Below are 241,193 nucleotides of genomic sequence, written 5' to 3' on the forward strand. Positions count from 1 at the left end.
CGATCGAGTACGACGAGTGGGCCTTCGAAACGAGGCTGGATGAGTGTGGTGTGGCCTGACTGCGCCGATCCGGACCATAATATGATTGACCCTGCTCAGATCGGCGGGCACGAACGTAGTGCGTTGAGTATCGTGGTTCGTACCTGGGGTACATCAGTGCTGTCTCGTGCAGCTATACCAGCTCGATCGGCCGTGGCTCGGGTTGAGCGTGGTGAATGTACTCGCCTGGACGTCTGAGCGTGGTGCCGTTTGCCAACTCGGTCGGAACTTGTGTTGCGGCGGTGATCAGCCCGGATTGAGCGTGCGGTGAAAAGTAAAATCAAATCAAGGCGAGTGTAAACGAAACGTCGCTTGATGTGATACTGGTCCTGGACATCGTGTGTTTGTGTACTTTGGCGCGTTGGCACGGTTCGCAGGCTTGGGTGTATCGCGTGATTCCTCCTCGATCCATGTCTGCAGGTTAGCAGCACCGCGATTTGATGAGTCGATGGATGATGCGGCGACCGTCGAGCACTTGACCGTTAAACGAGTCGAATACTCGACGCCGATGTATCGCCGGTACGAACACGTGGACCCGTGGAATCATCAGAACGTTGCGCGCCTGCAGCGACAACGAACTTGTTGTATTATCGCCGATAATACGTCGGAGCTTCGGATCGTTAGTTTGGTTGATTTTCCACTGCCGTAAGTCCGACAGTGTTGTTGTCTCATCGATTTCAATTGTCGACAGCACGTCGTGGACGATGTTGTTGTCCTTGGCCAAAATTTGTTCGACGTTGCATGTGTGATTTGAGACAGATGCGAAATTTGTCGTAGCTGACGAGATAACTTTTTCGAGAAAAAAATCCAGCGGCTGCCACTAAACCGCTGACGTTCTATTCGAGGACGACTGCCTCGGCGATATCTGTCCATGCTGTTCTGTCGAAATACGATGCGTCCAATGCGACAAAATACAAATTGTTTTGTTTTTTGTCGCGTTGGCCGGGGATTCACGTCTGACACAGCGTAGCGCGGTGCCCTGGATCAGTTGCAATAGTTGTGCGGTGTCGGCGAACGTCGAAACTGGCTTGTGCTGTCGCCGTCCACAGTAAGTTATGGACCATCCGGCTTGTTGATTTCGGCTGCCAGTCGTAAGCGTGGCTTGTAGTTCGGCCGCGTTGGGAATAAAACGATGATAGTGAACTCCAAGAAAGCGTTAAATCTGCAGATGACATTTGTATTATACTAGTTTGAAAAACAAAATTACAAAGTTACTAATCATAAAATGCGACGAAAGGCACCGGGCCCTGGGAACCTGTCCTTTTTGCGCTGCACTTCCGCCGGCGCTGATTGTCGCGTCATAGCTTAAACATTTTGTGTTGAGATATCTATTTAGAATCTATTTTAGAATATTTAGCTAAAAAAAAGCTATGATAATTAATTTAAAAAATATTTACTACCCTAATACCTTTAATAAATAATGATAACATTCCACTCGAAATAAAGCAAAGAAAATATATTTTATTGTGTAACGTAAAAGCTACGAATGGCTATGACCGTACATTTCACATATTATTATGGTGGGTACTATAATGCTTGGTGCGCTACATACGCGGCAGGAATATCGTTAAACATTTCCGCGTCCCTGGGGGAATCACTGAGGATACCAAACGAAAATTCTGGACAATACATACATATGAGTTAGGAAAAAAGTAGTAGGTTTATTATAAAATATTTTTAATATAATCGACGACGACAATATACCTATACCGTGCGCATACCCGTCTATAGTCATACGTTGCTCTATGGTATATACCTTGGTAGGTAGGTACCTATTATAATACTTCTGTTATTGTAATATCAATATGAATTGTACTATGAATATTACCCAATATATGGTATCATAAACATTTTCGTTTGTAAGGTTAGAGTAATACTAGTAATAGATATAAATAATATCGATACAGTTTTCAGTTTTTGCTGTCCACGATCCACACCCCACTTCTTATAGGTCTATGTGCGGCGTATTTTAAATTTGGTATAATATATTATATACAATTATGTAATTGTTATATTGTACTTATCTATAGGGTCTACACCGCGAACTTCGCAATTTTAGAATAAGTTATAATATGTAAGTACTTATCTAATCTAATTAATTCCTGTACTATAAATGAAGTTTTTTTTTTTAAATTGATTACCTATAGTTATATTCTAATAAATGCAAATATTTAAAAAGGCAGGTTTTTTTGATAAAAAGTTAAATAGGTATCAAAAACGGTAGGTACCTAGTGTACCTACTTTTTAAGTATTTATACAATAATAATATTAAGTATACATATTGTTATTATTATCATGTTATTGTGCTTATCATGGCCGCATCAACTAATACATTTAAAAATAATTAATGTTTTTTTTTTTTTTTATTGATCTAAAAATACATCGAGATATCGGCTATTAGTATTATATTAAAGATATATAAAAATAATTAAACTAATGGCCTTTGTTGCCGAAGTTGTAAACGATCAATAAAAAAAAAAAAAAAAATTCTAATTAATAAATAACTATTATTATATTAGATTTGTGTTATTGACATTTTTTTTTCAATGTATTTTTTTATTCAATATATTAATATATGTTACATACAAAATGACGTTATCTTATCGTAGATTGACGTGCTATAACATTTGACTATAACTCTAGTCGTTAGGTTCAAGTTTTCTTTATAAAAAAATCATCATTTATTTTTAATTATCTTGCTCTACCCTTCTAGAAAAATGTTTGTGGGCGCCAAATGTGTTCTTGAAGTAGAAAGTTACTGCAGATGTGTCAAGATACCGCAGAAAACAACGTCCAACTATCTACATTAAATAAAAGTTTTAGTTAGGTATAATGGTTTTAATAAAACTTATTGCTAATTTATCTATTTGAAAATTTTGAAAGTTATAATACAGAACCAAATTCAAAATCCTATCTATAAGCTTTAATTATTTTTATGGCCTTAAAGACCTAGCCAGAAAAAATATCAATGTACGTATGTTAACAATTTATCAACAACAATTAATGCAAAAGTTAATGGGTTTAAAATTAAATGAATCATAGTATTCTGTGTGAAAGAAATGTAAGCTCATATTGTAATATATATAAGTATTATTAAATTAAATACGAAATACCCAATGAATACATATATTTTATAAAAACAACAATATTCTTTCTTTAAGCTTTTTTTTTTAAAAAAACATGAAAACAAAAATGCAGCTTAATAAAAAAAAAAGCAGAGAATGGAGATCTGCCTAACACTACTCTTTACTGCATATAAGCCTCTGCTACATAAGTAAATTAGAGGTTATAATTAAAATATTTTATTTTTTTTATGTATTATACGGTGTCTGATATAACCTACTTTGGTATATTCTTATACTTTCTTTGAAACACCGACTAGTAATATCTTTCATCATGCTAATCGATAGGTAGGTACAGTATTTTTTCCAGGGTTTCAGTTTGTTTTTATTTTAGGAAAAACTGCATGCGCATGATGAGCTCTGAGTCCACAAAAATTTTCCAATTTTAAAGTTGAAAAAGTCTTTATATTGTATAAAGTCCCTTCCTTTAATCCTCGCACAAAGACAATATAATTGCTACCCACGGACTAAGTTTTCATTCCTAGTAGATATGAATACCTATAGAAAGTGGAAATGGTTCACCTACAGCGTGAAAATCTAAAATTAATTTTAGTGGGTAGGTACCTAGAAGAAAATAAATAAAATAAATCACAATACAAAAGAAGTTTAGTTTGAGGCACAGATGGTAGGTATAACATACTCGTAAAGTGAATCCTTTACGATCTTAATATAAACAATAGATATTAAATCCCAATGAATAACCTACGTATATACCTACCTACGTGTATAAATTATATTTACTTTGTTATAAAATATTTATTTTTTTTTTTGTTATTTGATTTATACACAAAGTATAGAGATGAAATGATGCGTATATAGAGACAAAGAGTTAATAAATTGTTTATTTCGAACGTCGAAGAAATTGTTTTTAATTTATATTTTTAAATTTTACATCATACATTTTTAATTAACTTAAATAAGTCTTGAATATTGTTAATCGGTGGGGTGAATCTTCAAAATTACATGCATTTTTTTCTAGTTATAATGTTGTTTATAATATTATATATTATTGTGTATTGAATGTCCTGTATAAATAAATGTATATTTAAAGTATTTTTATTATTATATATTCATTATTCATGAAAAATTTGAATTTATTTTGCCCTTATTTTTTTAAATTGATTATTTTTGAATATTTTGTCGATTTATTGTGCATAGTAAGTGACTGCATCCTTAATTAACCGTTTTCAGAGCATATAGTTCGCAACAATTCAGTCCTTAAATTAATGCATGGTAGGTATGTAATATGTATTATATTGTAGTACCTAGGTATTCAGCTATTTAAAATTGTGAGTCCTGAATATCATATTGTATACCCCTCCCATTAGTAAGTATTATCCGTCTTTCCAAAATAACTATTGTTACTTAGTCACATGGAAGCTGTAATATGTATTATAATTTATATGATATTTTTAATAATATATTTAGCTATAGGTACCTCTCTAGGCTGTATAGGTAAATCGTAAATCAGGTATAGACCTATAATAATATTGCATAAAATTCAGTTGGTAATAAAAGGTTCCTTTATATATTTCTAATATTAATATTTTTTTCTCAGTTAAAGACTATTATGTACCTATTATGAAAAAAAATGTACAATCACAACATTCATGTAATTTTTGTTAATTAACAAAAGATAAATTAACTGAAATTTATTTGTATAGAGGGACAAATAATTTTATGAATAATAATGTCATCTACTATCGAGTTCGTTATATGGAATGTGGACCAAGTACGATTGCACCCAGTGTAGCGTATACGGACATTAAAATATTAATAAACATTTCACTTTACAGATTTTGATGTGTATTAGATAAATTTTGGCAGTTTTACCTACAGCCAATTTCGTTAGTTTGTTATGAATTTTTAATTTTTTTAAAATAAACTACCACTAGGTGCCTTGATATTTAAGTACCTAAAGTACTTACAATTAAAACCGAGAGTAACAATATAAAGTGTGATGGAAGGAGAAGAGGATTTTGCGAACCGTTCCTTTCTCCTGTCGTAAATTCGTGTTCAGTAGCGTAAATAATTTTCTTTTGTGGGGGGCTAACCTAGAGATTTACTAGCCTACCCGCACTTGTCAACCATCATTAATTATCTACAATTCCAAACATATCTATTTATTACTTTATAGATTAATCATACAACATTGCATTTGCAATACAATTATATTTTTTTATAGTAAATCACCTCTAATGTGGTTACCAGGGGTTCACCATGTACTTACATAACATCCATCCAATTATTTTGGGGGAAAGTCCCTCTCCCCTTTCCCGTAGATTTGCATCACTGTTTATGTTAAAAATTAAGACTATACAAAATGTTTATGTAATGTTTTTTTTTAAACGATTACGATGGTACCTACCTATGATTAGAAACAATGCAAGTTGTTGTTTCGGTCGACCGGATGCGTTTTACCCGGACCCGCTAAAACGCATGGTGTGGCGGGACCCTAAAAATCATCTAAAAGTAAAATAATAAAAACAACTAACTATAATATGTATGTATTTTCTATACCCTGTGTATTAATCCAGTACGTGCGAATACAGTTTTTTCTTGTTTCAATACATTTTATAAATACATTTTATGCTTGCTTTCGGGATTTCTGATATTGATCTCAATAATGGCAATTGGTGAAATAAACACTTGGAATCAGTTATACTTAAACTTATAAGTAACGATTTTAATTAAAATCATTGTTTATTTTTCCGATTATACGTTAAACTCTCGAGGCTATAGTAAAATTGTTAACCCTATGATTTGACTATGGAAATTATTAAAAAAACGAACATGGCGCAAGGTCTATTAAAAATTTTTTTTAGTCTTGTTTTACCGTAGAGAAAACATCTATATATAGGTACAGGTATAAAGCTCTTCTTGAGAATAAAAGTAATAAATTACAGTAAATACTTACGTCATATCGAAATAATATTGACAATTTTTTTTGCTCATAGTACCTATATAGGTACATTCTAAAAATTCGTTAAACAATATATTTTACTTTAATTCACATGGAACACTAGGAAATTATTGAATATTTAAGTGATGACATCAAATCCATGTAATATACACCTACTGCAAATGCAATTAATTCAGTCATTTCATAGCATTGACAAAATTATGCATTGTCATATTATAGTTGTATGTTGTAGGTATATTTTTCTTGTTCTTCATCACACCTGCAATGAAAATAGTAATGGTCACTAGCTTAAAAACGCAAACTAATTTATATTTAAATCTTCGCGTAATGATTTTCTACTTGAATCACGTATGAGTTATGTCTGGAGGCGAAAATAAAATTCACGTGCTTGTGTTTGGTGACCTAAAATAGCCTTCAAATGAAAACGCGTACCTTGGACAAACAGATGGGATTCAAAATGGGTTGATTGTCCAATATGTTACCGTACGCTTAGTGGTTTATACCACACGTGTGGACATTATAGGTTGATGTGTTGACCACATGCCTGTTATTTAGATGGATGGATTATTGCCTTTGTATAAGTTTCGAGTAAATTTAAAAACCTACAATATACATAGAACGGTAATAATAATGGTAGTATGATGGATACGTGGATAGACGGGACGATTAAAATAAAAAAAAAATAATAAAAAAAATAAAAAATAATAAAACAATAAAATATATATGTATATTATGTTATATATTATTATAAATATATAATGACGTGTGGTATATAAATGTACATATTTTTATACTTGATACAATAAATTGTATAATTTAATCTACGCATCGAAATTGCTTGTAACCATATTCATAAAAATGAATTTGCTTTGAAAAAAAAAACACAAATTATAGATAAATAAAAACGTTTAAAATTGACTACTGTATCATATCATGTTTAGTACAAACAGCATTATAGAAGTTTCGTATTTATACAACAGTAATCTAGATGATAGTTAAGTACCCGCAGAATCAATATATCATCATAAAATAATTGTGTCGTATTACATTAATCCACAGCAGGAATATGGTTTCTTTAATGCATATTTTATCAATTAATCATTATTTTTATTTTTTAATACAACAGCATTTTTATATTTAATGGCTAAGTCATATTAGCTTACCATTGAACAATAAAAATCACAACACAAATAATTTTCTTCTAAAAATGTTTGACTTATATAGAGTAACTTCATTTAAACGAAAATGTAATATTATTTTAATAACTATTATTTTTATAATTTTAATTTTAATAGTGATAATAATAACAATAAAAATTGTTAATATTATTATTTCCAACATTTTAAACATAGCTCATGGCTGTTGAGTCACTTTCTTTTGGACAACATGATTGACAACACGGGAACACACACTGCAACGTATTTTTGAATGCTTCCCTGAAGTCTCTATTGAAGTAGGCATATATCAGCGGGTTCAGCGATGAATTGAAATAACCGATCCAAAACAACACGGTGACAAGTGTTTCTGGGAAACTACACGGATCTCCACATAATGTCGATATCACATACCTAAAAATAAAATAAGCAAACATGTTATTAAACTATTAATAAGTGCATGTAGATGTGTACCCGTGTAGGTATTAAAAGGTTTTTTTTTTTTAATTTGCTTTTTATTATAAAATAATTATAGCAAGTATTAAAAGGTTAAAAGTTAATTTTTTGTAAATTGTTCATAAATAATAACATATATATTTTCCAATCACAGAGTAGTACAGTTGTATAATAATATGTTATTAGAATTTAGAGGTAGAACTTAAAACCGATAGGTATCCTCTAAAAAAAAATACGAATTTAAATGAAATACTGGTCAAGTTGAGTGGATTAAATTATTTATTTATTTATTATTATATAACGGGCACAAGTCCCAAATGCGCAATTACAGTTTACATACATTTAAATAATCTAATATATATATATGACAACAGAAAGTAATTAAAAATATCGGTTAATATAACTTAAACAATAAAAAATTTTGACGACATAAAGTAATTAATAATTAACAAAACACATCATAATTTCAGTATTAAAGACTAAAATATAATAAGGGTGTTCATTGGCCAAACGTATCATGCGATCAATTGGGTTGTTCTTACCATAGTTAGTATGATGGAAAGGAATCACAAAAGGAAAAAATGATCTAGAAAAACGAGGGGGAACTCTATAGTTAACTTGGGAGAATAAGGAGGGAGCATCAATATAACTATTAAGTAGCTTATTCAAAAACACTAGATAAGCTGTCATACGTCTATCAACCAAGGAAATCAATCCAAGTGTTAACAAAACAATAATAAATTGTACAGTATGGTTAGGGAGGGGATTTGACAGTCGAGTACTCCCTACTGTAACATAGTGTGGACAGTTGTCAAGCACTCTTTTTGCAATTGTTGCCTCGGACGGACGTTGCTCACTGTATTGTGTTTATTTTGTTTGTTCACCCCTGTATAAGATTAATTAGTGTTTGAGTATCATGATATAACAATAAAGAGTACCAATTGTGAATACTATCCAATGTGTTAAATTGTTTTATTAAATCGTTAACACAAGCTTATTTGAGACAGGAGGGTAATCATGCTTAATCTGCTGTAATCTTAAATTATTGGCGGCAGATGCTAAGAAATGCCTCTGGACTTGCTCTAGATGTAAGGAGTCAGTTGTCGTGTACGGATCCCAAAGAACGAATGCATACTCTAGTAAAGATCTTACCAGAGAACAATACAGTGTTATGAGCGAGTAGGTCAGCTTAAAATTCTTCGACATTTGGATAATGAAACCTAGAGTCTTGAACGCTTTACAGCAGATTGACTCTATATGAGTGTGAAAATTGAGGTCAGAACAGAAAATTACACCCAGATATTTTTTAGTAGTGACCACATCTATACTCGTGCCATTTATGATTTAAATTATGATTATTTGATAAATTTGAGTATATATTGTAAAAACAAGTTCGCAGAGACAAATAAGAATGATTCTAGTGCTAAAATATAAAAATAATATTTGTAACAATGTATTAACTAATTTTATTTTATTAATGCATTGTCATATTATATACCTAACTGATACAGTAGAACCTCGATACGTCTATATCATTTTAGGAATGTTTTGTATAGAGATAAATATATTATTGTTCTAAAACAACTGGCTGCCAAGGGTTTTTTTGAAATCTTAAATTGCCTGCCATGAGCCTCCCTTTAAATAATCACCAAAACTTCATTTGAATGCCATGAGATTCCATATGGAATCTCGGGTAATATTTTTTTTTTAAATTGAGTTCTCTTAAAGGATTTAATTTATTAGGAGTTTTAATGTATTTTTCAATTCTAATTGTGTCCACTACATGCCTGTTTTGATTTGATAGCACTCGAAAAATATTATTATTTTTTAAGTTATGGCATACTGAAAGTTTTTGATAATAAATTATTTTGGTTGATGTTGCTACTTGATAAAACAACTATAATATTATGATACTACAAACGTGAATTTATTTTATTTTGTTATGGTAATATCACTGATATACTCAAATAAATAATAGCGTATTATATAATATGAATGTAAGTGACCAGCTTTTAGTCGATTCTGACTTCGAATATTCTGATTCCGATGATGATTTGACGATGAAGTTGATGATGTGTACTGCCATGGTTAAATTTATAAATGTATATAATTAATGGTTATATTTTTTTATATTGATAATGTTTAATTTTGAGATTTCATTTGGGATCTTTGTTTAAGGGATATTTTGATAACGACCATAAAAGTGATTTACTGTGGTATGAGACTTTATTTGGAATTTCGTGTTTTAAAAATCCAAAAACTAATAAAAAATCTTCAATAATGTGTCACTAGTGTACTCGTTTATGTAAAATTTTGGTCAAAAATAAAAGTACCCAATCATTTTATTGAAGTTTTTTGAAAAAATTAGTGGCAGGCAGTTGAAGTTCAGTGAGATCTCAAAAGGGATGTCATGGAAGTCAAGTTGTTAAATGATAACCAATCTTTTTTAATTATCAACGAAGATCGTACGGGCTTATATGTATCTAAATTTTAATTTTGATGAGTAGATTCTGATCTATTAAAATGTATAATATATATATATTAAGGATAATAGTCCTTGAAAATAATTTTAGAAACAAAAGAAAATATTTGAATAGTATATTATTATATGGTATAGTATTTTACTATATATTTGGAAAATGTTTACCAATTATAAATAGATAAGCAAACATTGATAAATTAATATTAACTACTAAAATGTTCATAATATTATATCATAGCCTTCTTGACTCCATATCTTTCAAACGTATTATCCTTAATTCAAAAAGTGAAACTATTCAAAAACTAAATATTTAAATTTCGGTTTATTTCAACTTTTTTAGAACATTCACCTGCTTCACAATTAACAGGAAAAAGGGTGATTCTCATTTAAAGTTTTATCACCACAGAACACTCTTTAAATTGGTAGATATACCTAGTACAAAATAATTGATTTACTATAACTATATGTATAAACTTTGAAATTCCAAAAATCAACATTTAGATTAATTAATTATTAAAAATACAGGGGTGAACACGTGCTCAGAAAATCACACTGTATTTATAATATATTTTTTTGTTACAAAGTTACAAAAAAAAAAAAATGTTATTTATAAGTATTAAAATCGATTAGCGATCATTTATTGCGGATCACAAGTTGTCGGGTAGTGCAGTAAAAATATAGATATAAGACAAAAATAACGCATTGGTATTTAACCAAGAGTGTAATAGAACTATACCGTTAGTTAGGTACTTTTATCATCGTTTGCCGCGCGTACTTATGATCTAGTCACAAGCTCGATGATCATAAAAATAATATTGGTATATTCCGGAAAACCGGAGCGAAGTGGCTCGCGGACAACGCCTAACCTGCAGGCGCGACGGGTGGACCCCGTGGTTACGAATTCCTTGCTCGAGGCGTGACCGCCGCCGGCCCACCACAGCCCAACCCGCCACTCGTCGCTGACTCTGCAGCTGCAGAACACCGAACTTTTCCCCGGTCTCTAGGTGTTTATGGCCACCGAATCTCAACGGACCCGGCGGCGACGTGGCGTCGACATTCTGCAGCCGGAGTGTGAAGCTCCGGTGTGTGACATTTGGGTAACGGCCGCAAAAACGAAACGGAACTTTAACAATTTTCGAGACTCGGGTGTATACAGCTTTATATATATATATATATATGATACAATGTGTATACACTATACATATTATATCCTCTTAAAACTTTTGTGTGTGAGTATAATATAATAGTAATAATAATAATAACAATAATAATATATTCCATACATATATGATTATTGTGTTTCCGCAACGTAATGCGTTGAATAAAAATAATACGTATTATATTATATAAGGGTTTTGGACGACAGTCTCGAATATATATGATCGTGATGCATAACAATATATATGAACGTTTTGTTTTGGTTTTCTTGATGGTTGTATTACAATATATATGTATACATACATAAATTATGCAGATAATGGCTATATATACATCCATAATTTAATAATAATAATAATAATATTATACCTAATATTATAATATATAATATAAATGTATATACTGGCATACGGCTACATCGCGTTAGTGGGGTACGTTTAAGAATTATTTACAGCGAAGCAGGGATTTCATGCACATGATAAACATTTAAATTCCACTGTCATTGTATAATGTGTATATATATATTATATATGTATAATATTATTAAAAAGGTTCGTGCGACAGGGTGGGTTTAATCCTCACGATCTGTTGCGCAAAAACTGCGATTATCTCACAGTCCACAGAACAGTTTTGTTTTTTTAAGAATTAAAATTAACAATAATAAATAATATAAAATATGTTTGAATAGAATATACTACGAATAAACTATAAATTCGAACAGTATACGTAACATATCGCTATACCCACTGAATATTTGCTATGATATAATGCATGCTATTACAAGTTTTAGATGACAATTCAATTACGGTTAGTTAATGATTTCCGTTTTTATACAAATAGAATATAGTTTGGGGACTGTAGATAATTTTAAAGAGGTTTGTGGATTAGATATTTAATGCTAAAAATTATAACTGTTATGTGAATGTTGTTGTGCGTTTGCTTAAAATTACGGGTTTTAGAGAGATTGATGGATTTAATAATGTTTTGAGTTCATTCAAAATGCTTGATGTTGATTTTATAGTAGGTACTGGATATTGGTTGGGCCGTTGAGCGGCTGTTATACTGGTGTATGATGGACCGGACTTGGGTGAATACGATGATGCATGACAATGTGCGGTGCCTTGTTGCGTTTGAATCTTTACCTTTTTTGGTTTGTTTGTGGATTTTGTCAGTTTTTTGTAAATGATACAACCTTTATATATAATGTATGTGCACCAGAGCATAGTGCACATTTAGCCGGGATGAGGCTACTATGTTTAGTGCACATATCAGTTGAGTGATCTTCGCCACATTTAACGCATCTGAACTGCTGACTACAGTAGTTGTGCGTATGACCGTAAACTTGGCAAATGTAGCATTGACACGGGTTATTGCGTTTTGTATCTGGTTTTTCAATCAATACTGCGGTGTCGAGCAGTTTTGTAATCTTGAAGATTTCTTCAGTGTTCTTTAAGAGCCAGTTCTGCATGGAACAGTAGTAAAGGACTATGGTTCTTTTTGATATTAACCACGCACATGACCGACTGTCCAAGTTCAGCCAGAGCGTTTGTAATATCAGTTATGATTGTGGAGTGATGCAGATTTCTAATTATTATAGTTTGAATTGCCGTTTGGAGTACGGCCGAAAAGAATGAAATTCAGCATCGGTTTCTTTTAAGTAATCAATTATTATATTGTAGTTTATGAGGTTGTTGGGCCGGATTATATGAAATTATATGTGAACTCAAATGAAATATCGTTGGTGTCTGTGAGTGAAATTATTTTCTTACTGAATATTGAGAAATTGATGACGTTCTTTGTGTAGATCGCCGGTATTCGGGTAGGCACAGGTGTGATTTTAGATTTAGATAGTTATTGCTCACAGACTGCTAAGTTATCGTTTGGTTGAAGTACCTCATTTTCGATCTCACATTCAGTGACCTCGACCAGTGCCGCGTATCTATTTGGTGATGTATATGACTTGATTTTCTTTTTTTCTTGTAGTGATGGGCTAGAAGGCGAGGAAAAAAATGCTATTTTGATTTTTTGGTTTGTGGTGGTAGAGGCGGCGTCATGTCTGACGAACTCGAAGTGACTGAATATTCGATGTCGTACTTATTATTTACTGTGTTTAATTGTATGATTGTTACAATAACATTACATGATATATAATACAATACATTTATACGGTATAACGTGGTTTTTCGGTATATTTATTTGTCTAAAATAATATATAACAGATACCTATGCCGTACAGTTATTCATTTTAAAACAGATAAAAAATAAGCTCTATATATCTTAATAATGTACTTATGTGGTTTAATTTATTTAAATACAACTCATAAATCTCAAAAATACGGTTTTAATCTATGCAATATTATTCGCTATATTATAATATATACTTTCAAAGCTGACTGGAAAAAGACGGATAGTAATAATTAATGTGCGATGCATGATTGTAAGGGCATCTTAATTTTAAGACCTCGTATAAGCGCGTAGTATATGATGTTTTATTTGACGATTTTGTTTCTATATAAACATAATACTAAAAAAGTAAAACTTGGGTTTATTTAGTTATACGTTAAGCTTTGTTTCGGGCTATAACGTGTTATACGTGTTATCTGTTTAATAAATTATGTTTTCATTGAAATAATAATAATAAAAATGTATTAAAGAATAAAAAATAAAAAATTGTTACCACCTAGCGATACCTAATATTCGATTTTCATTTAGGATAATATGTTCCATTTCGTCTGATAAAAAGTATAATATAATGAATATACGTGTTTTGCAGAAAAAATATTAGCATAACTGTTAATTAACAAAATGTTGTTTCCGTTGTTGGTATTGCCGATATTTAAAAAACAAATTTACAAAAAACCATAGCATACATTTTCTGCTTTAGAAAAATATTCTTTTTATTAATGCTGTGAAGTACCAGCTTTGCTGTGTAATATACATATTATTATGATAATATCGGGAATTTAACACATCTTCGAACGAAGACTATCCGATTTAGCAGTATAAAAATAAATAAATAATTCTAATGGTGATATTTTTTCATCGTTATGATTCGGTTATCTTAGCTGGGCGTTTCGCATTACGAGTATAATAATAATAAAAAAAATCATCGCCAGTAATTCGACGTATCACGTATAATGACAATTTGAATTTAGTGAAATGCATTTTGATACATTATTATACTATTACAACTGGCGAAAAGCTATTTTAAACGAGCAACTCGTAGATAAATATTTTCTACGAGTTTATTTGATTTAGCGATTTGGACGCACTATGTCTAATGTAACTATAGCAGCAGCAGCCGAGAAGTCGTAAAACGACAATTTGCTCTGAAATTAATATTATATATTATATTATATTTATATATCATATACATAATTACAAGACTATATAGTGCCAAATTAAGAGGTATGATGCCCCTAGGCCCGGTATATAATGGAATAGCGCCCTTATTATTGATGTTTTGTTTATGACAAAAATAGAGTTTCCCCCTCCAATATCCCCATTAAACGTCTTTCTACATTTTTAATTTCTTTTTTTTATGTATATTTCTTAAGAGGACATCTCGCACACATGAAGTATGTAATTTTTGTCTCATAGCATAGAAAAGTCGTATTCAATAAAACCAATTTTGAGCTTTCGAGTTGAAGTGAATTGAACTATTATCAAACTTATAGGAATGAAAACTCATGTCATTTTTTTGGTTTGATTGATGTCGAATATGGCAATATTGAGACAAATCGCAGAGATTAGATTTATAAATGTTAGTACAAATTGTTATTTATAAACTGGTGGAATTTCCATTGGGAGTATATCAAATACATTTTAATGCATGAACTACAAATATAATATAATTGTTGAAAAGGTTACTGATTTGAAAAAAGGAATTCATTTAAGAATCTGGTTAATTTTATTTTTTAAATCGAAAGCACATCAATACATTTGTATAATTTAAGATACTACTTAGTTGACCTTTTTACATAAAAAAAACTAACAAGAATGCAAAGAATTAATATAAGTTTGTGTACTGTTATTGGATCAAATAACATACATCTAAAGGTTTAAATATTGATAAAGCTTCAATTATTTAAATGTTTTAAATGATATTGGAAAAAACAACGTAGTTTAATGTGTTTAATTGCATTAACACAAAATAAGTAGTTGTTAAATATTTACTTTTGATGTAAAATGTAAATATATTTAAGTTTATATTGTGCATATAATTTGTTAATATTAAGGTTGTATCATGATTTGTATAATGTATGTAAAGTATTGTGAATAAATACACTTAAATTAAATATGGTAATTTGTTTTTAAACTCTGGAAAATCATAAAGTAAACTTTATTATAAGTGACTTAAAATAATAAAAGTACAACATACAATTTATGTTGAACGATTTAAATAACATTTGAAAATAAAAAATTGTTATTCATGCAAGAAATCAGCAGTTTTCTTCAATCATCTCAGTCAAGATAGACTTTGTCATAGTTCTTATAAAACAATATAACATCGTTGATTCAACAACTGGTGCTCAAAATGCAACACTTATATATTTTTGAAGAAGATTACGATGGAAAATAGACAAACAGTTCACATTATAGCGATAGTGATATGCAACAGTTATTTCAAATAAAAATATTAAGTAGAAAAATCAGTTGGCTGAGAGATCTAAGTTTTGAGAGATTGAGTTCAACCATTGATGGATTTATAATGCACGAGTAAGTATTTTAATAAAATATTCGTAAATATTAACATACCTACGCCGAAATCTCAATAAAAAAAAGGCGTAATATTGAACATGAAAAACTATTTGGTAATATTATGCTAAAGTAACTTGCCCGTTAGAGTGTATAACTGTATGATATTGAAACAAAAGAGCAAGTAACAGCGTTGATTTAGAACAGACGAAGCACCCAGTTAATTTTTATTTGCGTCTTTAGTTCGACATTGTGGCAGTGGATTTTTTAACTCCACTGATCCATAAATAAATTTAATTAATACGTATCAAAGTTTCTATTGAATTATACAGTTTTGTCTGTACCTACTCGATATTATTATAACAATTTTCTGAAATGCATCTCATCATCTTAATATTATTATTATCATCATTGGATGAGGTGAAAATCTCTCCCGCAGAAATGAATGTCTCTTGGATCATGACATAAACGCTGCGAGGAGGCATGCAGGGGATTTGCAATATTATTATTATTGTTATTAAAATTATCATTTGAAAACAGTACACAGAAAATGACTATAATATGATATCCACCCCTCATCGCTATACCGATTTATTTTATTCTTATTTTCAATTTTTTTATTAATCTTAAAAAGATTGTTTTTTGTTCGTGCTGTAAAATGAGGTAGTAAACTGTATATTACATAATTTTTCATTATTTTTAATTCATTGGCTCAAACTCATTGAATTTTCATAAAAATAACAATGACTAGATTAAAATTGTTTTCCTTTAAATAGTTTAAATTTACATTAGGAAATGTAAAAAATAAAATGGTTGTTCAATAGACAACAACCCAACTATTACTTGATTCGTATTTATTTATTTATGATTTGAATAATATGCAGAGACCTATGAATAGGAGCCAATGCTGTATTGTGTAGAAACCAAGTTAAAATTAAAATAGTGATATTAAATATAATTCCAAATGTTTTATAAGAGTATATAATTCCTAATTTAAAAAATCTAAATTGGGGATGGATTCAGCGCCTCATAAGTCCATTTTCCATATGCTTATAATAACCTATAATATAGAGGAATACGAAATCCGAAAAGATTTTCGTTAGCTTGTAAATATTGTGGAACTTTTTGATTTTAATCAACTTATCAAAAATATTTGAGATCAAACTATGGCATTAATTTATTAATTACCATGATTATTTAATTTCGTATTATTATTCTTTAGTTTTTATCGATAAAGTTTGAGATTGAAGAACGAAATTCATGGGTTGTGGACTAATAGTATTTTGGTTAACTGCAGATATTTAATTTTAAATAAGCAATTTTTTTTAATAGATACAATGTCACAATTGATTTGATAATTTTGGATTGTTATTGAAGTATATTTCTTTATAAAATTAAATATTTCTAGCTTATCACAAACATGAACTATTGCATATCATCTATGAACTTTACATTTTTTTTTTATCAAAAAACTTATAACTTGGCTGACATTGAATTTGGCTTCAATATACCATAAATCTATTATCAAATGGAATATTAACCACTCGGTAAAAAAAGATTTTCATTTTAAATTTAAAAAAATATTGATATTTTTATAATCTATGATAGTACAGAAATCTCTACCGTAAAGTTTTTTACCAACGGGCAAGACAGACGATGTGGTTACAGCTTTCAGTAATTACGCATGCCTACTTTAAGTAAGATGCTTATTTTAGAATTGATAATCTACTTTGGTCAGTATTAGCACTATATAATATGTCTACCCACTGTTGTATGGTTGTTCGATTAACTCCACTGGGTTGATCGCCTTTCACGAGATTTCTCAGATTCTCTAATATTATATAAACCATAGAACGATTTAAACACTCTACGAACCGTTTTACATAAAGTAAAAATTAACTTTTATTGAAGTTGGACGCCAATTAGCCTTCTTAATACGATATTAGTAAACATTATAATTGCCCCAAAATTAGTTCTTTATTCATTTATTTTATTTTTCATTTTACACAAATTCTACGACGACTTCCTCTAAATACCAAAGTGGTAAAGGAAGTCATAGGTATTGGTAACCTGGTAACCCTAATGCTGCACTGAAACAGGTTCTTTACTAGACTGATTAAAAAAAAAAACACGTACAAATTCAATCTCATCCAAAATATAACGTTATCCAATATCTAACGTGTGGTCAGCATGCCTATAATTTTGTGAAAATAAGCAAACTATGTACAGTATTCAAAATAATATAAACGAAGACAAGTTTTTATTTAAAATTATATTACGGGGAGATTGAATTTATAAATGTTGTTTCAATACAAAGGTTTCTTTAATCAGTAACCGAATTTCCTTTATTACTAAAAACGATGACACGGTTTTATAACGGTTTTCAGCCATGCTTTTAACCATACAGGATTTGGAGAGACCCCAAATTAGAACGCTTCAAATATCCAAATGGACGAAAGATAAGAAGGATAATGTGTATTACACTGTTCAAAGCGTGTGTTGGTGTTGGCGGGCGTCCTGGCGCGTTTGTCGACTATCGGTGTTACTGATAAAGTTTTAAAAGTCTAAAGACTTTCGGTATTAAGTTGGTTTACAATAAATAATGTTATCAGCGTGGAAGGCGGCCGATAACATAGTCAATAATAAAGAAGTCGACGGAACACTAGCGCGCAAAGTTAACTTTACTCCCCAGAGCACGCAGCGAGCGCTGCACCGAGAGTCCAATTTCAATAATGTCGTGACCTTTAAGATTTATATCACAACCACCAAAAAATATTGTGGCACTATTTTTCATCATTGTACATAAATTTCAAATGTAGCAACCCTAAACATATGCGTCGTTCTTCGCCGATACTGTTATATATAGGTACTATAATAACTCGCCCGCTATACTATAGTCTATAGGTACTAAATTAAAGGGGCGTTGTGTGATTTTTTTTTTCAATTTAAAAAAAAAATAAAAATACTTAGGTGTGTAAAAGAGCTCGGTATAAAGAACCGAAAGAAACTATTCGTGGCACGTTACGTTATAATGTGACTCCATTAAAATTAATGATGATAAAGTTCACACGCATTCTAGTAGACATAAAACTATAGTCGTAAATATGTACCTATATATAGATTATCACGTAGCTGTATTGAAGATGTAATAACACCTATAGCTACTGTACATTTGAGTAGGTATTTATTAAATATCTAGAAATTAATTAGACAAATTAAACAATAATTACAAATTATAATCAAACGCACGTATCAGAATTCAGAACGCAGTATTGAATCATTAAATTTGGTAAGGTGTTAGAGGGTTTAAAGATCATTAGTTGGCCGTTAAAATAATTGTTTGTTTTGTTAAGATTATGGTTTAATTATGAATGTATTAGTTTTACGATCAAGAGCGTTTTTTATACATTTTACGTTGGTCATTTAGTTTTGAAGCTGAATAATTAATACATAAATATTTAACTTTGAGAGTAGTTTCTGGTAAGAAATTGAATTTATTTGGTTCTTTGGGAAGGACAGATGGCAATGAAGAGGGAGAGACTCAAAGGTTAAGCCTAAGAGGTAAAATTAGATTTAACAATAAAAGAATATTTCAAAATTATTACTAATGATAACATTATTTTGTTGTGATTCATATTAAATAATATTAATTTATTAGTTCAATCCACCGTTTACTAATATTTATACAAATAAATTATAAATTATTCTTAGAAATAGAGTTTGTGATTTTGATCAGAATCGTGTTTTGTGTTCATAGATTTCATTCAATTCATTTTTGACACACCATAATTATACAGTGACCTACTCAATAACGTGCGGTACACTATAAAAACCTACTATAAATGTGTACAGCAGAGAGACTTTTTTTCTATAAAGAAAACGCGTACCTGTCTGATGGAATGAATACAAATACAAAAATTTAACCAGATTTATTCATCTGAAGTGCACCAATTTATAATAATATGTTATTGATCATAGTTAACACATCAATACGACGGCCGTAAAACCAGGGACGCCATTTCAGTTTTTTTTAAGGGTGTGCATGCAATTAAAGAGGCCAATTTTTTCCCACCACCAGGCCAATTGTCAAAAAAACATTTGGCTTTCATACATAAAATATTACAAATTAATAAATTAAATATTAATATTTTAGGTACTTGATATCTTACCATTCAACTATTACTATTTTGAAATTTTTTACGCATACATTTAATTAATAGTTAGATAGGTACTTACCTATATTTGAAATTAGAATATCAATAAAAATAGAAAATACAAATCAATCATTAAAAGCAGTTTATGACCTAAACTATAATGTTAAAGATAGGAAAACTGAAGGCAAAGGCGGCAAGGCCGTGAATCAGTGACGCCTAGGCCAATAGCAAATAATAAATTCAGGGTGTGCAAGGGCACACCCTGCTCCCCCCCAAATGGCGCCCCTGCGTAAAACGTTTGGACACACAACGATTTTTTTACCTGAGATTCGGGAGAACGATTGGGAACACACGTTTAGTCACACTTTTTTCATACCCCAAATTTCAATACAACGTTTGGGCACATAATATTTTAAAATTAATACTACGTTTAGGTACACATTTTGTATATTTTAATAATTTCATTTTGTCATATTATGTTAACATATTTGGTCATTCATTACAAAATGCTTTTAAAATCTTATTTTATTTATAACACTGAGTGAATAAAGAAATTAGACAAATATAATATTATTATTAAATAATCAACAGCGCTGTGTAGTGAAAAAAATAATATAAATCACATTGAAATTATTTGCAAATACTATGTTATTTATATAATAACAAATTTGTTAAAAAAATTGATGAACTATTATTAGGTATATTAATAATTCTTGATTTCTGATAGCTATAAATAAATTATTATTATACTTCGAACAGCATAATACATTATTATAATACCAACAGTTATTAAAACAATTTCAATTTTTAAAGTTTTAATAATTCAAAATTAACAAATTTTTCGACCACAATATTTTGCATCCTCAAAATACTGGCACCCGGGGCAGTTGTAGCCAGTGCCCGCCAATAAATTCGGACCACATGTTATATCAGTTAATAATATGCGGAAGTACTCGTTATTATCGTAATATGTACGAACATTACTTTTTAATAATGTTCTTTAGAGAGTGTACATCTGCAGCAATGTCTGTTGCAGCTTCTAAATAATAATAATATATGTGTGTAATGTACTAATATACTATTTTAATATCTGACCAAAGAGAATGAAAAAAAGAAGTGTGACACAATGGTATGTAACGCGTATAATATTGTAATATTCTTACCAAAGGAAAAATGGCAACCAGCACAATAGGAATACGCCCATGATGATTCCCAGCGTGCGAGCAGCTTTATGCTCGGTCCTCCAACTCGTACTGGTCTTCGCCGTCGTAACTGGAAAATAAAACATCGTAAAAATTATTTTTCAAATCTCGCACATAAAAATATTATTCTCGATATAATATTATACGAATTTCCATGATTCAAAGATCGTTGGTAACCCCAGTAATGTATTAGGTATGTATTTTATAGGGTGATTAAAATATACTGTTTACATACGTGTAGGCTATACGATTATAACGTATATAATATCATTATATATTCCGAACCGTCGTGTTCGATTTGAAATTCATTTAAATTGATTAATACAGAACATCTCATAATATTATTATATAAATATAGTTTTTAAAGCGTGACTAGCACATGATAATATTGTTTGTGTGTTCAGTTTGTCTGCGCAAGTGTGTTTACCACGGGTACATCAAAATGTCAAAATCAGCTCACGTAGAAGTTAAGGAAACTATAATCACAGCAGTCGTGAGTATGGGGGGGGAGGGGTATTTGGTAATTAATGGCGTACAGCGAAAATCATAACGTTGTAGCAGCAGTTAATTAGACCAGAATCTAGATACTAAAATATAACATAGGTACGTAATATAAAATAAATCATTTAAGTTTTGTGCTTATTTTATTCCTCTGCGCCGATGGTGAATATAGCGTTCATCAGTTCTCGTCATCGTCGAATTGGTATTTTAATTTCAATATCTCTGGAATAGATGCATACAATTAATATTGATTTGATTTCTTCCTAAAAAAAGGACTGATCAATAGAAAAAACAATGCGAGTAAATAGTTTCAGACAAACTAATAATTATTTTTAATCTGCACCACAAAAACTCTGAAATAGCATTTTCCATCGAATCAAAGCCATACATTTACATACCATTAGAGTTTTTGTGGAATGGGTTAAAATCTATCAATTTGAACCCGAATATATCTTATATTTTTTGTCTGAAAATCAGATATTTTTTTTTTAGAGTGGGCACTTAAAAAAAACCAATAACGAAAATATTATTAAGGAACACCGCCTAATGTATAGTAATTAGCAAATATTATTCTAAAGCTATAGTTTGATCGCAACAATCAAATCAGTGTTAGAATTAGCTGTTTTAATAAATTTACGGTTTTACGAAATCTCTATACTGCAGTATACTACGTACTATACCTACCACTGTATATGTCATACAACTGAAAGCAATTTGTATTAAATCGGGCGTCGGTAACGATAACAATTGGTTTCGGTGAACTAAATATTTTAGTTAACTTCTATTATTTTAATTTTTAGTTCCTATTTTCTAATTATGTCGTTGAAATTAAATGTGACTGTACATTTATACAACTATAAACCACACATATCGAACATATTTTATTCCTCAACGGTTCAGTTGCAATATTTAGTAACTTGTGTATTATTATTGGTGTAGATATAAATTGTAAATTTAATCCAAAATATACTGTAATAAATTTTATGTGATTTAGATTTTGATATATACAGTGTAATCACGATAAGTGGAAACATTCACAACTATAAACAGACTTCGTATATTTCAATTCAGCTCTTTTGGCTAACTAATAAACATTATTATACACATTTTCAAATAATTAGGCTATTTTTCGGCAGTTAATTTTGAGCATGCGCATAATAACTTTTTTTTAAATTACATGATCCTTTTTGACCACAAATTATTTTTTTAAATGAATTTTAGTGGTTGAATTTCTTTCCTAAATTAAAAAATCATCGAGTTATAGCAATTTTATTTTATTTTATTTGCACGGGTTTAACAGATTGGCATACACTACCGTTTTCAAGTGACCCCATTTAGGAAGTAATCTAGTGGTGTAAGACTTGGTGACTTTGGTGGACACTGAACTGCTCCATAAGTCTTATCCACCGATTTGGAAAATGTTAATTGAGGTAGTTGCGAACAATATTTGCATTACTTTGCTATTAATTGAGAATTTTTAATTCTTTTTTAATGTTGCTTACAGCATCATAGTGCACAGTTTGAACAATTTGTTAGATAAATAACACTTTTATGAATAAAAAAATTAATATTTTTATTTTTATTATTATTATTTTACGTATTTATGATTATTAACTAAGTATTTTATAATCTATTATACCCGTGCAAATAACATAAAACCAAATTGCTATAAATCGGGTATTTTTAAACTTAGGAAATAAATTTAACAAATAAAATTCATTATAAAATAACAAAAAAATAATTTTTGGTCAAAAATGGATCATGTCGTTAAAAAATAGTTATTGTGCGCATGCGTAAAATTAACTACCAAAAGAATACTCTAATTATTTGAAAATGTGTATAATAATGTTTATTAGTTATCCAAAAAAGCAGAATTGAAATATACAGCCTGAGCATAATAATTGAGTGTTTCCACTTATGGTGATACCGTTGTTGGGTTATATTATAATTTATCTTAAACCGGCTACTTTAAAATTAGCTGTCTCAAGAGTCAAATCGCAGTTTTTGTATTAATTTGAGATGGTCCAACTAAAAAAGAACACACTTGTTTAAAACATTTCAAATAATAGTTTTTCGAAGTCGGCATTGACACAGTTTGGACACATCTGACATTGATACACTGCGTAGCAATGTTTCTTCTCGAACGGAGTTTATGAATTTGACCCACTCAGCCACTTTTCTTTTAATTTACTATATCCGCGAACGCTCAAATTGTTAGAAAGCAAACAGTCAGTAAATCTATTCTAAAAAGTATGTTACGTTTTTCATAAAAAAAAGTATATAAACGCAGCTGCGTCCTTTATACAACTCGCTGTACCGAAGATAAACTTAAAAAACCTTTTTCTAATTCATGTTAAAATTAATTTCGCGATTTAATTAAAATTTACTGGTCTCGTGAGTAATTCGTCTGCGGCGGAGGTACAAAGCTTTGGTAAAACTTCAGCCGGTCGTCCACGGGATTACGCCGTTTCTGTTTAATATTGTGCAACATAATAAAATAATAATATAATATTATTATAATATTTCGATACAACGAGTGGCGTGTATACAGTGTCTGCGTGTGGTCAGCCGCGATTGAAACCAAAGCGAGTCCAATAGCTTATTTATATTTATCGCTCATTTTGCAACATCGCTCGTATTCCATGTTATTTTTGACGGGCGTACCCAAATGTGTCACAAAGATGATCTATGTAAATCTTCTAATGATAAATTCAATTAAGAATATTATTTGATTCAGCTGGAAAACAACATGACAAGTGAAACCCACCGATTTCAAAATTATAGACCACTTAATAATATATTCTAAACCACAGCCCCGTCTACACATTACTACACGCACGTCATTATTACGTCAACTTACATTGCTGAAAACTCAAAACAAAAATGTAAAACATTGCACTTATAGAGTACGATTTAAATATTTAATAATATATAAACACGTCACTTTCCACAAATTACTATTGCTGTTTCTATATTTAATAATAATATGTTGTCTTTTATTTTTAAATAAAGTTTTAGATTTATCTTGAATGTCTTCGAATAAATCTATCGACGGTTTAGGTATACTATAATATAAACTATACTCAATGTTTTTTTTTTATTATTTAATTAAAAAACTATAACACTGAAGTGGATTACATTTTGTTTGTACTTTTCCAAAACTATCATGGATTTTGCCGAAACTTAGCATAGAAACAGATATAGTTCTTAATATTTGGTGTTTGGCGTAATAAATGGAAATATATTAAAGGGAAGACGCAATTATGCGTACAACTTTCAACGTTAAAAAATTACATTATTAATTTTTATCTTTCATGATGTTTCATATATAGGTTAATTTAAATAATTATGACATTATTTAAATTTAATTCACGTTAATATAATTTTATTTTTGAATTATTTAGATTAATAAATTAGCATATATAACGATGCAGTCACTATAATATTGTTATTATTGTTTATTCGAATATAAAATTATAATGGTATGAAATTTTCGTATTCATGTCAATGAATCAAAAAATTTTAATTTTAACAACAGTAAGAAAAATGATTGAATCTTGACATCTCTAAATATTAGTATTTATTGTAAAACTGTTTCAGGTTTTAAATATTATTTGGTACACAGTTTAAAGCATGATTTTGATGTATTATTTTTATTACAATTCAGTGTAATTAGTTATTTTTTGAAGAAAAGTGTATAGATACTGTTAAAATAAAAATAAAAATAACTAAAAGCTATTATTTATATACTAAATGTAGAGTTTACATTATTACTTATTATACCTAGTGTATAAACTTTAGACAGATATTGAGAGTGTGTTTGGTTTTTTTTTTGTTACTAGTGCAGCAGATTTTTCCTTAAAACATTGACGACTATAATTAATAAGGTTGACACTGGATTCGAAAACGCCCAAAGACGTAAATTGTAAAAGTATAATAATATGTAATAGTCATTTAAGATTATTTATAGTAATAATAGATAACTGTTGATCGTATGTATTTTTAATATGAGTAAAACAATTCAATTACTACGCTTGCAGACATCACCACAGGTCGCCAAGTGCAGCTATCGATGTATATTATTATAATACTAGATTTGATTTAATAACTCGAAAAATTGACCTACTTGTGAGTGGTAATTATTTTGGCTCCAGAAGAATGGTTTTTAATAGGGGCGATGATGGTGCTTTTATTCAGATTATTCAGCTGCTCTATGCGATAAATCCTACCAACTAGCTTAGTTACGAATATACTAGTTGCTGCATTTTAATATTTTTTTTAAAATGATTACCACCTTCCTAATTTTCCATCCCCTCCTCCACCACATTTTTTTTATGCGGGTTCTTACACAAAACTCAATGTTATAATTTAAGGGTATAATTGCATATACGAACACACTACATACAAACACACATACACACATGTTTATATATATATTTATGAACATTTGTAGGTCAAATTCCGGGTAGACTACAACCAACCGTATTAGTAGTGCTGTGGCGCATTCAAAACTTCGACCCACCCATTTAATGTATACGTACAATATTCCCTCTCGGGATCGATTTGAATGTCTCTACAAACCGACTAGATTAAAATTATTAAGAATATTATATTGAAGACCGATGGACATGAGAATGAATCCAGAATAGTCATACATTGTATTTGTGCAGGGGCGTGCATAAAAAAATTTTTCTTGGGGGGGTGGAAGGTTAATATAAAATTTCAATTATATACAATAATTATTAAGCAATACTTTTTTACTAACTTCGTTAAAAAAAATTCGGGGAAGAGGAGGAGTTGTGGGGTACAACTTACCCCTCACCCCCTTGGTACGCCACTGTATTTGTGTAATGTGTATACGTCATGTTGTTGATACGAATTAAAATTGTACTTGTACACTTATGATATAACTACTAAATTTATATTAATCGGTAGCAGTTCATGGTTTATCGTTTACCACGAAACTCTGTGTCGTTACGTTATATCATTGCAAACACTAATATTAATTAAACGCAATCGATCAATATATTTTGAATTCAAATAACATTTTACGAGTTCAAATTGATTATAGTATCATATTGGTAATTATCTTTTCCACGGAAATAGACTCTATAGTAACAATATGATTTATTCAGATTTTGATTTATATAGGTAGTTCGATCCCGATTTATGTATACAATTGAGAAAATGTTAGGTTGTTCACTTTATACATATATACTAACAACAAGCTAAATAATAAGTGTTTATGCCTTACTATAGTTGGTAATGTATTAGTATTACTAGGTAGTAATTAGAATAGATAAATATTTATTGGTTAGAATAATATAATTCATGTGTTGTTTGAAAACATTAAAATAGTTCTATGCGACGGAAAGATAATTTCATCAACACTTTTTATAAATAAAATCCTCTAATAATAGGTATTTTTTTTATATGATAAAATATGTTCTAGACAGAATTGAAAATATTAACAATATATCATATCGACATATTTAGTTACATAATGTTCTGCATATATTTGTTTACTTATTCTATTGATCGTAAATAATTTTGGCCTAATATAAAATTTTTCTTAACATCAAAAAATTTAATATTAAAGAAATATGTATACGAGGTACTTGAGTAATAAGAAATATAATATATATAACTGATTTTAAATTTGAGTATCTATTGTAACATAATTCCAATAAGATTGGTTATTTGTATCTATAATAGTAATGATATAATAAAAATAATAATACACTGTTATCTGTAGACTATATAGTTTAATCAAGTTTTGTATTTGTTTAAAGAACTGAATGGCATTTTATTTTCATTCCCCGGATTTGAGCCTAAACTTTTATTAGTTTTTATTCTTTGAGCCTTAAGCTAAAATCTTATATTAAAATAAGAATATTTACGTTAGTCCGTCTGCTAGTAAAAATTAATATACTTGAATAAAATATTTATATGACGGGAATGAAAAAAATATAGTTTTGTAAGTTGATTAAAACTAAAATTAAATTGTACTATAATATTTTAGATACTTTTAAATTAATACCACAAATATTTCGAACTAACAGAAAACGATAAATCATTACTTCAAAACTTAATGTTTCACGTTTGTATTGGAAAAAAAACACCAAAACCAGAGAAATAAGCATAAACTTTAACACGATTACTATATTATCATAAAATACGAAGTTTCAATAAAATTACGTTATTTCTTTGAAAAAATGGTTATTTTCATCAAATTAGCCCTGTATTAGGTTTCTCAAATTTTAAGTAACTTGTTTCAATAATCATTTTATTTTGAAAATTTATGAAATAAAAAAAATTTATTGAGGTTATATGAAAAAAAAACAATTAAAATAAATAACATACATTTTTTCTATTTAAATAAAAAATAAAAATAAAATAATGTTGATAAAGAAAATTAAACTGCATAAAAATGTAATACTTACTAGAAATTTTCATGATGGATTACATTTTTACCACTGACAATGTATACATTTTGTATACATAGCTATAAACCGAGATCAGAGATTATCGTTTTAATTCATTCATGAATTATCAATTAAAAATTAAGTTATCATATTTATAAGTAAATAGGATCTAAGATTGATTTCCCGTTTTTTTGTGTTTGTAAAGCACATTTTTATTTTTTTAAGTCTTAAAATATCATAGTTAAGTTTATAAACATAATAATTTGAAAAAAAAAAATAAAAAAAACCTTTGAATGTAAGAATAATGTTTACGAAAACACTCTAAGTAACCTTATATTGACATTTAAAATATTGTTACTTTAAATAAAAATAATACCTTACACAAAAAATATCTCTAAGTTTGTTCTAAAGGCTAATCAAAATTTGTGAATGTTGACTTAATACAATTGAAATTTAAGTTAAAAATATAAATAAGAGTTAAATATATTATTATTTATTAGATGTGTACAGATAATAAACTATAAATGGTTCGATAAACTTTACATAGGTACAACAGTTTCAAGTCGTTATACGCATAACAATACCACAAGTGCTAATAATAAGATTAATATTGTGTTAAAGTTATAATTTTGAGTCTAAAAAAAAGTTTGAAATTAAAATCAAATTTACAGAATATCAATACAATCGGTAGGATTCCATCATCTAAGATAATTATTAAAAGGTCGTAAAGAAAATTCAATACGTTTTCCTTAAAAAACCAATTACTTACTTACCCAACAACCCAACATAGTCTTACAGTTTGAACGAATATTTTCAACCATTTCTAAATAACAACTTTCAGAAATTCCTTTTAAAATAATTATCGATAACACCAAGTTGTAGTCTTTAAAAACGTCACGAAGTAGAATTAATTAATATAATATTTTAAAACCAATAGCTTTTTATTAGACATATAATAACTTAAAGCATTATTACACGATAATATAGTAATAATAGTAATCACGCCTTGTAAAAATATTACAGTGCCTATTATAATATTAGTGAGTATTATAACAGAGAAATTAAATTAAATTAATATTCATTAGATTTAACTATTTAAGTAAAATAATCACTTGACCTGATAAGTTTTTAATTAATTTTTTTATTTAAAATATTTCTTGCAAAGGTTATAATATAAGGTTGCAATATAATATTGTGTGTGTGCATTAGAATTAAACAAATAAACCATTCCTGTATTTTTATTTATTATGTTATATTGCTCTAAACATCACGGAGGTATCTAGTATAATTTAATTCATAAAAAATAATCGAAACATAGGTGCCAACTTGTTAATCAGATATTAGAACAATAGAAAATAAATGTGACAGCTGAAAAAGTATTCATTTTTCTCACATCCCAATATAACGTATCGAATTTAAAAATATACTTTTAAGTCTTTAATATCAGGACGAACACATATTCACATATATTTAACCTAACTTTCGTATCACGTACAGGTACAAATTTAAATAAATTTAAATACAGTTCTAGATTTCTTGGACTATTGAATTTAAATAAATACACTTTTTTGGACTGACATGTAATCATCTTATGAACACAAAAATAAGCTATTACTCAATGATTTTTGAGCCTAACTGGACATTTTCCTTAGAAAAGTCATAGTACAGTTTCTTGCAAAATAACGTAAGCCGTTTGGATTGGTTTAAATATGTTTGCATGACAATAATTATAATACGAGTTGTATTTTAGTGTTTTTGAAATTGTAACGAAAATCACCTGAAAATACAAGACTTCAAAAGAACAAAAACTATTGGACGTAATTAATAGAAGTAGATTTCTACATTTTCCCAACTTCGATATCACTTTCCAATGAAATAATATCATTATATTTTCAGAAGTCATCTTTAAAAAGTAAAAGCTAAAGAAAAATTGCTTTACACTCTATTATATACTCTATACTCTATAGTGTATTATTTAAAAAATAAAAATACTGTGTAAAATGTTGGTATCATAAGGAATTATGTTAATATACATTCTCACTCTTATTTTATGATTACAAAATTAAGTTATAGTGTCAATCCTACAATAGTAAAGAACACAAGAAAACAAAGGGAATATGTAAAACTATAAGTTAAAATTCAGTCACAATCAACTTGGTATGTTGATATTCATATTTGTTTTGATATCGGTATTTAGAGGAAAAATATGTATTCTATTTTTAATTTAAATAATACTATAATATATTATACTGTATAGTACTATACTGTACTATAATAATAATATATTTACGTATTCGTAAGCGAGAAATGTCTTATTCGTTTTTTATAAATAAAAAAGAAAAATATGTTACAAAATAATTTATATTAAACAGCAACAATGAACAAATAAATATTTTTCAACGAACATGAAATAATAAAATTTTTCTTATTTAATATGTAGGTACATTAGATAATTAGTCTTATAAAATATACATTTATATAAAAAATAAAAACCTCACATACTGTATCATATATTATCATCGTTATTATGCATATTGTAAGGTATAAATATACCTCAGTATTCTATTCACTAATTTAGTTTTATTTATTTTGTTTGCAATACATTTTAACAATGTTATAGGAAAAATATCATATTTGTTAATTTTTTATGATGATATAGTAGAGTATTTTATTGGTAAATGGTCCAACTTACTATTTCAAAGCATTATGTGTTTTAGAAAAACAGGTAGTACGGTAAAACAAATAATCATTTTTTAAGAGTATTAATCTACAACGTGTATTAGCCTTACAAAAGTAAGCTTTCAACGAAGATATTTTTTGCAGCGTTCGTCATTCCGATATTGATAACAATTTTTATTTCTTACAGATTATACTTGGTTTATATAACTTATAACTGAAAAATAATGTAATAATATAATGTTGTCCAATACGTAAACATGGAACTAAATTGTGTATGCGTTATAATTTTTAGCAAATAACTATAAACATTTTTTTTAACTTTATACAATTGCAATTTACTTGCTGAACGATCAGTATATAATGTGATCTAACTCGAGTGACGTACCTACTTATACGATTTTTTTTCTTGAAGTAATTTAATGCCATAAATAATGTTCACCAAGCACATGGGATATTTAAGTACATGTAATATAATCAAGTAAAATTTAAGTATCTATTGCAGCACTACTATAAACATACTTAAATTCAACAGACATTAGAAGAAACACAATTTATTATCTTTTATGAATCAAGACAAGCCGGATAAAACTTTTCATCAAGAAGTAATAGAAGCACGGGCGAGTATATTATATATTATTAAAAATTAAAAAAAAAACGACTTGCCATTGAATACAAAAATATCACTAGCATATTAGAATATAATAACACCTAACAAAAAAAAAAAACTTAGAAACAACCACCGCCTATTCCTACGCATCAGTCTAAAAATCAAAGGCTACACAAATAATATCTATCGTAAACCCACATTTTTATGGCACTCTAACCGCAACTCAAATGTCTAAATAACTATCAAAGATAACCAGGATTCAATTTTATTATTTTTTATTAGCTTTAAATAATGTTACTAGAACACTAACAAAATATATTATCGTAAAAATATACAAGCTGTAAGATGGTAAACAAACAAAAAGGAATATAGAAATTTAGCTGTACACTTATGGAACACCGATGGATTAGTATGTAGCGAAAACAATAACTTTAAGGCAAGAGTGACAATATCAAAATAATAATTTTTCTGTAAAATCTACTCTACTTATACAACGCGAACTTTCCCAAAGATAAGAACATATATACATACGACACTACCTATTTACGTATTTACGTCCCAGTGGTAGAGTTTGGAATGGTTGCGCAGCTTTTGAAATAAAGCAGTCCATTAAGCACTATGAATGGGGAAAACACTCTGAAAATTATACACAATGTGATATATATTGACGGAACTATTATAGGCACAGAATATGTAGATAATAATTGGTAATATTCCATACAGTTTTTTTATTGGAATTCAATCATTTGATTTGTTTAACTTTTTTATATCCAGTTTCGTTTTCATGAGTGTCATTACATTACGCCGCAAAACCAAAATCGACCGATTGGTAATGACCTCAGGACACCATGCCTGAATTGTTATCAAATGGAATTATAATGTATAACGTACTATCGAGTAGTATTTATTCATCACTAAACATTCAACAAACTTCTTTTCTATAAAACCATAGTGTAAAATTGTACAATATAATTATTTATTTAATTTAAAAATTATGCAGTGATTGAATTGTACTGTATCGATGGCCATGATAAAAAAAAATTCCTGTTTAAATACGTCAATATATTTATCATATTTATTTGAAAGTGTTAGTCATTTATCTGAACATTAAAAATATTAAAACGACTAGAATGAGTACTCACTAACTCGATGACTATCATTTTATTGATTTAGATTGAAGGAATTCTAAATCAGGTAGTGGACACGTGTCAGTAATTTTTATACCTATCTGTCAACTTCGGGTTCACAATCACGACACACAGTTTTATTATTATAATTTTATGATTTTGTATTTGATATTTATTCCACAAATTAATTTTTAAAAGCAATACTTATGTTTTATTTCTGAAATTAAAATGAAAATGATTGACTTTTTCGTTGTACAGAATCTGAAATCTCACCAAAATAATATTATTTTGATAACAATGTTTGTTTTTAAGTTTGACAAATAGGTTAATATCAATAAAATAGTTTGTATACAAACATTTATAAAATATAATAAAATATTCAATAAAAATCTATAATACAGTGTTTTTAATAATGATACAGTTGCTAAAATTTTTATGTAAATTTCTACTAATTTATAAAAAATTATCCCAATAAGACAACAATCAATTTTAAAAATATATATTTTTTTATGAAATACGAATATTAAAGTTAATATTATAAGCATTTAAATAACATAATTTACTAATTAAAATTACAGTAGACAAATATAAGATTTGATAATAGGGGTCAATATTTTTCGTATGATTATCTGAATGTGACAGTAAGAAAATAGTTATTCATGATTAAAACCCACGTCAAAAGCAATGTCAGCAATAAAAAAATATCGATAGCCAACCTCCGCTTGGATAACAATGTATTCAGAAATTGGACAGGAAAAAAAACTGAACCGTTTTAAAGGTTGGAGCTAAACGAAAATATATCTTTGCTGGTGACAGACAATAGCCCCGAGGATTTTTTTTTACTCAATTCAATGATAATGATTTATATTTAAAGTGATTGTTTTAAGTTGTAACCAAGTGGAAACTCGTACTTGGGCCAATACTTAGGCACTGATATACGTCGAGGATTGTATTCAAAAAATGGCATTATCACCGGAAGTTTCTAAATTGAATATGATCCTTGCATATAAAGTATATTTCTAAAAAAAAGAACACATAATTTGGTATTCGTATCAAATACTGTAACACTGATTATTGATTATATCAAGATTTTAAGCTTTATTAATTTTTACGAAACTTTCACCTCGTGAAATAAATTTTTGTATTATATTATATTATATATTATGTTTTAAATGATTTTTCTGTAATTTTCGGTGTTGAAGATAATTTATTTTAAATTTTATAAAAGTATTTTTAGTTACAAGTTAACAACTTTAAAGAATTAAATTATAACTTTCTTTTTACTTGTTCAAATACATATACTAAATAATACGTGCTTGATGGTTTATAATTGTATAATAAAAATATAAAACCAAGTTTTGACCTATAAAAATATAAGATATAAAAAAAATACCAACCATTCAATTTAATACATTGTCCAGCTTAAAAGTTAATAAAATACATAGGAAATATCAAAAAAGAACGTCATCGTGAATCATAATAATCATCAATCATTCAGAATATTATTATGTTCGGTTAGTTACCTTCTGAAAACAATAAATAACTTATACATTTTTAAATTTTCATGGACTAAAATATAATATAATATAACATATTTTGTCAAAGAAAAATAATTGAAATGGTCGAAATAGAGGTATTTCTACATTTTCCTATATATTTAAATTAGAATATTATGTTGAGATTTCATAAAAAATGTTTAACCTTTCATATGTTTAGAATTAAAATACAATATCACGATACTCTTAATCACAAATGACAACCAGTGAGTTAGCAAATAAATATGCATATTTATATATATTTTTAGCTAATTACTTTTTAAATATTTGTAAAAAAAAAAAAAATTGAACAGACGAAAAGCAATACGTTTTAAATTGTCACATTTCAAATTTATTTATTGCTTGAAAAAATCAATACTAATTACCACTAACACATAGGTATGCAATAAGATATAGTGAAACAGTAATAATATTGTAAATTTGTAAGGAAAATAGTTTCCAAGGAAGAATACCAATATAATTTAATTATTTTAATACAATTATTATAGTAGGTATAACGGAATACCAGTATTTTTAGGCTTAAAGGTACTTGTATTAATAAAAAATATACAATATTGTATATATTTTCTGCACCAAGTTGGTTATTTAAATTTATTTTCATAATTGAAGTTTAAAGTATATGGAAATAATTTTGAATTATATTATTTGAAATTATTTCATTAGTTTTACCCAATTAATTGAAAAGTTGAAAAATATTAAGGTACCTACCCAACAAGTTTTACTTTGTACAAGTTAAAGCACAAGTCAGATTATATTATTATAAACATTCACGATGTTACTGCATATGTCATATACTGTCATCACTTCTACAGAACTCAAAATATTGAAACATTAATCCTCTTGGACTGGTAAATACACAGACACTGAAGATGAATTCATTCAACACTAGTTTTAGTTACAGTTTATGATAAATTAAAATGTTTTTTACGAGAGTTAAAAAAAAAATGTTAAATAACGATTCGTGGTAACAACTATAATAATATAAGGGTAAAACATTATAAGGTTTTATTAAAATTAAAAATGGAATTTGTTTCCTCGTCCAGAATTGTAAGTGTATTCTTCGAATGTATTGTTTCAAATACTAAACATTATTTTATTTTCAAAATAATCTTTTTATTTATGGCTATCGTTTTATACCATTATGCAGATATAAATTGGTCTTTTAGATGGTGGGAAAGGTTTATTTCTAAAAAATAATCATGGGTGTTTTTATTTGAGACTCAAGCGAATGACATTAAGTGAGATTTAAATTCGACCCAACCAACTGTCCTTACTTTATTCCTACTAGGACATAAATTGCTGAATAACAAAAACGTATTATACATTTTAAGTTTCTGTACTATGGGTACAAAAATGTGGTGTACAATTTCTTTTAGAGACAAAAATAGTTTAAACAATAATATTTAAATTTAATGGTTATACATTTTGAAGAGAGACGTTCATAATAATATGTAACAGTTTTCGTTTATATAATTATAAGTAATCTATGTCAATACGTACTCTGTTAAAGTACATATACTTCATTTTAAATATTTGTTTGAAAAAATAAATATTAAATTTATAAATCGTAATTTAGATTCTGAGTGGAGCTAGGAATGTATTTATTTTACACAATGATGTGTGTGTGTGTGTGTTTTTTTGTGTCTGTCATCACTCATCACGTTTTGGGGCAGTAAAAGTTCGAACAGAAAGTGAATCTAGTTGGTACTTTAGGGGGTCAAAAGTACAAAATTCCCAATATTTCCCTTCATAATTGGGATAAACAAACTAAAAATTAAGGAAAAAACGGATTTACACACCATACATTTTCGACAAAATCGATTTTGGTTTTTGATGTAACTTTAAAAAAAATGACCATAGATACATGCAATTTTAACCGAATGTACATACAAGTATATTCTATCCACCATGTAATTTTTAAAAATGTTCGACTTAAGTTGAACTGTTAATAGGCATATGCAATTTTCGATCATTATTAGTTTTTTAAATATAAATATTGATTAAAATTTATTTGTTTGATAGAAAAGCTTGCAAATTTAATACAAGGCTCCTAACATAGTGTTACAAAAGCAGTAAAAATAACGTTAAAATCAGGAAAATTCGCAAATTATTGTAAGCTAGAAATTTATAAACATTTTTCTTTTTAAATCTAAGATTTGAAAATTTTTAGTAATCTATAATATATCCTAGACAGATAAACCGTTTCCGCTCAGAATCGTTTGTCGTATACAATGATATAATATCATTGGATTCAAATTTAATTCCATCCATTACACTGTAATGTAATGATTACAGCAATAGAGCGATATCTACTTTCCCGCCTTTTTATTTAGACTTAACAAAATATTATATATCATCAAACACTTTAAGAAGAATTATCTGTATTTTATCATTCATAATATTATGTATACCTACAATGTACATTATACATATATAAATTAACTTTTTCATAGTATAATATATATTACAATATCTTTAAAAGGGTTTATTGAATTAAATGTCACAACAATAATGTCATATTTATATTCTATATCGTTTTATTATGTCATCCGTGAATAACAAGTTTATACCCTAGATTATCGTCCCGAATAATGGCTGACAGATGTTGAAGACAATATTCCGTTCGAATCTCGTAGAAATGTGTGTGAAGATGAAAAACAATAAGGCTGCTGTCGCTGCAAACCAACATTGATTTTCTATACGTACTTAATGTCTTTGTGGTTATCAGGTCAGACTAAAAAGGTTTAATCCATAACGTATTTGGAAAATTTAATTGGATAAACTCAGATTTACATTTTTTTAAATTCAATTGAGTTCTAGAAGTAATGAATTGCTAGTGAATAATATCTGGCAAATCAATAATTTTTTAATCAACAAACTTCATATTTGTAGTATTGTTGAAAAACAAAATATATCATAAACTGCAAAGTAACTTCTACATATTCTGATAATATGTATGTAAAAACTAATCAAATAGATACTGCCGTTTCTTAATATATTTGTCGAATAAAAAAAAAACTGTTTTAATATTATCAAAATGTATTGAAGGCCAAATATTAATTTAGGAAAACCTATACGCATGCTTGTCACAATATTAAAATGACATTGAATTCGAAAATTGCATTTACATTGAATAAGAATTAATATAAATTAATTTCAATCTAAGATTATAATTAGAATTGCACCGAGACAATGAGGAAAATAGATAATGTACGGACATTGTAGTTAAATAATAATAATTTTAATTACGGATAAAAATATTTAAATTAGTGTCACATAATATAACTCTCAAGCTCAATAGAATCGAACGTGGATTCGATGATATTTCACGTACGCTTTTATGAAAAGATACATTTTACTGTTCAGCTCACTCAATATCTATACAGACTATACATAATACATAGGTATCCAAATATTTCAAATTGTCTGGTGGATGCAAATGTTTAAACGATATAAATAAAATAAAAACAAACAATTTAAAGAATAAAAATGACGTGAAATAAACTATATTATGCAGTATTATATTGCAGTCGCATTTCAAAAAACGTTTAGCGGAAAGTAAGCCATCGATTAAATTGCATATTATGCACCTACAAGGAATACTCAAATAAGACGTGACTGCGGGAAATGGTATTAAAGTAGCCGATCAGAGTTGTAATTTTTCAACTATTGACGTTATCGCTGGGAAGGTGTTTCGTGAAATGGTAAAAATATCTACATGGGTTAAAATGAAAAATGTAGTCTTGCCGTATTTCGACACGTCAAACACCCATCAACGGAACACACCCCAACCTCGAGAAAGTGTCCGGAAATTTTATATTTTTGTTATAAATAGAACGTAGAACATTTTTGACGTTGGATAAACGAATGCGACAGTTAAACCGAAATGACAACTAATTTGAACTAAAACGATGTCGTTATAGTTTTGATCATGTCACAACACTGTTATATTGAACAAATTATGTAAATTGTCGATTTATCTGATGAAAAATGCAGAACTGCAGGGACAATTTATTTGTGAACTCGGCGTAATAATGATTATTCAAATTGTTGCCATATTTGTGAACAAATTACACTTGTATACACATTTATCATTAAAACTAAATAAATAAATAACATTGTTTTAAACAAAATATAAGCATAAAACATACATAATTTATTATTCGGACATCGTCATACGTGGAAATGAGATTGAAATATTATTATGATTAAATAAACTGTTATGAACGATTCGTATTATTACTAATGAGCTAATTTACTTAAACATTAATAAATCTCATCAGTCATCAATGTTCGTTTCGTTTTCCATTGCAAACTACGAAAAATTATTATGATAGTAATAAATTATTACTAATAATAATATGGTAGAAAATTAACATTATTGGATAATTATATATTATTATATTGACGTGTATTTATTACTTTTATATAAGACTTATTAATTGGAAAAAAGTATAATATATATATATATCATATTTTTTTTAAATTTATGATTTCTTAAATTATGTTCATAATATTATGCAGATAAGTAGGTTTTTTTGTCAATTCTTTTTTTGAATTTCTTAGTATTTTGCATGACATGAATAATTATGAAAAATAGCTGTTGGAAAAAAAAATAAATTATCAAATCCTTGAATTAAATCTCGAGCATTATTGAATAAAGCTAAGAATAATTTTAAAATGCAAAGATGTGGTTACCTCATTTCAAAAAAAAAAAAAAAAATTAAATTCACTACAAAATCTAAAAAGACAAAAATATAATATGGATTGATGTTTCTTTGTATATAAAACTTCAAACAAATGCAAAATGCAATATCAACTGAATTGTGAGCGTTGACGTAGATTTATACATACATAATACATATATATATTATATATATTTACACTATATAATATACATAGTTGCGTACTGTGTAATATATAGGTATGATTTTTTTACAGTAAAAAACAATGTCTGAGAGACAATTTAAGAAGATGTAAAAATGTTGTATTGTTAAATTATTCAACCATAGAAAAGGCAGTCAACATATTATTATACACATATAATATGTACTAATATACCATAAAGCACACTAGTACTGTGAACATAATATTATATTGTTTTTTTTTTTTTTTTTTTTTATTTTGAGGTAAAGGCTTCAACATCAAAAGGATTATATTGTTTATAAATTGTAATTTCATCAGTTCAAAAATTTAGCAGTGACAAATATAAATAATTTAAATTCTATGTATTATTTACAATCTAAACCTTATATACATATAATAATATTATAGAAAGTTATATAAACGTTATAGTTATTTGACCTGTTGGGCATGAGTTGGTCCGTCAACTGAGTTTAATTTTGAACAAAATGTAATGCTCATAAAACTAAATAAAAATAATAATGAGTATTAACGATTTTTACAAAAAAAAAAAAAATAATAATAATAATATGTTAAAAATAGTCGGTAATTTAAAAAAATTAAAAAACGTTTGAAGCACACCCAACGTTTTTGAAAAAAAACTTTTAAAAAACAATGTTATCAATTAATCATATTTAATGTCAACAGTTTAAAATACCAAGTTAATATGTTAATTTATGTAAAATAATTGTGAAAGAAAAAGTCTTAATTATTATAGAAATTAGTTTGCTTTATAAACTATATTCAAGCCACGTTTATATGTTTGAATAAAATATTATTATTTGGAAGAATTGTTTGACTAAAAAAATAAATTAAAAAATATTTATTTTTTTAAGACGTTAACATTGAAGAGTAAAATGTGATTATTATAGCGTTCGTATAGAACGCTTACATTTAATTTTGTCATTCTAAAACGTGATTAGCTAAAAAAATGTTAACTATACAATAAGTTTTATTTGATTTTAAACACTTAATAGATTAAAAATATATAAGTAATATAATGTTTATTTTATGATCGTATTTCAATTGATCAAAATTTAGAAAATTAACCTGAATAATCTGTATTTATTTATATAACAAGTAATTTTTATTGTTTTTTTTATTAATATTTAACTGGTATCTGAATAATCCACAAGAAACTAAAATACCACAAAACACATAAAAACAAAAGTCTATAAATTGTATGACCTACACTTTTTATTGATATAATGAAATATATTTGTGAATATCATAGTTTTGATTTAGTGATGACCAATTGTCGGAATCAATAAACAAGATGAAAAAGCTCACATAAAAGATATATTCCGAAAGTATTTAAAAAATAAAGAAAGTATTTAAAAAATAAAAATAAAATTCAAGACTTGTTATGTTTCGACTGCAATTAGCTAATGAAATAATTCTTCGTCTTTAAACAACAATTACAAAAATATAAGGCAGACCAAGTAATTTATCTACGTAAAGAGTGCACGAAAATGTTTACCGAATTCTGAACATAAATGTACAAAATAATTAATAATCTTTAAAAAAAAATTAGAACTGACAGTTCTATATACCCTTGCTTCAACTATGCAAAAAATAAAACTATTCTAACTATACGATACAATAAATTACATGCCTAATGTTAATAATTTGAAAAATGGTACTCAGTACTCGAGACAAGTACTTGTCTTATCTTAAATGTTCACAAAAATATAGAACGCATTTTTTTTTGTGAAAAGTGCAAAGTACTCTTGTATGGCTTTAGAAATAAATTGTTTTGCTGATTTTTATAGTATTAAGATTATAATGAATGAAAATACTTCTCACGAAGAGTTATACAATTTAAATTATATTTTTTTTGAATTTATGTTACTTGATGATACATTTTGAGAGTTTTACTATTATTAACTATGTTATTACTTATGCTTAGGTACCTTTTTTTGTTGGTATTATCTGCGTACCTACAAAATGTCTTATGAATAATCTATAGTGTTTGTTAACTTATCTACTTTAATTGCATAACATAATGTATTTAAAAAAATCAGAATTATCCAAAAGTGTGATCAGTTTTTAATAGAATTTAAAATTAAATACAATAATATTTGAAATATTCACATCCATGACCCTACATGTATTTTTGATAAAAATAATGCAAACGACATAAAGCTTAGTTATAACATTGTTGTTAGCCTTATAAATAGTATTAGATTAAACAAAAACAATTTTTTTAATCTTAAAAGGAGTAGAACAAGTCATGAGAAAGTTGAGTGTGGATTTACATTATTTTCAGTGTTTTTAATTTTTTAATATTATTATTGCTTGGATTTTCACTGGATGCCTTCTTCCCTCACGTTTTCATGTTAAAAAAAAATATTATATCACATATTATTATTGTGCTCAAGGGTACACATTGTATATTTCTTGTTAAAAAAAAAAAAATTATTGCTTGGCACAATCATTGTTGAAATTTTAAACAGTTTTTATTCATTAATTTTTTGTAATAATGTAGGATGTGAATCAATTTAACATTATATATAATACCTGTCATTATGCCCTGTACTTTGTTGAAAAAAATCCGAAATAAATTTAAATTTATTTGATTCAAGATAAATTTCAATAAATTACTCTGATTTTGTCATATCCTTCAATATTTAAATTTAAATTCGTTAAAATATGGAGTAAATTAGTCGAGCACAATGTTTCTATAATATAAAACAGTAAATAATATCATCGTTTATCAATGAAACATTTCAATTTTACCAAATTAACTTCAAAATAAATAAATATTATGTCTATAAAAATGTATTTTATTTGAATTAAAAAAAAATATATTATACTCTCTGGCAAATATTTGGACATTTCTTGGTAATTTAAATAAATGTATGCATTAAATATTTTATTTTTCAATTTAATGTTATTAAGTTTTGTTACAGTAATATTGTATATTGTAGGTACTTATAATTTCTAAACATATTTTATGTAGGTACATAATATTTACAATTGATAATTTCTCCAAATTTAATATATTATTTATATAACTATTTTGCTTAATATATTTTTATTATAATCTTGTGTTTGATAATTATTGTATTAAATAACCATATTAAGTATTGTGCTTATAAATATGAATTTAAAAAATAAAATCTTTTATACGATGAGTATAATCTTCGTATTTTCATAAGAAACTGTGAAGATTAAAGAAAAACTATACAGACGAAGTTTGTTTAATGACTAGGTTATATTTCGCAACATATTAATTTGCCTATTTTATTTATTTATTCTTTCTACCGGTTGATTATCCATTTTAGTATTTTGATTTTGGTTATTAATTGATTGTTTTGTCAGCCAATTGTCCCAGTCGGCTGTTTGGCAAATAGTTATGGATCGATCAATCCAAAACCCCTACAAATAAGATATTTGAAAATAACAGTGATAATTGTAATCTAAACTATAAAGTAATTACATTTTTATGTAGATATGATGGATAATAAATTAATAAATCGTTGAGATTCTAATGGCGATGGCGTCGGGTAGAAACACAGTTCTATTAAATTGTTAAAATACAACGAAGAAGTATAGTTATTCTAGTTCTGGTTAAGACACGTAATAATGTCATTAATCGAGTTAGATCACAAATATTAGTCTGTTATTTTATAATAGATATCTTATTAAAAGCTATTAAAATTGTTTTATAAATGTTGTACAATACTCTACATTTTTTTTGTTTGTTTTTATTTGTTTATTATCAAAATTGATGAATGTTCATGGACATGCGTCTCTAATGCTAATATTTTACATTAGTCATCCAATTTCAGACATTAATCGTAGATATATTTAAAACAATACCTATTAATTATGGGAATAAATCTACAGATAAGGTTACCATTTTATGAAATAGATTAAGTACTAAAATAATTATGAACACATTTGCAACCGAGACGGAACGTTGAAGTTTAAATTAATCCAATTCCATAATATGATAATATAGTAGGTATACACATTGCATTGGAAATACATATTATTTAAAAATGATTCTGTATAGTGTACACTATATGCCTATTTACAAGCAATGGTATTGTCAATTAAATTATAAATCGGACGTTTTCATATATAATAGTATAAATGGGTACTTATATCTATTACCACTACTGGTTGAATGGTAGGTACACGAAAGTTGCTTAATCATTACCATGTACACCATTGTTGAATAAAATATAAACGTGGACATAAAACTTTTAAGTGAAAAGAGTAAAGCGTGTAACCGTCGGACCAAATTATACGATAGATTCGGAGGAAATAGAGTGCAATGAAACTGTTTTAAACCTCCAAGCCATTACACTTGGACGTTTCCGAAAAAAAACTCGGGATGCTTTGTCCTTAATTCGCCTGGAAAACATATGGCGTAAAGCCCATCACTGCAGTTTTTCGTTTAAGATTTACGTTAGGTTTTTGAATGCGTTTATTTGATAACAATATAAATAAGACGCTGGGTAAATGAAAAAAGGTAAGTAGAAAAAAAAATAAACGGGAAAGTATTAAATGTCGATTTCACTTTTTATACGGACAATAATGGCCTGAGCTATATTGATTTAAAGTGAGTTGGTACCTATATTCAATTATATTAAAAAGATTAATTTCATAAGGGCCGTTTAAAATATATAAGTAATAGTAACAATATATATGGTCATCAAAATGGATATTTATATAATGCATTCACAGGAGTTCCAAACATAATTATTTGTATACCATAGGTGGTAGATATTTGAATTGGGATCTCCATGATAATCGTCATATTAGGGAATTATTATTTACACAATACACCTAAAAATACTTTTTGTAGGCACACCGTGAGTTAGCTTCTTATGTATAATATTAGTTTACAATAAATATTGAGACATTAAAAATATTTAACTTTCCGAATTCAAAAAATTTAGTGTAAATAATTAAACAGGAACAAACTCATTGAGAATTTTGTATAACAAACGTTTTATAATAATTAACAAAGATTCAGGTTTAAACTTAATATCTTATATCAATATTATCAACGCATTGTCATGAAAACGAAAACGATTTCTCTATATTTTAGTATAGTTATATAGCCTATCATAGAAGGTAGTTATCATGACGTCTTATATCTATTATTGTTTCAAAAAAACGGATCAAGTGTATTTTTTACTGCTTAAAAATTCGCTCTATATTTGACGCACCTCGGTATATGGATTACGTGCACCACAATGCACAACACGTCCGAGTTCAGAATCAATTAAGTAAAATGTGTTCAAGTATTCGGGAGCTGACGAACGCAGTGAATCTTTTAGTAAAGCGTCGTTTCGAATTTTAATCGCGCCCGTCATTGGTGGATTTCGAACGATCGCAATCTCTTGGGAATTTACGCAACGCTCTTCCAGACCATTTTCACTCATCCCTTCGACAACCATCGGATTGCTATTGAAGCTTACTGATGTGTGTTGGTCGGAAAAATACACGTACATACTCACATGGTAATTGGTTATTTATGTGACACGCGAACAACGTTCGTAAGTAAATACGATTATGGAAGAGATAATTATATTTTAATATTATTATCAGTTCACTGGATTTTCGCATTATAAATACAGGTAAGGATTTTTTTTTATAGTTCAAATAAAACTATGCCGGAATTCCGTTATCAAAATTTGTGACAATAGTCCAAGTTAATTGATTTTAAATTATGATATTGTTACTCTTAAACAGGATTTTTTTATGAATATTATTATTATCAAATTAAATTACATTTTAAACGCTTTTTTTATGTTAACATTAATGATATAATGATACTAATAATATTATGTGAGTATTCTAAATTTCATATTTTTACGAAAAAAAAAACCCAAAATATATAATTACATTCATTAATGTTTTTTTTTTTTTTTTTTTTTTAATGGCTTTGTTTCGGTGGCTGTCAGTTTTAATTATTAACGTTTATGTTTTGTTATAAACATTTAAGTAAACATAATGGAGAAATAAGATAATTTGTATGAATAAATAAATATTAAGGTTTAAGTAAAAACAATGTCTGACAATGAAATATTTTAGATACATTGCTGGTCGCTTCTTTTCCATTACGCGGGGACAACATTATGTTATAATAATATTATCATAACGTATTTATAACAGCAGAGAATATTATAACAGATATTCCTTACACGCATGGGCATAATGTGTGCACACTGCATAATATTTTACGTTATAATAGGTGAGGCCGCATCGCATATTGTTGCAGCTTATTTCATATATTCAGCGTGTTATTATTATCGTTTTATACTAGAAAAAATATAGATTGTATCGACGATAAAGCATTAACATCATGTTGACAGATGTTTTTTTTAGTAGCTAAAATACTCCCAAAAAAATACAGTTATAGCACGTCGAAACGAAATGCTGTGATCAGTAGGTAGTTCAAATCGGGGTTTTGAGGCAGGTTTTAGAAAGTCATATTTTAGAATGCCGAGTTTTAGAAACACTATATTTTAGAAGATAAAACTTTTAGAATTTCAATTTTTAGAAAATTTTTTTTTTACTGTTTACTCGTATGTAAAATGTTTTCTAATAATTCTTTCATAATAAAAATTAATATAATAATTGTTAATACTTATTAGCAATAGCTCTCATAAATTTATCTAAATTAGAATTAGAATCATTAATTATTCGTTTACATATTTGCAATAAGTTTTGTTCCATGTTTCATTGTACTTTTTTCTCTTGAATAGTTGTTAATATCAATAAAATAAAAATTTGATAACGATTATTGAGTAACAAAGCATTATGTTTATAAATATTTTGCATTTTGATATTTCCCGTCTTCCCGATCAAACATAAACTATATAATTACAAATTTGAAAAGTATCATATTTTCTATATTCTGTATCGTAAATTCTATCAAAAAATAAGACAGCATTTTATTTAAAAACTGTATATTTTATTTTCTAAAACACAGATTTTTTAGAAGTTTAATATTCTTAAATATAGATTTTCTAAAACTCGATTTTCGATAACATGCACCCAAATCTCAAATCGGATCGGTGTTTGAAATTATTGTATATAGTCATCGCGTCGCTATGTTTTGAACGCAATATTATTTTAATATAATAATTTATAGGTATGGCGTACACGTAATGGATGCACACGAAACCGCAGACTTACGTCGAGTTGAATTACCTATTGATTGGTTGATGATAGCTTGCTTACTTTTTCTTGAAAAGATGTAACATTTAAAAAAATTATGAAACCAGAACGTTGAATCGTTAATTACGAGATTAATATTCGTTTAATGATCGCGCATTGAAACTTAATACTTGTGCTGTGTAGTTTTTGCGCACCCTCTCGTTTCAGTGTGTGGTGTGTCTGATAATACAATTAATTTCATATTTCCGGTACGATTCCCTAGAAAATGGTTGAGTAACGATGCTTCGTAAAATCAGACGAACAAAAATCACATACACCATGTACTGTACGTTATTTTTGTTTTTTTTTCTGAAAATATATCAACTTACACATCCGTATTTGTATAGAAAACATTTCAAGCGTTCAATTGCATATTACGAGTGATTGATGAACTTTATTGAGTTTGTATCGAAAAGCGTATAAGAAGTGATATGAAAATAATTTGTTCAGATTTTTTGCTCTATTAGATAGTGAATTAATTTATATAAATAGGTTACATGTTCATCTAGTAATACCCATTCTTGTTTTTCATATTTTAATGAAAAAAATAATTAAATTACATAGATTTCCTTATTCCTCTTTTCTGATTGATGACCACATTATCCACCATTATGGGAGGGGGGGAGAGTTATTATAAGATCAATTGTATTTTAAGTATTATTTTATATATTACTACGTTTTATTGATAGATTGATAGAACAAATTTTATATATTCTATACCTTCATCGACATTTTCATTGAATCATTGTACTTCGGATTATGAAATTTAAAATACAAGTTACTATTAAAAATGCAATTATTAATAAAGGTTTTCCTCACTTATGACATGAAGTGGGAAAAACCTAGCAGGTTACTTGCCTAATTTTTTAAAATTAAGTTAATGGTAATATGATATAATAGTTAATTCCGTAGGTATAAGTTGTACGTATTGAATTACAAAGACATTTTATACGATTGCTTATTTATACATTAATCTATATAAAATTAAATAGAAACATTTAAAAAATCTATAAATATGTTTTTTATAGTAATATTTTTTGACTAAAATCTTCTATTTATATTATTATAATATTCACCTAATAAACATCGATCACTAGTAAAATGTGATTCACGATTCTAAATAAATATTTTCAAAATATTCTTTAAGTTTACTAATGGACATATCGCTGAATTTTTATTTTATTTTATATGGTATTATGGAACTTACAACATATCATTACGTACACATAAAGCTATAACTATAATACAGTTATGTAGGTACACACGTTTGTGGTGTACTTTCAATATTATTTATGTATGTGTGTTTTGTTTAATTATCGTATGTTATTTAATATGTTCACTAAAACATTTTAGCTCATTCATACCATATTTAAATTCTAAATTTCTAAATTGTGTTAAAATTAATCTTTTTTAATCATATAGATTTGCTTTTATATATATATATATATATTTAACTTGTCTCGCCAGTGCATCGTGTTTTAGCTATTTAAAGACAATTTTTTGGTAATTTAATACAAATTCATTCGTAAGCTTAGACACTGGAAATATACTATACAGCAACACTGATTTTACCGCTTTTTATTAAAATTATTTTATAGGTAGTTACATTAATACATTTTTATGATGGACCCGATTTGAAACTTTTACGTTATTTATTGTGAAGCTTGTCGGGTAATTTATTGATTAATTCGAGGTTTTGAATTGAATTGTTGGGCAAGTAAGATTATAAGATGATGTTGACATAAACTTTATTGTGTTCTATTACACCTAGGTACTATAGGTACAGGCGTATAGTTATGATGATTTTGATTTTCCTTGACATAAATATTAAATACACATAATAGTTATGTTTTATACATTTTAGGAGTATACTTATTTGGAGTTTGTGATTTTAATTAAATACGTTTTTTGCTATATTGTTATAAGTTTTTTTTTTTTTTATTAGCTTCCAGTAAAAACTATTATAGCTCGACAATTATATAAGTACATGATATAGATACAATGACAGTGTGGTGTTACAAAAGTATACATTTACAATGGTATAGATAAGAATAGAGAAATTATACATTGAGAAGAGTCTTGGTAATTTATATAATATTAATTAATGATATAAGAGTAATGAAATAGAATCGTAAATTATGATGAGTGCATAGTTAATTTGATAATGATAATATATAACGAGCTGATTGGGGGAAATGGAATTTGGATTATGGTGTAAGTTGTTTTTGTAGAATAGTGGTGAGGAGGGAAATGAGTGGATTTATTAGAGCGGAGAGTTCTGTGATAAACTTAGCTAACAAATTATTATTTGGGAAATTATTATGTGATAAACTATTATTAGAATTGGTGATAGAGGCATAGGAAGCTTCGGGAAGATGAGGAGGAATTTGGAGAGAGGGGAGCGTAGGAGCAGTATTCGGATTTAAGTAATTTGATTTTTGTTGAATCGGCTAAGAATGTTTCTTATATTTGAGAAGTTCATTATATTTTGTTACTTTGAGGTTTGCTTGGTTTTGATAGTATTTATGTACACGGGACAACCCTTGTAGGAGGCTGTGTGTGGTCCATAGCATAATGCGCATTTCGCGGGAGTGGCAGGTGATTTTGAGCATTCGGAGGATTGTTATAAGTTATTGTATAGGAAAAATAATTTTACATTCATATATAAATAAAGTGTGTATCGTGCACGTGATTAGTTTATTCCTGAATGTATTAATACTACCTACCTTTATATGGTCCTACACCTCCGTTAATTTAATACAATGACAATTGTTCGTTTAAAACTTGTATTATTATTATATTATAAATGGAATGTAATCATAATACAATTAATAATATGGTGATTTGAAAATATCGACATAATGTCAGCTTTAAATGGCAATAGGTTGACGTTAAACATTATTTTATAAAATTTATTTTTAAAAATAAATTTAAATAAGACGTCTACATTGAAGCCCGTTTGCACAGATATTATTTTTCGTTCAATTCTAATTTAATGGATATAATTTATGCTTTAAAGTATATAGTTTCAATCTTGAGGATCAATAATAAATGAACGAATATGCCGAAATCAGTTATATCGTGAATGCGTGTAATGTGTTATTTAAATGTTAATTTATATCTTATATTATATGACTTATTAATTTAATATCAAACTCTATTTGTTTAAAAATGTATATAATTTAGTTTAGTTTACTTCAAGTTTTCTCTTTAGTGCTTATTGGTGGCGCAGGGGAGTGGTTAATTAATTATGTATTTTAAAATGTTTTTACAACCTATAGTATTTAGAAGCGCCTTTTGATCAATAGTGTCATAAATAAGCAAACCGATTTTACACAACTTGGAAATACCTGGTAATAAATAACAGTCAGCAAAAGCACATCTCATGTGTACGCCCCTTGATGCCAAATGCACGCATAAATGTCGTGGCATCTCTATGGCAGTCGTTGTATGACTAACTCATATACTTCAAACCATTTGAAGCCCTTTAATTTAATATCTCACTTGATAGGTTTCAATAAATTACGATACAAAATGTATAAATATTTAAGCTTTAACAATATATATTTGACATACTCAATGTTAAATTATTCATTGGAATTTAAAAAACCCATTTTCCCAACTCACGCTTTGGAAATATGAATATCTGAATATATACCCATTACAGCCATATATATATATATATATATATATATATATTATTTGTTTGATCCGCTTTCTATAAGTTAAAATTTAAGTTAATAACAATAATAATTTATGAAATAATAATATAATAAATCATTATATAATATGCACTAACTACGCGATTTGATTTTGAAAAAAATAGTTTATCCTGTCGTATTGCTAAAATAAAAATAAATCACTAGGTAATTGTAATATTAATAATAATATTAAAATAAAATATCATTGAAGATAGAGGAAGTACGGTGTGTCTCCACTCAGAATTGTTTTCCGTATCAAATAATTTATAATTAACTTCAAATTTAATACATTCACTACAGCAACCTATTCAATGACAATGTACACTTGAACTCTACAACAGCAGAGCCACTTCCCCAGTTTTTTTCTGATTCGACATTCACATAGTATTATAGACCTTACATAACTGTATTAAATTAACTGTATTCTAGAATTATAGTGACTGTTTATTACAATCAGTACTCTAATTTTTCAATTTATATTTTACAAATTGTAACATATATTATTATCAAAATATAAGCAGAGAATTATGAAATATGTGGTACGTTTGCAGACAGCCCTTGAATCTTATTTATGGACCCTACACCGATTTTAGAACTTCCTTTTTTCTATTTATTTCTCTCCATAAGTAATGTAAAGTAGTATTTAAGGATGTAGGTTAGAATACAAGGTCAAATTATAAGTACACATAGTTTCCTGCTATAGTATTTAAAAGGGTCTTTAGAATTTTGAATTTATACCACTCTCTTAAGTCAAATAAGGTTTTTGTAGGTCACTAAAAATCTATATTATTTGTTAATTTTCTACTATTAAATATTTTAGATAAAATGGATTATGTTGGTGTTGAATTTGTTTTGTTTATTATAGTTTTGAAAAACTCAGATCATTTGTATTATTATAAATTATAATTTAGTGAAAATAAATTAAAAACTATATAATTTTATTGTATTTCAGATTCAGAGTAGAGGGTTATACAACGATGTGTGTGTGTGTGTTTTTTTTGTATCTGTTATCGCGTTTTGAAATCATCACTGCATTACTCAAATCTAAAATCGATGGGTCGCAATACAACATTTATTTAGGATTGAGGTTTTATTTTTTTAAACATTTATGGAATGGACGTTCACACATTTCTACGTATACGTTTGAAATGTTTGCATAATTAATTCGCTGGACGTTCGATTGTGATAAGTTGGTCGGTTTGCGAGTGACCCGTCAACATCTGTATATCCGGTGTTCAGATACAGTCGATCGAAATATGACCAGTTAGAGTGGGTTGTTAAAAGCTTATCTTTTAAGCATGATTGAAATCCGTGACACATCGCTGAAGACACATAATGGCGGAGTGAAGTAAAATACAACTTTTGGGTGTAGTAAGCCATCTATAATTTCTGCAGCACGTCCGTATACTTATATATTATAATAATCCAATATTAACACTATGTACATATAAAAACAAGTATATACCTACAGAGTGGTGAGTAGTTTTTTCCTTTTAAACTTTAAAGGCCAACTGAAGCCAAATTAGTATTTATGCGTTAGAAAATAAAATTGTTACGTGATTGGATATTTAGATGAAAAAAGCGGTTTTTGTTGAAATTGAAAAATTATTAACTGTAGGGATCTCGAACTTTTTACAATAATGTATATTATTATTTAATTTATACAAAACAATTTTTTAAATATTTAAATACTTCTATACCACAAAGTTTCATACAAGAAACGTATTATAACGTTATACTGATATCTAACCACGATCACCGCATATTTCTATAAATACGTAATCGTCATAAGATGAACAATTTAAAAATTTAAAATTAACGTTCATGGGCTCGACTAAGAATGATGATATTATTATCGTTTAAGTATTTTATAGTTTGTATAAATAATAATTTGAAGTTATATTTTATTATAAGACATTGTTTTATATTACGTATACCAATTTTTGATTAAAAACGGACTGTAGTTGTAGGTAGTTAATAAAATAGTTATATTTGGAACGATTCTTATTACTTTCCGTTTGAATGTTAAAATGGGTTCGCTAAAATAAATAATATTTTATTGCGTAACTTTGCTTAAAATACTTTTAAGTAAAATTTGTGTTGACATTTCACTGATTCCACATTTCAATTCTCCCTGTATGATCCATTTCCTGGCATCAGAATGGAACGGGACTAGTCTTTATGTCAATATTATTACTCTTTGGTACGAACACAATCAAAGAGCAGCACTATATTGGGTTACCTAGTCTTTACAGTTCAATAAATAATCATAGTACTGACTTAACTAACTTGGTGTGCACAAACGTGCGCAGGTGCATTAAATGAAATGCTATTGAAAGCTTAATGATGTAAACCTATTCCGCTGATCTACATTTCGACGGGAGATTATATTTTTATTTACAGAAACTCATAATATCGATGAAATAATATAGTTTAATATAGTTTACAGCCAGGGGTGTACTCAAGGGGGGGGGGGGCTCGTGGGGTTTGAACCCCTCCCCCATTACCTCACTAACCGATACACTCTTGTGCATTCTTGCGTATACATAATATAATTCACAGGAGCAATTTTCTAAAAAATTTTTAAGGGAAAAAATAAACAAATATATTTATTTTCAATTTTATATCAACATGCATTATACAACGATTACAAGCATTATCTGTTAACAACTGTATTATGATAACCAGATAACATTTAAATCAAACATAAATGTTCACGGTTCACCGTTAGTGATTACTGGTTAGTATTCTCTTATCAGTACTATCTATTGTGTAAAGTGGTTATCGTATGTGTGTTACTGTCGTTACTGATTATCATTTCAAAATTGAAACTTTATGTGCGGACTCGAGTTTTAGAATTTTTGTTAAAAAAACATTTTTCATTTTTGAAATTTATTTTCTGTAGAGTACATTACCATGTTTATATTTAATATTTTTAAAAAGAAGGTGACAAAGTCCCCGTGATAAAAAACAAAATGTTCAACCCCCCCCCCCCCATTGGAAATTCCTGAGTACGCCCCCGAGGTTCGTATTAAAGACAATGTGAGTCAATAGACGAGTATTATAATAGATAAGATAGATATTTAATTAAAAAGATTTTAGTTAAAATATAACTTCATTTTTTATATACTTATATCATGAATAATCTATGTAGGAAGTTTAATTAATAATATGTACAATACACAAAGATTTAAATTAAACTTCGTAGACTCATTATAAAATACGTAGTAATTGACAATGCCTAGTTTTACAATGAACTTAATTTAATTGGTCAAAATATAACTTTATCAACACATTAAAATTTTAATTTAAAAAAATGATTTCTTGATGGAGCTTGATTGGCCAAAAATTATGTATATTATTTTACTATAATCAGATTTATTCAATAACTTTAATATAGCTATTATTCTGAATAATTATAAAGAGGTTTTGAAAATTACGTATTATTATAATACGGTCTTGTATGTTGGATCTTAGTCAATACATGTTTTTTAATATAAAATATATATTTCATCACAATAATAATTTTTTCTGAATGAATGTTTTAAATTAATAAGTACAAGAATAAGTTTAAATACTATAAGAATTAAAATAGTTCTAAAACAATATGTTATGGAGTTTTTAATTTTGGTTTAAGATCCAATATTAAGGGCTAATGTTAAACTGTTAAAAACTTATAGACTTTAGTACATCTTACGCTAGCATAACAGTCAACAACCACTATCTCGTACTCCAGATTCAATGTAAAAAAATTAGGACGAGTTCAAAACATGTACGTAGATTTTAATTTGTATGATACCACATTTTCTTAATTATAGTATGGAATTTTATATAATATTCGTAATTCTTGTGTTTTATATATTTCACAAATTATTTATATTGAAAATTGTTATTGCAAATACATAAGCATTTAACAACGATACAAATAAAAGAAGACGGATAGTTGTGGTTAGTAAATTATTTGGATAGCTACTAACTTTTGATTAACAATTATAAATTTTAGAAATAATTATTAAGAACATTAAGAAAATAGTTATAAATAAAAAATTAATTATTTATGATCTAACGAATATTAATTTTAACTAAAATAAATCAGTATTTGTCTTGCGTTTTTAATTTTTTGGAATATTGTACTCAGAACACATATACTTATTATCCCAACAGGTATAGATATATAGATGTATATTTTCAAATAAAGAAAAAAAAAATAAATATTTTTTGGAAATAATTGTTGTACTAAAAATACATTATTTATGTAATTATTAAAAACACTATAATATTGTGTAGGTATTGTAAAAATTCTTATTACTAGCCACTAGAGAAAACTGTAATATTTACAGAGCACGAGTCTAAAATAAAATAGATTTTGTTTTTTGTGCTATTTAGGAAAAATCGTGGAGATTAAAAATATTCACAAAACATCAATATTAGTACATTATTTATGTAATATAATTTTCAAGATATGTTGCCTATTTTTGAGTTAACAATATATATTTGTAGTTTTTGAATTTATTTCAATTGTGTTGATAACATTTTTTTTAAAAATTTAATTAGTTTAGAAATTTAATACAAGGTTCCTCGTAAGATTTTCTCATAGAATTAATTTAGTAGAATATCATAAAAAATAAGGGAAATTCGATCTCAATTAGACTTGGTAATAAATCCAAATAGGTTTCCATATAACATTATGTGCGTGTATAAGACATTATTACATTTTATAATCCAAAATAATTGCACAAAATCCAATTTGCTACCAAAAACTACCTTCAGAGTTAAACAACGAAGCATGTTTATTGCTCTAAAAGGTGATGATGAACAAAATAAAAAACACACTTCATTGTTATAGCCAATGCATTTTTTACTACGCCGAGAATGTAGTTTAATATGTAAATATGTGTATTTATTCGAAAATCATTTTAATTTGTTTCATTCTTTCAACGACCATTTAAATTGTATATATTTTTGCTAACAATAATAATGGGTACTAGAATGGGATATTTCACTATTGATTTGGTTTTACACAGTAATGCATTATACGATTATAATAAAATTAATTGTATTTGAATGTTTGCAAACACCAAATACGTACAATACTAAATTTTATTCATGTTTCTGTAATTTATCCAAAATTATATTTTAAATGTTATTATTATTCAAATTCCATATGCCATTCACGTTTGATTAATAAAATATTATCAAATCCTTAAAAAAAAAGTAAACTCGCAGATACGCTTGTAAAATATCCTGCATGAAGAAAAACCGCCATGTTTAACTTGCAATCTAAAAAGGAACAGAATAAGACCATTCTTGACTATGTTTACTACTTGAGAAAAATGTAAACAGAAAAAAATGTTACTCAAATGTAAAGCCTGAGGCTTTTATGTTTCGTTTATAATTCAACCATACAACTTATCTAGATACCTTCTTGATAACCAAAATCGACCCACCACCACTCTTGCCGTGAACAGCCTACCGCCACTCACCAAAGTTATACTTTACAGAATATCCATTTACGATCGCTGTTACTGCAGATGACTATATCATTGTACGAGCGTGATAACATGATATTTGAGTGTGCAATTTTTTTTTTATATATTAAAATATTGGTTCTAAATAACATCGTCAAGTTGGGCTGGCATAAAAACGAGGGACGTTTCCAGGAGCATAATCATGATGCTACATTGTGTATACGAATCGGAACCTATCTAAGGTATCGTCATTGATCATTGTTATGTGTATAAGACAACGTTTACTTATATAGGAGGAAGAAGTGATGAATATTACTATGGCATTATATATTATTTAGGGTTTTAAATGTACCGCCATTTGAAGACAACTGTCTGACAACCTGCAATAGTATGCCCCCCCCCCCCCACACACACACACAATAATTAATTTTATTAGTAGAAGTATTTTTTAATGTTAGATATTCATTCAGACTTTTCAGATCACTGATAAACTATTATTTTCCCATTAAAGTGAAATCGATTCTCAGCTCAAAAAGCAAAAAAACAGAATGTCTTCAATTTTTATTGGATCTTATTGATTTCAGATTAGAATTATTATTAGTATTCTTATATTTTTAATATAAAGATTACATAAATAATTTTATGTTGTATCTTTATTTTGAAACGCATTTGCGTACAATTAAACTAATAATGAGTGAGATGTATTCTTAATTTAATGAAAATCAGTTTTGTCGTTTTAAAATCTGCCACATGACTATAATCATTCGATATTAAAGATGAAAATGATTATTTTAATTGTGATAACATACAGAAAATAATATTATAGTGAACATAAATAGGTACCATCTATGTTCAGGTTTATCTACTAAAATTGTTGGCAACCAACCAGTATGATAACTATAAACTATGAACGTGTTAGTTGAACACGGACCAAAGATAACGATTAAGGAAAGGCGCAGGACACAAGATTTTAATTATCCTGTCCAAATAATTCAACATTAAAACATTTTTGTGATTCATTAGAAGTGATTTTACACATTAGGCAATGTGAATATTGTGAATAATAATTTTATAATATAAACTATGTTTAATGTGATTTAAAAACTAATGACCACAATTGCCGAGGATTTTCATACTTTATCTCATTAGTATTATGATTTGTCGAAGATGTTAATTTTTAATTAATAGGTACATAAAAGTTTTAATGGTGAATCATGAATGGTCTCGCATTATATTTACATCCAGCTGGAAATTTTTATAAGTTTAAAGAACTCCGTAAGCTTTGCGTAGTGTAATTCTTTTGTGCGAATTCTAAATCTAAAACTGATGACTTTTGAGGTATAAAAATTCTAAAGTAAGTTGTATTATCCATAGTTTTCCTAATTGTAGTTAACCAATTCAGTCAACAAATGGTTTTCAAGACTACATCTTAATGAACTGCATTTGTTGAAATATCAAGTTTAAGAAAAAGCCACGAATAGTACTTTGCAAAAACTACTGACGCTGTGACCTTAAACCGTCCATAATTCGTTGTCGGGAATGCTTTGTGTGAAACTCAAACTTAATTTTCAATCACCCACATAGTATTAGAAATGAGATATTATGATTTGATAAATTATTAAATGAGATTTGTCGAGATGGTTATCAGTCACAAGAATGAAAAAAAGAAACTCTAAACTAGTTTGTTTTCCTTTCTTTTTTCGCGAGAAAATTTTCAGAAATTTCGGACCCTTATTCGTTCGATCATCTGGTCTGCGAACGAACGCAGAAACGTGGTGGTGATGTGGTGGTTAGCTCATGGAGAACACTATACCTATACACTGAATTATCACGTGCGCAAATATGATCAACAATGGCCGTTTGCACATCACTGTAATCGGGTCCATATGTGTGTGACAGCCACGTGACTGTATGGCAAGTGCTTTTCCACGTTCTGTGGTCTGTTCATCACAAATGCTCGTCAAGTATAATACATTTGTAGCGACTCTCGTTTAAAGGGATTTCAGTAAACACACTCAGTGTGTCTATATGAACTACAATAATAATAATTATAATAACAACAACAATAATAATAATGATAATAAATGGTAATATGTAGATTGCACTGTTTAGTAGGTCTATATCAATACTATTGTATCGTGTGTATCGTGTTGTAATGTTGTATCAACAATATATAGTAATACAGTAATAATAGTTGACTGTAGAAGTCAAAATATAAAATATGGTTTATCGACTAAATATTTCTTTTATACGTGCCAAAAAAATTATTGTAAAATGTAAAGTACAGATTTGGCTCGGAGGATCTTCTATATAGTCTTGATGGAATGTTATATGCACTGCGTATATTATTATTTAATGCACATTTTTAATGATTATTTATCTCAGTTCTATTCAATTGCAATATTGATTCAGTTAGATAAACTAAATGAACGTAAAATAATACAGACACGAGTTTATTTTTATTTATAAGATTTCTATATAATCATTTAGTAAGACACTTATGGAAAACTTATGAAAAACCGTCTGTAAACCTTTAAAGTCCATCACAAAAATGGTTATTAATAAAAGTTCAAATCGTACTGAGTGTGTCATATCATTAGACTTTTAAAAATATATGTTGTATTATTTATAAGTTCTAAAAATATACCTCGCTTTCCAGTGAAATAAATCTAAGAAAAATATTTAATAAACAATTAAGTTGTAAAAAAGAGAAGTCAGAACAATAATTGTTTACTGAAGTATTTTATTCTTAAATTAGAAGATAACGATAAATGATAAGATTTAAATAGAATTCTAAGTGGAATTGAGTTCATATAATTATTATGAATAAGATTTGTCTGAAAACGGTTGTTCAACTATGGTGAACAACAACTCTTAGTCTTTCACGGTTTTCTCGAAAGTTGTTGAGATATAAGTTAAGTAATATATTTTGAGTATAATTTTAACTCTAAAAAAGGCTACGTAAAAGTTTTTTTAAAGTTATTTCACCAATCAAAAAAAAAAAAAAATTAAAAAAATAAATCCAACGTATTTGAAAATCAAAAGCCCCTTTACTTCTCGCGTTCATTAATTTAGGGGTTAACTATGGTTGGTCGAATGAACTGTAAATTGCAGGGAATAAACGAAGCTCAACAACAGATGGAAAAACGTTTTTCAAGTGTGCGATGAGGTGATATTATAATGATAACATTATGTAGCCAAGAGGTGAAGACGCCTTATCGTCGATAATTTTGTAGAGATAGTTACTATAATAATATTATATTGTTCGGTTTTTATTTAGATTTTATGTCAATCATATAATAATTCAATTTTTTAAGTAGAGTAATTGAGTTATATTATTTTTTCATATATATATTTATATATATTGTAACATTGCACTATACTTCTCTAATATGATAAAAATTATAATTTAACAATATTATTACGTGAAAATGAGATTCGGTAAAAAAAGAATTTTCAGACCAGAACAAAATGTTTAATCGATTTACTAATAAATAGAATGAAACCATGTTTAGAACTTTTGACAGCTATTTGACATAACAATCGTGTGTATTCATTTAGAATAATTACGATTTACGGTATTACACACAACGAGAAATTTAACGGTTGCGGATGATTTTAAAGTTCTCTACAAAGTTGATTTCTTTAGGTCGGTACACGAATCAAGATATACTGCAGTTTAATTCAAACAAAAATTGCTTTCAACATTTACGCGGTTGAAAAAGAAAGAAGAGTTTTGTTTGTAATCCCCAGGTGTTAACGAGTTAACGTACCAACTATACGTTATTATATTGCTGTCAAAATACAAGTTTGTACCTATTGCAATATAGTCTATATACCATATACGCTACAATTTGCGGTAAATGTTATTAATTAGATAATATTAAAATTAAATCTACCGTACAGCCTCATTCGGTAATAAATTTCGCATTGGTTATGATGAATGCAGTAATATTTTCTGTGTATTTTTTACAAAGCTATTATACATAGGTACGAGTTACGTGTTATGCGATTCAGATTAAAATAAATGCGATGGTATATATCAAGTCCTCAAAATTTTTATTGTTGTATTGTATCGTCGTACATCCCTGTATATTTCTTTTTTTCATTCATATTTTCCATTTTCAAATTCAGTTCCTCGCGCCTCAACAAAACAGACACGTCCATTTCCTCTTCACCCCTTCTCCTGCTACCCCACCGACCCGTGTAGAGCGCATTATCATTTTGTGCGTCTCGCATTGATATTATAAAATAACTTCGGCGTCGGTGGTGACAAAGGTTTTTGGATTATAAAGACCACCGTCCCCGGAAATGATATATCATTGCGTGCGGAAGCGGCAGGGCGGAGCGCAGGGTAGTTTTTCACGATTGAATGTTTTCCTGTGGTTTCCACTGGTACACACAGTGTACAGGGTGTACCACACGATCGTGTAGGTGGTAAATTATCGAACTTGATATTTTATTCAAAGTGTAACGATTTCGGATTTCCCACCGTGCACTCTGTATATAACGTGCACGAAAACGGGTGACGTTCTAAGGGCCGAGCGTATAATCTATTACGTTATATATATAATATATGAGTTTTACAACAATCCGGCAAGAGAAAATAAAAATAACGTGTATACGTTTCTGTTGCAAGTTACGGTGATTATTGATTAGACATCGTCGGCCTTTGCTCATAATAATATTACCATGCACAGATCCGGGTTACTTTGGGTTTTTTTTAGAAGGGGGGTTCCTCCCCCTCTACAACATACTTAATTTAGTTTTTTATTTTACGTTTGAAATGATGTCGATGACCATCGTGGTATAATCGTATTAATCACAGTTGAGATCTTATTTCAATCTTAAATCCGAAGATAGCACATGGTCCGAAAAAAACCTCATCACATTTTATATTCAATAGGTATGTTCTAAGAGTATTTAACATTACCATAATATTTACATTCATTGGCCGGTGCGATATTCAATCAAAATCCGGTAAATCGGTACTATCGGAGCGAAAATCGTGTTCTCAAACGATATACCTTTACGATCAAATACGACCTTGTTATAACTGCATAACTATAAGAATGTTCTAAGGATTTATAACAAATCCATTAAACAGCTATAGATGTAGCTATTATATTATTATTGAAAACATCATTCGGACATCAGAATTTAAAATGAAAAATATTTAATAACTCAACCAGAAGGTATTTCAAACATCATTTTATAAAATCAAAATCAAATTTAAACCAACAATAACTACCAAAAAAAATAAAGTATGTTTTTCATTACCTATGATTGATAATTATTAATTTGTTATACCACGATGTTTGGAGAGTCTGTGCAATGTGATACAAACGTACCAGTAATTCTATCCCATTAAAATAATATTACCATTAATTATTTTATTAATACAACTGGTAAAACTGTTATCCTAGTTTAAAATCGATACACTCCAAGTTTGATATGATACCGTAGTTCATAAAACCTAATATACATTTATATATTTTATATAATATTATATACATGAATGAATTTCTGTCTATCCGTCTGTCTATCTGTTCTTTATCTATTCCTAAACGGCTGCAGCTGGATGGATTGGTATGGAAATTTGCACAGAAACATATTAGACCTATGTACAGAAGATAGGCTAAGTTAAAAAGTGATAAGCCCAACCCCGGGAGGAGTCCAAATAGACATTTTGAGATTTACGATGGAAATTTTTGTTTATTTATAAATGGTTGCTGTTAGTGATGGTTGCTATTATTGAGGATTGATATTAGTGCGAAATAAATTATTATTCCTACATTTGTTATCATTTTTTTTTTTTTTTTTCCATGGCACGTGCGTCTATGGCATTACAAGTTTTTATTGATATTTTGTGTTCTTTGTTTCTTTTTTGCTATAATAACGCCATTACTATGGAGTTATGCCTCTCAAAAAAAGATTTTTGAATATTATGAATTTTATTGTGGTAAATAAAAGTTGCTAAGATCTGGTTGACATGGGAAATTATAAATTGTCTAAAATATATTGGTCTATAGTTAATCTCATTGTATATCATTATCTCAACGAGTTTATACGATTAATTCTGCGTTATTCTAAAAGTTTAATTGAGTTTTTCCTTATAATTCGATATTATAATACCTTATTAGTATCATTGTTAACTGTGCACTTCACAGTTCATAAAAAATGTTACCTCTTAAATTATGCCTCCCAAAAAAAGATCAATCAGTGGTTGTACGCCTCAAGCGCGACAGGAAATGGCAATACGAGCTTCAGAAACAATCGAGCAAATAGATGCAAGATTGGAAACCGACAGATAACTTCACGCACTAACGTGTTCATCTGAAACAACTGAGCAATGAAATGCAAGATTAGAAACTGGCAGACAACTTCGCACACGAGCGCGTTCATCTGAAACAACTGAGCAACGACATGCGAGATTGGGAACCGACGGAAAACTTCATGGAAACAAATAAGAAATTTATTGCAATGTATTACTATTCCTATCGTTTGATGCTTCGTGAAAACGTTGAAAATCATATCTTGAAATGTCGACAATTTTTGTGATCTGTTTGTCAAATATATTATATTTTTTATATTTTTACTAACCGAGCACGTGTACTTCGTAGCCTATTAAAAGTCCTACTTCTGACAACCCAGTCTAGGTTTATGCATAAAAACATTCCAATTCCAAGTGGTGGATCGATTGCGATGAAATTTAGTATAATTATAATTGCAGTATTCATTTAAAAAAAACTGATGAATGATAAATGCATTCAAATTAAAGAATGAGACTCCAGATATGCGCTGTGCTTGCGGAAAAGTAAAATTGTCAGGATTACATACAATCCCTAAATAGCTAGACCGATTGCGACAAAATTTGGTACAGAGATATATAGACCTATGGGCAGAAGATAGGCCAGGTTAAAAAATAACAGGACTAAATATCATTCAATTGAATATTTGAATTGTCAAACTATCTCGATAAAACTAATAAAATTATATTATGATAAATATGGTTGTAAAATTATTACTTAATATATTTTTGCCACTTATTTTTGTATAAAAATATACTGCTAGCATAAACACAGGAAACTATTTTAACACACAGTTTGAGACATATAAGAAGTAGTTTTTTTTTAACGGGCTACGAAGTGCATGGGTTCAGCTAGTTTACTATAATAATAATAATATATCAATTTAACTTTGACGTACATAGGTAGAAGTATAATGTTACAGTCTACTTGTAGGTTACGTATTTTTCTGTTATTTCTGTCTAACCTTTCTCATATATAATAAGGAGTCTACCATTATACGTCAGTGTGGACCATGAATTAAAGTCAAAAAAATACATGTCAAGGCAATCGATGTACATGTAATATATAAATTATAAATAATATACTTTTATAATATAAAAAAAATGGCTAGATAAATATTTCCAGTAAGTACTAGTGTATTTGAATTCTAAAACATAAATTGTAATAAAATGATGTTCATAATTTAGAGTTTGAGTGATTCGAAGAGAGTCCGATCATGTGGGAGACTGGCAAGGTCGTATCCATGTGAATGATGCGTTTATAAAGCATAGCTAAATTTTTCATTCCCTCCCTCGTTGTTGCGCAATGTTTGAAGTTTCTTGTGTTGCGTTTTTTTCCATAGATTGCATTTGATTTATAATACTCAAAAATACTAGCACTGGAAATATTTGTCATAATATTTATTAATACCTATTACAAAATATATTATTGAAGTACCTAACATTGTAATAATTCCTGGTGTATTGACAAAATTAAATTAAGAAATTAAAAAAAAGTATATTATTTAAATATTACATGCAACCTAACCATAAAACAGACCGTTATTATATAAATTAATCGAATTACTTTAAATGTGTTATGGATATCGTTATAAAAGTTGATATATCATGATTTTTATATTGGATTGAAAATAATGTAAACGAGTTACAATAAACTAAGTCTAATTTCCAACCCATACAAGATTGTGTAAGTTGCCTCATTTCAAGAACTTTTATGTTTAAATTATTTCATAATGGTCTTTTTCGTATCTACTATTCCACATATTATGCATATGCTATTATAATATTTCTTTTGGTTGAGACTATATCAATAATTTTGTAATTTAATACTGCTGTTAATCGCTTGATATTTCAATTATCTATAAGAAATAAGTCTGGTAACATGTTGCATGTACCTATTCTGTTTTAATTTGATTTATTGCCAAATAGTTTTCTAGCATCTTCAGCCTTTATTCACATAAAATAAAACAAAGTAGTTTATAATTTATAAATTTAAGTAAGATCATAATATTGTACTTGAAACTATATAATATTAGCCATTTAGCATGGAAAAATGTTCCCTCTTTTGTTGTAAATCGAGTCAGCTGCAATATAATTACCTACGTCATATAGTTTAGGTTTTTATTTTCAGATGAAAATATATGAAATTTTTATTGACTATTCTAATGCGATGAGTTTATTAAATCATATTATGATATTGAAAAAAATCTACAAATTACTTAAAAATTGTACGCTCATAATTGGGATATTGAATTTGTGAAGCTTCTCATTAAACGTTAATACTATGTCAGAAAAAGGTAAATATTGAGGTTTATGGTGTTTATAGAATCCTTAAATATTTAATTTATCCATAAACTTCAAAAAGTGACCTCGAGTAAGTATTTGATTCAATGACCTGTTAAATCTAACAACGCTGTCTATCTATTTCATTATTTTTTTATTTTATTACATCAATTATGATATCAATATTAAACTCAGCATGATATAAAATATAACACTTGAGCTTACGAATACAAACTATTCAATACTATTGTTTAATGACCAAGTACGTTTATAAAACATTTTCACATCAGTAATGCAATGGGGATTTAAGTCGACATCAATATGAGATGATATATTACTTCGAGTAATATGTTATATACTTTTAGATATTTAGTACGGTAAATTCGTAAATTATCGAACTCGGCCAGTTGTGGCTCGTGGGTATGAACTGTATTTGTATATTCTATACATTATATATAGGTAAATAATCAGGTGTCGAATCGACATTTTGTAGCGTTAGATCTATCATTTTATGCAAATAGTGTGTAAAGTTGTGAATTTATTACATCCTGTTTAAACCAAATGATATTGTTGGGGTTATATACAGTAACTTAAAGAGTACTTATATTCATTGAAATCGTTCTCAACAAATTGAAAGAAAGACGATAATATGTTATTTATTAAATTCTAAATGGATTTTTTTTTTAAATTGATATTTACATTTATGAAATTGAAAAAAATGAAAAAATATCTAATTTAAAAAATACTATTTTAGATTCTGAACGAAGTGATGAATGTATTGATTTTACAATGATGTATGTTGTTTTTTTGTTTTTGTGTCTGTGTACAGCATAACTAGTCGAAATAATGCTTCAATTTCAAACTTTGGGGGTGGTTTCTGATGTAAAAGTGAATATCCTTGGTACATTATAGAGGTCAAAAGTAAATATTTTCCAAAAGTTTTCAAAAAAATCGAGAAAAACAAAAAAAAAAATGACAGAAAAATGGAAATTTTTAAGCAAAACCAGTTTTCGACCAAATTGATTTTTTTATATGGTTGTAATTCAAAAATTAATCACTGTAAATACTTGAAATTTTCACCAAATGTTTATGTTAGTGTTATCTATAGACAGTTTAATTTACACAAATTTTTGACTTTTTTTGAGTTATTTATAGACCACTGAAATTTTCAGAGATTTTTTTGATAATTTTTTTTTGAAGTGCCGGTAAAAAAATTTTGGACGACCAAAAAAACTTGAAAATTTAATACAAGATTTCTTATGAGTTGTTCTTATTGTAGCTAAAAAAACTTAAAAATTTTTAGTCACAATTTTTTTTTATAAGCGTTTATAGTTCAAATTTTTACGAAATCTGTCGAAAACGCGAAAATTTGCAAGTAATTTTGAAGTTGAAAATTCTTAAAATTGTTTGTGTTTATAACTAAGGATTAAAATTACAACACTAAGTTTTCTATTAGTTTTCCTTCAAGTAGGTATAGAGAAAACTCGAAAAATCATTATTGGAAAAATTTTAAGTGCGTTTGAATTTTAAATTTTTATGAAATAGATTAACGATAACGATTTATCCTCATAAATCCTTTTAAATATTTGTAATTATTCAAAAAGCATAAGTCATAGATACTTGAAAATTTCACAAGTTGATTAGATTGGCATTTCCTTTATATGATTTAATTTTCAAAATATTTTGACTTTTTTGAGATATTTATAGACAACTGAAATTTTCAATTTTTCTGAAAATTTTCTTTTGTAGTGTCTATAAAATTTTTTTGGCCCTATCAAAATACTTGAAAATTTAGTACAAAGTTCCTCATAAGTTATTCTTATAGTGATTAAAAAATTATAAAAATACATAGGCACAATTTTTTTTAATAGCATTTTAAGTTCAAATATTGACTTAATACGTAAAAATTAAGGCAATGTTCAAATTATCTTAGATAGAAATTCATAAAGGTTTTTAAAGAAAAATCTTTTTAGATCTAAGATTTGAAAATTGAATACAAGGCTCCTAAAATTTTTTTACAATAGCAGTTACAAAATAAAAGAAATATATAGCCACAATATTTTTGTATACGCATTCAAAGTTTGAATTTTGACAACATACGTAAAAATCATGATAATTTTTTTTTTATTATTAATAAAAGTCTCGGCATCTAGGCCCATGATAATTTGTAAATTATTTTAAGCTAGAAATGCATAAAGTATTTTCCTTTTATATCTAAGATTTGAAAATTTAATACACGATCCCTAACATATTTTTACTATAGCAGTTGAAAAATAAGAGAAGAATACATGCATATTTTTTTTTAAAGCATTCAAAGTTTGAATTTTGACAAAATACGTAAAAATCACGAAATTTTGCAAATTATTTTAAACTAGAAATTCATAAAGTATTTTCCTTTTATATCTAAGATTTGAAAATTTAATGCAAGGCTCTTTATATGTTTTTACAATAGCAGTTGAAAAATAAAAGAAATATATAGTCACACATTTTTTTTATAAGCATTTATAGTTAAAATTTTGACTAAATACATAAAAATTACGGCAATGTTCAAATTATCTTAGATAATACATTATTAGGTATCAATCACAAGTGGTGATGATGGATTTTAAAGACAGAGATATTGAATAGGCTCTTAAACCTAGGTAGGTAATAAATATTTCATCCTTAAAAATTGTAGGTATTCAAATTAGGCTCCTCAACTTTAACTTACTAGTTGCTAGATAATATGTATTTTATTATAATATAACCTTGGAATAAATCAGAAGAAATTCTGGAAGAGTGTCGTCAAATATCACCAAAAGTTTAAAAAATCACATTAACTACAAGTTGAACATTGTTAAATAAATAGTAGGTAATAAAAAGAAATACCTACTATTAAATCGTGCAAATAAAATAAATACGAAAAGTAATTTAAATTATTCTTTGTGGCTTATATTTCTAGGGTAACGCTTTTATATATTGTGACCTTGTGTTTGATTTTCTAAAAATGTTATTTCATCTAAGTTGTTTTTCCAGTGTAGATGTATTAGGTTAAAGTTTCTTACAAGAATTGAAGTACTAACTTATAAACACTTAATAATGCGTATAAGATTAATACTTCCATTTTTTTTACAAAAACTGTTTTTGGCAATTTCCCAGAACTTTTTTTAACAATAATTTCTTAAAAAATATTGTTTAACTGTTTTAGAAGACAATTTGATGGCATGGTTTTGAATTTCCTTAATATTGGGAGCCAATATTGGATTTTCCTATTTTAAACGTGCTCAATAATAGTATATTCGTTGAAAAATATGCTTTTAAGTGTATATGAAATGCATGTAGAACGAAATCGTGATAAAAGTTTAAAAGTACTTTGTTTATCATCAATATAACGCTGTATATAAATTCCTTTTTATTGTTTTCAAAACAAAAAAGGTATAGATTTACTCAATTAACCATAATATTATATCTAAACATTTTGTTCTTTACAAATGTATGCACTTTAAATCGTTCGATTTTCATTCTATATTTTCTATATCCTTCATTATTATTATTATTATTTTTCTTTCGATCTTATTGTGATTACTCCTGAAATTTGTTTTATAAAACTCGTTATTAGAATTTCTTTAAAAAGCCCTCATTCTTTGAAGTCGATTTTCACTTATTAATTTTTAAATTTTTCTGATCGATACTGTAGAGCCTCTTAAAAATATCATCATGTCTTCTCCAATCATTTTAATAATTTAGAAATTGATGTTGCGAAATAAGCTGTTCCACAAAAATAACATCAGTCCAGCCACAATTAACGCCTAAATAACTTGAAAGTTGAAACTTTAACAATTATTATTAACGCGTAATTAGATTAACCATAAAATTATGAAGAATTCGGGTTTAAAGAATTTTCAACAAAATCTAATACCTATTGTCTTATATTATCTTTTGAAAGTGATTTATAGATATCACATGAGTTTTGTGATGTCTAACGAAGACCATTTTGAAGTTATTCATACATTTTGATATTAAATATAAACTAATCATGGAAAATATTGTAAAAATAATATCGATTTTTATTTAAAAAGTAGATATTTATAAACTTTAAAATATATAATATTAACAAAAATAACAGCAAAATGGATTTTATAATGAGCAAATCGAAATTTTTCGGTTTATATGTATATTTACTTTATCACGCCGCTACTGCTTTTAAAACAAAATGTTAGTACATAGAATCCATTTAAAATCAATAGAATTTACGTTAAACATTTTATTAATTTTGAAACTATAAGAATGTAATAACTAATTTTTTGATAAAGAAATATTATATTTTAGATTCCAAGCAGAGCGATTGATTGCGTGACGTCATCTTTATATGAAGATCTTCAAAAGCTGTTCTTACAGAATTTCAAAAACACATAATATTTACATTTTTTTTAAGCGATTTAATTTAAAATTTTGATAAAATCCATCAAAATCATGAATATTTAAATTACATCGTAGCTAAAAATATATAAGATGTTAAATTTTGATTGAATTTAGTTTCTATCTACAATACGATTCTCTAAAAACTAATTTAAATCTAATTATACTATGAACTATTTTATACTATTTTACTACACCTCAGTTTGACTCTAAGTCAATAATAATAATCAGCCTACCGTATAAATTTATAATAATTATAATTATATATTTTTCTATAAGATAAATATGAATACATTAAAAAATCTTCCTAGAAGTTATACAAACAAAATACTATATCTCCACTCAAAATATATTTTCATATCAAATGATTTATCATTGAATTTAAATTTAACACTTCCATCATATTGCTCAACACAATAATGTATTTAATATGCTGGAAAGTAACTTTCACTGTTTATTTTTAATTTTTAATAAGTTTTTAATTTTATTTTTACATCATAGCGACTTCCTCGTTTTTTAAGTGTATGTTGTTCATTTTTAACGAAAGGTATTAAACATGCGTAATTTTCTATAATAAAAATATTCAATGTATCTTAAAATAACAATAATTTTTTGTGAAACTTTTAAGACACGCACATTTCAGAAACCAACTTAATAGGTTATGCGCGTGCATAATACGTTCACTACGTAAAATATTTTTAAATAATAACATGTAAAAATACTGCATATATTATATTATATATAACCTGTGCATTTCATATATTTACAGTGTACACATTTGTTTAAAAAATAATTCATACTTGGAAAATAAAGAACATGACGTAGGTAATATAAGATATTTAAATATGACAATACAAGATAAGGGTTGAAAAATGTTTGCAAAATGATTATAAAGATTACAATACATATATTTTATTTTCATATATGGTATTATGAGTATATCCCCCTAATAGTACGTGTATTAGCTTTTGGTTCTTAAATCGTAATAAATATAGTCTTTTATATACTATTATAGAAATAGAAAATGATTTGTATCGTTATTTCAATCTAACTAGTAGATTTTTTTTTTGGTATATTTAAACTACTTTAGTACTTGAAAAATTACTTGCATGATATGCTACTACTATAATAAATAATAAGTTTTAATAGATAAAATACTATTATAACCGCATGATAATATGTATTATCTTTCGCTATCTTATACATTTCATAATTTTTTGAGGTTTGATCGCGGTTTCTTTTTTGAATATCAAATTTTAACTAGTCAAATAATTGTACAGAAGGTTACAAGGCTTACTGTAATGGATAGTATTAAATTTAATTCATTGATGTAATATAATTGTATACGAAAAACGATTCTGAGTAGAGATGGTTTATCAGTCTAGGATATGTTATACTATATTAATTATATTGATATAATTAAAAAAAAAAAATTTTGTCCGTAATTATTTAATATTATAAAATCATGAAATCGTCCGTTTTTTCCCCTTTAACCATTTTCATTTCGAAAATCGGAAAATGGCCTGTTTAAAGTACTAGCTCAAGAACATTAACTTTCAGAAAAGATGCTATACTTGATATTTTTTAGCAAGTTTAGAGGAAGAGAAAAAGTGTTTACAGAATAAAAAAGAAAAAGAGAAAAGCATCTTTGTAAAACCAATACATTCCTCGCTTCACTCAGAATCTAAAATGAGTTTAAATAAACTTAACTTCTAAATAGTTTAATTTAAAAAATAAAATAAATTTAATGCGATTCATGTAATAATAAATAATAGTAAAAAAAAAAAAAAAAAAAAAAAAAATGGAACTTATAAATTCCTTTATATGATAACGTTATCTCATAGCGTATGTATATTATATTCAGGAAGTCACATAAAAAATACCTTCATGCTATTTTTGGAAAATCATTAATTTTATTTTCAATTTTGATCGTTATATCTGTCGATTTCGTGTAAAATATATAACTTATCAATACGAAAAAATAGACCTCAAATACTGATATGAAAAATAAAGTGAAATTCGTTCCTATTTCAATGACATTATATTTTTATTCTAAAAGTTCATATTTTCTATTTTAAATGTATTTTAATCATATTTTTGACAACTTAATGTATATCTACTTATAGAATCATAACAAAATAGTAATAGCTATACTAACAAACAAGTACATACTATTATATTGTTATTTTTTTAAACAAACAAATAGAGGTTATTATATTATAAGGATAATAAAAGTACTGTGTAAATATACCTTTCAAATATGCTGTTTAATCTGTACCAACGAATTATGAGTGAATTGCGTATTTTGATACTTCAATTATATTTATATGAAACACTATTTAAATAAAAGTACTAAAATATTTACAATATTTTATCATTTTGTGACTGGCAAATAACTAACCCAACATTTTTACATTATTACTTATTATGGATAAAATTTCAATACATTGATTATTTAGAGTAATTTTAAAATGAATTCAAGCTTCTGTAATAAAATAAAATAATTTTATACTAATATACTGATATTGGTAATCTTATTATTTTTAATTTTCAGTTATAATAATTAACTATTATTTTTAAAGCATACCTATGCTATTGTTCACTATAACAATATTATTTATTAAATATTTAAATAGCATTACGTGATCAATTTATTATTATAATATTACATATATGTAGTCATTTGTATCTTATATCACTAATGTATTTTTTTTTTTAATTGTTATTTATTTTCTAAATGTTAAAAAAAATAATGTTATTAACAGTAAGTTAAGATGACATTCGTCAGTAAAACTTTATGAAAAAAAAAAAAAAAAAAAAAAAAAAAACGTGATCAATTTATTATAGTATGAATGCGCATGACACGTATTTTCGACAACACATATTTATACTATGTGTACCTAAATTGACTATACGGAGCGCCGTGTTACCACGCTGTCGGTCATTAGACGCCTCTGCCTTGCTTGTAAATCAAATTAAAAAAGGCTATAACGATAATGAAACTAATATTATTATCAAAATGTATTGAATAAATATCATTAAGCTAAACAATATAATTAAACTGCAAGTGTATAAACAGCATTTTTTTTTTTGTAAATAATGTTTAATATATTGAAGCATCTCGAACGGGTGAGTACAAATGTGTTCAAATTTTCATTCGATAAATATCAAACAAAAATTTCAAAGTAAATATCACTCGATAAGTAATAACATTCTAGTAATATTGTCATTATCTTCACCACGGTCCAAAATCACGGGTAATACGGGATTTTTATAATTATAAGCATCGAATTCTGCCGTTTCACTCGATGAATGCAATAATTATATACCACCGCCGCTGAACGAAGAGTAAGTTACACTCAATAGGTAATAATAATAACAATACCAGCAGTAATAGTCAAACTGTATAAATCGATTAATTATTATGATTTTCAGAAACCGAACAGATTGATGTCGGGTGTTTCTGAATAACCAGGAGGTAAATGTTGTAAAATTTCGTTTGCTTTATTGTTGGCAGTCAAACGCAGCAATATTATAGCTTCAACGAGCGTGTTGGAAATGACTACGGAAACTGATGGTTTCATATAATAATCTGATAAGCAAGCTGTCCCTCTCGAGCCAGATTATTGTACCATAGAGAACAAGGCGTAAAAGCTCCAGTCATCGTCATTAGTACCCATTAATAAATTATTTTACAAATCGATAATCAATATTATATCGATACGAAAATAACGATAATCGGGAATATCACGGTATAATAAAACTATAATATGTGTAATGGAATACGATTTTTTTTTCGAAAGTCATGATTTATTTATTATTATTTTTTTTATGACACGCAACTAATTATCGAGCATTCAGTCGTCAATATAATATGTAAACACAATGTTTCTGTAATATGATGTATCGTATAATTTTAACTTTTTAAGTACCATTATCAGTTAATACTTAATACGAAATTCATTGTTGAATATTAGTGAGGAAATAATTTCAAAAATAATAAATTTGGTGTTGAATATTTGAAGGAATTAGTTTATCGATAGTTCGATATACCTATACTTAGTTAATAAATTCAGTTCAAATGATAAGTAATATACATTCTTTATTAGTCACAAAATGGTCAAATGATTACGTTTTGCTTGTTATTGTTGAGATTACTCCATAAAATTAGTTTGTCGCACAACACTAATTTATTATTAAAAGTGATATTATTTTAATTTTGAAGTGATTGTTCAAATACATGTAAAAACTCATATCATCTTTATTCTAACGCCTAACTAGACATATTTTTTAGATTTTTGTTTTTAATAATATAACTTATTTATGAACTTTATTCCAATATTGCACATTAGTATCGTTCTTATCGTTATACATTTACGTGACTTAGTTGTGCTTAAATCTCTTATCTTGCAATAATACGACATCAATATAGTGCTTAAAATAGTAAACAATTAATTTAAAATAAACAAAAACATATTGTACCACACTATAATTTAATTATATCTAAATCGGTAACAAATGTTTAGCTATACAACCTGCTAAATTAGTTATGTGTACCTACGCAATAAAATTAGGCACTTAATCAAAATAATTGTTAATTTAATAAAACAACGTTTATGCATATATTTTAAACCAATCGATATTTCATAAAAATCACAGTGTATTTGGAAAAACTTGATTTGAGTACATTTAAAACATTGGCATGATGGGGTTTTGTTTACGGATTTTACTTCTTTCTACAAGTAAGGACCATTTGAATAATAATGATGATAATCTATTTCTACCAAGTGTTCGGTAAATACTAAATATTAATATAAGCATATCTAGTTTACAGATCTTTAGTCAAAACGTATGATTCTAGAAGAATGTAGTAAATTAGTTTTTTTTTTTTGTCAAACTGAAGTTTCGCTGTTAACTTGGGAAACGAGGAAATCGCAGTTTTTCTACCAGGGACAAATAATCTTGAAAATGCCGTTTATTGACGATTACAAGAAATGAAAAGAAAAGATTGACGATGGTGGCGTGAGTGCAATTGGGTGGGCTTAACGGTTTTGCTGTCAGCGAATGTCTCGTTATATCCGGAGGACAAAGTAATCGGTATTATACAGGACATCAATATCCATGTGCTTGACTATAATATGTTTCTATACGGGCTTTCAAATATTTTCGAGAGGACTTGGGACATCACAATAGGAACTATCGGTGAAGATAATGTAAATTGTTCTCACTTCTGTGTTAGGCACGTTAATTATTTTGCAGAAAGTATAGTAAAGACTTGAATGATGACGGATTCGAGTTTACTTATGAAATTCAGTATGGACAAAATAATGGAAACAAAAACTCAGATCAGATCAACTCAACGGAGAAATTATTTATTGTCAATGAAATTCATAGATATCGAACTAATAGGTCATAGGCCATGAGGTTAAACATTATTATAATATTACGACGATCGTAAAAGTGATTAACGGGTGTTAAAAAAAAAAAAAAAATGATTTGCATTAATTATCGTTGACAATGAGGGACCGTAAAATATGTAAAGTTGATAAGCTAAGCGATGATTGTGATAAAATAAATAATCTGTATTCGTCTGATGTACAGTTATAATAGTAAACGCGTTTATACATGTGAACAAAAATTCTCTTAATCAACGCTTCTGTGCAAATTACATATGCTTTTGAGATAATAATAAGAATAAAAAACGTGGAGTTTTTTACCTTCGCGATTTTACAACGCTGAATACATAGATAAAACATAATATATTATGACCCGCAGTGGATATATAAACGACGTTCTGAACACAAAGGTTTTCCGAGGGAATATATGTGATATCATTATATATAGAACAGGAAGTTGGCATAAATGTGAAATATGGTTGCCGTGCAAATTTAAATGTTTTATAAAAAACAATGGATAACGTCGAAGCATTCGATTTAATCTGCTTGAATGTATTTGCTCTACGTGAAACTGTCATCAGGTGCAGACGGTTCGGTAATTATAATATCAACCATCTTTATTAAGATTATTATTATTATACAAACAGTGTAACATAATATTTCAGCGTCTACATTATATTGCATTGCAGGTCATTTGAGGAGACGAAGAGATAATTACAGTGTAGGGATTTGATATTATGGGTAGTAAAGCACTGTATACTATCTGGATGAAAGGCGAGTTGGTAAAATATGTAATTGAGTTGCATACAAAATTGCGCACGTTGGTGCGTGTCGGTTTGTAAAATTGGTTAGTAAACCTGTTTAAAAATTCCAAACTTATTTTAATTTTGAATCAGTGGGTAAAATAAATGTTCAAACTAGGAAATACACATTGTGACCCTTTTGTACTAATCGATTGTTTTAAAAAATTAAAAATCAAAATACTAACCTTTTGAAATCGTGGAGACAATACTGTTATAATAATCATAAAAATATTTTATATGTATAACCTGTGGTGAGTGTGAGGAGATGTAGTGTTAGCAAGTGATAGTATATACGTATATTAGTTATTGGTTACCATGACAACCGTACCTTTCCGAACTGAATTCTGATGTTTTTTAACATTCTTTAAATGTACAGCCAGCCAAGGGATTTATTTATTTATTAGAGTATTTTAATTTATATAAATTACAAAATATATGAACTGAAGTTGAGTATTTATAAAATATGTTAACATTTTAAATTTTTCCATTCTTTACAAATAACTGAATCATCAAAATAAAAAAACACTAATGATTCTTTATATTATGATATTATGGCATTATGCTAAAAAATAATATTTCACATACTATAATAGAGTACCTAATATCTAGTATCTATTTAAAATATTGTTAATATTAAAAGCAAATCAATGCATTTTTAAAATTAAAATTAAATAATAGTTTACTGTGAAATATAAATAGTTAATTATGAAGCTGATATTAAACTGCGTAGGAGAATATATCATAAATCTTGTACTAAACTTTTGGAAGTATAAAAGTACACAACTGATGATAGAAAAATTTAAATGTTTATAGACGACGGGAAAAACTTTAGTAATTACCTAAATATGGAAAAGTTTTGATGGCTGTTATAATATCTATGCCGTTTCCTACGATATTATAGGAGTAAAGTTATCGAAACGTATATTAAAATCTACAATATTGAGAAATAATATTTTTGTCGTTTTTTTTGCATAATTTTTTTTTTTTTTTTTTTTTGATAGACTTCCTTATACACATTTAATATTTGGTAACTTAAAACAAAAATTAAAAATATTTAATAACATTTTATATTATTTTTGTTTGTCACAATTTGATCCGACTTTTTAATCATTAGAAACTTTAAGTAGGTTTAAAGTTCCAGTTAATTCAGCTAATTAAGAGAAAAGACCGATTGAAGTTTATGTTTGTATTTAAAAATTCAATTGAATATATAATTATAATAATATATTAATAGTATATATAATATTAGAAATTGTCATTTCACTAAAAATTTAAATCATTTCACTTGAACGAAAATTCATTTTTATAATGTACATTTTTAACAAATATCCATCGAGCATGATCAATTTTATCAGAATGCAGAAAACACATACAAGGTCCTTTCTTAATGTGTTTTTTGATCTTATTACAAGAAACATAAAGTATACTTATGAAAAGTGTCAATAAATATTATTCTAAACTTGGTTGCTGAGTAAACATGTGATGTGAAGTTTTTAAGTGATTTAACTAAGCGACAGTACTGGCATAGCCAAGTAATCATTCAAAATTTGAGAGATTTGTTGATGTTTTTTATTTTATATACTTTGCATTCCTTTTTAACTGTGAAAAGAAACAATTATGATTGTTGTCGACAATTTTTTGGTTAAAATCAAAACTTAACAATCACTAGCATCAGATGTTGTATAGGGATAATAATACGACTGCCATGTTGAAATAGGTTGGATAAATTGAAAGATTTTTTTCTCGATCATACAATAAGATCGGATCAGATTATTTTTAACTAGTGAAATATTTTGACTTTGTGAGTGATTGTTTCTCTGATTACACTCCTACAAACAGTTTTTGGTTGGATATGAACCTGCCTTATAATACCAGTATAAACAATAAACATAGAAATCAAAGGTGAATATTATACTATATACATTACGTCATTATGATCGCTCCTTTGTACTTGGTACGCTATAAATTTGTATACAAATGTATTTTAAGCACATGGTGTATATCGCGGACTTAGTAGATTAACCTTGTTGTATTACACAAGATTAATATGGTTTATATTACGCAATAAAATAAAAAAGTAAAAGAGAAAAAATCTGGCTTATAAAATTACTTAAGAAGTAAATTCATTATTGTTTCTCAAAAAAAAAACTTTACTCCTCGAGAAATTGGGTTCTGAGAAATCGTTGCTGCTTCTCTAACTCAGAAATGTTAGAATTTATCTTCGTCGCTTATTTTTAAGATCAGTGTAAAAGTTTTATGCTGTTTCAAGCGTAAAGGTGCTGATTGCCATCGGCTTAATTACATACAATTGACAACAAAATAGAGCAACAAATATAATATATATAATTTCATATTTTGTAATATGGACAAACCATTTTACCAATCAGTTATTAGTACTTTTTTTGACAAAATAATGTATTGATTAAGAGACTATTAACTTACTACTAATCACAAACACAGAATGAATAATTCGTAAATGAATAATTATACCTCCAAATTATAATAATACAATAAAGACGAACATAAAATATTGTTAAAAATATAGGTAAGTATTTATTTTTATTATACAGGAATTGGTCATATTATATATTGTAATAATATTAATAAGCATAATTTATTGGCCGTATATATTTATTTTAATTCATGATATTGAAATTTTGTCTAAGTTAATAAAGTAATTATGGCCTTCTTTTAAATATGTACACATGAAAGACTAGTGCACATTTTTTGATGTACATATAATTATATGCAACAGAATAATTTTCATTTTATGATAGTAATTAGAAATTCCGACATAGTTCAAGGTACTCGCAAATTTTAACACATTTTTGAATTTAATTAATATGCTTAAAAGAAGATTTTCGTATGATTTTTTTAGTTTTTAAGTAATTAATAAACATGAAGATACGTTGAATCTCATAACAACATAAGTAATAATTTTGTAATACACAACTATAGTTATCCTGAAAATGACAAAATTGTTATAATATTAAATATAAAATTAGCTCCAAAATATCCTTCAACAGTTCAACGTCAGAAAAACATTCCTAGACTAAACGAGTTAAAATTATTCTTTTAGTTCGTTCAAAGATTAAAATTACAAAAAAACTGAATGAACGATTTAAAAATCATTTTTGTAATCGATTTATATAGTATTTTATCATACTTTGATGTAATTATGTGCTTGAAGCTTAATTTGTAAATCAATTTTAATTCAAATTTCATATTAGGCTCCATATTTTTTGTATACAAAGACGTCGGTTCATCAAAATTCTTTGAGAAAAACGTCTCCGCACAATTAAATACATTATTTATTTTAGGTGTATGTGAATAAATATATGTGTTAAGAATGTTAAGGTAAAACTGTAAAAGCACAATATTCAATTTTCTGAATATTTGAAATAAAATGTCAGGTTTTTCGAATTCCAGTGATACACCCGTACTTGTTTAAATGTCATTTCAGCATTCTTGATTGTTAAATAATTTATTGGTATAAGAGAAAAATATCACGTTGATGCAGAACCGTTGTGCGTGTGTGTGTGTTTGTGTCTACAAAACACATAATTGATATTTATGTGCACATGTTAGAGACTATTAACATGAAAAGGAATTATGAAATTCGAATTACGTGCATAAAGTTTGAAGGTCGGGAATCATTAAATATTAAGTATAGTGTATAACGTTTTGGTTTCGATTTGAGTCGGCAGTGATAATAATAATAATGGTATTTAATTTAAATAAACGGGACATGCGATTTACTGAGTTTTCTAAAAAATTAATTCCAAAAATATTATAAGAAATAATAGATATTATATACTGGTGTTCATTTAGTTTTTATTGGTATTTTAATAATTCACAGTTTTAATTTTGAACTCTGGAAATGTATTATAAAAATTATATACATATATGTCCAATATACTGTTAATATTCTTCAGAATAATAATTAGAAATTCATTTATATATATATATATCAAGTATAAATGTATCCTTTTTAATATTGCATCTACCATCTTCGTCATTATAAAAACATAAAATTGCATGCCTAATTTAATAAATAAGCAGAATTCAAATAATTTATAAAGGCATATACATACTACTAGTACCTCATATATTACGTTTATATTTTTTTATACTAAATTTATCATCTATTATAGTATTATATGCTTGTTTTATAATTATATGAGCTACCTATAAAAACGATTTCAAGTGGCTATCAACATTTGATTGAGTGTTGGGAAATAAAATATTTATAATTTAAAAAATCATAGTTGGGTACATCTATTTTAGTGAAAACCACTAAGTACATTATTAAACTAACCACTCTAGTAAAAATATAATGTAAAACAAAACCGAGGATTATTTGCACTGATGTATAATGTATTTCGAGTGTACCATTATTAGGTCACGATTGTAATGTACGTGTTCCATTTTAATTCGATGTTAAATCATTAGAGTATTCGAAAATGATTCTGAGTCCCAGACGCACTATTTCTAGGATATGCTTTTTTATATATTTATATTAATATACTAATATAGCTTATACGTAATTGACATATCTACTATACGGTAGGTTGAATTTCACAAAGTTATCGGATATATTATGTTATTATTAACTTAAAAGTCAATACTGACGAAGAGTAAGGTGGTATGAATAGTATAGTTTCATAATATATGCTTAAAATTAGTTAATCGAAAATTTCATAATGACAGGTTGTCATAATAATATTCTAGTTTTTCTATTGTTTTGTATTTAGTTTTTCTCGTTTATATAGAAAATCAAATTTATCAGAAAAGATATATAAATATTTAATTCGTCTTTTAAGAATTTAAGCACATTAAATTATATTGTGTTAAAATAGTATAATATTATGATCTATAGTTTTTAGATTATTAATCAGAAAAATTATATTATTTTAAATTTTACAATAACTTAAGCCCTCATAGTAACCCATACTTTTATAGGTAGGTTATATTATGTCTTGATCTCAGAAAATGTTCTGTGTGTTTAAACCGAAGGTACTTTCTGTTACTTAAAGCTCACACCAATGCTTATAGAAATAATTTATCGAAAATAACTGCCGAAGGGTTTGAGCATAAGACGGAATGTTTAAAAACAGAATATAATCAAAACATTACATTAAATTTTGTCAATATTTGTTGATGCTATATTTTTGAAGTGTATCGTACATTCTCTTTTCGCCCAATGATGCTGATTTGTTGGGACTTCTAGTCTCTTATAATATTGTAGTACGACGATATTGTGAGTTATTTGTTTATTAAACGCACTATTTACTTTTGAGAAATTCCTTTTATCTTTCGGATTGAGAGTATATGGTTGTTTGAATGTGCGTTATATTTTGTGGCAGTTGTGTATATTATGTATGTGAGGTAAAACATCGGAAGAAATCGATGGTTTTATAATGCGAAGAGTGTACCAAAGGCGGTGAGGGGATGAAAAGTCAAGGCACACGAGACGAAGGCAAAGACAATCGGCCAGAAATGTGTTCAACATTTTCCGACTTCTGCAATACACCATAAATATACTATTTATATATAGGTTATTAGGATCGTTCAGTAGATACTGCTGTTCTACCAGTGTATAATATATAGTTTATAGTGTAAGGGTAAAATTCTTATGCTGCAGTTTTCTTTGTTTCACACCGCAAGTGACCCATTTTGTAGATGACCGGAAAGTTAACTAATCGATATTTTAATATTATTTATAAATATTTACGTATATTACTAAATATGACATACAAAGTCATCTCGTGGTCGGATTCCTGTAATCGGTAACGTTATATTATTTTATTCGCTGGCTTTCAGTCATAATTACAGTCTAATCACTTAAATTTTAATAGGTATTTTCGTTTATGAAAATGTATAGTAGCCAATAAAAAATTATTAGAACTGAACTGTATGTAGGAATTTTGTTCGGGAGAGATTTAAATTTTATCAGACATCGAGCCAAACTAGTTTTAATTAATTTCCGCCCGATTTAGTACCACACCTATTTACGTATATTATAATTGGTTATTAAACTCAACGTATATAATTGGTTAGACAATAACATTTTGTGTTAATACGTAAATATACTGTGTAGTATATTAAGTATAATTACCTATGTTATCAAATTTAATATTGTGCAAATTGTATAGATTGTAAATATTATTCCTTTTAAAATAATAAAAAAAAAAAAATTATAAGCTTCACCCAAATATATTACTGTATTTAATATACTTTTAAGTTTTTTTTCACATCTGCTAGGTGACACTCGCACGATATGATCAACGATGTTTGAACTTTATAATGTTATCATGGAGACCTACCTGGTTACCTTTTCTTTACCACTGGAAACATTAAACACCTAAGGTAAATGGTGACGTTAACTTTCAGGTATCTTCTTTTATTGCTAACTGCATACGCACACTCAACTACTATTGTTACTATAAAATTGTGTCATAATAAATACCTATTTCTGTAATTTAATTTTTGGGTATCTTATTAACAAATACGAAAGTACCTACTTATATGAAAGTTTAGTTTCTATTATAAAAATAAAAATGTAGGTATCTATTTATATTATTATCATGTTTATTGATTTTAAAAATTCCTCCTAAAAATTGATCACGATTTATTACTATTTTTTTTTTTTTTAATCACCGCATTGGATATTAAATTAAATTAATTATTATTAACATAAACATAAACTATGCCAGGTGAGGTTAGGTTAGGAACTGAGAGTAAAATATTGTTACAATTTAATTTTTTAATTGAAATTTTACTATTAGTTGATATTGTGCTGTATACTGTTTTTGTAAAGGATTCGTGTGGGTTTTTGGGTATATTGATTTGTAAAATTATGTTCTCAAATTTTTTAAAGGACAAAATAATATATACATACATGTTATTTAAATAAAATTAAAGATTCAAATACGTAAGGGTAAACATGCAGATAAAATATGATACACGTAAAGGTATTCCCGTATTTGATATTGGAAAGGTCCTATAAGTACTTATATGTATGCATATAATATAATATGCGCGTGTGTGTTGAGAAAATGGTGTAAGTATGAAGGAAAATATTAATAAATGGTCTTTTGAACAATTTTATTTACCGTAATAAATATGAATAATGAAACACGAATAACCCATAAAAGGAATACATATACCGAGTTATTCAAATTATACTCGAAATTGCTATATTAAGTTGGTAGGTGCAGTAATATGTGAAATTTATATTATTCTTGTTTTTCGCTCTAAATATAATATTAATACCCATTTTCCTGTGGGTAACAAACGATTTTTCATTGAATTAATAGTTATGAACACATGTTTAAAGTGCTGAAAAATATTACGTTTGTTTTCAACACTCGCATTTCGCATACGTCGCATTGCGCTCATTGTCATAAATATAAGCATATATTATATATATTTATAATTCACAGATACAGAGACATAGATATACTCAGACACAAGCATATGGCCACACATATATTATGTATTCACCTATTATATAATATGTATATGAAATGACCTTTGCATAGCTGAAACTATTCGCAAGAATTTTACTAAACTATATTATAACTTATGAGTAAGTCGTGCATCATATTATGTGTCACCAGATAGGTGGTTTTTAAGACAGTTGCGCACATTAGCGGTCTAAAATAGCTGTTCTCAACCTTTGGTGTCCCAAAATATTTATCCAATTTTTCACATGACCTTTTTGAAAATTATGTTTAACGACAACCCATCTTTCCCTAAACAGTTAATTTTTTTAAATAAAAAACTATTAGGTATTCTTTATTTATTTGTTTTCACTCATATTACTATAATATTAAAAACAACTAACAAGTCATATTAGTTAGGTACATCGTATTATTTCCTTACATATCAATACGTTTTAATTGTTTGGTTACTCGCTCAAAGTTATTCGTGACCTTGTGGACGAAAAATATTGGTCTAAATAAAATGGATATATGTAGATGAGTATATATTCACAATTTAAGTGTTTTATATAACATTTTTTTCCACTGATTATTAAAGTGTTTTAAAATATTATTTTTTTATATTATCTTCAGTTACTAATAACGTTTTTGAAGAATATAAAATATTGATTTCAATGTTTTATTGCTATCGTTTGTTAAGTTTATTTTTTGATGCAAACTACATAGAATATTGTTGAGTTTATGGAGTATAAATATTTACGTCCGGTATACGTTAAGATCCAATGATTAACATTATATTCATCTTATACCTAAATAAATGTATAATACACTATATTTTATGTGTCTATCAAAAATAATGTAAAATACGTAGTGTTTAGAATAGTGTATACATAACTTGTAAGATACATAACAATTAAGATGCATTATAACTTATAAGGGTGTGTAAAGTGTTTAAGTTCTCAACCCGGGTATCGTAATTCATAAGGGATAGTCAGCAAGTTAGGTACTATAAACTGTTATTACGGGCCCTCGACTACATTTTGGTACAGTATTAGTTGACTAAATAATATGTTACTAAATTACAATTATATACACTCTATTACTACTTTATTAAAACTGTTACCATTACATGCATGCCATTAACATTGTTAATTGTTATCGATGTTCGTAATTCCTAATTTTATTACATTTATTGTAGACAGTACATTTTTGTATTTTAAGTAAAGTCAATAGCAATAAAATAATTTATTGAAAAATATTACCTAGTATAATAATAATAATCATGAATTTGTATATACATTTTTTAAGGTGTGAATTTAATATTTATTGACATAATATTGAAATTAATGAAATATTAATTTAATTGATGAAGAAATAAGAAGTTGCCTAGGTATTATAAATATCTAAAACTTTTAAGGTTAGGTTTTATAAGATTGTAACAATATACAAAAAGAATATTTACTACCTTATGCTCTAATTTAATATTTTATTATGTGATATAATTTTTTACAATCAAACAAAATATAATTCAAGATCAAACGCATACTATGATTGGAATTAGTGTATATAGAATTGAAATCTCGTTAAATCTAATTGTATATTCTTTCCTTTTTAAAGATTTAAAGTATCTAGAAAGATGTCTGGTTTAAAAAGTAAAACACTTTAGGTAACCTAAGATTTCTCAGTACAGTATTATAATAATGTATCCAGCATTTTGAGTATTACAACAAGAATAATACCTTACTGACAACTTTTAAAATATAATGTTGGTCTAATACAAACAAACAATACATATTAGGAATATTTGTTTTAAAAATCGTTAGGTTAGGTTAGGTTAAGAGTCGATAAACTTTGAAATTTAATTAAAGGATAAATTGTTGAAATTTTTTATAAGGAAATTAAAAATATAAAAATAAATGTACAAAATGCCGTTTAATATTCATAAAGTTTGTTAAAGTCACGAAAATGTATAAATTATATTGTAGTTAACATTCTTCAAATTAATTTTTTTTATTAATTTATGTTCAAGAATTTTAAACTAGAGTTCTAATGAATTGTTCACACTAGATTTAAAGAAAAAAGTTTAAAATAAAGCTACATTAGTTTGCTTGAGAGTTCGAATTTAATTTTTTACGACATTAAGTATTTAAATTTATTCTTCTGATGATTTTTGTTATTATATGGTAATTAAAATAATATTAATTTTAGGGACTTGAAACTTTTTGTCATTACGTGCATGATTATTATCTTTTATACACAAAATATAATTTTCAAAACACTTATGCTAATTTTGAGCTATTTTTACCATGAACCTAATCAACCACCCATACGATAAATTATATATACTAAAATGAAATAAATATATAAATATTATAATACATGCAATTTTTTCACAAATGATAGTCGCACATATATTTTTACTAATAGCAACACGAATAAATAATACAATTTCCTTAAACATAGATACTGATGCACCTCTCCACTCAAAATCGTTTTTCACGTGTGATTATTTACCATTGAATTTAAATATAATACATCCATTACAGTGCTATCTATTCAATGGCGAGGAGAATTTAATTCATCTGTACGGTAGAGAGACTTTTTACGTAGGTACTAAGATTAACAAAAAAATACGTTATGATTTGGAATAGTACCTACCTAAATTAATTGCTATTTTCTACACGTTGCTGTCATTAAAAATACTAAAAACTATAGATAAGCTTTTTAAAAATGATGTTTGTGTAGTTAGCTCAAAATATAATGTAAAAAAAATACATATTTCATTAATGTTCTTAGAGTTTTTTTTAGCTAATTCGCGAGGATAACGTTGTACAATTGTAACTATAATATTGTATGACATATGTAATATGTATAGATATGGTATATATACCATTGTATTTCACGTTTATTGTTCGGGTATAGTGATTAGTGATGGCGTAGCATTATGGTGGCGATCAAGTCTTAATCTGTTTGGATCTATTTCGTAATGTAGGCTTATGTTATTAGATGCCATTTTTCCGGATTTGCCACATTCAAGTGAAACTATACTAACGAGACGCATAAACTGAGATGGCGAATTGGTATTTTGTGTTCTGTTCGTATTTTCCGATAGTATTATGTCTGTCAGTGACATATATAGAAATAATTTTTGGAACGGGCTATAATTGACGGCGCCACTTGCAAGCGATCTAACACCAATAGATTATTGCATTATATTAATTAATAGTGTTTATAGGAAAAATTTTTCAAAATCATATTATACCGGTGGCGTTAATTATTTTGTGATAAACTATTTAATATCATACTTAAAATCATTGGTATCTAGGTAGATGTTTAAATTTTATCTCAAATTCTGTCGGGAAAAGTACAGTAATGATAATAGGTACATAATAAGTAATAATCACAGGGCAATAAATCAATTGTATGATGTGTTTGCTATTATATTATATTTATTGAACCATAATAATAAGATATCAGGATATATTTAAAAATGTATAACAATTCATATTTACCCAAGATATCTAAACTAAACAAGTCAACATCTATATCATGAATACATTTATTATGATAGGTAGATTTATTCCTTTATAACATTGTTCAAGTTAATATGTAAGCATAGAAAAATAAATATCAAATTAAGTTTAAACCAATTAATCAATCTCCAAATATGATCAAAGGGCTAAAAATACAAAATATTATAAGTACCTGAAAATATGCTGTTATTGTAATTAATGTAGTTTAGTTAAGTTACTAAAAAACCTAAATATAGATGAAAAATTAAACGTAGATAAAAGTATATTTGAGAAGATTATAAAATATGGTTTTATTATTAAGTTATTTGCAGGGTAAAATTCACAAGAAATAGGTATATGTGCAATCTCATTCATAAAAATCTTGCCTAAGCCGATCTCTAGTTAAAAAAAAAATCAAAAATCAAAAATTAAACTAGCTTTATTTGTCTTGAATTATTATGTATTCAAAGATTTTCTGCATGGTCGGATAGGTACTTGTGATGTGTTGTGATGTGATGTGTTCACAGTCGAAGTCTACCATATAAAACAAATGTTCAACAAAAATATAAGTCCAATGAGTGTTTTTCATTTATTTTATTTTAAGAAAATGCTTGACTTGAAGGATTTTTTAGTGAAAATCACTTATAAAATATATATATATATATATATATATATATATATATGCGTATTTATCAAACACATCATATTCAGCGCATAATATCGACTGAAATATCATGTCTACAGTATTTTTTTTAAACACAATATAAAAAGCGTTTGGTCTGAGAAGAGAACACAATAATTATGGCGATGACAAGGACACGTAGGACGGGTAATATCATCAAACGCTCACGCATCGGTGCTTCTGAAAAAATATTGTTTATAACGAAGATGATGACAACGACCGAGTTACACCACAATTATTACGCGGATTCAAGAAAAAATCAATCGAATAGGTACATCATAGAAATATTTTCTAATATCCTTACAACCAGACCGCCTAAATATTACCTATATAAAATATCGTACGAACGTACATATGCGTAAAATATTATCTAGTTTATTTTTAAGTGTATGATAGGTCTTAAAAATATAACACCGTAAAAATAGTTAAATATAATATAAAGAAACTTCAAGTTTGAATCAACACAGGACAGGGGCGTACTCAGAAATTTTCAATAGGGGGGGGGGGGGGGGGGGGTTGAACATTTTACGACAATAACACACATACGATAACCACTTTACACAATAGATAGTACTGATAAGAGAATACTAACCAGTAATCACTAACGGTGAACCGTGAACATTTATGTTTGATTTAAATGTTATCTGGTTATCATAATACAGTTGTTAACAGATAATGCTTGTAATCGTTGTATAATGCATGTTGATATAAAATTGAAAATAAATATATTTGTTTATTTTTTCCCTTAAAAATTTTTTTTAGAAAATTGCTCCTGTGAATTATATTATGTATACGCAAGAACGCACAAGAGTGTATCGGTTAGTGAGGTAATGGGGGGGGGGGTTAACCCCCCCCCCCCACCCCTTGAGTACGCCCCTGACACAGGACATTCTTTAAATAGCATAAAAAATCCAAGCATTTGAAAAAATGTGATGTTTAAGTACATATATATATATACATACATATATACTAGAATTTGAATTAATTTAATTGTAAAGAAAGGACGGGGGAGATAATACTTGGTGAATACGCCTGTATTAAACAGATTTTTATTATGTTTGCCGAATTTAAGACTAAATCCTCGCTAAGGATTCTTAAAATACTATCTTAAATAATATTATGTCACAATTATTATTAAAAATTCTTAGGATTTAAAATATGCACTGATATTGTACTAAATGACCATAAGTTATTTTTCAATCCAGATGACGATAAGAATTAAATATTGTTTTATGGAGTTAAATCATCTAACATACATAATCCAATAATAAACTTTGTCAATAATATTATACTGTTATAATAGTTTTAAATCAATTCAAATAAAATTAACATAATACCTAACACATTTTTTAAAACTTTCTGCAAAAGAAATTGTTTTGATGTTCATTTTGGGTGGATGATTCCCCTAATGAAGAGAGAAGTAATTTAATTTTACAAATTTTGTTTTTTTTTGGATTTCCAACGAAGCTGATTGTAGCATAAATCGACCAGAGATTTATGTAGGTACCTTAAGATTCAGTTACTGACCTCTTTGTAGAAAATCCAGAAATAGAAAAAAAATCCTAAAATGTATTTACTTCTTCTGAATTGGGGTTACATATGATGTATACTTAAACCAAAATACATCCATACAGCTCGTCATTAGCACCGCATTTTATACATTTTGTTTACTTTTTTCCTGGGAAATGTTGGGTTGCGCAGTTATATTATATTATGGGGTGTGGTGTGGCACGGCAGTTAGCTATAGTCAGTAATTTGTGACTTGTGCACTCAATGGCCTATTTTGTGTGGATCAAAAAAAAAAAAAAAAGAAAGAAAGAAAAAATAAATAAAAATAAATAATATATAATAATATTTTTTCCATTAGATTTCCATTTATAATATTACAGTTATAATGTATTATTGTAATAATGTGGTTTAACAAGAATACGCGCTTTACACCTAAACCTTTCTAATGGAAAATCGAATCAAACTGACGGTATAATAATATAGGCACACAGCTGAACCTCATCAGCTTTTCCGAATACTCATATAGTGTTGTTGACTGTCGGTATTTTAAATGTATAAATGACTGGCACAGAATTTGTCAGATCAAACTTTAAAGGTTTGTTATAATACTTATAGTCAGTAACGCATTGGTGGATTATATTTTATAAGCCGTAATAAGCTGTTTGGGATAAAAAATAAAACGTGTAAAAAAGAAGATTTTGTTCGTGGTTATTATTTTATTGAAAACTCCATAATAAATCATATTGCTTTTTTTTTGATAATATAGTTTTTAATACGTAAATTCGACTAATGTATCATTCAAGTGATACAATAGAATTATTTATATACATATATAAATCTCACCTCGATATGGATATTAATTATTTTAGTGTATAAGTGATTTTAACTATAGACAGTGAAACGAATTAGTTCGACTTTCACGACGAACAGTATTATTATTTATCATTACGACCTATTCAACTTTTAGTTTCAGAAGATGACATGTTTTTTCTCGTTTTTTTAAAAACTTATGTCATGTACCTACCTACAAAGTATTATGTTATTGTTTTATAATTTATAGTTTATATAATATTTTCTATTTGGTGTTTACCTATAATTAATATCATTTTTTTGACACTATATTGCAATAAATTATCGTCTTCTCGGTTTTATTGCGGAGTTGTCTAGTTGTTAGTGCTCACAATATATACGGGTATTAGGCTTTCCAAAAACTGATATATCAGACATGTTTTCGTCGACTTACCACCCGGTTTGGGACAGACTCGTTTGTGTTGTGTACACACAGTAAAACATACGGGTCGGGTTTCGAAAAAAAAAGACAGTTGTACCGTTCATTACAATCTTGTCGTACCACCGCAGACACTTATTGTTTTAGTTTTCAAGTCTGGTATATCATAATTATACTAGTTTGCAATTGTATAGTATTTAAAATTTTGTCTCAGAAACTTGGGCAAGAAAGACAAAAAATGAAATAAGAATAACTCCGAAATTAGGACAACGTATGCCACCAATTGCTGGTTATTTTATATGACCGGACCAGACAAATAGTAGACGTCTGTGGATACGCCAAAACGTTGGAATGTACAATGGTATAATATTATCTTTTGCCAACAGTGGAAGTTCATAAATGTAATAAAAATTATAATTTTTTTATAATACTATACCGACGTATGCGGCTTAAGATATTTAATGTTTAGCGTTGTAGAATGTAACCAAATTATATAGCACGTTGAGTCGTTATAAAGGTTAATACTGTCTTCCAGTGATGAATTTTTTCAGGGAACAAAGTATATTGCGAAAGATTTGAAATAATGTAATATGCGTATTGTATAATATAAAACGTTGCCAGAAGAAGTTAATAATACTACCCAATCAAAGTAAGATTCAAATTTTTGTGCGACTTTTAAACATTACTGTGGTAACTTTAAAAACAATCATAATTCGATTTGACTAATACTTTGAGAATTTTTTTAAATATTTATTTTTTAAGTCGCTAAATATTTTTTTTGTTCTTATTAAAGTTGATTTTCTATACGTATTAATACTTTTCTCTAAAAATCATTGTCTTATTATAATTAGGTTACAGTCATTAATTACATTTTCAGTTTTATAAACGAAACTTGAGAAAAATATCATATTTTTTTTCAATTGAACTTAATTTTTTTTTATTCATTAAAATTAAAAACAATAGCTTGGTATTAGTACACTTTTATTTTTGTTTTTGTTATAACTTTTTATAACAGTAACATTATATTATTTTAGCGACTTATTGATTTTCTTTCGAAATTTTTTTTTGTTCTATTCATTTTATTTTAATAGTGGTAAAATTGTCAATTTAAATACTCATAAGGAGTATTTCGAATGACCTGATGATTACAAGAATTGTATTGCCTGTTACTCATTTTCGTACGTTTGAGTACTAATATATTGGATAAAATATAAAATTTGATCATGAATAACTATATTGTGCAGGCGTTATGCATTTTACTGTCATAATTTAAAAAAAACAAATACTGACGTTCCCATGTTATCTAGTTAAATAGGTATAGCTTTTTATTCATAAATATTTTATTCCTATACCGTATTATCCTTACTCAATTTCGTTATTATTATTATTATTTTAGACAGAAAACAACGATCAAACATTTTTAAGAGCTTATTAAAATATAATTTGTTCAATAAAATTTAACTGTGAAAAAAAATGTTCTCATTTTTTAAAATGATAATAGGGTAATGAAAAGGTAATGTATTACAAACATATATTTTGTGAACAGGCTAATAGCAAGTAAAAATCAATTATTTAAAACTTGTAAGGTCGATCATGTTAGCCGTCAATAAACGACTACAAATGGTATATTAATTAAGTAGAACTTGTAATTTTATGGTTACCATCAGAAAATTATTTTATAAAAAATTATATTACTCCAATTACTTAATTAATACTAATGTATAGTATACAACTGGTATAGACTATAGAGAAAACAATTTCACTTCTAAGTATCACCATCTATAGATACTGTAATATAATATGATTATTTTTTATTATTGAATTAAATCAATTTATCTTTATGTTTATTGCAATATGGCAGTTTTAAATGCATTTAACATCATACAATCAAAGAATTTTTTTTTAACAATGATTTTATGACACAATACAATAATTAATGTCTCTAATATATGTGCGCGGATAGAATATATTTTTTAATACCTAGTTGATGTTTAAATTATGCTGTCACTGAAGATACTTGAATACCAATGCAAATTTATGCACTTCATTTGAATATTTAAGCTTATGGTGCATATTTCATTGACTTTGGAATACACTCTGTATAGCTCTCTTTGTTTGAGGTTCACCATACAATTGTTATGTAGGTAGGAACATTTTTTACATTATTTTTATTATTATTTTGTACGAAAAAAAGACAATGCAGCGAAATAACCATTACGTGATCATCAGCTATGACGGTATATTCAGACGCTTTTCGTGGTATATATAAGTGAACAACGCACAGAGAATACGTTTTTCATTGAACGAAATGTCAATAAGTTAATAGACATCATTAGTAATGCGAATGTGTGTTATCGAAACGGACAGGAATACGGAGAGTGTAAAACGAAAAATAATGCGTTAAATTAATCAATATTGTGTAAGTATATACATAATAAATTCGTGTATATTATATGAATGATGTAAATTATGTACACCTTCTATACTTGAAAAAAAAAAATATATATAAAATGAAGATTTTGTGCCGACACAAAGTAAATGTTCATCTTTACGATTGAACTATAAAATTCAAATTTTATAGATAATTTTAATATAATATGAGGCAAATTAAACATTAGAATATAAACCTATAACTTTAGTTGTCAATGGACTAAAGATAACAAGCTAAATAATATATTTTGAGCTCAGCTAACTCAAATTAGATGATCAAATTATATTTCATTAGCATTCTATGGCTCGTAAAATGTAAAATATAATTTAACAGCGAACATAACCAATTATCGTCCCAAAAAATATCAAATTTTCTCCAAGTTAATAAAATTATAACACTATTTCACGAATATTATAAGACAGCTGAAAATAAATTAGTTAAGTAAATTCACTGTCGATTTGAATTATGAATGATATATTATCATAATAATTAATAGTGAATATTTAATTAAAGAAATAAGCTTGAGTTATTTTTGAACTCGAATAGTATTGAAAATTGTTTTAAAAGTTGTGCTTTAAAATCATTAAGTGTATGGTCGAGCATTTACCCTAAGTAAATATTAATTTCAGCTGGTCTATAAATATTATTATGTATGGTATTAATATTATATAAACACTTTAAGTATTTTATGCTGTTAAATACCTGTAGAACCTAAAAAAATATACCGAAAACGTCGCTTTTCTGAATTGTAGGTTTCGATTGAACCCCATTATTGAGTTGGTCACTAATTCACTATAATGGAGGTTCCTACATACTCTTATAATGTGTCTTGATTGTTACGTCGTATTTTACAAAGTATAATATTTCTTGAACAATAAATATTTTACATAATAACTGTTAAGAGACTGTATGGAGGCATAGATATCGGATATAATAGAACGTTACTAAATTTGATTAGACAAGATAAATGTAAATGTATAGATTTTAACGGAAATCCAATTTAAGATTTTCACACTTTATACAAATAGTTAAATGGGTGATATACTGATACATAAAAATGGACACAGTTTTTTATATCCTTACTGTCAAACATATGATTATGGAGTATTACATGATAGTCTTGCAAACTATTCTAAATTTGTATAATAATTTTTCCGATGAAAACTTAATGAAAATTAGTATTTAATATATTTAATTTTTAAATGATACATAATATTATATCAATAATTACTTGCATTTCATAATTGGTAATTTATACAATATAATAATAAGTTAGGGATGAAAAATATGTTTCTCTGTGTGGAGTAATAAATGTTTCAATTTTTTATGATAGGTAATTATTGTTTTAATTTATATGAAATTGGTTTATTTAAAATGAAAGTTCTTTATTATATTGAATAAAATATATTTTAAAAGATTGAAACGTGCAAAAAAAATACTTTATTATCTCGAAAAAAAAAAAAAATAAAGCCTGACGGTACACGGAATTTTACATTATTTACTAAAATCACGTGAAATTTGTTGAAATGTAAAGGTTTTAACATTAGTGAATATTCCCATATAAAATAAAATATTATTAATATATGATGTTTATTCGTTACGTCATAAAAATTTTGACTTTGTTAACTTTTGATTTTATGTTAATATACAATGTGCTTGACAAATCCATTGTATAGTTTAGGTACCTAACTATGTATACAATGTTGTTATTTTACCATCAATAACATACATATACCTATGTAATAATATTATGATTTACAAAAGAATTATCGTATAATGTATTATATTTTTATATGTCACTGTAACATATAAATGACGTATATTACATATAGTAAATAAATTGTAGGGCAGCAGCATAGCCAGAATTATGAATGAAAAGGTTGTGGGGGGGGGGTAAGTAAAACTTTAAATAGGTTTTTAAAATGTTTGTTTATAAATAATATAAATTGTAAATTGTTCAAAGTATAAAAATAGAAAATTGGAGTGGGGGGGGGGGATAAAAACATCCAAATCCCTTCGTCACGCCACTGTGTCGGCGTATTTGTAATATAATTATTAATTACCTACATCGAACGCATAATTATATAATACAGAAATAAACTTAAGCGTATAAAACCAACATCAAGTTTAATAATTAAAGTACCTATAATATATTTTACCTCTGTACGCTTTTCGAACGATTTCTCATTAAAAACCACCAAAAACCAAACCAGTAATTTATAATTTGAAATAATTGTTTGTCGAATGAGTTTTTGATTAGGTTAATAATAATAATATTTATAACAACGCGTGTGCTTTATAATTTTCGCTTACTTGTTATCCCGTAAAACATATAATGTGCGTCACATTTGTCATTCATAAGTACAACCCACAAGTTCCAACGAAACATACATTATTATTGCTAGTTCGGCGTTAATGTGATATTACGGTGTGTGTTGTACCACAATAACACAATTATTACAATCGTTTGCCAGACGTTTGTCAGTTTTTATAATATATGATACTGTCTGCAGGCAGTATTGAGGCTCCATAAAATATAAAATATACTGTATGACTGCTTGAGTATGTCCTTAAAAAGCTGTTCAAATTTCAACACGATATATTAATAACAATATAATACGGTTAGCACAAGGATTTTTACGAATATTTATAATATAATAATATAATATATTATTTATAATATTTCGTGATGGCTACCAGTAGGTATATTGTTTTTATTTTTCTGTGGCGAAAAAGTCAACATAGACGTCAGTTATTTGCCTCCCCAAACAATTTGTACTTATAAACGTTTAATTGAATGTGGTAGCAAATCAAATGTTACTGGTGCTTTATGGAGAAAGGGGATTTTTTTAAATATAAATTATTAATAGTATCATAATATGAATAAATTATTATAACGCATCCTTATAAATAGCAACCGAGTGCGCTGACACTTCGTTTTCGCTCAAAATCGTTTCTAGCGTGCAATTATTTATTATTGAATTCAAACTGAACACATACATTATATAGTTGTAGTGAACAGTCTCGACGAAGGAGTACACTTGAAACCTACTATACAGCAAAATAGCTTCCACGCAGTTTTGTGATAATTATTCGTGACTATTCCGAAACGGCAAATTCGTGTAATCAAAACAGTATTGGTTGTGGTTTATTATAATAATTATGAAACAAAGACGGAGTTACAGATTATAAAATGACTCATTTTTGTTTAAGATAATATTTAGAATGTGCGCTTATTTCATAATTTCATAATATTGTTATAAAAGCATATTGAATCAAATACCTAGGTTACCTATATGACCTTGTCTATGCCAAATATGTGAATCATCGAAAAAACAACATTTAACTTTTAAAAGATAATAATTTTCATTAAGCAAAAATAAAAAATAATTTTAAGGCAATAAAACTGTTTTTTTCTTTTTTTTTGAATATTAAAAATGTTTAAAGATGTAACTCGCAGGTCCGACCATCATTATTCTGATTAATGTTCTTCAAAATTACGAATTTCAATTTAAACAAAACAGTTCGGGCTTATAATATAATAATCATGGTCGTTTTTCCTATATCTAACAATTTCTTACACGATGGACTTAATACATCTGTCCATTGAAAGTACAAGTTGTATATGTTACCGGCAAAGACGTAAATTAAGGAATTAATGTTAATGACTAGTCAATAACGATATTGCCGATCAAATTAGGCAGTACACGATATTGACTAGTAAATATCGTTAATGTCTATTATAATCAGTCAATGATGCAATTAGAAATATCTCCTAGGTAATGACAATAACTCCGGGATTTTTCAGGCATAATTGACAAAAATATAAAATATTCTTGCGTTGTAAAATCGATTTATCTAGATATAATAAGTACGTACGATAAAGCTGATAAATCTAATCCTTTTTACATTTTTGGATTTTTGTAATATCTTAGATTCGAACAAAGATCAAATTAATAATCATAGACAAAGGGCCATAACTAACCTTTAAAAGCAAGCACAAAAAATGATGAAGTATTCTAATACTAAGTTTACAGAACTTCAAGTAGGAATTACTGTAAGAGTACTTATACCTGACGTGGATAGAGCACGTGGCTCACCCCTTAATCTTTTGGCGGTCATTGTTTCATATGAAGCTGATATGCATAAATTATGTAAGTACAATAAAAATTAATTGTTAAAATAAATTAATAACAATATTAAAATAAATTACTATGTAGGTACGGAGTATGGCATGCTAAAAAATAGGTTCACTAGAGCACAACTCGTTCCGTGTCCTGAAAATATATTGAATTATGAAAAAACAATCGCGACTGCCGGAGTAAAAGAAATTACGGTTCGTGAGGCTGCTGGAGATTGTGAAAATAAATAATTATTAATTATGTATAATTTATCTTGTATTTATACATTTCTGACCTAATTAAAATATTTCGTTAAACATAATTATCAACATTGCCTATCAGTATTAGACATTAAAGTAAGTTCCTAATCATAGTTCTAAATGTGTTAACAAAATATTTAAATTTTACAACCTTGCCTATGTTGTCAGTTAATTCCTAGGCATTGACAATATCGACTACTAATGTTAGGAATTTATAATATTGGCTAGGCATTTACGTTATTAACTAATTTACATCATTGACGGTAACATATATATTGATATATTCGTATGTACGACGTATGCACTAAGTGTATATGTATATCATAAATCATAATATATACTATTATTGCCACGTACTTGTTTTCTCTATTTTTACGGGAACAGCTAAGTGAGGTGGAAAAAAGGTGAACATTTTTTTTTTCCATAAAAACGAGAGGCATTTCTACAAAGTTTAACCTATAACACAGCTCCTGTGTAGCAAACGCGTAATTACACTTTTTGCGTTACAAAAGTTCGCGTGAAATCGATTTTCTACTTGGACTTTATATATCTACTGAATGTTTGCCAACGCCACTCGAATTATAAAATAGTTGTACATATTAAGAATATTGTAGGACACAACACAGTTATATGTGCATATCTATACGTAGAATCATCATAATTAGTTCGTCAGAAATATTATAGCGGTTAAAAAGTAGTGTTTCCTACTATCGGAAACACCGTCGATGCATTGTAATTGAGTTTTCTAATGCAAAAATCCATATGTGAATACCAAATGAATATTACAGTTCTTTAAATGTTTACAATAATGTAATTCTAAGCGTTACTTTTATCTGTAGGTACGTGGAATTTTTCTCATAGAACTTAGTTTATCGAGTTTACTCTGATGCCTGATGGCTTGATTTTTTTTTTATTAAATTGTATCTAGAGTTATAATTGTGAGTAAATAACAATATTGACATTTGGTATTGAACAGTTTTGATGAAATTTATATTAAAAAAAAAAAAAAAGTTCCTTTAAATTGTATTAAACAATAAGCTTGTTCCGAAAAATAAATACGATTCTCTGTTCCCTCCATCCTATTTGTCCTTGTTGAGATAACGAAAAATGGCCATCGATGAGTGAAGTCCAAACATCATCAGTGCAAGGGGTTCTTTAATTTCTACTATAATTGTCATCATTGTCATCAACGATTTATTTATTTTGTGCGTCGGACGAAATAATGAATTACGTAGATATTTAAGAATATTTTAATAAGCACGTCAGTTGATTTATTTAATAGTTATACTTAATTAATTTCGCTGTGAACTCAATAGTCAGCGTTTACTTTTCGAAAGTTTGACTTAATACATGCAAAATGTGATTATGTAAAATTAAAATAAGACAATCTAGAAAATAAAAAATATACATGCTAACTTGCGTAAATTTTTTGCAGGGCTGTAGAATTGGCTTCCATTATTACTATTTATTTAATTTTATTTGAGTAAATATAATAACATGTACAATGTTTTAATGTATCTGTTTGATATATTTTATGTGTATATTTTATAGTTGCTAATGATGATTTAAAGTTCAAGACAATTTTCTTTTCTCTTCTCTTTTCAAAAATTATTAAAGATTGAATTTATTTTCAATAAAATATATAAAAAACGACGATTTTCCAAAATTATGTATGATCTGCTATTCTATAAGTCTTAAAAACAAAGTATTATGTACAATCAATTTATCATACCGACAACCAAATAGCAAAAGTTTTCGTCTAAAAAATATAATTTTTTTAATGGTTAGGTTTTATTTAGCACGGCAGATAGAAAGTATAAAACAGATTATGGTGCTAACTCATGAAACGAGATAATTGTGATTTTAACTTATTGGTATAGTTTAAAACGAATCCATCAAAAAGGGTTTAAAAAGTACGTTTGGTAAAATGAACAATACAGTGTATTATTTAATATTAAATCATTGTATTTTATAAACTAGATTAGGTTATTCTAGAACAAGTATGTTTTGATATTTCATCTTTCTTCAGCAATGAAAGAGAACACTTTTAAAACTTTTAACAAGATGATGATTTAGTTTTTCGAGTTGTATTTAATATATGTCAGTTTGATAAGGTTTCTCAAAGAGTTGGTCAAAGTTTCAAAATTTAAAATTTCCTATTGTCTTCTATTCTTCGGAGTTTCTTGTAACATTAAGTGTTCTATAGAGTTCAACGAAGAAATTACAATTGATAGAATGAAACAGTGACATATTATAGGAAAAATGGCTAAAGGCTTAAAATATATATACATAAATATATAATGTTATGCATAATTACTATTATGAAATCTTTGGAAAAAATATGTAAAACTCTGTTATTGTTCGAGTACAATACGTTGGCGCAATAAGAAATACATTATGCAAAAATGTATAATTAGGTAAAGAAGAACAGAAAGTTGTATTAATTTAAAAACATTATAAAGAATATTGACCAGTTAAGCACAGACGATTTATTAAAACCAGCCATATTACCTTTATTACCTTGTTTAATTATATTTGAATGCATGCGCTTTATATGATGGAATATAATGAAATAAACAGAGTGCTCAATAAGTATATAAGTCTGGGTAACTAGCATCTAATTCATAAATTTTATGAGAATTTCTGTATTCTAATTTTTGCATATAATTCGGTTGTGTAAAGTCTGATGTATAAAAGTTTGATATTTATTTTTATAATATCTTCCTAATACGAGTGTGTGCAACTGCGTATATAAGACGTGTAGTTGTACTGACAAAAAAACTTTTAAGAGATAAATTGGGATATTAACAGCTATATTTGATATTAATGTAATATTATTATGTTTTCAATATTTGTATTTAAATAATAATATAATAAAATATTATTTGGTATATAAAAATCAAAATGATCGATACTTCTTAAGTTTAAAATATTTAGGAGCCCACTTAATTAAAATATATTATGCGAAAATCAGAATATTATTGACATTTCGTAATAACATCTCACAAACTTAAAATTTAAAGAACAAATATCTTTTTTCTAATATATTATTATTAACGCCCTGTGTAATGTATAATATAATGCCTAACACAATATTATTATACACAGTATAATGCACACTCGTATAATAAATTATCGTAACTAACGCGGTAATCAATTTTCTATAATACTTAACCCATAGCCAAATACAATGATGATGAATACCACCGCAATTACGAAATTTCGATGGATTTATGTAACATAAAACCCTGCAACGACGTGCCGAAATGGCAAGCGTTACATATATGGTGTATTACAGTAATATTATGTTTTTGGCGTGGTAAAAAGACGTGAGCGCCAAATGTTTATAATATCTGTGTAGGTATATGCAATATAATATATTTACATTATACATATAATACTATTTCATGCACACACGCACGCATTACGCGTGTATTTTGAATAAGCCAATATATTATTATGAAGGTATATAGCGGTTATAACGTAGTTATTGGTGTATCCGCATAGTCATATCTACATATATGAGGAGTAGGAACTATTTGTGCGCATGTGGTCCATAATATAACATAATATATTATTAAAAATACTTGATATTATAATTGTATATACAGATGGAACCATATATAATATAGAGAGACTATCTTGTCAATATTAATAATACTGATATAAATGATATAAATCAGTCACATAGGTATGTTGTTATAATTAGTTTACCAATATATTAGCATAGCGCCCACCGTGTCATCATAATTAAAATATGAAAATAATATTATCAACAATATAGTAATACACACACATATATATATATTTATTTATTATATTAGTATACATATTACAATTTTATGACATAAATAGTTCATATTTCATCATATTGATGACACCTTTACGTAATTTACGTTTCATCACAATCAAAATTTAGTTATGAACTTATTTAAATACAAATCGAATGAAATTAAGAAGGCCTCTTGGGTCGTCCTTTATATTGCCACAACACTGTCGGTGACCACCGATCAATGTCAATGTTTATTTGTCTTGTAACTATGTTTATTCAAAGTGTTTCAAACCAGAATGGTGATTTTTTCTGCGTATAATTGGAACATAAAGAGAAAAAAAGAAAACAAAAGAAACAAAAGAAAAACTAAACATGAAGAGTGGAAAGACATTTTTCTGAGAACAATGTGATCCACTTTCTTACTCTTCTCCTACTCTTAGAAACGTTTTTTTCCTCATGTAATGGTTTATCATTAAATTCAAATTTAAAACGTCCACACAGTGATCTACTCAATGGGCCAAAGACGAGGTCATGTGAAATAGTCTACGAGTTTATCCAGAAGAAATATTTGACATGTACATCGGTATACGTATGACTTGACGGTATCAACTATCAAGGTCTTAGTCTGATACGGGTCGATACATATTGCTGGTGCCTACACCGTACACATAACTTCTTCAACCCTCGTTTTTAACCGAGACGTATGTAAACATATTCGCCTTGAACAAAATTTACTTGTAACTATATATCTGTATATTAGTGCTAGTTTCTGTTTTTTTTTTTCATAAATACATATATGTATAGCGATAAAATTCCGTGGATCTGATGCTCTATAATATGTTCAATATTATATTACGGTATTTGAAATAGATACCGAAAACAGGGTCAATAGAAACACTTTCAACTTTAATGTATCATACGAACCGTTCTATTTTGGGTAAATGGTAAAACCAAAATAAATAATAGAATAAAATATTGTATAAAAATACTATTTTCTTTTAGCACATTAAATAGGTTTGCAGGTACATTGAAAGTATTTATATTTTGTGAATTTTTTTTTTTACGTTTCTATTGGTCAGGAAGATGTAGTTAATAACAAATATTTATGATTTTTTACATTAATTATTTTAAAATAATTAGAAAAAAAATGTGGGATATGTTTTTAAATAGACGAAATTCTCTCCCGATTTCATTTCTAATCGCAAACCACTGCGGTTTACCACCGTTCACTACTGTTTACCACAGTTTTAGGTAGGTACATATAGTAATAGCTACATATTATACAACAAAGTACATGCATCATCAATATGGTCATATTATAAGGTTATCGGTGCAAAGCTTTAGAACAAGCCAACTATCGGCTGTTATCCCTTAGCGTGTATCACATCACGTCATATAAGAGTTCACCCATGGACGATTTATATGCACTTAATTCTTATATTATACCTATTATATACACTATACTCAAGACTAACGGACAGCATATTATAGGTACCATTCTTCATCATGGCTTATAAACTGTACCTAATTAATGTCGTGGTGTAAATGCTGCGAGTGCGAAAATTAATTACTGTGGTGGCAGCGTTTGAAAACATAATATTTTCAAGCGTTTACCAAGTGGGTGGACTGCGGGAAGTGATGCTGAAGCAGAAATCGGATGTGCCTCGTGAACTTATACCACCGCAATGCACGTAAACACTTCACGCACACTAATAAACATGTATAGTAATATATTATAATACACATGCAAATATTACAATATAATCATTATATAAAATGCATTGTACGAGTGATAGGTACACCTTTTAGATATATACATATAATATAATATAATTATATAAATTCAGCGATAATAATTATTGTTTTTGTCGTCGGTCAAATCTCTGGCGACGCGAACTGTGAAATATTGTAATATTTTCTTATACAACATTACAACATAACATTACAACAGTATATTATAATATTAATATAATAACATATATGTAGTCCATACGTTCTAGGTAATATATTACTTATAATTATATATACGTTACATATTAATGTATTATAGGCACATAAAAAATTGGTACAATATATACATAATAATAATTATGTTTGCAGTGTATATAATATTATACGAACCACTAGCGATGAACGGAGCGGAGTAGTAGTCAGTAGATACGCAGTTACCTCACGTATAACTGTCATAAATAAATCTGAGTTAATTTAAAGTTAATTGTAATAGCAACAAATATCTTAATTTTAAAACACATATAAATCGATTTACTAACATAGATGCCAATGATATCAGAAGGTATTTGGCTCGTCACATCAGAAGCATTATACATGCTTTTTGTTTTCTGATTCATAAATGTAACATTCAGTAAGTCCATTATAAGAATAAACAGTTGTGAAAAAACTTATTTTTTATGTTTAATAGTTTCCTTGTACGATATATTATTATAATATACTATATTTTTAATGTTAACAGAATTATTATTTTTACTTTACGAACTAATTTAATGTTAAAAACGGTTTTATAGTTTCCTGGAAAACTGCGTTTTTGGAGTTATTGCTTAGTAGCTTTTGACGGCAGTAAACGTGACTAATAGTGATATTTTTTTGTAACAGATGCATGCTACAAAATCAGCTGCAGACTGCCAACTAACAAAAATCAGAACCTAAGTATAGCGTACGCTATATACACAACATAGATTATAGAGTATATTTCCGTGAAAATACGTCGGATCCAATCCATTTCGAGTCCCACGCGAATTTATGGCCGCGAAAAACCTCTACCTTCGTACAGACGTGACTCGTAAAAGACGAATTCCCGAGTGATATACTTTAATATTTATGGGCAATTTATACGACGAGACGGTTGAGTGCGTATGTTAGCACGTGTGTATGAGCGTGTACTTTTCGTTTCAAAACACATAGATATTTGCATGTAAACGTTTTATTATGTATTCAAATATAGTTTGTAAGAAGAAATTCTATTATTTTTTTTTTTTTTGCATAAACATTGCTGTAATCAGCTCAATGCGAAATTTTGAAAACATAAAGATTACGGTAGCGTTCGCGTTTGGATTTCGCTTGACTTTAAAATGTAATAGAGTATTATTCTGCGTTCGACAAAATAATATATTATATAAGACGCTATTTTCAGTATCTTAAATTCCTTAGTGATTAAAATGGTCGACTGCATAATTTTTGAATTAGGTGGCTAACCAAGAGCCGGAGCCTTGTAATACAGACATACTTTTTCTATGTGAGATGTGAGATAGGAGAAATAAAATAATAACCCGATTTTATTGGCATGAGTTTATTTGAATAGATTGGAAAATTTCATTAAAACTTAATTTGAGACTGAGAAAGCCGAATGGCATTTTACTCGAATCAAGAAATTTACAATTCACAGTGAAATAAATCTTGATATAATAATAACGAAAACAAAAATATATAATACATTTTCTCTCGTTTAGTAAACACAATAATTACTATATGCATGTGTATTATACACGGTTGATTTATTAATACACATCAGTAATTTCAAATCATCATTCTTCATGATTTCACTGATTGCGACGATTGTCCATAGAAAATAATAATTTATTGTCGCTATATCTAATACTAACGATGGGATCCTTGGATGCTCGCGAAGAAACACATTTATTATTAAACACATCAATTATTTGATGATAAAATAAGAAAACACGTACAAACTAGATAGCTAAAAAAAAAAAAAAAACAATAGAATGTTCGTAAAAATATTTTTTTGGCGTTGACGTGCTGATAATATACGTTCACCACTGATTTTAAACCATCAGTAAACAACCACCAAGGGAGCGATTAGTATTGACATAGGACTCACACATGTCTAAGGGGAAAAAATCATATAAAAACTAAGCCGTGCACAGGTCTTTTGATTGACTTTCGAGATGAAAAGAAGACGAAAAATATTTTCGGTCGATTACACGCTTGATCTTCAACAAAAATAATACTTTGGACGGAAATAGAGAGTCAGTGAAAAATGAATATTTACAATATATCATATTTTTATGTTTGTGACCTAATATTTTTTGGTGGTAATATATGGAAGATGAGGTGTTCTTCATGCTGAGTGTGTTTCGGACAGTCATGGCTATAATATCGTCTCAACTTTGGCAGCTTTCTTGATGACAACGGTAGCAGTGGCACGGCGCGGCGGTGGCGTTATAAAACTGGCACAAGACAACTCATAGTATAGTATTATGGGGTACTTGCTTCTTATAGGAACCCACCAAAATGGTAAATTACTATACAATATAGATCCAATGTATAAAACAAAATCGGCAGAGTCATAACACTCTACTTTAATATAATTAATTAATAACCAATCATTTTGCAACAGGTGTAAAAATAATAATTTATTATAGACGAGAATTATTTTTTCCATTAAAAACGTCTCATCGACATTTTAAAACTATATCCATATAACATCAAAGTTTTGTTTAAATAATTTTGTTATAATAATGTATACCTACCCAATACCCACCTACATAATAATGTTTTAAGAATATATTTTGGAAATTATGTAAAAAACAATACAAAATAATCGCCCACAATAGATTAAAAAAATCAATTCAGTTTATTTAAATTAATGAGTAATGACTGAGGTCTAGTTATTGAAATAGATTATTTTACCGTCTAATATATGAAAACTTATGTTTGTATTAGAAGTTTAACACGGTTTTATGATTAAAAATTATAGTTAATTAAATACTGCTAAAATACAATAATAGTCAAATCATTATAAATACTAAATTGTTATTTGTATACAGTTTTCTAATTTTTTCGAAAGATTAATTCAAAAAATAAAAATTGTTAATTTGATTCTTGAATAACGCTATTAACATATCTTTTACATTAATTTCATTAGACAGCCATGTTTATTGTTTAATAAATGCAGTTCTACAACTCGTATGGAATTAAAATTTTTTTTTATATAAAATGTGTTTAAATAAAAATCTACTTTTACTAACAAAATTAATTTAAAAATAAACTATACCTATATAATTAGATTTTTTTTACTTCAAAGGTGGCTTTATGTATACAATTATTTAGTTTTAGCATATTAAATATTTAAACGCTAAGAGATGGATTATTTATGCATTAAACGCTAAGCTTTAAAACTTTTTTTCAAACGAATAACTGAAAAAAAATTATCTTACGCTTGGTGTAATGAGTTTTTATAGTTTAGGATAGGTTGATAAAACCACCTAACCGAAACGGATTTAGGAGTATTATTACTTAACAAATTCATATTAAGTGGTTGTTCTGATAATCAAGAATTACTAATTTGTAACCGATCGTTTTTATCGTTTATAGAAAATATTGATAGTGACCATCATACATTTGTAGACCGGCAAGTCGTGTTATCATACATTGGAAAGAGGCCAAAATCAAAAATGAATATCTATAAGCCCCAGCAAACGAAGACAATTTGTCATCTGACTTTGCTCTTTCGTCGGAGACTGCCAATTCTCTGTCTGTCTACGTACGAAGAATAGTCAAAGTGTTATAATATAGTGTGGATTACAGAAAATCTCATGAGCCATTTCTAACTTTCGTCAATCTTAGCACGCGAGTTTTCCAAAAATAATACATCATACATTTCAATGAGTAAAACATTTTCCCCAAATGTGGATTTTGTTGGTGATTTTAAAATTGGAATACTTCAACGCTGTATGTAATTTGTTTATTTTTGAAATAGACACGTATGCTATGAAATGTAAAAAGTAAATCACATAGGTACAAGATAAATTATCTTCTGTCAGTGTTGTTGTACATTTGTTGCACACATAAAATTACCAATTGTATATAATGTACGTATTAGTGTATTACCAACGTTAAATTAATATAAGATAATAAAATAATATAAACAATAATAAAAAAAAATCATTTTATTATTTTTTATTATGTATAAACATATTATTATGTCGACGATGATTTGCTTAAACGCGAAGGTTTAGTCATTTTTTGTATATGTATAGAAAAAATCTGAATAATTTAAATGAATCAATACAAATAGAACAACAATATAACCCCCAGCAAATGGTTATTTTATACGTAATTATCGTTTGTTCCATGTGTTCCAAATGTATGGAAAAATAAAGCATAAAATGCTTAAAAGTAAAATTGTATTGTTAGGGTATTCGTGTACCTATGGATTATATTAATATATTAATATTATACAGTAACGAATCGTTAATGAACGATGTTAATTGTGAGATTTGTTGGTTTGTTTAAATGCTGTTCTCAAATAGTGAATGAAAAAAATGAAATGAATAATATTATAATATTCATAAAGATAATGCATTTTTATAGTTATTGTTAATAATATAAAATATTATTTTGATTGGAAATAATTTTGGAAATAATAAATACCTAATATAATACTTACCAAATGGAGTCTTATGAATGAAAATTACTGAAGTGTAAACTTAAACAGTTTTATGATTAAAAAACAGGTCCCAAAAAATAAATATTTGTATGTTTTATCACTTGATTAACTAAATGTTTTCAGTCACAAAAACATTTTGATCACTTGACATATTTATATTTTATTTCTTTTCTCGTCGATCATAGACAAGAAAATTAATTTAAGGACTTAAACTACTTTATTCACGAGGTTTAAAACGACAACATATATATATATATATGTTATGTAAATGTGTGGAATTATTTTGAAACCAAAAAAACTAAGGAAAAAAAGCATTTCAGGTTAGTTTGATGAAATTTATATTATATTTTTAATAATATTATGACTATAAGTATTGTGTACATTTATTTTCATGATCTGCTGACTAATATAAAATTATTACGTTATTTTTTTATCTTTCTTTAACAACTGGACGTGCTTAGACGTTTTTCTTATTATATGCACTATCCATCAGTTTTGCTTGCACATAACATAAAATGTTCAACATAATCGTAGACACAATAGTCTTCGCACATCATGTCGGCTTTCCGACAACTTCTCCCACTGTCCCACTAACAGAACATGATTGATGTGGATTTATTAGGAATGTTTATATCTTTTTGTGAAGAAAACAATTTTGTTGAATCTTGAAAATCGAAAACTTTTAAAAAGTTTTTTGGCAAAACCGTTTTAAATTCATCGTTTATATGTATAAACCCTATGTTCCAGACTGTTTAAGAAAAAATAAAGATGATATTTAACATAAGTTACAACTTGTACTATAATTGGAATGAACCTACAGAAACGACGACTGGAAATTTTGATTAATTCGATGAGTTTTGACTCATACTTTTAATAAAAACGATATAGGTATGAAAAGATGACCAGAATACCGAGTTTCATCTATTATGACAGGTAGTGACTAGTGGGTAGTAAATACAATTTATGATTCAACTAAACAAAATTACGAAAATACTCATAACTGAGATTTATTTCTCTTGTATCAATTATTAATACGACTTACGAGTATTGTAATAATATAATAATTAGAGCTATAGATTTGCAGAAAATTAATGATTTTAGTTTACTGTGAAACATAGCTTCTTTAATACAAAGTTTGAATTTAGTACTAAATAATGAATTTAATTTTGAGACCTTTTTGTTATTTCATCAAACTATTAGATACTTACACAATTATAAGGCCATTTCACATCAAGAAAAAATAAAGTTGTTTTTTGATTTTCTGATTCTAACTTCTTCAAAAATTGAAATATGACAATGTTTACTTTTTTAATATAACATTTTTTGAATTTGGGGGATTGATATTAGAAGTATGGAAAGTTGATATCGAATAAACTTAACAATATATTCAAATTTCTTTTCAGTATTATTATCACTTCATTAAATAGTTTGGTAATTACCTACGTTATTGGAAGTAAAACACGTCCATTCTCATGTGTGACGCGTGTGTTTAACAATGACACTGAATCACCACTTTTAATCCTCTTCAATATTTTTTTTGCCATTTTTATATTTTCTTTGTTTAACCGATATAATATTATTTGACTCATTTTATTATTATCATAATTGTATTTAAAACGCAATATAGTATAGAGAGTGCCTATGAAGTGTAATAAATTTCATGGTATACTAATAATTAAATTTATATAATTTATTTTTCAAACTATTTAATATTTTTACTGTTGGGTTTGCTATCTCGAATAAAAAAAAACATTACAACTCCTTAAGAATGATAATACACGGAGTCTAATCTGCTGTACCTGCACTCTGCAGTCTACTTTAGCTTCGATCTGTTCACGGTGTATTATTTCATTCAATGGCACTATGGGAGATAATACGATTGTAATGTGTGTGCGCGTGTGTGTTTTTGTACACGAATAGGGGCTTTGTAGACGACATGAGATTCGACGAGTAGAGGCAGGTACGTGCGTACTTATATACATATATCTATATACTTGGCACACTCGAAAACTATAACAACAATACGATTGCGATATCCGGCTGCACAACGTCCCAATGTCCCATTGTAAAATAGTTCATTAAACGACAAACGAAGATAGATTAAGCGAACGGCGACAGTTGATATTATATTATTATAGTGATGACGCGCAGTGCAAGCTTTTAGTTCAGAGCGTACAATAGGCACAGGGTCTGCATATAATTATTGTCATTATGCTATAATAATAATATGCATTTATACTGGAATCATATAAAAATATACTTGTGATTCAGTGAACGTGTTCACCCCCTTTTTTCTTCAACATGAGTAGTTATTGACTTTTTTAGTTATTTAATTTTGTCTAATAAATATGAATAATATAGCTAAAATAATTTGGTAGGTAGATATAAATTGTTATTAAACCATTATTATAAGTGAAGACTAAACGTTTGTTTGTATCGCTACAGGACACTCCTTATTTAGTACTAAAAATCTCGAGAATTTAACAATAATAAAATATAATTCGAATAACTCAACTATTAAAGTTTCCTTTAAATGGAGGCGAGCAAAAATGCTGAACCACAATGCATATATAAAAATAATATTTGAAGAGTAGAATAACTCGGGGTGGCAGCATATTTCGATATCAGCTGAGTTTTCACCGTTAATCAAAACTCGCTATACACAGGATCAGATGTAAACCAAATATACCTATTCATAGGCTTACTCTTCGTGGCGTTATTACGTTCACTTTGCAATAATAATTATAATAACAACGACAACAATATACGTCTTTATGTGTATAGAACAATACTGGAATCTCGCGAGAATACGAACACAATTCCATTTTATTGCTTTGCTATAAATTACATTGTCATATTTTTCACCGAATCGCAATAAAATAAAATATAGTATAATACTAATAATTAACTCGCTCGCATTTCTACGACTTAAACGTCTATTTAGTCTTTACCGTCCGCCGGGCTAAAAATTAGTATGCGTTTGCGTCTGTACGTGTTATTATAACGTGAAATGATTAATTGGTGGTTGTTTGTACTTTAAGTCTGTAAGTGTATACATATTATATACTCTATAACAGTATACTTGCATATGTTAATAGAATTAATGTGTACAATTGGCCTATAGACACTATCGTGTTCAAGACCAATCGATACATGTGTGCAGGCTTATAATTTTTTTTGTTCAGCGTGATGTGCGCCTATTAGGTATACATATATAGGTACCAACTAAACTGCAAGGATGACATAATATATTGTTGTATTGTCGTGTTTGTTTGGGGCTACGTGACTGTTAATCGCTTCATTCATCGAATTCATAAATTTGTGGGATTCGAACATTTCATAAAAACGACCACCGCACCGGTATTCTAAATGATTGCAGTGCCACGACAGTAAAACACACATGTCTAAATATTGTACCTATAGGTATGTCGGACGAGTGATCTAAATTTATTGGATACGACATCGATCACGACCGCGATAAATTTTACGCGTCTCTTCAAAACACAATTCCGTATTGTAATATTTGAATGCCCGTTTTAAGACGTTCCAATATTGAGTTATAAAAATGAGCCAAAGGTACTAAAACTTTAACAATAATTAAAAAGTTGTATGATTAAACGTCAATGGTGTGAATATCATTAACAATATGAATTTTACGATATTGTACAATATATTTTATGGAACTATAGCTGATACTTGACGATAATCATCGTTTTAACTGTTAAGTACTCTTCAAAACAATACCAGATTAAAACATTTGGTGTCCTAGCTGGTGCAGGTAATTTTCCCGTAAAATTATAATTTATATACAATTCAACAATATATGCGATAATTATATCGGTACTGAATAAACTAAATTTCTCTTTAAAATAATGTTCAAAAAGTAATATTTCATAATAACAAATTATTATGTAATAATTTTCATACAATAATATAATATTTTTGCTAAATGCCTGAATTTATTTATTCATATGAATGTGTATCGATGATCATACGCATTATAATACTTCTAATTAAACATTATGTTCTAAACCTATAAGGATACACAACTAATAATCTTGAATTTTGTTAGTTAGTTTGTTTTTTTTTTTTTTTAAGTTTGTATTGTACAATTTTACTTAAATGTACATACAATATAGGTAATGTATTGTATGTGCAGCAGTACAATCTTACGTAATTAAAAAAAAAATTTCTTATTATCTTAACAATATAATATTATAAATATTTTAGAAGTTTGATAATAACTCATTTTAATTCTAGTTAAGTCACCAAATGTCATATTTATTGTGTTATAAATGTACCATAAAACAGTTATTTGAATCAACGTGTGATAGAAAAATAAAAAATAAAAAAAACTACGAATAAAATAAAACCTCACCGTTTCCATTTGACGTCATGTTTTCGCTGTCTGGTGGCCGTAATCTGTGACTATAGTGTTGAATCCTGTGTTGATGTATGCTGTTAAGAATTATATTACTAGACGTCCGGGACAGAGCTTGTCGTTGTCGCACAGCTTCTTTGTAAATCCTAGAAAATAAACAATATACGATACGTTGACTAACAACGATAATAATTTCGAATGTTTGCATGTGATTTTAAGTAAAGGGTTTTGAGTATTTATAAAAAACAGAAAGGGTTAAGTGGGTATAATTACAAACTAATAACACATGTACGCAAACATGGTAAAAAAAAAGCATTTGGTATTATTACTTATAAGTATATGTGTGAATGTTTAATTTGTTCTTTACTTAAAATTTATCGAGCAACGAAATAGTATAATATTACACATTTAATATTTTTTTTAAAGTTAAAAACTTTGAATAAAACTTATTTACAATCCAATAATACTTATCGGCTACAATACAGATTTGTAATTATATTTTTACACTTGATTTTACTGACTCCTTTTCTGAATATTGTATACAATTTATTATTCAATATGATCTGAATATTCTCATACTATTCATATTTATTTTGATTTATAATATTTTTCGTTTATAAATTGTTATACAATTTGACTGTGCTAATAAATCTAACGTACCTATCGTCAGTTTTAATTTGTATTAGATACATTATTGTATTTAATGCATGTTCTTCAACTGTTTTCTAATTATAAAATGATTCTGTTTGGTTTTATGTAGTACCTACATTTTTAACTAACATTTTTACTACAGTTGCTTGAGCTATACCATTATAATATGTAAAATGTTTCTTCTATTTGTATTATTCGCTGGTTTTCATAACAAATTTATTGCCTTAAACACCAAATAATTTGTACATGACGCTAACGATTAAATATATTAGCCCTTGTTTACTTCCTATGGATTTCTGATAACTGTTAGTTGGGTCCATATGTACATTCGTTCTTTCTAGGCATTTAATTCATTATTTAAATCACTTTTTACTATTTGATATATTTTATCATACAATTCTGTGTATTTCCTATAATTAAATATTGGTGTTATTTTTATTTTTTATGTAATACATATAATGCAGCGGCTGAGATCCGTTGTTGGCGTCACGTACTTGTAAATCTGTAATTCACTTACTGCTCCTTTGTTGTACAATAAAATTATCGTATTATTTAATTAATAATAATAATAATTTTTCTTAGGAAAAATGTAAATATTTTATTTTTGATCATACCGTGTTTATTTACTTTAAAAAATCATTCTTGATGTATATTTTCTATACAAAATAGCTAGTTTTGATATTTCACATCTTAACAAAATTCATACTTTTTATTTTATTTTATTTTTTTATTTATTAATTGAAAAAAATTTACAATCTATATATAATAAGTAAATGTGATAGTAACAAAATTATGGTTAAGACGTGAAAAACATGAGGGAAGGGAGCTTCTAGTGACACTACTTCCAATTTGAACTTAGGGGGGAGGTAAGGGTTTAGTGTATACCCCATTACTCCATCACCATTTTCAAGTCCACACATTATTAAATCTAATCAATCTAAAAGTAAAAATTACTTTTACGGTTTCTAAATTGTATACGAGTAAGAGTAATGAATCATACATTAGGTTATTAATTATTTCAGTTATTTTTGCTATTTCTATTGTTGAGAAAGGATAATTTATTTTATTGTTCGTTGTATTGATGTGACCTATTAGACACCTCGAAGTGTTTTCCAACCCTTATGTATATGTCTCGGGTACCTACTTCACGTTCGAGTTCCAAAATGAAATCCCGCTGTCTGCATCTCCCTTAAATTAAAATTAACCTATCTATTTTATATTGTTATCTAACTGCAATAAATAATATATTCTTATTTATTATTATTTGGTTTGTCATTATTATATTGTTTTGTTTTACTTTTGTGAAATTCTCGTTGAAGAAGTTCACAAGAATTGTAACTCCATCGCTCTCACTATAATATTGTGACACATCAAAATATCCCTGAAAAAATTATTCCATGACAAAATATCCCGCGTAACTATTAATTAAAAATTTAAACCTTTTTATACAAGTTACGTACATGAAGATATAAATACATTTATATAATACAAAAAATTAGTTAAACATTTTTTAAAAATATATTGAAATGGTATATTTTTTGTCAAAAATTATTACCTATACTTATTATTATTACTTATTATAATACTCAGTTATGTACTACTGATTTTAAATATTTATTATTAGTTTCGTCATATCCTCTTAGAACAGCAAATAACCACTCGTCTAAATTTTTATAGTTTGGCCTTTTTTTGTTCTACCTCCTGCAGACCTTGTTCTCGCTTTATTATTATTACTTCTAATCGCAACAGTTATTATATTATATTTTGTCGGGGATATTTTGACCAGGATATTTTTACGTGGGATATTTTGTCATAAAATATTTGGGCGCCCGGGAATTGGGCCACTTTTTATTACTACATTTATTTTTTGACTAACTTTATGGACCTTGTATTATATTGGTAAAATGAGTATTGGCATTATTTATAAAAATTATTTCATATATTTGACTAATTTTATGAACCTTTTGTATATTAAATTACTTAAATCTTTATGGAAGTATTAAAAAAAACTTTTAATTATTAGACGTATTGTATTTTTATTTGTTAAACAAAAAATAATAATTGGTTAATAAACGTTATAATTATATTCATATTACATCACATATTATTATCATAAATTTGTGTGCTATACTTTTATGGCCCAATCTACGGGTACACTTTAAAAATATAGATTTAATTTGTGGCCCAATCTCCGGATAGTAAAATGTAAATAAATATTCTAAATGAAACAGGTAGTTAAAATGTGGCCCAATTCCCGGGCGCCCGAATATTTGTGAGGGGATATTTTGTCTTGGAACCATATAATATATTACTATATTTCCATTACCTACTACATCAATGACCTCAAACTAATCTGACCGTAATGAGTGAAGTTTATTCTTCTGTGCATTATCTTTAATAATACTAAATCTCTTGCGTGTGGATGACTCCAGGATTTTCTCTTTTATCGTATTTTAAAATTATTTTTCTCTAGGATCATATGTGATTATTTCATGTCTTGTTTCAATACATTTATAAAATTATAGACGTCATAATAGTATCGAGATTCTGTTTCGATATATAATTTATTTGTCGAAACAGAATCTTGATTGGTAACTCTAAAAATCATGTTGCAATATGTTACATCATAGAAGAATTAATTGTTATAAATATTAACTGAAACCAGCAGAATAAAAATCATTTTTGAAGCTTTAAAGACATCTAAATAATAACATTACTTTGATAACCCTCTGTGCAAATAGAATAATTTCAGCGCCATAATTCAATTATTCTCACGAGTAATGAGTAGTGACTAATGAGATATTGTTTGAAAACAACAATTTTACAACGTTACTGTGTTAGAACAATTTATGAATAATTAATGAAAATTTAAGCATTTTTGATGATTAGAATGTCATAATTTAAATATAATATACCTACTAGTAGTTATGTTTGATTATTTTATAGTCTATAGTATATGTACCATATTTGTGTAGCTTGAAATATTTAACAACTTTTTATCATACATACATAATGGATATATATATATAATATTGTAGCAAACAATATAGGGTATTAAGCACTTAAAGTCTTAAAACGATATATAGAAATAATAAAGTGAATATAATATACATAGTTAAATATGAATATTTTTTTCTGCATTTTTTAATGATAATGATATCATTTTAACCTTCATACATGGAAATATTTCTTTGATTTGCTCCGGTTTTGTTGGATTTTATAAAATTTATAGTCGTAGGTTTTTTCGATCGTTGATTTAGAATGCTTTCGTAGCAGTATCTAATGATCTTCTCGAGAAATAATGGAAAATTCGAAATTCTAATAGTACACGTACAAACGTCCAATCTTTACCTACGTAATTTCCGATTGACTGCTTTTGTACACGTAAGGGTATATTTGTGAAAGAATCAGGAGAACACATTAACTAGGTACGTGTTAAAAGTGATTTCAGTGGGACAAAAAAATAACAAGAAAAAAAAAATTTGCACTAACGGAAAAACCAATAGCTTTGCAGTTCTGCCTCATTTTAAGAACCTTAACGGTGAAAAAACCCAAAAGGACTCACGACTCACAAGTCGAGGTAATTAAAACACAATAGCAAATATAGTTAATTAGTAAGTCGTGTTATAGTTTGCGTTTGTAAAAAAAAAAATTTAGGTTTATTGCAATTAATTATGTGATGGGTACGTGAGTAAAATAAATGAGTATATATAACACGTTACTGATAATTCTATCATAAATGGTGAGACGAAACAAAAATAATTCTTTCCATATTAATGTTGATTTTAGCACATAATAATATATATTATTTTTCTAACCCCGATACCAGTGTTCCAAGATACAAGATTCATTGGTGTTATGACTAGAAATGAATAATGACTATAAACATTACCCAATAAAAAAATAAAAATACATAATAATAATCTACGAGTAGTAACCACATGTGATGGTTCGTTGAACAAAATAAAAAAAACGGATTTAATAATTGTGAGAAAAAAATAAAATACCCAACCCAGAAGACAGAACATTAAACATTATTAATGACAGTCTAATAAAATACATTTAATTTGATTTTGGATAAAAACATAAGGCACAATACGATTTGTTATGTTTGCGTTTTGCAGTTGTGAGCAATATATCATAAACAATTATTTTTTGTTTGTCCAAAAATTATGGGTCACAAATTAATATTTGAACATTTTTAATCTTATGTGTAATATCAATAAAAGTCTTCCCCCAGAAAGCTGTAAATTATGGTTTATATAATATTAATATTATTAGACTTTACGTGTGTTACAGGTTGTCGCTTATCGCATTTTTAGCTCCTGATAGCAGTTATATGAACTTCATCGCAAACAAGAGGTATGTTTCTTTTGATTACGACATCCACATAACCAAAGTAGGAAACAGCCTCCACGCAATCATCTAACATGAGGATGATCCTGATACCAACCACCCCTCTATTCACGTCTAACCACTAACCACTAAACACGCAAAAAACTGAAATCACTGTTTCTTTCCCAAAAAAAGTCGTAGCAATAATTTTCAACACCATCCAAGATGTTCCACAAATCAAATACATTAAAGCATTCAGCCTACTTATGTCACCAAATAGTATAAAATTCGCATCACGTGTCTCGAATAATAGGTTCTGTATATACTTCCCAAGTATATATGATTTATTACCTATAATAAAACTGCACTGTACCAATATGTGGCAGGCCAACTGAAATTCCGTGCGCACTAAACTCTACGAAATTAAACAAAATGTGTTCACACGGCCTCATCCTTCAAACCTTCCTAGAAAGTTTGAAGTTATACTAGATTACTGATCGGGCATACACAAATTACACACACCCATTTAATGAGCAAAAACGGACCTCCTGCAGTATATCCAACATGCGGTACTGAATTGTAAATAACACATAATGACTGAATGTCGTTCATACTCCGAATCAAGACTGACCTAAAATCTTCAAGAACATTTATCGGAGCCAAAACAGTTCATCACTTTCAGCTACCATCAAGTTCTTTACAGAGACAGAACTACTAAATAAAATATGAACACTGTAAAATAATATAATAGTTGTCAATGTAAATAAAACCTAATGTAACTTAAACTTTGTAACCCAATTGTCTATACTCTATGTCGCCGAGGGTATATTTCGTGTTAATAATAATAAAAAAAAATATTAAATAATTTAAATAAATACTAAATGATACAAGTATAGGGATCAGTGAATTAAAATAAACATGTTAAAATGATTAATCATGCTGTCTTTAATTTGTGTGTCGTTGCCAAAACCGTATAATATACGATTTAATATTAATACATAAGGTTGTATGTTTCTTTGATTTCTTTATTTTTTTTTTTATCTGATCTTATTAAGTTCAACTATAGTCAATATTATTAGTTATAATTCGAAAATTAAATTTTTTTTTTTGATTAAACCTGTTAGTTAATTAAATTTACTTAGAACTTCTATGTACTTTAGTGCCAATTATTAGTTAGTTATTATAGTGTTTGAATAATTGTAAGTTAAAAATTGATCAAAATATATAACATTTTGGAAGAAAATGATAGTATGATATTATATTTATTGAAATATCTCTACTGAAATAATCAAAAATTCTTTTTCTATCTTTGTGTCTTTAATTTATGTATATTATATTTTAGAAACAGGGCATAGTTTAATAAAATAGACCAGTTCTAAGAAGGGTAAATATAATATTAAAAGTTAAAATTTGGGTTATACACAGACTTAATGTGCGTCATCGTCTCATATTATGGTAACAGACTGAACGCCAGCGGGGCATTCTTGTAATGGATAAAATAAAAGTATCCCTTTATTTTCCTATAAATACCCATAAAATCATCTCGAAATTATAAAAAATAAGTATAGGTGATTTATTTTTTCTAAAATATAAAATCGTATGCTTTATTTTTGATTGTAATTTAATATGAGTATATCATACGCTGAGACGTACATAATTTAATTTAAAAAAAAGTTAAGATTACAATGTTGATACTGAAAAGTATAAAAGCAAATTTTCCGAATGAAAATAACATGTCTCCCATGGCGAACGCCCTTCCTTCATTGTCTAAAATAAATATATAGGGTGATTAACTAAGACCAATTTTTATTATATTGTTATGTAAGGTGTTCAAGAATTTAGCAATCGATCGTCTATTTTCTAAAGTGTTCTTTTAAATTTTATAACACTACATTATGTGCAACTAAAATATAAATTCTAAATAATTATTGTTGAGTCGTTCTTATATAGAGAATCGATGAGTAATATGTACTTTTTTTTTTTAAAGAAATTTACAATCTATACCTTTAGGCACAATGAGTAAATGTGAAACAGAATATATATAAGGTATAAAAACAATTAATATTAATAATAAAAAGAGTTTACAATAAATTATATAGTACATGTTACGTTTGATGAGAGCAGTCACCCATTAATGACACTCTCGCTAATATGTACTTAGGTGTATAATGTGTAACTTAATTTGACGTACAGCACTTTACTGATAATCCTCGGGAAATGAACGATCCAAACCAAACCAGGAATGATGAATTTGGCAAATATACGTAAATTAGGCTCATTCCGCCATAATTTCGTTGTATAGCACAGCAATATTTAATTATTATTTTTCGGACAATTGTGTGAGAACAATCCTCAATCGGAATTCGTAGGTTATGATGGACGTAAATTAATCAATAATTCTTCACATTTTTCCAACGATTGATGAACGGAAAATATGGTGGTTACCTATTTGCGTGTAACAAGTAAATATTATAATGTATGAATACTGATGGTTGCTTCGGTATAAAATCTTCAACTATAACCACGGTTCACATCATAAACGGTAACATCGAGAGACATGAAAATTAATCCTTTCTAAATATATACTCGTAATATTTAATATTGATTATCCAGTACGATTATCAAATGCTTTTATTAATGTCCGAACGTAATAAAATAATGAGAAATAATCAATAATATTGATTGATAAGAGAAACTGATATATTTCGAGTAATTAATTATTTAGTCAATTGATCGGAGTCTTTTTTGAAAATTAGTAAGTTTTATAGTGAAGTATATAAATAAATGTGGCTCTATCGTTGAATATGTCAAAGAATTCCAAAAAGATTAATAATGTTTTTTCTTTATTTTATATTGTTCAAAAACTCAACACAATATCTTCAAGCGTATTAAGTTCCATTTTATCATTTGAATAATGCAACATATTATAAAAGTAATATGAACACTGTTTTATGCATGTAAAAACTGACACGTGAAATATAAAAAATGTAGCATCAGAAACTGCATGGCAGATATCCAGACTTATTATTAATAGGTCCTTCATTTCATTTTCTGATTCTATGTTTTATCTTAAAATTTATTCAGAATAATTCTTTGAAATAATATATTCATGGTATTAGTTAATAATATACTCCTAATAGAATGTAAAATATCAAAACCAAAACTAATCAAATAATTTATCGTGTACATTGACCACAATCTAAAGAAGTAATTAATTACAAATTAATTAGCTTAGAAGGTTCAATATTTTTCGGTCAGTGGCTAATTTATACATTTAATGAATAATGAGGGCTAAAAATATATTTATATTTCCCCTCCTTATTTTAAAAAGTACTGGGAATTTTCTGGTAGTACTAATTTATACCAATTTTTTCAAAATTATTAATTATTATTGAATCATTTTTACTTCTCAAATAGAAAAACGCGATCACATACACATATCAATATACCATTATAATAATAATTTACATATTTTGGAATTCTAAATTTGTATCTACAAATATTATTTGAATGACGTGTATTGTATATAGTCTAGAAAAATGATTTTCTTCTATTTTTGATCTATTTGTATTTAAATTACCCCCATAATCTTAAGACATCTGGTTTGAGTATATCACCGGGAATTTATTGTGTTGTTATAGTTGCTATTAATTATTTATTACTATAATAGTATTCTAATTAATTTAACTTTTCAAATGTAACAATTGCGCGTCTTTTTCGTCATCTAACTCAGCTGATATAAATCAACTAAACCTTAACTTATCTTTGGTGAAAATATAAAAATATACAGATTGCAATAGGTCTATTTGACTAATGGTGATGGTATGCATCAACATTTTAATTATAACAACACATTGATTAGCAAGAAATAAATTTGAATTTTAACAAACTTTGAAAATTGTTCAAAATCAACGATGTAACCAAATTAAAAAATTTAGCCAAAACTGTTTTTAAATACTTATCTTAAATAATTATTTTGGATTATAAGAAAAAAATTTAACACACAATTTAAATTATTTAATTTTAGTTGTAATAAAATAAAATAAAATATAACATAATACAAAAATTATAGCGCAAAGCTCTAAAAATTATTATATATATATAAAAAAAAAAAACTAAAACATATTGAATAGAAAAAAAAGTTATAATATTAGTCAAATAGATCTGTTACACCCTGTTTAATATGTTTATTATACCAGGTTTGTAAGGAAACTCGTGTATTTGTATTATCTTATTTTATGCGCGAAATACAAATACCTACAGAGTAAAATATTTTAGGGAAATTGAAAAGTTGTTAACGTATATTTCAATCACATACCAATCTAACACATCAAGAATATTATTAACAGTTTAATTATTAATAGTTTAATTATATACTTTATTTATTTTATTTTTCTTTTTCAATGACAACTAATAAATCAAACATGGCTTAAAGTGCCGCATATTCGTGCATCCGGAACGCCTACTTACCCCATTTTAGTTTAAAATCTTTTTAAATGCATACCAAATTTAAAATTTGTATGGTAACATTTTTATAGCATTTTATTTTTTATTTTTGAATAAACCATGGTTTTTTTCCTTCCGTTATTTTCTTACGCGTTCAAATAACAAACTTCAGTTCAATATAAAAATAAATAAATAAGCTATACATTCAACGAAATAAAAGTTAATTAAATATAGATGTATCTTCGATATTAGTAATCATAGTCATCTATGTTCTTGTTTTTACATAAAATATTGACAAATTATAATTCCTAATATTATCATGCAATATCGATATTTTTGTTGGCTAACTAGAGCTCGTATCAGTCATACCATTGTCTGAAACTTAATTAATCATATATACATACTTATTGTCATACTTGTAGTCGCGATTTGTTAGTATGTGTATACGTTGAACACTTTATTTAAAAATATAAGTACTATATCGTATGAATAGTTTATACTGTTTATACAATTGTGTAGGTAATTATGTATATCATTTTTTTTTTTATAAATAAGATGAAAGAATGAGTTAGTAATTCATAATTTGTTGTCAAAACCTAACATTCTTAGCATATTTCTATAAGTAAGTAATATTATTTACGTCTTAAATTATCAATTAATTAAATAAGTGTCTGAAGATTAAAACGGTCAATGAGTGATTAAAAATATTTATTGGAAAAAAAAAATAATTTATGCATTTTACCGAGTGAAATAAACTTGCAGTAAAGGTTAATATTCATAAAGTTGAATTACTCACGAGTAAGAAAAATAATGAGTTTCATTTTTCACAATTTTTAAAAAAGGTTCATTTTAACCAACGTTATTTTACAAAAAAAAAAAAATGTTTATATTTTTTAAATTGATTATATTTGTTACCGAAAATGCCATAAAAATCTTTTATTTATATTACTTTGAATAAAATAACTCAAATATAGTGACACATGATTTTATAGTGAAAAGTTACTTTGAGAATGAAATTTTTTCATCTACGAAACAGGAGAGTTCATCATGTAATAAATACACTAAATTTAATCATGTATAGAAGTGTAGTACCTAATGGAACATATATTGAATTTTCCGAAATAATAAAAACTAAATATTTTTTTTTTTTGACTTTTACGAGCAAAATGAACATCAAGATTTTCCAACTTTATGTTCGTTGTTGTTTCTTCTCAACTTTTTTTTTCTACGAATGGAGTAAGTATAGGGAGCTAAATCCAATAAAACAGTCGATAAAAATTTGAAATACTGATATTATATATCTATATACAAGATGATCTAAAGTTTTATAGTTTGTTAATTGTATGACCCAACTATAATAAAGAGGGAAATAGCGATATATTGTCTGAAAAAAAAATGGAGGATCTGTAACGATGGCTTTTATACTTTAGTATATTATACAAGGTTTCCACCTGTGATGTACCAAAAATATTAAATTTAGTACAAAAATAATAATAATTTTTATAAAATTGCACACAGAGCAGAACATTTAATAATTTACCCTTTATTGAATGCACACTCATTTTCAAAGTTGGTCAAATATTATGGTATTTTAGTGTATATAATTAAAACCTATCAGATTTTAACCTATATCAAACCTTTGTATGTTGTTAGGTCATGTTTTTAAACGATGACAGCAATAGTGGGGTTACTCTCTGTACTATAGACTACTATAAAAAATATATATATATGTAAAAAGGAAATGGGTACACTTCAACTTCAAACATCTCAACGGCAACAGCTCACACGCAATGCAGTGGCCGGAACTGCCATTATCACCATCGTCCATCCGTCGTTACCATAACCAAACTCTTGAATTTATTTCCTGATTTTTCCACAATTATTTTAATAAAATAATGGTACCATAAATTACCGCTAGTTTTTTGTGGTTGTTATTTTTATAAATCGTATTCCCCATTAACTGTCAAAATAGCATTTTAGATTTATAATGTTATCATTATAAATCATCAACTCATAAAACCAGCATATTATAATATTAAGGTTAGGTAGGTACATGTAATGAGTACTTCAATCATAGCTTTAAGTCATTATTATATTATTATTTATTTAAATGTTGTAGTGACTCAGTAGAGGTAACTGTAGTTATTATTTTATTTTAAATAGTTTTGATTTAGAAAAAAATATTTTAAATTTTATTAAATGTTATGTGGAACCTATTTATGCTTACTTAAATCATAATATAAATAGGTGTTTCATAAATTATTTAGTTTCAAAATCATTTGTTAACATTTTTAGAATTATCAAACATAATAGTAAATATTATCATCATATTGGAGTTATATACAATTTATTTATATTTATCAAAGGTATTTTTTTATCACATTGTGAATGTACCGAGTAAAGTTTTGTATAAAGCACAATGCACAATAATAGTGTGAGTTATCAAAAACTTTTGTACATTTCTGTGTTTTAGATTCTGAACGAAGTAATGAATGTATTGATTTTAAAATGATGTGTGGACGTTGGGGGTGGTTTCCGATGTAAAAGTGAATATCCTCGGTGCATTATAGAGATCAAAAGTAAACATTTTCCAACAGTTTTCAAAAAAATCAAGAAAACAACAAAAAAAATGACAGAAAAACGGGAATTTTTACGCAAAACCAGTTTTTGACCAAATCGATTTTTTATATGGTTGTAATTCAAAAACTAATCACTATAAACACTTGAAATTTTCACCAAATGTTTATGTTAGTGATATCTATATACAGTTTAATTTTCAAAAAATTTTGACTTTTTTTGAGTTACTGTAAGTGTCGGTAAAAAAATGTTGGACGACCGAAACAACTTGAAAATTTAATACAAGGTTCCTTATGAGTTGTTCTTATTGTAGCTAAAAAAAATTAAAAATCGTTAGTCACATTTTTTTTTTATAAGCGTTTATAGTTCAAATTTTTACGAAAACTGTCGAAAACGTGAAAATTTGCAAGTAATTTTGAAGTTGAAAAATCATAAAATTGTTTTATTTATAATTAAGGATTAAAAATACAACAATAAGTTTCCCATAAGTTTTTCTTCAAGTCGCTGTAGATAAAACTCGAAGCGTCATTATACGAAAAATGTTTTGAATGACATTGTTTGAGTTTTAAATTTTTATGAAATGAGGTATATGTATATCTATGATAATATAAGGTATTATGAATTATGATAATTACATGCAAAGATTTTGGAAAAATTGATTAACCATACCTTATTCAAAATGCGTCCTCATTGAAAAATAAAACATTTGTTTCAAAATAGAATATATTATGACAATATTTAAATATAATATATCCTAGACTGACAAATCTTCTCCGTTCAGAATCGTTTTTCGTATACAATGATACCTATCATTGCATTCAAATCTAACCTACCCTAGCCAGAGGTCCACCCTACCACCTAATGTACAGCAGAGCGACATCTACTTACCCGCTTTTTTACACTTGATTTTACATAATAAAAGTTATTTTTATGAAATTTGACTGAAGAATTTTTCATTTTGTAAAAAAATTTGCGAATTTTTGTGATTTTTACGTATTTTGTCAAAATTTAAAATTTTAATGCTTATAAAAAAAAATTGTGATAATGTATTCTTATAATTTTTTAATCACTATAAGAATAACTTATGAGAAACTTTTTATTAAATTTTCAAGTGTTTTGATAGGGCCAAAAATATTTTATCGACACTTCAAAAGAAATGTTTCAGAAAAATTGAAAATTTCAGTTGTCTATAAATATCTCAAAAAATGTCAAAATATTTTGAAAATTAAATCATGTAAAGAAAATGCCAATCTAAATAACTGGTAAAATTTTCAAGTTTCTACAACTTATACTTTTTGATAATAACAAATGTATAAAATCGTTTAAGGATAAAACGTTATCGTTACGCTATTTCATAAACATTTAAAATTCAAACGCAGTTAAAATTTTTCCTATAATGATGCTTCGAGTTTTCTCTATAGCTACTTGAAGGAAAACTAATGGAAAACTTATTGTTGTTTTTTTAATCCTTATTTATAAACACAAAAATTTTTATGATTTTTTAACATCAAAATTACTTGCAAATTTTCGCGTTTTTGACAGATTTCATAAAAATTTGAACTATAAACGCTTATAAAAAAAAATTGTGAATAATGATTTTTAATTTTTTTTAGCTACAATAAGAACAACTCATAAGAAACCTTGTATTAAATTTTCAAGTTTTTTGGTCATATAAAATATTTTTGCCGATACTTCAAAAAAAATTCTCAAAAAAATCGAAAATTTCAGTGGTTTATAAATCACTCAAATAAAGTCAAAAGTTTTTGAAAATTAAACTGTATATATATATATATATATATCACTAACATACACATTTAGTGAAAATTTCAAGTATTTATAGTGATTATTTTTTGATTTACAACCATATAAAAAATCGATTTGGTCGAAAACTGGTTTTGCGTAAAAATTCCCGTTTTTCTGTCATTTTTGTTTTTCTTGATTTTTTTGAAAACTGTTGGAAAATGTTTGCTTTTGACCTCTATAATGCACCAAGGATATTCACTTTTACATCGGAAACCACCCCCAAAGTTTGAAATTTAAGCATTATTTCGACTAGTTATGGCTGTACAAAGACATAAAAAAAAAACACATATCATTGTAAAATCAATACTTCGTGCAGAATCTAATAAACTTCAACAAAATACATTGATAGTAAATATGAACAGTAAAAATTTAAGTCAGTAAAAAAAATCTTTATATTAGTGAAGTGAAAATATAGAAAAAATGTTGAAAACAAAAATAAGAACAATTAGATACCTATATAAAATTTAGGTTTTGAATTATACTATTGTATTACTTACATAATGATGAGTGTGTACTTTTTGTGGCTGTCATTGTATTTTAGAGGTTTAAAAAATGACCGTTTCATAACAAATTTTTTCCTTGGAAAGTAGTTATTGGTAGAATATTTTATATTTGGTACTAAAATGTAAAGAATGGCCAGGACTTTTCAAAATAATTTACTATTATAAGCACAATTGAAATATTTATGCTGCATATTAACCTAAGTTGTCAAAAAAATCGATTTTGTTTCTTTTTGCAATTCACAAACAAACAAATATCTGAATATAGAAAGTTGTATACATGATATTTTTACAGAAGATTTATATTTGGTATTAAGATATATTATAGTTTTATAACTATTCTAGTAAGTTAAGAATTTTTTTAGTTTTATTTTTCGTGTTGACAAAATGTTTCAGTCAACATCAAAAAGCTTGAAGATTTAATAAAATATTCGTCATACGTTGTTCTTAATAAAATAAAATAAAACCAAAAATACAATGTTACCTTTTAGATTCTGAGCGGAGCGATGAATGTATTGATTTTACCATGATGTGTGTGTTTTTTTTTGTGTTTGTCATCGAGTTTTGGCGCAGTAAAAGTGCTTCGATTTTTGACTTCAGTACCTCGTTCGATCAGAAAATGAATCTAGTTGGTACTTTGGGGGGGTCAAAAGTAAAAAATTCTTAATAAAAGCTACCCTTTCATAGTTTTAATTATTCACTTTCATATGCCTTATCTCATAATTGTGTCTCGTGACTATCATGTATTTTGTTTTTTCCTCATTCATCATTAATCCAATTATTCCACCCTCTTCTATCAGTTTACTAGTCGTTTTTCTTTTTATACCTAAGTTTTGAAAATTTTATACAAGGCTCCTAAAATATTTTTACAATAGCATTTGAAAAATAAAAGAAATATATAGTCACACATTTTTTTTATAAGCATTTACAGTTCAAATTTTGACTAAATACATAAAAATTACGCTCAAATTATCTTAGATCGAAATTCATAAAAGTTTTTCTTTTTAATTCTAAGATTTGAGAATTTAATACAAGGCTCATAATATAGTATTGCAATAGCAGTTGAAAAATAAAAGAAATATATCTTCTTCTTCTTCTTTTGGCTTTTACGGCCATTTAGGTCCATTGCCACAACAACCACTTGCCTCCATCTATCTCTATCTTGAGCTAGTTCTTTTCCGTCATTCACTCCCAGTCTCGATGCATCTTTTGCAATCCTGTCTTTCCACCATTGTCTTGGTCGTCCTCTCAATCTTCTTGTGTCCGGCTTCCAGTCTGTGGCCAATCCTATGGGGCCTCCGGATCTCCATACATGACTAGCCCATCCCAGTCTACTACTCTTAAGGACTCCAATTATATTTGTTTCACCATATAGTTCTTCTACTTCTCGGTTTGTTCTTAATTCGAAGTCCCCCAGAGCATTTCTTTTTGGTCCAAATATCCTTCTAAGAACCTTCCGTTCGAACGTAGCTAGTCTGTTTTCGTCCGTCATTGTTGTTGCTCATGCACCGCAGGCGTATAGTGCTACCGGTCTAATCAGAACTTTGTAAAACGTTATTTTCGTTTTCCATGATAGGAGTTTTGACTTGAGTAGTGGTACTAGTCCAAAGTAACATTTATTTGCCGCTACTAGTCTTAGTCTTATTTCTTCGTGATTGTCCGCATTCTCATTAATATTTACCCCTAAATATTTGAAGTTTGCTACCCTTTCAAAGTTATAATTATTCACTTTCATATGCCTTATCTCATAATTGTGTCTCGTGACTATCATGTACTTTATTTTTTCCTCATTCATCATTAATCCAATTTTCCCACCCTCTTCTATCAGATTACTAGTCGTTTTTCTTTTTATACCTAAAATTTGAAAATTTTATACAAGGCTCCTTAAATATTTTTACAATAGCATATGAAAAATAAAATAAATATATAGCCACATTTTTTTTACATGCATTCAAATTTTAATTTTGACAACATACGTAAAAATCACGAAAATGCATAAATTATTTTATGCTAGAAATTCATAAAAAATGTTCCTTTTATATCTAAGATTTGAAAATATTAAGCTCCTAAAATATTTTTACAATAGCAGGTGAAAAATAAAATAAAAATATAGTCACCATTTTTATTTAGAAGCATTCAAATTTTGAAATTTGACATCATACATAAAAATCATGAAAATTCGTAAATTATTTTATGCTAGAAATTCATTAAAAATTTTTCTTTTATATCTAAGAATTTAAAATTTTATTTAAGGCGCCTAATATATTTTTACAATAGCAGGTGAAAAATAAAAGAAATATATTGGCACAATTTTTTTTTACAAGCATTCAAAGTTTGAACTTTGACAACATATGTAAAAATCACGAAAAGCACGAAAATTCGCAAATTTTTTTAAACTAGAAATTCAAAAAAAAATTTCTATTTAAATCTAAGATTTGAAAATTTTTAATAATCTATAATAGGTATATCCTCCTAGACTAGGGTGACCATACGTCCTGTTTTTTACAGGATTGTCTTTTAATTCAGCGTTGTGTCCTGTTGTCCTGGCAAACTTTATTCAGGACGCTTTTTGTCCTGTTTTTTTTATCAAACAATTTTGTTTTAATGAATTTGAAAACGAAACTTACAAAAGTAATGAATAATGATTATAATTGTAATCTTGTAATTGTCTGAATTTATCAGTATGGAGTATGTCTACGAGTTATAGGAGCTTATCGGAGTTATCAGATTGACCGTTATCGGACTATATGCTTTCGATTCTATCTATTTATATCACTGAAAATACGTTTTGTGAATACGCGCGGTTATCGTTATTATAGCGAATAGCTATTGCTATTAGTTTGGTACCAACAATCGTTGAGTGTAGTAGACTTGTTAATAATCGTTAATATATACATATATATATATATTAAGTTTTAATAAAAAAAAATTAAATTATTATTAATTTTGTCCTGTATTTTTTTTTTTTTTAATAAGGTCACCCTATCCTAGACAGATAAACAGTCTTCGCTCAGAATCGTTTTTCGTATACAATGATATAATATCATTGGATTCAAATTTAATTCCATCCATTACAGTAACCCACTTGTAACCTACTGTACAGCAGAGCGACATCCACGACTTACCCTCCTTTTTTTTACATATTGTGTTTAAAGTTAAAAATCAAAATACAACCCGTTAAAATTATCAAAACGTGTACATTTAAGTAAAAATTTTAATTTAACTTAGGCTTATTTTTACATATACACCATGTACTTAGGCTTAACTTAATGGTAGATTTAATTGAAACAAAAACATACAATTACTTCAATTACTGTTAAATCATTTTTATAAAATAACTATTCCACTGTTAGTAAAATCTGCGTAAAAAAACATTAGTTGAAATACACATTTACTAACACACATTTTTAGAAAAACAGATTGTTAATTGTTTGTCGCATAGTTCACAGGTCGGAAAGTCTTCTTTGGTAATAAGGTATAAGTGCGTCAGACGGGAATCCCAGTTCATGCCTGGATGAAGGTGAGGGCCGAGGGGGTTTTCCATGGGTTGATTGATGGTTTGATTTCTTTAAGTTTATTTGTGCTTGGAGTCGCCTCCCACGAGTCTTGCCAATGGTTTTTTTTTAGGTTGTCGATTTTTTTAAGTGCGTCTTGGAATGTTATTTTGTTTATTATTATTGGGCTAGGAGATGTTATTGCTTCAAAGGCTGCTTTATAAGCAAGTTCGTTGCCGGTTATACCAGTGTGTGAGGGAACCCATACAAGATAAATTTTTTTTTTTAGTGTGTTAATTTTTCTTGAATGGCTTGTATAATTTCATTTTTGGGATAGGGGTTTTCGAGAGCAAAAAGTGCACTAAGAGAATCGCTGATAATGAGTATTTCTTCGGACACTAAAGTCGTTGCGTGTTGAATTGCTATATGGATATCTTGGCTTTCAGCAGAGAAAATTCTGGTTTCAGGTGGAGGTTTGAACATATAGTTTTTGTTATTTTCTACGAAGGCGAATCCAGTTCCATGGGAGGATTTTGAGGCGTCTGTAAAGTTTTTTGTATGGTGAGGGTATTTTTCTTCAATAATTTCTGAAAAGTTATTTCTAATAATTGAGGTTGGGGTAATTTTTTTTTTGAGTTCAAGTAGTTGAGTATTGGGTTTGAAATGACATAGATATGACATAAGGTTTTCATAATTTTCATGCTATTATTTGCGGTAATTTTGAGGTTTTTAAGGTGTGTGTTTCAATTTAATTTATGGTCAAATGTCATACCTAGTATTTTAATTTTGTCTGTATATGCTATATGCTATATGCTAGGGTATTGTTGTTTAGGTTGATGAAGTGTACGTTTTCATTGCGTTTTTTATAAAAGATGATACTTTGGGCTTTGGATGGAGAGAAGTTGAAACCAGTTGTGGCTGACTATTTGAGAAGTTCCTCCAGGGCTTGTTCAATGAATTCAACTGTTGTTTTAAAATTACGCCACTGCATAATATATTGCAATCATCCGCAAAGATGGTGTATTTTATAGGGGGAGGGATGTTGTTAAATATATTATTGATCGCTACTAAAAAAAGGGTGACACTGATGACTGAGCCCTGAGGGACTCCATTTTAAGTAATATGAGTGGTTGATAATGTTTCGCCAATTTTTGTTTGAAATGATCTGTCCTGTAAGAAATTGGTGATGAATGTAATCATATTTCCTGTAATGTTTCATTCACGGAGGATAAGAATTACTCTTTGTCTCCAGACCATATCATATGCTTTTGTGAGGTCGAGCGCAACGAGGATTGTATGTTGTTTTAATTCGGCTGCGTTACATATATGCAAGTGAATATTAGATAAAGCATTGAGAGTTGAGTGGTTTTTCCGAAAACCACATTGCTCTTTACTAAATTTTTTGGAGACTTCTAAGTACCATATGAGTCTTGAGTTGATTATTTTTTCGAGTATTTTGCATAATGTACTTATGAGAGAGGTGGGACGGTAATTTTCTATGAGGAATCTGTTCTTACCTGGTTTGGGTATTGGGATGATAATTGCTTTGCGCCATTGGTTGGGGTAGAATCCGTATTCCCATATTCTGTTGTAGATTGGAAGAAGTGTTTGTTGCACGAAAGAGGAAAGATGATGAATAAATATGTAAGGGATGTCGTCTGGACCTGGGCTTTTGCTTTTACACTTCAGGAGTGCCTGGTTAAATTCACTTATATTGATAGTAGGGTGCTAGTAGGGTGATAGTAGAAATGTGCTGCGTTTATAATTATTTCGGTGAAGGAGGACACTATGGAGTCAATTTTGTTTTGGTCTATATCTAATTCGTTAGCATTTTTTTTTGTCCAGTCTTGATTTTGTAAGTAATGATCAACCAACTAAGTGAAGAGATTCCAGTTGACTTTGGTAAGTTTCCATCGTTTAATTGGTTCATCAGGTGTATATTGGTTGAAAATATTGAGGTGGATTGGTCAATGATCGCTTCCATTATATACGGTTAGTACTTTCCAGTCGATTTCAGGAGCGATATTGGTGCTGAATATTGTTAGGTCAATGGCTGATAGAGAACTATTTGTGGAGTTGTGTCTTGTTGGGTCACCGTTGTTAAGTAATACCTATCAGTGAAGGATTTTCTAAGAATTTTTCTATCGTTTTTCCACGACTGTCAGTTCGTGATGATCCCCAAATGATGTTTCTGCTGTTGAAGTCACCCAGAATTAAGAAAGGTTTTGGGAGCTGTGTTATTATTGAGTTTAAATCATGAAGAGAGAGAGGGATGCTGTCAGGAATATATACATTGCAAATAGTTATTGTTGTCTTGAGTACGGCCTGGATTGCTATTACTTCTAAGGTTGAGTTTACATAAATTTCTTTGCTGTTTATACTATTTTTGATGTATATTGCAACTCCACCGCTAGCCCTGATTGCTTCGGGCCGATTTTTATTGTATACGGCAGAGATTCCCAACCAGGGTGCCGCGAAATTTTTTTAGGTTGCCGAGAAATTATTTGAAATATTTTTTTAGAAAAAATAATTTCATTAAAAATATAGCATTGTGAGTAATAAAACGGACTATAATAATATAAAACCTATCCTTACACATCCTACACCTTACTACTTTTGATTATAATTATACACTAATAAATAGAACCGAAGTACTCTATAGTATAGTATAGACTATAGAGCATAGGGTGCCTCCGGATTTTTAGAAAATGTCCAAGGGTGCCACGAGTCAAAAAAGGTTGGGAACCTCTGGTATACGGTGTATCCGTTGATGTTGCCTATATGGAGGTTTTTGAAGTTTGTTTCTTGTAAACAGATGATATCAGGGTTTTGTTCATATTTGATTCGGTTGATATCAGTGTTGTGTTTGTAAAATCCGTTGCAGTTCCATTGAATTAATGAGCTCATGTTTGGGTAATGGGGGTGGTTTTAGAGTTGTGTATTATTGGTTGAGTTGATTCGAGTTGGGGATTTGTAGAGGTGGCTCTACAGATAGAGGCAGTGATTGGAATAGGAGATTAATTAATTAATCTTTGTATTTTTGATTTGATTTTTTTGTTCGTCATTAGTGGTTTTACCTTTTCAGCCATGTCGAGGACTTCAGAAGTTTTGGAACCAACATAATTGCACAGATCATGAATGTTTATATTTTTGTTCGAAAAGTTTTCGAGAATATATTTTAACGAGATAAGGGTGAGCGAGGAGTCTGTATTCTGCAAGATAGCCGTTGCTGGCTCAAGAATGTCATCTAATGTTTCAATGAACCTCGTTGAGGAGTTTGATCTTGTTCTCACTTTAATTTTTTCCGTGGTTTGGTTATTTGAATTTGTGTTTATTACTAAGAGTACTTCTACGCCAAGCCAAGTCATTGTTGGGGAGGGAGGCGTTGACGGGCATGTGGATTCGGGGGCTGGCCTTTTGAAAATAGATTGGTGTGGCTGTGAGTTCGGTATATCTGCGTTATTATCATCTTCGGTGAATTGTGCCTTATTTTTATTGGGTATCTCGCTATTATCCAGAGCTTCCTCGGTGGTTAGGTGGGTTGAGTTGTCAAGGTGTAAATCAGAAATCACATTAATACTATTAGTTATTTCAACGATATGTTGTGATGATGGAATAGAGGTTGTTTGTTCATTAGAGATGTCCATATTTTCCGTTGGAGGGAAGGGAGTGTAAGTAGTCTTACATGAGGATGATACGTGACCAGTTTTTTTGCATAAAAAACAGGTTACGATGTCATCCGTAATGAATATGCGATATGAGGTATTGTCAAGGGCAATAACGATCGATCCTCGAAGTTTTGAAAAATCATCAGGACTTATGGATAGTTGTCTGCGAAAGCTAGTGATATGTGCGAATTGATCGAGTGGGAAACCAGCCTTGAGCGCCGTGATTGGTGATGTTATTTTAACACCAAGTGTCCCTAGCGCTTCAATGATATAGTTATTCGGTATAGCGGGATATACGTTAAATAATATAATGCGTTTGACCGTGTTAATTAATTTTCATATCGGTATTTCAATGTTATCAATGTATATGGCCGAGTGCTTGTTAATGATGTCATTAGTTATCTGTTGGTTTTTGAAGAAAACACAAAATCTGTTATTAGATATACGTGAAGCGGAGATTATGTTGGTCGCATCAGTGATTTTACTGAGCGCAATTATGTACTGGAATTCCGTCTTACGATAGCTTGGTTCATTTTTGGCGTGAGAGAGTTGGCTGTTGTTTCGGCGAAGCTTTTAGTTTGAGGACTGTTTATTGGGTATTTTGAGGCAGGTGGAGTGTTGTTGATATCATTGGTGGTGAGGTTGTCTTGGGTTAAGGAGGTTTTGAGTGAGTGGATTTGAGTTGAATGTTTGGACGCTAATAATTTTTCATTAAGAGAAAGTTTATTCGAGTTTGAATTTACATTGACCGATGTTTTAGGCATATTGGTGGTCATTGCAAATAAACGCGATTATGTGTCGTAATTGATTCTAATTAGGTAGATAGCTTATCGCGCTTAATGAAATCATATCACCAATTTTTCGTAGAGCAGAATATAAACACTTCTATCGGTAGATAAAAATGCGGTTGCGATAAAGTTACACGCGTTTTATGAGTCGGGAGTCTAACACGAACTGAGTTATTAATTTTATGACTTGTTGAAAACAAATTATTCACCTATATTTATTTAATATGCATTTGTCTTAATTGTATTTATTCTGTGTTAAAACATTTTTAATTATTTACGTATATTAATATATATATTTTTTTTTATTAAAGAAATAACCCTCGGCAACTTGGCCATTGGGATAAGATACATTTATTTTTTTTTTTGAAAGGTGTTTTACGTATATTATTATTTTTATACACAATGATATTTTTAAAATATTTGGACAAACCTTATGCTACAATTATGGTGAACATGAACCTTATCAAATCCATACGTCGGAATTTGGCTATAAATTAATAAAAAATAATATATAACATGATGCAATATTATTATATTTTATGTCTTTGACAAAAATAAGTTTGACGTACTATACTAATTAAAGAAAAATATATAAATTATAAAATAATGACCTTAGAAGAGTTTGAAAAAGTCTTCACTTAGAACTGTTTTTTTTTTTTGCATGCGATGATTTATTATTGAATTCATATTATTTAACATACACATTACAATGACTTACTTGCGTCATGAGGTACACTCGAAATCTACTACAGTCAAGAGATATTCGAATTTTTTATTTTATCAAAATCAATTGAAAAAAAAATGTTTAGTTCTTTATCGTAAAATATTATATTAAATCCAATAATGACAATATTTAAATAATATTTTTTTTTTATAATACACAATAAAGTGTATGGCTTGAGCAGATGAATTAATTCTTTGAAATATATTATGTGATGTATGAAGTCGATTTAAATTTTTTTTTTAAACGTATTCATGTTGTTTTAATAAACCGTGTTATTTCTACCAATATTTTATATTTATTTATTAACTGAATTACAATTTCCTGAAACATTTTTGTGAAAATAAATTAATATATAAAATAAATTGTTACATTTCCAGAAATCTTAGCCTTGTTAGAATTTTGACGATAGGTTACCTTGAATTTTTAAAATATAATTTTATTTTCAGCAATCCATTTTGCATTAAAAATCGAATTTATCTATCAGCACTTAATATCGTGGCGTAGTTTTCATTTAAAATAGTTTTTATTTTTTGATAAACATTTTTACAGGACACACTTTTTCAAATGTGATAGTATCTTAAAAATAGTAATTTTAAATTACGTCGGTATAGAAAAATGTATATTATTTCGATTTTTGTTGCTTAGTTACATATATTTTTACATTTTTTTTCTTTGCACTAATTACCTTTTTTTTTTTGTCTAAATTGCTAGAGTTCACCGGGACTCTTTTTCATGGTCAATACTGTGTGTAATTGGTAATATACAAATATGCATAGGTAGTGTATTGGAACATAATAAGAAGTGATTCTAACGGTACCAATTCTGTCTTTGGTCCACATTACAATAATTTTCAATCAAGCAACAAATCCATGTGGGAACCAGATGAGAACTAGGACTTATAATTTTCCTGCAGCTGATCCACTTCATTCTATATTGCTCATAGTTAAACCGTCGAAATACATTTCATAAACGTTCTGTTAAGGTAACTTGTTGCGTTTAGAGTGAGTTGAGCTACCATCATGTGAGACAATCTGTAATGGAACTAAAAGCATATTATCCTTAGTTACCAGGCTGATGCAACATAGATATGTTACAAGTTGTTATGCTTTGAGCACGTGGTGTTACACGTTTGATTGAATTATTTGGTTTGAGTACTGTATTAGATTGGACCAGTGTTAAAATCTCGTGGAAGATGTTACGAGCACATTGAATATTATTCATTTCTAATATTTTCTTCATAGTTGGGGAGACGCTGTATAGATGGTCTATTAGATTGATATTAGGTCTATTCGATTTTCTGCTCCAGAATGATGCATGTTTGAACGCTGTTCTTAAAATTCTTGTTATTAGAGGTTGTTCAGAAGATCAACAGCATTTTGCATCATTACTGCTTGAATATTACCGAACTTACAAGAGTTACTTTATAGTTGACAATAAAAACTGGAAAATCGGTAGAAAAAAATTTGCCTGGCAAATAACTGAATAAGTACAATAAAATATTAGGAATTTCTTTAAAATTACGATAATATTCTCGAATATTTTTACATTAAATCTTATAACAGTATATGATATATGATAGTCGTTACAAACAGCCATTTAATTATTCGAATTGTTCCAGTAGTTGATTACAAAATAGTTTACGATTAAACAGCTCACGCGGGCTTGGCTGATATGTTTGTAGTGCGATTACGGTATGACGTGTTATTATTATTTGTACGAGGTTTAGTGCGTTCGTAAAGCCACTTTGTTTTAACGAAAATGTTATACCGAAAACAATTTAGTCAAAACCACTGATCAACGTAAATGCTCTACTTAATATGCTATGCCAATTTACTATGCAAAGCTACATCTAACTTTCAATTCATACCGCCAAATATACCAAGAGATTATAGTAATTAAAAAAGAGATAATTTTGCATTGGAGTTATCAGCATTAATATTAATCATGGAAATGATTTATATTATCCCGATTATACTGCAGGATGTATTTTTAGAACATCTAGTCGAATGATTCGTGTATAGGTATTTCATTCAGTGTATTTATGCAATCGATGTTTATAAACATAATATTGTTATTAATTAGCACTTAAAAGTATCGGTAGCAGACATTTGATCCAATATCAGTCGCTGAGCAAAATAAACATGTTGATACAATATATACTATGGGTAGTCGTAAAAATGTAAATAGTAGCTTATAAAAATATAATACATAGTGCACTGCACATATGAATAATATACAAATAATACAATACACTGTATTGTCAACTTTTGTAATGATGGTATAATATTAGTTTGTCGAGATATTTTTGACCTTTTAGTTTGTTTTGTACATATGATTATACCGTTAATTTTAAAATTACAATTCATTTTAACATCATGTTATAGAAAATGTTGTTAATGCCAGCAATTTTGAATGATTACTATACATATATATTATAAATACTACAAACTATACAGTTTATAAAAAACAAACAAAATATTTTAATCGCAGAAATCTCGGTCACTGATAAACTTCGCTAGTACTTTGTCCAAAACAACACTCTACTTAGGTGTTTGTGTAATAATGTTCAACCGATAAGCTCGTTTTTTCTTTGTTAGAAACATAAAATAAAGTTGTAAGTGGTAGGAACTTAAAGTGTAAAAAAAATACCTTACCATACTTTGAAATTCGGTTACGTAAGAGCCAATCCAAATTGTAAAAAATCTTTAAAGAAAAATCGTCGATGGTAGCACATTTGTTGTTGATAGGTTTGTTAAGTTTAAAGCATATAGGTATGAATTCTTATTTTATTGCCGATATTTAGTGTATTCGGATGAATATATAGTTAATTCTTTACAATGTAATTATATTATTACATTTAACCGTATTGTAAATCATAATGATATTTCAATGTCACAGCTATTATTTTCTGAATTCATGATTAACATAATATAGTTAATTGTATAAAAAATAAAAGATATTAATGTTTAAGGTATATTATTATAAAAAAAAAGGATAAAAGGATAAAGTTTGGCAATGCCTCATACTTAGGAACTATTTTTCGTTGATATTTATTATTTTAGATTTTAGATTTGTAATTAAATCAAAAATTTAGACTTAAATTCAAATTTAACATTTTGATTTTAAAATTCCGAATTCAAAACACCTCTACTACTTATTTTGAGCAGACCTATTGCATTATTTTTATAAACAATAAGCTAATATTCAAATTATTAATTGACATAAAATTCAAATTGTATTATTTGTTTATTTAACAACATAAGTACATTTTATGTGTGTAACAGATCATAACTTTATTCCATTTAGAATTTAAATCAACTAGATTTTTCTAACTAATATTTAATTAAATTAGTTGTAATTATTATTGTTTATCGTTTTTTTATTCAAAATGTTGTTTTTCTGTAAATATGATCTATAAAACGTATTCAGCTGTTATTTCACTGCTCTGAAAAACTACACATCATTTTCAAATTAAGAATATCACTATTATATAATATAAAGTCGTATATCCTAGGTACACATAATGATTGTGCATACAAAATCTACGATATAAAATTGAGGAAAACATTAGGTATATATATCAACTAAATAAATAAACCTATAAATATCTATACTCTTGAGCATACATACCACGTGCTTTAAGTATAATAAAGTAGTCAGTACATAAAATAAGATGAATTGATTTAATTTTCATTGAAATACGTCCAATTTTATATATTTTAATAAAACTTTAAATTATTTAATTTCTTTTCAGTTACCATTTTGTTTATTGTTACTAGTTTATTGTGTGATATAATTCTACCAAAATTGTTATTTATTTTCTTCATCTTCTTTTGAGTCGATGCTGTTATCACGTCTTTGTTCTGCAGTTTGTGTTAATGTACTTTTCTTTGTATCTGTTTCCTTTAGTAACGCTTGCATAAATTAATGATTTTCTTCTTAAATATGATTTATTATTTAACCCAAATATACGTACCTACTGCTCTTTATGGTAGTATATGCGTAATAATCCAGATGATTTTTAGGTCAAACAACAATAAGTTCTTACATTATTTAAGTGTCGTTTGTATACATTCGTTTTTTGAAACACATGTGTGATTCACCACAGCTCTATAAATAAATGTGCTTATTCGCTATTATTAATATTATTATGTTAGGCTTATTCGATCGTCATTGTGCAAAAGTAATTTTTACTATAGTAATAATAAAAAAAAAAATTTGAAAATACAATAAAAAATAATCCACTGCTAGATATATTAAGGGACCTCCTTTATTCTTATCCAATTATTTAAAACCTTCATAGGAATTTTTTTGATGCGTCACTTTTACTCACACTCTATGTGTTTGTGTTACTAACTATTTAGTCTATCCATATTTTCTTCTCATAACATGATAAAAAAATATCTCAACTTATTTTCTCTCATATTGTCATATTGATTACAAGGTGGTGGCACTCCTGTCTTTTCCTTACTGATTTAATTTCTTATTTAATCCTCCATAGTCACAATATACACTACAGAATTTGTACTTATGCTGCACCCAACCAGTATTCTGATATATTGCTCACTGCACAATATATTGATCCATACGCGTTGTGACTGGTCTCACAACTCCATTACAATATATAGCTTTTGGCATCAACAAAATGTCCATGTAACAAAAAATAAATAAACACCGGACGTTTGTATGTTCTGTTTCAAATGAGAATAATCAGTTGGCTAGTTAGTTGACCTAACCAACTTCTCGGCATAATAGGTGATCATGCGGTTCTAAATGCGTCAATGGGAATGGTGCAAAATAGTGGTTGTTCTAACACATTCATCACCAGTCATGATCCTGTTTGTGACGTCATAATCGATACCATCATTTTTATAGGTGCCATCGATACCGAGCATGTACTCGAAACTACTCAAAACAACAACAACAACAACAACAATAATAATAATAATGTATACCTGTAGTACATGACGATCATGACGACGCCGGGTATCCAAAACGAGACAGACGAAGATATGATCGCGTAATACCGGTTGACGACGAACACACACGACATGGGGTTCTTGCGGCGAAACGCCTGGTGCTCGGCGGTCGTATACCAGCCGAAGAATATCGGAAGGAACGATATGAGCGCCGGTAGAGTCCACACGTTGAGCAGCATGTACAGAACTGTGCGCTGCGTCATGGTGATCGGGTACTGCAGTGGACTGACGATTGCGTAATACCGGTCCACACTTATACAGCACAGATGCAGTATGGACGCGGTGGAGAAGTACACGTCCAGGCTGTTCCAAACGTCGCACATGACGTACCCAAACATCCACTTGCCGGTAATCTCGACGCTGGCGTTGAACGACATGGCGCATAGCGCCACTAGGAAGTCGGCGAAGGCCAGCGACACGACATAGTAGTTGGTGAGTATGCGGAGTTTCCGGTGCCGTACCACGCTGATCACCACCAGAGCATTGCCCAACACTGCGCACAATATTATCGAGCACATGGCCACCGTCTTGATGACGAGCACCGGGCCCACGGCGGCGGCCACATCTTCCGCCGTCCCACCACCACCGACGAGGTCACCGCCACCGCCGCCAATAGCGGCCGACCCGTCTCCGGCCACCGTGTGCGTCGTCTTGTTATCCGGTCCGATTGTGCAACCGACTGCACCGGCGGTTACTGCGCCGACGCTGCCGCTGCTATTGTTGCTGCCACCGCCGTCTCCGTCGACGCCGACACTGCCACCGACGCTTCCGCCACCCGTGCTGTTACCGACAACTGCAGCTATCTGCGTACCGCCTGGTACAAATCCTGTGTCGTACCACCACATCTGCGGGTCCATGGTGGCCGTCCGCCCTCCGATCGGCGGTCACATCGTGCTTGACGGTTTTCCCGCTGGTGGGTGCTATTACGGCCGATCGTGTCGTAGCCGATGCTGTGGGTGGTGCGGGTGGTGGTGCTCCGCGTTGTGGGCGATGGTCGTTACCTGCAGTTGGTGATGCCCTTCCGCTTCTGAAATGTGAAATTAAACGTTAAAAAAAAGATAAAACATATTAAATAGGTATTCGTATTTTGTTCTCTGGTTTTGGTTCTCTGAACCAACGAGGATATACAGGATGATTGATTTATCATAAAACACTAATTATTTCAAAAAGTATTGACTTTTTTCAAAATATTTTTTTACATGGTTTCAAGTTGTTAAAAAACCAATGTTTTTATTAAAAAATTATATTTTTAAATATTTTTTATCCTTATCATTTTTTAATTTTTTAACTTTTTTGAATGACAACATAAATATTTTGAAAAAAGTCAATACTTTTTGAAATAATGAGTGTTGTTTGATAAATCAATCACCCTGTATTACATTAATATTAAAGGTCTAAAAAACTGCCAAATAAATAATACCGAATATTATAATTCATAATATCGGTTGTCAGAATCGATAGTCAACCCTAATCCGACCCCCTACCTAATCATCTTTATAAGTCAATCATCCTTTTTTTCAAGCTGAAATCAATTGCATTCTGTAGTTATGCATGTATTTTAAACAAATCGAATGTTTAGTGTTATTACAGTCGTCATTAACTGTTTTATAGATAAAATTATTTATCATATTTTTTTCTTTTCAACATTGTCAGCTTTAGTACTCCATCAAAACTCTACTATTATGTGTACCTATTTATAAGTTGTATGCTTTTGGGGGCTTTTAGTATGAAAATGTTCTTACAAATAATAATAATATTTTATTGTTGAATTTATAGAAGTTTATACTGAATTTTTATATCTAAAATCACGTCGTTCAGTTTTAAAGAAAACCGCAGATATCGGTCTTTCCGAGACCTAAGCTATACCAAATTACATTTATTTAAGTTTTTGCTATACTTTGCTCGTAAATCATATAATAGATTGGCGATTGCTACCAATAAAAATGTTCGTAAAACACGTACCTAATTCAATTATTATATCAATGGAATAAAACGTACGGAAATGGCCATGTCCGTCGATGGTACTAAGAAGACGTCGTTATGTATGTTCGGACCATAATAATAATTATATATATATCTCTTGTCATTCTATGTTATTACGATACTTTTATGACCGCGGAGGACAGTGATCGTCGCGTACAAATATTATTATACATTTTATTGTGTGTGTCCTAACATTATTTTATTTGTACTCACCTAAGTTAATGTAAGTAAGTTAACGAGATTAAAAATAGAAATAAAATCGGACGCGCTTTTGTTAATTTATCACAACAATGCAGCTCTAATAATTATATACGCGTTGCGACCTAGGGTCCTCGGTATAACCCACGTACTGTTGAACACTAAATGTTTAATGATAATATATAAGTAACTCTATTTTACCACATGAGCATTTAAGTAAAATTAATACGGATACAGATCAATTTGTGTCAGTCATGTCGTGTTGTGGAAACTGTAGTTCTGAGATCACAATTATTATAACTAGACCACTAATTGGAACAAGACCGAAATACTACAGCAAAGTGTTGTGATTATTGTCGTAGCGAATAGTGGTTCCGTGATTCTTGGGTAAATAGTATGTGTTAGTTTGAAACTTTTGCTTCTGATATTAGGGGAAAAACTTACTATTCAAACAAAATAATTAAAAATTTTTTGGAGGGTAAGTGAGAACTGAAAACTATCCGGCCAATAATTAATCTTAACTATTAAAATGTAAGACACTGAATGGTCTTGCAATGTTAATTACATCGATGTGGGGTGGTGGTGAATTATTATAATTTTTTAACTTTAACGCCACAGCAGTTGTTATAACTTAAAAAGCGTATTTACGGAAATCATTTCGAGGTAAACTGGGTTCAGATATATTTCAATATGGATCCATTTGCTTCTCGTAATGTTTTTGATTCTTCTTGGCGTTTGACTCGCGAACTACTGCGGAATTGAATACATCTTAAAATAAAATTTTGACCTAAACAATTTTTTTTGCCTTTTAGGTTATTCCAAAAAGTGCTCGACAAATACTTAAATAAACCAATAACCTTGTCACAAATCCAAAATATTCAATTTCTTGATATTACAGTTAGAAACGTTTAGCATTGTATTTACGTATAAGCGTATAACCAATCGTATATCATAAAGTATGTTGTACAATGTATATTGTTTAAACATTTAATTTACATTAGCAGGTCATTCACTCAAGAAGTAATAGAACGTATTTACAACAATTAACGATGGTTGAATAGATTTAATCAAAAACATTTCACTTGTATATAATAGTAGGTAATACAAATAAAATAACAATATCGCAAAATTAAAAAAATCTAAAAATAATAAGTTACATGAAATTGATTGAAAAACAAATCATTCTAGTCATTACAGAACTAAAATTTAACCCGAATTTTGTGAAATATAATTACAAAAAGAGAATTATAATATTTAAAATACCATAAAATTAAAATTCAATCGATTTCTTGCCTTAACAAAAATAAATACTCGATATTATTAACCAACTTTATCATGCAAATGTACTTTTATTCATTTCAAATTTGAAAATAAAAATGAGAAAGTAAATAAGTAACCACTTCGTTACATTATATAGAATATATATTAAGTGCACCTCACCAGTGAGTAAGTCATTGTAATTTATATGTTAAATTAATTTAATGATTTAAATGATAAATACATTCACATGAAAAATGATTCTAAACGCAGATGGTCTGTAAACTGAAATTATTACTAAGTATATTTTATCATATATATTAATTGTATAATATTGTTATTTCAGTTATTTATTTTACTATTACCTAGTTATTTTGTTAATTGAATTCATATTTTCCGGAATCCTTGCATTTATTAAATTATAAATATTTAGTTATTATAAAATAATTACTATAACATTTATATTATATAATATTGTTATTAAGCTTTGAGTCAATAATGACTAATCGTAGAACGGATACGACATCGATATAACTGCAAGGTATTCAAATTTGTACTACCAACATATACATGTTAGTTTGTATGTTTATTACGCACTTATATAAAGTATAAACAGTTCCTCCTATAATTTGTTAAAATTACTTTAAAAACATTAAACACAATTCGAAAATTTATACTCGAATATTCAAATCCTCAAAATGCAAATATAATATTGCTTATATGTCATATATAGCTACAATGCTGTGGAACATGGATGCATATTTTATATTTTTTTTATTATTAGCTAAGATTAAATGAAATTCAGTCCTAATATAACACCCACTGAAATATACTTTTTTTTATTATTACTGTACACAAATGAAATTCGTTTAATATTTCGAATTCAGTTTAAAAAAGCGGGAAAGTGGGTATCGCTCAGCTGTACATTAGGTGGTGGGGTGGATCTCTGATTAGGGTGGTTAGATTTGAATGAAATGATAGGTATCATTGTATACGAAAAACGATTCTGAACGAAGATGATTTGTCAGTCTAGGATATATTATATTTAAATATTGTCATATATTCTATTTTGGAACAAATATCTTATTTTTCAATTAAGACGCATTTTGCATAAGGCATGGTTAATAAATTATTCCAAAAACATTGCATGTAGTCATCATAATTCATAATACCTTATATTATCATAGATATACATATACCTGGTTTGAAAATTACCTTTGTGAATCATTACACGATTTCATAAAAATTTAAAACTCAAACGCTCAAAACATTTTTTCTATAATGACGCTTCAAATTTCCTCTATAGCTATTTGAAGCAAAACTTATGGAAAACTTAGTGTTGAATTTTATAACTTTAGATGTAAAAAAAACAATATTATGAATTTTGAACTACAAAATAATTTGCAAATATTCATGGTTTTGACGAATTTTTGTCAATATTTGAACTTCAAATGCTAATAAAAAAAAATTGTGCCTCTGTATTCTTATAATTTTTTAATCATTATAAGAATAAATTATGAGGAACTTTGTATAAAATTTTCAAGTATTTTGATAGGGCCAAAAAAATTTTATCGACACTTCAAAAAAAAAATTTTCAGAAAAATTAAAAATTTCAGTTGTCTATAAATACCTAACAAAACTCAAAATATTTTGAAAATTAAATTATGTAAAGAAAATGCCAATCTAAATAACTGATAAAATTTTCAAGTATCTACGACTTATACTTTTTGAATAGGTAATAACAAATGTTTAAAATCGTTTGAGGATGTAGCGATAACGATTTATCCTCAAACGATTTTGCATAAGGCATGGTTAATCAATTTTTCCAAAAACATTGATTGTAGTTATCATAATTCATAATACCTTATATTATCATAGATACACATATGCCTGATTTCGTAAAAATTTAAAATTCAAACGCACTTAAAATTTTTCCTATAATGACGCTTCGAGTTTTCTCTATAGCTATTTAAAGGAAAACTTATGGAAAACTTAGTGTTGTATTTTTAATCCTTAGTTATAAACACAAAAAATGTTATGATTTTTCAACTTCAAAATTTTTTGAAAATTAAACTGTATATAGATATCACTAGGTAACATAAACATTTGGTGAAAATTTCAAGTGTTTATAGTGATTAGTTTTTGAATTACAACCATATAAAAAATCGATTTGGTCAAAAACTGGTTTTGCGTAAAAATTCCCGCTTTTCTGTCCTTTTTTTTGTTGTTTTTCTTGATTTTTTTGAAAACTGTTGGAAAATGTTTACTTTTGACCTCTATAATGCACCAAGGATATTCACATTAACATCGGAAATCACCCTCAAAGTTTGAAATTTAAGCATTATTTCGACTAGTTATGCTGTATTTATTTGTAATATTATACTATCAGAACGAATGTATATTACATGCTGTATTTATTTGTAATATTATACTATCAGAACGAATGTATATTACATATCCAATAACCTTATTTGCATTATTTAAAAGAATAATGTAATATATATTATTCTCTCTTATTTTCACCTAAAAATTTAAATTTTGTAAGTTTAAGGGTTATTGTTTTTTTTTAAGATAGAGTAGGTACTACAAAAATATAATACCAACAATGGAAGTGTTCCCAGTTCGAATAACTTATTAATTTAATAGTTGAATCATTAACTTATAGTATACCAAATATATCCTATATACTTTATAGTATATAGTATATAATATATGTAGTGAAAACTCTCTATAACGAATCTGAAGGGACCATGCGATTTCCTTCGTTTTTGAGAGATTTCGTAATAGAGAATAATTAATAGGTTTTAAATCAGACCAACCATTAAAATTTAACTTAATGTTATTTATGTAATATCGAGGTTTTTGTTGTAACGAGTTTCGTTATAAAGAGTTATCACTGTATAATATATATATATATTTTAAATCAAAAATGATTCATATTAAAATACCTATTGTGTTCTTATATTATATCAGAGTGAAAATATGATTTTACATAATAATTATGATATTTGTACTATTTTGGTTATATTGGTAACAATAACTTATTAATTATTCTTTCATGCACTTCAGATGCCAAGTATAATTGTTTTGTATTGCATTATATAGATATGAATGAGATCTCATAAAATGCACGTAATGATATTCTATTCTTCTTTGTCTCATTATCATTATTATAATATTCACACTACAAAATAATAAATTACGGTGGATTGTTTCTTTCGAACTTACCGAGAAGTGCGAAAGTCCTCGGTCCAAAGTATACCACTGAGTACGTCATAATATTGTATTCATATTGCGTCTACACTTTACGGTTATAATACGCACACTAAATTATTACTTCCTCACATGTGAGAGGTATGTTGTTCATTTGGATATCCGAATAATCTAAAGTGATAAATATGTATGTATAGTATGCAGGATGTGTGAGTGTGTTGTGTTCGCAGTTATAAATACGAATGCCCTGTATAGTGTTTATACATATGCGCGTATTATATATTATCATAGCGTGCTAGAGTCATACCTATACCGGAGTAAATAACCTACATAACCGCGTCGGTGTAATTTACGTAAATTCCCTCAAGAGACGCATATAATACGTTACATTAATAAGTGCCAAAACACATACCTACCTACTGCTCTTGCAGTGATTCGTGGAAAACTTTAATCGGCTACCGACACGCTGTCATGAAGTGTTTCCTATCGTAAATCAAACACGCGTTCATCAAATTAATATTCGAAAAAGTAATATTATACCCGACACGGTGTGGCAAGTGTCAACAATGCCGTTATAAATATGTATATGTTACAGGGTACCTACCTATAATGTATAATAATAATATTATTACGCGTGGACATATTCATCACGTTGAATTTTTTTTTTTCATGAAAAATGATGCAATGCTCGAACAAAAATCGTCACGAATATAAAGGACGTAACGTTTTAATATATACAAAAAAAAAAATCCAATTGAATTGAACTATTATTGCCTTTAACGATATCAATCAGTTAGTATAGCTACTATATAGTATTCGATTTATAATAAAATCAAAACCAAGAAAAAGAACGTTAAAAATTAATTAAATACCACTGTAAACGTTGTTTGCTGCCACATTAAATATGTTACGTGTCACAAAAATGTGTTAAAATCGAACACCCATTTATATTTTATACAAGCAATATTTCCAATCAAGTTGAATATATTCTACGCTATTTATTTACACGCTATTCAGGTACGCATTACGGTCGTTTTATGTTGTTATAAAACCGATTTGTTGCAAAAATCACCGAATTTCCGTGAAATTTGATTGAAAAAGTTGCAACTTTCATTAGGATTAACTTTCGTTAATGTTCCTACATATTAATTTAGTATTGCACACACACACACACACACACACACACACACTCACAACACGATTTCAAATCACTTAAATGCAAAATATATGCCGTGCGTTTAATGAGAAACAAAAATGTATAAATAGCAGAAAATATTATGTTTAATTAATAGATGTAAAAACGTATTATAGAAAGTCATGGACCATGGTTAATGTGTCACGGTACTTTATATAGACTACTCCCTAGACCATCACCAAATCGTATGATATTTTGGCAATGGAAGCCGAAAGAGAATTTGTCGCTAAGTATCACAGCTGAATAATTTCAATTCACACCAACGTTGTATATGTCAGCGATAAATTATGTACGCGCTGTGGATTTTATTATTTGCACGTCCACTGATCGTCTCGTAGCATCAGCCGAGTGCAAATCAAGAACAATAAATTATTATTGATCATCTACCGTGGTCCACTGTAGTCCTAGGAGAGCTACTAGGTATAATATTATTATCATCTAAAATAATTATAACTATATTAATAACTATAATTATAATTATAAAATATAACTCACATTATATGTATATAAATTATACACTCATATTATTAATATTATTATTGTACATAAATGCGAAAAACTTAATTTTCACAATAACGGCTAAAGGTTAATTTTGGCGTCATGTGTTTTACCTAATATTATTAAGTAAACGTGAATGTACCCATATATAAACGTAAACGTGGTGTATATAAAGTTCAAAAACGAAATCAACGTTTTTTTTATTTAAAATTCGTCGATGGTCGTACTAAATCGACTTCGATGTCGTATATGATCGTAGAAACAACCGAAACGGTCGACGGATATAATGATTATAATACGATATACGTATTTGATCGGTCGTTCTTTACCCGTTGGAGCGATCGAATATATTTTACTATTATTATTATCTTATGCTATAATATTATTATATTAAAGAAATAAATTGAGTGAGAAAAATATGACTATTCTTTAAATTTTCTATATGTACCCATACTCGAAATTATGGATAGAGGGAGAAAAAATAAGGCCAGAGAACTTGGTAAAATACTATAATGTAATATCATACTAAAATTAAAAATTATAGCTGTCCGCGAATCGTCAATGTTTAAGTATAATAATAATAATATTATGCCCACTCGGTGGTAGTAAGCTTTTTAATTACAACAAAATAACTAATATCGTTTGAGAAAACATGACTTTTACTATAAAACTACATCATATTTGGGTATTCAAATTGTAATAAAAAATTAAAACAATATTACAAAAATAAATATTATTCTGTATTTTTTAAGTTATGTCAGAAAAACTTAGGAACAGCCTTTTATTAGAATATATATATGTATAGGTATATATAATAATTTAAAGATTTATGACTTAGGAACAAAATACATTATTAGCATAATAAATTCTAAATAAAAAACAATTTAATAATTGAGAATTATTAAGTCCATAAATAGCTCACAAAAAGCCAAACTATTTTCGAAATAATATAATGATATAGAAAAAATACTAATTTGAATATTTTGTAAATATTTCAAGTTTTTACGATCATTTATTTCTGGATAACGAAAAAAAAAATCGATTTCGTCAAAAACTGCTGTTCCATAAATATACCCCGCTTTTTTTTTATTAGATTTTCTGCCTGTTTAGACAAGTGCTAGGCATCTTTTGCTTTTGATTCCTTGATGTACCAACTAGATCCAATTTCAATTACACACACACACACACACACACACACACTGTAACGAGACATAGTTAATATAATAACTTAAACATGGAAACATAACTTCCTGAGTATAACAAGAACTACAGGCGTGCAACCAATTGGTAGCCACGGTAAGTCTGAGACGTACAACGCCGTATAGTTACACACCAATATCAACAACAGAGCGCGTGGTCCGCGAATAGTGTTTTTAAAATCACCGTGGCCGGCAATCGTTAAGTATTATAATACTCAAAACAAGTATGTTTTGTAATATGAACAGCTAAAAAACCCTTTGGAAATATATACGGTAACACTCATTCGAGCATTGATGAAAAATCACGATGTGAAACACACGACAATATCGGGTTAACCAGAAAGCATGCTGTGGGGCCGCGGTCACTGAGGATTAGCATAAGTAAGACCCGGCCGCCACCAGAAAATCGAATTCAACCGCCCAGCCGAAGACGCCGGGACGAGGATTGATATTCCCTACTACAGTCGGAATACGAACTATTCGTATTAACGCCGCTGTAGTCCATCTTCTCGTTCCGACAACTGACGTTAATACAATAAGTGCAGTACTGCAGTTGCACCAGTCATAGTGCCGTTTCGCCGTATATAGTCGCCGTGCCGGTTCACAGTCGCCACTCCGTCGTCAAGGATTCTCCACTCACCGCCCAGTCAGATCCGGAGAGGATCAGCCAAGCCCAGCGAGTGTACACCGTTAGTTCGACACGGTAGGAGTACAGTATACCAGTAACGCCGCCCACCCACCACCTCCTGCAGTAGGAATACGGTCTACTCGTATTAGTGCCGCTGCGCGAGTGTGTAATCGTAAATCGCTCACCTATATATCTATTTGTAGTATTTTTGTACTGTGTCATTTGTATTTAACTATTATACCTAATACGAGTGGAATACTGGAATACGGTATATCCGCATTAGCGCCGCCGTATATATAGATATGTGTCACTCGGTACCACGTAACATAGTTGGAATACGGTTCGCGCGTATTGTCGCCTCTGTGTAAGTGTGACCGTAGGTCCGTAACAATTATATAATATTCCGATGTATATTATATATTATATGTAATTTTAAATGTGAGTCCAACGCGACCATTAATATAATATAGTATGTATTAAAAGAATATGCTGTATACATTATTATTATTATTATTATTATTATTTTGTTTAACTATTGTTATTATTTGTGAAATAAATGTACTTGGTTTATAACCCATAAACACAGCTAGTTATAAATTCCATTACAACACACACGCACGCGTGTGCGCGTGCGCCCATAATATTTATATATACATAATGTAATTTATAATTGAACCTATACATTTTTCTTTATTCTTAGTAGGTATTTAGGCATACAATTATATAGGTTTTTTTTCAATAACACCTTTTAGATCAATAATCAGTATTGATTGCATTTTCAGGTAATAGATTTTAAATTTTAATCTTATTATTGCATTGGGCTTTAAATATCAACTGCATTAAGATGTTTTCTTAGCCTGAAGGTGTTACTGTGTTAAACAAAATTAGGAATTTCCAATACCTATTCATAATTTATTTATTAAAACTAAGTGATACGGCTGGAAAAATTGTTTTTAAATTAATTTTATTTTGCGTAAATTAAATAAATATTAAATTATTGTTGGTTATTAATTTGTTAGTAAATAAAATATCAACGTACTAAAGAATGGAGAGAACAAGTTTGTAAAATAAGTAGCTTTAAATTAGAATAAATATTTTGAATTTATATTTTTGGAATAAGATCAAAATATTTAGTTGTTACTTTGTTAGAGAAAAAAATCGTTATTTTTTGCTAAGCTATATTTAATTTTGTCAACATTTTAACTTCAAATGCTTAAAATGTTTTTTCCTACTTCATTGTTTAAATATATTTATTAAGACAATTTTACAATACTTATCTTAATGTTTATGAAAATTAAATTATTATATAATTATATTTCAAATTATATAGATACACAATTATGGAATACTTTGTATAATATTGTTTTAATATTTGTTGAAAAATTTTTAATATTATTCTAATAATGTAAAACATTTTTTTTTAGTTTATAGAAATACAATTCCGATAAAAAACAGTAGAATATTTCATGATAATACAATGAATATTGTATACATTGAATATTTTAAAATTAAATTTAAATAAATAAGAAAAAATCGTTATTTTCGTATAAATATCGAGTGACCTATATCAAAGTGTGATTTTCAGACCCTCGAGGCTTCTCATATTTTTCTTTTAACCTAGACTGAACAGTGAAAATTTTATGAGCAATTTTTCAATATATTTTTCTATCATAAGGTACCTTTTGAAAAAAAAAAACATGTTTTCTTAATTTTTTATACAAAAGCTATAGCACTAAGAATGTGTGACTATAATCCAAATTATTTTACTTGAATAACTAGAATCTTCTTTCTATCATTGATGTCTGATGAAACTTCCTATTTGTTGAATTAGTATTATATATTAGCTTAACAAGACTTTACATCATTTTCACTTTAGGCGAACTAGAAGATTACCAGGTGTTACGTTGATTGATAAGTAATGGATTAAAATTGGGAGTGTATAGGCGAACGTCAAACCTCTTAGAGAAATGTTTTACTTCTTCCAGTTGAACAATTTTTAGATGTTAATCAGTGTGGATGATGGATTAAATATGTTAGGCCGAGAATTTTTTTTTTTTGTAGTGCAGTATTTTGAAACTATTGTATATTTATTCAGATTGGAGATATCATGGCATTTCCCATATTTATTGTCATAGACCACGGGTTAAATATTAATTTTGAATTAGACATTTAATTTTTACAAAAACTCGTGTTGTTTAAGAATTCTCGCTTAAATGCTGTTTTTGTTAGTATCTCTCAAATTGTTATTGGTATTATTAATTTCTGACATAAACCCGTTTAAAAACATCAACAAAATCCAACTTTATAACATAGACTACCCTTAATGTCTATGAATTAAAATTTTTTTCTATTTTTCAAAACGATAAGACAAACGCAGAAAATAAGAAAATATGAAATAAACGGCAGTAAACCAATGCATTTATCGCTCATATCTAAATCAAATAATAACACAAATTGAATATCACAGAAGAAATATGAACTGTAATATTTTGATTAAAAAATGAGAAATTTTTTTTTTATAAATACCAGTGTTATTGTAAGATTAAGTATTTTTATTTTTTTTTACAATTTTTAAATAAAATAGGTAATATATAGTTAAAGTATAAAACAAATGATTCTATCTGAACATGATAGCACATAGATACATTATAAATAAATTATTTATTGTTAATTTTTTTTGTATCAAGGGTACATACTATTGTATCAAATACAAGTATTGGATCGATATTTTGTATATTATTATTATACTACAAATTTAATTAAAATTGGCTGATACCTTATATTCAAACAAAACGAAAACACTAATAATATCAAATGATAATTAATTCGTCAGATATACGACTTGTATAGATAAATTAATTAAAATAATACTAATGACCAATCTGTACAAATTATAGAAAGTTCATAATATATTTTGGACGGTAAAACTACGATTATAAAATATTGGTCGAATTTATATTTTTACCGAATTCAAAGTGAATCGAACGAACTATATGATTTTTGAGCCACATACACTATTAGATCCCAAGATACTTTTCTATAGTTAGTTTTTATCCTATCCTCTAAAAAAAATATAATGCCATAAGATAGGGATTTATAAAATTTTATTTAATATCTCTGTATATATATATATATATACATATAAATGGATTTCTGTCTGTCTGTTTGTCCTTTATACATTCTTAAACGGCTGGACTAATTGCGACGAAATTTGGTGTAGAGATATATTAGATCCAGGGAAAAAATTTAACTTCAAGTTGTAAAGTTGATGAACAACATTATCGAAACTACAATTTTAAATGGAAATTTTAAAGGCAAAGATGTACTGTTACCACGCATCCAAATAATTCCAACAGATATGCCTTTTGAATTCAAACTTTGCAGTTTCCGGTGCGACTAATCTTTGCAATTACCATCAACAAAGCACAAGGACAATCACTATAAGTATATGGACTAAATTTGAAAACACCATGCTTCTCATAAAGACAGCTGTATGTGGCATGCTCACGCGTCATCGGAGAACCTTCTTATTTATTTGTGTACGCACTAAAAGGAATAAAAATAAAAATATTGTGTATCCTAATGCATTTCAATAAATAACATTGAATTGAATACTTGAATTGTCAGGCTTATCTCGATACGATAGTCCTGTTCGACAGGATCAGATACCTCGGGGTGATCCTGGATAAGAGGCTCACCTTTGCGGCTCACGTGGACGTCGTGGCCAAAAAAGCCGCACGCACGGCAGCTGCGCTGGCAAGGCTCATGCCCAATATCGGTGGCCCATGCCAATGGAAGAGAAAGCTGCTCAGCTCTGTGGTCGACAGTCAGTTGCTCTATGCCGCCCCTGTCTGGATTAGCAGAGTGGCCGCGGTAGCCAGGACCAAAACAAACCTGATTCGTCCACAGAGATCATCGGCGCTAAGAACCATTCGCGCATACCGCACCGTCTCCGACGAGGCCTCCCTGGTCCTGGCCTCCACGGTTCCTGCGGACCTACTCGGCCTGGAACGGGCCAGGATCTGGTCCCGACTCCTTGCTAATATTACACCTGGCGAGTCGCGGCCATCAAAGCAGTCCGTAAAAAGAGAGGAAAGATCCCACACCGTAGAGGAGTGGCAACGGAGATGGGAAGCAACCAGTAAAGCGTCTTGGACCCGATCCTGCATCCCATCCATCAGACGTTGGCTGGAAAGAACGGTCCCGCTAGTGCCACTGACGTTCCACATGTCACAGGCACTAACGGGACACGGCTGTTTCCAGTCATATCTCTACAGGAGAGCCAGGGCCGCCAGTCCGATGTGCCTACAGTGCGGAGGCGGAGAGGACACGGTGGAGCATACTCTGCTTGAGTGCTACTACTGGAACGTCCTCCGTGATCCTTTGTCCATTCACCTGGGGCACAGACTGCGTACAGCCGACATCCAGGATATAATTTGCGGGCCGCCATTTGACCAGCTTCCAGCAGACCCAGATGAAAAGTTGAATATACTAAGGTACGCGGAGGAGTCCTTTCGGCTGTTCTATGGAATGGTCGAACGCATCTTCTCACGCAAAGAAGAAGAGGAGCGAGTCCGCCAGGCTGTGGAGGTGCGGCGATAAGAAATGTTGTTGCAAAAATGTTGTTATAAAAATTGTTGTTGTTAAAATTGTTGTTGTAAAAATTGGTATTGTAAAAATTGTTGTTGTAATTATTGTTGATGTAAAAAGATTGTTGTAATATTAGCGAGTGGGGGATTGTCCCACCACTAATAATTGTCGTTGTTATTGTTATCAATAAACGATGGGAGTCAGAAGAGAAGTAATGCTAACGCGGTTCCTTCTCTGGCTCTTGATACAAAAGAAAGAAAAAAAAGGCTTATCTCAATAAAACGAATTAAATTACATAATAATAATCAAAATTGATTATCAGTGTAAGAATATTACTTAGGTAGTATATTTTAATCATTATCTATCTATATGTACAAAAAATACTGCTAGTATTATCACAGGTAACGAATTTAACACACATTTTGAGACATTTAAAATGCAGGCTTTTTAACAGGCTACGAAGTGCATGGGTTCAGCTAGTTTTATATATTATTATGTTCTTTTAGTACTTGATGCCCAATTCAATCAATACAAATCGGAAACTTATATTTTAAATTTGAAGAAATATGTTGGTAAATATTATCATTTTTCAACTTATAATGCTATAGCGTTTACTATAATAGTGTTTGAAATATGTATAAATATATAAAGACCATACATTAATATACAGTAATATCCGTTGATAATACATGCCAATTAAATTTATAACTTATTAGTAAACAGAATTTTTTAATTATGTGGTTTTTCAAAGACTATTCACCAATTGTACGTTTATTTGATGACTACATATTCTTGTCATTACATTATAAGTAATTTAAAATATTTTTATTAAACGCATCAACTATATACCAATTATTTAATAAATATTATTTGCACTATTGACAAATACTTAACTATGATATCATGCATTTTTTTTACCCAATTTTTATTCATTAAAAAAATGTATGTGTATATCATTTATGATAAGCTAGTATATAAAACATTTTCTTATTGTTACACTCGTTGTTAAGCTTGTACACAATTCTATATGGTAGTAAATGATAAAAAACATTTAGGAGAAACGAAGTTTAAAAAAAAAAAAAAGATTTTTTGTAAAAATGGGTTATGCTTCTTAGAATACGTTGTAGATTTCACTCCGAAACCAACTATGTATTTCGGAACCAATCTATATATGATATGGGGTTGATGCGAGTTCATAGACATAATAGTGCGACGTAAAAAACTACAGCAACGTTGAAGACACAAATTGTTATTATTATTTTTTACTATCAATTGCAAATCTAAAAATGTTCCGCAATTGAATTACAAACATTTCGACGATATTTTTTAAATGTGGATAAGAACAACGCACCTTTGCTGTACGCTATGTGGACAAAATATCGATCATTCTTCCTATTGCTTCATGTAAGCATATTAGTCCCTTTAATTTTACAACATTCTCCCCCCCCCCTATAAATAAATACACGCAAATTTGAATGACACTAACTTGCTACATTTGCAAACGATCCTGTTATAATTTCCTTTCAATTATTGGAAAAACACTCATATTAACATTGTGAAAACTTTATAATATTCATCGCTTCATTTAGAATTTAAAAGTTGATAAAATGAGTAGGTAATGACTAAAAGTTTTATAAGTGTATTGCGCTCATATTTGATTTTTATTGATACAATGATTTTTCTAACTTCAATGTATTTGAAAGTTTCATCAATCTTTAAAGAAATCTAAAATTGTTTAATTTTATCTGAAGGCATATCACAAATAAAACTAATAGGGTCATTAATGCAGACTAATATTATTATTCCTATAGTAATCGTAGTATAATTTTCAACTGGAAATTGCATTTTTGATTTGTTCATAATTACTGTGATATATTGTTTAGTTTATAAAAACAAATCCATGAAAATGAATTATGTTAATTATAAATTTAAATTTAAATAGATATTTAATGTGAACTCGTTTCATTTATTTGTTCCATATAAGAAAAAACCTTGATTCATTAAACGATTGCCTGGAATTCTAGTTGATAAAAATTAATGCCTAAGGATCTGTTTTCATACTACTCATTCACCCACCATCTCGAGAACTATCGTTATCACGAAATGAGACACTTGGTTGAGTATGCACAACTGGCAATTTCAATGGATTTAAGAGATCAAAATCAAGTTTCTGGTTAATGATGGGCGTTATTAATGACGGAGTACGGAGGGTTAGTTTAATCTAATGAAATGTGAAAGAGGATTTTTTTTCTTTCAAATCACACCTGTATACAAAATGTATCTTTACAAGAACCCAATTTTTGTTTTAACGTAAAAAAAATGTTATCTATAACTACAATGAATAGAGCACAATTCATTCATAACCCAAAAAGTCAGATAACGTCAGAAAAGTCATTAAAAATAATATTCCTAATATTATCACATTTATTTGTTTTTAAAATAAAAGCCATATTAAATAATATGTTTATTTACCTATTATAATATACTAAAAACATTATGAATAATGTATTTGTTTACATACTAAAATTGTATTATTATAGAGATTATAATTAAAATTAATTATCAAAATAAGAATATATAGCCAATACCTATATATTTGAAAAAAAAAATAATGTGTTAACATTTAACATAGTTGCATTGAATGTGTTTATTATGGAAAAAGTAATTACTAACGTTGACTGGGTGAATTTCCAGCTACCCATTAGTCAGTACCAGAAAATAAGTTAAACAATGAATTCCTTCAACTCGAATAAATGCAAACTGGAATCGAGCTAAACGTGATTTGAAAACAAAACATAATACATAATATTATGTACTTTTTCTTTCATTACAAAAACGCTAATTATTTAGCAATAAATAATTAAAACAATAATTTTAATTTTAATGATTTATAATGTCATTCAGTTCGTAATAACTCTTTAGCCGTGGACAAAAACATTTTTTTTTAATTGCATTCTTATTTGTTGTTTTTAGATTTATGTCATATATTATATATATTTTAAATAAGTTTATGAATATAATACGTCTGCGTGAATATTATTTTGATGTGACTGTACTAATTTTAATAAAAGTTGAATCAATAGATTCATTGGAATTCGCTAAGTGTCATATGCTACTTTGTTTTACGGTTTCAATCATTAATAAGAGGGTAGCTCACATATTAACATCAATTTTATTCTTAAAATACAAAAATTAAAATTTTGGTTTTGTTTATTATTGGATTGGTTGAAAAAAAATAATGACATGAGAAATATTCTCTCTCCACGTCTTTAAATATGTTATGTTATTTGCTGATAATCATTATATTCCAAAGTTAAAATTATAGAGTATATAAACGTATATAATATCGTTGGGACCTCGAAATAATTTAAACAGATGTGTAGATTTATGCTATTTAAATGTTTCAAAATGCTTCTCAATTATTTAACGTGTCTTAATAATCCATTATCTTTTAATTATTATATTTATTATGATACATTTTTTTGAATTCAGTAAAAAAATGATATTAGTGTTATTTTTACAAATAAGCTGATGTTTATTGTTTAAAAATCATATACGTATATAATTTAAAAAACAAAGCGCTTCAAACATTTAGACTTTTAAAAACGAAGCTATTGAAAAATTTCAGATTTCCTTATCTAAAAACTCTTTTCTGCGCACTCATCGGTTTCACTATAGTATAATATATATCTATAAGAAATAATTGTAAACAATATTCAATTTGTATATACAGGGTGGGGGCGTGGTTACTTCCTTATCTGAAACTCTCGCAACTGAGCGGCTATTAATAGTATAGCTTTGGTTTATGGTTTGTTCGAAAGCACGATATCTAAGGTTTTTGTTATGACTAGTTCAGTGTCAACAATGCAGTGGACAAAACAAGAGCGTGCGTTCGCCGTGGAGGTCTACTTTTCTTTCAACCGTTCGATCATCGCAACTCAGCGTGCTTTCAGAAACCATTTCAATATCACATCTGCAGGTCGTGGGCCTGATTGGAAATCGATTTGTTTGTGGGTGGACACGTTTAGGGATACTGGTAGTGTGCAGAAGAAACATAATGGACCTTCCAGAACCGTCAGGACGCCAGAAAACATCGAAAGGGTATAAGAGTGCCGATTTTGAAATCCCCTAGGCGATCTGCACACAAACATTTGGCTGCTTTAGGGATTTCTAATCGCACAGTGAGACGAATTCTTCATGAGGAACTGAATTTTCACCCATAAAAATTGGCAGTGGTGCAACAACTTAAACCACGTGATTATGTTGCACGAAAAAATGCATCTGAAGCCTTCATCAAAAACCTGCCTCAAAACGCCCTTGTTTTCTTCAGTGACAAGACACATTTCCATATTTCAAGATGTGTTAACAAACAAAACATGCGATACTGGAGCCCCTCTAACCCGAGAGAACTTCATGAGCAGCATCTGCATATAGAACGTGTGACTGTTTGATGTGCAATATCCAGAATAGGAATTTTTGCCCATAATTCTATGAAGAGAACGAAAGAGCAGTTACGGTCAATTCTGAACGTTATGTCAGTATGATTGTGGATTTTTTTCTGCCCAAACTTGAAAAAATGAATGTAGGGGAAACATGGTTTCAACAGGATGGCGCCACGGCTCACACGGCAAGAAGGTCAATGGATATCTTGCGTGAAAACTTCCCCGAACGGCTCATCTCTCTTAGAGGTGATCTTCAGTGGCCAGCACGATCTCCAGATTTAGCCCCATGTGATTTTTTCCTGTGGGGCTACCTAAAATCGTTGGTGTACACGGATCGTCCAAAGACCCTTGGTCACCTCAAAAACAATATTCGTGCTGCTATTGCCGACATAAGCACAGATATGCTGGATAACAATTTCAAATTCCGACTATCTCAGTGCATTGACGAGAACGGTGGCCACCTTCGAGATGTCGTTTTTAAAACCAAATAAAATAAAACTTTTAATGTACCTCTATACACAAAACAAATAATTAAATCAATATTGCCAAAACTTTTTGTGTTATGATTTTTTAAAATATGGAAGTAACCCTATGTGGTTTTCTATTGATAAAAGAATTTTCGAAATTAGTTTAGTAGATCCAAAGATTACCTCTTACAATTTCACAAACATTATTTCTTTATAATTATTGTATAGGTTTATTTTTGGTAGAAAGATCGTGCAACTTACAAATACAATCCCCCCTCTCTCTCCGTAGACAAAAAAATTAAAATCTCGGCGACGTGGTGACACTCAGGAAAGTATTTAGAACAACTCTGTGAAAAAAATTTAAAAAAAAATTAAATAGCATCGTTACAAAATGGGAACATATAAAAGGCTTGTTCTTTTATATATATATATATATATATATATATATATATATATATATATAAGGGTAATATATTTTATTTTTATATACTATTAAACAAAAAAGCAAAATTGCAAACATTTTCAATCTAACGGTATCTTTTAAAATAGGCATAGCGGATTGCGTATTGAATATTATAAAGGTTCGATGGGCTTATCACCTTTAATACAAATACATGAATCAATAGATATTATTTATATATATATATACATTTTATGAAAAATAAATAAGATTAATTGCTCAAAATTAAAAAAAAAAATCATCTCGAAATATGATACATTTTGTAAATAGGTACAAAATTTACAGTACAGATACACAACTAATTTCATTTTATACTTATAATGTAATGAGGCAAAATGTAATCAAGTTCAATTGTGGTTTCATTGGTAAAAAAAATACCACCGATGCATCTTACTTGTAAGTGATGGCATATTTTACATGATTATTGTAAAAAAAATATCAAACCACCGGGAAAATGATTGAAAAAAAGGATATAATATATTACAAAACATTAACACATACAGTGAAATGAGATATACACTGATGAGAAGCGAGTCATTAGTGCATCGAATTTGCATATGAAACAAAATTAACGTTTAGCGACTTCCCACACATCACACGAGCCCTTTACCATTGAATGATTAAATCCTTATTTGCATATACTTGGAGGCGTATTTCGGGTGAGCGTGGTTTTTGAGTGTAACTCTGCATCGCACGACAACGAACGATATCGGAGGACTATGATATAAATTGTCGTGTGTCAATACCAACACACAATGGTTGAATGGATTTAATTCATCGTCGAAGTTGAAATAATTTAAACAAATTGAAAATTGAATAATATCTATTTGAATGAAATACGAAAATTATTCAGGGTGGAGCTAATAATTAATTCTGATAGTTATGGAATATGATAATACTAGTACGAAAATCCTTCTCTTACGAACTCTATAAATTAACGTCTGAAACGGATCCCGTTTTAGGCCTTATTTATAATATTATGCTCCCTACAGAATTATAATGTTCTACGGTTATGACGCAAGGAAATTCAAGAACTCTCAAAGATATTTTAAGTTTCTAGGCAATTCTCGGAATCTCCTATCAGCTGTCTCATACCTGATGTCCCTTGTGGTTTATATGATATATTTTCAAGTATGTACCATGTATATATATATATATATATATATAGAGAGAGAGAGAGAGAGGTTTTTACACTTTCTTTTAGATTGCTATTGTCACAGCACATTCTTGACTGGTGGCCTTATTCGATTTATATTAATCAGCAATATATGGATTATATTTCATATCGGGAGTTTTATTAAATTTAAATGCACAGAATAAAATTTATCAAATAAATACAGAGTTTAAAATATTTTTCCACCATGACAAGTACCTATTAATATAATATGTCATATAGTAATAAATTGTGGAAATTTGCTGTCTAATTAAAGTAAAATTTATACATTCGTGACTATGTTATGATGTTATAAATGTTCGATGAACTATATATTACCTATTTGTTTGTATTAATTACCATATCGCAACAGATCAGACGTATTGTAGCTTCTACTGCGAGAAATTAGCCTAATTATTCATATAAATAGTATAATACGGACATAGTAACATATGACGACATCAAAACCCAAATTAAAAACAATACACTGATAAAATGGCAAACGCACTGGTCAAAACAACGGACCAAACTTAATGAAATAAAAAACACAATCCTAAGTTGGAAAAATCAATATCTCAGCAGAAGAGAAAAAATTATTATAAATCGTCTCCGAATAGGCCACACATGGATGACACATAAACACCTCATGGCCAAAGAAGAACCCCCTCAATGTGCAGCCTGCGGGGTTACACTGACTGTGAAACATATAATAACAGAGTGTTATCAATATTTAGAAGTTATGGAGAAATGCAACATTCCACCCAACTTGTATGGAGCTCTGGGACCGAGCAACGAGACCACATCGAAAATGATAGCCTTTCTCAAAGGATCGGATTTATACAACAAAATTTAAACGTATTGATTAAAAAAAAAAAATTGTAACATTAACTTAAATAGTAACCATATGTAGTTAGCATCATATAAACATTGTAATACCCTTAACATTGTATCTTAACAAAAACTAATAACCTTTGTTGTTGATGTTTTTTTAGTTCAATAAAAAAAAAAAAAAAATAGTATAATAACTACTAACTTCTCTTTCTATCATAATGTCTGTCATAAAAATGTTAAATAGACTCAGCAATTTCTTGTCACATAAAATCTAAATATTCCCAAGTATTTCCAATGCACTACCGTACGTTTCAAACCTAACATTACATAACGATTTTGACATGAAGACTATCAATGAAGAAGCTCAATTCTTTTACTCGCGCTTACGCAGGCGACTTCTATCCCACCAATATCCTCTCATTAAAAACCTCTCCTCTCTAACTCTCCCAGGAAATCAAAGGCGCAGGCTAAAAAGGAAATGCTGTCGTGACCTTCTACAATTACCAAGTTAAAATATACAATATATATATATACACTCAATTCCAACCATCAATAATTAAAAAAACAAATATATATATATATATATATATGTATATATATTTATATACATAAATAATAATTCATGCTAAGTGTTGCCAGAGAGCGGCTTCTTAATCAATTTCTCACGTCCTGTCTTCTCTTAGCACATAAGCTTATTGTAAATACTTGTATAGATTGTTTATTTATAGTAAAAAAAAGTTGTAATTATTTGGTTTTAAATACAACATGGAATATAGTTCCAATAACTGTTCTCCTATCGGATGTACCCAACTGAGTGTCTATTATTTCATCTATTAATACTCAAATAAATTGTTTTTTATTACTAAGCGTGTCTCATAATACTTCAAAATTATCTCTTACAGATTTCTGTAATCTCAATCATATTTTATCATCATATTATCATTGATTAAATAATTAAATATTTTACAATTTTTTTTATAAATATTATTACTTATGTTTTTGTCTCTTGATGACGTTTAGTGAATATTATTTGTCATATTATAGTTGATTTTTGTTCTTATCAAATCCTATCATTTCTTAATAATAACTTATGATATGCATTATAGGTGGTTAATTTACATTCATGAATTATATTCTTTATATCTATAACTACGTTAAGAAATATATTACTATTCATGAAGCAACGTATTAAAAGAACAGTATGGTATTGTACCTATTCAAATTTATGGCATTTATATTTATAATGTATTCGCTATATTTATTTAATACAATGGTTTAATCATCCCATTAATAAAATTAGTTATATAAACTTATACAGTATGTATTCTTTATACTTTTATGGTCTCATTAGCGATATTAATTGTACTTTTTGTGTTAGTTAATTTTTCAATTGTTATACAGTTTTAATGTTGGTTGTACTTTTTGTGGTATTTAACAAACTGCTTATTTCAGAAAATTTACAAGTCGTGCTTTTTGTGAGCAATTAACGAGTTAGTTGTTTCAATTATAATAATAGTCGTGCTTTCGGTATTTATAATGTAAGTATTACTTCTTTTAATATTATTATTATTATTGTATATTTTATTAATTATTGTTTAAACTTATTTTTTATTAATTATACTTGAATAAAAAGACAATGAATTGTATAATAATATGTATTACAGTCTACAAGATATTGACCTTAGAAGTCGAAGCTTTAATACCTATTAATTTGATAAAAAAAAAATAAAAAATATATTCTGTTTTTAACTAACAAACATGTACATAAATTATATCTAAGAACAAATAAAATTTGTGTGATGTAGATGTTCTAAACAAAGGGACAATAATCATCACATAATGTATGCCGTATATGCGTATTCTATTTACATATCTACATAATGTCTGAGAAGTTGATAGGGATTGCACTAATTATTATACTACCGTTGTAAGCAGTATATAATTAGTAGTTTCGGAAAATAATAGTACAAAAATTAATGTTTGTAAGTCTTAATTCATTCCACGTGTGCCGCATACTTTATATGTGTAACGAGTAAAAAAAAAAAAATTAGCAAAATAAATAAAAATTGGAACAAGTAGTATGTGAAGTAAATATGATATCTGTATTTATGTAGTTCAAGTCAATATGAATTCTAACCTTTGGAAATACAATAAAATAACTAAAATAAATATTTTCATTAAAATAAGTATCAAGTTTTAATGAAAATTAAGTTTGAAATGCCTATATAAAAAAATGTGAATTTATATATCTGAGTTTTATACATTTTTGTTTAAAAAACTTTCATAGAACCGTGTATTTATATTTTCGAGTCAAAGTTAAAAAAAAATTGAAAACTGAAGAAATTTCTAACTACAAAATAGTTTGCAAAATATAGTGATTTAACGTGTATTGAAAACATTGAACTTAAATTATTTAAAATATATATACCTTAATCGTTTATTTTCAATACTATAATATGTGAGAATGTCCAGTGGAATCAAATTTTGATTTTCAATCGATTAAAATATATAGAATATATAGGTGAGACTACATAATTTTTTGCTTAATGTTATAGAGAAGATCTTACGAAGAACCAGGTAATTCAATTTTCAAGCTAGATAATAACTCACAAACAAAACATCATCTTAGTAGTTCATTGAGTAAAAAGTTGTAAATTTAAAATATCCATCAATAAAACAATATATATTTTGAAAGGTTTACAAAAAAGCTATACCAAATCAATGATAATATTAAAATGAATATTTGTTAAAACGTTTTAACCACTGATTAGTAATTAATAATTTAGAGTAAAAATAAATCAACAATTTTAATTTTGTTTAAATAAGGTTTAGAATTTAGAGTAAAAATGTCAGTTTTTCATAATTTATTTTCTAAATTATCCAAGTATCTACACTCCATCAATTATATTTAATAATTACTTAGGTATGAGTAAATATAAGAACATTTGTGACTTGTATAGATTAATAAAATTGAAAACCACAGAATTAGAAAAAATAATTAAAAATTTTTGTCCCCCATTCCAACTGTATCCAATTTGCTATCAAAAATCAACTTCATGTTACAGAGTCCAGACCGAAAATTTTTTTTTAGTTTAAACAGTCTGCAGTATAGACACACAAAAACTAAAAATAAGACACACATCATTGAAAAATTAACACATTCATAACGGCCCACTCAAAATGTTATGATAAATAATACTTGGATATATTTTAATTTTAATGATCGCAGTGGTTCGAGTGAAATCCCGAAGGCTTCTATCGAGATAAAAAAAAGCTGAAACACCAACAATGACAAAACACTACAACGGCGACGATCAATGGACCTCAATATTTTTTCTAGTCCTATGTATAAAATTTTTTTTCATCGCTGTGGTCTGAATTAATGAGAGTTTAATTTTTCAGAGTACCTATTATTATTGTTAAAATTGTATATATCAGACTTTATAATTCCCACATAAAAGAACATTAATATCTCGGGTGTAATCCCTAGAAAATTGTATGTAATGAGTTTTCTCCAATTAAAGGGATAAGGCCATATCGTTGTTTAATGGTTTTCGCAATACAATTTATATAATAACGTTGGTGAATAAATACATATATACATAATATTTTGTTATAACCCATATTTCTCATTTAAATCACTTATTGCTAAACATAGTTTCATGAATTATAATGCGTTGTTATGCATAAACCACAATGCTGGTCGTAATGTCAATAAAACTTTCTAGATAACGGCCTTTACCTTTGTTTGGAGGGATTTAGTTCAGATAAAATTATTTGTAGCTTACTTTTGGGAGTAAATATTATCTGCTGCACTAGTGTTCCTGTGTATACCAATGATAAAAAAAAAGAGTGATCATTAAATATATATATATTTTAGTTAATAATGGTAATTAAATGGTTAAATAAGGTTAAATAACACTCAAAAATATTTTACCAGACATTCGTATCAAATATGTCCATAAAATCTATGCTTATTCTTGATGTCACGTCATTATTATAATTTATAATATTATAATTTTTAAGTGTTATAAAATTGAATCATTGTGATAATATTTTTTTCGAGTTCTCGAATTTTTCATCATGATTGTATAGTATTATAATACAGTTTTCAAGGATTATTATATTACTACTAAACGCATTAAAGTTTTTGATAAAAGAGGATTTCGTGCGAATATCACTATGTACAATAACATCACGGATAATAATGTGAGGTATATTATATTATATATTAATGCTGTGCAAAATATTATAGTGTACAAAGTCAAGAAACCACGAAAATAATGGACCCGTATATGCACAGGTATTTAATTAAAATATATGATGCTATGAAGAATTTCAACACCTATAGAATAATTTAAAATATGTTCTTGAAGATTTATTGATAAGTTAACAACAATGAATTTATACAGTTTAATATATTATTATTATATTATGGTTCTATAAGAAACATTAGCTTACGTGTCATTTATATTATTATGAAATTAATTTATATAAATTTTCATAATTTATCATATCTGCCACTCATACAAAATATCATGTTATAGTATTACACAAAAATTGAATAAATACAGTTTTTAAAAATACAAAAAAATCACATTTTAACGCAGGATAATCTTTAGGACACATTAATACATAATGTTACATCGATTTTAATTTGAAAACAAAAATGATTGCAGTACAAACATAAAATTCAGTGAAGCAAGGTTTACTAAAATAATTGGAATATTATCTATTGTACTTAACTTTCTACTTTCTATAGGGTTTTTTCTTATGTTTTCACGTTTAAACACAATACTATAACCAAGAAACAATAACTTGTTAAAAGTACAATGTATGTTCAATTTCAAACCTGGGAAGGTTAAAACTTTATAACTTTTTCAATGCTTCAAAAAGGTGGTGTTATCTTGAAAAATACGTAACATGAACGTACAACTAAGAGATAACTTTCTCTTTGTTTATGACGATTATTTTGAGGAAAAAATGTGTTTAAAAATAATTTAATTTTTTTTTTTTTGACTCTCTAAAGTACTACTGGATCCTTTTTATTACCAGAAATCACCTTCAAATTTCAAGATTGAATCATATTTAATGTTCCAAAAGATGATTATGGACATAAAAAATACAGATCGTTGCAAAGCTAATACATTCATCGCTCTGCGCAGTATCTAAAATTTACCATGCTGGTGAAATTGAATAACTGTTATATGAAATAACTTTTTGTTTTGGCTAAAAAAAAAATTGACTTGAAGATTTTATTTTATATCGGTAGTTATTATGAACATATTACTGTGTTTAATTCTCTCGTATTGAAACTATAAATACAAAAGTAAAGTATAGTACTGTAATTTATAACAGTTTCAAAAACTTTTACTAGCTGAGAACCATTTGTAAATTATTTGGGTTGCCAGATAATATATTATTAATTTAATGAACATAATATATTTCGAAGTATCAAAGTTTTTAGACTTAGTTTTTACCAACCGAGGATGGATTAAATTTATTTTTAATATTTCATTTTATCCTATAAATAAGCAGTGTTTAAAGTATTTTATAGGTTATAGGTTAGGTTAGATAACAATGAAATATTATGCTATAATGCTTGTTTAAATCAAGATATTATAATATAAATTAAACGCAGTCTTGAATACAAAACAAATTTAGTTTGTAGTTAAAATAAATTTAAATGTTATAATATATGTATATCTAAATGGCAAAAGTATCTAAGTCATAATGAATAACTTTAATTTTGTTAAATTTCTTAAAAACAAAGATCTAGCTCTGCTAAGGTTTTCGAGTGTCTCTCGTTATTGAGATTGTAAAATTAAACTTTTTGCGATTCATTATATTTTTATCATTTTATACACATAGTAAAATTTCAAAAATATGTATAATTACAATAAATTATATTATTTATACGTTATACCTACCATTAACCTATTCACGACATTATAATATAGGTAGGTACATACTATTTGTAAAATAAATAAAAAATACAATCGTTCGATTTCCAAGAACACAATTTTTAAACTTTGCAACTTGAACAACTGATGTCTGTCTAGAATGTGAAAATTTTAAATTCTAATAGTTTTTATAATGATATGAAAGTTATAATAAAAATACTATATTTGTGATGATATTATAATTATTATCATTTGATAGTAAAATTAACAATAATTAAGTATGTGTATTATATCATGGAAATAATTATTGGACACAAAAATAAATTATATAGTTTTCATAATTGCATTATACTGTATATAACATTTCAACATTCAATATTTTATTGCATTTATTATTCCGTGGACATGAGTACATTGAAATTACTTAAGTTTAATTAAATTAAGTACGAACATTGTAGTTAACGTGCAATAAATGGAAAATTCTAAGGCACTCATTTTTTATAGTTATCCAGGTGATATTTACGGCAGTATAAACAATTTAATTTAGGTGTTTACAAAGTTTGGTTGGTAGAAAATCGTGCTTAATATTATAATATCAACGCACATTTTATTACATCACTCTCCATGGTTAAACTTAAAGCGTGTTATAAATTAACTAGACAAATCAAAAACAAAACATTTTTTTTTTAAACAAATGTATATTATCTTCTAGGAGATAATTATAACGCATGTGTTATTTATAATATATGTGTTGTATAAACACATACAATAAACTATAGTTATGGCCCCAAAATAGTTTATGACCATCTAACTTTCAATAAAAGTAGTGTTATTAATATGCTTTGTTAGCTATAAAGTTTTAAAATAATGAAAATGTTAGTCTGTGTATAGATCACTAAAAATATATTTATAGTGGTATACATAATATTTATACAAATATCAATATTTAATATTTAGTTACAACTCGAAGTTATCACTTGGACATTATTTAAAAACTGTATACACTTTTGATCGTTGCCGTTTTTTTTGTTGAAAACTGATGTTTCAATCTCGTTTGGAGTAGCCATCTTTACAGCAGTTTCTTTCCCATATATTTTTCTAATTTGTTAAGAGTTTTCTGCTTAACGTGCCACTCCTCATTTTAGACTACAATTTATTGCCTGCAATTACTACATTACAAGGGATACCGTATCGTTTTTTTCTTTATGCCATACTCATCGTATAATTTATTTTGTACCGAGAAAAACCACTATACATTCAGACCAGCCATTAATTAGTCACAGCAAAATATTGTGGCGGTTTTAAGGTTAGTATACAATTTTTCCTGACAACTAAAACTATATGAAACAAGCAAAAAACTCGGAAATCAATCATTTTATTTTATTTTTGAACACTACAAGACTGTATGATTGTTTTTTTTGGACAGTTTCTAACACGATACTACTAAATAAATATTGAATAAAAATGTCTATACATTTTTGTATTTACTATCAAAAATTGCGGAATTGAATAATTTATTATTTGGCTGATATGATAATCAAAACAAAAAAAAATAAATAATAAAAATATTTTGTATTGTGAAAATATTATAATGTGTTGCAATAATGTAGTTACTTACACTCATAACAGGCAATCAGTTAAATTTGTACTGAAATTGAAAAACCTATGAATTTAATTAGAGCATTCTTAAATTACTAAGTTGTCTATAATTATGTACAATTTTATAAAGTCCCACAGATATAGATATATAGGTTTACAATAAAACATGAATTTGAAAAAATTATTTTATAGAATAATGACATGTGAAATATGCAATTATGTAAGAAATAAATAGAATAATTTAAGAATAAAACACAGTAAATATTTTGGATAATTTCAAAATTAAATTGGCACGTAAAAATTAAATGTATACATTAATTGATATTCCTATAAAAATAAATATTTTACACTTCTATAAAACTTAAAAGACTTAATAAGATATTAATATCCACTAATGTCTAAATCAATAATGCCAATAATAATATTTTTTTTCGATAAAAATACAAAATACGTTTGTTTTATTAGACTGTTAAATTTTATCATCCGCTAAAATAATGTATAGTTTATTTATACAATTTAAATAAATAACAATAAAAGAGTTAAAATGTATTTGTTTATTTTAAAACATTTTTAAAATGTGCGTAAATTACAATATGATGAATAATTTTATTTATTGTATAATATTCATAAAAATACATAAATTATAAAAGAAATAAAATAAAAAATTGATCCAAGCTTGGTAATTCAATTTTTTTACTAAAAAATATAATTATTTATGTCTTACAATTTAAACAAATATCTTTAATAGTGTAAATACTTATAATCTCTGTAGGGTGGTTATTGTTTTATAATATCATTTTATTTTATTAAAAATTATGTGAGCATTAAAAGGCTATGGCCTATGATTGTTATTATTTGTTAGTTATTTATATAATGATTTAATATATTTAGCTCACATGTGAATGCAGAACAATTGTCCTATTAAAAATATTTAGTTAATTTTATTCTATAAGCTATTATTTTCTATACCTAATACTTAATGAAACGTTTAAATTAAATAAATAATTACGCTAATGATCATAAATAAAGAGGTCTGGTTTATATCATATTTAAACGTTTCAGTACTATAATCATATCATGATGTTTTAATGTTATTAAGAAACAAATACGTCCAGTGGCGTATTTTTTTTTTTTGGGGGGAGGTCTTGACACCCCCCGACATTTAAAAAAAAGTCCTAATATATTGTCACTTATTTTATAGTATACCATTTTTATCAAATGTAAGACTTCGTGTCAATTCCTAACATATTAATTTGTTAAAAAATTAATTAAATATCTTTTTACATTAGTAAATAATACTAAAAAAATTTTGTTTTTGAGGTTCAATAAATGTTGACACCCCCCCCCCCCCGAGATATCAACCAAAATACGCCACTGAATACGTCATATTTTAGTAGAAAATTATAAGTTTAAACTTTCTTAGAATTTGACAAGTCATTTAATAATATATATACATATTTTATGCATGTACCAGTTATCCACCACGTAAAAAGTGCATGATATATATTACTTTAAATGATTAATTTTATTTAAACTCCCAAATACATAGGGTACGTATGTTCAGTGTTCGAAACGTTCACTAAAAAAATGAATTCGTTCACGTTCATGTTCAGTCCTTAAAAAAGAAACTCGTTCTTTTTCACGTTCATGTTTATTCAAACAAACGCGTTCATATGGTCGTTCATCTAATTTTTTGTTTATAAATAGTTTACCAGAAGTTTGTATAAAAACCCATAAACATATAGGTCTCAACCCAAAAATCAAAACAATTTAGACTTTAGAGCATATACATTTTCTAAAGTATCTAAACTATATACATATTATATTTATTCAATAGTAAATAAATTGAGCGTCTTAAAAATCGTTCAAATTCATTAAAAATATAAACGTCGTTCACGTTATATATATAAAAAAAAAAAAAAACGAGCAACGTTTGCGTATCGTTCACTAACTATGAACGTGAACGTGTGAACATACGTTCATGAACAACGTTCTTTCCAAACACTGCGTATGTTATACTACCATATTATGTGTTTTGTATAAAAAACAATTGCATTTAATTCATTTATTTGGTTTTTTTTTTTGTATTTTTAATGGTTATTCCCATTTTTCTGATACCATGTTCGTGTCATTTTTCCGTAAATCCAGGTCAACGAGGTGAAGGTGTTTACACTTACGCAGGCCTCTGTTGGAGAGCTGCGGGTGTTCCTACCACATTAATCGTTAACTATGATTGAAACGTACCTACGTGTTTTTCAATGCTTTCAACCTAATTTTAACATAATATACCCCTCCTCAATATTGCAGTTAAAAAAAATGGAGTAGTTTATCATATTATTTTTTATGAGATTTTATTTAAAAAAAAAAAGGTTGGCATTATGGTTGGGTAAATAATATATTTGTGTTTCATGCTTATATTTACGGTATTTTACTGACAATCAAACAAATTGAAATTGAATTCATTTTAAGTAAATATTGTTAATGAGCAAGTTATATAATTTTCATATAATTCTTTTTAGATGTTTATGATGAAAAAAAAGTATATTAGTTTGATGGAAAACAAAAAAATGAAAATACAAGCAGCTATACGGAATAATAAAATTAACAACAATATTCAGAGTAATTGTAGTAATACGACACAAATATCAAAATGTTATTGAATGTTGAACAACTTTTTTTTAAGTTAAAAAAATCGTCATAACTATTTTGAATATACACGCTATTTTTAATAGCCTGTCAAAGACCAGCTTTGATATGTATAATACAACAACTTATTTACGTTTTAAATTATGAACATAATAATTGTTTTTTAAATAAAAATTTGAAATTGTTTTACATTTGTAGAAAAGAGAATACGGGTTGCTTAAGAATATTAAACATTGATGAACTGAGAGTAGGTACCTAATAGTAATATACGTCATATTTCAATATTTAATAATTAATATTAAACTTGAAGTTTTTCATGACATTTACATAAATTTAACATTTTTTAATTATTTTCCCGTATATACATTGAACAATACACATAATATAATATATAATACGCACATTATTTTAATGATCTAAAAAAAGACGACAGAAAACTGTTTACAATTTATGTTTTGAAATGTAACGATATGAGTATTTAAGAATATAAACTTTAACCACATATTCATTAAAATTGTATTATAACAAGGTTTTAATATTATTACATTTCGATGATAATACCATAAAACGTGCACTTTAAAAAAACAAGAAATATTACAAACATTGACAAGAAATCAAATTACTACATCTTTTTGATTGACGGACAAAGTCAAGATTTGATATTATGACGTACTTAATAATAATATTAGTATAAAGATGTTTACCACCGAATACCTCAAGCCATTTTCAACTTACTTTTTTGCAAATACCCATCACAATTATCAATAATGTTTTCCTTTAAATAATTGAAGAGTATTCGTTTTCATCGGTGTAATATACAAGGTAAAATAACATGGATGTATTGAAATGGCATATGAACAAACAGTGGCGTAGCCAGGGGGAGGGCTGAGGGGGCTGCAGCCCCCCCCCCCGAAATGTTAATAAAATTTAAAAATTATTTCAATGGTCTACAATATTCACTCAAAAAGTCTTAAATTGTATTTTACTAATTTTAAATTGTCATCTTTATTTTGTTAGTTTTCTATAGCTTCGGCCGTGCTAATAGGTATTTAATGCACCGCTGTGTAAAAAATTGATCAGCCCCCCCCCCCCCCCCCCCGGAAAAAATCCTGGCAACGCCGCTGTGCACAAAATTCTATAAAATTATTAATAAACGTTAACATTAGAATGCATTTTGAAATTTTTTTCAAACTTCAGACTATAATAAGTATATTTTTTTTGTTAAGAGTTTCGTTGGACGGAAATTATAGTACGAGTAGTTTTAAAATATTTGCCAACTCACTAGTGTTCCAAAAAAAAGTGATCCAAATTGCGTGTTAGTTCGCGATTTATGGAGTTGATATAATGCTGGGTATAAATGAAAATAACTATGAAACTTCACAACAGATAATTTTAATCGAAATGCATATTTTATGTTAAAATATGCATACACTAATTATTTTAATTTTAAATGTTTGTAATCGAATGATGTTATTCGATGAAATAATGCGATTGGCTATAAAATATACAATATAATCATGCAATCCTAAATTTGTATACATATATTTATGAGTAACATTGTTGAGATGACCTGAGTTGTGATGGAATTGCTTCTAATCGATTGAATGCGTTTCATTTTTTAAAATAAATCGTTAAGTTTAAAATTAAAGGTGCATCTATCTCTTCAGTTAATAAAAATATTTACAGAATTTATTTCATAAATATATTATTTTATATTGTATGTATTATTATTACTAGGTATTACCTATTAATGATAATATAATGTTTTAGTAATTTATGAAAAAGGCAAAACAAAACACCAAAAAAGGCGTGTAATTCGTGGATGTCGCTCTGCTATACAGTAGGTTACAAGTGGGTTACTGTAATGGATGGAATTAAATTTGAATCCAATGATATTATATCATTGTATACGAAAAATGATTCTGAGCGGAGACGGTTTATCTGTCAAGGATATATTATAGATTATTAAAATTTTTTAAATCTTAGATTTAAATAGAAAATTGTTATGGATTTTTAGTTTAAAATAATTAGCGAATTTTCGTGATTTTCGTGATTTTTACATAATATGTTGTCAAAATTCAAAATTTGAATGCTTATAAAAAAAAATTGTGACTAAGTATTTCTTTTATTTTTAAACTGCTATTGTAAAAATATGTTAGGAGCCTTGTCTTAAATTTTCAAATCTTAGAATTAAAAAGAAAAACTTTTATGAATTTCTATCTAAGATAATTTGAACATTGCTGTAATTTTTACGTATTTTGTCAAAATTTGAACTTTAAATGCTTATAAAAAAAAATCATGTCTATGTATTTTTAATATTTATTATCTGTTATTGTTACAATGTGTTAGAAGCCTTGTATTAAATTATCAAGCTTTTCTACCGAAAAAATAAATTTTTATCGATATTTATAGAAAAAAAACAAAAAAAGTTGTTAAAAAAATTAAGATGTTACTAAACAGCTCAAAACAAATTTAAATATTTTGAAAATTTTATCAAATATAGAAAATTCCTATATAAACAGTCAACATTTCAAGTATCTGTGGTCATATGTTTTAGAGTTACATCAAAATAAGGAAATCACTAAAAGTGAAAATCCAATGTTGTAAAAATTTAAATTTCAAATGCTCATAAAAATTTAATTTGAATTTCCTGTGGACTTTTTATTTGTGATAAAGATTGAAAAACTTTTAAGGAATCTTGTAATCAATTTTTAAATCTTAGATTTGAAAAGAAAATTTTTTATGAATTTCTAGCTTTAAATAATATGTGAATTTTTGTGATTTTTACGTATTTTGTCAAAATTCAAACTTTGAATGCTTATAAAAAAAAATTGTGGCCATGAATTTATTTTATTTTTCAACTGCTATTTTAACAATATGTTAAAAGCCTTGTATTAAATTTTCAAGCTTTTCTGCCTAACAAATAAATTTTTATCGATATTAATTTGAAAAAAACTAATAATGTTCGAAAATTTCAAATGCCTATGAATAGTTAAACTTAAGTCGAAAATTTTTGAAAATTGCATGGTGGATAGAATATACTTAGATAAACATTCGGTGAAAATTGCATGTATCTATGGTCATTTGTTTAAAGTTAGATCAAAAACCAAAATCGATTTTGTTGAAAAATGAGTGTGCATATAAAAATTCCCGTTTTCCTTTAAATTTTAGTTTGTTTTTCTCGATTATTTAGAATAGTATTTCACATTTGACTCCTCAAAGTATCAACTAGATTCGCTTTCTGATCGAACGAGGTACTGAAGTCAAAAATCGAAGCACTTTTACTGTGCCAAAACGTGATGACAGACACACAAAAAAAAAAAAAACACATCATGGTAAAATCAATACATTCATTGCTCCGCTCAGAATCTAAAATGTAATAGCCAATGTTTTTTACAAGTCGTGTATAGAGTATATTGGTTGGTTAGCTTTGGTAAAGAAATAAAGACCTTTTATAAATTTGATCAATATTAACCTAATTTATATAAGTAGAACGTAGGTTACAGGTAGCAATATGCTCATACATTTATAATCATTATTTCTTTTTTTCTTGCTGGCTTGATGTTCTTATAGGATATTATATGATTAACTTGATTTACATTAACTATCGAATTTAAACACCTAATAACAAATAAGATAATAGTAAATTACTGTCTAAAAATTATAATTAATATTTCCAGTTAGTTCCTATGAAAGAAGAAAAATTATTATTAATTTTTACACTATTTTGTAGTTTTAATTTAAAATTCATTCTATAAATAAGTCAAATAATCAAAACAGAAGATATTTATATAAATTATGTATAATAATATAAACGATACAGTTAATTTTTTTTTTTAGTTGTTATAACCAAATTACCTACAACTTATCATATTAAAATAAAAATATGATAAATTCATCTGGGACAATACCAAAACGTTAACTTTTACAATACAAATCAATGTGTTTGACAAAATTAAATAAACAAAAAGATGAAGTGTAAAATAAATCTTTATTTAAAGCTTAAGTAATATCCATATGTTATTGGAAATTTAAATTTGTTAAGATAAATATCCTGTCATATTACTCTTAGCATATATTCTTATTGTATTATGTATTAATGATACAGATTGTATATTACTTGTAAAAAATAAAAAAAAAAAAAGATAAATATAAAAAAAGAATAAATGTGTAAATGTGTAAAATGACCATGATTTATTAAGATTAATTTCATAATTAATGTAATGCTAATGAATAATGATAAATTATATCAATGTACATTATTTCTGTTAACCTTGAAAATTTTTAAAGTATTTAGTTGATTATTTCCGATTGATGTTTTCTACAGTTTAACTATATAAAAAAAAAATAATAATAATAAATGACAAGGATTAAAAAATAAATATACCTACCTTTATTTTATTATTTATTTTAAACAAAGATGAACACGCGTGTAGTATTTAAGTTAATTTTTTTTTTTTATTTCTATTGACTTTTTTATTATTAGAAAATATGGACTGAATCAGTAGTCTCATTATGTATCTACGTATTATGTACACATCGTATACTTATATAGAATATAGGTAATTAATTCGAGAAAAATTACACGGAAAAAATGTATTCAACCTATTGTTAACAAGTAAGTACCCAATAGGTATGTTAATACTAAAAAAAAAAAAATGTGATATAAAATATAGTGTGATACAGATCATTAAAAATTGCGTAGTGCTATTCGATTTTCTATACTTTTATATTCATAGTTCAAAATTTTAAAATATAGTTTAGAAAATAGCTTTTACTGTGGTATATTTTATTTAAATAAAAATCTAGTTTAATAATTTATTGTATGTATAAAATAGTTTTGAAAACCTTTTCTATTTTATAAAGAGAAATGCTTGAAACAAATGACTTACCAATTGTATAGGTACTTATAATAATAATTTAAACTAATTTAATATAAGTACATAAAAACATTTCTAAACTCATTTTTATTTCATCAATATAAAGAAATAAGAATCAATACACGATTTGAATAAAAAAATATGCTCTAAAAATATGGTAATTTTATACTTAATCAAAGACCTGTTGTTTTTAAATAAATTAGTTATTTATTTTTATGTCATAATTTTACTAATAATAATAGAGATATAATCTGTAACCATTTACAACCATTTAAAATTTAAAAAAAAAATGTTTGAATTTTTTCCGCCAAAACTAAATCCATGCGTGAATCACCCTTTAACAACCTATTATATAGGGATTAAAAAATTAAGATATAAATACCTCCATGCCTGAAGGAATTTATATTGATAACATAACCTTTATTGGAAACGATCTAGTTGTGTCCGAGTCTATTTATTATATTACAAACAAATAAACATTTATTTATATGTATGTTATGTTTATACTCTATTAAGATTACAAATATCCTCACACTCGAATTTAATTATTTTAAGCACTTTGTAGCGTAGGTTTAAAATCCAGTTATATATAGTGCATATATTTAATTGTTATTTAATTGTATTTGTACAGATTCCGTACAGCGAACATTTCGTTCTCAAAACCCATCGACTCATTAAGCGTGTTTTGGTTTATCACGAAATTAATCCAAGTCATATATCGATTAATCGTGTAACAATACGACTAAGATCGTAAAACACAAAACGTCCCGGTTTTTCAACGAATGTTCGTAATTAGTTTGTGTATTTAATTTAAAAGGGTTGTGCGTAAGTACCATATATTTGAATTTGAATAAAACGTAGTACCTACATTTATTGATCCTATATATATATATATATATATATAGGGACGCGTATAATATACCAACGTTACAAATCACGGCAAGTTAAAATGGTCATAATTATTGTTGTTTTTAAATCTAAATAAAATAAGTAAATACAATAATATAGTTACCTATGTTATATGATTATATTATAATTACTATAATTGTTGTTACCGTTGTTATTGTTTTTGATGTTGTTGTTGTTGCTGTTGTTGTTGTTCGTTTGTTTGTTAATAATAATTATTTTATAGACATTTGTACACGGTAAAATGTTTTTAAACAACTCCAAAATAACTATCAATATAATTATTGTTCTTGCCTAAATTATATTATTTTGTTGACGTCAGCCTTATGTACTGTGTGGGTAGGAATGGTTAAACGGTTTGATGTGTTGATGCGGCACTATGTGGCAGTTGGGAGTGTATTTTTATTGAAAATTTCATGACGGTGCGATAGCCGAAATTATTTAATTATCCGATTATACTAAAATATTGTTAGTGATTAGTTGGTGAGTTTAGCGGCTTATAAGTGATACCTATTCGACTAAATAAAATAATTAATTTCACATTAAAATCACAATGGGACTTCTTTAAAAACGCCTGAGTTACGTTTTTTAAATATTAGATGTTATAGATGAGATAAACTGAATTTAAAATAACCACAATATTATTTGATTAACATCAATTATCACAAAGTTATAGAAATTTACTTTCAGAAAGATAGACGAGTATACATTTAGCTTAGTGAGATAGGTTAACCATCTTGAAATGTATGAAGTTGAAATAGAACTAAATATAGTAATTGATTAAATCGTATTACACCTACATTTTTTTCTTCCCAAAAAAGCCCTTTGTGCTATTTAATTTTATAAACATGATGTTACGTTCAATATAAATTTGTCAATATCAGAAGTGAGCGTTTACTACACAGATAATAGAGAAGATTATTTTTAGTCCACCGAAGAAGTGATAAGGTAGGTACGATTCCTTTCGACCGTCATCTAGCTAATATTATTGATCAGGCATCTTTCGACCCTTAAATTGTAGTAAAGACGTATTTCTTGTTTGTTGGTAGATACCGGTCCGTTTTAACCTTAACCTGGCCACGGAACCGTGTAAATGAAAATGGTTGAAATGTATTGCTATTGTTCGATGAGAATATCTACCAACTCGAGCTTTACCTCAAGTGTAAAACTGTACTCAAACCACTATATATAGACCGATAACCGTGACTAGGAGAGACGTACTCGCGTACTTATTTAAAAACCACCACCGGAGGGTTGTGTCGGACGACGTTGGTATGAACATTTTATTCATTTTATATTCCAGTTGGATCTCAATCGTCGGCTGTCCGTTATCTATGACGACAAACCCTAAGTAGGTATAGTTCTATTTATTTTAATATTATTGTAACAAAAACAACAACAATAATGGCAATAACAATACACGAAACGCTAATCTACATGACTCCTATAGTTTGGGTTATGTTTATTCGAAAACTGCAGTGTTTAAAAACTACCTATATTTTTAAAATATACTGGTTTTAGCTGATTAAAAGTATATGATATATATTTAATTTATATGCGTATAAAAAATTATCTTTTTGTACAATTGCACCTAATGGATAAAGCCAACGCCTTTTATGCCGGACTGTTCGATATCGGTGTAAGCCATTCCTTTGATTCAGTGCTGGAATAAAAATAATCATAAAAAACGGAATAAGATGGAAGACAAGAATCGGATTTTGAGACGTATATGACGTAAACTGTTCCAGATCCGAAGTGAAAATGTCGACCAGAATTATATTGCGTCAGGCGGACAAAACAAAGATAAGACGACCTAGTTTTCATAGAATACTATTTTAAGATGCGATACGTATTTCCGCATTTGAGTGCACGCAAACGTAACAGTAGCGTCGCACTGCATTATCCGGATCAAAGATAGAATGGTTTAGAGAAGACGTTTGCGTTTGCAATAATGTTTACGTGTTTCAGAGTGGTTTGTCGCAGGCACCTTGGATATTTTAATTATATATACATATACTCGTATATATATATATATATATATATACAGGGTGATTCTTTTATCAAACAACACTTGTATTATGTTTGTGTGTAAATACCACCTAACATACACCTATAACACACAAACACCACCCAAAACCACCCAACTTTGGGAGGCTATATCTTGTAAACGGATTGACGAAAAATGAAAATTTAAACGTGAAAATTCATTGAAAAAATTGCCTTTTTAGTTTATCAAATTTTAAGTATAGGTTGTCATTTGAAAATCAAAAGTTGATAATGGTTAACCTGATAAATATAAGGGTAAAAATATTTAAAAAATATATAGTTCTAGAGCAAGATGGTTCCAAAATTTTGAAAAAAAAAAATTTGAAAAAATTCAATAGTTTTTGAAATGAGTGTTGTTTGATAAAAGAATCACCCTGTATATATATAAATGAAGATTTACATACTGTATCTATTTTTGAAGACAAGTATGTGTTCGCTTCTCCCCACCAAAATTTACTTGATAATTCTCTCATTCCGATCTACGAGTATGATTGTTCATGTTGGTTAACTCGAAATCATTTTTATTATTGTAGGTCTAGAATCAAAACGAGTTTACGTAAACAATAAGGATTATGACCTAGTATTAAATTAAAAACTTATAAAAATTTAAATTATCATTATTACTCACTAGTGGACCTTTACTTATGTCTTCTGGAGCATATTATTATACTGTAATATAACGTAAAAAAATATGTATTTCTTGTTGTTATAATAAAAATCAGAATATTATCATAATCATACTATTATCCAGGGTGGTTCATACTATACATAATGTACTTGAACTTGATAGCGAATCAATTGTATGTCGCATTATGCTCGACTATATTATTATACACTATACGTGTTTAGAGTAGCGTTATTTAAGTAGAATTAACTGAACAAATACAGGCGTTTCCTAGTCTCGGCACTTCACGATGTTGTTTTGACAATAGAGTATAGATATATCCAAAACATAACCGGTAAATGCTTTGATCTAATTAATTTAAGAATGGTGTATTATGTGCATTGTCTGTAATGACATAGATTAAAATATATACTAGTAAATTTAAATTTAATCTATGGTAGTGGTAATAATAGTAATGCACTATCAACACATCTAAAATGCGTGCCTACGCATTGACTATCTAGATGCTCGTGTTTATTTTTACTGTAAATAATATTATCGTCTACGATTGTTCAATATAATATTACAAATTACGGATAATTTAAAACGAAAATAAAAATCATGGAACGGAATTACGGAACAACTTTAAAAAGTTTACAGAAAATAATGAAAGTGTGTGGATGTTATTTTTATTCATAATTGAAAATGATTTTATTCTAAAAGATCTCTTTCAATATGAATATTTCCCTTAAAATAAAATAGTTTATTTACAATTTTGATTGTACATTTTATATAGACAAATAGCAGCTTATTCATTTTTGGCTAGTTGATTTTCATACAATGAAGGCAAAAAAGACTTTCAATTGAGTCAGTTAAAAATTTTTTAATAAACGACAACGTTTACTCTGAATAGATCATTATTTTATTGGATGTTATGTAATGTATTGTAGAGTGGACAATTTTTGTTAAATCCACCACAGCGTGTTAAACCAAAGAAATTCAAATTACAGACAGGTGCGTAAAAATTCAGGGAACGCTGTAATGGATGATATGTCTAAATGCTATTTATGACTTATGTATTATATTGCTATGTGTTCGATGGCTTCTTGATTGATTGACGAACGTAGAATACGATAGTAAAAGTGTTAATGGTTTAATATGGACTTTATTCAAATGGTCCATTATAATAATAATAATATGTATATGATTCCGACTAGTGTCGGGTTTAATGTATTGCCGTAAATATTCGTTATTGAAATAGTTTTATACCCTCTGCCAAAGTTATGTCAGTTGAATTGAATAATAATTGATGGTATAAATAATAATAATATGTATTATTATGTATTATAAGGATTCTAAACGTTTATTCATCTTCGGAATTGACAGATTGGTCGTAATGTACGGTATCTACACATAATATTTAGTATATCTAAGATATTACACTCATTAATTATTTGAATATTTTTAATAGTTTTTATAAGTTGCTTATTAATATTATTTATTTTTATACGGAAAGTGAAAAGTTAATTTCTATATAACATAATTTAATTAAAAGTGTTCGTCGTTTTTGTTTCATCGTAACTCGGTCGATACGGACACTTTTATCGGGTCACATTTACCGCATTGAATTAAAATTGTTAGTTCCATGATTGACTCTGTCGAGTCTCAAATTTGATAATAATATTATTAGTTCACTTCAAAACCTTACTAATTGCAAACGTTACTAAATTATAGGTTTCTATGAATTTTACTTTTACTTCTACTATAATTATTATAATGGTTCAAATAAATTATTTCCTAAATACTTAATTATATTCATTAAAATCTTTGATAAAGTAAAAATAATGACCATTATGTCTATGAAGATTAGTGCTTCATATTTATATCACTTAATTAATTTTGTAGTAAACTATATAGCATATACTTGATTAATCCTGACGATGTTAATTTGTAATTTATTGTTATTATTTTTATTTTGTTTAGCTACGACAATTTACTATCATTTTTTATAACACACGATACTATAATACCCATATTTCTCAAAATTGATCGTGGTTGTATAAATGATTGTTCATCCTCAAAACTCGACTGATAAATTAGGGAAACAATATATATTATATATATATATTGGTTAAAACCATGTATATCAACGTTAATTTAAATAAAACTAAAAATATAAATAATAATTAATTGATAAGTTTTACAATTAAGTTCGTAGGTAGTTAGTTGTTAAAAATTATATGATATCACTGAATTTAATACTTTGAGTAAAAAGTTAGTGTTTAATAATTTATTTTATTTTGATGTATGTAACTTAATATATTGTTATCAGTAGTTTAAAAATATTAATAATTTTAAGTGCGAGTTTTTTGGTTTTGTGACTAATGATTGGAGCTATTATTACTCTAATGATTTATTAATTATAAAATATAAGATTGAATTATTTTAAGTATTGAGTTGAAAAATTATTCTGAGTATATAATATGTTTTATGATGTGGTTGTTTCTGACATCACGTATTGATATTATTATTAGAATATCAATATAAATAAAACAAAGAAGTTAAAAACAAATAATGAGAACAATATTACAATAGATATGTTAATTTTAATTCATATACAACCTACTTGAAATATAAATTTAGAATAAAAATAAAATTTAAAAAACGAAACTAGAGTACTACCACGGGTTCTATGCTTACAATAGTTTCCGGTTAATAATATTACAGAATAAAGATACATTAAATTAAACAACGACGCTCCTCGTGCTCGTATTCTTAAGTCATGCGAACGTAGACGCATTGTTATTGCTCATTTCTTACTTTATCATAATGCATACATTCAGTATGTAAAATTATTTTCATTTTCGAATCATATTGTACTAAGTAATTTTATTTTCAGTCAAGTTTTATCCTAAAAAAAAGATAACACCTTACTGTTTTAATTACGGAACAAATTTAAAATATTCCTACAAGGTCAACTAAATCAGTCAGTTATTATGAATGCATTACAATTATTATGAAATATGATCGGGGCGAAACCTAACTTTTATGTGATCCAATTATATCGGTACAGAATAGAGGGTACCGTATAATATTATATCACATCAACGAGTATCGTATTATGTCACTATATAACATGCTTTAATAAATTAGGCATCTATGTTTCATAATATAGAAAGCAAGACATAACACATTTATTTTATTTGATCGAAATAACATAATAATAATATAATGCAAGTAAAATCCAGTGGCGTATTTATGGGGGGTGATCAAGGTGGATCCCCTTGGTCCCTTATTTGTTACTTATTTGTAATATTGTATTATCGATGGTAAGCAAACTACCCCCCCCCCCCCCATTAGAAAAATTAAATGTTTGATAATGTATATCACCCCCTTGAAAAAATCCTAAATACATAACTGGTACAATCGAATGCCTACTCGTAAAATGTTGAAGCTACGTAAAAACCAGAAGTGGCTAAGGGATTTAAATCAACCAAGTTCTGAGTCCAATTAAAGACATCAGTGAAAAATTATTTTATTTTATGAATATATTAATATGTATCACTCAATTTAAGAAATTTAATATAGTCATTAATATGTATTTAGGTATTACTATTTTTGTTGAAATCTTAGTTATTGATGCTGTATCAAAAAATATAAGTACAAATATCATACAACAAATAATTTACTGCTATAAAAAATTGTATTTTTATAATCGCTTAACCTGAGATAGCCTTTTTCATCTATTTGTTATAAATTAAACTCGGGTACGCATGGATGAACAATTACATTTAGAATGCAGAAAATACATTATAATAACATAAATTTACGTTTTACAAATTTTAGAGTGAGTTTTTAAATTATTTTCTAAATAAAATGTAATCTATACAACGTAAAATAAACGTAATATTGGAACTAGTATTTACTATACTTGTGCTATTTTTTACAAACTATTAAAACGTTAATAGAACACAAAGTTAGATAATTCAAAAACTAGGTTTTCTACAAATTTTGATACGTTGAATGTTTCAGAAAAGTTATCCTCTGTATGATTTCCAGTTAAAAACAGAAATTATCATTTGTAAAAACAGAATTTTGTATCTACACGAGACACTCTTTAACCTAACCTGTCTAGAAATTAAAAATATGTTCTTTAAGTATATTTAATAATTTCAAAAATCAGATTTTAATTAAATGCGTTATTGAAGAAAAGTAAGGAAAGATTATGCTTGTAGGTAATCACCCTGTATATATATATATACATTATAATTACAACTAAAACGTTTGATTGAGGATTTAAAGACGTTTATCAGAAAAACTGTAGATTTATAATTTGTTATATAAGTATATTAGCTGAATATTGCTCATCGTTGCCGGCTTTATTAATTTTTGTTACCTATCTGGTAAGATTAAATATTATCTAGCTAAATTAAATTTAAATAAGATTGTTTAAAAAAATATGTCTTATTACATTAATTGTTTATTTAACTGATTTTTATCGTTAATATAATATTTCTCTATAATCTACATTAGCTGTAATTCCTGTTGGTGCCCAAAATAACAAAACTCGTGGGCGTACTGACTCTGGAACATGTCATATACAATTGGCCATGTGAAAAACAATCTTATCTTATATCGATATATCGAATTTAAAGATTTGCCTTTGTGATATGTTTATTGTCATGGAAAAACATACTTTTACAGGAAACTGCATCCTCTTGAATTGGAAAGGATAATCTGATGGTATCATTGGTATGTGAGGAATAAGAACTGATTCATCTTTTGCAGATCCAGTCATAATAATATCTTCAATCAAATTTTTCTGTAGACCAATAATCCGTAGGCGTGTCCCATTGCACAATTTTGGTGGTCTAAGATTTCTGAGAATAATTATAGGACAACCAATTTTTAATATTAATAAATGTAGTGGAAATCCAGGAGGATTGAGTGAATTGAGAAATTCAACTGGATAATTAACTGAATCATCTACTTCCAGTACTGAATTCACTGATCTATATTCCATATTTTTTGCTTTGAAAGAGTCCAATAATATTTTGTTTATGTCTCCTGCTGTATCATTTTTTCATGTCAATATGGCCCTCTCACATAACCAGTCCATTGATTTATACTTAAAACGATGCCTGCATATATTTTGTCTGTGAGTCCCTTTATAGTTTTTACAACAGTTCATAGTGCCAATGTAATTTTTATATTCAATTGTAGGATCATATGCAAGAGCAGTTAGTTTAATAATTTTTCATTTGCGCAATGGATTTTCAGACCGAAAAATGGTTTTCTCGTCTTTTTTTTAACTTCCTGGACTTGATTGCTTCGAGGTCTATCTGTACATCTAGCACGACAACGCTTCTTACTTTTATTAATTAAATTGTCTGTGACACTAATATTATTACAAATAGGCAAATCGCTCTCTGGAGTAAAAATTAAATTTTCTGTAAAATTAGGAATATTAGAAATAGATAAATAAACATCAAAATGCTCACTATTAATATTTTTTAATAGACGCAATATTTTTACTGAGAATGTATCTACACCAAATTTGGCATAAAGATTATTATTACAATACATTTTAAATACATATGGGAAAATATTGCCAGCTGCAAACAATTCGCAGTAACCACCATAGAGAGTAGGATTTTCCATATCACGAACATAATCCTAAAATAACATAAAAAACATAATATGAATTGTAAGATATATTAAAAAGGTATTCTAATTATCAGGGACATACGCAACAATTGTATTTTGGATCTCCTGGCATCTTTCTAAAGTCTTATATAAATGAAAAAGGCAGACACCATCACCGATATCATCATCTATCATAGTTTTTGTATAACTATTTTTTGTGTCTGTCATTTTAGTTTTAAAAAGAACATTTTCTCTTTATAGGACTATTTATAAATTTATGATGATATTTCTTATGTACAAGAATTCCAAAAAAGTATACACATTAATTAGTATAGTGTGCAGTTCAATAATTATTTCTTTTAGTTTAAAATAAAAAAAAAAAAAAAAAAAAAAATGGTAATTTAGAAGGTTCTTACTATTCTTAATTATGTAGTTACTTTCAATTTTAGCTGATCGCATTAAACTATTTAACGATTAATGTTTTGGCTGAATGTGATAATAGAATACTTTTTCTAGTTTTAAAGTGATCCAGTTTCAGTGGAGGTATGTAATCGTCACTAACTATCTCAAATTATCCATGGATATTAACAATACAAGGTGATCAGCAAAACAACACATTAGAAACTATTTGACAGATTGTTGTTAATAAAATAAATTCGATGTTTATGTCAGATAATGATGAAACTACATACGGGTATTTGGTAAAATATCGACGCTAGTGTGCTTGTGTAATAATTTAGATCATGTTTGAACTGTAAATATTAATCTACTAGTATAAAAACTATTGCACCATAATTGGGTAATTTTCGGCTGAATTAATAACAAAAATGTTATAGTGATCGTATTACTTTAGTTCAATTAAATACAAAATATGGTTACATAATTTTAGTTGGACATCAAATTGCCAAATTATGTGCAATACATACCTCTAACTTAGACATATAGTTTTACACTCAAATTTTTATACGGACCTCATTGTTGTATGATTTTAGATTTGTAGTCAAAATAGAGGAGTTAATATACTGTAGTACTGTTATTATAAGTTGTTTCAAAATGAAACATTACCTATAAGGTAAAATCGCATTCCATATTTTTTTAATGAAATCGGTATAAAAGTATATTGAAGGTTATACATACTTGCATAATTTAACTGAAACAATATTTTAGCTCGTAAATTGAATGGAAAACAGACGTTGAATCATGAGATTTTCTTCGTTTTTGATGATAAATAAATAATTATTTATTAATCTTTAAATGGCAGCAAACACTTAAAAATAAATAAATTATTTAATTATTTCTGTATAAACTGTAATAGTATTGTGGAGTAGAGGAGAACCATTTTGTTTATATTTCTCAGGTCAAAGTGGACCTCTTAATTTGATTAAGCAATTAGAATGAAAGCAGTGAGTAACAATGCGGCAGTTTTGTTTGAAATTGATTTCATAAAAGTATAATAATAGGTGTCTCAAGAAAAAGCAATATACCAAAATAATAATGATAGTATTTAAAACTGATCCATACCTTTTAGATTCTGAGCGGAGCGAGGAATGTATTGTTTTTACAATGATGTTTATTCCTTATTTTTTTTTATTTTGTAAACACTTTTTCTCCCTCTAAATTTGCTCATAAGTATCAAGTGTAGCATTTTTTCTGAAAGGTCGTGTTTTTGAACTGGTACTTTAAAAATGTCAATTTTTTGATTTTTGAAACGGTACTCAAAATTAAAGCGGTTAAAGGAGAAAAAACGTACGATTTCACAATTTTATAATATTAAATAATTACGGACGACGTTTTCTACCAGAAATATTGCATCAAATGAAAAATGACAAGAGATCTTTTTTGTTGTATTTTAGATTTTGTATCATACGGTTTAAAGTTTGGAAAATCTTAGCAATTTTTGAGCTATTTATAGACATTTTAATTTTAGTAGTTTTTTTGTTGTAATTCGGTTAAAAACATTCGTAAAAACTTGAAATTTGGGTGGTTGATTTATATTAGCCTTATATAAACATGGTACATTTTTCAAACATTTGAGTGACTTTTGAGCTTTTTCTATTTTTTTAATTTTTATGATATTTTTTTAATTATAAATTAGATATAATATAAATTACCTATTTATATAAATCATTCTTAAGCTGTTCTTATAACGCTTTGTTTATCACCATAGAAATGAATAAAATTAAATAAAAAAGATTCCCTCGTCCGCTCAGAATCGTTTTTTAACAAATGTGATCATTGCATTCAAATCGAATACAGTAATATTACACTATTCTGTCTGAGGACCGAAGGGACGATGGATAAACATCCACCACCGAAATGCTGACCTACTTTTTTAAACACTATTAAATAAGGAAAAAATTATTCATATTATGTTTCGAATGATAATTATCAATATCAAACATAATCATATTTTAAATTTAAAATAGAATTTGATTGTTCCTCAAACAATCATGAAAATTTAATTATTTTAGTGATAGACATCATCAGTAAAATGTTATACTATTTTTAATAGTTTAATATATTCGTTGAATACAATAATAAATCGGTTTGCTTTATTCAATATCGATGTAATAGGTGTTAATAAATATAATGTATAAACTTAATAAGTATTCTTGATATAATATAATAAATTACTTGTTGTATTTTTAAATTAAAACGTATTATAACAATAATTCTTACGTGTTGTTTTTATATTTATGAACTTTTATGAACAAGAACGTAATTTTTAAGAACGAAACCACCACCCCTTCCAAAACAGTTTTCCAATTAAATAACTGATATAAAGTTCATGACGCAGTAAAGTCTACTAATATCATTATTGAAAATAATCAAAGGAAATAAAAATGTAAAAAGTATTTAATTCACTTATACATTTTATAAACTAACCAGAATTATGTACGTATAAGTATATTATGTCTACCCAATGTACTCTAAAAGTTAATATGATATAGTTCTCGAATATTGTCAAAGACATTTTTTTACGATATTCATAATTTATATTGACTCATTAGTTATTGAAGAAAATTAATTGAAAATACAAATATTTATATTTAAATTAATAAACCAAACCTAAAAAACTATAAACGTTAAAAAATTAATTTATTTATTGCTTGTTTTTGTGTGAATATTTGTATGCTATATTTCTATAGTAACTATTAGCTAATTTTAATCTATAAATGTTGTTAAATTAAACAACTAATTTGTTTCAATAAATAGATAAGCTAATTAAATTAAAATATGAATTAAAAATCTCTATTAGTTTTTAATATTATTCAGATGATTTATCAGTATTAATCATCACAAATTATTTATCAGAAAGCCTTACGCCGGTAGTCAAACTTTTGTAATACTAATAAATACTATACTACGTTTTAAGTTACAAATATATCCTAAGGAGCTTGTAGGTACTAACATTATTTAATATTGTCGTTCAATTCATCGATTCATATGTGTACTACTAAATGAATTTGAAAGAACCAAAAAACAAATAGTAATATACAACCATGTAGTTTCACATTCATCTGATAACAAGCTTAAATAAATACCCTTTTCATTCATATCTATTTAATGAGATTTTTAAATCTTTAAATTCGTCAGAATGGCACAGCTAAATGAAAATCTTGTATCCTTCATTCCAATCATAAAACCATTTTTATACAATACATTAAATACATTTATAAATTGTATATAAAGATATGACATATAGGTAATATGGATGTCATCAGCTATAAACAGATAACTATTATGATGATATATTATATATAGTGTATTGAAAAAAAAATTGTAGGCAGTTATAGGTACTACTTACTTATACCTATATATAAATCAATGAATATTATCGTAAATTATAATGTTGAGTTATAAGTTAGTGTAATTTAGTATATATTTTAATGTTTACTAACCGCAATAATTTTATTGTTCAATATATTTTGAATGTGTAAATGTCACTATTCAATTGCATTTAAATCAAATGTTAAAATTTTTTGTTAATTGTAATATTTTCAATACATATAAATAAATCAGAACCATTACTATGTCATTGTATTCAAGATTTTCTTTTTTTTTTAAATTGATATAATTTTATGATCGTCGTGTATTACTATTCAAGGTGGCTTGAAATTCTTAAACCCAAATAAAAGTCTAGTATTGTAGTTATTAGTGAATTAATGTACAGGATGTAACAGAAAGATATGACAGATTTGTGTAAGGTTTACATGTAAATCTGTCATATCTTTCTGTTATACCCTGTATATATATATATATATGTAGGTTTTGGGTACCTGAAATAATTAAAGCTGATAAAAATCCTTGTGGTAGTCTTGAATTTAAAAAAATTGGTTCTACTGAGGTTTTACTATCATAAATTCAAGTCTAAATTTCCTAAAAGTAACAGGTTAGCTGAAAAAGCAGTTGGTATAGATACATTTTTTTAGTTACTGTATGTATTATAATAAATATTCTTAATAAAAATATTCCACGGGGCATTAAAATATTTTTGTTATTTATTATTAAAAAATAATTGTAATTTAGGAAGAGAATCTTCGTGAGCGATGGCAAAGAACGTTCATTTTTGAGGTGAAAATTCCTTGGAGAGAAAAGGCCAGCATTTTATTATGTAAAAATTATTGTATTTATTTATGTTTACAAAAAAGTCAATACTTCACAAAAATTAAGAAATAAACAATAATCTATTTTATAAGGGTCTGTAAACATGATCTAGGCTTATAAAAAAAGAGCTTTATCGATCAGATCACACCTCTTTATCAATAAACAGGTTACACTGTTATTTCTATACATATTCATATTACATACTATTAAAAAACTAATGGTTTAATTGAGTCCACAATTATTTGTGATTCTAACAAATTTTCATTCGTAGATAATGTAGAAATATATGGTTGAATGTTGTCAATCAGGAAAAAAAATAAAACGGTGATTGAGCTTAATTATTCTGATCAGCTATTAATAATTTATATTTGTATGCAATTATGATTAATAGTTTAACCTTTGATAAATAATTATATTTGTAAACTACGTTTTCACATTAAAATTAGTTAAGCTAAATTTTTATACTTAGTGTTACTGAAAACAACTGAGAATATAATTTTACATTTGAACTGCCAAAGTAACAGCTAGATACCTATTATTTAAAAAAAAATATTTTATAGTTAAATCCAAAACAATTTTGAAAAGAAAACGACAGTCTTCGAAAAAATAAAACAGAAATCGTTGTAAAATCAATATAAAATGCATCTCTGAGTTTGGAATCTAAAAAATGTCAAACCTGTCTAACTTTTTTATTTTTTTATTTTACTTTATTAATATTTTCTAAATAATAGCATATTATAATATGGTTATACTCGTAGTTTAAATCAAACTAAAAAATGTTTTGGAATTTTCTCAGCACGCACACCACATTTTCGCACAAGCATGTGAATGTTTTGTCCACAAAATTGAAGCATTGGTCTCCAAAATTTGAAAAATATAAAATTTGTAAAATTGTCATATCGTAGTTTTGAGAAGTCATTAATATAAAATATATTCATAAAAGTGCATTAATCAATCATAACTGTCAAACGAAATTCGTAATTATTTTTAAACTTCAAATATTATGGTAAATCTAGAATATATATTTTTGTTAAGTCGGGTTAGTATAAAAAAGTAACGAAATTATTATATAATTGGATTATAACTTCAACGAAATTATATAGATATCTAAAAATCAATACAGGATAGGTATTTATTTCAGCATAGGTATTTAGGATTTTATTATTCACTTATACGAAGTTATGTATAATTAAACAATTATTTATACTACATATAAGGAATCAAGTTATTAAAGATAAACTTTTCAAAAGTTTATCGTAAAAAAAATATTATTATCAATTTATTATATGCTTTTACCTTCGTTCCACAGATCATGATGTTATAGACAATTTCTATTAAGATTTGAGAACTTAATTCTAATATAGATAAATATTATTTTGTTCTACAAATAATTATTTACAACTTATGTATACATAATTGCAAAACAAAAATATTAAACTGTAGTATTTTGTAAATTATATTTTTGTCTCAAGCAATGACTCCAAAAAGAGATGTTGAAAATTATTAAACACAATAAACTCACTCTGTACTATAGCATCAACAACGTCTCGAGTGAATCTCGTCATGAAGTAGGTCTCTTTAACGACGAGTGTAATGGATGCATTAAATTTGAATACTATAATAAATCATTATTTAAAAAAAACGATTCTTTGTGATGATATTTGTGTCAACCTCATTTCCAAGAATATATTTTTATAATTTTGCATTTAGTAATTTATTTTTTCTTAATATGGTAGTAAGTTTAGAAATATTTTACCAAACATTAAGTAAGCTAGAACTAAATAAATGTCCGTCAAAGAATTTGAAATTTAACAATGAAAATAATACAATGTAGCAATATATGATACTTTATTCTACTCGAAATGTAAACGAGAAAATTGAAGTAGGTACTTGATGACTATTTTAAAACTATAATTAAAGACCATACTACTGAAAGATACAAAAACAGGAATGTTTGAGCAGTTTATTAAATTAGAACTCTCAGCTTATGTACACATATTTTGTGTACAAAATCTGTACGAAAATAATCTATTCTGAATAAAATGAAAAGTGAAAGATTATTATAATGAATAAGTAGCATCTAACGCAAAGATAAAAAGAGGCACGTGATAAGAGTGACTTTATCACAAATTCTATTCATCTACTTTATCGAAATAAATAATATATATATATATATTATATTTTATATAGAAATTATAAATAATAGGTAAACCCTTTCTTGTTGCTTTAATTTGTAGACAAATTTATAGGCATAAATTACCCATAACACAAAAAAAGGCAAGGACAAAAATGCAGAACTAATATTATCTATATTACTATATAATATGCTAGATTAAGTTTTTAATTTTTATATCTAAAAAGCAAGATCATGTCAGATGGTAAGAATGTCAACGAAATCAAATTATAAATATGATTGGTAAGGGTAACTTTCAATAATTAAGTGATACTATTAAAGTCAAGGATATTAAACCTGTACAATGAGATGAGATTGATCATGACATAAATTTGAGAACCATACAATGCAACTGGTAAAACTTTGTTCATAAACGAAACTGAAATGAAAGTATAAAATGTGGTGTTGGCATGAAAAATATGAGCTGGAAAAGGGAAATTCCAACAAAAATATATTCGAATAGTCGGTGAGGAACTTTCTTTGATGGATTTTATTAAGATGAGAAAAAAAGTTGCCGGATGTGCATTTAGATACCTACAGCAGAACTACATATTAAACAATAAAAGGCATGGTAGAAAGGGAAGGGCTACTACGAAATTTCAACTCTAGCAAAAGCAAGTTACCGTTTATACTTTATAATGAAGAAGAGGTTTAAACCAACCTATGGTTGAACTAATTGTTCGTATATCATACTAGCTATATTATTTTATGATTATAATATTCAAATATTAATATAATTCCGTAACATTTATTATATTGTTAATATATAATTGTGCTAATACCAACACCTCCTGTCAGTAGAATGATGTTAGTTATAAGTTATAACTTATAACTCATGCTTTAAAAACCACAATAATTATTGTTTTATATTATATTTTAATGTAAGATCTCGCGAAAAAAATATTTATAGCTTAAATATAAAAGGTCTATATTAAAATTTAAAATTAAAAATCAATTTAACTATAAATATGTATCCATCTTATTTTTATTGGACAAAAGTGTCTACAATTTATTCACCTAAACAAACATTGTTTGTGCGATTAATAAAAATGTTCTATTACGTTAGAATACGTAAACAAAAAAATTACACAAAAATATTAAAAATTAATTTTAAATACATGATTGATAAATGTATGTACATTTTTCTTGTTTCAACTAATAATATTCATTTATTATCATTGGGTACTTACTGATTTATTTGAAATCGTATTTTAGGATACTGAGTAGAGCGGTAATATTAATATTTGTTTTTGTTGTAAAGAAAAATTAACTTATCGTAAAGATTTTTTTTAGTATTACCTAATAATTTAATATGTGGCATTATAGGCTTATTTAGACTAATAATCTTAAGCCATTATTACGAACTTATAATATAATTAACAACTTATTGAGTTATATTTTGAAATTAGTAACAATAATGTAATATGATATAATATCATAACATTTTTTGTATATCATTATTTATAATGTAATAATAATATGTTTGATATTTTTCTAGACATAATCTACATACCGTATTACCTACTAGAAATCAATTATTAGTAGTAATATAATTAATAAAATACCTATACAACTCTCTTAGAAATAGAAACAAAACAAACTTTTTCCATTTTTGAAGCAGAAGTACGAATTCATTTTTCGTATGAACACACATTAGATTTTTCCTGCTTGCTCAAAAACGAAATCAATAACGAAATAATTTATATGACAGAGCGACTTCATCTGTTAAAAAAAATATATATGTAGGTATATATTTTGTCATCTATGTGTACTTAGTTTTATTTACTATGATTTAATAATATAGTTTTAGAATAACATGATCATATTTTGTTTATATGTAATTGAAAAATGATATTAACACATTCAAAGATTTTGAATGATAACATAATTGAGATTAGTAAACATAATAATGATAACACTAACTTATCACTTATCACATCTCCCCCTTTCTATTTTTTTTTACAACAAAATAATATACTTAACTTTACATAATAATGATAACATTTCTGATCTTGTAAAACTAATTTATAAGGTTCTAATATTTTCATAACTATTTTGGTTTTATTTAATTCTTTAGCAATTTTATGGTAATTTCACCAACTTTTTTGCAATGCCTATCAGCTTTTAGTTTTATAAAAAAAAATTAATTCTCAACAGCCTACAATGTTCTGGTTTCATTTATTTTTTAATTATTGATTTTTCTTGTAAATTTTTTATAAACTTATTTTGTATATGAACTTTTTAACGCTCCTCAAAACAACTGATACTTTTATTTTCTGTCATAATATACCTAACTCTTGTTTAATTTTTGAGATAATCATTTTCTGAACACAGTTTTTACAACGGACTTAAATAGCTCTTTTCTGTGTAATTTTAGATCATAAATCTCTACTCTGCATGAATTGTGCTGGTGTTCACTTGCAAGCTTGTATTAGGTGTATAGTCTAGTAAATTAAGTTCTAAATCATGTTTTTCATGTACCTGCGTTTGCTTTTATTATTGTATATTATAGAAGATGAACATTGAATACCTACTCATCTGAACTAAGACGAATTGAAAGAAAGCAGCTCATGTCTGCACAATTTGGTGGTGTTTTAAACCATTTACAAATCATGACATACGTAAAAAGATTTTAATCACAGATTATTTAAACCCAAACTTGCTTAGATTTTTTACCATGATTTTCTTTATCACCCTCAATCTTGAAGCCCATTTTCTTTATAAAACATGAAAACATGAAAACATGATAACCTACAAAAAAAACCATCTTTCTCTCACTCTCTCTCACACACATACACACAAACACACTCACGCGCACGTACGTACGTAAAAATATAATATGAAAATGAATGGTAAATTTTAATTTTAATACTGAACTGTTATGATAATTTAGATTTGAAAAATATGTTATTATGTTCTAAAAACAAATTGATATTTTCAATTTTCAAATTTACATTTTAATAATAAGTTCACTATATTGTTCGTTTACATGGTATAATTGTATTGAATTCAAAGTCCCCATTTTAAGGTAGGTTATACACCTGCACCTAACAGTATAATTTCCTATTCATAAAATACATAATATTACGAAATTATAAATTTGATTCATATTTAAACATTATTGCTGTACTATTGAGCCATGGAGGGGGCATCTGATCTAACTATGAAAAAACTTTTATTTTCTTTCAAAAACATGAAATTCTATAACGGAAATTAATCGTATAGCTTGGTTTTATGTATAGGTAAATTCTATTTTGACAAATATTCATGTCTGAATTTTTTTTTTTAAATAATTTCCGGTACTTTTAATAAAATTGAGTTTATCATCGTTTTATAAGTGGATGTTGTATATGTATATCATGATATGTTTAACGTAATATTATGTATAACTTTACTCGACATCACCTTTAGTATGTTATAATATTTAAATAGCTTGTCAATATTAAAATCATAACTCGGTTTGGAGCATGTACACATAAACTCAGAGAAACATTCACAAATATATGCATCAGCAATATAACATATATTATTATGAATTACTGGAATCGGTACTATGTTAGAACAGTTTTATGCGTAGTTTGTATAGCTTTCAGTGTTTATTACGTACGAACAGTAAAATGTCGGAACGAACATTATTTTAATGATGTATACTAAGACTTGTCATTTTAACTGTTTGGAGTTTAATGTAAACCATAAAAACAAGAATATCAACTACCTATCCATTCAATAGAGACCCTTTAGCTTCACCTATACTTATTATTTTTTTGTGACATTATTTTATGTATTTTGTATTCACCAATCATGGTTTTAAGTGTTTAAGCTATTTGATTGATACCTAGTATGTTTTCGATATATCATTTCATCCTAACATCTAAAAAGGCAATTTGTCATTTTGTTTTGCAGTATTTTACATGTTCAATTTTTACGACAACATTGTAACAAATTGTTTCAAAATATTTAGGTTGAAATCCTTATCGAAATAATATTATGTTTGCCGTTATAAATAAAGTATGAACCAAATATCTATAAAAATTTTAAAGTATCAATATTATGGCATCGAATAAACAATACATTACTATGTTTAAATTCACATAGTTCACAGATAAGATATTGAAAATATTTTTCATAAAATATTTATTATTTTTCATGTAGCCGTAAATAGAGCCATTTTTGAGGTGCATTGTTTGATTTAGTACCCTGGACAATTAGCCTTATCGTGTATGCTATGTACTTAAAGTAAGTGGTTTAGTGGATACATGTCAAAAAGAAAAGCATAATTTTTAGCGTCTGAGTAACTACTGTCTTTCCCCCCCCAAAATTATAAATACAGTTATGCATTTTTAAAACGATTAACAAGTATTTTCCAATTCAGTTTTAAATGCCTAAAAGGATACATATATTATATTATGCAATGATAATAAAATTGTAAAAGTTAATAATATTATATAAATATTGAATGATACCTATTATATAATTACTATTTAGGTATTTGTTTAGAGCTACAATAAATTTGTTTACATTTTTGTACTTTAATGCCTATAAAATGTAATGGAATATTAATTTAATTTATTACTCACTGACCTAATCAGATAAGGAGTATAGAAAGCATTTAGTTTTATATTCAAATTTAACTTATAAAACAAACTCATCTTGGTCCTTTGGGTATTTGACATTAGGAAATTAACTACAGAATTATACACACAATAATTGTACATTTAACTATTGAGTTAAAAAAAAAAATAATAGGTTCCGTTATTTATCCATTTTCATTAATTTGAAAAAATCACAATAATAACGATTCTTGTAGGTTTTGTTCATTTATACTTTTTATCTGTACTGGCATATTAATTGAATTCTTTCCTATACATTTTTTTTTTTTGATAGAGAATAATATATATTCATGATATTGAGGGTGTATATAACACCAACAATTTTGAACAATTATATTTTGAGGGAGATCTTATTTCATTTTAGTAAAAAAAATAAAAATATTTTTAATCATCTTATTTTTTCCACCATTACTGATAATTTTTAATTAAATATAAATACTAATAAATTAAATTGTTTTACATTTTCAGTATATAATTTATATACAGAAGTGAAAATAATACTATTGAATGGTGTTTGATTGGTATTTAAATGTTTTGAAAATTCGACACTATAAATTAATATTGTTACCAGCATTTGATTCAGTGTTAATAGTGTTAATTATTTTTATATAATTAAAATATTAATACTTACACACAATGTTATATAATATATTTGTATGAATTAAAACGTAGTAAGTAATATTTCATGGATTACACGTTTTAAAGTAAACGATATATATATATATATATATATTCTATTATCAATAAGGTGAACAATAATATAGGCGTCAAAGGAAAATAATTACATTTTTGATCAAACCAACTATTTGATTTTAAATATTTAACATTAATATTTTATACGTAGATTATGTTAATGATTTTCGATATTAAATTATTTAAAAATTAAAAGTTTTCATTCCAAAGTGAGTATTATAATTTATGTATAATAATTCCTATTAAATTCTATGATTTATATTTAAAACAAATACTTATTTTTTAATTATACGGATTGTATAAACGGAAAATTTTCCCTAAAAAAATGTTATTTTCACAAGTTTAGGCTTATTGATTCATTACACAAAAATATATTAACATATTTCCATACACATTTTAACATAACACCTATTATATACACCTCATAATATATGTGTATTTTTTTATTTTTTTTATATCAAACATTATTAACCTAAATTATAGATACCTAATATATTACGAGATTAAAAAAGTTTTAAAATAAAAATTGATGTTAAATCAAATTACAAATAAATAATTTTTTTTTTGGCATTTTAAAGGAGGATGATACGAAAAAAAATTATCTTAAAGTGTTTGGCAAAGAATTAGTCCATGGGAACTAATTTATTAAAAATATTTTAATGAATATCTATAATTTTATAAATAAAAAAAAAAAAAAATAGAAAATAATTATAATTAAATCTGAAACTTATGTATTAGGTATGTATACATTTTATGTATTATATTTAGATACTTGCGATAAATATTGCAACAACGGTTTATTTTATTTTTATAGTTTTGTAAGAATGTTATGGAAGGATTCATTTTACTTACTTTAGACTTTTAGAATATTTACTTTCTAAAACAATTGTGAGAATTTTGAGATCTCACTTTTATTTGCATGTTAAGGCATTTTATATGTCAAACATATTTATAGTTTGTCAAATCTTGTATCAAATAAATATCTATAGAGTATGTAAAATTGAATGTCACAATCATTAGGTAGTAGAACTTAGGTACTTACAATATCATCATTTGTCCACTTAAATAAAAAATGTACTCCATCTATACGTTTACTTTTTAAAATATTAATTATGTATTAATATATACGCTAAGTATCAAACTATGAGAAGAAAAAAAATTGGAACATTTTCAATGCTTATTATTAGTACGATGTCATAATAGTACATAATACAAGATTCCAGTGTAATTGATAGCTCAAGTATGGCTTTTCACTTCTTTCGGTGTGCTATAGTCTATTATTACTTGACTATAACATCTGCATCAGAAAATATGTAAATAAATATTCGAGTAAGACAATAAAATTCTTCTCGAGAAAAAATACTAATAATCAACCAGGGTCGTGTTTGAAAAAGTCATAATATGATTAAGGATTATATGGTTATTACGTATCTATATAAAACCGTTATGCATATAAAAATATCTATTTTTTTCATTATCATACCCAATTATTTATTATTTATTATTTTATTCATGACGTTCTATGTGGTTATTTAGGTCATTGGAATTTATTATGACACCGAATTTGTTCCTGCGAAGAGTGGGAGGGGGGGTTGAACTTTGGAGTGATACCTAACAATCACTATTGTATAATAGTTATCATCCGTTATAAAATATTATCACAATAGCTCAAAATACAAGAAACCGTATTTGTAATATGCTCTAGCAGGTGATCCTGTCGTGCTATTTTATCCTCATTCTCACCACGTAAAATAATACATGGGTTTGTAATTAAATTCACTAATTTAAATACAATAATTTGTCCATAAGAGAAAAATTTTAAGACCGCTGGGCGACGATTGCCGTCACTTGCGGTGAAATTATTATTGTTATTATTTATTATTAACTCCGTTTCGATTTGTAAACACTTTTAATCCGATTATTCAAATACGTTTGAACACTATAATTATATCATAATAACCGATATCTATAAGCTTATAACACATAGTAACATTTCGATTGACTTACGTGAGCAGAGATGCGAACCCGCGTGGTTGCCGGAGCCGATTGGCCGCAGTAGTAAAAACTATTATACTCTTTGCGAAAAGTATAATAATATATTATATATGACGGAATTTACGTACGACGACTATACACAGTGTCGAACAACGGTTAACGAGAAAAATTCAAAAAAAAAAAAACAAAAAAAACGGAAACTGTGTACGCGGAAATATTAATCACCGAACGACACGCGCGATCGACCGCACGATTAAACGTTGTCCGACGACCGTTGCGGCATTTACCGTTATCCGAACGTTACTGAGCGTCGACCGTATCCTAGGTCGAAACGACGCGCGGGCACTTTGACGGTGAATTTCCGCGCCATCTGTTGAAAACGTGGGATTTTCGTTTATATATATGTTTTATTTTTGTTCTTCATTCGGTGGTTGTTCGGTCGGACGGCGAGCTTTTATTATTATTCCTCGAGGTTTCACACCCCCAACCTCTAACCCCCACCCCTTCACCCTCTCACACCATACCCTCTTTCGTCTTTCAATTTTTTCTCCGGATTTTTAAGTGCAAACACCTATTATATACACTCGCGGCGGGTAGGTGAACTATATACTGCCTCGGCTATAATATATTATGTACACCTCTACCAGTGCATTGTCGTAGGTTTCCTCCGACACGCCGCCGAGTAGACTACTTGATGATGAATGAAATCGGTCGGCGTGACCCAACCGTGTTGAAAACAATAACGACATCGTCGTCGTCGTCACCGGGTGAAAAAGTTATATGGCTCGATGACGATCTAGAGGAGATGACGGGTAGGGGACCACCGTCGTTGGGGACTGCTGCAGACGGATTTCAAGCGAAGAACAACCGCCATTACCTTGTACACACCATCCGAACGTTGTGCTAAAAGAAAAGCACGATGTGTCAGAGGTACCTATGCTGTAGTTCTCCCACGGATAATCAACACCAATCATAATATTTCATTATACGTCGTGCGCGTTTAAATAAGCGCCCGCATTGAATTGAATGATATGATTTATTTCATTTATTTCGTACGTCTTTTTATACACGAACTTAGCGCTAACTATAAAAACACTATATTATTGTATAATGTATTATGATCAGCTCACATGTACAATTACAGATGTTTGAAAATTGTCGTTAAAATAATATAGAGGAAAAGCTGTGGTAAAGTATTGTGGCTATAGTATATATAACGTTATAATATATATATATTATTTTATATTTCACAGAAAGTTTAACGCAGATCACGGTTATAGTGTTTTATACAATTACACAACCACACAGGCACAATAATATGTGATTGAAATAAAAAAACGTTTACATTGCTACCGAGAGCTGCTGCTCTTTAAACAATAAATCGTCGAATATTGATTGACTGTGGGAACTCAACTGGAACCGAACACGACGCGGACTGCAGGGAATTACTCGCTATATGATAATCGAAACTAATTTCACGAATTACTCAGTGTCGGAATGATAGTGGGCTAGAAAATAATAATAATGCGATATACTACGCGCGATGTACCTAGAAAAATTCAGCGAAGGATTTTCAGCGATAAAAACCGAAAAAATAAATTAAATTAATAATGATCCCTCGTGTTTTGCGATGCGATGCGCTCACTCAACTATTTCGAGTCTACAAAATCGTTTGAAATTTTTCGAGTTTGCTGGCAGTTAGCCATTTTTTTTTATAGTACCCGAGAGGAAAACTACAATCAATAAGTCAAAATGTTTTTTTTTTATTATTATTATTCGTTCGCACGAATTGGATTTTGTGATTTCCTATAAAATTCACGATTGTTTGTGATACAGATATTATACTTTTTATTGATCGCATTTATACCAATGCGCTTTTGTATTTTTAACAATAATAATTATATGTTTTAATATTATAGCATATAGATAGTCATTATATACATGATAAATATTGTAATGACGTCTCCTAATAATATAATAACTCTGGAGAAAAAATTGAATATATTTGTATACCACATTTTTTGTGTAGGTTCATAAAATTTGCGATTATTTTTATAGTGTTATTATTGTACATAATATAATGTATAATTTATCATATCATCGATACATTTTGATAGGTACGTACACTTTTTTTTCAAAATGTTAAGACCAATACTGAAGTCATTAAATAAAACTTTTTATTAATTTAGACACTATTGTTTAATTAACAGTATAAATATGAATTTTGTGTATGACTGTATCATAACTTTTTTAATTAAAACTTATTAATGAAAATTTTATAAAAATATATTGTTAATTTATATCAAATCTTTAAAATAAAATATTTAAATTATTTATACACAACTGTATTTAAAACAATTGATAACATACCATATAATATGATTATAGATACCTACCATAAATATACTTATATATATATATACCTATTTTATGTAAGTTATGTACTAAGTTATCTAACGAGGTTAAAAGTTAATAATTTATCACAAATTTATAATACATACAATAAGACCTGTATAACTAAAAGTCAAGTAAAAAATGTTTTGTTGAATATTTTTTTTACACTTAGAGAAAAATATTCTATTAAATTAGAATAAATTATTCTTGATATAAAAGATATATTCAAAAATGAGGTGATTGTAAAAAGTAAAATGATAAATAATAATATTATAGTGTTTTCCCAGATTGATTATACTGTCTAATGATGATCAATAATGAATACTTTATGTTTCCATCAAATCAAATTTTTAAATCATATAAACAAATCATTACCTTATAAATTATGTGTGATGCTATGTTAATTAAAAATACACTTTATTGGTACGCTAATAAAATAAAATAATAATATAATACGAAGAAGAAATATTACTAATTCAGTTAAAAGTTGATTTAAAACCTCAAATTGTATCGTGACCATTTACAAATATACAAATATTAAAAATTTTATTTAAATAATATAATACACGACTATAATTAACAATTCCGAAACCTAAAATACCTTCAATGACCTAACATTAAAAGTTGAAAAAAAATCGAAGCGTTTTATTTACAATAAAATGTATCTTCAGAAATTCAGAAACACGGATAAAAAAAATACACATCATTGTAAAATCAATACATTCATTGGTCCATTCAGAATCAAAAATATAACTGAGATAACTAGTCTTCATTCGAGTGATATAATTATCTACAAATTTACTGAGATATCTAGTTATTTAAAGCTGTTATCTAAACTCCATATATATAATATTAAATAATATAATATAATATATACTTTGTACATACATAATGCATTACACAAAGTAGGTATTTGGTTTATTAGTGATTAAGATTTAAGATAAGATTTAGAGCTTAGAAGTTGAAGACTTCTGCTGTAACAGTCGATTTTACAAACTTATGGTACCATCTAAACATTTTTTTTTTTTAATAATCACTTATTCCAGCTTCTGTAGTTAGTTCTTCTAACGACGAGTTTCAAAACAACTGTTGCATAATATTTATTAATGGCTCATCAAAATATGACACACCAATTACAGGTCTAGATATTATGATTTTAATTGATTGAAATGATTTTATTTACGAATTTCAAAATATATTTCCTTATAATTTGATTGTACATTTATGATCGCATTAAAAATATTCTGAAATAGCTTATAATCTTCTGTTACTATTGATATTATTAAGAATTATAATACATTTTATATTTTTTTTTTTTCGATCCTAAGCCTGGCAACTATGGCCATTAATTGTTTGCAGGGGGGAATGGTTTGTTTGGAACACGCATTGTATGTGTGACAAGAATTTTGTTGTCCTGGATGGGTGACCATCGCCGGCCGGTTTGTACGTTCAGAGAGCGTATGAAATTGACACTAGGCCACACCAAGCCACAATATTTATATTTATCTTAGAAAGTCAACGCTATAATAATTCTCGAAACATTTAAAATTTACAACTTCGTATAACACTATTGCGCAAAATATATTATTTTCAATTCATTAATCAGTTTTGTGTTGAATTTAACAATAATAATAATAATAATAATAAAGAAAAATCATATACCATTATTGAACCATTATTTTTTTTTTAAGTATACCTACTGAGTACGAATATCATTTGGGAAAATAACCTTTTTTACGAATTTTCTCGCGATGTATTCCCAAATACCTCTATAAGTGTTCAATGGTTCCCCTTTTCACATTTTTAGTCAATGGAAGGTTTGTATGAGCACACATTGCATTTCGTTTTTCCACTTTTAGTATCAAAACTTTTGAATAATTTCATATTTTTTTTTTAACTGGGAAGCCCGAACACTGTATTTTAATGTTCTGGGGTTTCGGTGAAATATTTGACTAATTCCACGAATTTATTTTACAGAGTTACTGTAAATACCCACAAACCACAGATGTAATAGCGTCGCCTTATTTCCATTTTTGATCATAGGTGAGAGTGATGGGATTAAAGGGCGTACAGTATTTCAAAGTATTAGTTTTTCTATGATGTATTTTTAATTTTTTGATTTTATCATGAGTGAAACCATGTTATTTAGCATTTAGCTATCCATATATATATGTAATGTGTGTAGTGTGTTGACATTATTTTATTTTTTAAAGTAGTAAAAATAAAACATAGATATATCTAAAAAAATATCTCAAAGAATGGTAAATTTTATGAAAATAAAATAATAAATATAATAGTGAAAAGATGGTATAGCTAATCGTATATCGGCACTAGAAATTATGGTAAAGTGTTGTATAATAAGTTAATTAAAAGTAAACGTTTAATCAATTTACACATTATTTATAGGTATGAATAAATATGAGTTATTACCATAAAAGATTAATATAGATTAATATTATAGCAGTTCAACCTAGTTTTGTTGCAATCTAAAATTTGAATTTATAGTTTAGAATCAGCATTGTGACAGATAAACAAATCACCCCTTCCCCAGCATATAATAAAATTACCACGCCACCGTACATCAATAATAATATAGAAAATACTAAATAATAGGCAATCATTTAATTATTCTACAAATAATATATTAATAAAATAATAACAATTAATTTGTAATTTATAAATAATATTATACAATAATGCACTTTAAGACTGTATAATATGTCGATATTAAAAAATGTCATGTTTGAATTTTTTACGAAAAGAAAATCACATAAAAAATTGTGATGATAAATTATTGATTTTGTGCATAAATTCATATGCAAATATATAAATTATTGAGGCTCTTTTTCAATGAATTTTAATGAGTTTAAAGTAATTTTAATAATAGCTTTTCTTTTCTTTATTTTATTTATTTTAAGAATATTCATCTTCTCCATGGATTCTATAATTGGTTATTTTATATTAGAATTGTACTTACCAAAATATAGCAATATACATGTAATAGTGGACAAGTAAAAGGCTTTAGAAGCTTAATTTATTAAAAACTTTTATAACAATAGTAACAATTAAAAATTAAAAAGCCTGTTAAATATTTAATTTTTACTTTTGTTTCTTTCCAAAATAAATTATATTCAATAATAAAAACGAACTTGCTAATTCGTTGCGTGTATTTGTGTGTGATAAATAATATCAATTATTTTTAAAACATTACCATAAAGCGAACACCACTGTAATGTTAAGGTGGCGTCACAAAATATAAGACTGACGATTCCGTAAGCCTAATTGACGGAAACACGTCGTCAATAATGATTAATGACATCGCGGTTAGCCAAAGTAACAGCGAGATCATCTTAACTCGGATCCATGATAATTAATTCAAATTATTTCATACTTAATACTGGATTTTCGAGATTTACTTACGATCGTTACACTTTGTCTTAACAAAAATTAGTCTTATATATATTTTAGTAGAAAGGTTTCAAAAAAAATAATATTTTATTTAAACTTTGTTCACCATGTACTCCTGTAATGATTTCCTAATTGAGTTTTAAAAATAATACTTAAATTTCAATCCATGTTATTATTATTCACACCTATGCCTATTATAGTTACAGACTTACACATATGATTATTTGATATTGTTTTTTCTTCATCCAAGATCAGTATATAAAAACTTTTAAATGGGTGAATATATAAAAATATAATAACTCATAATTTTTTAGTTGACACGGTTTAATCACCTTAACCCTAAAGCTGTTAAGAAAATTGAAGTTATAACCATAACTTTTAATTTTAACTAAAAAAAATATTTATATAAACATTCTCAACGTTCTAAATTTATAATACTTAAATAAGCCAGTAAATAGATTGCTCATAAATTCTATCATAATATAAAATCTCACATAGTATCATAAAAACAATACCGTCTCTATATTTGATTTAAATATAGAGTTATTGTTAATATAATATAATGTTATAAGCATTTTTTTCGTTGAATTTTTTATGGTGATTTTTTTATATTTTGATGTTGCGTGTTCTTGAACAATATTATATCAATTTTAAAATTCGTTTTTGAGATTATTCATTTCGAATAAAAACATATTTTGTATAAAATATATAATAATTTTAAATTACATTATTAAAATATTATTATTTTTTCGGTGATTTTATACAGCTCAAATATATATATATATATATACAATGTAGAGAATACTTATGTAAACACCTTCACAGAACGCTCCTTTGAATGGTTTAGGTAGTTTATATTTAAAAATAAAATTATTAAGCTTATATTTAAAAAATCAATATTTGTTGTTAAAATCTTTTGTTAAATTAAAAAATGGGGATGAACATGTTCATTATGTATAATACATGATCGAAAATATAACAAAATTGTGTTTTTAATACAAACGATTATTAGCTACAATGATTGATATGACTATGTTTATTTTTTTTTTGCTTTATTATTATATACACAATCTGTACTTCATGGGTACAGATATGACTATGTGAGTTTAAAATGTGATAACAGATGTGCCTTAACATTTTTATTTGCTATGTACAAAATATCCGTACGTTTTCAAAATAGGATAAAAAAAATGTTTATCTTATATTGTTTAGCAATCTGATTTTAAGTCAATGATAATAAATACTAAAAAACTATTTTTACTATAATAAACATAAAATAATATGTATAGAGCTTTAGTGTGGACAAAAGTTTATGATAATAATCTCTCAAAAAATAAATTGAGTGTATAACGAACAATCATAAAAAGTGTTGACGATCGTTTCTTTAGGTGAAAGTGGTAGACCATTGAAGACCCAATGTATTGTAAATATTTTGATAAACTTTGAATCTCCTCAGGGAATCAGGGAAACGGTTTCAATATAACAACGCATATAATACTATACTGGGGAGATTCTTCTTTGAATAATATCATCAAATAAAACCTTCAAAAATTCAAAGACACTTAAACTCTATCAAATGTTATGTCAACGTTCACCATCATATGGATGTAACATGTAAATAAAAGTAAATTAGGAATGTCTTGTTGGGTATACTATTAATATATGTTCCATATTACTTTCGTTATATAGAACTATACTACAATATTATATTAATTTATTTATGCCTTTTAAGTACCTATAGACTAAATCGTTTAACATACCTTCACGTAGGTAAGTCGAATTGTAAGATTTTTTGTGAAGACTGCCGTAAGTTACGTAGTATTTTCTTATGCGTATAATATATTTTTTGGTGTACACACACACACACACACACACACACACACACACACACACACACACACACACACACACACACACACATTATACATAATTGTGGTATTAACTTTGCAATGTGTACTTTTTGTATATGTTGTAATGTTGTATAATAGCCGGTGTGAAACATCGAGTAATTTTTTACTCATTACCTACTTATTACCAATAATATATACACGAAGATTTTGAACATCTGATATTTTTTCGTATAATTTGACGAACATACCAATTTTATTTTCATAGTGTTATAGTCAGTATTTTTTTTTTTTAATTTTTTTTTTTCACTTTTGTAAATCATTCTTGAAATTCTCATAAGAAGCCACGTCCATAGAATACATTAACCTGGAATTAAAATATTATAATATATAATTGTTATTTATTTTAACAGTTTTGAATTTGAATTGAAAATGTCATATCAATTTTTTCTCTTGGAAACAATTTTTATAAAAATGTAGCCTAACTCTCAGAATATTGTTGATCAAAGGTTTGTTCGTTACATATTAAATATTTATTAAGAACACGCACGACAAAATAATCTGTTTCGTTGAAAATATCCAAGAACATGCTCTGGTTTGTATGAAAGGCAAATACAATTTACTAAATACGTGACAAAAAATATCAAGTTGATAATACCTGAAAATTTAAAACTTCCAAATATGTGTTGAATAATCAAATTTTGTTTTATTCTGTATGCGATTGTTTTTAACCTACACATATTATTAACCGTGCCTGAGCTGATATTGTATAACATTACATTTTTTTGTTTGCAGTATTTGGTTTGATATTTTAAATAATATTATTTGACTGACCACGATGATATAAAGCCAATTGTTTGCATTAACGGGTTCGGGGTTTTTTTTCTATCAGTATTCTACATATTCTCATATCATTCAACACTTCTGAATTCATTAAAATTAAATGGAAGCACAACATTTTCGTTAAAAACTAATAAAAAATAAACAGTTTACTATTAGTTTATTATAAAAACAAAATGATATAAAAGGATATAATATTTTCGAACATTTATTATTTTATAGTATTTTCTTTTCAAGCAATAGGTGAATAATTTTTTTTTTTAAAACTGGATTATTTTCCACACATTTCATGAAATAACAACATTTTTTTACAACGAATTCTATTTAATATATTCTGTACAAGTCACGGGTATATTTTATGTCATTATTCGTCGTTGTACAATGTATACACGTATAAACACGTTTTTTTTTATGTTAAACGAAAGGTGTGGATCTCAAATAAATAAAGTTATATATTTATTTATTACTATTTACGGTTGATTTATTTTTGTAATATGCATTTTTAAATTCTCATCTTACACATGTAAATATTTAAATCACCATGAGAAATATATTGTATTATATATTATAAACATATAAACATATTATATTATAAGTTTTTATTTGATCTATATAAAATAATGTTATTTTCTAACTGAAAATTCATATTTTGAATAAAAAAATTAATAGTATAAGTACATTGAGTACATCTGTACATCAAATTTTAATTTTATATGCCATATCAATATAATAAACATAAATATCCTGTAGACAATAATCTTACTGAATAATTATTAAGTCGTGTAGTAGCTATGGGAGGCACAATATTTTTACCAGCTCTCTGATATCTGATCTGTATCAGTGCCACAGATAACTTCCAATGACCATCATAGCAATAATGTATAAAATTCCAACATAATATGCTTACAGTCCATACTCATATAATTGGAGAAATATAGTTCATTGAAGTATAGACAGGTGTTGAATAAACGTTACTGGTCTGAGTGACAGTATTGAGATAAAATGTTCCTACCTAATCCTAGTTTTTTTCTGGTCAAAAAAAAAGAAAAAGAAAAGAGGATATGAATAATGATAAAAGTAATGTATGATAAACTCACATTATGAATGATAGCAAGTAAAATACGATTGACACTAAAAATGACAACAACAAAAAAGGCTGGAAAAGACAAATGTGGGTGTGTTGGTGCATGTTAGAGAATAGGTAACTATAGTACTTCGGGAATAGGTATATGGATTTTCAGATAGATTTTCAGATGGATATGATATTTGTGTTTTGGGTCTTTTGAATTTTTCTTCTTTCACGTTCATTAGTGAATACACAATATGTAAATTCAACCTTTTGAAATAAGTAGAAACGATGACTTGAATAATTTAATTAAGGAAGACCTCCCATGAAACTGGCTAACTCCTTTATCAATGTATAAACTCATGTCAAAAGTTAGTATATACGGTTTTCTCGTACCTACAGACAAGAAACCTAATAATATTGATTTATATGGTTTTTTAAAAATTATAAGTAGGTAATAGAAATATTATATAATTATATAATTCTTCTTGTAAATTTATATAGTATTTAAAATATTTCAAGAGATTGTTTACAGCTTTATTCATACACATTCACATTTTTTATACTACTGAAATAGATTTTGGTATTTTTAAACATAACTCATTGTTTAAAAATTAAAACAACTTTTTAATACTTCTATAAATATTTTGTGATGATATTATTTCATAAAACACCGAGTACTTAAATACTTAAACTTTCTTTTCTTTTTTTTTTTATCTTGCTGTTTCCTGATGTCCAATGTGCTAGGATTTCTTAAAATACTGTTCAAAATAAAGTTATGTGCTTACTGAATTCAAAAAATAGTAACATGTTGTATGAATATTACTATTACCATATAGTCTTAGATGTCATAGATTTGGATATACATCTCTTTAATCTACAGAGGAAAAATTCTAAAGTGAATTTACAGTGGCCTTGTAATCGTCTTGTGTTGATAAAATAAAATAATACATTACATAGAACAGTCTATAAAGAATGTGAATTGTAATAGCACACGCACGCGCGTGCGTATGTGTGTGCAGTATCAGAATATTTTAATTAGTAAAACGCGAAAATATATAACAAAGTATTCACTTATGTAAATAAATATGTTTAAAAATGAATTATAACCATTAACTAAAATTATTAGAATCTACCATTAAAAATATATATAATTTAATAAACAAGTATGTATTTATTTTTTTAATTATCCTATTACCATTTTAATCATTTTTTTTTTTTTAAGTAAAATAAGATTAAAATTATAAAATGAACGTACTTCTAAAACAATCCCAAGATATTTTGAATTCTGAATAATATTAATACCAACTATAAATTATAAATGGGTATACTAATTTAAATAACTATAGAAAATTAAATTACTATTCCAATATTATACCTACCATTCTGAATGGTGACCTTTCCCATTTTTAGTAGATCTCTTGAATGTTGTCCCAAGTTGTGAACGAGTTAACAAGGTCTAAGTGCACTTTACAGAGATTAAATTCACTCCTCATAATCCTTGAAATATATTTGTCACATACGGTAATAAACACATTAATTCAGCGAATAAATTACTGAAGACGAAAAGTCCATTGCAAGTGTATTCAGGTGAGTGTGTCAAGTGAATGAAATATTATAAATCTTTCATGTACCACTACGATAAACATATAATATAATATTTGCTTTTAAATTATTTATGCGGTAAAATTGTTCACAAATGATATTTTTTTCTTTTACCTACCAATTACATATGATATACTTTAAATTAAATAGATATTTTTATATATCTGTCTTGTCATGTATAAATATATTAAGACTATGTTGTTTCTGTCTAATAAGAATTATAATAAATGTTATTATGGATGTATTTTCACAGAAAAATATTATTTGTTTATAGTTTAATATGGGCCAGAGTGGCGCAGTGGTCACGCAGTTGACAACACCTCATACAGTCATCGGTTCGATTCATAGCAAAGTGCAAAAAAAATTGTGTGATTTTACGCGATCACCAAATCCTCACGCTGTCGTCCGATTTCATCATCCGGTTTCCAATTAGGTCCCACTCCACTGGGAGTGAAGACCGCACATGTCTTCTCTTGGAGAAGGGGGTAGTATCATGTATATAGGTAGTGATATATACATAGATAAATATATCACATGATTTCCCTACTACCCACTTGTGATAAGCATTGACGAAGACCTAGAGATCGTTTCAATAAACAAAAAAAAAAAAAAATTTATAGACGTTTATTCTGTGAAACTATTAGTGGAAAGTTGAGTGGTTTGAATAAAAAATGCCGTTGTCTTTAATATACTAATGAATTATTATAGCATAATGTGTCCATGGCAATTTTTTTTAAAAAAGAAGAATTTTTAACTGCTCAGAACTGTAAGACGTCTCGATGTTTTAAATATGATACGCAAGGATGTTTAATGAAAAACGTTGACATTTTGATAAACTTTACCCAAGTTATAAATGTCCCTAAAAAGTGTCGGACTATTTTGCGTAAATGTGTGTACGATTTGCTTCTACTTGAATAATTTGTATAGTGTACAATATTATTCAATGAATAAACTCGCTAACCTACCCACCACCCCCTTATCATAGAAGTGCGATACTTTGAGTTATTATTATTATTATTATTATTATTATTATTATTATTATTAACTCAATCAAATACGAGTGAACTGAAGTAGAAAAAACGAAACGATATCCATCTAAACATTAAACAGATATACAGTAGTTCATGAACCGTTGATCAAAAAAATATTATTATGATGTGCAAAAAACATGTTATAATTTATATTATAAATTAAACTTTCAAAAAAATCTAGTATATATTTTTCCGCTGTAATGGTATACAAATATTTATTGTTTTTTTTTTTTTTTTTTTTTTTACCATGAATAAATATAAACAAATATAACCATTAATAACTTGACTGAATTGTATGTTTACAAAAATAAAATGTACTTGAGGCTGTGAAATCGTTATTTAATAAATCAATAAACTAACCCTGAGAGGTTTTAGACTTAGACTTAGTGTTTATCGAGTGAAAAAAAAGCTAACCTACAAAATGTAATGTCCAATAAAAATATTATTATAACCTAATATTCGAATAATGTGCATTTTACTATCACAATTGTTATTTTATATATTTTTATTCGCATGTGTTGTAAAAAAAAAAAAACACTAACCCAATCTCAAGAAAGGTATATCTCGGCCCACGACTAAAATCTTGATATAAAGGACGACGGAACAGTAATAATAATACATACTATTTTACGTATGTTTTAATTACTTATACAAAAGGTATATAGGTACACGTCATTACATATTATATTATACATATATTTAATTGGGTTTGGGTACCTACAAGCACACAAAGTGGTCCTATACTTATCTATTTGCTCAGCAGGATAATTTACGGCTGTAAATAATTATATATAATTTGAATTCGCTGCGATGGCGACGATATAATTCACGTTATACAAACATATTAAACTTAAAGCAACAGTATACTTATACATATTAATATTCGTATGTATATACACAGTATTAAAACGTTGCTGCTTTGTCCTGTTTGTCGTCCACTGTAAGAGTTATGCGCTTTTACCTACACAATTTTTTATTATTACTTACCTATTGCAATAAAATAGTATTCGAGAAAATATTCACAATTTGGAAGTAAACGCGTATGTGAATTTAATGAGTTTCACTTATAAAATCATACGTCATTTTGATATGATGACTTTAATAAGAAGTTGGAAATTTGTAAAAAAATTTCAAATGTTCCGTATAGGCAATCGTCTGTATATTTATTTTAATTTACTTTTAGAATATTAGTATTGGTTATTTGTAAACATATTTATTATTTGGTAAAATACATGGGAAGGTCACAAAGCCTTTGCTGAATTTAAGGTGTCGAATGAGGTCAATTAGATTATTAGGGGCGTGGAGTTCGAAAATGAATTTGTTTGGTTTACTATACCTAGTTGCTTGGTGGTTTTTTTTATAGTAATATGGTGAGAGGCTATTGAAAAAAAAACGGCAGGAAAATTAAAAATGTATACATAGTAAATGAGTATATATAAATAGAAAAAGTAAATAAAAATAAATACTCTAAACTATGATTTTTGATAAAAAAGAAATTACTATTATATGAATTATATATTTTTCATTATCATGGATAACAAATTATTTGTAATACATAATTTAGTAATCAAAAATATTTGTTTGAAAATTAATTAATTTCACCTCTCAGACTACAATGTTCTTTGGTTAACAAACAAAAATGAAACCTTGATATCAAAATATTTCATTAGGTATAAGTTGTATTAAAACTATTATACCTACTTAATTTAAACTGACAAAAATTCGTAGAACAAAATTGTCCAATTTTCTTTGAAATATGGGCCGCCCTCCTAGATAAAAATTTTATTACAACTACAGAAAAAAAAAAAAATAATAAATACTCTATACCAACGCCTTAATCTTAACCACAAGCGCACGGCCAGTTTTGCATTTATAACTGACGAAAAAGTTTTTGGACGAAACGGAATCCACCCTTCAATGATGTGTTTTTATTTTAAGACATTGAGAGGTTAAAAATGACATAACACGGTTTATCTACCTGTTTATATTAACCAAAGTTTAATTGACTTGTATAATTGGATTATTGGAGAACGTTATTATTTTTATTTCATGTTTTGCTGCAATCCACAGTTGAATATCATAGCCAATCGTATAATTTGTTAAAGATTAGTTTCTTGGTTCGACGTATTATGAGTGTATGATTAATGAATAATAATGATATTGAGTTATTAATGCTGACTAATAATGTCATGAGCTATTTAATATATATGTACTATATATTTTTTTTTATCAAATGGTTACATTAAGATAGATTAAGTTATTTTAGTTTAGAATTATACATTATTTGCTGATTTTGATAGAGCTTAGTGTAATGAATAATGCGATATATCACTATTATTTTTTATTCAACCGAGTTAGGAAAATGTATGGTTTTCTGTTGGATAGATTTTGAGAGTACTTGAGGTGTAGATAACGACTGGATGGATGGAAAATATAACTGTAAGTAATAACGTCTGTAAATTTAGCAAGTGAAGTGCATTTGAGTATATTATGTAACATTTAACAATTGTATGGACTGTGAGACAAGGGATAAAATAGTAAAATGCATCCCGGTGGTAGTAATAGAATGAGTTATCGATAGATCGTCAGTGTACCTATAAAAGGCTGTAATACGATTGCGCGCGGTCCTTATCAACGGTACCTTTTTAGGTGTACGATTGCGCTTGCTAAATTATTTTTGCTTCTAAGCAACGTTGCCAAATATACAGATTATAGGTGCATGGTAAATATCCGAACTTTTTAGGTAGATTAAGTGTGAATATAAAGTATCTGTTATTTTTTGTAACTATTTGTACTATTTTTAACTTTTTGTACTATTTTTGACTGATTAATTGACACGTGATGCCACGTTTATAATGTTATTAGAAATAAATACAATAACAACATATACGACAAATAACAAATTTTTTTATAATTTTTTAATAATGATAATTATTTTAAATTTTAATAATAAATCGGCAACGTCGCATCCAATTTCACGCGCAATCGTACACTTTTGAATAGTCAAAAGCATGTTCTTTGTTATTCCGGCACCGCGCGCAATCGTATGCCCAAAAAGGTAAAACGCGCGCAATCGTACTCCACCGCTATAAAACGAACATTATTTTTTACCTAGATTTAAAAACACATGAATCGATTTGAAAAATTGTTTCTGATTTTGCTATAAAATATGATAAATGATTGTAGCTTGGTGTGCCGTGGTGTCTGGCTTTCATCTGATATCCAGCACTGGTCAGTGACAATAGTTCCTGAATGGATGACCACCCGGGTTCTAAGAACAAATTCTCGCTACATACGTGTTTTATCAAATCATATCCTCCTCCACAACTACTAAAAAATTAGCACCCAATCGCCTAAACTTTGTCACAGGTTAATGAATAAAAAAACATTATTTAACAAATAATTATATTTTCATAACGTCTACCGTAGGTACGTCTTAAAGAATCCAATAGATATGTTGATAAATATTTCCACCATTAATAAAATTGGTCCAACGCGTATTATTTATTTTCCGATTTCAGTGTGATATGGAATATATTATTACAAAGGAAGTAAAATACGCATAATCACATCCAGAGAAAATCTCGTTATAACTTTTAACGTTTAAAGTTTTGTTTAGTTAACATGTGACCGTCAGTTCGTATCAAAAAGTTTAATTGTAATTTGCTTGAGTTAATATAACTGTACTACAAAGGTACCATGGAAGAAATAATAAAGTTTATTATACCGCAATATTATTATAACGCGTGGGGAAGAATAATAGCATGCAATAATTTTAACTTGAAGTGAAATGTCATTGCGAAAATAGTGTTAGATAAACATCACTGCAATAGTATATCAGTGTAATATTCGTTATATACGTACAATCTCAACAACCAGACCATGTATTTGGTTAAATGTATCGTATGGTCTCATAACTCCCGCGTAAGATTTAAAAATCTAAATGATATGAATAGTATACAATTACAGTAGGGTCTCGATAATCCGAACGAAGTTGGTGAAAGGGGTCGTTCGGATTAGCGATTTGTCCGGATTACCTATGGCTTAAAAAAAAACATACATTTTACTGTAATTTAAGATATTAAATTTTATTTTTATTTATATTAATCGTGTAAAAGCTCGTAATTTCAAAAGACAATGAATATATAAAAATATTAATATAATTATGAACTTTAATATTTAAAATATCGATTTATTTATTTTTTGTATTCATCGATTCCCATTATGGATTGGCATGGGCGTCACTAGAGTCCAAATTTTGGGTAGTAAAGTTTATTTTTAGAAAGTATAAAATAATTTTTTATAGGTTTAATCATTATTTTGTATAATAAAAATGCACATGTATAGTTAACATTTTAACTGAACTTATCAATATAATTATAAAAAACAAATATAAATTAAGAAAACAAATGACAATGATACCTATATTAATTATTAAATGTATGAGTACTAAAATATTTATTATTTTAAATTAAGTCAGCGTTTGTTGTCAGCACAAAATTCGTCGATAACTGCATTTTTATTATAGATAGTGATATCTTAAATAGTGGTTCGTACACATTTAAATAATTAACATCCAATATATTTTTAAAATCGAAGGCTTTTTTGGGGATAGCGAAATGATACCCTTGCTACCCCATGTCTGTGGTAGCAAAAATACCCCTTGGTACCCCTTAGTGACGTCTATGTGGATTGGTATGCCTTATCTCACACAATTGAAAAATTTTATTACCGGAAAATATTATTTATAAATACATACATATGTGCATATTATGGCGATAAGATAATTCTCAAGCCCGTTTGGATTACCGCGTCTTTCGGATTAGCCTGTGTTCGGATTATCGAGACCATACTGTATAATTAATATAATTTCAAAAAAAAAAAATGTATTATTTAAATAATCTGTATTAAAAAAAAAAAGAAAGATAATGGTGCATTTATGAAATTTCCATAAACATTAGTTTTTATCATAGTTCAAAGGTATATGCTTTAATGAAGTTAGTGTTAAGAAAGTAATTGTTTGAATCTTTCAATGGAGGTATATTTTACAGTTTTATAAAACCTAAAATTTACACTGGTACCTACCAGTAAAATCTATAAATTACAATTTACAATTTGTCGGAAATGTGAATGTACATACAGAAGTTCTACTAAGACAAAACCAACATAATTTCAGTCTAAAAGACACAAAGATTTTTTGTGAGATTAAGAACTATAAATTACTTGTTTTGCAATAACTTCTTGTGACGATAAAGCAAAATAAACAAACTAATATTTTATACATTGCGCCATTCCCACGTGTACAGTTTGCATGAATTCTAAACAAGCTTATGATTGTTATTTTTAACGCCAAAGGGTAACAACAACACTATTATTATGGATTCAAATTTCGTATTATAACGTAATGTATATTTTATATATTATAAATAATACATATAGCTAATACTATTATAATATATTATGTGAAATGTGTCACTTGGCAAATAAGATAAGGGAGAGACTTTGGGAATAAAATGACTAACTATAACATCAAAATTGGATCATATTTTCATATTTTATCATAAATTGGAATATTTAAATTCATAAAAATTATTAAGTACCTATCCACCAAGGTATTGCAGAGTTAAGGAGTGTAACAAAACTTCTAACTTGAAACTCAAAAATAAAATCCCTGCGTCAATTAAATTCGTCATCATACTATACTGTATTCAAATATACCACTGTAAATTATATTTTCACAACAATTTAAAAATACCTACCCTCAATCAATTATATGTATGACACAATATTTTTTATCATTTTGTAAATAAATTTCGAGTAGAAATCATTTAATAAAACAATTTATTATCCTCTATAACTTAACTCCTGGAAAAGTCATCTGCAGAAGACTTAAAATTAATTAGCCCTGAGAGATCTGAACAAATAATGAATTATAATCCCCTAATTGAGTAATAATTATGGGTGTCATTCCATTAACAAGACTTTAAATTGTATACACCTAATTAGATATTTATTGATAATTAAATAGCATATGTCTTGTATTATATGGACTATCTATTTACATTTGTATAAATAGTAAATAAAAAAAAAATTAATAATTGTGTTAAATGTGTACGGAAAAAAGTGAAAATTTATTTTGTTATTCTATACTCATATTTTCTCTAAAATAAGAAATAATTTTTTTTTTTTTTTTTTTATTAGGAAAGAGCCCTCGGCAGCATAGGCCATTGGGCTTACAAAATATAAATAGCTTAAATTAAATATTTACAGTAAGAAACATAAACGAGAGAACTTAATTCTAGATTTTGGATTGAAGGTTTGCTGTTGTGATGAATAAGAAATAATTGATATGCTATAAAACAAAGAATTTTATTTTAAAGTAAAACACATCATCCATGGCGTTCCTGAGCAACAAAAACTGGGGTAATATACATAATTTAATAAATTGACGACTAAAAAAATTGTTTATATGTTGTATAACTAAACAAAAAATTATATATTTTTATTACAATGTAATATAAATATAAACTTAAGAAATTTTAATATTGTGATTCAATACAAGGAAGTTTAATACAATTATAAAGGAATAATCCAAATTATGAGAAGAATGGCCAAATAAGTAAGAAAATTGATTATTTTAACAAAGTTTAATATTTATAATATAAATTATGCCAGAAAACACGAGTAATGTGCATTTTAATTTTTAATAAGACTTTACTCCTCTCCATAAAAATTAAAGAGTAAAAAAATCAAACATTATAAAATTTTTATAATGTATTATATTGTATTATAATATAATATATGAAATTTGGAATTGAGTAGACTTTCATTAAAAATTTAAATCTTTTGTTAAAGAACGAATTTTATTTGGGAAACTATAAATGGTTTTGAAAATATTTTTTCTTACGTTACTTTAGGTACGTTACTATACAAACGTTTTGAAAAAATAAACTAGAATCTTTATATTATTTTTATTTATTTATTTAATGATAATATTAATTTTTTTATTTTATATTTTGTTATTAAAACAACAAATATTTTATTAATGGATGATAAGTAATGATAATTTAAGGTTTTGATGAGTGGTGTAGAGAGAGATTAATGTTGATTTTCTACTTTACTAATTCAAATCTTAAATGGTAATAAATAATAACTAATTAACTATAGATTGCTTGAAATTTGATTTGTATGTATATACATTGTTTGTTTTGAAAAAAAATTATTATATTTACCTTAAATATTATGATATTTCAAAAATATAATATTATAATGTAGACACAAAATATTTATCTAATAATCTTACACTTCAAAACTTATGAAATATTATATTATAGCTTAAGTCCAAAAAGTACATATTTATTTGATAAATTCTAACTTTAAGAGTACGTAACAGTGGTACTTGTTGTCTCCGTCTTACCAGTGCGTAATATAGCACATTTACGCTCAGTAAAACACTTGAAGCTCCTTTAGTTTAAAAATTATAATGAATCGACATATGATGAAAATTGATGGCAAGAACATTATCTGTGTTTGTAATACGTTGGTTTTTTACGAAAATTCAATTTTTAAGTGAGTTATGAGTATTTTTAATGTACTGTATATTATATGCTCATAACTCACTTAAAAATTGAATTATCGTAAAAAACCACAGATAATGTTCTTACCATAAAGTTTCATAATAGATCGATTCACTGTAATTTTTAAACTAAATGAGCTACAAGTGTTCTACTGAGCGTACATTTGCTATATTACGCACTGGTAAGACGGAGACGACAAATTCCACTGTTACGTACTCTTAATAAATTACATTACAAATTAAAATATTTTTTTTAAACACGCGTACACTTTGACACGATTTTTAAATAGCAATAGGTCACTAAATTTAGTTACATACACGTATGGTCATGAAGTAGTACCTATGTTAATTTTATAATATAATATTAAATTTTTGTTTTTTTGCTAAAATAGTACGATTAACGGCTAATTTATGTTTATACAAATAATAATTTTTAAAAATACTAAGTTATCACTCAATCTAAATATTATGTTGTTCAAAAATCCAGAAATAAATTAATTTTTTAGATTAAAAATATCTCCATATATCGTTTGATGATAAAACACTAGTAGACGTCGGACATGTAATGATTTTGCCGAGGGCAAGGCTAGAGTAAATAAACACCATTTAAATCAAAATACTTTACCATTAAAAACTATCGTGATCCCTTGGAGCTAGAAATTCATAAAGAATTGTATTTTTAAATCTAAGATTTGAAAATTTCTAATAATCAATAATATATCCTTGACAGATAAACCGTCTCCGCTCAGAATCGTTTTTCATATACCTACATTGATACAATACCATTGGATTCAAATTTAATGCCATCCATTACAGTAACCCACTTATAACCTATAGTACAGCAGAGCGACAACCACGACTTACCCGAATTTTTTATAATAATGATTATATTTTTTGTATTCTTTTTTCAGTTGCTTTGAGTAAAATTATATCATGTCACTTATTGGATTTCAGGAATAAAACAAATTTAAAGTTTAATATTTTATGTTTAATTTTTTAGATAAATTCTTTTTATCTAACATATTATACGTTTTATTTTAAACTAAGCTTTATTTTGAAGAAATTAAAAGTGACACCTATTTGTTTTTATGCTACTTCCAAGGTATATTTTATTTTACTACTAGTATAAAATTAATTATTGTATTTATATATTTTGTAAGCATATTCTATGGATATTCCTAATCGGTTATTTTTTTTAAACTCTATAAGAGAGAAAATGTTGTTTTTTGAATAGCTGTATCTCGTGGCTCCTGTTGTGGATGCATTTAAGTTTCTTCAATGGGCCATTTTTGACTAAAGAATCTTATATAGTTTGACTTCTGCGAAATATAATAAGTATAATTTATTTAACGATGTTGTGCTGTGTACTGTGTTATATGTTATATTTTTGTACTATGAACATAATGTTATAGCACAACAAGCTCAAGTGCAACTATTTTACTTGAAAAAAAATACAAGAAAAACAAATCAAGTAATAATGTGTCGGTAACCGAAAGCCATCAACAAATACGTTAATGTTTAATTTTTATATTTAGTTGAAATATGTTTAGCTTAAATTCGTGATATTTTTGGTGAAAAACGTATAAATGGCTAAACTAGACTTTAAACGAACCAAAAACCTTATGCCGTATATTTCTTTATTTTCCTTCACGAAGTGTTAAATAATATTAAATTACATATTCTGAGTTTATCGGAAAAAGACTTCATGGTTTAAGATAGTTCTGTAAACCTAAATGAAACGTAACGTTTTTTTTATAGCAAATGAACCATGGAATTAATTACATTCATCTAATTTTATTATTCTACTTTTTTTTTGCTCTGCTTCTAATTGAGTTGAATACAAATTGTATAGGTTTATTATATAAATAAATTGAATAAGCCATATTTTCTTTCACTGCCTACTAAAGAAGTTATTTTAATAAACTACCTACCAATTCGAAACGTATTTTTAGTATGAATTTTATTTCATTGGACTTTATAATTGTATATATTTTGCTTAAGAAGAGTACTTGCAATGGATATTAATATGCATTTTTTTCATCAACCAACCAATGAGATACAAATAAAATATATGAATTTATGGTATCTTGGCTAATTTTAATAATTAGACACTTATTATAATAAGCAATTTTTTATAGGACTCTTTTCATGTAACCTACTTGAAACGTTGCAACGTTTATTGTAAAAGTTACAAATAGAATATAAATTAATTATGTCCTAGTATTGAATATCACTATAGTCGACAGTCGTGTCCATATTCCATAATTGTATATCCTTTTATATTGAATGAATAGAATAAATATCATGGCTAATGACATGCTAAGTTACTTGTGCATTATAATATACTATGTTCAGTATAATCAAAATATGTTAATTTAATACCTATAGTAATACGTAGGCATTAGTATAAATTCCAAGTTTTGTATTAAATAACACAATACAATAGGTATATTATTCTGTCTTTAAACTAACTACAAGAAAAATGTTGCAGTCTATTGAATAATGGGAACCATAGAGTATACCACGGCATCGGTGTATCGTACTAATGATGAAGATGTGTCGTAAACATTTTAACTTTCTTTTATTTAGAACCATAACAGTAATGTATATATAAATTTGTCTTTCAATATTGTATTGTTTGATCTGCAAACATTAGACATTTCCAGGACCAAAAGGAACTTCATTACTAAGGAGTACCTACACAATTTACATAGAAACGTGTAGACAATTTTAGTTACTCGTATATTATGTTACGGGCAAAATAGACTTTGAGGCAATGTTTACATTGTCCGGGCTATGTATACTTTGATTGGTGTTTTTGGGCAATACATTAAGATATTATTTTGGCCGGACAGGTTTATACTTTGACCGGGCCAAGTACACATTGCCCATAATAAATTGGATATTGTAACTTGAGCAATTAACTTACTAGCGTTCATTATTTTTTACAAACCCAAAACTAATTTATAGGCTATGACTATATTATAGTGTTTATACTTTATAATTTATATAGTATTTCTATATACTATATGAAAATAACATATAGTATATTATATTTCATTTAGGTTTTTATTTCTTAAAAATGCACAGTATAATATACTTATCTAATAAGTGATAAATAATAATTAATATCTGAAAAATAATGAATTAATACTATTTGATTAAGCCTTGCAAACAAATATAATTTTTTTGTGTTTGTACGTTTGTAATAAAGTATTATACTACTACTACTCGTATATGTTTAATAAAAGATCACAAAATATTTTAAAAATAGAAAATCTTTAACTTTAAACAATTCATGGTAAATATTTTTAATGAAAACGAAATATACTGAAGTAGTGAAATATAAGAAAATTAAAAACAAAATTTATTTAATAAATTTATTTTTTTAAATAAAAATTAATTCGTTAATTTCACGTTAATTAAAAAATAAATTTAGTAAACTAATAGTTAAGTTAATGAAAATCCAAATATAACTAGTTAAGTTAAAAACTTAAAATTAAATTTATTTTACCAGGCTTGGTAATTGTGATCAAAAATGTAATGCTTATCGTAACAATAAATAGTTAAGGTAATAATATTCAATTACTAAAGTTATTTATAAGATTGATAAGATTAGAAAGGTTTATAATTATAAAATAAAAACTTTTGATATTTATTTTGCCCAAGCTTTACTGGGAAATTCTATACAGTCCGGACAATGTTTAATTTTGCCTACATTGTCCGTCATAATTGGGCAGTACCATGATGCCCGGGCAAAGTAAACATTACGTCATTACCCAAAAGTCTACTTTGCCCATAATATGTATGATAACATGCGACATGAAGAAAATCTGGTTATTAATATTTGTTACTCGTCTTTTCTGGACATAATAATCTACTAGAAACAGATGGTCATATTTAAGACATTAAATCTAGCAAAAAATAAAATATATTTTTATTTAAAAACTGATTGAAAATTCCTCACATTTACATGACTATTAAGTAATGTCTTAAAAAAAATACAAATCGAGGTTATTCGAGCACTTAATTTATTTTCATATATTATTAATTGAATTATAATATACTATAATTATAATTTCATTATAATTTATGCAATGTAATAATTGTATCTAAAATTGAATATGATTTATTATCGTTCAATTGTAAACAAATACAACGTAAATTGATTGTGTGAAAAGTTACATAAATAATAACATAGAAACTTGTCACGTTTAATGTAATACTCAAATAATAAATACTAACCACAGATAACTGAAAATACCAAACAGACGACACCATATAAGTATACATTTTTTTTTAAAAATATAACTGAAATAGGTAGTTTGTTTTTGTCACTCAGATTTAATATTATATACTTACATACAATACTGCGAAAAGGACAATTAATTGAAATTTTTATTTTTTCATAATATTGAATTTATGCAGTTATTTGAGATGCATACTGACCTCCACCTTTTTTCCATTAACTAGTGATTTATACATTTTCTTTAAATAATTAATTATTTTTGTATTACTGACAAAACAAATTTCATTTTTTTAAATAATGACGCCTTTTTTACTGGATATTTTTTGTTAACATTTAAATTTTTATTTGTAACATTCAACCATATTTCTTTTTTTGTAGTATTTAGTTACCATTTTGAATTTTGATGATTTTAAATGAGCCGTTATAAATTGATTAAAAAAAATATATATTAAATTGACATTGTTATATTATTATTATAATGTAGTCTATGATTATAATTTATTTTTTTGCAGTTAAATTGTTTACATTAATCAAATCAATTATATTTAGATTAGAAAGGTTAACATACTAACATATATGGATTTTTATAGTTGAATTAAGTTTTAAGTTATCCAAGTCCAAAATCAAGTCAAATTATAGGTAATACATAATTTCTCTAGATTATTATGATTGATCAGCGTGGATTTGGTTTTGATATAGGCACCACTCTGTGTTAGAGAGTAAAAGAAAAGTTTAACGATAAGACTTTATAATCTGATATACTTCAATCCTTAAAGTGTAAAAACTTTGTTTTATAACGAAAAAGCAAAAGTTGGTTTTCTCACTTTCAGTAATACGAGCTGTTCCATTAAATGCATTGATATTTCTGACATGTTTATGGGGACATCATAAATAATATATTTTTAGATTGATTTTAGTTAATCTTATGATATATTTGATTTATTAAAAATAACAACATATTTTTAATATTGTATTTTACTTTATATGCCATATAGTAACTTTTCAATATAATTTCTTTATGTTGTTTTATTCCCATACTTTGTTTTGAAGTAAAATGTAACGAGATAATATCCAAAGTTTTTTTTTTTGTAAAAACTAAAAACTGTTGCTTCCATTCACACACTATTTTAAAGAAACACGGATCGGTCAACTAAATGGACGTAGAATTCGACGCCTACCTATATATTTTGTTTAGCACAATGGAATCAATACGGCGCAATTCTTGCAGATCTGCCAAAAACAAACGACTGCGTCGAGGATTTGCTCAGAGCATTTTCGTCATTGTTAGGTGCATTTCATCAAATTGTACATTAATTAATAGACATAATTAAGAAAAGAACAAGGTTTAATGGAAATAAAATTAATCAGTTTATAGGCGGTCACGAACTGTCAGCTAAAAAGAAAAAAAAATATGAAATTAGCTGCACGCATAGAAAAAGTTGGAATTTTATATCATGTACGTAATCTTGAAGAATATTTAATAGAAATCGCTACTAATATTTACAAATATAGGTCATCAAATTTTATAATTATTACTAAATAAGATTTAGCACATTTTTCTATCATTAAAACATATACAATTTTACATTGTAAATTTTCTTTTAATATTTCAATTTTTTTTATTAAAACATAATAAAACTACCTGTGGAATTATAAAAAAAAAAACATGTTCTAGTATTATTGTTTTTTTTTCTTTTATCTAACTTTTTTTGACAAAAAATCATTGGATGTGAAAATATTGAATGGAGAAATGTCTGACGGAAAAGCATCTTATGATCTGTAACCAATAATATAATTTATATTCAACTGATAAAAGTAATTATTTGAATAACTGAATCATTTAATGGTTTTGTTGGAATTGTTTTCATAAATTATTTATGAAATATTATTGATTTCATAAAACATTCTGTCTATGATAAGTATTATTTTTATTTTATTTTATTTTTATAAACATACGCCAAACGGATTTTTTTATTGGAATAATCAAAAATAACAGTATAGGTACAACTTTACTATACACAAAATTATTTAAAACAACAAGGTAATACAAGGGTTAGGTAATAAGAAAAACGGAAAAAAACATGTTTAAGTATTAAGAGTCAATTTAAGTATTATGAATCTATTAAATTCACACTAAATAACAGTTTAATATTCAAAACGTGTGTACGAAAATTAAATATTCTATTATTCTAATAATATGATTTAATGATTTATAACAGACATTTTGTAACATCAGAGTAAAAATATTTTATTACAAGAATGCTGACATGCGGTAAGTTATAGTACTGGTAGTATAGAGTAATCTTACATAGATGCCACTGCACGAATATCGTACAAATATCAACGTTGATATAAAATATTAATATCGACGTATAATTTAATGTTCAATCGACTTATAATTATTTTTAAAATTTCAACTATATTTAACCATTTTTACAAAACTTCAGGTTTAGAGAAGTATTTTATGAACTTAATAATATGTGTATTATTACCACGGTTGAATTTATTTTCAAAAAAGTTGAAACCCAATTTTCAAAAGTATAATTATGGATTAGATGATACAAAACACACGCAAATATGAAATTACGATACAATAATTTGAGTATTTTTATAATTTTAAACTATAAAATAAAAATGTAATCATTATGCATTATTTATTTAAATTTTTGGGCGTGGCGAAGAGGTGTAACTTGTAGTTTTTTTAAAGTATTTCAACTTGCAATTATTTGTATTTGTACCAATAATAAAAAAATAATTAAAACAGTTTTTGTATATTTAAAACATTTTAATCTGACATTGACTTTATAGAATTCAAATTCCATCTCCTCAAACAGCAAAATATCTAAAATTTCTATTAGACCGTCACTCGTAACATTGGCCCAACACTTAAAATCAAAAAGGTTGCAATTAAACAATTACTTACTCACACTAAGCTCACTGCTATACAGAAATACACACACTAACCTAAACATCGAATTGACAATATATAAAACTCTTCTAAAACCCATATGGACCTATGGGCTCCAGCTCTGGGGTAGTGTAAAAAAATGAAACATACAAAAAATTCAAACTTTTTAAATTATACTCCTAAGAGAAATAACAAATGCCCCTCCCTTTGTTTCAAATCTTATATACCATAATGACCGGGGATGTTGTCGTGACCTTCTTTTTCAAATTTAAAATAGCTTAACTTAATAAACCAAAAAATAATAAATAAATAAATAATAATATAATAATAATAATAATAATAACTCAAAATAGGTAGTGTCAGTAATGCGTGGCTTCTTCCCTCAAAAGATTCATATGTAAATATTACTCTGTGCACATTTGCTTATTGTTCTAGTTAAGAACAGAATGTAAATATTTTATTTAAAAAAATGTATATTAAACTAGATTTGAATATATTTTTAACAACATTAATAACAGCCAACTAGATTATGATTCAAAATGTTTTTTTTCATTATTAATATGCTCGTATTGCTACATTATAAATTTATCATAGTTTCACAATTTTTTATTTTTTAGTTACTGCGCATATTTTTTTTCTTACGTCTTACTGTATGCTCATATTATATGGTTTATATCAATTCTATATTGAATTATATGTTTTTTATTGTCCTTGCTGTATTTTCTTAACTTTTTTCTTAGAGTTTATAAGTTTCAGTTTGAAAGCGATTTCGTGTAATATTTAAAGAATTCAACGAATTCAATATTTATTGAGATTCAAAATAAAAGTTTTAATTTATTGATTGTATGTACTAATAGTAATTGCAAGTATGATGATTTAAAAAAAAAAAAAAAACTTTAGGAAATCTTTATAGTAACTATAAAATTATTATAAATTTTAATCTTGAAATATTTTTTTTTGTTAGAAATCACAAATCGATTGCATATATCAAAAATGGCAGTATGTTTATAATTTACTTGTGGTCCGTAAGACTTTTCTAAAACAAATAGTATTTTTTTGACTAAAAATATTGATAATCCTCTGATCTAAAATATTATTTTATAACAATATTAATATCTCACTTTTAAATGTACACTTAAAAATGTACAACAATATCAACTTGCTCATGGCCATTAAGAGGACGTTTCACCCGCATGTGTTGTCTCCGTCTTACAAGTGCGTAACATTGCAAAAACTGTTTTGCGCGGGAAAGAACAGAGAAAGATACAGTTATAACTAAGAAACGAAATTTTCACCACATAAAAAGGTGAATTTTGTCTGTGCAATATCGTTTTTATTTTTTCGATATCACTTATACAACAAAAATTCTTATTGTTTTATAATACATTAATTTTGCGTTTTTTAAGCATGAATAACTTTTTTTGTAGTTCTGATATCGAAAAAATAAAAACGATATTGCACAGACAAAATTCTCCTTTTTATGTGATGAAAATTTCGTTTCTTAGTTATAACTGTATCTTTCTCGGTTCTTTCCCGCGCGTAAAAGTTTTTGTAATGTTACGCACTTGTAAGACGGAGACAACACATGCGGGTGAAACGTCCTCTTAATGCCATTAGTAATATTTGGTATATTATTATATCGTTATTAGGAGAAGTTGAAAAGACTAGCCGTCTACCAAATATACCTATTTACTCAACAACCTAGCTAGCAAATAAGTTTGATTTAATTATGTTAATGTAAAATTAAAAATGAGTATTTTCCAATATTTTATTTCATTAGTGATCTGTGACTTGATAACGATTAGAAATCCCGTCGCAGTTGTATCAGTAATTAGATAAACGCTCTCGTATAACGTATATATTTTTATCAATTATTTACATTATTACGATTAGCATTGGTTTTGAATGATATTCGTTACCTACAACTTAATAATAACTAAATTGTAGTAGTACCTACCAATAATAAATTAAAATAATTATTTCTTAAAAAAATGATAAAAAAAATGTTATCACTAATTATTATAATATTAAAGTTTATGCTCTTGTATAATAGATAAAATATATTACATAATTAATTTATTAGTAAAAAATATTTACATTATTACAATTAACATTGACTTTGAGTCGTTTGTTTAACTTACGAAAACTCACTAAAAGTCAATAGTACCTACACTTATTTCATTAAAGCCATATTCCAATTATTAATTACTAATTAGTGGTATTTCAATTTGTCTAATATTTGTTATACCTACAATGTATTTACAACTAAATTATATAAAATATTTCTGAAATTACAGTGAATAATATTGTATTGAAATAATTAAACATAATATAAAACTTCAAAAATCTCACTAATGGGCTATCCTTTCTTGAGAAAAAAAATAAAACACATTGCATGGTCTATTTTCCTTATTCACTGTTCTTTTGTGTAAATAATGTAGATTAAGAATAAAAAAAAAATATATGAATGTAACACCATAGCAAAATATGAAAAACTTTCAAGTCCAACTAGTTAAAATGTTGGTTGGGTACACTATAAATTCGATTCACCCAAAAAAGTGAGTAAATTTCAACTACAAAGTCTGTGTAAATTTACACACAAAGTACACGTGAACTTAATTTGGAAACACAAAGATAGGTGAATATAATTTTCTTGTAAAAGCATATAAATTGCAATAATTCAGACCTTAGGATAAAAGTGAATAGCCAAACATTTTTCGTAGATTTCAGTAGTTTTTTTAGAGAATTTAGAACTATTTACGATATACTGGGCCTTTTTATCTGTATAATATTTAGCAAGTATCCTTCTATAATAAATAATAATTAATGTCAACATGAGTTTTTTTTTTATTAAAATATCAAATAATTTTAAAATTTATAATTTAACTGTGTGGTTTGAATGACCTAAATGGTGGTCCAAATTACTAAAAAGTGATTGAGACACTCTGAAACATATTTTTGAATTCCTGAAAATTTCTGTTTTATGACATTTAGCGAAGAAAATACTACCTACTTGATGGTTAATTATATCCTTGCTATAAACATGTTGTGCGTTGGGGTGGGTCCCTTTGCACACTATGCATAGCAAACTCATGTATCGCTGGTATGCTACAAAGCTGTAAAAGTTCAATTGGATTTCGTGTCTCGATATAAAATCGAAGGTTAGGTAAAATAGCAACCTAATAGCACAACAATTATTGGAATAAAATATTATATACTATTTTTAAATATTTTGTTTGACGCTGTTAAAATATGGTATATTAATAAAAACGACAAATATATTTAATAGTATTATAATCTTATTCGCGTGAATGAACCCCGTTGTAAAAAAAAAACTTAACAATATGGTGTATTGTGTATAATCATTAATAATATTGTATTCAGATATATAATATATATATATATCTGATATGTGTGGTTTGTTCGTTCAATGCTTGCTTGGTTCTAAGATAGAACACTAAGTGATGTTTTGAAACATATTAGTTAAAATTATTTTCGGATGAATTCGTATATTGTATACATGACTATATGACATATTGTAAAACGTTGATGATTTTTATCCTGATTATGATTTTCATTCAGGGCAAAGATTAATATTATTAATAATGCATTAATAATAATCACCATCATCATAATCAGGATAATAAGGCACATCAATATATTGTGTATAAGTATAATGCATCGTTGATAACTTTATCTAGTGACGTGATAAAATATCTCAAGTATTTCCATAACAATATATCCAGTGAAAATATATTTGATAAAAACATTTTAGTAAAAAAATATCCTAGTAAAATGTCATGATAAAAATGTTAGAAATAGATAGTGACTGAATAAGGATTGTACTTTGTACTTCCGTCCATCACGGACCGCGTACTATTATCAATACAATAAAAAGCTCTATAAGAGGTAAACCCATACCTATTCATAAAAATTAAAAATATTGAATTAAATAAATTAGGCGAGCAATACCTATTATTAGGTAGGTAACAATTTTGTTTCAATAACTTTAATAATATTATAATTAATTGATCTATTATAAAATTTAAAGGTAGGTTTTTTTTTTTTTTTTTTTATTAAATTATTTGAACTTTATTGAAGCTATTTACATAATTGGAGAGATTGATAAGTTTATCATATCATAATATTTATTTTATACTATTAATATACAAAATTATTTAAACAGTATGTTAATTTTAATTTTAATTTTTTTTTATTCATAAAGTTTTACTGACGAATGTCATCTTAACTTACTGTTAATAACATTATTTTTTTTAACATTTAGAGGTAATACTATCATCTAGGTTTTTAAAGATTTTAGTAATATTTAAATTTTAAAACGGGCTGTGATTAGATGTTAAAAATTGAAATATTTTAAAAAGTAATAAGTGATTACTCATTTTAGAATTTAAATATCAATTAAAAACTACGATAGGTGCCCTCGATAATATATGAACGAATGTCTCTCCTAACATAATTATTGTATTGTTGTATTGTGTTACATGTTAGTCTACAGTTACAAGTATGAAAGTTGACACCTATTCTATACGTATATTATATATTGATATGTTGATATCAAGGTTATATATGTTAGTATATTATGTTTGTATTTTGTAATTAAAATAGTATTTTTTTGGCGATACAATCAGTGGCTTAGTTACGGGGTGGGGGGGAGTGTAAGGGGTTTCACCCCCCCTACATCAAAACTAAATGTTTTTTTTTTATATTGGTTATAATTTTAAATAATAGTTATACTAAATAATACAAGTACAAATATTAATATGTATATTATTATTACTATTTATAATTATATAGTTGCAGAAATTATCCGAGTGTTTACACTTCTATTTTAAGAAAACAAATTATAAAATCGACGAAAACAGCGATAACGGCCTCCGACGTTCAGCACGCCGACGCCGGTCGATAATATAATATAATATATACGATATTATACGATCTGTCGACCGGCATAATATTTCATTTGATTGTTAGAGTTTGAAACATAAGTAAAAACCTATTTTAATATAGGACATGACTGCAACATCGGATGTCAAAAATGTATTGGAATGTTTATCAAGTACTGCAGATATATTATTAATTTTAAATGGTAAAAAAGGTCAACGAATCTCGTTTATAGCAAATATTTTCTTCTCGACGTTTTCAAGTAATCAAGACCAGCTCTATACAGCTTTAATCTCTATGATTTGCATTTAAAACAATAGTACATCTATAATATTATGTAATATTATCACGATTTTCAAAAATTGTATTTAATTTTACCTACCTAGTGATCAATATTGTAACTATTCAATCAGTGTAAATCTGTAAGCTAAATTAAGATCAGTGATAAATGTGATCATTAGGTATCAAACACTCTGATAATATATTTGGTTGAATATTTGACTCATTTGTCCGGCGTTCAGTATGTACTCTAGTGTTATCTAATGACTAATGAGTAATGAGTAATGGTTTACCATTACTGGCACCATAATATATTATTTTACGTATTACATGAATGACTGATGTACTTTTTATGCTGCCGAAAATCTACGTTTGACCAAAATGTAAATTAATGTTTTGTTTGAATAAAACAAATTAGTATTGATACGATATACGCCCATCATTAATTGCCAACGTTATAATCAAATCAATAATGAACAATATCAGTTTTACATCTCTAAAACAATAATAATAATAATATTTGGTTTGGTTACCGAAGGAAATATAAGGGCTTCATGACTTTGATTTTAGGTATTCATGTATAATATATTAACCAGACGCGTTACAATATGAGAAAATATAGCATTGTCCTGTTCGCTTATTTTGATTGTACGCTATATGGGCGCATTCCATTGAAGCATTGTCCGTAACGACATGACAATAATAACGATAACATGTAATATATCTTTCCGAGTAAAATAAATGAATTGGGTTTTGTTAGGTTCATTGAAATGACATGCATAGGGGCAGGATGTGTAATGTAGAAGTGTAAATCATTCATTACCTACATAATCACATATAATTATATGAATTGAATTTAAATTGAATAACTTAACCTTTATTTACATTAAATGGTGTCATTTTGACGGTTGTCTTGAATGTAAACTGACTTGTAGTATATCCGTAACCGAAAACGGCGATAGTTTCAACAGCCGTTGCGTCGTTGCCCCAAATTGAGTTGTCGTTGATAAAAGTGAATTGGTACGTCCAGTATCAACATTTTGCGGGTTATCATCAGCTTATTATAATTAAAGGCTCACTATTGGAATTCAACACAGTTGTTGGCTGGTAGTATGACTAGATGGGCGAAAAAAAAATAAAAAACGCGCTACCTAGCAATATTAATTATGTTAATATTATATAATTAATTATATGTGTAGTTATATTTAGATTTTAATAAAATAATTTTAGTTATTTACTGTTCAAGAGCCTGAAATTCTGTGACATTACAATAGTTATTTTATCACTAGTCATTTTGTTGCAGACCTTTTTGATATTTTTGGTTTTGCGCCGTTAATTAATTAATTTCATTTGAACTATTTCAAACCACTGCCAATACTATAACTCGTGTTTTAATTAACACGCACATGAGTAAATCGGTACAATATTTGTATTCTACGAAGCCCTCTGCCACATTTTCTCAAAATGGCTGTTTGATCTGTTTACATCACATGCAGTTATTATTAAACAAACTTTATTATGGCTAGATAAGTTCGGTTAGTGGTAAATTCTATAGGCTGACCAGGTTACGTGGTATTAATTTTAGACTGCCAACGGTCCTTTTTATTCACATACTATAGTGATTACATTTTAAACGTATCATTATAGATTGAGATTTTTAATGTTAATAGAAATCAAAAATAGAAGTCAAAAAGTATTAAATATGAACATATTTCTTAAATTTTGTTTTGGCCACATTCGATTACTTGCTGAAACTCAAATTTCGGTCGAATTGTGTGTGAGGTAAGGTAATATATTGTGTGAGATCAGAACCAAAAGGTTCTATTTCAGAATATAAAAATGTTCAGGTAAGCAACTTTAAACTTCAAACTGTATAATATTATATTACTTCGTAATTGATTGTTGTCAAATCTAAAAATGTATAAAGTTGTTCTTTCATCGAGACTTATTTTGGTATAAAAAAATGTTAAAAATTTAAGCAATTTCCACTAAGAACAAAAAAAATATATTGATAAAACCTTTTAATTGTTAATATTTGTATTTTCATTAGTTTAGAACTACAAAAACACTAATTCATAATATTATATTATATTGTAAACAATTATTGTACAAGTATCTATCAACTAGTAAACAAGTAGCTGATTTGAGAATGGATAGAATGAATCATGGTGATCAAACAAATATTGGTGTTTATTTTTAAACTTTTTTCTAAATCAGTATATGATGGCATCATAATTATACTTAGGTTAGTTAGTTAATTTTTTTTAAATTGGTATCGTGTCTATATTTAATTAATAATTCGTACATTTCTTAACTTGGATTTTGAAATGTTCAACACCAATAACACACTAGTAAATTATCACTATCCAACATTAGGAAATGCACTTTGGTATATTCATAATAATATCTGCGGTATACTATTCATGTAAATATCCATATTATAATCTATTCTAAACAGACTATATCTGGCAAATGTCCAAATCGTTGTACTATAAATCTACACTAATTGAGGTTTGCAATAATGTGCATTCAATAAAGCAAACCGAGATATAGTTTTAGTTCTTGGAAAATCCAAATAAATTGAATATTAAATTTTGGTTGCGATACAATTCAATTAAGCTAATTAAAACCGTTATGGCCTAATCCCGCAATAACCCACACGGAAAGAGAGGAAATTAATGCGCTGTTTAAAATTTTATGACCCACATTATTTTTTATAGCACATTAATTGGTAAATTATTACAAAGTTTAAGACGACATGAGCCTAATAATATCTTAATTATCCCGGTATAATTATTTCTCGGATTATAATATCATTGTGCAGAACCATATGTGGCATTATACGAAGTTCCTTGTAGGGCATGACTTATAGTCAAAATTATACTGATCAGTAGGGGCCGGAATTATATTCTTTTAAAATAGCCAAAATAAGATGCTAATATTATCTAAAAAAGTTTAAAATATTATTCTTACAATATTCTTTAAAAATCATAATAAAATATGCGAAAAATATGCTTTTTTCTTAATATATTCTCTTGAAATAAAAATATTCATTTATATGCAAAATAATACAAAAAACTGATATAAATAAGTATATGATAAAAAGTAATATGCAAAAATAAGCAAAATAATACATATTAAAAAAAAAATTGATTAAATTATATTAATAACAATAAGGTAATTTTTAATTACGAAAATTATTGAGAACAGTTAACAACTATATTTTCCTCCATGTGTTTTGGTGTCATATTTTTACCATGATCTGTTAATATGTTTTTATACGTGCTAAATGAACGTTCGACGTAAATTGAAGATACAGGAAAATTAATCGATATATCCTCAAATATTCTTTATTGTACGAAATATTCTTTATCTTGAAATATTCTCAAATATGCTAAAAAAACTTTTGCCATTAATTAATTGGTTTCATAATTTGTAAAGATTTCGAACCCCCACCTGACTGCATAGCCTCAAAAAAAAATATGCAAAACAATATAATTCCGGCCCCTACTGATCAGCAATAATTCGGTTCACCAACATCATATAGGCATCTACAACTTATAAAGACGTATTTTTAAATTAAAAATTACATTTTTATATTAAACATTTCGAATATAAATGTCATCAAGACCTTGAAAATCTGTATAATCATACAATTTTTAATTTAATAGATAAATTATTTGACAATTTAATATTGAGTTCTTCATTAGTGTTCTTAGAGAAGTTTAGAAATATACAAACAACTTCCCCCCCCCCCCCAAGGCATTTGAAGTTGAATTATGATGAAATATTGGATTTTTACACAAATTTAAGATATTTTTGTTCCTTCGTTATACTGTATTCTAAAAATTGTTTTAAACTACAAGCAACAGTATATTTAAACAAATTGAAATTATAATTCGCACATATTGCATCATTTTACTATGTTTTAGTATTGACTATTAAATGATAATAAATTCATTAAATAATACAATAATTATTTAAATTATGAATTAGCTTAGTGAAAAAAACCCTGCGGTATGACTTATTATGATATCGTTTTTTTTTTTTTTGTTTTACCTATTTCATTGAGTAACTATTTGTACAAATGTTGATTTTCTTAAGATGTACATTTAAATAAAACACTAGGTAAACGTAAATTTTTGTTTTTTTCTTTCTAGTTATATTATTCATTCTATTAAATTATTGCATTTTATTACTAATATTATTATTATATACTTTGAGTATAATGTAGTTATCTACTTCATATTTATGCACTTTTATGTAAATTGTAAGCATTACATTATGTTGTTTTTTTTTATTAGTTATTATTAAATACTATGATAGCTCAACATTTACAATTCTATCGAAAGCATTATGTTAATGTAATATTTTATAATAATTAAATATTTTACTAAAAAATTTAATATGATCTATTAGTACAACATAAATATAAATACATTATAATTGTATACAATACGCCTCTATATAATATTATTGTCAAAATGATTTAAAAGTATTTTATAAATTTTTTTAAACTATTGGCTATTAAATCATTTATCATATTTCACAGTATTAAACGAGAACTATTGTTAGTTTTTCATTTTGTGTTTTATTTCTCTAGTCCGAGAAGTAGGACAAAAATTTCCTTTTAAAAATCAAAAACCTTAAAAACCTATTATTGTGTCAAAACATTTATAACAATTTTATTACAACATATTTTTCTATTTAAATTCTTCAAAGTACCTATCTCAACAATTGTATGATCATTTTTGTATTTGTATTTGTATTTAAATATATATTAAAGAACATTAATTATCAAACTAATATCAATACATAGATATAATATACATTACAACCTAATATTCTTTGTTATTGTTTGTTTTTATATATTTCTCTTTATAATAATTAGTTGAATAGTTTAGGCTGTTATTAAAACAATACGTTATAAACATATTACAATTATAATTGTTCTTGATTTTTTTTTTGAAAGATTTCTTTAAATATTTTTAATTGAAACAATAGACATAACAATTAAGTTATTTCCAACAATCAAAAGTGGCATATTAATTAAACTGATGAATCTCACTTGTAACGTATGGTACAAAGTACAAACCACTGAAAATGTTTTAATGTATTTATAAAAATACTTTTGAAGAACTCTGCAGTGATTTTGAACTTTGAACTGTTTTATTGAATTAGTGATAAAGCTACAGAATATTTTAAAAACTAAATTTTATTATATTATATGGCACAGTGCCCTCAAAATTTTAACAACACATCAGTCATTAGTTTCAACGACGTTTGAACGAGCATAGAAACTATTATAAACCCATCGTTGTAACAATGCATAGTTTTTGTAAACAATATACATCGTTTTATAAATAACAATAAAATATTTACCACAATATAAGAAGCACAATAAGCAAAATGTTAAGATGTGTAAAATAAAATGATATCACATCATATACATAATATGGACTTTTAAAATTAATACAAAGTACAAGCACAAACTGCAGGGTTTCATTCTGACCATTCTTTCTCACCCTTCTTCCCTCTCTCTTTTTGTAAAATTAATTTCCACACTATTTCAGTATGATATATTATAGACACAAGGTGAATATAGCGTCCAACCTTTAAACCCATGTAAACACCATTCAGCTTAACCCGAATTCCTGACAGCCATAGGTATGTATCTACTGAATTCAACCTTAAGTCACACGATTTTGTAACACAAACCCTTGCTGTAATGAAATCCATTTGTGCGTACAAAAAATGTGCGAAATGTTTGTTTATTATCTTGGATACTGACACAAAGAGTATATTATATAGTATAATATGAGCGTTACATTTTATGTTTTTGTTGCCAATACTGACAGTAGATATATGTTATAAGTACTTGTTTTCATAATTAAAATACTATATTTTGTATACAATTATATTTCTTATATAATACTATGGTCCATAAGTATAACGAGTTATTAAATTAATCTGCAGATAATTATATAATAACTCAAAACTTGGTTATTTCGTAATAAATATGATTTTGATGTTCTCTAAGACATTTTTTTTCATCGTCTTAGATTTATAAATATTTAATAATAATTATATCACATTATCAAAATAATACATAACACACACCTATATTTTAGTTGTTCAGTAGGGTGAAAATAAATAATAAATAAACGAACCACTAAATTTGATAGTTTTTTCAATTGTGAAACTGTATAAACGAACTATATGAGTACAGCAACAATTTCCAGCAATACGAATAAAAGTACCATTTAAATTTTTTATGATATAGAATAATTAAAAGTTATATAACAAAATTTATCAAAGTAATATTACAATAAAAGTTTTTAGCGGAAAATGTGAAAGTTCTTCGGGTAAAATGTATCATAGATTTTATTAATTTATACCTAGTCAAATTATCATTAATTATAGTGCAAGTAAATAAACGAGATTTTTTAATTTGCTTAAAACTGGCATCAAAGTTATTATTGCGTTTAAAAGTTTTTTGATCGATAAAAATGCTGTCGTTCTTTGCAAAATAGAATCCATGTATTGTCGATGCATCTCCTTGTACTCGATGGAAACAAATTATATAGAAAAATATTAACGTACATATCATGTACCTGACAGTACCTATATAATATTATTGTGTTAGCAAATTACTTTAGAATATAAAATGATTGAATTTGACATATTTTATGCCAACAATAAATATTACGGAGTTATATAAATGTAATATTAATTTAGGCTCAATACGTTTTAATACGTCAATACATTAATGTTTACCTATTTAATAAAAATCACATTTGCAAATCATAGTAATTACCGTTATTAATATTATAATTTTTGTTTGTTTATTAACCCCTAAACATACTAGGTTTTAATTAATATTAGGAATAAGTATAATATACGAAACACTTAGCAGATAGCTTAAACATAAAAGTATAAAATAGCATATTATTAAATAATATACAATTAAATTAAATTTACAAAACTACAGTGAATTATATAACTAACAAATAGTTAAGCTAATCATTTTGTCATATTATATTATATGGGTATCCCCTAAGGCTTAGACAAGTGTGAAATATAAGAAACATTTTTAAAACTTTCATCGCTCGTAAGATGAAATTTATTTTCTAAAATAGACAACTGATATTTGAAAGGGCAGTTAAATTCCTATTAGAGAGAAACTTCACATTAGCCATCAACAGGTTCAAAACTTGTTGAAGTTAATTCACTTTTTCAATTAATTGTAATTAGATTACAAGTGAATTTTAACACATTAACCACGAAGACGTACACGAATACCACAGTGGCCATATCTTGGAAGGTGTTGTTCACAACTTATGCCCTTATGCCACAACTTATACCCTAACACAGAATTTACTCTCTCGTCTATCTAAGAGTAAATGAAATGTCAACCAACTTTATTATATTCGTAGCAACGTTACCTTCAAACGTGTTATACGTTATTTCCTACATAATATTAAGTTTTTCAAAAATAAAAAGATGAAATAATAAAACGAAAATTCACCGAGTATAACACTGCATGAGCTTGGAATCAAAAAGTGACAATATATTAGAATTGTACAGTAGAACGTTTTTAAGGCTTAAAAATTATAAAATGTACTTTCATCAAAGTGGTTATGAAATTTTTGGAGTCATAAAATCTACAAAGTTCCATCCCACACATTTAATTTTAAGTATTGCAATAAAAAATTCATTTTCAGTCGGTAGTAAAAATAATAAATAAGTTTAAAATTAAATAACTTTTTAATTGATGCCAAACTAATTTGGAAACAAAACGTTTTACTAAATACTAATGGAACTTTTTTGTGACAATTTTTTTTTTTTTTTTTTAAATTAAACGTCTAATAACGTTGATCGATATAAGATATTGATTCCGAATTAATAATTTATATTTAAAATTATTTTTAGTGTAGCCAACCTAAAAATAAAAATAATATATTAAAGTAGGTACTTATATAAAATATTGTGAATATAAATGTATATATGTATATATATTTACTAATATTACAAACATTGATTTATATAATTAATTATTTCAGTATTTTACTGCATGTACTGAATGGTATACCGTAACTATGTAGTGCACTAAAAACAACAAAACTTACACAAAACAATTATGATTGCGCAAACACTTATTTCCGACAACATTTATTTTTTTTCCAATAACTATTCAGTTTATTAGATAGCACTTTTTTTTTAACTAGAAATTACAAAAAAAAAAACAAACAAAATGTATCCAACACAGTGTTTTGTTTGGGTCAAATATAATCTTTTGTTTCGACTAACATCTTAAATGTGATGGAATAAAATACAAATTTATTCAATGATAACAAAAAAAAAAAAAAATAATACAGACATCCTTACATCCTTACATCTGAATCATTAAACATACCGATTTCTGAATTTTTACTATTCCAAATCAACGATGAACTAAATATAAATAATCATATAATCCTAATGTAATGTCTTAAGACTTATAAACATCGACGATATATGTATGGGATTAATAAGTGATTACTTGCCACTATTTTTTAGCAAAAACAATATAATTTTCATAATTTTTCCTAATTGAAATATGACTTTTAAAGTATTATATCAGTGAAAATAAATGATAAATTTTGAAACTGTTTAAAAATGATAATGGTAAAAACAATAATCTTAAAATTTAACAAGCTATTAGGTATAAATTTTCTTTCGGCCAAAGAAGACCCTCCACCATGCCTGACGTGTGGAACAATCATTACAGTCAAGCATATACTAAAAGAATATCATAAATTCAGTGAAAGGCACATTGAACTAAAACTACCCGATACACTATACGAAGTGCTAACACCCACTCCCGAGACGACCAAAAAAATCCTCAATTTCGTCAACTCAACAGAACTGCGTCAACTGATTTGAATATTCTAAATTAGATTAAAATGTAAATCTTTAAATATAGGTAATAAGTAGAAATTAAGCAAGTATGTAAGTTATTAATGTAAATTTAATATGTAACGCCGGCTAATAACTATGTAGTTGATGTCATAAACAATTAATAAAAAAAAAAAAAAAAATCTTTCAATAATTAATTTATCAGTTACCACAACTTCCACTCATATAAAAAGCATTTAACATAATAATCTTAAAACGTTTGAGCTATTTAATAAATATTACAACTTTATATACACTCACTATCATTTTTCACTTACGCAATATCCATTTTGCACTTAGGATCATATTATACAATCATTTTAAAATTATTTAAATACTAATTAAATTGCCTTGTATAAAGTCATGGTAGATATAGATTAAAAGCTAACCTCATTTATGTAATTGATATCAATTTTAAGTTTAATGTTTAAAAAGAAAAAGCATGTAAATTATAATTTGTAATATTTGTATATTGTGAACTACGAAATTATGTTCTTACTGTCAGATATACCATATTATAATAATATTTTTTAACCCCCCTCATGCGAAGTCTGTGGTGTCCAAATATCAGTGAAACAGATCATAAAAGAATGCCTAAAATACCAGCAAGAACGACAGAACACCGGATTGGATACGACCCTGACACATCGCATTTGGATCCAAATGCTGTGGAGAAAAAAAAGATGATTCTTTTTTTGAAGTCAACAGGCCTCTAAAATTTAATATAATTTAATGATTCACAATTGTTTTCCTCCTTTTTTTGTTTTGTATATAAATATTAAGATGCCATACTGTTATTGCAACCCCTTAAAAATAAAAAAATGCTGTTAGAATCTTAAACTTTGCAAACATAACATTACTGTAACTAATATGGCCATGTAGCTGCCTAGTTTTTATTTGATCAATAAAAAAATAAATAATTTATTGAAATGTGATGAACTAAAATGTAAAAAAAAAATATTATTTGTATCAATATTATGTTAATCACTAATAATGGATAAAGCACAACCAATAAATTCTATTCATTGTTTTATTTCTATTCCATATTTTTTAGAAATTTATTTTGTAAATGTATGGAAGTATATAACACGGTTTGTTTGATATAATGTTTCATGTACATTTTTTTAGATTTGTAAACATAACCAAAGACCGTAATTTGCTTGCTGAGAATCACGTTTGAAGTTAAATAGAAAAACATAACAATGATGGTCTTTTGATGTGTCATTTAATGCGACTCAAGAATCAAAAAAATCGTAGCAGCTGACACGAAAT

At 27.2% G+C, this 241,193-nt stretch overlaps 1 protein-coding gene across 3 annotated transcripts; it reads right to left on the bottom strand.

Annotated features, from left to right (window-relative positions):
* Positions 1 to 6,802: 6,802 nt before the first annotated feature.
* LOC107163534 (octopamine receptor beta-2R-like) lies at positions 6,803 to 199,182 on the bottom strand. 3 transcript variants are annotated; one of them, XM_089228506.1, is made up of 6 exons: positions 198,892 to 199,182; positions 158,388 to 158,473; positions 138,433 to 139,483; positions 110,489 to 110,637; positions 21,350 to 21,458; positions 6,803 to 7,652 (listed from the first exon to the last, which is right to left on the bottom strand). In XM_089228506.1, exons 3-6 carry the CDS (start codon positions 139,311 to 139,313, stop codon positions 7,427 to 7,429), a joined length of 1,365 nt encoding a protein of 454 aa, XP_089084632.1. In that variant the 5' UTR covers positions 139,314 to 139,483; positions 158,388 to 158,473; positions 198,892 to 199,182; the 3' UTR covers positions 6,803 to 7,426. The 3 variants fall into 3 exon arrangements, with proteins under 3 accessions (XP_089084632.1, XP_089084633.1, XP_089084631.1); XM_089228507.1 differs by lacking the exon at positions 158,388 to 158,473 and adding an exon at positions 185,938 to 186,067; XM_089228505.1 differs by lacking the exon at positions 158,388 to 158,473.
* Between the last annotated feature and the right edge of the window lie 42,011 nt (positions 199,183 to 241,193).

This window comes from Diuraphis noxia, unplaced genomic scaffold, assembly GCF_037042655.1.
Source record: "Diuraphis noxia isolate RWA-SAM2 unplaced genomic scaffold, SU_Dnox_SAM2 contig0005, whole genome shotgun sequence".
NCBI lineage: Eukaryota > Metazoa > Arthropoda > Insecta > Hemiptera > Aphididae > Diuraphis > Diuraphis noxia.

What these genes read in the sequence shown, in the direction of transcription:
- LOC107163534 (XM_089228505.1), bottom strand. Translation starts at nt 139,313, where the DNA reads ATGGACCCGCAGATGTGGTGGTACGACACAGGATTTGTACCAGGCGGT. An exon ending in ATGATCGTCATGTACTACAG is followed by an intron (nt 110,638 to 138,432) that starts GTATACATTATT and finishes TTTATTTTCTAG; the next exon opens with GATTTACAAAGAAGCTGTGC. An exon ending in TGGTTGCCATTTTTCCTTTG is followed by an intron (nt 7,653 to 21,349) that starts GTAAGAATATTA and finishes TTTTATTTTTAG; the next exon opens with GTATGTGATATCGACATTAT.